The sequence below is a fragment of the Geotrypetes seraphini genome, chromosome 14 (assembly GCF_902459505.1).
Source record: "Geotrypetes seraphini chromosome 14, aGeoSer1.1, whole genome shotgun sequence".
Classification (NCBI taxonomy): Eukaryota; Metazoa; Chordata; class Amphibia; order Gymnophiona; family Dermophiidae; genus Geotrypetes; species Geotrypetes seraphini.
This window is the reverse complement of record NC_047097.1, coordinates 55,453,748-55,742,105: the sequence shown is the minus strand read 5'-3', so window position 1 is coordinate 55,742,105 and position 288,358 is coordinate 55,453,748. Positions and strand designations below refer to the sequence as shown.

Here is a 288,358-nt window from a genome sequence, read left to right as displayed (position 1 = left end):
ATTGCAGGGGAAGTGATAAAGAGGAAATGCTGGAAATGGAGCTGAATGAAGAGAAGAAAAGGGGAGATACAGAGAGTAGGAAAGGGTTGGGGAGATGCTGGACGATGAGGAATGCGGCGAGGAAGAGAAAAAGAAATGAGCATGGGAAAAGAAAGAGGGGAAGAAGCTACACAGAGCTACATAGTTTATTCGCGGATCTGGGATCAGTGTGCAAATTTGGGCAACCTAAGCAGAATCCGGCGAATGCCGTGCAAACAAGCCATCTCCAAATGTACATTCCTGAGCAAGCGTTGGCAGCTTGTGATGGGCCCTCTTGAGTTCGGCTCTCCACTTCGCGCGGCCGTGCACTGTAGTATTTTAAAGAACTGATGTGTGTCATAAAACTATATGGAAAAAGTATCAGCGTAATATCTCTGAGCTGCATGGATGGGAACTGCCCTGCTTTACATTCAGCTCGTTCGCAAGCCAGCATGGAAACCCAGTGAAAAAACACCCCCGGGAAAACTAGTTCATGATAGTAGCCAAGGATTGATATTTACCAGAGTAAGCAAGGCTGTGTATAAATTGTCCAGCTAGCAATAAAAGTCGCTGTGTAAAACTAAGACTTTTCATTTATGTTTTATTAACCCAGTGGCTTCCCATAGGATATATATATATAAAAGATATCTATGTAAATGGGTGAGTAGGAGGCATGAAAGATACGGTGCATACTTCTTTGAGTTGCAGAATCAGTAAAAGAGACAGCAGGCGGCAAATAACATCCACCAGCACAAATCTTTCCAACCCACCACTCTCTTGAGCTACCCATATATAAGATATACTAGTCATTAAGCCCGTTACATTAACGGATGCTAGAATAGATGTGTGTGCCTGTCATTCTTTCTTTCTGTTTTTCTCTTTCCTCGGCTATCCACCACTACCCCTTGCCTGCTCCCCCTGTCCAGAAGCAGCCCTTCTCCCTTCGTTTTACTTCCCCCCTGTCCAGCAATAGGTCTTCTTCCTTCCTTTTACCTCTCCTCCTGTCCAGTAGTACCTCTTCCCTGCTCCCCCTGTCTAGCAGTAGGCCTTCTCCCTTCCTTTTACCTCCCCTCTTTCCAGCAGCACCTCTTCCCTGCTCCCCCTGTCCAGCAGCAGCCCTTCTCCCTTCGTTTTACCTCCCCCCTATCCAGAAGTAGGCCTTCTTCCTTCTTTTACCTCCCCTCTGTCCAGCAGCACCACTTCCTGCTCCCCCTGTCCAGCAGTAGGCCTTCTCTCTTCCTTTTACCTCCCCCCTGTCTAACAACATCTCTTCCCTGCTCCCCCTGTCCAGAAGTAGGCCTTCTCACCCCCCCCCCTCGCTCCCCCCTGTCCAGCATCATTCTGCATAATTCGGGTTAGATGGCCCAATCAGACACTGAACTATGTGTGATGCCACTTGTGGCTATTTAAGTTCTTCCTTGAGAAGCAGAAAAATTGCAGGGTGTCACTCAAAGAATAAAGCAAGAAAAAATAACTTGGGCTTAAAAAAAGGCTAAACGGGGACTTATATTTAGATCCTAGAATCATTATAAGATGGCAACGTGAGCGCATTATCATCGTTGTTGTCTGTCCTCCTCTTCAAAGCTGCCTGGTGAGGATCGCGGCCGGCTGTAGCAAACCTCGCAGGCCGCTCTCCACGTCAGTAGCATGTTCCCTTTGACACGATCCCGTGCGTCAGAGGTAACGTGCTACCAAGGTGCAGAGCGGCCTGCGAGGTTCGGTACAGCTGGCCGCGATCCTCACTAGGCAGCTTTGAAGAGGAGGACAGACAGAAGAGCAGCAGCGTGCTCCCTGGTTGTTTTAGAGAAGTCTGCCATTTTGATGGCTGGAGAGCAGGGAGGCCGGTGATTTACAATCGGCCACTGGCACAGCTAAGCGTGCATGCGCACTCCTGCCTGCCATGGACATACAGATCACGGAACATGCAGGTAGGAGTGCGCATGCACGCTTAGCGTTTTATTATAGTAGATATGTATCCTTAGCTTACATTAATGAATATTATATAGAAATATTTTGAAATATGTATTTTTCTGTCTGGTGGTTTTGTTTAAAATTTTTTTCTTAATACTAAAAATTATTTGAACTAGAAAAACACCTTTCCAACCCATCACTCTCTTGAACTACCCATAAAAAAATTGTCCCCAGCTCCTCTCTAGATCTAAACCAATTCCACAAGGTTGATCATTTCTTGGAAAATACAGTAGAAAGCCTTGGAGAGGAAGACTGTGTTACACATTTCTAAAATTAACATTTTATGTTGTTTCACAAACCATAAGTTATGCTTGGATAGTTTTCTTTTGATCTTCAGTTCAAATACAGTTCAAAGAGAAGGTGGGTAATAGGTTTGCATCAGGACACACTTTTCCCTCAGGCCCATTTTGCCTATGAAAACCGTAAGTACACAATTACGCATTCTGGCACATCAGGACTTTCTAAAACAACATGAAATAACAGCTCTAGAGACTTTTATCCTTTTATCCCATGCAAGGTTGTATTACCCATAATTCCCCTTGAACTGGAACTTGTGGCAGAGAGATTATGGGGTAAATATAGCCAGGCGTCCACTCAAAACTTTATATCACTGCATGCCCTAGTGGTGCTGAAATTGATGTATATTGTGTATGAACTCAGTAAACATGCACGAAGGAAGAATATGTTTTGGTTTATTGCAATGAACGCAACATTCTTTTGTACATTTACCTTGCAAGCACAGTGGCCTTGTTGCCTCTGGTTTTATTCTCGAGTGCATTATTTATTTAAAGAACATATCCTGGTTTGCATTCCAGCTTCTCTCTGGAACAATGGAAGAAGTGCAGGAAATGGAGTAGGTGTGACCTGAGTTTCACAGGCCAGGCAGACCCAGGGTTTAACAGTCTCTGTCCTGCACAGATTTTTCCAGTAGATGCAAGGCCATCTTTCTTTTTTTGGGGAGAGGGGGGTGAAGAGGGGTGAGGGAGCTATATGGACACAGAGGATTCCATCCATGAGGAGAAGGAACTAGAAGTAAACTTACCCAATACGATAATATCTATAAAGGAAAAGTGTGTCTTCTATGAATCCATATAAATTATTCTAACTTCTTTAAAGTAAATGGGGAAGACCGTCCATCCACATAAAGGGTCTATATAAACACCCTGAGACTCTATCTCAGAGGGACTGCATCAAATTCGAGACCACGTGTATTTCAGGAAGCAGCAGAAAGCCCAGTTCGTCACCGCATTTCTGTGTGACCTACCAGTTGTTGTTCAAACAGAAGAGACTATTCATCTATGACAGGGATCTCAAAGTCCCTCCTTGAGGGCCGCAATCCAGTCGGGTTTTCAGGATTTCCCCAATGAATATGCATTGAAAGCAGTGCATGCACATAGATCTCATGCATATTCATTGGGGAAATCCTGAAAACCCGACTGGATTGCGGCCCTCAAGGAGGGACTTTTGAGACTCCTGATCTATGAGGATCTTATGGTTTTAGTTTGCTATGAATATTGTGTTTTGTTTTTATTTGATGTGAACCGTTTAGGTTTTTTAAAATGGTATAGAAAATTTTTTAAATAAATAATCCATAGAGTGACTAACTATCCACTCTGTATCTGGACTAGCTTGCCGCACACTAGCTTGTCTTTGATTTAGCCACCCAATAACCTCATCCTTCTTAGCTTGTCCTTCTATATGTCTCAATTGCACTTATGATTCTTTGTTTTCTACTGACATTAGGAGCGTAATATATACATATTATTTGATAATTCTATTGCATGCCGTCTCGGGTGTGTTCTTTGCATTGTGCAGACAGGCCCCCAGACTATAAGGTGCCTAGATTTGTGCACTAAAATTTGGTCATGCTCCTGAGATGTGCACGAAAGTTAACTGGCTAATGAGCCAATTAGCATCAATAATTGTGTGATACCAACCAAGTATTGACATTAACTGCCACCTCTTAAAATTTTCATGCGCATCTAGCCATGCACTACTCTATAAGATATGACGCTTAAATCTAATAGCATGCAACTCAAAAGGCCTTTGGCCTTAGGAGGGGCATAAGTGTGTCAGGTTTCAAGTTTAACTTTCAAGTTTATTATTACTTGATATACCGTCTATCATTGATATCGAAACAGTTTGCAATAAAATAATAGTATAAAGGATACAACAACAACTCTATTAAAACTATGGGTGGGAAATTATAAACTCAACATAGAAACATGACGGCAGATAAAGGCCAAATGGCCCATCCAGAGCGTCCACTATCTCCTCTTCTCCCTATTGGCTAAGGCTCTTTGCACTTGCATTGTGATGTCATATAACTTTATTGTTATAGAAACATAGAACACGCAAAATGTAATTGGAGTATAAATATATAAGTAAATAATTAATAGTGCTCAGTGATAATTAATAGTGCTCGCTCAATGCGAACTCCAAGAGCATGTGACTCTGCCAGTTCAGGCTTATATACATCAAAGCACTCCTCCCTTCCTACCTCTAAAACAGCTCAAGTTCAAAAAACAAAAGCTTTAAGTTTAGGGTTAGATAGAGTTAGGAATTTTCTTTTTTGAAGAATATAGAAACAGAGAAACATGATGGCAGATAAAGGCCAAACGGTCCATCCAGAGCATCCACTATCTCCTCCTCTCCCTATTGGCTAAGGCTCTTAATATTTGCATCTCCTCTTCCTATAGGCTAAGGCTCTTTACACCTACATTGTGAGGTCATAGAGCTTTATGGTTATAGAAACATAGAAACATGATGGCAGATAAAGGCCAAACGGCCCATCCAGAGCATCCACTATCTCCTCCTCTCCCTATTGGCTAAGGCTCTTAATATTTGCATCTCTTCTTCCTATAGGCTAAGGCTCTTTATACCTGCATTGTGAGGTCATAGAGCTTTATCTAATATAATAAAATGCTAGGCCGCGCATGCGCACTCAAAAACCGTGTTCCCTGATCTGTCACAAAAACACGAGTGCGCATGCGTGGTCCCGGCTGCGGCGGCAGCTTTCAAATAAAAAAAAAAAACTTACACAGCTGTGGCGGCCTTCCTCACCCCCGCCTCTCACTTTGCATGCTACCGGCTCCTCTCTCGAACTGCACCAGACTCTGCTGTTCTTCGGTCTGCCCTGCTCCTTGCCTTACTATATTTTTAAGTTGAAAGACGAGGCACCGGCTCCTCTCAGGATCCACACCTGCGTCGGAAGTCCAATGCAGTCGGGGATCTTGAGAGGAGCCACCGCCACCGTGTCTTTCAAATTAAAAATATACTAAGGCAAGGAGCAGGGCAGAACAATCTTCAAAATGGCGGCAACTCGATCTCCGTTCCTCCGGGGGGGGGGGGGGGGGTATGGGAGGAGAGGGATCGCGGCCACTCAGCGCACCCAGCGAGGAGCCCAGCGACTTTCCACTGCCCGGGACCCGAGTCATTTGCCGCCCCCCCTCTTCCCTTACCGCAGGCCCGACTGGCGATTTAAGCAGCGAGTGCATCAGTCTTCACACGCTGCTTCGGACCCTTCTACTGCCCTGATTTGCTCCAGACGTGCCAGAGTAAATCAGGGCAGTAGAAGGACCCGAACCAGTGTGTGAAGACTGATGCACACACTGCTTAAATCGCCATGTGTAGGCGGGCCCGGGGGAAGAGAAGGGAAGGGAAGGGGGGGGGGGCGGCAAAGGACTCGGGCCTGCGACTGTGGGAAGGGAAAGGGGGTAGAGGAAACGCTAATGCTGCTACACAGGGAACTGGTGTGGGGGGAGGGAAATGGAAGGGGGAGGGAATGCTGCTTTGCACACACAGAGAGAGGGAGGAAGGGAGACAGAAAGACAAGAAGAAAGACACAGGGGCAGGTGCACAGGGAACTGGTGTGGGGGGAGGGAATGCTGCTTCGGACAGACAGACAAAGGGGGCCAGGGACAGAGACAGACAGAAAGAAAGACAGCGGGAGTCGTGTCAGGAGGGGTGCGGGATGCCGCAGAGGGAACTTTTCCAATGGGTGCAATTGGGCGGCTGTCGGGAACCTCTGATCAGGGGCAGAGCATCATAGGGTAAGTGTATCATAGGGATAAGAAGGAGGAGGGGGGAAGAAAAAAGAAGGGACGTCTACTGCTGGACAGGGGGAGAAGGAAAGAGGTGCTGATGGACAGGGGGGGTGAAGAAAAAGGAACGGAGGCCTAATGTTGGACAGGGGGAGAAGGAAGGTGCTGCTGGACAGGGAGGAGGTAAAACAAAGGGAGAAGGGCTGTTGCTGCATAAGGAGAACTGTGAAGGGGTGGTGGTGGACACAGGGGAGGTAAAAGGAAGGGAGAATGGACAGGGGGAGCAGACAAGGGGTGGTGATGGACAGCCAAGGAAAAAGAAAGACAGAAAGAAAGAAAGTGGCTAAGGAGAGAGAGAGAGAGAGAAAGAAATAAAGAGAGAGAGACACACATATATTCTAGCACCCGTTAATGTAACGGGCTATAAGACTAGTAGTTATAGAAACATTGTAACATGAAGGCAGATAAAGGCCAAATGGTCCATCTAGTCTGCCCATCCGCAGTAACCATTATCGCTTTCTCTCTCCGAGAGATCCCACGTGCCTATCCCAGGCCCTTTTGAATTCAGACACAGTCATAACTAACATGAAACCAGAAGGAAGAGGAGGGAAGGATTACATAGTTACATTGAGAAAAAAAAAATTAGAAAAGGAAAAGGGAGGGGAAAACACAATCGGACAGGAATAGATTGTGATAAATAATTTGCCATTCTCGGTTGAAGTATTCGATGCCATGTATCAAAAGCGTCTTTAAACAGGAATGTTTTTAAGTTTAGATTTGAATTTTATCAAGGAAGATTCTAGTCTGAGGTCTAGGGGCACGGAATTCCAGAGGGAAGGCGACACGGCTGAAAAGATTGTTGTACAAAATACTGCCTCAGCATGCCTAACTTGGGCGCCAGCATTTCAGCAGGCGTTAAGTTTGGCGCCAAACGTTAGGCAGGGGAATTGACACTAAGGCCCTCCGATTCTATAACACTACCCAAAAAATAGGTGCCCAGGAACGTGCTGCGTAGAATCGCACCTAAATTGGACTTGGGCTCCAGTTGGTGTCGAAATCATAAGTGCCCCCTATTTATGCCAGGGTTTTCTTGGCCTAAATACTGGCGTCTGTATCAAATTTAGGCCATTACATGGAAAACACATCCAAGATCCACCTGCAATCTGCCCTTAACCATGCCTACTTTCTGGTAGGTGCCTTGAGCTAGGCGTCTACCGATTTAACTTCTATTTATAATGACAGGGGTTGCCATACAGCTCATTTTAAGGAACCGGAAGAATTGGGATCGATTAAGTTACAATTTATAGTGGGAATCGCTGTGTTACATTTTAAAAATGGAACGTTTCATGGCCATACAGCAAGGGAATTCCAGAAAGTTTATGGATGTTTGGAAGCCATTGGCAAAATTTTGTAAGGAAGAATAATTGATTTTATTTTATAGGCTTGTAAACATACACATCCAGGATGGGTTGGGGGGGGGGGAGGGAGTTGCATTGGAACTTGATTCAGGGTATATATGGATAGTTTCTTGTGGGTTTTATTTTATTTGAGTATTGGGAGGGTGGGGGAAAATTTAATTATATAGTAATATCTGAAAATTTATTGTGCTTGTCTTGCGATATTTTATGTATATGAATTACTTGTTGCACAATTGTAGTTTGAAAATTTAATAAAGATATATATAAATTTTTTTTTTAAATTTAAGCCAATTATTGAGCCAATTAAGCTTATCAGTGCTGATTAGGCTAATTAAATAAAGATAGGCATCTTTTATAGAATTGCACTTATCACTAAATTTTCCGGTGCCATATTTTGAGCACCATTTATAGAATACCCCCCAGTGGCCTTAATCACATCTCTTATTTGTTGTGTTCCAATGCATGGCTGTTCAAGTTTCAAGTTTAATAAATTTTGATTTTACGCAATATCCAATATCTCAATGCGTATTACATAATTCTAATATACAATAAAAGCCAGGGATGACAAATACAAATGAGACAAAATTATACAGACTAATCATTATGTTCTATTAATACAAACTGGAACAAATAGGTAAAGGGTAGAAATACAATTTATAAAATAAAATTAAAAAAAATTAAAAAAAAGGAACATTTAAGGTTTGCACACAAGGATAGGGTCAATTAAGAAAGAATATAAAAAAATTTGATTGAAAAAGCTTTAATTATTTTGAAATAATTCAAGAAATGAGATAATGTTAAGAATGATTAATCAGTTTAAATGTAAAAGGCCTTTTGTGTGAAAAAAGTAAGAAGACTAAGATTAATATTAATGACCTTTTAAAAGAAGAGAAAAGTAAGAAGATTAAGATTATCAAAGCACTTATAATTTCCATATTGATGTCCTATTCATTTAATTCTGCGTTTTTTGGAATGTTCTATCTATGTATTGAATGCATCTTTATAAAGAATGCTTTTCAGACCACGTTTGAATTTGTCTAATGATGATTCGTTACGTAAATATATTGGTAAATTGTTCCACTGTTGGGGTGCTTGTACTGAAAATATGGTTGCTCTTCTAGTCCCAATTATTTTCAAAGAAGGAATAGTTAATAAATTTTGTTGAGACGATCTTAGCGTTCAGGTGTTTCATTTGTATTGGACTGAAATCATGAGTGATTGTTTTTAATAGTGCATATTTCTCAAACTATATCGTGTTATTCCTATCTCTAGAATTCAATTTGGCATTTCCAAGTATTATCTCATTGATTGTCTGCATCCTTATGTTCAGTCATTTCACTATTATGATCTATATTAAGTTGTACGTTATACGTTAAGTTGTATCTGCCGTGCACACTTCCTTGGGTGAATGTGTTCGTACAGGAGGCTCTGGTGGTGCCGGTAGAAATGGTAACTAGGGCAGGAGCGAGGCACGACAATCCAGGAAACCACCGTGAAAATTCTGGACACTGTAAAAGTCTGTGACGTTTGGAATTTGTCGAATCTGCTCTAAAGTATGAATGATTCTAGTGGGAGGTATTGAGCATTAGCTAATGGGGCTCTGCGCCTGAAGATATCAGCAGGAGGGATTTTTTTTTTTTCCTTCTAGTACTGGAATGACCATAGATGCAGAAAAAGAGAGGAAAGGACACTCATCAATAAATCAATCAGCCCATTAGAAAGTCAGTCATCTGCTACAGCACAGACCTGCTTATTATTCCCATGTCAAGCTTTGAGGAACAATAGGCAGGGTCCTGCTTCTGAATGATTTAAAGCAATGCTGCTCAATCCTTTCTTACATCGCACCTAACCAGAGAGGTTATCAGGATGATTGCCACAAATATTCATGAAATAAATGTGCATGCATTTGGAAACCCTTTGCAAGCAAATCTCTCTCTTATATATTCATGGTGCAGAGACATTGCCGAGAGCAGAGTCCTAGGGGTGGTTAGCCTTGGGTGCGGCCAATAACAGGGTGCATTATGATATAGCTTGTGGGGGATCCTGAAGCTCTTCACATGAGAACTCCTGACATCTTCTCCATCCCTCCCCTGTAGGCCATCTCGCATCTCTCAAAACCCCCTCCCCTCGGTATCTTTTAAACACTTCAGTTCTTCACCGGCAGTGAGCCGTAACCCATATGCATGGCTCATACTAGTCCCAGAGACCTTCCCTATGACGTGGCCTGGCCTGTGCAGAAACAGGAAGCTTGCATCAGAGGGAAGGCTCTGGTGTGCATGAGTCACCGCTCACTGCCGGTACATGAGGAATGAGGTGGTTTGAAAGAGTGGATCACCTATGAAAGGAAAGGGGTTTAAGAGACTGGATTGCCTTGGGAGGGAAGTTGAGAGACTGGCTAGTCTTTGGTGGGGAAGGGGGGAGGGGAAGGAGAGATACCAGTTGGGGGATGGAGTTCGCCTGCCCACGTGCTCCTGCTGTCAAAAAGGCTTGGTACAATCGTGAAAGCCCAACTGGCTCCAGAAGAAGGTTGAGAAGCCCTGATTTAAAGGACTGTGACTGGACTGAATCTATGTTGCTGTTTGTAAAGAAATGCTTTTGAAGATTGATTCCTTCATGAAAAATTCATCATCGGTTTATAGTGTGGTGAGGATAGAGGAGCAGAGATAAGGATGGGATAGAAACATTAAGCACAGAACTCATGGTAACTCTGAATCCCTGTATCATCTACCCCCTATTGAATTTTCATAGGTCCCCCCTCCTAGGTATGTAACAGTACAGTTACAGTACAGTTACCCATTTGAAGTGGGTTAGGAGGTAATGGACTGGACCGCGGGTGGACAAATGAAAAGGCTACAATAATTAGTATCTAGATGAAGCAATTAAACTTTACTCCTTATCTCTTGGAATTCAGGCCAGATATACACAGAGCAGTTCACACAGTGGCTGAGTTTATTAAATGGAACGCACAGCTGAAAAGTGCCCTAATTCCTTTTAAAGGTATATACGCCTTCCATCTCCCCAAGGGGTTAAATACAAACGCACTTTTGACTCGCTCTTCACTTCTCTTCGCACCAAGACCTGGAACAACCTCCCAACTGACATCAGGATGGAAACATTCTACAACAGATTCCGAAAAAAAATTAAAAACTCTCTTCTTTGAAAGCATGCACACCGTAGACAACTAACTTGAAATGCTTAATGTCACTAAATCCCAAACCCATCTCAAATGTTATACCAGTGCAGTCATAGAAACTCCCCTCTCCTTCCCCATTCCTTGGCCCTCCTTAAACTGCTATAATGTAGTAGATACATTCTGCAATTCCTTCCTTTGTAAGTCGCCTTGACAGTGGCATGGTAAGGGTGAGCAGTGCCCGGAGTGGTGGTGCACCTCCCACGCCCTCTTCCCCGCCTCCTTCCTTTTCTCCATACTTTTTTTTTTTTTACTTCTCCGGCATGAGCAGCATGCCCACATCAGTGTTGGCTTGCCCTTTGACGTCACTTCCTAGGCGTGGGTCCTGGAAGTGATGCTATAGAGAACACCAATGCTGGGTGACCCGCCATTCACACGCCGGACAAAAGCGCGCCAACAATCCCATGAAGGACTTATGTGCGCCGACTTAAAAAACTTTCTGTTAGCGTTGTGAGGGTGTGGGGGAGGGGAAACCCCCCCCACACTAAACTTACAAGTGTTCGAGCTCCCGTTGGGGTAGGGGAACCCTCCCACTACAATAACAACTGCCACATACCCCCCAAACTAAGGAAAATGGCAGTTTTCAGTATTGGGGGGGGGTGTCCCCCCAACCCCCCAATGGAAGCACGAACACTTGTAAGTTTACTGCCTCCCCACACCCCCTCACAGTGCTAACAGGAAGTGTTTTAAGCTGGCGTCCATAAGTCCTTCACTGGATTGTCAGCGTGTGTTTGTTGGCGTGCTTTTGTCCGTCATGTGAATGATGGGTCACCCAGCATCGGTGCTCTCTATGACGTCACTTCCGGGACAGAATTGACGTTGGGGAGAAGGCTTGTGTGCCGCCTGACCCTTCCCTTCCCAGAGTTGCCACGGGGGATAATTAAATGCAGATGGCGAGGGGCAAGCAGTGACGGCGGGTGGGGGATAATTAAATTGGGCAGGCAGTGAGCAGCGGTTGGGGGGAGGGGGGAGCGGTCAGCCTGCATACCCCCAACAGGCGGTCCATGTACCCCCTAAGGTACGCGTACTGCAGGTTGAAAACCCTGCTATACACCATATTCTAGCTGCTGCATTCTGGATAATTTCTTTTTAAAATTTTGTCAACAAACCGACCCATAAAATATTGCAATAATATAAAGTGCTTAACAGTAAGAACTGCACTGTGTTTTCTTCATCCAAAAAAGGCTTCAGCTGACATATTGTTTTTAATTTTAAGAAAGCATTTTTAGTTACCTACTCAATTTGCTATCCTCCGAATCCTTCCAAATCTAAGCTATCCCTCTGGAGAGCGGATGGAGTTTGGCCATGGAATAATCTGATCAACCACTCATCCTGCCCAATATTAGCATTTTCAAACAAGCGGCCTTAGCAGTATTTACCAGCAAACCATTAGTCAATCCTCCTTATCCTCTAAACAAAAATTCAGACTGTCCTCTACCTGATTTCTGTCTCCTAGCAATGATAACACCAATTGTATACGAGCCTACATATACATATCAATATCATATGCCTTTATCAAACTTCCAAATGAATATTAAAGAGCAAGTGAGAGCACAGAGGTATATTCCACTACCAAAAATCTAGGCCCAACCAGTGACTCCGGAATTGCACCTACAAAATTCTCCCCTCTTAAAAGGAGGTAATCTACTCCATTTTAATTTCATGCCATTAATCCCTAAACTGAGGCCCTCTTTTTACAAAGGTGCGCTAAGCGTTTAAGCATGCATTTAGCACACGCTAAATCAATGCATGCGTTAACCGCTAACGCGTCCACAGAATAACATGCACGCGTTAAAGAGTTTAGCCCGTGATTAGCGCGCGCTGATATTTATCGCGTGCTAAAAAGCATAGCGCACCTTAGTAAAAGGGGGGAGGGGGGATGAGTGGAGCATGGGTGGGCCTCACACATTCATACTCTGAAGAATGTATGAGCTACACACATATCGCTAGAACTTAGGCATTAGCCCGGTTTCTCTATACGGCTCGATATCGGTGGCTGCCTAAAAATCAGATGCTGATCGTGGGTCAATCACAAGATGGCACCAGATAGATATAATTGTGCAACCAGGAAAGATAGGCACCAGAACTGTAGGCCAGGGTTTTCCAGGCCTACAGTTCCGGCGCCTATCTTTGTCGTGTATCACACCTACGTAGGCACTTTACACCTCCAACACCGCTTTTGGCGTTAGGTGGCCTAAAATGCCTATGGAGGTGCAATTCTGGTGCTGATTTTTTTTTTTTTTAGGCGCTGCTAGGCGCTTTAACTTTTAATATTTTTTTTGCTATTTTAAATGGCGTTTCTGAATTAACTTAGGCGCCTGTAGGGCATTTCTAGAATTTCTATAAAAAAAATGTAGGAGAGAAGATTCTATTCAATACACATAAAAAAATACCAACTCTATTCTCTTGAAATCTTGAAACACTAAAGTGATTATGTACCATAGACAATCCTACAAGGAGGAAAAAGCCTCCGATCCCCATCTTCAGCCAGAATGAATCTTGCTGAAAGACTAGAAAGGGTAAACACCTCACTGGCTTATCAAAAACCTCCTTGCTCAACATTATGAGAAACTGGCTTCATTTAATGCCCAGCTCTGCTTTAGACACCGTCGCTAATAAATGGTTTGCAAAGGCAACAGCTATTTACCTTTCAAGCTGAACCAAAACTGCCAGTTCACAGCACATTGGCTCGTGCAGAGCTGAGCTGAATGTCCAGAAAGTCTTCCTCCTCCGTTTCGCTATGGGCTGCGTCGGGGGGGGGAGGGGGGGATAGGAAGATGGAACGTGTTCGCTGAAATAAATAAAAAAACATAAGCTCAGTGGCTATCCCAAATTGGTATCACGTTTAGGCACTAGTTAAACTTACTGCAGGTCAGCATGCAACGTCAATGCTCAATTCCAGCGGCAAAGATGGCCGCGACGGCATCGTAGCCTCAGTTTAAAGCTTCAGTGACATCAAAAGCAATGACATTACCGGCTCAGCTGTTCTTCTAATCTGCCAATCAGAGAGCACACTCTGACTTATCTACACCAGTGCTTACCTTTTCTGATGGTTTGCGCCATTTTGAGCACTTTTTTTTTTTTTTTTTTACAAAACCATAGCACGGTTTTTAGCACCAGCCAGAGTGGTAACAGCTCCAACACTTGGTGCTAAAAACCATATTACGGTTTTGTAAAAGGATTGGTAAATGTATTTTTTAGTATATGGAAAGTGTGTGTGGAATTGGGACCTGAGCACACCCCATGGTACGCACTTTTTTTTTTTTTTTTACTGTGGGAAGCATGCAAGTTTCAAGTCTATTAAAATTTGATGAAACGTTAATCATAAATTCTAACGCGTCTAACAATTAAAAAATTTAAATGGGGAACAATTAACATACTTGTTAAAGACAAGACATAACTTACATGAATAATAATAATAACTTTATTTTTGTATATCGCAATACCACAAGCAGTTCAGAGCGGTTTACAGAGGAAGAGATGGTTCATAGACAAGTCGGCGAAAGACAAAGGCGCGCGCTGACAACTGAGCGCAAGACGGAGGCGCGCGCTGAAGAAAAATTACAGTTTTTAGGGGCTCCGACGGGGGGTTTTGTTGGGGAGCACCCCCAGTTTACTTAATAGAGATCGCGCCGGCGTTGTGGGGGGTTTGGGGGGTTGTAACCCTCCACATTTTACTGTAAACTTAACTTTTTCCCTAAAAACAGGGAAAAAGTGAAGTTTTCAGTAAAATGTGGGGAGTTACAACCCCCCACACCCCCCACAACGCGGCGCGATCTCTATTAAGTAAAGTGGCCACGCCCCCCCATCGTAGCCCCCCCGTCGGAGCCGTAAAAACAGTAATTTTGTGCGGCGCGCGCCTCTGCGCTGCGCTCAATTGTCTGCACGCACCTTTGTCCCAGCGCGCTTTTGACCTGACACCGGAAGAGATTGTACACAGACAGCGATGTTACAGAAAATGCTTTCAATTACATTAGAGAGCCAAGAGTGGTTAGGTATAACCGGAAGCAAGTCGGAGGTTCAACAAGTGTTTTGGGGATACAACAAGGCGGAAGGAGTTAGAGAAATTTATGAAAAAGATAGGTTATAATTGATTTCCTGAAGGATTGGTAGGAGGGAGTATTTGCAATGAGGGTGGTTAGACATTTATTCCATTTGCCTGCTTGGAATGACAGTAGGGGGAAATACAATTTTAAAAAGAAAAGAGTACAATTCAGGTTAAAAACAAGAGGGCAATGGGTGAAATCATATCAATATTGAATGCGATTAATACAAAGGGTGGACCCAGCGATCATTTGGCATTCATATGCATCTTTAAACAAGGGTCTTTTGACCTTACCTAACAAACTCTCCCCTTTTACAAAACCGCACAAAAGGGTTTTTAGCTCCAGCCAGCGCCGATCCAACAGTCTGTGGAGTTCCCATGAGCGTTGGAGCAGTGCCGAGCATTCAGAGTGCTGGACAGCGCTAAAAGCCTCTTGTGCGGTTTTGTAGAAGGGCCCCAGAGGGGAAGGTCTCTGGTGCCCGTGTCCTGCCAGTAGATGGTAATCTAGAATTTGACTGCGGAAACAGAAAACAAAGGTGAACCAACTCCCCCCCCAAAATAATGTGAGGATGAACTTCATACATTTCTTGACTAGCTTTTGGAAGCTGGCATTCCCTCACTTAGGTCAAAAAGATGACATTGACAGAAAAACTAAGTAAATCATAAAATGCATCCCAATGAAAGGGAAATGAGAGAGTGATATTTCAGAGTGATCAGAAGGTGACAGGCAGTATAATTTTATAGTGTATTAAGAAACCCTCGCTGAGTCCTTTCTTGTCAGTTCTGAAGTGTTTGATCATTCTAACTTCAAAAGTTTGATGGTTTTGGATTAACATGAATTTCTACTTCAGGGTCCTGATCATAAGATCGCTCGCGTGGTGGTCTGTTCCAGAAAAGTGCTCCCGGAACAGGTTTTTGCCTTCATTTCTCTCTGTGGTGTTTTGATCCTGTATCTGTGTGAGTTGATTCTTGTCTTTAATATCTGCCCCGTCTCACTATCTCTCTTCACATTTTCTGCTTGGAATACTATATATTACGTAACCTTGGGTTGCCTGGTGATCATCAGAGCAAAGATACTAGGCCTAGTGTTTGAAGATCAGAGCTGGGACTAGCAAAAGGTAGGAGGCAGGCTGACACTTTGCACTGCGCCTCTCTCATAAGGGAAAGGAAACTTGTATACTACCTTTCTGTGGCTTTGGCATTTCAAAGTGGTGGGCACGGGAGGATTAAGTGACTAGCCCAGGGTCACAAGGAGCAGCACCGGGATTTGATCTCACAACCTCTTGGTGCAGAGACAGCAGCTATACCAGTGAGCCACACCTTCAATCTTTCCCAGTATGGCAATTCTTATGTTCTTATGTGAACAATCAAGCCATTGTGACATCACTGATGAGGTTGACTCTTAGGTATTGGTGGAATGAGGCATTATGACATCACAATCTGAGCTCTGGAATGTTGCTACTCTTTGGGTTTCTTCCAGGTACTTGTGACCTGGGTTGGCCACTGTTGGAAATAAGATACTGAGCTTGATGAAAGGTAAAGGGAATAAGGACTTGTCTACTGCCTTTTTGTGGCTTTGGCATTGCAAAGTGGTGGGCACGGGAGGATTAAGTGACTTGCCCAGGGTCACAAGGAGCAACACCAGCATTTGATCTCCCAACTTCTGGGTACAGCAGCTCAGCCAGTGGGCCACAGCCCTTCCTCAAACCCTAAAGTAATCTCTTCTAAACCATAAAGGACTTACTCAGACTAACCTCCCTCTTTTACTAACTGATTAGCGCACGCTACTCGAATTAGCGCGTGCTAAACGCTAATGCATCCATAGACTAAAATGCACGCTAATCGGTTAGCGCACCTTAGTAAAACAGGGCCCATGAGTTCAGATAACTGGCACAGCGCTTCAGAGCAACTATTTACACCACTAGTATCAGATAGGCAGGTTATAAGTTAGTTAGATAACACTGGTACCAGTGGCGTAGCTGGGGTAGGAGGCAACCGGGGAAGTGGTAGCCCCCTCCCGGTACCTTCCTCTCTGCCCCCCCAAGCCACATTCACGTCCACCCTTCCTCCCGTACCTCTTTATATCTTCACCGCTGTGAGCAGCTACCCCCAGCCTGCTGCTCGTGCCGTTGTTGGTTTTCCCTCTGATGTCACTTCCTGGCCCCGCGACCAGGAAGTGATTTCAGAGGGGAACCAGGTCAGCGCGAGCAGCAGGCTGGAGAAGTTGCATGCACTGGCAAAGATTTAAAGAGGTATGGGGGGGAGATAAGTGGGCGTGAGCGTGGTATGGGGGAGGCAAAGAGTTACCGGTGCACCCACCAAGACAGCACCCTAGGCGGTCCACCTCCCTTACTACGTCACTGAATGGTACAGTCTTTTATATTGTCCTCTCACCCTCTAAGCCAGTGGTTCCCAACCCTGTCCTGGAGGAACACCAGGCCAATTGGGTTTTCAGGCTAGCCCTAATGAATATGCATGAAGCAAATTTGCATGCCTATCACTTCCATCATATGCAAATCTCTCTCATGCATATTCATTAGGGCTAGCCTGAAAACCCGATTGGCCTTGTGGTCCTCCAGGACAGGGTTGGGAATCACTGCTCTAAGCCTCTATTTTTAGTTACAAATCTTAGAACAGGGGTGTCCAATGTCGGTCCTCGAGGGCCGCAGTCCAGTCGGATTTTCAGGATTTCCCCAATGAATATACATGAGGTCTATTTGCATGTACTGCTTTCATTGTATGCTAATAGATCTCATGCATATTCATTGGGGAAATCCTGAAAACCCGACTGGACTGTGGCCCTCGAGGACCGACATTGGACACCCCTGTCTTAGAACAAAGTTGGGTTTCCTCAGAGGGAAATCTGGTGTTCAAGGCTCTACCTTGGTTGGGCTGTAACAGTACACCCAACTTTTAGGAATGCCTGAAGGCTGCCCATGCTTTCTTTTGAGATTCATGCAGCAGAATTTATACATGACACTTTATAGCAGGGGTAGGGAACTCCGGTCCTCGAGAGCCGTATTCCAGTTGGGTTTTCAGGATTTCCCCAATGAATATGCATTGAAAGCAGTGCATGCAAATAGATCTCATGCATATTCATTGGGGAAATCCTGAAAACCCGACTGGAATACGGCTCTCGAGGACCGGAGTTCCCTACCCCTGCTTTATAGAGTGCTCAGAAAGTTGTGCACACAGATTCTAATTAATACCAATTATTACTTGTTAATTGGCAATTATTGACACTGATAAGTTTGTTAAACAATTAAATTATTCATGTAAATAAACAATGCACAAAGATTTGTGCATGCAGCTTTGGTCACACTATACCAGGATTCTCAAAGTCTCTCCTTGAGGGCCGCAATCCAGTCAGGTTTTCAGGATTTCCCCAATGAATATGCATTGAAAGCAGTGCATGCACATAGATCTCTTGCATATTCATTGGGGAAATCCTGAAAACCCGACTGGATTGCGGCCCTCAAGGAGGGACTTTGAGAAACCTGCACTATACAGAATCAGACCCAGTTATAGAATATGGGCCTAATTGCAGACATTCAGCAAGAGATAACTGGTTATCTCCTGATGGATTTTCTCAGTTAGCCACAGAAACACCATTGAACCGGTCAGCAGCCATTGCTGACCTGTTAAATAGCATTGAATATCAGGGGGTAAGGTTACCAGATTTTACCTCAGTAAAATCTGGACCCCTTTAGACCCGCCCACCCCCAGGCCCGCCCAGTTCTACCCATCCCTGCCCCGTTACGCCCCAGTTCTGCCTTCAGCTCCACCCCACCCCAAGCTCCGCCCCCCGCTGCCTGTTCGTCGGGCAGAAAGTCATTCGCGGATGCGATGGCAATGGCATGGCACGCACGGGTGCACAAGATGTCGATGAGTTGGAGCCGCCTATGTGCGGATGCCCCCCTCACGACGCAATTTCTTTTCAAAGCCTGGACAAAGTGCTGGGTTCTGAAAAGCCATCCGGAGCCCCGGACATCCTGTCGGGGGGCTATGGTCTTGTGCTTTTTTGTAGATTGGCCCTTGCTTCTCAGTGTTGCCATCTGCTAGACAGGTTTAGAAGCATAGAAAAATGATGGCAGATAAAGGCCAAATGGCCCACCTAGTCTGCCCATCCGCAGTAACCATAGAACTTATAGAAATTACAGCAGGTTTCTGACAAAAGGGGCTATTTATAATTTCTTGATAACGTCTTTGGATGAGATAAAGGTTGCTGTCCTTATGGCTGGTACAGTATGCTGAACCCCTGGAACAAGTTCCATCCCCTGATGCTCCTGCCCCCCCACTGGGCTGTATCCGTAGAAGTTTCGTCAGCCGTAAGCCCGAGGTCATAATGCTGTTGTACAGATCCATGGTGAGACCCCATCTGGAATACTGTGTTCAATTCTGGAGGCCGCATTATCAAAAAGATGTGCGTAGAGTTGAGTCTGTTCTGCGAATGGCCACCAGGATGGTCTCGGGACTCAAGGATCTCTCATATGAGGAGCGACTGGGTAAGTTGCAGCTGTACTCACTCAAGGAACGCAGAGAGAGGGGAAGACATGATCGAGATGTTCAAATACGTCACGGGCCGTATCAAGGTGGAAGAGGATCTCTTTTTCCTTAAAGGACCCACGGCGACAAGAGGGCATCTGTTGAAAATCAGGGAGGGGGAGGGGGAAATTTCATGGCGACACCAGAAAATATTTCTTCACCGAAAGGGTGGTTGATCGCTGGAATAATCTTCCACAACAGGTAATTGAGGCCAGCAGCATGCCAGATTTTAAGAAAAGATGGGATTGGCATATGGGATCTCTTCATGGAGGTAGTTAGGGGTTGGGCCATTAGGGTGGGCAGACTAGATGGGCCGTGGCCCTTTTCTGTTGGCATGTGGGATCTCTTCATGGAGGTAGTTAGGGGGTGGGCCATTAGGGTGGGCAGACTAGATGGGCCGTGGCCCTATTCTGCCGTCATGTTCTATGTTTCTATTTGGCATGTGGGATCTCTTCATGGAGGTAGTTAGGGGGTGGGCCATTAGGGTGGGCAGACTAGATGGGCCGTGGCCCTTTTCTGCCGTCATGTTCTATGTTTCTATTTGGCATGTGGGATCTCTTCATGGAGGTAGTTAGGGGGTGGACCATTAGGGTGGGCAGACTAGATGGGCCGTGGCCCTATTCTGCCGTCATGTTCTATGTTTCTATTTGGCATGTGGGATCTCTTCATGGAGGTAGTTAGGGGGTGGGCCATTAGGGTGGGCAGACTAGATGGGCCGTGGCCCTATTCTGCCGTCATGTTCTATGTTTCTATTTGGCATGTGGGATCTCTTCATGGAGGTAGTTAGGGGGTGGGCCATTAGGGTGGGCAGACTAGATGGGCCGTGGCCCTTTTCTGCCATCATTTTCTATGTTTATATGATATATTACTCTGATGTGAAGGATCCCCTGCATCTCTCTCTCATTCCTTCTCTTCTGGAAACTGCTTCAGATGTTATTTCTGTGCTCAACACCATCTTCCATAGAGAGAATAATTTGCATGTCCTGCTTGACAGAATGATAATAAATCACTGTAGCTTAATCCCAGCTATATATTTAGTGGTTTTTATTTTTGTAGATAGCTCTATTGTTACGGCTCATTGTCCAACACTGACTGTACTCGAAATACAAGCCTTTCAGCAAGCTCAAAACCTCACTGCCTGCCTCTCTCTGTTCTTTGTATATGCTGCTGTCCCTCTCAGACCTTTCTCTTGCACCATCTCCTGTTTTCTGTCCTTCCCTCTGTGCTTTTGTCTCTTTCTCTCAGCTTTCTCAAGGTGTTGTTAATTAGTCTGTCACTCAGATTCTTGGCATTGTTTTCAGGCCATCTTTCAGAGTAAAATACAGGTTTCTAGTCTTTCTCTTCCATGCACAGAGGGCAGTTTTCATATTGCCTGCATTCTTGCAAAGCACCTGCTCATTTTGCTTGCATTTTAAACTTGCAATTATGGGCGAACTTTCATTTTGAAAACTGTCCAGGGAAAATGTACCCACAAGAACTTGTACCGTATATACTCAAATATAAACTGACCCAAGTATAAACCAATGTAACCTTTTTTCCCCCAAAGAGGAGGAAAAAAGGTTGACTCAGATATAAACTGGGGTGGGTTTAATATCTGTTCCCCCTCCTTCGCTGCTCTGCCAGGCTCTGTATCCAGCCCCCTCCCTCCCTCCCTCCCCTGCCCTTCCAGTCTCTGCACCCAGCTCCCCTCCCTCCCTGCCAGGTTCTGTACCCTTTCCCCCTCCTTCCCAATATCTTGCAGGGCCTGCCGTGAGATCTGATGAGATTTGGGAGGAGGTAAAATAATGGAGGGGAGGTTTATAGGTTTTATAGGTCGATTGCTGGGGAGAGATGAGGGAAACGGAAGGTACTGGGAAGATTTTAATTTCTAATGTACATTCTGCTGTTTCTATAGTTATTGGTACCAGAGGCTTCTGATTTTTGGAAAATTGCATAAATAACTTATAACATAAAACCAACCCAAAGAAAAGCTATGAACAAAGCACAGGATAATACCTGATGACTGGGTTTAAAAAAATGCCCCAATGCTTTCTGACACTCACCATGTCTGGGGTCCTTAACACAATGTTGCGGCCTCTCAAAATGCAGCCCCATTTCATCACAAGCTCTGAAAAGTGGGAGCCACATCCTAAAAGATTTAGCTCACTTTATTGCAATTGCTGGATTTAGCACCTCTCCAGCAAGGGTAAGCGCTTCAGTCTCACCGGCATGTCACCTAAAGCTTCTTCCTGCCACGTCCTGGAACACCACTGCTCATAACCGCTTGTGACCTTCCCCATCAAGTTTGCGGCAGACAATGCATTCCCTAAGAAAAGGAAAACTCTAAGTCCCAGCATGCACTGGGATAAACCCAAGGCCAGATCAACCCTGTCCCGCAAATCTAGATCCTGTTGGCAGTCTTAACAGATGCTAGTATGGAATTTCCACTCAGCACTCCCCATTTTGATGTTCAGCATGTGTCATCTGGTTATAGAATTAACCTCTAAGTTTGTAGCTGAAGAAATGGAGGATTAGGGGGTAATTTTATAAGGAGCTAACTATATTTAGGCAGCATATCTGCGCATAGATGTCAAATATAGAATGGAGCAATAGCCTCATGATTAGGGCAATGGGCCAAGCTTCTTGTGACGCTGTTCAATCACTTAACCCTCCATTGACCCAGCTAAAAAATTTAAGGTTGCGAGTCCACTAGGGACAGAAGAACAAACCTTCATATAATATTCAGGATGCCCACAAAAACACTCATTGATTTTAAATGGTTACAAAACCAAAATTTATTGGGATATTCTTTCACCCTTGAGGGAGGGTAGGAACGGTGGTTTGGGAGCAGGTATTAGGGAGCAGGGAAGAGGTGCTGCTGTACATGGGGGGAGATAAAATGAAGGGATAAGGGCTGCTGCTGGACAGGGGGAGCAGTGAAGAGGTGCTGCTGGACAGGTATTGATGGACAGGGGGAGAAAGGAAGAAGTGCTGCTGGACATGGGGGAGGTAAAATGAAGGGAAGAAGGGCTGCTACTGGACAGGGGGGAGCAGTGAAGGGGTGCTGCTGGACAGGGGGGAGGTAAAAGGTAGGGAGAAGGGCTGCTGCTGGTCAGGGGGAGCAGCCAAGGGGTGGTGGTGGACAGTCGAGGAAAGAAAGAGACAGAAAGAAAGAAAGAAAGACAGACAGTGGCCAAGGAGAGAGAGAGACATAAAGAACGAAATACAGACAGACAGAAAGCGGCCAAGGAGAGAGAGAGAAAGAAAGAAAGACACATACACATCTATTCTAGCACTTGTTAATGTAACGGGCTTAAAGACTAATATACTTATAAAGGAAAATAAATGCCTACTTTCCTTCATAGAATAAGCTCCTCTTTAAAGAACTGCTTTCCACGAGACTTGCCCAAGATCATAAAGAATGGCACGAGTGGGATTTGAACCACAATTCCTTTGTTCTCAGTCCACTGCTCATTCCATTAAATTACTCCATTAGGCTGGCCCAGAGCAAAGCAAGACTAAGAGAGAAAGCAAGATGATCAAAGAGGATGTGGTAGAAGAGATGCAGTAGAAAAGCAAAAGCTTTGCAGAGGCAGAAGAAAGCAGGCTGATGAAAGAGAGAACAGCAAATTCAATGAAGACGACACTGATGAATAGAGCCGTGCATTGGTAAACATGGAGGCATATTTTCAAAGCACTTAGACTCAACCTGTGGAACTCTGTGAGTCTAAGTGCTTTGAAAATGAGCCCCATGGTGTACCAATGTTGTAATATATTCAAATGCATTATTTGACCTACGCTAGTCAAGTGGCTATTTTTCCCATTAGTTTTGACTGCATTAATTCATATATACTGTACACAATCTCCTCTTCTCCCTGACTCTTTTTCTCAATACATTAGGTATATTTTTGTCTCTAATTCCTTGCATCTATCTTTCTGCCTCTCCCTCTTGCAGTTATCTTTCTCTTTAATTTCTGTCATACCTTTTGCGCTCTCTCTCATTTTTTTCTGTCTCTTGCCTTACACTCTTTCCTACCCAGTGAAAAATTTAGGTTTTTGCCATTCTTAGCTGCTCTAGGTGTCGGTCTTTCCCCATCTTCTCTTTTCTTTATAGAGGACTGTCCAGGTGTCCAGATCTGTTTTTTAAAATTGTGGAGTCTGTCAGGGTTTGGCAGGGCCGGCTTACAAAGAATCCGGTGGCTCTCCACCTCTTACCTCCTTGGCACTGCAATTCTATTTTTGGGGCTACCAGCAGCTCAGCCTGCTGCCATCAGCCTGCCCTGGGAGCTGCCTTTCTGTAGGTCCTGCCTCCATGGGAGCAGGAAGTCGCTGCAGAGAAGTGGCTTCTGGAGTAGGCTGATGGCAGCAGGCTCACGTCACCAAGTTGCCTGCGGCCTGAAGAAAACAGAATTGCAGCGCTATGGAGATAAGAGGGGACGAGCCATCGGATTCTTTGCAAGCCGGCCCTGACAAACTAGCTTCTGGGGGACTGGGCCAGGGGCGGGGCAACGGTGGAGCCAGTGATGGAGAGGGGGCGGGGCCATGTGCCCTCTCTTTTTCAGGTCAAAAATATGGTAACCATAGGTCAGGCAATAGGGCTTTGGTTATAAGCAGCATGGAAGCAGAGCAGCAGTTCTTCTGTATTAAAGGCCTCATTTGGGGGAAGGGGATTGTTGCAGCTCTTTCCGTTTTTGGCTGCGGGAAGTGGTACCAGCAGCTTCTCTCTTTATGTTTCTTAGCATTTACATACCCCTCTTTGTTACAGCATCAGTGCGGTTCACAACAGAATATGGAAAAGGAAAAGAACGCCAATATTTAAAGGACAGATAAAAGACTTCTTGGGCTAGATCAGGAAGGGGAAAGAGTACTAGAATATTTGCTCATCAGCTCCTATGGGCCACGTCAGGAGGGAGGGCAATTCTGTCTTTGACACCCCCTTCCCCCCAAAGCAGTGGAAAGCAGCAACATTTAAGCTCCACCTGCTGTCTACATACCCCAAATTTCAATAGTCTAGGCTCAGGACTAGTGTCAGCGGCGTAGCGAGGGCGAGAGGCGCCTGAGGAGGGGGTTGCCCAAATTTTGGCACAAAACCATATAATCCCAGGTATAACTGTGATATTTAAACAATGTGTCTATCAACAGTGTTTAAATGAAAAATATGCTCAGAGACCCGGAGACCTCTTGAAGGAACAGTAACCCAAAGTTAGACTCGTCACTGTTCCCTCTAAGCTGAGCAGGTGTCCTCCAGCTGCATTGCTACCACTAGGGGGTGGAATATTTTCAGTCGCTAAGAACAGGTATGTTCCCTGTCACTTCTCAACATATCATTCAAAACATTCCAAACTGTGAGAGATTGTACATCAAAGACATCTTCCAAATTCTCCTGGGTCCCGACATGGACCGTGTTTCATCTGCTACCTCAGGGAACCAGACTGCTAAATCTGAAGAACATTCAAATCATAGGTCATAGAAACATAGAAACATAGAAAGATGACGGCAGAAAAGGGCCACTGCCCATCAAGTCTGCCCACTCCATTTACCCACCCTATTAAGTCTGAGTGCTAATGACTTAGTTCCTTAATAAAGAGGCACATTTCAGACATCAAATCATTAATACTAGTATTTACTTTATACCCTTCCCCCTAATTCCTTTTGTGTTTACCTTAAATGTTTCTTATTTTTATTTTATCAATTGTATTTCTTACCCCCTTTACCACTCGTGTCTATTGTATGCCTGTCTATAATTACCCAATACGTCAGTCATGTCGATCTTAAAAGTTTGTATTAAATGTTTTATTTTTTATCTGTAAAGTTATTTTTATTCTGTACAACGCTTTGAAGAAACGAAAAAGCGTTTAATCAAAAATTGAATAAACTATAAACTATAAACTATAAACTTAACTCGACCGTCGCAGGGATCCCACGTGGATGTCCCATTTATTCTTAAAGTCGAGCACACTGGTGGCCCTGATCACCTGCACCGGAAGTTTGTTCCAGTGATCTATCACCCTTTCTGTGAAGAAATACTTCCTGGTGTCACCACTAAATTTCCCTCCTCTGAGTTTGAGCGGGTGCCCCCTTGTGACCGAGGGTCCCTTGGGAAAGAATATATCGTTTTCCACCTCTACACGACCTGTGACGTACTTGAATGTCTCGATCATGTCACCCCTTTCCCTGGTCATATAACATAGTTTAAATGGTCCTTTTACGTAGATATTTCTGGGCCAGAAACCCGGAGCCCTGCTTAGGTTCCGTCTACTGGAGTCTCCATCAAAGCTCACTCCGGCCCATCATAACCATCCCAGCCATCGAAACCTTCCCCAGCCCGTCCTCGACTGAATGTCCATATACGGGACACAGGCCGCGCAAGCCTGCCCAGGACTGGCCTTCATTTCTTCGATGTATACCCATTATTTTCTGATTAAAGATCCTCTGTGTTCATCCCACGCCTGTTTGAACTCTTGTCGCCAATTTCTTCTCTATCACCTCCCTCGGGAGCGCTTTCCATGCATCAACCACCCTCTCTATTATTCTTTCAGGCATTCTGCTTTAGTGCTTTATTCCAATTATAACTCACTTGTCAAACTATTTATTTTTACTACTTTGGTGGGCTGGGAGGGGGGACATAGAGCGGAAATGCATGGGTCAAGCCCACCCAGTCTACCTCTATGCCCACCCAAAAACTGAGGTCCGGATATGCTTCTGGTTGGGATATAATGCTAACTGTGCAAATGAGCTAAGGCAAACCGGTGTACACTAAAGTTAGAAGATGTCACGTTGAATTTTGTGCCGAGATCACGCCCTGATTGATAGTGACTTCCTATGCAGTGTTCTTTCCGAGTAAGTCATTGTAGTTGCAGGAGTAGGTCATATTAAGAGACCAGAAATGCCCTTGGCTTCCTAACCCAAAAGAAGTCTCCATGGCAACCCTTCCTTTCTGAGGCATTTGCAGCTGCCTAAAATAGTTGAAAAATTACTGTTTTATCTTTATATTTAAATGCTGTGTGAGAGCTGAAACTTCCTTTGTACCAAACATGTCCTGCTTGTTCTTACCATTAGACAAAGCCGAGATACCATAATATCTCAATGAATCACGCTGCCACATAGTGGGTGACATCTGAATTTGATTTTGTGCACAGAAAGCAATATTTTTGAAGGAACCAGTTGATAATTTTCCTAATAAATCCTCCTCCCACCTTTAAAACTGTGATAGCGTTTTTTAGCGCAGGCCGGCGTGCTGAATGCTCTGCGCTGCTCCAGACACTTATAGAGTTACTAGGAGCGGCAGGGACAGCACAGAAGATTCAGCATGCCGGCCTGTGCTAAAAACCACTATCGCGGTTTTGTAAAAGGAGGTGGGGAGGGAGGGGACTGTTTGAAAAACCTGCCAGATTGATGTTCAAAGAGGCAATGACAATAGCATCAGGTGCTAACTTTATTAGCACTTTAAAAAAAATAAATCTGCCCCAGCAAAGAGGTCAATTTTGGATGGAGAACATGTCGCCCAGTATCCAAACTCTGACATTCAAAGCTATTTAGCCGACCAGAAATGTTTGACCAGATAACTGCAAATATTCAGCCTGAGACAACCAGTTAGCTCCACTGAATATTCATGATTTGTGACTGAAAGTTAACGAGGGGTCGCTGAAAAGTTCTTAGCCCAGCCAAGAAGAGAATGATGTGGAGCCATGAAACTTACAAGTTATTCCACACTTTTCATTTTAGTGAGGCAAATACATCTAGTAAATGGGCACAAGTATAAGGAAACCAAGCCATTGTGACATCACCAATGAGGCTGGCTCGTGGGCATTGGTGGAAAGAGGCATTATGACATCACAATACATGGGGCTGCTGAAAAGTTCTCAGCCCAACCAAGAAGAGAATGATGTGGAACCAAGAAATTTACAAGTTAATCCACACTTTTCTTGACACTCTTCATTTTAGTGAGGCAAATACATTAGTAAATGGGCACAAGTATAAGGAAACCAAGCCATTGTGACATCACCAATGAGGCTGGCTCGTAGGCATTGGTGGAATGAGGCATTATGACATCACAATACATGGGGCTGCTGTAAAGTTCTCAGCCCAACCAAGAAGAGAATGATGTGGAGCCAAGAAATTTACAAGTTAATCCACACTTTTCTTGACACTTTTCATTTCAGTGAGGCGAATGCATATAGTAAATGGGCACAATTATAGGGAAACCAAGCCATTGTGACATCACCAATGAGGCTGGCTCGTAGGCATTGGTGGAATGAGGCATTATGACATCACAATACATGGGGCTGCTGAAAAGTTCTCAGCCCAACCAAGAAGAGAATGATGTGGAGCCAAGAAATTTACAAGTTAATCCACAGCTCTCTTAACACTTTTCATTTCAATGAGGCGAATGCATATAGTAAATGGGCACAATTATAGGGAAACCAAGCCATTGTGACATCACCAATGAGGCTGGCTCGTAGGCATTGGTGGAATGAGGCATTATGACATCACAATAGGAGGGGCTGCTGAAAAGTTCTCAGCCCAACCAAGAAGAGAATGATGTGGAGCTATGAAACTTACATGTCTAACTTATAAGGCTTAATTAGCACTGACAATTACAATATGCACCATAAAATTGATGCAAATTGCATTTAATTGGATGGTAGGCTTCTACCGTAAAGTAGATATGGTTAGGGGGTGGATCATGGGCATGTTTTTCATGTAGGCGCAAGTTGAACTTAGCACCAGTAGGCGCCTAACTTAGGTGCACTCATTTAGGCCAAGAAAGCCCTGGCATAAATAGGGTGCTCCTAAGGTTAGGATGCCTATCTATGCCTAAGCCCACTTTAAAGCGCCAATAAGCACAATTCTATAAAGTGCCCTTAGCTTTTATGGAATCACGCTTAAGCGCCACACTACTTGGTGCCTAAGTTTTAAGTGCCATTTATAGAATCGGGCCAATACTGTATATTGTACGTACATAAGAACATAAGCAGTGCCTCCGCCGGGTCAGACCATAGGTCCATCCTGCCCAGCAGTCCGCTCCCGCGGCGGCCCAAACAGGTCACGACCTGTCTGAATCACCAGAAGGGGCACCCTTGCCACCTTGGTTTCCCATTGAGTCCTATCTTCCCATCGAAGTCCTAACCCTCCGGTCTTGCACATGCACGACCTGGTTGGGTTTCTATACTTATTACCTGGTTAGCTTTCTATACCTGTGTTACATCCCAGCACCTCTCTCAGTATCCCACGATCCCTTTATCCCTCAGGAATCCGTCCAATCCCTGTTTGAATCCCTGTACCGTACTCTGCCTGTTCACTTCCTCCGGTAGCGCATTCCAGGTGTCCACGACCCTTTGGGTGAAAAAAAACTTCCTTGCATTTGTTTTGAACCTATCTCCCTTCAGTTTCTCCGAATGCCCCCTCGTACCTGTTGTCCTCTTCAGTCTGAAGAATCTGTCCCTATCCACCCTCTCTATGCCCCTCATGATCTTGAAGGTCTCTATCATATCTCCCCTGAGCCTCCTTTTTTCCAGAGAGAAGAGCCCCAGCCTATCCAACCTCTCGGCGTATGGGCAGTGTTCCAGCCCTCTTACCAGTTTCGTTGCTCTCCTTTGGACTCTCTCAAGTACTGCCATGTCCTTCTTGAGGTACGGTGACCAATATTGAACGCAGTATTCCAGATGTGGACGCACCATCGCTCGATACAATGGCATGATGACTTCCCGCGTATTGGTCCAAATTCTATAAATGTGTTCAAAACTGGGTGCTGGAAAAAATCAGCGGTAAGAGGGAAATTCTATGACCAGCACCTAAATTTAGGCATCGGTAGGCGCCTTGCCGATGCTTAAGTAATTGAAAAATTGAGGCAAAAACGGCAGGGTTGAAGCACCTACAGACACCTAAATAAAAGGCGTCTGAAATGGATGTTGAAATCGTGGCTAGGTAGCTGCTTTAGGCTGTGGAATGCCAAAGTAGGCATGGCCAACACTGGAAGTGGCGTTAGGCGGGCTAAAGTGGCTAGTCAGCTGCAAATCACGCCAAGATAGGTGGCTTAAATGTAGGCCCGGGCCTACATTTCAGCCCCTTATCTTTGCCACTAGACCGCAGCAGCCAATCCGCCCCCCCCCCCACCCCCCATATCAGCAGAACGGCAAGGACTCCCCAAAGCTGTGATTCTGTAACTGGCGCCCTAAAATTATCGACAGGTGATCGGCGGTCGCTTAATGTTCGACATCCTTTGCCTCACGATTTCCCCTTTCTGGACAGTGGTTAAAGTGACAGCCTCAGCACCCTGAGTTTGTGGGTTCAAACCCATGCTGCTCCTTGTGACTTTGGGAAGTCACTCAGTCCCCCCATTGCCCCCAGGTACATGAGATAGATTGTCAACCCACCAGGACAGACAGAGGAAAAAATGCTCGTGTACCTGAATACATTCATGTAAACTGTTCTGAGCTCCCCTGGAAGTACAGGAAATTGAATAAAATAAAAATAAATAAACTGGCAATGCATTTAAAACTGCTTTGATATCTGTAGAGGAAAGGAAGTGCAGGCAGTCCCCCCAGGTTAAGAACAAGTTAAATTTTTAAAGCTGTTCTTCAGTCAGATTTGTATTTAACTCAGAACTCGCAGATTTTAATAATATCGCTGCTTACCTCTGCTTCCAGCTGACAAAAGGGCCATAGTGTTCCCGCTAAGGTACAGCATGCACAACCACACACTGCTCTTAATGTGGCCATGCGTCATTTCTGAATCTCCCGCTGGAGACGTGTTAAGAGTCTATGCCACTGGAAATACTGCTCGGTGAAATCAAATGAAATCACGTCCACGTTCTTAAGTATGAGTCGCACTTAAGTCGGGCACCTGCAACTCGAGGACAGCCTGTATGTCGAATAAAGATAACCAACCTCAATAATTGATGGCTAGCACCCAGTTATTGAGCTTGATAAGCAATTAATTTGCATGTGCATGTCAGGTGTGTGCCCCACTTTGGACGTGTAAATCTGGGCACCATATATAGAATCTGGGGATAATATATTTTATAGGTGGGCAGAATCTGGATGAACTGTGGGCAGAACTCGCATGCGCATAATGTATGGAATAATATAAATTACGCCCTGATCTTTGGCATTTCAGCATAAGCATTTGCACCACCTCATGTTCATGCCTCGCATAAGCATATATTTCTACCCTGCTAGACTAATCTTCTATAAAAGAAAGCATGTGTCCATGTTCTTTTTATTGAATAAGCCACTGGGTGCCTAATGATAGGTGTCTTTTTATAGAATTACCCTCTGTGAAGATTATGTAACAGTGCATGAGCCATGGAGCTGGTGTAAATCTTCATTCCTAAATTCTGGAGATATACATGCAACTTAGAGCATTTTATGACCAAATGGCCCATAGAGTTTGCTTATCCGTAGCATCTGCTATCTCCTCCTTTCCCTAAGAGAGCCCATGTGCCTATCCCACGCTTTCTTGAATTCAGGCACTGCCTTTGTCTCCACCATCGATACCACTCCTGACTCTTGAGAAGCTTTGAAAAGGTCATCAAGCAGAGCCGCCTGAACTTCCTTAAGTTCCCTCAGTACTCCTGGATGTATTCCATCCGGCCCCATCACTTTATCCACCTTTAGTTTAACGAGTTCCTCATGAACACAATCCTCTGAAAATCGATCACAGTCTAGTACCCCTCCAGTCCTATTTACTTTTGTTTTCTGCGGTCCCACTCCCAGCACTTCAGCTGTGCACACAGAAGTATTTGTTAAGTAATTCAGCTTTTTCTTTATCAGCTTTTACATATTTCTCCCCTTCACCTTTGAGTCTCACAATGGCACATTTGAACTTCCTCCTATCACTAATATCTCTAATAAATGTATTATCCCCCCCCCCCTTTTTTACTGTGTCTTCTATTTTTTCTTCCATTTGCATCTTTGCTTTCCTGACTACTCGACCAGCCTCTCTTAACTTTTCCAGATATTTTTGCATGTCTTCTTCATGCTGCAATCTTTTGTAGTTTATGAAAGCTAACCTGTTTTTCCTTGCCTTCTCGGCTACTACTTTTGAGAACCAAAATGGCCTTCTTTTCCTCTTGCTTTGACTTATTTTTCTTACAAAATGGTTTGTTGTCCTTACAATAGCTCCTTTCAGTTTTGGCCACTGCTTTCCTACTTCTTCCAGATGTTCCCATCCAGACAATTCCTTGACCTAATCTCCCATCTGGACACTTTTTTTTTTAAAGTTTAGAACCTTAACTTTCGAATGAGCCCTCTCTACACCTGTCTTAATAGTAAACCACACCATGCAGTGATCACTGGATGCCAAATAATCACCCATAATAACATCAGAAACACATAATTAACTTATTTATTCAATACTTGTTGGAATATTCATATCTTCTCTATCTCTACCTCTGTCTTTATATTTTTATCTGTACTTTTCATAAATTGTTTTCTCAGGTACTTTAGTTAGATTGTGAGCCTTCGGGACAGTAAGGGAACTTCCAAGTACCTATCTTTATTTATTTTATTTATTGTATCTTTTTTTGTAAACCGCTTTGAACCTCACGGTATAGCGGTATATAAGAATTAAATTAAATTAAAATAATTGAATCCAGCTCCATGCAGACTCCACCCATGTGTATGTTTACATGCAAATGTATACGAATATAGCAATGTGAGAATTGCCATACTGGATCCTCATCCTTTTGATCTATTCTCATATGGAATACAGAAGTGGACTAATTTCTGTATTTCCCTCCCTTTTGTTATTTTCCTTCCCTTACTGACCTAACCATATAGTGCAACCTTCCCTACTCCATGTTCCCTTCTATTTCTGTATGTGCTGTGATATTTTATATTTGTTCGCATACCCCTCTTTTACTAAACCCCACTATGAACGTCGGGAGCAGTGTGCAGCATTCAGCACGGTTCCCTATGCTAAAAACCTCAAACGCGGTTTAGTAAAAGGGGAAGGGATAGTCATGAATATGTTCCCTCCCCCATAATGTGACTCTGTATACTGCCTATATTTTACTTTGTTTTATATTTCTGGTATATCAAATAAACTGAATTGAACTGAACTTGGACCACTTTTAATAATTCCAGAATAGACACATATACACGAAAATAGCCATTTTTATTTACAAAAGTGATTTAAAGACACAAATATAGAAAGCAAGACGGGCAGAAATGTAACACAGGACTTTTACGCATTTTACCATTTGCTCTTCTTTAATTGTGCAGCTGAAATGAGGTGGGTAACATGGACTGTGGCCTTAATATCAAGTGCAATTAGTGTGAGCAATAACTGTGGCATTAAATGGGACGTGACAGTATGATCTGACAAGCATTTTCAGGGCCATAGGAAACTAGCTGCTCATCCTGGCATCCTGTCCTCGTCACCTTTAAAGCAACAGTACTGATAATCCAGCAGGTACGGTAGTTCAGACAAGCAGATTCTCCTTCTTAGATCTGACTTTTATTCATTTCCTGATGAGATAGTGCTGTGTTAAGTTTGTGATGCGTCAAGTGCATAGTTAAAAGTAGGTGCAGTTAGGGGGCGGATTGAGGGCGTGTTTTTTGAGTTAGACACCTGTTTTTGAGTTAGGAGCTGTTGGGCACTTAACTTGGGTGCAGGCATTTAGGCCAAGAAAACTCTGACATATATAAGGTGCATTTAAATGTTAGAGCGCTTAGCGGAGTATCTGAGTACCAGCATCTTTTTTTTTGCTAGAAAAAAAATGCACTGCGTGTTGACTTCCAAATATTTCCTGGTCAGCATCATTTGCCACTTTTTTAAAAATTTTATATTTCCATGTTTTGCAATAAAGTTTACAAGGAATACATTCCTTGTAGCAAAAGTTAGGTCCACCCCGGGCACGGTCTTCCTAAGGGTATGACACCCCTCCTCCTCTCCTTGCTGCACGCCGCTTGCCTTCCCCCGTACCTTTTTTACTTCCCCGGCATGAGGTTGCTGCCCGCGTTGGCATTAGCGCTCTCTATGATATCACTTCCGGGACCCGCGCCTAGGAAGTGTCTTCTAAGGGCAAGCCAACTCTGACGTGTGCATGCTGCTCACTCTGGAAAAGTTTAAAAGTGTGACACACCAAGCCTCCGTGCTGGTTTTGCACCTAGAGCTGCCAAGATCAGACCAGATCAGCTCTAGTGAGCAACTTGAGTCTGACCTCCCTTGTACATGCTATAAGAACAGTGGTAATCTGGATCAGGTTGGTTATGAAACACAGCATTTGCACCCTGTTAGTACAACAGCTAGGGCAGTTAAAGACAAGGTGTCTGTGCCTGTAAGATTAAGGCAAAGCAGACAGGAGAAGCTTGAGCTGAAGCAGCCTGCAGTGGAACCAAAGCCCATCCCTCTTTACAGGCTGAAGAGGAGTGGCTTTGGTTGGATTAAAAGCAGGTTGGATGAAGCAGGAAGGGGAGTGGAGAGTGACGAGGCAGAGGCTCTCCAGCAGGATGAAGCATGGCCAGGAGCCTTGGAGAACGCAGACAGACTCTGAGATGGTAGATTGGCCCATGCAGGAGATAGAGGAAAGTTGCCCTACTTCCAACTTTCATGCTCCAGAGGATTTTATGGAGATGGAAATCCAGGAAGCCTGCCCTACTTCAGAGGACCAAGCAGAGTTCATGGAACTTAACTGAAACAGTGAGTAGCTGTGAGGCAGCTGGTGTTTGAAAAAAAACAAAGTATGCTTTGATATTTTGAGTTTCTTGATTTTTGAGCTGGATATTATTGCTGGCTAAGATGTGGGTACTTACCTGGTTTTTACAATCTGCTATCTGGATGTTTAATTTGGGCAAAAGGTATTGAGACAGAGTGCATGTTTGTATGCTGAAACTCACTGTGTTTGCCATAGTGGAGAAGCAATCACAGCATCTCGTTTCAGCTGAGCTGCCTATTAATGTGTGCTGCGGTGACTAAAAGCCTCAAGGAAAGCTTACCTTGTGTTTTGTGCCTGAGAGAGAATATTTAAAACTGTCTGCTGCTGGGAATTAATAACATTCTTATATGCACTGTGCTGTGAAAACCTTGTTCCTGCTTAGAAATAATCTGTCACAGAAAAGTAAGTTTTTGCTTCCAGAAAGCCAGCATGTTTTGAAGTCTAAGCCAGAGTGGATGGTCTCAGGCAAGACAAAATGCCAATGTTGGGGGGAGGGGTTCTTTCAAACTACATTTGGTTGTAACTACCTGCAGTCAGGACTGAGGTCTATGCCTTCATGCAAGGAGTTAAAAGTTGATGAACCACTATTGTAGTGCTGGACTAGAACTGGAATTGGAAGCTTATAGTAGTCTCTGTACTGTTTGCCAGAGGCATATGTTTTCTTTTGGACTTTTGTGTGAAAAGCTGAAGGAGTTTTGCTGAGGTCAGAATAAAGACTATTATTGACCTTGAGAAATTCTGCTTGAGTGTGGTATTTGAATGGTTGAAGCCAGCACTTACCCTTTGCTCCTAGGCCTAGGCAATTACCTAAGGCTCAGTAGAAGACCTGAAGATACCCCTGGTAGAAGGGGACAGGTCATAGTTTTTGTCACTGTTCTACTCCGCTCTGAGGAGTGTTTGTGACAAATTGTATGGGGAAAGGGAAGCGAGCGCACGGTGGCGGGGGTTGGGTGGGGTGGGGGGAAGAGGGCCGGGGAGGTACCGCTCACCCTTACTATGCCACAGATTCCATTAGTCAAAATAAAAGCAAGAATTCATCAAAAGCAGCAACATTACAGATACAGGACTCCATCTTCTTAAAGAGAGGCATAGTCAGTAGAAGGAAGAAGGTGTTGATGCCCCTGTACAGGTCATTGGTGAGGCCCCACTTGGAGTATTGTGTTCAGTTTTGGAGACCGTATCTGGCAAAAGACGTAAGAAGACTTGAGGCGGTCCAGAGGAGGGCGACGAAAATGATAGGAGGCTTGCGCCAGAAGACGTATGAGGAGAGACTGGAAGCCCTGAATATGTATACCCTAGAGGAAAGGAGAGACAGGGGAGATATGATTCAGACGTTCAAATACTTAAAGGGTATTAACTTAGAACAAAATCTTTTCCAGAGAAAGGAAAATGGTAAAACCAGAGGACATAATTTGAGGTTGAGGGGTGGTAGATTCAGGGGCAATGTTAGGAAATTCTACTTTACGGAGAGGGTGGTGGATGCCTGGAATGCGCTCCCGAGAGAGGTGGTGGAGAGTAAAACTGTGACTGAGTTCAAAGAAGCGTGGGATGAACACAGAAGATTTAGAATCAGAAAATAATATTAAAGATTGAACTGGGCAGACTTGTACGGTCTGCGTCTGTGTATGGCCGTTTGGAGGAGGATGGGCAGGGGAGGGCTTCAATGGCTGGGAGGGTGTAGATGGGCTGGAGTAAGTCTTAACAGAGATTTCGGCAGTTGGAACCCAAGCACAGTACCGGGTAAAGCTTTGGATTCTCGCCCAGAAATAGCTAAGAAGAAAAAAAATAATAATAATAATTTAAATTGAATCAGATTGGGCAGACTGGATGGACCATTCGGGTCTTTATCTGCCGTCATCTACTATGTTACTATGTTACTATGAACAGAAATCGTAGGGAAGTTTCCAAAGAAAATAATCATATGGGATACAAGAATGCACCACTTTTAATAAAGTCTGTCCTGCTGTGTGGCTTCTGCTCATCTACTCGGAGGATTTTGCCTTTATGGGAGCAGCGCTCGTATGGAAACCTCACACAGACCAGCATCCATTTCTTTCTGCATTTTCATTTTGACCCACCCCTTTTAGGTTTGCCAAAGTGACAAAAAAAATTGCTCACTTAGTCCTGGATGACCAGTTCTTGACAGTCGATCTGTAATTCATGGCTGAGCGATTAGCAGGCGCCCTGCATTGCCTGATGTTCTTTCCGTTATCTTTGCTATTAGCAAAATATAAGACACCTTGTACTAAGGTGTGAGTGGGAAAAGCCAGAGCTTCATTTTTTGCATATTTGCAAAAATATGCAAAAATATGCATTTTGCATATTTGCATGATTGTCATGCTTACAATTTTTTGTCATCGTGTGGTAGGAACAGGTGACAGGCACATTTTCCCGCTTCTGTAATCTGTCTTGCCTAATTGTGTGCTCAGCTGTTGCACAATTAGGCGCGATGGATTGGTTACATGCCGCTTGGCTCCTATATTTGCAGTAGAGAATGACACGGTGACAAAATTCATCACCGTCCCCGCCCCCGCGGATAACCGCGGGAAATAATCCCATGTCATTTTCTAGTGTCTATTTCAACCTCAGTCCTTCTACATCAGCATTCTTCAAAGCAAAGCTTGCGGGTCAGTGGTTGTGGCCATTCATACTCTGATTCTTCCCTCTCTCCTTAAAGAATGACATGAAGATGGTTTCCCACGGTTATCTGCGGGGACGGGAACGGTGATGAATTTTGTCACCGTGTCATTCTCTAATTTGCAGTCATGTGGATAGCTGCACTTAGGCAGTATTCCTCAGTTCTATACTGGCTGATATTCAGGGCTATTTAACCAGCCAGAAATGGCACTGACCGGTTAAATGCTGGTTTGGACAAGTTCCTGGAGGAAAAGTCCATAGTCTGTTATTGAGACAGACATGGGGGAAGCCACTGCTTGCCCTGGATCGGTAGCATGGAATATTGGGCACCTACTCCTTGGGTTTTGGCCAGGTACTAGGGACCTGGATTGGCCACCGTGAGAACGGGCTACTGGGCTTCATGGACCATTGGTCTCGCCAAGTAATGATATTCTTATGTTATTATGTTAAATGTAAACATTCAGCATGAGATAACTGGTTATCTCCGCTGAATATTTGCAGTGGGCAGATAAACGTTAACTGGCTATAACGTGCTATATTTATGTATTTATTGAGGCCTTTTCTTGAAAGTTGCTTACTTTAATAATACTGTTTGAGGCGTTTATTACGATCTCTGAATAGGGTAGTCGTTCTTCACATCTCAAAGGCACATCTTGCGTCAACTAGAGATTGTGCATTTTTTAAATTTAGTTCCACGGTTATGGAATAACTTGCCCATAGACTTGGCAAAAGAAGAATCCTATATAAATTTTAAAAAACATTTAAAAGCATATTTTTTTCAATTGGCTTTCTCAACTTAGCCTAGAGCTTGGGACTGTGATCTGTGTTTATGTAATGATTACTTCTGTAATGGAAAATTTTTAGCTGTATGTATTAATTATGGCTCATTGAGATTTGATTGTTTTATTGTTTTACCATTAGAATTGTTATTATTGAGATGTTGCTTGTTATAATATTTTATTTAAAAAAAACAACAACTAACTTTTGTTCTTAATCTTTCCTTTTCTATTTTTTAAATGGGAGTTCTTTTCTTGATGAAGGTGAAATATATATTGTAAACCTCTTCGATCCTTTTAGGCTGTTATGCGGTATATAAAGTTTTTAATAAACATAAACATGTATCTTGTGAATTGCTTAGGTTTAAGCGGGATTATAAGATTTTAAATAAATCCATAAACTTGCAAATTTCAGTGCTGAGTGGCGGTAGCGTGATTAGCACGCGCTAACCCCCGCGCTACGTGGAAAAACTAATGCCAGCTCTATGGAGGTGTTAACGCACGGCGTTGCAACGCGTTTAGCACGCTAAAACCGCTATCACAGCTTAGTAAAAGGAGCCCTAAGTTTAGGAGCCAAATTGGTCAGTGCCGAGTATTGGGTTAACTGGTTAACTTTTTAGCACCCAAAAATACCCAGATATTCAACGCTGGTCCCTGGAAACAGCCCAGCATTAGATATCCACAGCATTAGAATGACACGGTGACAAAATTCATCACCGTTCCCGTCCCCGCGGAAATAATCCCAAGTCATTTTCTAGTGTCTATTTCAACCTCGGTCCTTCTACACCAGCATTTTTCAAAGCAAAGCTTGCGGGTCAGTGGTTGAGGCCATTGATTCTTATGGGAGCCAAGGATAATGAAGCCATTGTGACATCACTGATGTGATTGGTTCTTAGGCACTGGTGGAATGAGGCATTATGACATCACAATATCTGCTCTGGATACCAGAGACTGTCATTCTTTAGTGTCTATTTCAACCTCAGTCCTTCTACACCAGCATTCTTCAAAGCAAAGTTTGCAGGTCAGTGGTTGTGGCCATTCATACTCTGATTCTTCCCTCTCTCCTTAAAGAATGACATGAAGATGGTTTATCGCGGTTATCCGCGGGGACGGGAACGGTGATGAATTTTGTCACCGTGTCATTCTCTAATCCACAGTCAGCACTGACCGCAGAAGTTATCTGGGCTGCCTCCAAGGGCTGAATATCGGGCCCATAGGCCCCGATTCTATAAATTGCATCTAACTTCAAGGCGCCATTTGGCGTGTTTGTCAATCAATGGCACTTGGTGCCATTTATAGAATTGTACCTAGAGGCATGCTGCCATTTAGGCTAGGGTTTTCTGGGATTAAATGAGTGCGCCTACCAGCGCCTAAGTCAATCCATATCTAAATGTAGGGTTACCGGACGTCCAGGAAAATCTGGACATGTCCTCTTTTTAGAGGATGGTCCGGTGTGAGGCCGTTTGACTGGATTTTGGAAGTCCCTGAGGTCAGGGCTGCATCTGGAAGGCGTCTGCGCATGCACGGATGTTGACATAATAATGTTACATGCATGTAATAACATTACGTGACATCATCGTGCCGACGTCCGCGCCTGGGTTTGTTTGGGGCGGCCTAGGACTAGGTGTCCTTTTTTTTAAAGAGGAAATCTGGTTACCCAACCCAAACTCCATCCCAAATCTGCCCCTAACCATGCCTACTTGCTGTGTAGGTACCAGGGCCACATTTTGGATTTGTTGGTACTTGGAGGGCCTCAGAAAAAAACAGTTAATGTCTTATTAACGAAATGACAATTTTACATGAGGTAAAACTCTTTATAGTTTATAAATCTTTCCTTTTGGCTAAGTCTTAATAATATTGTCATTTAAAGCTAAAGAGACATACAGTCAAGAAATGGTTTTATTTTACTTTTGTGATTATGATAAACATACCGAGGGCCTCAAAATAGTACCTGGTGGGCAGCGAGTTTGAGACCACTGCTATAGGCTAAGGCTCTTTACACCTGCATTGTGATGTCATAGAACTTTATGGTTATAGAAACATAGTAACACGATGGCCATCCACAGCATCCACTATCTCCTCCTCTCCCTATTGGCTAAGGCTCTTAACATTTGCATCTCCTCTTCCTATAGGCCAGTGGTCTTCAACTCAAATCTTTTGCAGGGCCACATTTTGGATTTGTAGGTTCTTGGAGGGCCTCAGAAAAAAATAGTTAATGTCTTATTAAAGAAATGACAATTTTGCATGAGGTAAAACTCTTCATAGTTTATAAATCTTTCCTTTTGGCTAAGTCTTAATAATAATATTGTCATTTATAGATAAAGAGACATATGATCAGGAAAAGGTTTCATTTTACTTTTGTGATTATGATAAAATACCGAGGGCCTCAAAATAGTAGCTGGCGGGCCACGAGTTTAAGACCACTGTTTTAGACTACACTAGAAACTAGGCCAGGATGCACAAAGCTCCGGCAACCTGGTAAAAAATACTGGGTTGGGAGCGATTTTGTTTTCCCGAGCTATGCTCAGCACAAATAACATATTAATCCTATGCATGCTATCAGTGGTGTAATGAGGAACGGAGGCGCCTAGGACAGTGGTGCCTACTCTTCCCCACCGCTTGAGCGCTTCCCACTACATACCTCTTGAAATGTTTGCTGGTGCGAGCAGCATTTTCCACCTCCTGCTTGCTTTGGCCTTGGCTCCCTTCTGACGCCACATCCGGTACCTGCAATCAGGAAGTGATGTCAGAAGAGAGTGAAAGCCAACGTGAGCAAAGGTGGAAGATACCGCTTGAGCCAGAGATATGTGTGTGTGTGGGGGGGGGGGGAGAGGGCACATGGGGGGCAATTTTCTCTCATGCCATGTTTGTCAGGGTTCATCGGGGAAGTCATTCATCGGTGGTGTGGGGGCTTTTTTTCATTTTATTTATGGAACAGATATTTTGCGTGTGCTGGTAGCTATTGGCCGGAGCTCAGGGCTTCCAAAACCCAGACAAACTGCCAGATTTTGGAAAGCCAGTCAAGGAACACGAACAGTCCTCTATAAAGAGGACATATCTGGATTTTCCTGGATGTATGGTAACCCTACTTTCGAGCATTACACGGTGTGCTCAGTTTAATACTAATGATCTCTTCGTAATGAATTTGTGTAGGGTTCTCAGTGGCTGCTACTAGGATCGATAAAAGCTCCCGCGAACCCTTTTGAGAATCAGAGGTTGATCTTCTTTGCACGTAAGATCGGCTTTAACCAGTTTTACGTGCACAGAAAGCTTTTGAGCATCGGGGCTTGATCCAGTAAAATGTCAGCGTTCACTCGCTGGCAAGTTGAGAGTCTGTGAAAAATTTAAATCACTTTCTCTGTTCTGATTTCAAAAAAAAGGTCAGATTTATTTATAAAAGAGGATATTTACACAAGATCAGAGCTACAGGTGAAACTGCAGTGAATGCTTTTCTGTATTTGCTGTGAGACATTTGGTTCAATAAATAAGCATATTGTCTTTAAGTTACTTCACCGGAGAACTAAGCTATGTCAGTGAAATAATACAGACTCTGTCCTAGCTAGGCTAGTATATTATCATTTGATTTTTTAAAATTTTTTTATAAACTGCTTTTCTGTGGTACAGTCGAAGCAGTTTCCATATGGCATTCGGGTACTTTGTCCCTAGTGGGCTCACAATCTGCTTTTTGTACCTGGGCAAATGGAGGGTTGTGTGACTTACTCAGCATCGCAAGGAACTACAGTGGGTATCAGACCCAAATCTCCAGGTTTTCAATCTACTGCACTAAGGGGAGGGGGGGAATTCACCAACGGGCGCTACCGCATTAATGCACACTAACCACGAGACCGCATTAATGCACGCTAACCACGATACCTCATTAATGCACACTAATGCACAATACCGCATTAATGCACGCTAATGCACGATACCGCATTAATGCACACTAACCATGATACCGTATTAATGCACGCTAATGCACGATACCGCATTAATGCACGCTAATGCACGATACCGCATTAATGCACGCTAATACACGATACCGCATTAATGCACGCTAACCACGATACCGCATTAATGCACGCTAATGCACGATACCGCATTAATGCACGCTAACCATGATACCGCATTAATGCACGCTAATACACGATACCGCATTAATGCACGCTAACCACGATACCGCATTAATGCACAATACCGTATTAATGCACGTTAATGCACGATACCGCATTAATGCACGCTAATGCACGATACCGCATTAATGCACGCTAACCATGATACCGCATTAATGCACGCTAATACACGATACCGCATTAATGCACGCTAATGCACGATACCGCATTAATGCACGCTAATCACGATACTGCATTAATGCACGCTAATGCATGATACCGCATTAATGCACATTACCGCATTAAAGCACGGTAACCATGATACCGCATTAATGCACGCTAATGCATGATAACAACTAGTCTACGTTAAACGCTAAAGATGCCCACAGGAATATAATGGTCATCTTTAGCGTTTAGCATGCACTAACATGGTTAGCACTCGCCGATTAATTCTCCCCTAACTGTTAGTGCCGGAAACCCTGCTCCAAGAACTAAAGGCAATTTCTAGACTGCACTTTAAGTGGTAGTTGCTCCCAAGAAGGGAGGGGGCCCTATGTGGTAGCTGGCCCAGGGGCTCACAAACTTGTGACCTGTCCATGACTTAGTTGCTCTGTCGCTACTTTTGTACACATATATCCATGAAGGCAACAATAATCTGCACACTTATATGGTTACGTGGTACGTAAATAACAGTGGCATAGCAAGAGTGAGAGGACCCGAGCCAGTGGCACCCCTCCCCCACTCTCTTTTCCGCCCCCACCCCTTCATACTCCTTCCCTGCCCCTCCCCTTCCCCTGCACCTCTGTAACGTTCCTGGCGTGAGCAGCAGCCCCCAACCTGTGGTCATGCCTGCGTGGGCTTTCCCTCTGACATCACTTCCTAGACACCAATCCAGGAAGTGAGCTCAGGAGAATAAACTGACGCAGGCGTTACAGCAGGTTGAGGGGTTGCTGCCCATGCCAGGAAAATTGCAGAGGTGCGGGGGAAGGGAAGTGGTGCTTGCACGCAGGGGGGGGAAAGGCGCAGAGAGGTGTAAAGTAGGACAGCTGCCGTGCCCCTACCAAGAACTTCCTACGCCACTGCGTAAATTCCTGCCATGGAATACCTTTTTTAGATTACAATGGGAGTCTTGTAGGAAAAACACATTTTATAAGTTCAATAACATTTTCTTTTACATTGAGTTATTTAAACCTTTCACTTTGAGCAAAAAAATCTTCCACTTGAGTTGATACATCCTAATATCCTGATTATATGATCCAGGAAATATACAACCCCTGCTGTTTTGCACTGCGACGCTGAAAAAGGGCATGGCTGTCCACCATTCTTCATAAAATACAAGAACTTTGGACCAAATAGATCCTGTGGCGCCTGGGCGGGCTCTCCCTCTGATGTCACTTCCTAAGTGCAGGTCCAGGAAGTGACAGCAGAAGAAAAGCCAACCCATATGCAACAGCAGGTTGGGGGGGGGGGGGGTTGCTGCTCGCACCAGGAACGTTACAGAAGTGTGGGAGAAGGGAAGTGGCGCACGCGTGCGGCAGTGAAGGGGGGTAGGAGTGAGGGGGGCAGAGAGGAGGACGGGTGCAGTGCCCCTATGAAGACGGTGCCCGGGACAGACCATCCCCCTTTACTACACCACTGCCCCGATTTATACTACTAATAATTTATTCTTATATACCGCCAAACCATTAGTTCAAGGCGGTTTACAGCAAGAAAGAACTGCACAATCAAAATTTCTCAGAAAATACAAAATGGCAATTAACCCCCTCTTTTACTAAGGTGCACTAACCGATTAGCGTGCGCTAATCAAATTAGCGCGCGCTATACACTAACGCGTCCATAGACTAACATGCACGCATTAGCATTTAGCGCGTGCTAATCGGTTAGCGCACCTTAATAAAAGAGGGCCTAAGTCACATATTTATCAAACAGGTAAGTTTTAAGAATTTTCCTAAATAAATAATAAGACTGAGCTTGGGGACTAAGCGTACGCCAACATGAATTCATCGTACCAGCCTGAAACGCAAAAGTTTTTCCTAAGAATCTCTTATAACGACAAGGCTTTTGCCGATGGAAACGTAAACCGGTATGTTTTTCGTGTATTCTTATTTGAATTACAGAACTCAAAGTGGGAGGAGAAGTAGGTTGGAGTCAATCCAAATAAGACTTTAAAACAGATACAGCCAAATTTAAACAAAACTCTAGCCTCAAATGGCAATCGATGAAGCTTTAAATAATAAGGGCTTGCATGATCGTGTTTATGGAACGGTGCAAATTTTAAGGATGCCAATTAACATCAGTCATTGATTGCTAGCACCCAGTAGTGATGGTTCAGAGCTCCTTAGCCAAATAATTTGCATACACACAAATTTGGGCCCCATATACAGAATCCGGGAGACTGTATCTTCCTATAATAATTCTCTAACTTTTGAGTCTCAATGAATTCCAGTAGTCTTAACCATCCCCGACTCTTATCAGCGCTAACCTTTCGGTTTTATTGGTCACACATTTTGCAAATATATGCAATCCTTTCAGCATTTTCTTCTGAATGTTATAGGAGGTGATTGGATTTTATTTCTGCTAGGTTTGTCAATCTTGGTTTAGCCTGAGGTTATCCTAGTGCTGGCTGCCAAATTATTAACTAAAAGTTTCTATTTACAGGTCGCTCGTTACCCCTTCTCCCTTATTTCTTTCCACCTTGCTATCCTCATACCACTTAGTTATTTACTCAAGCAAAAAGAGCCCCCTGATCGAGTGAGAGGCTGATCGAGAGAGCTGCTGAGAGCTGGCCTTCCTGAAGAAAAAGCAAAGCTGCTTGAATTTTCCCTGTTATGGTATTTTATTATTTGACCATTCTATATGTTTTTAATGTAAATCCCTTTTCACAGTGGGACAGGACAAGGGTGCAGATGTAGGAGCTCTGGGGCCATAAAACACTCCATAGGACTTTTAACGTGCTTTTCTTCAGGAGGCAAGATCCTTGGGGGGGGGGGGGGGGGCGAGAGGGCAGCAGGAACACTCTTGAGTGATCCAGTGTAAATACATGTTTGCTCCAGTATATGCTGTGCCAAAAATTATTGTTTTGAAAAAGGTATTCAGTGAAGAATAATTATGTGACAAAAAGCACCTTTTCTGCAAGTTAAATAATTCATAACAAAACTCCAAAGAATCACTTACAGAGTTCATATATTAATGCAGGGGCTTCTTCTGTCTTGGGACCCCCGTTCAGATACTATAATAAATACTGACAGCTAGAGTCTTGTGTTCCCTGATAATTGAGCCACTCCTGAGTAAATTTGCACTCTTCTGCTGACTTTACAAATCTGGCTAGCATCCGTTCCAACCACAGAGATGGACATGGGGTCTGACCATCCCCGCTTGCATCCTGGCATTTTATTTATTTGAATCAATTTATATCCCATCCTCTTCAAGGAGCCCAGAACGGGTTTACATGGTAACATGCACAACAGTTAGCAATAAGACATATTATAATTAACAACAAGGAACAGAAGACTAAGGCAATAGGATACCATGAGATGTGTCTAGTTCAATTGTTCTGGTTGAGGAAGGAGTGAGACAGGGGCAACAGAACAGCATGTGCTGCTGTGCTGGGCAGGAAGTGAGAGAAGGAGATAGAAAGTTGATACATAAGTGAAAAGTAAAAGAAGATGAAGAACCAGGGGGGGGGGGGGGGGAGAGAGAGTGAAATCTAAATGGATAGAAGCAGAAAAGAAAGATGGAAGAAGGCCTAAAATGGAAAGATCAATATGTCAGAGACAGATATAGCGGTGAAATGGAAGATGACAGGAAGAGAGAAGAGAAAAGACCAAATAATATCAACCACTAGAAAAGTAGGCTGTTATTTTCTCGCCTTTAACTCTCCTGCCCACTCTTCCCTTGGGAAAAGTACTACACTGCTTGACATCCACCACCACACCTCATGATGCCATACCATGTCAATTAATATAATGACCTGCCAAGCTCTTTACACCATAGTCACACTGTATGGTCACTTCAAATCTTGAAGGGGGGTATCTCTGAAAGGCCACTTGTATCCATTGACAGAGAATCCTAATGAGAGTGGATAATCAAAATCTAAATTTAAGTGGCCAAAAATACAGGGTGCCCACAAAAACACTCCTTGATTTTAAATGGTTACAAAACCAGAATTTATTGGAATATTCTTTCACCTTTGAGGCTACAGTTTCATCAACTCACAAAGTTTCATATGATATCTGTTGATTACATACACTCGGTGTGCGCCCCAGCTGTTACTCGGCAAACATCGATGCGATAATCGAGCTCAGACCAGACTGTCTGAAGCATATCCGGCATGATCGCGTTTATAGCTTCAGTGATGCATTCCTGCAGATCATCCATAGTTGCGGGTAATGGAGGTACGTATACTCTGTCTTTCATATACCTCCAAAGGAAAACGTCACAAACAGTAATGTCCGGTGATCTCGGGGGCCACTTGAAGAACACCAGGTCATTTTGTTGCGTTGCATTGTCTGAAGGTTGTAACTTCTGCACCAATTGCAGCTTATAAGGGTGGAAGTGCAAGCGATTATGTAAGATCTTGCTAACCGTGCATTATGGGACTTGTATTTACTGTCATCTTATTTATAAACATATTCCAATAAGTTTTGATTTTTTAACCATTTAAAATCAAGGAGTGTTTTTGTGGGCACCCTTTATAGTGTCCACACAACTTACAGATATTTTTTTTTGAAAGATAAATATTTTACATCCCCATCAACAACCTTCAGAAGCATCATAATTGAAATGGCCCTTATTGCTATGATGACATTAATCCAATCCAATCTGGACCAGGATAATAAAGTGCTGCTTATGTCTTTAGACCTCGTCACATCCTTTGACCTGGTAGATCATGGTGGACAATCATGTACAATTGTGGATTTTATTCAAGGAGGCTGACACTAGCTCTGCATATTCAATAGGCCAAATCAAATCAAATTGAAAAAATTTTCCATGAACTGAGCAGCATTACTACATTGTGCACCCAATTGAAGGGAGGGAGAGGTAAGGAAGAAAGCCATCCAATTGGGGTGAAGGGAGAAGGAATGGAGAGGAGAGAATGATGCCAGCCAATGGGGAAGAGAGGGAGGCAAAGGAAGGAGAAGAAATGTCATAGCATGAAGGCAGAAGGAAAGAAGGAAGGGGAGGAGAGGAGAGAGATGCCACGGCATGAGGAGAGGGAAGGGAAAGAGACTGAGATGCCAGACCATCAGAAATGAGAGAGGGAAAGGAAAAAAAAGGAGATTCCAGAGTAGAGAGGGAAAGATGGAAGAAGAAGAGAGATGCCACGGCATGAGAGAAGGGGAGGGAAGAGAAAGGAGGGAAGGAAGGGAAGGGATGGAAAGAAAGGAGATGCCAGAGCATGGAGGGAGAGGGAAAGTGAGAGATGGAAGGAGAAGAGAGATCACAGAGCATAGGGGAATGGAAACAGATACCAAACCATGGGGCGAGTTAGGATGGGAAGGAGGGAAGGAAAGAAGAAGAGAGAGAAATGCCAGAGCATGGGAGACACTTTCTTCTTTCTCCATGCTCACCATCCATCTTCCACCTCTATACTTTCCCTTCAACTGCTATATCCAGCATTTGTTTCTTTACCACCTCTCTCTCCCTTCCTTGTGCTCTGGCTCAAATGTCTCTATTCTCTTCCATACAGGATCTCTCCCTTCCTCCCCTCCATTATCATGTGCAACATTTTTTTCTCTCTCCCTATGTACCATCTCTCCCTGCCCTCCACCCTATGTCCAACATTTCTCCTTCTCTCTTCTCCATGCATGTCTCCCTTCCCTCCATATGCAGAATTTCTCCCTCTCACCCCTTTCTACCTCTTTGTTGTTTCTCACTTCCTCTACCACCCTTTGTCCAACAATTCTTCCTCTCTCCTCCCATGTGCAGCAGCTTTCCATCCCTCCCTCCCATCCACCTGTACAGCACCTCCTGACCGACCCCCCCCCCCCCCCATGAGATCTGACATAACTTCATGCCTCATACAGCAGCAGCAGCGGTAGTGGTGGCCAGCTGTTAAAGGCAGCACTATGAACAGGCTGTTTGTGGCTTTCTCTGCCAGGGCTTCTCTCTTCCACGTTATCATTGACATCACTAGTGATGCAGCAGAGGGAAGGCCCCAGTGGGGCAGGCCACAAGCAGCCTGTTGAGAGCACTGCCTCTCCCAGCCGGCCATCGCCGCTTCTGCTGCTGCTTTAGGAGTAGGCCCAGAGGTATGTCAGTTCTCTCATTGTTGGAAGCCTTAACTTGCTTCTCTGCCATCTCAGGCCTTCTCCTCTGCCGGATCCCTACCTACTTCCTGCTTCCATGAAGACAGGACCTGGCAGAAAAGTGATACCGGCAGAGCAGTGAAGTTCTGGACCATGACGCTGATGCCGACCCTGGGAGCACCCCCTTATGGTCTGCACCTGGGGTGAACTGCCCCTCCGCTTGGTATGCCACTGGGCTCAGCTGACTCGCCTCTGGATTTCTTCACCTGGACGGGCATGTGGATTCCTGCCAGCTAAGGTATTTTTATTTTTTGTAGAAGATGAGAGGAGAGAGGCAACAGGAATGGAAAACAAGGGGAAGCAGAGGAAAAAGGTTGCATGGTGCTTTAACATGTTAACTTTTGCCTCCTCCCCCGCCCCCCCCAAAGAAAAATTTAATTTGTGGCTATGTGACTGAAGTGGATATAAATTTTCTCTCTGATTTCAATTAGGTTTTCTACCAATTCTTCTAATTGTTTCTTTTTATGCTGTCTGTACAAAGCTCATTTAGGAATATCTTTGTTTTCCTCTTTGGACTTTGTCCCAATTTCAATAAGTCTCTCATGAAGCACAGCTTCTTAATGCACGCCACAGGATCTGAGGGCTAAATTCAAGGATGTCATTAAATTCTAGGTAGTCCCTAATCACATTTTCAACTCCTGTACTTTCTGCAAAATTTTTCCAGTAAGGCGTAACTTAACCACCAGATACCTTTTTAATTATGGATAGGTTCTAAGCAGCCTGTTAGTTTCAAATGAAGGAGCAAGATCAGACCATATTATAATGACCTATGTCACAAGAAAAGATATGTTACATCTACCAGGACCGATTAAAGATCCTCAAAGAACATAGACAAACAAACCAAAGTACACAATACACAACTTTAAAAGAAAAGCACCAAGGGGCAAATTCTATAAACGGCGTCTTGATTTTAGGCAGCAGTAGGCATCCTACCATTGTCTAACCAGCCAATTGGGATGCACATTTTTAGAAAAAACCTACCTGAGGCAAGCGGCCTACACTGTCTAGGTCTAGGGATACGCTTAGGAACACCTAAGCTCGCCGAAGGCTGGACGTGGGCATGGTTTCGCCCAGAAGTGGCCTTGGGTGAATTTAAGTGATCCTAGGCATCGCCCTAGAGCCACGACAGATGTTTGAAATGTAGGCCATGAAAATTCTGGCCTACATTTCAAATAGATTAGGCCGCTGAGCTGACCACTGCTGCGGCAGGGAACCTCTAAATCCCGCTGCAAGTTGGCTGGCAGGAGGGATGCCCACTCCCTCCTGCCGCCACCCCCGAATCCCCTGACGCAGCAGCAGGGGGGATGCCCAATTCCTCCTGCCAGAACCTCCAACACAACCTCCCACCCACCCGCGATAGGCAGGAGGTTTGTCTACTCCCTCCTGCCAGCAGGTCCCCCCTGTACCCATGATCCCCCTCAATCTATGACCCTCCCCAAGACTCAACCCCCCCCAACCTGGCACCCCCAGACCTGAACCCTCCACCCTGACTAATAATAATAATAATAATTTTATTTCTTATATACCGCCAAAGCCATAGTAGTTCGAGGCGGTTTACAATAAAGAAGGGCTGGACAATCAGCGAATGGATACAATCAGCAGATACAGATACAATTAATATCTGTAAGCATGGAAAAGGTAAGGGGTCAAATGTAAGGTGAGCGGGAATGAAGGTAAGAAAAAAGAGATCTCAGAGGGCAAGGGTTTGTAGTATGGTGGGTTGGAGATATGCCTACTCCCTCTGGCCGCCAGGCCCACCTCTTCCTGGGATGCAATGGGGCAGGGCCGAAGACTCCGATTGGCCATATATGAAAGACCGTGGCCTGTGGTATCTGGCTAGTTGGAGTCTTAGGCCATGCCCAGTGCATCTCAGGTCACTTAGTGCTTCTTCTGAGACAATATTAGCCATTCCCTACATTAATGAAAGGTGCTGTATCCCAGACAGAAAAGGTGATTTAAGAGCATGGGTGGCTAGCCCAGGTTATTTAATCCCCTATGTAAACCTTCATCTGTATGCCTCCACCCTCCACAGCAAGGAGCGGCTCATAGCTCAGGGCTATTCTATCACCTGCATTGTCCATTATCTTTTTATCTTTTTTCCTTCTCTTCTGGTACCCCCCCTCCCCACAGTATCCAACAGTTCTCTTCCCTCCAACACATGGTGTGCAGTATCTCTCTCATTCCTTCCTTTCCTCCCTCCGTCTCCTTTCTACAAACGTAAGGAAGTTCTTCTTCACCCAGAGAGTAGTAGAAAGCTGGAACGCTCTTCCGGAGGCTGTTATAGGGGAAAACACCCTCCAGGGACTCAAGACAAAGTTAGACAAGTTCCTGCTGAACAAGAACGTGCGCTGTTAGGGCTAGTCTTGGTTAAGGTGCTGGTCTTTGACCAGAGGGCCGCATGATGGACCCGCTGGGCACGATGGACCACTGGTCTGACCCAGCAGCGGCAATTCTTATGTTCTTATGTCCCACAATGTGTTCAGCATCTTATCTCCCTTCCTCTGGGGTAGTGGTGCAGTGATGTGATGGTCAAAATCTGTTGTATATTGTTTTGCATTGTGCTGATTGTTTTGTTTGTTTTAATGTGTGTGTTTTATGTACACCACCTTGGTTAAATGAAAGCTGTATTGCAGCCAGTGTAAGGCCTCTATGGCTACTCCCACCCCACCAGCTATGATGCTTCTTCAATAGATGCTAACTACTGTATCACTTTCCCAGTAGAAGGAAGGTAAGATGCTGAATTCCTCAGGGTGGAGAAGGAAGAAAGAAAGGAGAGGAAAGCTGGAGACCATGGTGGAGAGGGAGAGAGAGATGCTGGACACATTGTGCCAGTGCCACTCCTAAATTGATATACTCTAGATCAGTGGTTCCCAACCCTGTCCTGGAGGACCACCAGGCCATTTGGGTTTTCAGGCTAGTCCTAATGAATATGCATGAGAGAGATTTGCATATAATGGAAGTGACAGGCATGCAAACCTGCTCCATGCATATTAATTAGGGCTAACCTGAAAACCCGATTGGCCTGGGGGTCCTCCAGGACAGGGTTGGGAACCACTGCTCTAGATGGCAACCTAGTCTGCCGCCCTAGTGGATGGATTTACCTTGACTTTTTCACATCTACTCCTATGGTGGGAACGGGGACATTAGGAAGATCAAGATCATTGAAAGGTAAAGGAACAGAAAAGTCTTTTATACCTAGTAAGACAACTTAAACCATTGAAGTAAACATTTTGGAATCAATTGTAGGACTTTATACTGTATGAGTTGTGGGTAGTTTTGCTTCGGAGAGATTCAAATTCAGAGGCACTTTGATCTGACTTGGAATGGCAAAGGATTTTTTGAGCAGGTAGCCAAAGCATCTTACTTTAATATGCAAAGTTAACCAAATCAACACAAATGATATGTTTCAATATATAGTGAGATAACCTAGATATGAGCATTGTAATTCCCAAAGTGTATATGACCTCATTATCAGCACATAATTAGTAAAACAATTCTTTAGCATTTAGACAGTTTTATTATTTTGAAAGGTAATTGAAATGGTTATAATATGCAGGGTTTTGCAAAGCTTGCACAAATTGCTAATTGAGTTGTTTGAAATTTCAGAGCCAAGACATGCTTTTATAAATGGTTCTCCAATGGCATGGACCAGGTGATTTCCTCCAGTCGAGGTAACCAATCACTAGTAGGATAAGCACAGGCGAAAACATTGGTGGTTTCTGTGAATCTTTTTCTCAATTTATGGTTCATTTCATACATTCTTTTAAATAAAACATAAGAATTGCCGTACTGGGTCGAACTGGTGGTCCATCCGTTCAGTGAGAGATTAGAGAAACTGGGCCTCTTCTCCCTTGAAAAGAGGAAACTGAGAGGGGACATGATCGAAACATTCAAGATAAAGACAGGTTGTTCACCCTCTCCAAGGTAGGGAGAACGAGAGGGCACTCTCTAAAGTTAAAAGGGGATAGATTCCGTACAAACGTAAGGAAGTTCTTCTTCACCCAGAGAGTGGTAGAAATCTGGAAAGCTGGAAATCTGGACTGCACCTGAGCGTGGCGGGAACTAGACTTCTAGCAAATAATGTCAAGAGAGGAATAGAACAGGCTTCAAACTATGAGGAAGGGGAAAGCCGACAGTCGACCAAGCGTCGATGATTCGGAAGAAGGTATTCCCGTGAAGATACTAAGGGGAAACAAGGCTGGGAAGAAACAAGGAACAAATTACAGAAGTCAACTAACCCAGAAGAGGAGGTTAGAAAGATTGTAGCCAAAGAGAAGACACTAAAGACCGAAGCACAGGGAAAGGAAATGAAGACAACAAAATACCAGGATCTAAATTGCATATATACTAATACAAGGAGCCTAAGAAACAAAATGGGGGAACTAGAAGCCATGGCCAATGCAGAGGACACAGACATCATTGGAATCTCTGAAACATGATGGAATGAGGAAAACAAATGGGATACAGCACTGTCGGGGTACAAGCTCTATCGCCAGGATAGGTCAGGACAGAAAGGAGGTAGAATAACCCTATACATAAAAGAAAGCATACAATCGACAAGAATGGACACAGCAGAGAGGACCAACAAGCTGAAATTGCTATCGGTTAAAATACCGGGTAGGAAAGACCTGAAATAAAGATGGGCCTATACTATCGTCCAAACGGGCAAACCGGATATATCGATGAAGAAATGGAAACCGAGATGAAGCGAGAATGCAAAAGCGGTAACACAGTTATTATGGGAGACTTCAACTACCCCGGGATAGACTGGAGTTTTGGAAGCTTAAGATGAGCTAGGGAGACAGAATTCCTGGAGGCTACACAAGATTGCTTCATGGAGCAGCTTGTTAGAGAACCAACGAGAGGAAATGCCACTCTGGATCTAATCCTAAATGGGTTAAGGGGACCTGCAAAGGAAGACAAGATCATGAAGGGCATAGAGAGAGTAGAGAGGGACAGATTCTTCAAACTTTCAAAAAATAAAAGAACAAGAGGGCATTCGGAAAAGTTGAAAAGGGACAGATTTAAAACAAATGCTAGGAAGTTCTTCTTTACCCAACGTGTGGTGGACACCTGGAAAGCGCTTCCAGAGAGCGTAATAGGGCAGAGTACGGTACTGGGGTTCAAGAAAGGATTGGACAGTTTCCTGCTGGAAAAGGGGATAGAGGGGTATAGTTAGAGGATTACTGCACAGGTCCTGGACCTGTTGTGCTGCTTCGTGAGCGGACTGCTGGGCACGATGGACCTCAGATCTGACCTAGCGGAGGCATTGCTTATGTTCTTATGTTCTTCCGGAGTGTGTCATAGGGGAAAACACCCTCCAGGGATTCAAGACAAAGTTAGACAAGTTCCAGCTGAGCCAGAACTTACGCAGGTAAGGCTAGTATCAGTTAGGGCACTGGTTTTTGACCTAAGGGCCGCCGCCTGAGCGGACTGCTGGGCACGATGGACCACTGGTCTGGTCTGATCCAGCAGAGGCAATTCTTATGTTCTTACTAGCCTACTTCCAATAGTGTCTAATCCAGGACACAAGCACCAGGCAGAATCCCAAAGAGTAGCAGGTTTCCAATGATCTGATATTTAGCCGTTGGTTGGCAGCACTTTCATTGCCTGACGCCAGCGTTAAGCCCAGATATTCAATGCCTGTCCATTTCTGGCAACTGGTTTTGAATATCTATGGGGGGAGGGGGGTTAACCGTAAAAAGGTTAACTGGCTATACTGATATTCACTACTAAGTGGTTAACATTTTATCAGTCAGAGAAAGAACAGCTATTTATGTGGTCCTGTTTGATTACAATGACTCACACATAGACAGAAGTTAAAAAAAAAATCACTCAATAATCTAATCTAATCTAATCCTTAGGTTTGTATACCGCATCATCTCCACGTTCGTAGAGCTCGACGCGGTTTACAGTAGGATAAATAGGAAGGAACTACAACAGAGGGTTAGAGGTGTGAAGAAAATTTAGAGGACTTGGAATGCCAAGATATAAGAGTTTCCTTGATTCCTAAGTTGGAGGGAGACTTACATTTTTGAGAAAAGCCAGGTTTTCAGATGTTTGCGGAAAACTTGGAGAGAGCTCAAGTTCCGAAGAGGGGAGGTAAGGTTGTTCCAGAGCTCAGTGATTTTGAAGTGGAGGGAGGTCCCTAGCTTTCCTGTGTGGGAAATGCCTTTTAGCGAGGGGAAGGATAGTTTTAATTTGTGGGAGGATCTGGTGGTATTAGGGTTTGAGAAATTCCAAGAAAGAGGGATAAAGGGAGGGAGGATACCATATAGGATTTTGAAAGTTAAACAGGCGCATTTATAATGGACCCTGGCGATTATCGGAAGCCAGTGGAGCTTGGCCAGGAGTGTAATAGTGAAATTAATACTTCTAAAACACGCACTTAGAATTCAAAAATATGACTGTTCAAAGTATGAGAACTTTTTCTATGCTAGTTTGCAGCATAGAATTTTGTTTTCCACTGGAATTTACAATATGCAATGATTGGGTGGTGAGGCCATTTTCTCCTGGGGCTGCCGGCTCCATGTTGTTGCCTTCATGTCTCTGAGCATAGTTTTGAACTCTAAATGTGTGCTCTAGCAGTATTAATTTCACTATTACATCTATTGAGTGATTTTTTTGACTTCTGTATGTTTCCCTTTAATCACTCTTCATAGTAGAGTACCAGTTTTTTGGTTTCCCCCATATATATTTGGACTTAGTTTGATTACAATGACTCTGCAGTTACTCTGTTAGAGTATGATATCTGTCGCAGCTGGGCAGAGTATCTGAGTCTTGTGGGCCTCATGAATGATATAAGGGTATATTGTAAAGATTAATTGAAACTGTTTCCCTTATATTTCTCAATTTAAGGTGTAGGGAGGGGGGAATTTTATTATTACATGTTTTATATGATAATGGAATATATGGGGGGGAGGGATGGGAAAGGGGAAGGGATAAGAATTTATGTACTGTACCAATGATTGTTTGTAAGTGATGTATTTATTGTTAATGTGAATGAATGTATTTAACACTTAATGTAATTTTGAAAATGAATAAAGAATTAAAAAAAAAAATATATTGATGTTCGCCAGGGGCAAGGGCAAACATACTATGAACCCAGCTGGTGATACGGTAGGCTCACTGCCTGGTAGGAGCTGGGAACCCTTGCGAAGTGGAATCAAGGTGGGTACCCATACAGTGGAAATAGTATATGCTCCTAGCTTAGACAATGAGGTGGGAGTAGGGGGGTGAACTGTTATGATTAGACAAGGCCCGGATGTCTCTGGTTGAACTTGACATAGTGGAATCATTAATAAAGCTGCGGCCGTGTGCTAATTGCAAAAGACATGTCTCCATGTGTCCTTATTGCGTGATAATACAAAGAATCTGATGTACAAGTGCAAGGCTCTAGGCTCATAGTATGTGATGGCAGATAAAGGCCTGAATGGTCCATCCAGTCTGCCCATTAGTTATTCTCATGAAAAATACATGATTAAGTTAACTTGTCTCTTCTTTGATATTTCTGGGCCATAGACTGTAAAGTCTAGGTTCCAAATGCTGAAGTTGCTGTCCAAGATCACTCCAGCCTATCCAACCATCCTGTTGTTTGCAAGATATCTACCGTAAAGTCTGGCCAGTAACGTCCTGATGTTCCAAGTTAGTGGAGTGCTCATTGATGCCCTTCCCAGCCCATCCTACACCAAATTACCACATATGGGACACAAATGGTACAAGTCTGTCCAATACCGGCCTTAGTTCTTTAATTTATACCATTTGTTTTCTAATTAGAGATCCTCTGTTTATCCCATGCTTTTTTGAATTCCATTCCTGATTGCCTATGTTATTATAATAATTTCCACTATTTTGCCCGACATTAACGATAGGCTTGCTGGTTTGTAATTTCCCAGATCACTCCTGGAATCATTTAAAAATTGGTATTGAACTGGCCACCTTCCAATCTTCCAACAACAATTTTTTAAATGCACATTGTAATATTTTAATGCAAACTGATCAACTTAACATGCATTAATAAAAAAATTAGCATGCCTTAAATCAATTTAACATAAATTCTGTAAGGTGCACTAACCAACCGAATGCGTACTAATCCCTAACGAGCAGAGTTACCGAATGACATTGCCAATTCCAGGCATGGCTCTAGAGGTAGATGCCATGGGAATTTTATCAAGAGGCTGGTAATCTCTTTACTGAATGATGGGGGATTTCATTTTACCTCAATGAGAGATTGATTAGTCTCATATGCATTTGCTATGCACAATCCAGAAACCTTATTTCCACAAAGTGTATTCGAAACATATGCAGATGATTAAGGCAAAAATCAATGATCAAAATAATTAAATATCCCATATCACGAGGCCCAAATAAAACAAAAGCTTAAAGTTTTAAAATCCAATTTCACCGTCTCTTGGTGCTTGAATTAATGACAATGCTGAACTGACAAGACTGTTAACTTGAATACATACCATGGCGATTAACCAAGTGCAAACTCTATTAAGCAAAACATTTTCAACAAGAGAGGGTGGCAAAAGCAAGGAGGTCAGAGAAATTAAGGAAGCTTTCTGATATACGCACAGATTTTAACTCCATATGTTTCTCTTGTTATGTGCACATGGGAGTAGCAACTTCTGAAGGACTTCAGCCCATTTAGGTGGCAAGGATGGACAGTTGTTTGCAAAGCATCAGTCAGACAGAACACCTCACCTTGAAATATAAGCAGTACAAGAAAAGGCAAGGGAGGTGTCTTTTCAACCAACGATAAAGTCTTTATTTGGCAATCAATGATAAAATCTATATTCAAACCAATAGTCCCAACAAGGATCCCAGTTTCGGCATTTAGAAGACACCTTCTTCAGGGGACACTTTTCTGTTACTGTACTGAAAGCACTTCTGCAGTGAAACCTAACGTGACCATACAACCCATTTTTAGTTAGCCTGTCCCGTTGTCCCAAAGCACAGCTTTGGGATGCTGAAATGTCCCGTTTTTTTTAGCGCAGGGGTGCCCAAAACATCAAAGGCAACGCGAGTCGATCGAGGAGCCGGGATTTCTCCCTGCTTCCCCAACGCCGACGCAGCAACAGATCAGGTGCATGCAGCGACTGCACAAGCCTTCCCCCCCCTCCTCCCCGACGTCAGTTCAGATGTGGGAGAGGAAGTTCCGGGCAAGCCAATTGCTGCCTGGCTGGCATGTAATTTCCTCTCCGACATCAGAATTGGCATTGGGGGGGAAGGGGGGGGGGAAGGCTTCTGCAGTTATTACAAGCACCTGGCCTATTGCTGCGTTGATGGCAATGGCTTGGAGAAATCAGTAGCGGTGGTGGCTTGGGGAGGGCAAGGAGAGAGAAAGAAAGGGGGCAGGGAGAGAGAAAGAAAGACAGAAAGAAAGAGAAAGTAATGAAAGAAAGAAAGGATGCACAGTCAGGAGGAAGTACAACCAGAGACTCACCAGACAACAAAGGTAGGAAAAATGATTTTATTTTCAATTTAGTGAATTTCAATTTGAGAATTTATATCTGCTGTCTATATTTTGCACTATGGCCCCCTTTTACTAAATTGCGATAGCGTTTTTAGCGCAAAGAGCTGCGCTGAATGCTTTGCGCAGCTCCCGATGCTCATAGAGTTCCTATGGGTGTTGGGAGCAGTGCGGGGCATTCAGCACAGCTTCCTGCACTAAAAACTGAAACAGGAAGTTGAAACCAGAAACAGGAAGTAGATGTCCCATTTTGAGGAAAAAAATTAATGGTCACGTTAGTGAAACTGCAATGTTCGTCAGGCAATGAAAATGAAAGTGCCTGACGAACAATGCGGTTTCACTGCACAAGTGCTTTTAATTTCAGCGCATTTGCAGCAAAGTGTCCCCTGAAGAAGGCGTCTTCTAAATGCCGAAACTGGGATCCTTGTTGGGACTATTGGTTTGAACATGGATTTTATCATTGATTGCCAAATAAAGACTTTATCATTGGTTGAAAAGACACCTCCCTTGCCTTTTCTATTTACAATGTATCAGAAATCTCAATGACATATCGCATGCTGTTGTATGTCATTAAAAAAGCAAAAACAAGTGAAAAAATAAAAGGCATTCTCGAGCCGGTATTCAGCTGGCAGCGGTCACTTTCTTTAAAAGGCTTACTGTTGCCAGTTAGGTTGGTCCTCAGTATTTAGTGCTGAGCCATAGCCAAACACCAGCACTGAATGTCCAGGGCTAACTGAAAGGGCCCTGGCCACCAGAGCTTAAGCGGGTCCTGGTGGATATTCAGCTGGGGCCAATAGAAGACAATTAAACAGGCCCTGACTGAAAATCAGCCTGGATCCACATAACTCTTTTTTGTCCCCCAATTAGGGTTGCCAGATTTTACAGTCAGAAAATCAGGACTCCTATATCCGCCCCCAGTCCCACCCTAGTCCCCTCCTGCTGCCTGCACTTGTCGGGCAGTGAGGAAGTCCGTGCATGTGCGACCGCCACACGATGACATCACGTGTGACATCCGGACATGTGCGGACTTCCTTCCTGCCCAACGCGATTTGAGGAGGTTGTTCAAAACCCGGACGGGGAAATCCGGACATCTGGAAACCCTACCCCCAATTTCCCCTCCCATCTCAGTAGGTCATCTGGGCCTACCCAATATCCTTGGTAGTCCAGTGGGGTTGATGGGTGGGGTTACCAGATATCCTCTTTTTAGAGGACTATCTGGGTGCCTGGATGGATTTTCCAAAACCAAAGACTCCACAGTACACTTAGTCCAGTGATTTTCCACATTTTTTGTTCTTTTGGAAAAACTTTGTTGCCTGAGCTGAGAACTTTTCAGCAGCCCCTCATACTTTGTTTGGGACTGATCAGGGCCGATATACAGCAGCATTACCTGGTTAAGTGCCACTGACTATTGACTCTTTGGCGGCCAGGAGTGATTTAAGCAAACAATTTGAATATTAGCCGGAATATTTGCACCTTTCCAGATGTAACTTTTCTCTTCCACTTTGTTATTGATTTCTTTCTCTTGCTTTCATTCAAGCAAATAATGTCTGTATTATTTTAATATTACAGAAATAATAATAATTTTTTAAAAAACCTTTCTTTTGGTCTCAGTTTGAGATGGTTAGATGGATATTATTTTGCTGTTTCTTCAGGAAATTGTAGATCTTGGTTGTAGCGTGTGTATGTGGCCAAAGATGTAACCGTTTCCAATCTAATAAGCATGCTTCCATAAATTATATGCTTAGTGCACAGCAAGAGGTCAGAGAACGGAGGCTGAAAATCTATCTTTAGCAGACAATTTGCATCCCAAATGCAGGGCTGGTTGATTCATTTATTAAAATGTGCTGACCTAGACAATTATTCTTTTCCACAGAGTTCCCAAGCAAATTGCATATTACATAAGTAGGCACGGTATAGTTAGTTGAAAGAAATATCAATCTATCAGCCTTATTGAAATTATCTCTGTTTGAGATTTGACTTATTACTTTGTTTTTTTTTAAACATATTTATTCTTTATTGAATTTTCATATAATTAACAAGATAAATCTTGCTTCAGAAAAACAGAAGGAAGTAACATAAGATCCATCAAAATAGGTAGACAATATATCTTCCTTAGACCACAAACTCAGAGAAAACTCAAATATAGTGAAAAGAAACTCAAACTAAGGTAAAAATGAATTTGTGATTATCAAGATGACAGGAAAAAAACCCCCAACCTTTCAGCAAAAATAGTCAATTGTGCACCTCTAGTTAAGCGTGAAAAACTTGCAGAACATGGGTCATGGAATTCTTTCCAATCCCTCTGTTTCTGTGCAAAGATCACATATGTGTGGAAAAGCTGCGTGAATTGAAATTTTTCCATGAATTTTATTGCACATGATCAGAAAATAATGTTTTTTAAAAAAATTTTTTTAACTCATCCTGGGGTTGCTCAAAGCTGCTGATTACATAAAGCTCCATTTTTCTTAAAATGTGCTATTATTTTGCTTAATGGTGCAAATTTCTTGGTATTAAAGCTATAATGATACATTGATAAAAAGGCATTTTATGCAAAAATTCTACCAGTATTTTATTAACTCTGTTACAAAGCCGTTCTAGTAGCTGCTGCTGTGGTATCTGCCCCAAAGCCCATAGGGATTTAAAGGGCTTTGGGATTTTTGCCCCATAGCCGCCGCTAGCAAGGCTTTGAAAAAGAGGGGGGTATAAGAACCTTCAATATCTGCACTTTACTGTGGAAAATAACTGAAATTTAATATACTTCACTAATAGCTAAACACGTAGACTTTAGTGTAATCATCTACCAATGGTGTTCCAAATACTCAAGCACTCGGGTCCAGACTCTATAAGGGACGCAGTTAGGAAGGTACCACTAGGCATTCTACCGGCGCCTAAGTTAATTGTTTTAATTGGCTATTAATGGCGTGGTAATTGTGCCATTAATAAAAAGCAATTTAAAACCAATTAAAAAGAAAATACAAAGTAGATGCCATGAGGTGCCTACAAAACACAGCAGTAGAGTCGCTTCTACGTAGATGTCGAGCAGCGCCGAATGTCAAAAGAGGTGTAGTTATGGACGGGGTTCACATTCAGCACCGCTAAGCAAAATTCTACGTCAAAGATAGGCACTGGGAACGTAGACCTTAACAAATCTTCGACCTAGTCCACGATTCTGAAAACAGCGCCGTGATCTGTGCGACATGCGACTGGTGCTGTTTTTTTCAGGCCCCTTTTAGAATTCAGGCCTCAATGTCTTCTTGAGATAGTCAGGATGCAGCCTGCGATGCTGTTCAACTCCTTGCAACAAGGCCTCATGCTGCACTGGGTCTGTGGTGGTGCCCGTGGCAAAGTCAGTTATCAGTTGAACACCTCGCTCGGTTGTGTGTTAACCCCCTTCACTGCACTGACAAATTGTTCAGTAGTATGGAAGTTTGGATCTGTCAACTACCAATCCACTGGCTTTGCCAGCCATTTATCGGTAACGACAAGAAATGCGTGCATGAAAACGGGCTTGCCCCAGCAAAACTGTTCGGGCATTGGTTTCAAGTTTCAAGTTTAAGTTTCAAGTTTATTAGTTGGCTTGTTTAATCGCTTAATCGGATTTCTAAGCGATGTACAGTAAAATATACATTCATTAGGAAACAAAAACATTACATACACTGAATAATATAAACAAAAGGTAAGAGGGGATGAAATACATTTTTTATAGTAAAGAAAGAACATACAGGGAAAATACAAAAGGAAGTTGGAAAAACAACAAAAAAAAGGCAAAATAATTCCCTAAAATAACACTATAAAATAAAATTTAATTAATTTGCAAATGCATCTTTAAACAGAAAGGTTTTTAACTCGCTTTTAAATTTCCCAAACACTTTCTCCTCCCGTAAAAACATGGGAAGCGCATTCCAAATCTGGGGTGCTGTACATGAAAAGATAAATTGTCTTCTTGTACTAATAACTTTTAGCGAAGGAATTGATAAAAGGTTCCGTTCACTAGATCGTAAGATTCTTTTAACTGAATAGGGGATAAGTAACCTAAATAAAAATGCTGGAGTCTTATTTTCTAATGTTTTAAAAATAATTGTACATAATTTATGAGTAATTCTATGAATGACTGGAAGCCAATGAGCCTTTTTAAGGAGTGGTGTCACATGATCGAATTTTTTAGATTTTGTTATTAATTTAATTGAAGCATTTTGAATTATTTGTAATCGTTTAATTTCTTGTAAAGCAATTCCTGTAAATAGTGAATTGCAATAATCGATTTTGGTGTAATCGATTTTGGTGTATTCAACAGCTTTGAAGCAATGCCCTGTTTGACACTATCATGTTGTTCTGTTAGGTACCATCGGTGGTTAGATAACTTCTTCAACATGATGTCGGCAACTTTACGATTGACCGATTTGTAGTCGTGCAAAATCATCTGCCGATTTTAAGGGAAAAAACAGATTTTGGTGGTGATTATGTTCATTGGTTTTGAGCGACCCCAGGATGGGTCTAAAAAGTTGTACAAAAAATATTTTGTGATCAAGCATATACAAATGGGGGAAAACTTCAGTTAGCAACGTTTCTCCAGCTTTAGGGTTTTATTTTTTTTTTTGGACAACCCTAGTGTACGTGTTTAGCCATTAGCGAAGTGTATTAAATTTCTATTTTCCACAATAAAGTGCAGATATTGAAGGTTCATTTAATAAAATACTGCCAGATTTCTTGCATAAAAGGGGTTCTTCTATTAAGGTGCGCTAACCGACTTAGCGTGCGTTAAATGCTAAGGCATCCATTATATTCTATGGGCGCCTTAGCATTTAGCGGGCGCTATATCGGTTAGTGCACCTTAATAAAAGGACCCCAAAATGTCTTTTTATCAATGAGCAACCCCCATGATGGGCTTTAAAACATTTAAAAAAAAATTATTTTGATCCAGCACAATCAAATTCATGGGAAAAAACTTCAACTCAACACAGTTTTCCCAACTTTAGGCTTTTCTAGACAACCCACAAGTATGTAAGGGCTCCTTTTACGAAGCGGCGTTAGCGGCTTTAGCGCACGCGCCTTTTGATCGCGCGCTACCCCCCCCCCTGCGCTCGCCAAAAAGCCACCGCCTGCTCAAGAGGAGGCGGTAGCGGCTAGCGCGGCCGGCAGTTTAGCGCGCGCTTTTACGTGCGTTAAGGCTTCGTGAAAGGAGTCCTAAGTGTTTATCTGTGTTGCCTTCATGGATGTGTGTTTCATCTGTGTCCTCTCTAGTGTGCCTCTACCTCGGAGGGAAAAGGGGCATGGCAGTCTGATAAAACATGAAACCGGAAAATGATAGTTAAAAAAAAAAGAATAAACCAACATGATCACAGGTATGGACCATTCTAGAATACTCTTCAATATTTACTATTAAGCTCTATAATCCCATTCTCTCCCTTAGAGAGTGTCGATGCTTGTCCCTTACTTTCTCGAATTCAGATACAGTAATCATCACCAGTTTTGTTAGCAGGCTGTTCCAAGTGTCTACTGACCATTCTGTAAAGAAATATTTCCTTAGATCAGTGTTCTTCAACCACCGGTCCGTGGACCAGTGCCAGTCCACAGAAATTTCCTGCCGGTCCACAGGGCCAGCACGTGCATCAGGCCCAAAACAGTGTTCTTCAACCGCCGGTCCACGGTGCGATCGATGCGGTGTTATCTTCGAGCCAGCCCCCTCTTCCTCACTGATTCAGCGCACAAAGCCACGGGCAGCGGCTCCTACGGGCATCCTGCACCTGAGCCGGAAGCCTTCTCTCTGACGTTGCAACGTCAGAGGGAAGGCTTCCAGATGAAGTACGGGACGTGCAAGGTGCAATTACTACTATTATGGGGGTGGGGTCTGGGGTGGAGATTGGGTAGAGATGGGCGGGGTCTGGCCCACGACTTAGCCCAGTGTTCTTCAACCGCCGGTCCACGGACCGATGCCGGTGCACAGAACAATTCTTGTATTTCTGCCGGTCCATAGGTGTAAAAAGGTTGAAAAACACTGCCTTAGATTACTCCTGAGTCTATCGCTTTCACTTCATCCTCCATCACCTTATTCCAAAGCTTCTTTTCAGTTGAAAGTGGTTCCTTGATTCTTAAATTGTTCTTCAAGAATAGATTTAAGGACTTCCTGGGGTTCAAAATACAGATTTTCCCTGACGTTTCGAGAGAAACGCAGAAGAGGAGACGAGAGTTTCTAATTTTGAAAACAGGGGTAACCCAATTAGGGGGTATTTTCTTTTTACGTTACCCCTGCAAGTGTATTATTAGATACCGTTCTTTAAAAGATGTTTTTGTAGATCCTTCTCAGTCAATTTTCTCTCCCTAAAACGCTTCGAGAATGAAGGTGTAACAGCTCCTGTATAATCGAATAAGCTCTTTGTTTCAGCAGCAGATATACATATCTTCATTATTTTATTATGTCTTAGTAATTACTCTTTTCTTACTTCTTGGATCACTTATGAGGACTTGAGTGTATTAAGAAATGTTTTTTTATTTTTGATGATTTTTTGTTTAAATTGTTATGTCTTAGATTACACTTTCTGTACAAGATGTTAAAGCTTGGAAAATAATTTTGAAAATTCAATTAAAAAAAAGAAAGTAAAAATTGATTTATATAAATGAACAAAAATAAAAATAAAAATGTAAAAAAGAAATATGACAAAGATTGATTCAATTAAATAATTGTATGGAAAGGGAGGAGGGAAGAAGGGTTTATATATATATACCTTTGTTATGATCTTGATAGATTTATCAAGTGATGTTAGTAAATCTATGTATTACTTATATTGTGCACTTGCTGAAAGTTTAAAAATGAATAAAGAATTATAAAAAAAAAGAAAGTAGTTCCTTGTGCATTTATGTCATGGAGGCATTTAAATGTCTCTATCGTGTCTCCCCTTTCCAGCCTCTCTTCCAAAGTAAACATATTGAGATCATTAAGTTTGTCTCTATATGCTTTATGACAAAGATCACTGACCATTTTTAGTGTCTATTGAGATGTTTTTAATGTGCATCGTGCTGACATTGTACATAGCATAATATGCTATAATGTGTTCTGTTATTTGAATGTGTTATTATTGTAATTGTTTATTACCTATGTCCAGATTGTACAATAGTGCTGCCCGATTTAAGGAAAAATATTTAGATTTGATTCGCCCTGTTGAATTGATTTTTCGATTCGATTTCAATGACACAACATTTTAAGTTTAAACATTTTATTTACCCTGTTTACGCTGGGGCAGCCACAATGGCCTCAGGCACCTCAAACCCCTCCCAAGGGACGGGGCCTGAGGAGTTTGAGCCAATCAGGGCCTTCCAGATACCACTTATGTAAAGGGTTCCCATAATCATCATGTAAATCTTACCCTAACACTAGATACCAAGGGAATCTTTTAAGTGTAGTGGGGGAGGGGTCTCTCCACCCCCCCTCAAAAAAGAAGGTTGCTTTGTAACCCTCAAAAGGACAAAATAGTATCCACCGTTGGGGTGCATTTGATGGGTTACCTCCCATTCAGTTCGCACATTTGTCTTGCGTGCAATTGTCGGGGCACATTTTACAGGTCACCATGGTGATACCAGTGGCAAAGTCAGTGTTGTCATACCAGCTTTCTAAAACCCCAGCAGTACACTCGTCTAAATGCCGGTTTATGCCTGTCCAAATTGTGAACACAGCAGTCACATAAGCAGACCTGGTGGGAGGAAGGGCTGTAGCTTACTGGTTGAGCTGTTGCCTCTGCAGCATGACCTCCTCATGTCCTCGTGACCTGAAATCCTCATGACCCCAGGCAAGTCACCCAATCCTCTAGTCCCCACCACCTTGAATGTAAGCTCTGAAATGCCAAAGCCGCAAAAAAAGGCAGTGCACAAGTCCGCTTTTATTTTTTTGGGGGGTGGGGCACAAAAGTTTGCCCTGCCCCCTGTGATGTTAATATGGAACAGATGATGACAGTAAGGTGCTGTTCGCCTATGTGTTTTATTGTTTGTATATTTGCTTTGTGTTGTTAATAGTATCTTTTTTGTTGATTTATTGTTGATTTTTGTATGTAATTTTGGAACCCACTCTGGGTAAGGGTGGGATATAAATAAATAAACCAAACCAAACCTCAAATACCTGAGCTGGTGGGGACACCTAAGCCCTGCTAACTGAAGAGGTCCTCCACCAGTTGCATTTTCCATGGCCACTACTACATCATCTTCCTCCCCCTCCCCCCCCCCCCCCCCCCGACTGCGAATGGTCAGTTTTCTGTTGTGCATAGAAAACAAGCAAACACAAGCGAGAAATCCAAAGAAACTGCAGTGGTATATCGAGTCGAAGAACAAAAGAAGAAACTGCATGGAATGGTGTACAAGATGCCAAGTCTTTAATGAACAAACATAAATATAATCCTAAACGTAACAATAAAACAGTTTGTATCCACAAAGGTTGGTGAACCTGGACCCAACATGGCCCGTGTTTCGAAGAAACACTCCTTCCTCAGGGGTCCAAAAGTGTATTGTATGCAGGGAAACCTTATGGATGACACTTGGAATTAACGATGCAGTGAACAGCTGGGCAAGCTATGTGAGCTCCTATGTGGTGCATGGGAAGGGGGAGGGGGAGTTGATGCAGCATGGCAGCGGCCATGGAAAGTGCTGCTGGAAGCCAAGGGGAGGCCATCTGCGGAAGATCTCTTCAGCTGGTGGGGCCTGGGGCCAGCCCTAGCTGCAGACAGTGCCACAATTTGTGATGCCCTGAACTTGAGTGTTGGGTGGGGGAGGTCCAGGCCCCAAAGGTCCTTCACTGGACTAGAGCTTCTAAAATAACAAGGTTCAGGATTCTTTTCTTCTATCACAATGAGGAAATTATTTAATAAGGAGACATCACAAAGCAATAACAGTTTTATTGTTTGATTATAGCTGCCAGAAGAAAATGTCCTGAAGTGAGTAATCCATTTAATCCATTAGTGATTATAACGGACTGCATAAAAAAGTGATTTTAATTTGTGGCATGAGCAGATATGAAGTGCAAGTCACAGGGTAGAGATGCATGCATAATCTCTTGGGCTAGTTTGCAAAGAGATTTGAATGCTTGAGTCACATTCGGCTCACCAAGACCTGCCATTACTGCTGCTGCTGCCGAGGCCCACAGCTTGCAAACCCGTACTAAAATAATAGGCAGACGTTGCCTTTTTTGAGATGATACATCAAAATTTAATGACCGCCATGAGGTGACTACTGAGAGAGGAAAAGCAGTAGTTAGGATTTCCCAAGAGGGATACTAAACTGAGTTAAAAATGTAGTAGAGTCAATTTTCTAACAGACTTACACATTCACTGGTGGCTCCTATACTTACCGTATATATCTTTGAGTGCTAATAAGCTATCCTGTCCATATGTTCCTTTACTAAAGGAAGAAGACGTGGCATAGTGGTTAGAGCAACAGCCTCAGCTCACTGAGGTTGTGGGTTCAACTCCCACACTGCTCCTTGTGACCCTGGGCAAGTCAGGTACATTAGATAGATTGTGAGTCCAGCAGGACAAATAGGGAAAATGTTTGCGTACCTGGTTGTAAACCACTTGGATGGTCAGTATATAAATATTGTTTTTCAATGTAAACTAACATAAGAACATAAGAATTGCTACTGCTGGGTCAGACCAGTGGTCCATCGTGCCCAGCAGTCCGCTCCCGCGGTGGCCCCTAGGTCAAAGACCATCGCCCTAACCTGCGTATGTTCTAGTTCCGTGGGAACTTGTCTAGCTTTGTCTGGAATCCCTGGAGGGTGTTTTCCCCTATGACAGCCTCCGGAAGAGCGTTCCAGTTTTACACCACTCTCTGGGTGAAGAAGGTCATGAGCATGCGCAGATGCTCAAGACCCAGTCCGGGAAGCAGCAGGATCTTCGGGCACCGGCACCTCCTGTGGGTTGGTGCTGCGTGCCGGTGCCACATTGGGGGTAAGCCTTCAGTTTGGGCGGACGGGGGCAAGCGTTCACGAGGGGGGGGGGCGTTGCCAGTTCGCGGGGGGGGGGTGTTTGCGGGCAGGGGGGTCTCGCAAATTGAGTCAATGCTCGGTTTGCGAATCACGATTTGCAAAAATGTTTTGCTTGTCTTGCAAAACACTCGCAAACCGAGGTTTGACTGTATGTCATAATTTATGCCCTTAACTGTGTTCCACCTATGATCAGCCCAGACTCTATCCTTGTGTACATCCACCTTCAAACTCTGCGCCATCACTTTTAGGTACCATTTATAGAATAGTACATAACTGGAACCCCAGCATTTAAGCACATGTGTGCATAGTCATGCACATATCTGCCAGTTCTGATCATTTACACTTGTTCTTGGCGTCTGAATGTTGGCTCCTTCCTTATAGAATTTCCCCCCTTCATGCTAGTAAATGCCGCATTTTCCACACTATTGTAAAAGAACTACTAAATTAATCTAAGATGGGTTAGGTCCATGTTAGTTTAGGGACAGTGGTGTAATATGGGGGGGAGAAGACCACACCGGGCGCCGTCTTGGTGGGGGCGCTGGCACCTCTCCGCCCCCTTGCGCCCTCCCTTCCCTAACCCCCCAGGTACATCTTTACAATCTTCACCAGCATGATGCTTCTACTCTAGCCTGCTACCTGGCTCCCTCTGAAATCACTTCCGGGTTATGGGGCCAGGAAGTGACATCAAAGGGAACGCTAGTGCGAGTGGCAGGCTGGAGAAGCTGCTCGTGCTGGTGAAGATTTAAAGAGGTACAGGGTGGGAAGGGAGAGCGCAAGTGTGGCATGCGGGTTCAGAAGGAGCGTGGGGGGAGGGGTTGTTGTGTTGGCATGGAAGGAGTGGGGGAAGAGAGGAGGGTGCGGGGGTGGGCGCCACCACCCTCACGCCACTGTTTAGGGAACCCATTATTTGACATGGGCCAGTTCATTATCCCTCGTGCATTGTCCTGCATACATTAAAGACGCTGCATTACTTTGCCACTCATTATCATGCTTTCCTGCACAGTGTCCTTGACGTCTAGAACTGGAGTGGAGACATGCCTAAGGGCCAGTTAGATGTTTAATAAATCACAGCCAGGTGAAGAAATATAAATGTTTAGTTTTTTTTTTTTTTTTTTAAATGAGTGGGTTGGAGTCATGTCCTTGATGCACTCAGGTAATTGCCAACGAGGTGGAGGTCCTCTCTCTGCAACGTCTGCTGGATATCAAGGCTTATGAATAATAGTCCCCTGTGGGCATCATATCCTTATGTGAAACTCTGCAGTCGTAGCTAAATGCTCTTAATCATTTATCAAAATGTTCACCATTGATTAAGATCTCAAAGGACAAACACCGTTTCAATCGATTGGCTGGCAGAAATACTTCCGACATTAGGGACAGAATACCAGTTGCACAAAGTGCAATACCCCCCTCCTCCCCCCAGGGAAGTACATGACTGCCTGAATATTTTGTTAAATAAGCAACAGGAGAAATATAGGGCTCCTTTTACTAAGCTGTGGTAGCGTTTTTTTTAGCGCACGCGGAAGATTAGCGCACGCTAACCCCTGCGCTACGTGGAAAAACTAACGCCAGCTCTATGAGGCGTTAGCGTCTACCGTGCGCTTAGACCTCTAGGACAGCTTAGTAAAAGGAGCCCATAGTGTTGCAGACAGTTCATGCATTTTAGACTTTTAAGAAGTGCTTTTGAAGTTGTTAATGCTTGTGATTTTGAGATGTTCTTTTGAGATGAATACATAATGGGCACCTGGGGAAATGGTTCTGCCAGCGAAATAATCCTTAATCAGGACAGACATTAAAAGCTCTCATGGAGAATCAGGCCCTTAGGTGCCTAAGCTCAAATTTCAATTTTGAATTCAATATTCAGATAGAATTTTAGATGTCTAATACTGATTGAGATCTACCCTGTTTTATTGTTCAAAAAAAAAAAAAAAATCACTTAGGTACACGACTGATTTCATTTGAAAATGCATACACCCATAGAAACATAGAAGATGACGGCAGAAAAGGGCTACAGCCCATCAAGTCTGCCCACTCTGCTTACCCACTCCCTGTCTATGCCCTAATGACCCAATTTCCTTATCTTGACCCTCGTAGGGATCCCACATGGGTATCCCATTTCTTCTTAAAGTCTGGCACGCTGTCTGCCTCGATCACCTGCACTGGAAGCTTGTTCCAATGATCAACCACTCTCTCTGTGAAGAAATACTTTCTGGTGTCTGCAGCAGCCACTCTCTCCTCCTCTCCCTATTGGCTAAGGCTCTTAACATTTGCATCTCCTCTTCCTATAGGCTAAGGCTCTTTACACCTGCATTGTGATGTCATAGAACTTTCTGATTATAGAAACATGATGGCAGATAAAGGCCAAATGACCCATCATAGAAACATAGAAGATGATGGCAGAAAAGGGCTACAGCCCATCAAGTCTGCCCACTCTGCTTACCCACCCCCTGTCTATGCCCTAATGACCCAATTTCCTTATCTTGACCCTCCCATTTATTCTTAAAGTCTGGCACGCTGTCTGCCTCGATCACCTGCACTGGAAGCTTGTTCCAATGATCAACCACTCTCTCTGCGAAGAAATACTTTCTGGTGTCGCCATGAAATTTTCCGCCCCCGAGTTTGAGCGGGTGCCCTCTTGTGGCCGAGGGTCCCTTGAGAAAGAAAATATCACTGTCTGCTAAACTAAACCTTAACGCTTATATACCGCAACTTCTCTATAAGGATAAAGCTCGGCACGGTTTACAAAAATTTTAGAGAAAGGAAAATATAACAAGAATATAGAGAGCAGCGAAATTTACATTTTTGAAAATAGCCAAGTTTTCAGACGTTTTCGAAATAATTGGAAGGAGCCCAGATTATGCAGCTGGACAGGAAAGTTATTCCAAAGCTCAGTGATTTTAAAGTAAAGAGATTTCCCTAATTTTCCAAAATAGATGACGCCTTTTAACGAGGGGAAAGATAATTTAAGCTTTTGGACAGATCTGGTAATATCAGGTCTCGCAGAATTCCAAGACAGAGGAATTAAAGGAGGAAAAGTGCCAGGCAAGATCTTAAATGTTAGGCAGGCACATTTAAAGCAAACCCTAGAGATTACTGGGAGCCAGTGAAGTTAACCTTCATGTCCAGGGGTAGGCAATTCCGCTCCTCAAGAGCCACAAGCAGGTCAGGTTTTCAGGATATCCACAATGAATATGTATGAGATGGATTTGTCTTGAGATGAAAATCTATCTCATGCATCTTTATTGTGGATATCCTGAAAACCGGACCTGCCTGTGGCTCCCAAGGACTGCTCATGTCCAGTACAAGCACAGGAAGAATCTGCCAAGACTGTTAGGTACAGAGTACAATTTCTTCTGGGAATCTCATCCCAGAATGCAGGCATGTCTTAAACGGTGTCAGGTCAAAAGCGCGCCGGGACAAAGGCGCGCCCAGACAATTGAGCGCAGCGCGGAGGCGTGCGCCGCTCTAAATTACTGTTTTTAGGACTCCGATGGGGAGGTGTGGGGGGGAACCCCCCCACTTTACTTAATAGACATCGCGCCGCGTTGTGGGGGCGTTGTGGGGGGTGTGGGGGTTGTAACCCCCCACATTTTACTGAAAACTTCACTTTTTCCCTGTTTTTAGGGAAAAGGTTAAGTTTACAGTAAAATGTGGAGGGTTACAACCCCCCAAACCCCCCATAACACTGGCGCGATGTCTATTAAGTAAACTGGGGGGGTTCCCCAACAAAACCCCCCGTCGGAGCCCCTAAAAACTGTAATTTTGTGCAGCGCGCGCCTTTGTCTTTCGCGCCTGATGTTAAGCAGACCGTAACGGGTCATTTACCCCCTAATTCAAAAATGTTGCATTTACATGTTCATGCTTAATGCACAAAATTGCACACACAAGTTATAGAATAAAGGCAGTTACATGCATAATTTACCCTCACCCCCCCTTTTTTTTTTTTACAAAACCGAGAAAGCGTTTTTTAGCACCGGCCGATGTGATAAATGCTGTGCGCTGTTCCGACGTTCATAGAGTTCCTATGAGCGTCAGAGCAGTGCACAGCATTCAGCGTGCCGGCCAGTGCTAAAAACCGCTTTTGCAGTTTTTTAAAAGGGGGGTTTAATTGTTAAATTGAGTGCTAATTTGCATTAACAACCAATAAGTGGAATTCATTTGTCTTAGTTGGTATTCTTTAACCTTGGTATGTAATTCCTTTACCTATAGATTCTATATAGTCTACCTATAGTTAAGCCCTGCATTGGCACCAATTAATAGACTTAGGGCTCCTTTTACTAAGCTGCCCTAGCGGTTTTAGCGCACTGCAATGCCGCGCATGCTAGACGCTAACGCCTCCATTGAGCTGGCGTTAGTTTTTGTCGCGTAGCATGAGGCAATGTAGCGTGCGCTAAAAACGCTAGCGCACCTTTAGTAAAAGGAGCCCTTAATTGGTGCTGATAATTGACCATTAGCACACTTAATTGGATGTCAGACACCACAAAGTGGGCGTGGTTAGGGCTGGATCGTGGACGTGTTTTGCATGTAGGCAACTGTTTGGACTTAGGCTTTGGGAGGCGATTGACTAAGGCGCAGGTATTTAAGCCAAGAAAATCCTGGCATATAAAGGCTGCACCTAAAGTTAGGATGCCTAAGTCTGCTTAGGCCGCACTTAAGTGTGATTCTATTAAGTGCTCTTAACTTTTATAGACTCAGGCTCTGAGTGTCCAATGAACTTGAATGGAAATGAGGAAATGGGGGCTTAACAGCTTGACTGTTCAGGTCTGAGTGCAATGTTGAAAACCTCACAGGCAGGGCTGTAGCGAGCTGAGTTTGGCAGTGCAGCTGCACAGGGCCCGAGAAGGCAGAAGCTCCACAATTGTGCCCTATCCATTGCCTTCACTGCCTGGTTGCAGCGCAGTGGGTGGGAGAGAACATAAGAATTGCCGCTGCTGGGTCAGACCAGTGGTCCATCGTGCCCAGCAGTCTGCTCCCGCGGTGGCCCTTAGGTCAAAGACCAGCGCCCCAACTGAGACTAGCCTTACCGGCGTACGTTCTGGTTCAGCAAGAACTTGTCTAACTTTGTCTTGAGTCCCTGGAGGGTGTTTTCCCCTATGACAGCCTCCAGAAGAGCGTTCCAGTTTTCTACCACTCTCTGGGTGAAGAAGAACTTCCTTACATTGAATCCCTGGAGGGTGTTTTCCCCTATAACAGCCTCCAGAAGAGCGTTCCAGTTTTCTACCACTCTCTGGGTGAAGAAGAACTTCCTTACATTGAATCCATGGAGGGTGTTTTCCTCTATGACAGCCTCCAGAAGAGCGTTCCAGTTTTCTACCACTCTCTGGGTGAAGAAGAACTTCCTTACATTGAATCCCTGGAGGGTGTTTTCCCCTATGACAGCCTCCAGAAGAGCGTTCCAGTTTTCTACCACTCTCTGGGTGAAGAAGAACTTCCTTACATTGAATCCATGGAGGGTGTTTTCCTCTATGACAGCCTCCAGAAGAGCGTTCCAGTTTTCTACCACTCTCTGGGTGAAGAAGAACTTCCTTACATTGAATCCATGGAGGGTGTTTTCCCCTATAACAGCCTCCAGAAGAGCGTTCCAGTTTTCTACCACTCTCTGGGTGAAGAAGAACTTCCTTACGTTTCTATAGAATCTATCCCCCTTGGAGAGGGTGAACAAACTGTCTTTATCTACTAAGTCTATTCCCTAAGGGGTGTGTCATACAGGATACATTTCCAGCTCAGGACGGTCCTAGTCACAGGAGCTTTACAGTCATGTGAAAAAAGTAGGACACCCATGAAATATTCAGTTCTTTCTTAAGAAATGTTCACATATCGATGTCAAATATATATATTTTTAAATATCTGGAAAAGAAAGTGATTTATTTATTTAAAAAAATTCATCAACCACCTATAGCTAGACGGCATTACAACAATACCATGCACAGAATATTGCAGACATGACTTTTACAAACGTGATGTAATTGCAGGTAAGCAACAAAACGTTTCCTGAATATTTCATGGGGTGTCCTAATTTTTTCACATGACTATTAGCGCAGGGAGCTACGCTGAATGCTCCGAGCTGCTCCTGATACTCATTTGTACTCTTTGAACGTCGGGAACAGCGCAGAACATTTAGCACGCCTCCCTGTGCAAATAACCACAATTGCGGTTTAGTAAAAAGGGGGGTGGGGGTGGGGGGTTAGTTTTGAGTGCCATAAATAGAATCTAGGAGATAGTCTCTCCTGACCAGACATTTTTGTACTCAAAATTACATCCTCAATTAACGTCTGAATAACTTCTACCATATTTTTAACACCAAACACCTTTTTCATAAGTAATCCGATTATACACCTTTCCCATCAGGGCTAGAAGCATGCCTGCAGCTACCTTAGAAATAAACCAACAGAGTCTGTTAATCTCTAAGGCTACAATAATTAGTAGCAGCTGCCCTCAGTTCCCCTATATGAGCACATCATCAAGAATACAATTTGTAAATTCTGAGCGCTGTATGGAGCAAACTTCTGTGTATAGCCTACCACAGATAAAAAAAATGTATGCAAATTCATACATCATGAGCTGCTGTAATAGAAAACCATATATTGTTTTTCTTAATTTTTTTTGAAAAGCAGTGCAAAATGATAAAATTTGCAGACGACACCAAACGATTTAGTGGTGCTCGGACTAAAGAGGACTGCGAAGAATTACAAAGGGACCTGAACAAACTAGGGGAGTGGGCGACGAGATGGCAGATGAAGTTCAGTGTAGATTTATATGTCTTCTTTGCATACCTGGACTGTTCTTTCTCAGAAATTGGATTTATCATGAGACGGGGATAGGGGGGATTGGATATTTGAGTTAAGTATTTTGTACTTGGAGGGGAGGGGATAGGGGGGAATGGGGAGGGTTGATTATTGGTAGAGAGAGTAATAGAATTCATTGAGGGGTGGGAGTTTTTGTTGTTATTGATGGTAAAGATTGTGGGTATGGATAGAGTTGAACCTCAATTTGTTATCTCTGATTTATAGTTCGCAGTGTTCCATTTTGTTTCACTGTTTTATACTCAATAAAAATTTAAATAATAAAAAGAAGTTCAATGTAGAGAAATGTAAAGTATTGCATGTAGGAAGCAGAAACCCGAGGTACAGCTATGCGATGGGAGGGATGTTATTGAGCGCAATGATGTTTTAGTATCAAACGGGCGCGGTGAAGCTACAAAAAACTGTTTTATCTGAGTTAAGCTGCAGTCTAAATTCAGTCATCCATTGCTCCATTAGACCTAATACTTCTGTTGCTTTAGGAATAACTTCAGAAAGAGAAATAGCAAATGGAATAATGATCGTAAAATCATCTGCATAACTAAACAGCTTTATCCCCAGCTGGGACAATTGCGCACCTAATGATGACTTAAAATCCCTTTGAATATCAGGTACAGTAGGTATTTCCCCGTCTTCAGAGAATTTACAATCCAGTTTTGCACCTGGTACAATGGAGGGCTCAAGTGAGTTGTCCAAGATCACAAGGGGCAGAAGTGGGAGTTGAATCCTGGTTTCCCTGGTTCTACAGCCCCCCCCCCCCACGCACTTTCCATTAGGCCATTCCTTTATTCTATTTTGCATTTCAGGATGTACGTGAATAGGATCCCAAAGCTAGCTTTAGCTTATAACATCTGAAGCCTCTCTAAGTCTCACCAATTTTATACAGAAATACAGTTCCCCAAAAAATCATCCTTTGAACCTGTTCTCCTTAATGCTAATTACCTTCAATTAAGCATCTTCACGGATGCTGCTGCTATGTACGCATTTATTATTAAAATTCAATGAAAAATACATCAAGCAGGCTTGTTTTATTTCATTTCAATATGAATTGCAAAAAAAATAAAATAAAATAAACTTTTCCCTAGAGACGGTTCTGATTCCTGTTAATGGTCCTTTCTCTGGGTGAGATAAGAGCTTGAAAGCGGAAATCTTTCTGAATCCAATAGAACTTAGCCCCTCCACATATGCCCAGAGACAGTGGTGTAGTAAGGTGGAACATGGAGGGGGGAGGGGGCGGACCGCCCCAGCTGCCATCTCGGTAGGGGTACCAGCACCATTTCACCCGCCACACCATGCTTGCGCCCTCCCTTCCTTGCCCCCTGTACCTCTTTAAATCTTTGCTGGCATGAGTAACTCCAGTCTGATACTCGAGCTGGTACTAAAGTACAGAAAAATATTCTAATATAAAGATAGAAATAGGCCTAATTAGCACAGAGTATACAGTTAGATTGAGGCTGCTTCTGTTTGTGTACATGAGAGAGAAAGGACAGTTTACCTGCAAGAATGTGTGCCTGTCTTAGGTCTGAAGGATGAGTGTACCGTATTTCCCCATATATAGGCCATGGCCTATACATGAGTTTTACAAACCTGTGTATGGGGGCGCGGCCTAGTTATATGGAGCGGCCTATGTAAAATTTAAAATCATCCCCACACCCCAGTACCTTTTTCAACCATCCTCCCCCCCCCCCCGGTACCTTCTTCAACACCCCCTCGGTGGACGGTGCACAGCTCGAATCTCCAGTGGTGCAAGGCGGCCACAATCTCCTCGGCATCTAGCATGCCCCCACACCGCTTGCTGGGTGGCTGACGTCAGTTCTCGCAAGTTCCGCGAGAAATGACGTCGGCCATTCAGCGGGCGGTGCGGGGCCAGGCCGGATGCCGAGGAGATCGCGTCTGCCCTGCACCGCTGGAGTTTCGAGCCATGCACTGTCCGCTGTCCAGCGAGGGGGTTTTGAAGGAGGTACGGCGGGGAGGGGGGAAATGGTTGAAAAAGCCAGGTAAAGTACTGGAAGATAAGTCGCGGCTAATACAATGGGGCAGCTTATCTTCCGGCTTTTTTAAACGTAGGTTGCCCTTTTCTGCGTCCTATACATGGGGGGGGCGGCCTATGCAGAGGGGCAGCCTATATGCGGGGAAATACAGTACAGGTGTGAATAGGCAGAAAGAGAGAATTCAGCAAGGGAGGAGGAAGCCAAAGGATCCAGAGAGAGAGGTGGTCCAGAAAGGAGGCTTTTATAGGTTGGGATCTTATTCTAAAATAGAATTTATTGTTGCATTTCTCAGTATCTTTCTGTTCATAATTTGGAAACTGTTTAAAACAGTGGTATGCTTAATTGATAAGGAAGGTGTGACACTTACAGGAATGGTAGCTGGAATTAGTCTGTCTGGCTTCTTTGTCCCATTCAAGCAGCCTATCTTCTTGATAAACAATTCAGTCTGGCTGGATGCTTAATGTATGTGAATTCTGTGCAGGTGTATTTTAGGGTCTATCTGCATCAACATTCCAGAGTCAGATTGATATAATGTCCCATAGGCCTCTGCTGACATTGATTAGGCAACAGAAAACGCTGACAGCTCTCTGACAGTACACATCTCAAGACAAATTCTGCCAGGGGTATGTAAATTTATAAGCATAACTGTATTTGCAGAATCGGAGTTGGTCGCTGAGGAATTAACAGTATCAGTTGGGCAGCCCCAGAAGTTTTTCCAGGGATGAGAATGAATGAAGCAAGTGGATGCCTTCTAAAATGACCTTCATAATGTCATAAGAGGTGCTTTTACTAATGTGCAGTAAGTTTTTGCGTTTGCCATGCTTAAAGAGTGCAGGTATAAGAACATAAGAATATTCTTACTGGATCGCACCAATGCTCCATCTAGCCCATTATCCCATCTTCATGGAGGCTAATCCAAGTCACAAGTACCTGGCAGAAAGCCCAAACAGTAGTAGCATTCCATACCACTGATCCAGGGCAAGCAGTGGCTTCCCTCATATCTGTTTCAACAACAGACTATGGACTTTTCCTCCAGGAACTTGTTCAAACCTTTTTAAAAAAAAACCAAAAACAACCAGCTACATTAACTGCTCTTACCACATCCTCTGGCAACACATTCCAGAGCCTAACTATTGTACAAAGTTGGGTCGTGTCCAGCATGTCCCCTGCAGTTACTACACTGAAAAGTTATTTATTATTGATTAAGACTATTCTCAACTAGCATGAAGAGGAAGCACTAAGTTCACTTATGCTAACTGAATAGGTGATAGTGCATTATATGAACCATAGGCTAACTGGAACACGCAAGCTATGCCTTCTTTACACCCCCTAACTCAGCTTGCTGACACATGAATTAGCGCATGATGTCATAGTAGCATGGTGACAGTTATTTCGCTCGTACAGTAATAGTGCATGCAAATATTCATGCATTAATTGCTTAAGACACTTTAGTAAAAGGCCCCTAAGTAAGCCAACCCTGCTAAGTCAAGACAAAATAGCCATAACAAATAAGCCTGCATAAATGCTGACGCCACGTGTTCTGTATTCCTGAAAAAATATATATCATAATCAAACACATGCTCTTTTAGTTTTACATTAGCAACATGTGGAAACTCAAAATTTTATTCGGTAAACAGCAGAGAACATATTCATCGTCAGAAAGATAGACTGGAGATTGCGTTGAACAATCCAGTTTTTTGGTATATGAAAGGAAAGAAGAAAAGCTTGTCATCTCCAGCTTGGTTCACTCTCCAGAGCTGTTTCACAAAAATAAGTTAGTCTGATAAAAAAAAAGGTATCACCTTATTTCTTTCACAGCTACCATAAGAACATAAGAAGGTGCCTCCGCTGGGACAGACCGGAGGTCCATCTTGCCCAGCGGTCCGCTCACGTGGCGGCCCATCAGGCCTATCGCCTGAACAGTGGTCCCAGACTAATTTTGTAACTTACCTCTAATCCTTTAATCCTATCCACATCATTTTTATAAAAATAAGAATATTTAGGCTGGAAAATGGTAATGGGGGACCTCCTTCCATATGTTTTGACCCTTAAGCTTTGATTTAACATAGCACAATACAGTTCTAATTCCGACAGGGCTAGAGCAAGGAGCTTTGTACCCCTCTGAATTAGTTTCCATCAGGGCTGGCCATACTACTAGGCAAAATAGACAGTTGCCTAGGGTGGCAACATTTTGAGGTTGGCCCAGTAGTGTTTTAAATGTCTAGTTGTGTTCTTTTTCATGTAAAATAAATCAGTTAGTGCACATGTGTGATATGTACTCATACTAATACCCAAAATGAATGACCAAAAGTTATGGTTTACATGTGCAAGGGGGAAGGGCATACTGATGCAGTGTCAATTATACGATGGGATTTGAGGATTTGCACAGCTGGTTTTAAAACAGGTTTAGATAAGTTTTGGGGGCTAACGTTCTCATATCTCTATGAACTCCTGTAGGTAGACTAGGAAAATGAATCTCTTTTCTCTGGGAGTGAACAACACTGAATGGATTTAATCTGTGATCTGACCCAGCATGACACATTTTATACTTTTTATGTCTTGGGGTTCTATGTGGAAAGGAGGGTGTGTGAGTGTGTGTGTGGGGTGGGGGGGGGGGGCATCCTGTTTCAAGCAATGACATTCTGACCTTTTCTATCTTTGGCTTGATTCTCTGGCTTAAGATGCCTCTCTTTTCTCATACTCGAATCATGTCTGTATTTCTCTTTCATTTTCTCGCATTTGGTGTCTTCATTCCTTTTTTATTTTCTGTTTTGGATTTCTGTCTTCCTGTTTCATTCTCTCCCTGTCATTCAGCATTGTGTTTTTCATTGCTCTGTTTATTCTTTGTCTTGCCTCTCTTTTTTTTTTTTTTATCCTACTTCTTCAGCGTTCCTCCATCCTGGTGTTTGTTCCTCTCCCCCCTTTCCTCTCTCTTTCTGTATGATTTCTCATCTTCTTTAAGTACTTTCTTTTCCCTGCCTTTCATCTCCTACTCTCTCCCCTGCACACCTTTCCCATTATTCCTCTGCATATTCATCCCTAGCCTTTCGCCCTGCAGTCTCTGCACTTCATCTGCCTCCTGTGATTTTTCCCTCTATTTCACACATTCTCTGCCTCCTACACTCTCCAACTCTTTCTTCATTTCTTCAGAAAGCTTGCTGCTTTCCCCTTCCTCCTAGTTACTGTCTCTTCCCATCTTCTAGCACCCTCCCCTTCATTTTTGCTATCCTCTGCCACCTCCCTCCTCTCTCATTTCTTCAAGGTTATTTTCTTCCTTCCTCTAACGCCCTTTCCTTTTCCTGGTATTCTGCCCCTGCAATTATTCCGTTCGTCCGGCAGATGTCGCTCTCTTTCCTATGTAGCTACTCTTTTCCCTCTTGTCCACCTATCTTTCATGATGCTTTATGCCTTCTCCTGTTATCCCCTACTTGCTTGGTCCCCAGTGCTATCATGTCCCTCCACCCTCCAACTTAATCCCCAATGTCTTCCTCTTCCTTTCTGCTCTAGCCCCCACTCTTCTCCTATCACTGCTGTCATGCAGGCTGGCAAGACCTATGCCAGAGGATGGGGAGAGGGGCTAGAGCAGAAGCAGAAACAGCAACACAAGAATTTAACACAGGAATTTAACTTGTGTTAATCAACAGTATAAATGAATGTATTAAGTCAATTGCCACGTATAAAAAAAAAGTTAAACATTTTTATTAAAATAAATATGTGAAACAAAAGTGAAAAAGTGGCTAAATTGGGCTGCACAAAGAGTACTCCTATATGGCCACTATAAACTTAACCGGCTAGTGCTAAATATTGACCTATGCCAGTTAAAAAAAAGAAAAAAGAATATTCAGTGCTGGTCACTGGAAACAGCCTGGCATTATCTGCATCAGCACCAAACACAGGAGTTAACCTCCATCCCCACATCCTCCTCTTCTCCCACCCCTCCTCCCCCTTCTTCCTCACCCCTGATGGGCCGCCGCGGGAGCGGACCGCTGGGCGAGATGAACCTCTGGTCTGACTCAGCGGAGGCAACTTCTTATGTTCTCTCTTTTAGTCACCTTGAGCCTACCTAGGTATGAGCGACACAGAAATAGAAGATTAGATTAGATTAACCAACCTGCCTCCTGCTGTCTTAATCTTGGCCAGGATGTGCTTAAAAATATGCCCGTCCAAGGGTCTGAATCCACGTATAGGGCTGGTCACAGCTAGCTAGCTCAGCCTTGCCTGAATGCTGTAAAGAGTAGAAATTATTATGGTTCATAAAGTAGGCTGAAAGCCAACACATTTTTCATAAAAGAAAGATTTGGTACGACAGGATTTGAGTGCAAGAAATATGTTCAAAATTTATTCTGGTAGGCAAGACCTGTGTCTTCAACAACCATAGTTTTCTTTTTATTATTAATAATTCTTGTAATCCCTCCAAAGTAGCATATTGCTATGAAACTATTGTTAACCTGTCAATGCTAATGTTCTTTCTATTGTAGCTCACTGACAATGGTCAGCCCCTCTCTTTTGTAAACCGCATAGAACTGAAAAGCTTTTGCGATATATACATAAAATATTATGTTGTTATGATTATTTCTAGCTATGTGTTATATACAGAAGAAGCATTGTACAGCAAAACCTTGGTTTGCGAGCATAATTCATTCCGAAACCTTGCTTGTAATCCCAAAACACTCGTATATCAAAGCAAATTTCTCCATAAGAAGTAATGGAAACTTGGACGAATTGCTCCATAACCCAAAAACTTTAATAAATAATACTGTATGTACTTGTATTACAAGACCTCACTCATTTAGAACGGTCACTACACTCCTGCAGCGACAGAGAGAGAAAAACCATTGGCTCGACTGTGATGATGTGATGTGTGCATTCTATATGTACTGTATTGTATGGCAAGACCTTGCTTGTTTATCAAGTTAAAATTTCATACAATGTTTTGCTTGTCTTGCAAAACACTTGTATACCAAGTTACTTGCAATCCAAGGTTTTACTGTATTTAAATTATACCAGCTACTTGTTTAACAGTAGTGAAGCTTGTGCAGAAATGGCCCATGGAATTATTTCTGAACACTTTGCATGTGCATGTGTTATATGGGTGTTATATGGGTGACAAGGAAGAGAGCCTGAAGTAGAGAGTTGCACGGGGACAGAAATCTCACCCATCCCTGCCCGTCCCCACCAGGATCCTCTCCGTCCCCACCTGTCTCCATCAGGATTTTCTCCGTACCCATCCCTGCAAGGAATTACCTCCATCCCCGCCCGTCTCCATAAAAAGCAGCAATTACTTCTGACAGGAAGCAATTACTTCTGACAGTTCTTTTGTGTTTGCGCTGCTGTTTTCCTTGTGGAATCTCTTTGGTGGAACCCTTTTTTTGTTTTCTGTTCAGGTAATTAATTTATAAACCCCCCTCTTTTACTAAGGCTGACGTGTCCATTATATTATATGGACGAACCCTTCTTCCAAAGCCTTCCATCCCTGTGGGAGTCCCGTTGGCTAGAGGGGGGTCCACGTGGGAGTCCCGTGGGTTAGGGGGGATTCCTGCGAACCCCGTTCCCATGCTGACCTCTAGCCTGGAGTCCTTAAGATTCCTTTCTCCAGGGTCACAATCCTTTAATAAGAGGTTTGGGGAAGAACTGTTAAGGATGTTATATTGCCCTCTTGTGGTGGTGTATCCTAAAGAAAACCTAGTAGATGTGAGAAGCAGTGGTGTAGCGAGGGTAAGAGGCTCCCTGGGTGGCGGTGTCCCTCCCCACCTCCACCCTCACTCCTTCCCTGATCCTGCCTGCCATGCGTGCCCCCCACTCCTTCCTCGATCCTACCTGCCGGGCGCAGACCCCTTCCCCCATACCTCTAGTTGAAGTTGATGCTTGCATCAGTCAACAACGTGCTTTTTGTGACCCCGTCGGCCCTCCCTCTGATATGCATGGCACCAGGAAGTGATGTCAGCGGGAGAGCCGACGGGGTCGCGAATAGCACTTTGTTGACAGCCGCGAACAACAACTTCAACTAGAGGTAAAGAGAAGGTTGCCTGCGTGGAGGGAAGGAATGGGAAGAGGCGTGGCGGCGGAGAGGAGGACCTCCCCCTCGCTACGCCACTGGTCAGAAGAAATTCCTGCAATCCTTAACTATGCCTTTTTAAAGGACGAGGGAAGGGAGGGTGAGACCTCTGAATTAGAATTAGGATTGGAAAGTGAGGCACTGGGAGAAAGAGACTTGGAACTGGGAAAACTGGTCCTTCTGATTAGTTTTAAAACCAGCACGTTGAGCAGTGATTGTTGTTCCTTGTTTGTACATTGTTTCAAGTTGACCTAAATAAAGTAAAAAAAAAAAAAATACCAGCACCTCATTTTTACTAAATTGTAAGACAGTTTGAAAAAAAAAATTAGCAGTTATATATATATTTTTTAAAGTATATATATACATACATATATATATATATGTAATCAGGACTTCTAGGCTGATAATTATCTCCATAGAGAGTAACTATTATTGTTATGAATAGTTTTTATGTGTACATTTTTTTTATTTTGGAATTAAAATCATAAATTATTTAACCAGGAAACCAAGATTAACAAGCATCTTCTATAATTTGGCCTTTCTTTTCAATTTACTTCAGAAAGAAAATGCTACTTAAGCCAAACATGGTGGGTAGATTAGATGGGGGGGGGGGGGGGGGGTTTCTTTGCAACTTATTTTCTATTCATAATTTTGTTATTATTATTTTTTTTTACATGTTTCCAAATTGCATGCATGGGAATGTAGTTCTGTTTTTCTTAAGTCAATCAGAATGACATTATCATACACGCTGTGAGGTAATACCAGGACATGATTAGCTTGTCTATAAAAAAAAACAAAGAAAATGAGCCGGCTAGCCAACCACGTGGCTCCTCAACTTATGCTACAAACCCAGTCTTTCATTTTTGCTTCTTGCATTTGGGAATTTGGTAATCTTCTATCAGTGAGAACCAGAGGAAAAAAAATTGTCTAAACTTTCAATTGACTTTAATGATCGTGTGCAAGCTGTACATTTCAAAAATGTTCTACTAATGAGAAAAAGGATTGCCAAATCCTAGCGGGCTCTGCTAAGGGAGTTTAATTAGGGAGTTCTCATACTCAAAATTTAAGAGAGTAAATTGGTCAGCTCCAAAGTAAGTCCTAGAGCCAATTGAATCATTGGTTTTTAACAGATCTCTTCGCTTCTTAAGGGGGAAATTTTATAGAGGATAATTGGGCTGCGAAAACTCAAGGGAATGGTAGAGTTTAGGGGGTTGTAATAGCCTTAGTCTAGTTACCCAAACAAGAGTCACACGAATGCTAACAAGCTGTCTGAGGAGGTAGGAGAATAAGCTTTTATTTACACAGAATTAGGGGTCTGTTTTCTTCATAGATCTCCCCTCAAAGAAACCCGCTGCTTTCCCAAAATACACTGCTCCTCTCATTTTAGTTTAGTCATTTCAGAGTTCTGGGTGACAGTCTGCATCAAGCCAGGAGCATAGTTCGTGCAACCCCACCTCTGAGAGAGAGAGTTTTAAGACTTATTCCTGTGAATGCAAAAGAAACTTCAGTTCAGCGGGTTCCTACCTCATTTGGGCATAAGTTACAGTTCTCTCCTGGTCCTCCATGGTCTAAGGTGACCATTCGTCCTGTTTTCAACGGGACTGTCCTGTTATCCCGACCCACTACTTCGGGATGCCGAAATGTCCCGTTTGTAGGGACAGCATCCCGAAGCTGTGCGCAGGGACAACGGACCGGCGATCGTTTCCCCTCCCTGCCACGCTAAAGCCTCCCTCCCTCCCTCCAGCGCCAATTCAATCCCCCCACTGGTCCGCCGCAGCTGCTGCTTCTTGACGCCCAGAAACCTTCTTCCCGACGTCAATTCTGACATCGGAGAAGTTCCGGGCCAGCCCTAATGTAATGTTGGGTGTGTATAGCTTTGTATTTTTAGGTAGCAGATATGGTTGTAAGAAAAAGCATGTAAAGTGTTTACATGTGGGAACTGTATATGTGTGATGCCAAACCATGGTCCATGTTGGATCAAAAAAGATCTCAATAAAGACGTGTGGACCTTCAAATAAAGAAACCTATAGGGGTTTCTACCCTTAATGAGACTCAAGTTGACAAAGTGGTGGATATGAATTTAACAGCTTTTTTGGAAAGTTCGTATGAGGTCATAATGGAAAGAAAAACCTTGCTGATAACTCTTGCTTTGGAAAGTGATAGAGAATATGTATTGCGTCTTTATTTCCGACATATAAATATCAGTTTTTGGGCTCTACTGTGCGAATATTTCCTGACATGTCTCAGAGGTCCCAGAGGCGCAGAAAGGAACTCTTGGCATTAAGGCTAAAAGACTTAGCCCTGGGGGCAACTTTGTTGTTGAAATTTCCTGAGAAATGTTTTATTACATATCAGACAAAGAATTACTTGTTTTTTGGAGCCTAAACAGCTGTTAGAATTTGTAGAATCTAGAGAGGGTACAGCATCTGTAACTTAAGATATGTAACTTGTCATAATTCCGGCTCTAGGACCAACTGGGTATTGCAGTTTTCTCGTTTGATCAATTGTATAATTCTTGTTGACATGTTGGGGCATAGTAATTTATTTAAACTGGTTTGGGGCCCGTTGACGCCTTTTATTACTTCATTATGGTTGTCTTTTGTCTTTAATTTTTGTTTATTTCCACACGCATCCAGGAAAGGGTGAGAGGGTGGGGGAGGGGGTCTATTTCTATCTTAATCTTAGCTCTTTGAATATATACATCCAGGGTGGGTTTACATTACTATTTTAAATAGGGAAAGGTTATTGAAAGAATCTGTGTATTTGTGTTTTTATTGATTAGTCATTGGGTGGGTGGGTGGGATAAAATGGTTGCTCATGTATGTCTGTAAGATGAATGTGCTTTTCTTGATTTATTATATGTTTATATACTTGTGTATTGCACTGTTAATATTTTGGAAAAATCAATAAAGAATTTTTTTTAAAAAATTATTTTCTAGAAATTAATTTCCTGTTGTCTGCTCTTAAAGTATTGTGGTCTATATAATTGAATAGAAATTTCTTTTTTCTTTTTTTTTCCTTTGGAAATTACTGATCTGATTCAAATTGTTATATATTATACTTTAATATGAAATGTGATAAATAAAGAAAAATAAATAAATAAATCAAGACGTGTGGTATTTTTACATCTTGTTTTATTTTGTTTTTTTTGTTGTCTCCAATGTTGTTTTCCTTTCATTTGTTGGAAATGACATGAGAAATGTCATTCCATATTGCTCTGAAGATGGGGAGAGATGAATATTTTTATTTGTTTACTTCAATGATGTGATATATCGGCTAATGTACATAACTGCTAAAGGTCAATAAACATGAAGAGTTAAAAGTAGGGCAAGAGAAATCGAATATACTTGGAATCAAGATGGCGTCGAGAATGGACGTCTGAGCGGGTCGCAGTAAGTTTGAGAGATTTTTTCCCTTATTCTACTTACCACTGAAGCGCAACTCTAACCCGGATGGGGAAGAGAAAGGGAGCCGTCTGTCCTAACCCTCCGGCGCCCGGGACCCCGCAGCGTATGATTCAGCCAATGATCCTGAATGCTTTTTCCTGCTCAGCCGAGGAGAACCCCTCTACCTCGGGGATGAGCCAGGATATTTCCGGCAAACTTAGCGCAGGAGCTGCCCGGGTGTTTCTGAGCCCGGAGCAGAGGTCAATTCCTCCCCAACCTGGAAGTGTTTCAGTGCAGGGAGCTGCAGGAGTTCAGCAGCCCGATGTGGGAGGAATGGACTCCAGCAGAGGAGGGATGCCAACATCGGAGCTTTGGCAGGACAGTGTTGGAGATGATGGCCAGCTAATCCCTGACTAATGGAGGAGAGGTGAGAGGAGCTTCTGGAGGCAATAACATCAGCTTTGGGGAGCTGAAAAGACCTGAGAAAATTGATATGGGAGCGCTTTGACGGGCCATATCTATCATAGACGCCAACCTAAAATTGAGTCTTTCAACTATCACAACTGATTATGGGACTATCTAGTCCAATGTTGAGCAACAGGGGGTGCGACTAACTGACCTGACTGAGAAATTGAATAAACAGAAAGAATGTTTGAAGGAAGTGAAGACTGTTCAGTTGGAAATGATTAAGGAAAGATCATTTATTTCTCGCAAGCTGGAAAATTTTGAAAATTCACTCAGGAGCAATAACTTAAGATTTCTGAACTTTCCTAAATGTCCCGTCATCTCTCCAGTGGAGATGGCGAGAAAATATTTCCGAGAAGTCCTAGCCATTCCATTGGAAAATTTACCTCCAATTGTTAGAGCTTATTACTTGGACATTAAGAGACCTCGTGGGGAATCTACTCCTAAAGGAAAATCTAAAGATAATGTTGATTTGTCTTTATTTGGAAAGTTCTTTTGAGGTGGTTACGGATAGAACCACTCTCTTATTGACTTTACCCTTGGAAAGTGATAGAGAATATGTTTTACGCCTATATTTCCATCATTTAAATGAGAAATTTTTGGGCTCAAATATTAGAATTTTTCCGGACCTAGCTTTGAAAACCCAGAGGCGTAGAAAGGAGTCCTTGGCTTTGTGGCTAAGAGCCCTGGCCTTGGGGCTATTCTTTTGCTTAAATTTCCAGCAAAATGGTTTATTTCTTATCAAAATAAAAATTTTATTTTCTTTGAGCCCAAACTGCTATTAGATTTTTTTAGGGCCAAAAGAAGGGTTGGTTTCTTAGTCCGTGGATGAATGACCTGTCTACCGGCTATAGGGAGGGTATCCATTGCCGTTACTCTATATCTGTATAATTTCGTGCAATTAATTGAAATTTATTTTCTCTCTTGATTCCAAATTTGTGGACTGAATAGTTGATTGAATTTTCTTGTATATATGTTAAAAATTTTCTTGCATTTTTTGATGTTGATCTCTTTTCAAGATTATAATGCATGATGTTGAATTGTAAAAGGATATTAAAAAAAAAAAAAAGTAGGGCAAGAAAAATGGCTTCTATGAATCTCGAGTATGAATGTCTCTCCGTGCTGCCTATTTCTCTTCCATCAGCAAATTGAGTGCTATACTGGTTCTCTAGCTCTTGTCCCAATGCCTTGGGGTCCTCTATGGTTTTAGGAATCAGAAACTAGGACTGGACTGAATTCTCACGATCGCCTGTGGTTAGATTGATAAAACTGGTACCCCTTCCCATGACAAAATTGGGACTCAAGCTTTGTGTGAAGCTGTTAGACCTGCGCCCTTATTTTTGGAGAGCTCAGTAAATCTTGATGACATTTTTAGGACCAAGCAGGTCAACAGAGACTGCACATGGTAGTGAAATCATTAAGGGTATCCTCTGGGGATGAAAGGCACTGCGTTAAAAACAAGACCAGTGGCTTGCTTGTGAATGCACCTGCCTTATGAATCCAACCTTCTACCTGTTTTACTGATTTCAAAGACATTTGGGGATTTTTTTTTTTTTTTTTTTTTTAAGTATTTATTGCCCAGTAAAAGCAGAATTTAAAGTCTGGGTTGTATTTTTTCTAGAACAATTATTGTCAGACAGGTTGTATCGCTAGGCAAAGGTGAGTAACTCAATTTTACCACAGGGGAAATCCCTGGATTTATTTATTTAAAAATGTATATACCGCATACATCTATGTGGTTCAGGATTGTTCAGGTAACAAAGGTGGCACATATCCCGGACAGCAACATCCTGAAATATCACATGTATGCTTTTTATTTTATGTCTTTATTTTATGACATTTGCATTTAAAACATAGTCTGAAATCACTCGATTAGGAAAGCATTTAAAAAGAACCAGATATTGAAACAAAACCTGGAACTGCATGAGAAAAGCCACATAAAAATAAAACCTAATCTTTGACTTGATTGATGAATCCCAACAACAAAAATGTTGGTATCTTGTAAAGTAATCATAGGAAATCAATTAAAAATGATAAGAAATGCCCAAGAGTTTGTTCTTGATGATAACTAAGGCAAATGCGCAGCTGTAAAGCAGTTGTGCCAGGCGAATGTAGCAGGGCCCAAATTTCACTTTGTCCTTTTCAAAAAAGTGGAAAGTTCTGGTACCTCTTCAGATCCTTGAGTGTGTTTGCAGTGATGTAATGGAAGATGGGCTTGTATGTCCATCCCTTGGGGGTCATTTGGGATTCCAGGCTTCTAAAGAGGTCTCAGGGAGCCAGCTCTCCTCATGATTGGTTAGGCCTTGTTCAAAAGAGAGAACTTTCCAGGCTGGTTTGGCCTAATCAGGTATAGAAAAGACATGGAAGTCAACCAAGATTCAGCTAGAGCCCTCTAAAAGAATTCAGGCTGCAAATACCAAATTACTGTATTATTTGAGAGGTTGATGGGAACTAGAGGGCACATCTCATGTAACATGTTAATATGTCCAGACTAGAGTGTGAGTGACTGAACCCTGCTGCATCCCAAGCAATCAGTAAGATAATTTTTGAGTTTTTTTTGGTCTTTGGAGATATCTGAAGTAACTTTCTCTGGTACTTTTCTCCACATATACTACTTTTTTTTGTATACAACTTTTGATGTTTTCTAATAGAAGGTTCATGGCATAATAACTGATTTTCAAACCAAGCACCAGAGGAAACTTGAGCTACGAAGTATGCAACAGGGCTTAAGTATTGCCATACTACGTCAGACAGAAGGTCCATCAAATCCAGTGTCCTGCTTCCAACAGTGGTCAATCCAGGTCGCAGGTACCTGGCAAGATCCAAAAAGAGTGAAACCAGATTTGATACAGTTTAACCCAGGAATAAGCAATGGACTTTTCTTGCAGGAGCTTGTCCAAACTTTTTTTTCAAACCCTGCTAAGCTAACTTCCTTTACTACACTCTCTGGCAATAAATTCCAGAATTTATTTACACATTGGGTGAAGAAATATTTTCTCCAATTTGTTTTAAATTTTCTATGTAGTAGGCTTATTGCATTCCCCCTAGTCCTTGTATTTTTGGAAAGAGTGAATAAGTAATTTACCAGTTCTACTCCACTCAGCATTTATAGACCTCTATCATATCTCACATCTCATCTGCCAGTTGAAGATCCCTAGTTGCTTTAGCATTTCCTCATAGGGAAGTTGTCCCATCCCCTTTATCATTTTCTTCACCTTTCTCTGTACCTTTTCTAATTCTTTTTTATTTATCTAAGTTTAAACTAAAAAAAAAACCCAAAACAAAGCACGTATAAAGCAAAGTGTACAATGTAATAAATTTATACCTAAGAAAGGATAATAAATATAATAGCATTGTATAACTACATTCTGCAATATCCAGGGAGATCCAATGTACCTTTTCTAGTTCTTCAATGCCTTTTTTGTGCCTCTTTGTTTCTTTAAAAAAATAATAATAATCTGGAACATTGTGCAATGGAGGATGGGCCTAGGTGTCTTCACTGCTAGAAGGTGTTCCTATCTTATGGTCCTAGGTGTAGGGTTACCTTATAGCTCCTGAAAAAGGAGGATGGATTGAGACATCCGGGTATTACTTCCATTGTTTTCAGTGGAAGTAAAACCCAGATGTCTCAATCCGTCCTCCTTTTTCTGGAGCCATATGGTAACCCAACCTAGATGCTTCTCACTGCTGGACGGTGTTCCCATCTTATGGTTTGATAAGAAGTCTTGTACTTGGGGAGCATGGAACTTTTGCCACCACAGAGTAAAGCTGAAGGAGCTCTGAGTATGAGGCTGCTAAAAAGCACCAGGGTGCTCCCCTTATCATGACTGCCTAGGCCTTATATAAAGAAAACATTTTTCCCAGACGTGTCTAGCCTGACCCACTTGACCAGGTTTTTATATCGAAGGTAAATTTTTTAAAAAATTTAAATTATTGATAAAATGAGAACACTTGGCAGTGGCGTACTGGGGGGGGGGGGGGGGAGGTCCGCCCCAAGGTTGCAAGGGGTTTTCGGTAGGGTTGGGAGGGAGGGAAAGAGAGAGAAATGCCCACTTTGGGCTCAGGCCTGCCCAAAACTGGCTTTCTGGCTATGCCACTGGTTAGAAGTTGAGTGGTTGGTCACTTTGGTGAGCTAAGTTGGTACTTTGGGAGGGAAGAGGTCTTTTGCCTCTCTTTTACCTCCTGGAAGCAAATTGATTGTTCAAGGGAGCGGTGGCCTCAGGCCTTATGAAGGCCAGGGTGAGCCCTTAACTGCCAGTGAGGTCTTTTACATCATGGATTAAGTGTGCCTTGGGTCTTATCCTCCTACTGCCTGGGAAAGAAAGTGGAGAATTGGCATAGGGTTCCAGATGACTGGATTTACCCATCTGGATGGGGCTTCAAAATCTAGTTCTTTGTCCAGGTTTTCAAAACCCGGCACTTCTGTGCCTCCTCGCCCCCTCCCCTCCCCCCCCCCCCCACTGTGCACATGCGCCCCCTTCACTACTGCCAAAATCGGGACCCCCTTACATCCCCCCGATATCAAGTGCCTCCCTGCCTTCTGATCACCCCTCCCCTTCCACAAAATCCTGGTGGTCTAGTGGGCCAGGGGGTGGTTCAGATCAAACCCCCCTCCCCCAGCTTAAGGACCCTCCACCCCCAACATTGCATCCCCCTGTACCTTTTGTTGAAAATCAGTCAGGAGGGATGTCCACTCCCTCCTTCCTTGAAGGGCTGCCTCTTCATAATGGTGGCTCTTCCCCCTCCTGGTGCAACCAGGATGCACTGGAAGGAGCCTTAGGCTCCTGAACCAGTTCGGGACCTTAGGCCCCTTCCAGTGCATCCAGGATACAACGGAAGGAAGAAGGGCTGCCCTTTTGAAGAGGCGGCCCTTCAAGGCAAGAGGAAATGGGCATCCCTCCTACCTGATTTTGGATGAAAGATACTGGGGGGAGGATTCTCAAACGGGGGGTGGAGGGGAGGGAGGTCCTGATCCACCCCCCAGCTCATTAGACCACCAGGATTTTGTGGGAGGTATTGGGGAGATCGGCAGGGGGTGCTTGGTATCTGAGATGTCATAAGGAAGGGACTTCACGCGTGCGGCAAGGGGTCGGAGAGGTGCTGGTGCCCCCAGCAAGATGGCACCCCGGGCAGACCATCCTATTCTTCCCTTTCTCCTTTACTACACCAATGACGGGGAAGGGACGGTGATGAACTTATGTCCCTATGTCACCCTTTAATTGTGAGCCCACTAAGTTCAGAGAAAATACCTATTTATAATATATGTAGACTGTGTTGGTTGTACCACAGACAATACAGTAAACCCTCGTGAATTTGGGGACTCTTTGCGGCTTTTCCCTCATTTAGCAACCACCTTCTTTTTCTGAACTAATGAACAGGATTGAGCGCCTGTTCCCCCGAATCTTCGCTCCCCTATGGATTTGAAGTTTTGAGTGTGACTATCCCCCTTACTTTTTCCTTCTCTTTTTTTTTTCTTTAAAACCCTCCTCCCTGCACCTGTCTATCTGACACTCGTCTCCAGCCTTTCGTGACACAGGCGCCTCGCCGCCTCCCCTACGCTTGCGCACTTTGAAGCCAAACTCTTCGGACAGTGAGGTTTTGAGCCTACGGGGGCTCGTGCGGTTCCAACAGTGTTTCACTAAACTGCACAGGTATGAGAGAAGAGGTGGGGCGTGTGCGCTGCGGAAAGAGGAGTTTTTGGTTTCAGGCCAGAGGCTGGTGCGGGGAGGAGTGAAACGGCTATTGCTGCTGTGACCAGAGGGAGCTTTTGGGTCTGTGTTCTGTCTGGTGCTGGTGACAGGGCGGGGCCGGAAGAGGAGGAGGGGGAGTGCCGATTACAGTACTCATCCGATATTTGCAATTTGTCAACATTCGCAGTCACTCCGAGAACGTAACCCCTGCGAATTTCGGGGGAGTACTGTATATCAAATCCAAGACCCTGTACTTTTAGGGCCTCTTCTATTAAACTGCACTAGCAGTTTTTAGTGCGGGAAGGCGCGCTGAATGGCCCGCGCTGCTCCCGACACTCATAGAGTTCCTATGAGCATCGGGAGCAGCACGGGCCATTCAGCGCGGCTCTCTGCGCTAAAAACTGCTAGCGCAGTTTAATAGATGAGGAGGTTAGTGTCCGTCCCTGTGCTCTTTGCTTCCATTTCAGCTCAGCTTTTCCTGAGCAGGAACCGAAAATTATGCGAAAAAACACATGCTGGTTTTTGTGATACAGATTGCTGAACTGTGGATTCATCTATCTTATACTACATCTGAATTAGAGAATGACACGGTGACAAAATTCATCACCGTTCCCGTCCCCGCGGATAACCGCGGGAAATAATCCCATGTCATTTTCTAGTAGCTATTTCAACCTCGGTCCTTCTACACCAGCATTCTTCAAAGCAAAGCTTGTGGGTCAGTGGTTGTGGCCATTCATACTCTGATTCTTATGGGAGCCAAGGATAATGAAGCCATTGTAACATCACTGATGTGATTGGCTCTTAGGCACTGGTGGAATGAGGCATTATGACATCACAATATCTGCTCTGGATACCAGAGACTGTCATTCTTCAGTGTCTGTTTCAACCTCAGTCCTTCTACACCAGCATTCTTCAAAGCAAAGCTTGTGGGTCAGTGGTTGTGGCTATTCATACTCTGATTCTTCCCTCTCTCCTTAAAGAATGACATGAAGATGGTTTCCCGCGGTTATCCGCGCGGACGGGAACGGTGATGAATTTTGTCACCGTGTCATTCTCTAATCTGAATCCTCCCATTTCATGAGAGGTGTGCTGGGCTAGAATATTTTCCTCGGATTCCCTTACTGTAAGGACAGCTGTTTTATCATTGCACTATAGAACAGATGGCCAATTTCTTTCTTGCTTTTTTTTTTTAATGGGATAATGCTGCATTTATAATGCTAGGGAATGTGAGATGTGCCAGATTGAGAGCACTGGAAAGTGAAATCGGTTATTTATCTTCCACATAGCTTCTCCTGGACAGTGACACATTGAGGTCACCCCACACTGCCAGACCAGTGTCATCAGTGCTGTGTCACCCTCTAAGAAGCGGCTGTGGTAAGTAGCCCTGCTCAGGAAAAAGCATCCCTAAAGGAGATTCAGTGCTGGTGACCATGTTTGATTTCTTGCCAGGGGTACAGCAGAAATGAAGAGGAGCTTGTCTTGTTTCCATTTAAGTACCTGCAGAAATGAGCAACAAAAGAGTCTGCCTAGAAACCTAGCAAAATAGATATATATTTTTTATTTCAGATCACTTGGATGTTAATCTCCCCCCCCCAAAAAAAATAATCTGTGGTGCACTAAGCCCTAATTTGTAGGGTTACCAGATGTCAGGATTTACCCGGACAATCATGTCCTCTTTTAGAGCAGTGTTTTTCAACCTTTTTACACCTATGGACCGGCAGAAATAAAAGAATTGTTCTGTGGACCGGCATCGGTCCGTGGACCGGCGGTTGAAGAACACGGGGCTAAGTCGTGAGCCAGACCCCGCCCATCTCTACCAATCTCCACCCCAGACCCCGCCCCCTTAATAGTACTAATTGCACCTTGCACGTCCCGTGCCTCATCAGACATTGCAACGTCAGAGAGAAGGCGTCCGGTTCAGGCGCAGGATACCCGTAGGAGCCACTGCCTGTGGCTTTCTGCACTGAATCAGTTAGGAAGAGGGATCTAGCTCAAAGATAACGCCGCATCGATCGCACCGTGGACCGGCGGTTGAAGAACACTGTTTTGGGCCTGATGCACGTGCTGGCCCTGTGGACCGGCACTGGTCCACGGACCGGCGGTTGAAGAACACTGTTTTGGAGGACATGTCCGGGCATCCGGATGGCTTTTCAAAACCCAGCACTTTGTCCAGATGAGGAATGTGCATTGATTAGCATGCATTTGCATCATTAACACACCTTAAAAAAAAAAAAATACAGGGGCCCTTTTACTTCGCTGCGCTAAAAGGTAGCGCGCGCGCTACGACTAGCATGTGGGTTTCTTGCACACTGAGGACACTTTTAGCATGGCTGTAAAATGGCCGCCTTTTCCATTTTTAACTATTAATGGCCACATGCTAGTTTCCCCATTAGCCTGTGGCCATTACTGCAGACGCCCTTAATTGTTTACCAGCGGTGAGAGCTCATACGCTAATCAGTGCACGGCAATGTAGCTACACTAACCGATTAGCGCTGGACATGCTTACTCTCCGACCCCCTCCCCCAAACATGTCCCCAGCTAAAAAATATTGTTTCCATTTCAGCGCATGGGAAACGCGTGCAATTGCTAAACCTACTGTGGTTTGCCTGAGCATTACCTGCTGTGGAGGTTTTTAACCTTTAGTAAACCCTCATTAGGGATTACCACAGCTTAGTAAAAGGACCCCATAGTGCATACAAAAATTGATTTAACCCAAGTTAATCTATGAATTAACATGCATACAATTGATTTTTATGTGTTAAAAATTTGTATTAAAACAACGTCTAAAATGAGCAAAAGCAATTCCTTAAAAATTGTGGAAAAATCTGAAAATGCGCCAGAAGTGTTTTGCCTCTGCACATCCCAACTCCAGACATCCTGTGATTGTTTTACTTTCCAATACAGATTGTCACTGCATTGTATGGGGCCCCTTTACCAAACTGCAATAGGGACTGGGTTTAGCATGTCTTTAATGTGAGACTTTCCCGCTCAGTAAGCCTGTTGCTGACGTGGCAGTATTTTAGGCCAGTGATGTACCCGTGGGGAGGGGGGTGACTCGAGCCCACTCTAGAACTGCAGCACCCCATTAAATGGTTGGCGGGGATACCAAAGCCCCGTCGGCCAAATTCCCAAGCCACTCCCCTTCTCCTGGTGCTGATTCTTGAGTGTAGAGGTTGGCGGCATGCATGCCTCCAGCTGCCTCCGGGATTTCTTGCAAACTGAGCATGCCCCATAAGTCCTGGCAGAAGCTGGAGACACATCGCTGACTTCTATGTTCAAGAATCAGAGCTGGGAAGAGGGGAGCAGCTCGGGAACTTACTGGCAGGGTTTGGCATCCCTGCTAGCCAAGGTACTTTTAGCTTGCATACACAGGGAAGGGGGTGGGCTCCCAGTCCACCCCTGGATGGCCCCTGTTTTTGGCAGTTTTCTAGTTTTTGGTTTTCAGGTCACGTGCTATAGTCACATTAATATGGTTATCTGGAAAAACAAAAATATTAATACGGAAACACTTCTGCCTCCTATTTAGGAGACACTAATTGCTCCCATATTAAGGCCTCTTTTTAGAAAGGCGATTATTGCAGTGGGCCACGGTAATCGCTCCGATGACCATAGGGATTCAATGGGCGTCAGAGCGTTTGCCACGTAGCAGCTGCTACCGTGCCTTTGTTAAAAAAAAAAAAGGGGTGTGTGGGTAAGTCTATATTACGAAGTTAGCATGTGCTCAACAGAGTAAACTAGCTAGATAATGCTTCCATGCCAATTCCTTGCCCATGTTATGCTCTCTCCCCAAAATATATATGTAAAAAAAATTAAGATCATGTCATTAATGCGTGCTAAGAGGTAAACTACCACACACAATGCTTTAACATGTTTGGCAATAGTCTTAATGCTTCATTAACTTCAGTGCTTGGTCTAGTAAAGAGGCCCCTTTGAGATTGCAGTCTTATGTCAGCATCACACAGTGCTGTCCAATAAGTTAGCTTGGCAAAGGCCTCTGGGAAGTATTGCAAGCAGCTCTGACCCCCTGGTCTGATTCCTGATGATGAAAGCCTTTTTGTTGGTGTTGAAGAGAGTTTGTTTTTCAAAATGGCGTCAACAGGGAATCCCCTGAGGCAGGTCAGGCTGATTGAAACGCTCTCTGATTATAATGCAGAGCGTCGGGAGAAATTGATCTTGACCAGCGCTGGAGTCTTGATGAGACAGATAAGTGAATGCCACTTGTTGGACTGCTATTTAGTTATTGAAGTGAAGTGTCCGTTCTTGTGGACATACTTTTTGTGGAAATTACGTGCAAGGGGGAAGGATAATAATAATAATAATAACTTTTATTCTAGTATACTGCCATACCCAGGGAGTTCTAGGCGGTTTACATCAATTAACCAAAGATCAGAGATTACAAACGGAATCACATCAATTTATCAAAGTTACAGGCAACGATGTGGTTGTTGTTAAAAGGATAGGGAGAAGAGAGTCGTAAGGGGAAGGGGGAGGGGGAAGAAACAGTGTGAGGGGATAGGTGGTTTCAGTTCATTGAGGTAGGGGGGTATTAGGGGTCCTGTTCGTGGAATAGGTGAGTTTTGAGTAATTTTCTGAAGTCGAGGTAGGTGGGGGCTTCGAGCACAATTTGGGCTAGCCATGGGTTCAGCTTAGCCGCCTGGAAGGCGAAGGTTTTGTCAAGGAATCTTTTGAGATGACATAGTTTTAGGGAGGGGAAGGCGAACAGATGAATTCTGCGGGAGTTCTTATTGGTGTAATTCAGAATGAAGTGGGGGTTGATGTAGTTTGGCGATAGTCCAAATACTGTTTTGTAACCGAAGCAGGCGAACTTGAATAGGACTCTGGATTTGAATGGCAGCCAATGAAGCTTATGGTAGTAAGGGGTGATGTGTCCCATTTGTTCAGGCCGAATATGAGGCGGACGGCGGTGTTCTGGATCATTTTTAGTCTCCTGATGGTTTTCTTCGTAGAGCTCAAGTAAATGATGTTGCAGTAATCCAGTATGCTGAGAATGGAGGATTGTACTAATAGGCGGAATGAGGTGTCGTCAAAGTATTTTTTTATGGTGCGGAGTTTCCAGAGTACCGAGATGCTTTTTCTGACAGTGATTACAAGCTATGAAATTAGATTGGGATTTGAAATAACTGGGCATTATAAGAGATCCAATGGTCTGGTTGTTCAAGACAGTCTGATATCCTTCCCCCCTGAAGATTATTATTATTATTATATGGTTGTGAAATGTTTTTTTCTCCCTCTTTCTGATGGTGTTGGATTTTTGTGCTTGTAGGTGGATTGTTATATTTTGTATTTTTGACCCTACGATTTTGATACCTATTAGTATAGGTTTCCATAGCATTTGCCTAGTGATTTACATGTTAGAGGACCTGGCTCCAATCTTTTGCTGGTTATTCGCATGCTAGACCAGAAGAGCAACACACTTAATGTCAAAAGAGGACTGGGCACCCAGAATTCCAAGGCCTGGGTCTTCAAAGGAAATCATTCCTACTTGAAAAGAGGTGCCTATAAATATTTTCCCAGAGGCCTTTGCAAGATCAACATGGTGCATAGCATTGTGTAATGCTGATAGTCTAGTTCCACTTTTCCTAATATACCCCCTGCTTTACAAAGCCAAGCTAGCATTTTTAGCACCAAGCGTCCAAGCTCTTAGCGTGGCTTTGTAAAGGAGGGGGATAATAAGAATTATTGGGATAAAAGATAGAAAATTATAACTTTAGCTAGCTCACGAACTGGATTCAGGGTGGCTCCCTACTGATTTCATTGTCTTATTCCACATATACGCCTTCTACAACCCCTTTTTCTCTCTTACCCAAAACAGGTGATTCTTAACTGTTATAAAGTGACCAATGCTAATAATATAAGTATTTCATTATATACCATATATACTTGAATATAAACCGAGGTTACTGGGCTCAAAATGGCCCAAAAATGGGGGTCTCAGTTTATATTCGGGTCAGCGGTGACCCGCCCTCCTCCCAAACCTATTGCAGGCCTCTGCCGAGCCTGTTGTGCGACCTGGTGGTCCAGTGGTGACTGGGACAGGATAGATCCCTCCTGCCTCCTGTCCTAGCCGATTATAAGAAATTTTACCTCTCTCTCGCCTCCCCCACATACCTTTAGTATCCCTAGTGGTCCAGCAGTGAACCACAACAGAGATTGGCATGGGAGGGGGCTAGATGCAGAGCCTGGTAGAGCAGCGAGGGAGGGGGGAACAGGGTGCAGAGCCTGACAGGGCAATGCATTTAAATATTACACCCCCACCCCGGTTTATATTCCAGTCAACCTTTATTCCTCCTTTATGGGGGTGAGAAAAGGTTACCTTGGTTTATATTTGAGTATATACGGTAATTCAAGATGGCTACTATTCTATATAGTCTTCCTAAAAAAATTGGCATTGATTAGTGCAGCACTAAGTGCGATTCTATAAAAGTTAGGTGCATTCAGTGGCATAGTAAGGGGGGGGGGCAGTGGTGCCTATCCTCCTCCCCACCCCCTGCTCCTTCCCATTCTTCCCCCTGCCGTGTGCGCTCCTTCACTTCCTCTTCACCATATCTCTATCTCTGCTGGCACGAGCAGCAACTTCAACCTGCTACTCAAGCCTGCATCAGCTCTCCTTCTGACATCACTTCCGGGCCCCGTGCTGCTTGCGCCAGGGAAATTAAGAGAGGTACGGGTAGGAAAGGGGTGCATGATTGGGGGTGGGGGGGTGGAGAAGAGGGTGGGGGAGGGGCACCTCTCACCCTCGCTACGCCACTGAGTGCACTGTGTAGAATCACATTTAGTGCAGCTTAACTTTAGGTGCACCCTATTTATGCCAGAATTTTCTTAGCCTAAAAGTGTGCGCCTAAGTCAAAAACACGCCCACGATCTGCCCCTAACCACGCACATTTTTAGGGAGGCACTTTGGACTAGGCACCCGCTTTTTATAGAATTTCGTTTTTCCAAGTTAGGCACCTAACTTTCAATTAAGTCCAATTAACAGCAATTATGAGGTGTTAAGTGCCAATTATCGGCACCGATTAGGCCTATTGATCAATTAACCCCACTTATTACAAAGTCATGGCTTTTTTTTTTTAAATCACCGGCTGCAGCAGTATTTGCTCCGACGCTCATAGAATTCCAATGCCACAGCCGTCGATAAAAAAAAGTCTAACATGGCTTCATAAATGGGAGCGGGGGTGGGGGGGTTACCTTATGTGCCTAAATTGGCTAGGTACGCCAACCTAGGTGCCTAACTTTAGGTGGCATTTTATAAAATTTGGAGGGAAATATCTAAAAATCCTTCCCTGATGAGTTGACCTCTAGGAAACACCCTCAAGCTGTCTTCTAGATCCGCATATTTCATTTTCTTTCATAACTTTTATTTATGTTGAAATCTTCCATTCAATAAAACAGATAAAATTCCCTGAGCCTCAAAGTGACGATAGGTAGTTAAACATTATCACCATTCTTTTTTTTTAATTATTGATTTGTTTAAATATATGCTTTTTTTTTTTATGCCCAGTGGGCCATTTAAGATATTGTCTCTTTAGAATTTTTTTAAAATTTTATTTTATTGTATTTGGTCCTCAGTTTTTGTCTTTGACTTTCTGTTTGGCAGAGATATAGGGCAGCAATGTCTGGGTGCTTTTATCAGATACTGTTTGTGTACTGGTGTTCCTCATGAGCTTTCGCTTCGGTACGGGGTTAACATAGTTCATCCCACTTGTGGCCAGGACCGGCTTGGAAGTAGGCGCTGGTCGCAGTTTGGAACTAGCCATGGGTAGTTTCAGTGCCGCAATATTGAGTTTCTCATGGGTGCCCTGCGGAGTGTCCTCCCCTGTGCCACTATTGCCTCCATGCTCTTGGTCCTCATCCTCATCATCGTCGCAGCACAAGGCATGGTAGAGCACTTTGTCGCTGAAACGTACCCGCTCCCTGGTACCCGATGTCCTTTGATGCGGTTTGTGATTGGGAATGGAGCTGAGCGTCTCCTCACTCGATGAGTCAGGGGTCTCCACGCAAGGTCCATTGGGGATGACCCCTCCATTCATCAGCCTGTAGTCGGCTTGCCGGCCTTGCTGGTCTGACCCGTCGCCTGAGTCGGATGGAGTAGAGGCCTCCAAGAAAGAGCAGAATTCCCAGCTGTCGGAGAGGATGTCCGGGGTCATGAAATCCAAATGGCCAAGGTCAAATAATCCACCTCCCTTCTCGCTGCTAGATGTACTGCTCACGGTTGCTGTTGTCCAATCATCTGGCTCCAGTTCAAAATCAAAGTCTGAGGTCAGTTTATCGATCTGGCCAACCACCTGTGGAAGAGAAAACGATGAGTAAAAGAAATAATGCTCTCATAAAATCAATCAGTCATTCTTCTCCCTCACCCCACCATTTCCCATATCATTATCTGATCTTATTACCTTTTTCCTACCACCTTCTAATTTTCAACTAGCTTCCAGCTTTTATCAATATCAGTGTTTCTCAACTCGATCCTGGACTACCCCTTGCCAGTCAGGTTTTCAGGTACATAGACGAAACCGCATGAGACAAAGCCGCGCGGACAACGGAGCGTCAACAATCGCGCGCAGGACATCTATGTGCTGGATTTAAACAGTATTTTAAAGTGCTCCAAGGGGGAGGGTTGACTGTTGGCGCTCCCATTGTGGGGGGTGTTGGGGGTAACACCCCATTATAGAGGAAAGAGCCTTTATCCCTGTTTTTTATGGAAAAATTAGTTTCCTCTATAATGGGGGTCCCCCCCAACGGGAGCACCAACAGTTCTAAGTAAAGAGTGTGTGTGGGGGGGGGGTTCTCCACCACTCCAACCCCCCTCGGAGTGCTTTAAAATACCATTTAAATCCAGCGCGCAGAAGTCCAGCGCACAGACGTCCTGCGCACGATTGTCAGCGCTCCATTGCCTGTGCAGCTTTGTCTCGCGCGTTTTTGACCCATCACTTGTTTTCAGGATAGCCACAATGAATATGCATGAAAGAAATCTGCATATAACGGAGGCAGTGTATGCAAATCAAATTTATGCATATTCATTGTGGATATCCTGAGAACCTGACTGGCAAGAACCGAGTTGAGAAACACTGACTATATAATTGAACTTGTGTATACCCTGCTGATAATGTCACAGCTAACATTGGTTTTTAGGTTGTATTGGAAATATTACTTCATTAGCTCTGAAATTAGACTTTGTTTTGCACTGAATAACAATGCACTGATACTATAAAAAGGACCAGTTTATGCCATATGTAGATTAGGTGGTTGTCTTGTCCTGCGGCTTCCTTGGAGGGAGAGGGTCAGAAAAGAGCAGCAATGGTGACAGCAAAATAATAGGTCCTGAAAGCCACACAAACTTGAAGAGTCATCCGTGCTTTTACTCACGCTGTCTTCACATCTTCCATGGTTTTCGCTATTGTACTATCCAAGGTTCAATCTGATTGGCCACTTAAGGTCACACCATCATAGTGGCATATAATAACAATGAAATCACATAGAGGGACATTTTCAATATAATGTCTAAATCTTATTTTGGATGTTTTGGGGAAAAATGTTCCAAAATCCTATAGAGAAAATCCATTTTTTTTTTTTTTGGGGGGGGGGGAAATGTCCAAATGCACAAAAAAAAACAACCAACCAACCATTGGGATGTAGGAGAAGCCAGCATTCTTATCAGACTATCCACACAGGCATCCCAATAGAGCAGGGGGACACCCTAGGGGGCACTGCAGTCGATGGTTTAGCAGAGGGTGAGAGGCACCCCTCCTCCGCCCCCTGCTCCTTCCCCGATCCCCCCTGCTGCGCGACCCCCCTCCCTTCCTCCTGTACCACTACTGGCACGAGGAACAAGTTCAACGTGCTCCTCATGACCCCAGCGGCTCTCCCTCTAACGTCACTTCCTACGTGCTGCCCCCGGAAGCGATGTCGGTGGAAGAGCTGATGCAGTTGTGAGGAACTTGTTGAAGCTGCAGCTCGCGGCGGTTAACAACTAGAAGTACGGGGGAAGGGAAGGGTGGGGCGCGCGGGTGCGTGGTAGGCTGTGGGAAGAGGCAGAGGGGGTGGTGAAGAGGAGGAGTGCCGACACCCCCAACATGGTGCTCAGGGCGGACCGCCCCCCTCGCACTCTCCTTAAATAAACGGTCCAAGGTTCAACTCTCACCATAACTCTCTCAAACTTGCACACGACCTACTGTACCCACTCGTACCTCCTCAATAGCCCTATATGCCTGCAGGTGTTTGGTGGTCTCACACTTTCTACCAGCTTATACACGAGAAATTAATTTATTAGACAAATTTAAATCCAGCCTAAAAACTATGCTTTTCAAAGAGCTTTTGCAGTGCAACTGTCCTTTTAAGGATGCTCTCTTTTAACCAAATACAGTACTCCCCTGAAATTCATGGGGGTTCCATTCTAGGAACCCCCGTGAATTTTGAAAAACCGTGAATGCGATTTTTCGCCTGTCAAAAGGCAGGGAAGGCAGGAGAGGGCAGCTGGAGCGCTGGCGGGTGAAGAAAGTCACTCGCGGTCTGCTCCGACCGCCTCTTCCTGTAGTAAAGTCGGGCTACACCAACCAGGAGCTGCTTTGACATGCAGCTCCTGATTGGTGTAGCCTGACTTTACTACAGGAAGAGGCGGTCGGAGCAGACCGCGGATGAGCGAGTTCACGATTTGCGAACCGCGAATTAGCGGGGGAACACTGTATCAGAATTTTCTTCTGACCAGCCTTTCTGCTCAGGGGAAAAACTTCAGTGTCCACCTAACCTTTTGTTTTTTTTTTCCATTTTTGTTCTTTCCGTTCAAAAATATATTGTAGTTCTTCCCCTTCCTTTTTTGCCAGTCTATTCGTCTGTTTTAAATTTTAGCTGGGTTTTTTAGTGAAAACTTTGATGGTTTAAAATTTGATGTCTTTTTGTTATTTCATCTTAATTGTTTTTACCCCACTCAGATGTATTATGAATGTAAGCTACTTTGAAATTTTGAGAAGGCGGGATAATAACATTTTAATAAACTTGAAACTTGATATGGGCCTGGGTCCCTGTCTCTGCAGTCCACAGCAGTGGAGTTGCGAGGGCGAGAGGCGTCCTTCCCCCGCCCTCACCTCCTGCCCCGTACCTCATTAACATTCCCGACGTGAGCAGCAACCCCGAGGTTTGCCCTGGCCATTTTCTGCAATGTTTCCATTATTGCAGAAAAATGTCCAAATCGTAAGCCTGCTCTAACCCTGCCCAAAACATATCCCTCTGAGATTTAGATGCGCGTCAGACAAACAGCACAGAAACCGTCCAAAAATGTGTTTTCAAAAATGACAATGTGGACGTTTTTGCAAATCAAAGGTCCAAATGCCACTTTATGCTATTTATTGGATGGATTTTTTTTTTTTCTTTTGAAAATGAGCTCCATAGTCATGAAATATCTAATAGGAAAGTAGAAGAAACAAAGATTCTCTGCCTTATGTGTCCCCATGCCCCCAGCAATCTACAACTACTAGTCAACACTGGCCAGATGGGTAAAACTCCACAGTAAAAGATCTCTGAAACAAGTTATGTCTTTAGAGCAATCTTGAATAGTGGGACTGAAGGTCCGGAACAGAGGCAAAGGAAGACCATTCCACAAGTTCGGCCTCATAGTGCTAAACATTGAGTTACGATGTGTCTGTTCGTTCTTTGACCCTAAACAACTCTTAGAATTCTTGTCAGCTGGAGAGAGATGCCCAGTAGAAGAGTTCCGTAACCAGCTGTTGACGGTCTCGGTGTAACTCTACTTAGATGTGACATTTTTTTCTTTATAGTTTATTAATTTCCTGTTTCTCCTTACTATTATTGTAGGCTAAAGTATTTGTAATTATTCCCCCCCCCCCCTTTTATAAAACCGTAGCATGGTTTTTAGTGCCGGCTGGTGCTAAAAACCGCACTACGGTTTTATAAAAGGAGGGGTATATTCTTGAACTAATTTCCTTATGTAAAGGATATTATCTTATTTCCTGAATATTCAAGTTGTGTTTGGATGTAATAAGAACATAAGAAGTTGCCTCCGCTGAGACAGACCAGAGATCCATCCTGCCCAGCGGTCTGCTCCCGTGGCGGCCCATCAGGCCCATTGCCTGAGCAGTGGTCCCTATTTACCTCTTGCTCCTATCCCTATAACCTACCTCTACTCCTATCTGTACCCTTCAATCCCTTTGTCCTCTAGGAACCTATCCAACCCTTCTTTGAAGCCCTGTAACGTGCTCCTGCCTATCACAGCCTCTGGAAGCGCGTTCCATGTATCCACCACCCTCTGGGTGAAGAAGAATATTTAAATTGAATCATAAATAAATTTTTTAAAAAATAATATTATCAATAGTTGCTTTCATTGTAGTTAGGGTACTTTTACTTATTACTCAAAAAGTATTATATTAGGTAATTACTTTCACTTTAGTAAATTTTTTCAGTGTTTTTCTCTGTTCTTTTACTTAAGTATTAGAATATATACAGTATTTATTTTTACTTTTATTTAAGCATTTTGACATAATACCTTATTCTTATCTTCTCAACAATACTGCTTGCTAGAACCCCATTAATCAGCTTCTATTGGCATGGGTGGATGAGTTACAGTTTGGTATTTTAAGCTAAGGAGATTTAGCAACGTCAATCTCTCATCTGTTTTTGCCACCCTCAGGCAGGAGGAGTTCATCATTAGTCTAAGTGAGACAGACTTGTAAAACAGTACCTTAGATTCAATCCAAGTGAGATTATAGCAATTCAGCCTGGAGGAATCTTGCTTCAAGAACTGGAGCACTTCATACTAGTGTGAATGTTCCTCAGTACTGACTTGCCGCCAGTAGGGAAATGATCAAAAATCATGGTTTACGATGTGGTCTACACAGATGTCATGCAATTATATGGCCTACTCGAAGCTAACCCAAGCTTTGCTTCAAGAAAGGCAAACCAACGTTTGTGAGTTTCTTCTAGCTGGATAAACAGAAACAAATCATGTGCAACTCCTTCCCCCCCTTCCCAGGTTTTTAGATTAGAAAACCAAGTACGCCCGTGTCCTCTTAACTCTTCACACCAACTGCATACATTTTGCAGAACCAACTTGCTGGCTGTCCAAAATTTATCCAATTATCTTAGGGCAGTTCTTAGGGAATTCTGGGGGGCATGGATAACAACATGAGTTACCATTCTAGGATAGATGAAAGGTCCATCAAGCCCAGTATCCTGCTTCCAACTGTGGCCAATCCGGTGACGGGACAAAAGCGCGCGAGACAAACGCTCGCCGACAATTCAGTGCAAGACTTCAGCGCGCCGCAGGAAAACCTTCTTTTAAAGGGCTCTGACGGGGGTGTACTTAATAGGGATCGCGCTGCCTCGTGCTGCCGTGTTGGGGGTGGGGGGGTGTTACCCCCCTCATTATACTGGAAACTTAACTTAAAGTTAAGTTTCCAGTATAATATGGGGTTACAACCCCCCAAACCCCCCCCAACACCAGCGCAATCCCTATTAAGTGTGTGTGTGTGTGTGGGGGGGGGTTCCCCACCAACACCCCCGTCGGAGCCCTTTAAAAGAAGGTTTTCCTGTGGCGTGCTGAAGTCTTGCGCTGAATTGTCAGCGCTCGTTTGTCGGCGGGCGCTTAAGACTATGAACCGGCCAATCCAGGTCACAAGCGCCTGACAAGATCTCACAAGAGTAAAACAGATTTTATGCTGCTTATCCTAGAAATAAGCAGTGGACTTTCCCAAATCCATCTTAACAATGGTTTATGGACTTGAAATTATCCAAACCTTTTTATACACTGCTAGTCTAACTGCTTTCAACCAGTGTTCCCTCTAAGGATTGATGAGGTGTGTGCAAAAAAAAATATGCATGAGCGACAAATTACATACTCCACAAATTTATGAGCAGGCGCAGAGGACGCATTTTTAAACAAATGTAGTTTATCCTTGTACTCCTTATGTAATTTTAATCATCTATGGATATGTTTGTATGTTTATTGTTCAAATGGTTTTATTTATTTCCCAAAATTTATTTTTGTTATACACATTGAAAATATTTGATATTGCGTTTAAATCAAAATCTCAATAAACTTGAAACTTGAAACGAGTGCCCATGAGATTGTGGGAGGGTTAAATACTCAAAACTTAGAAGAATAACAATTTACTTAAAGTTTTTGCTTCGCCAGCTTTCTGGTATCTTTACATAATGCAGTGGTGTACCTAGCATATGTAACACCCGGGGCCCATCATTTTTTGGCACCCCCCCCCCCATCTGTACGAAAAACGTGATTTTTAGTAACAAGCCACACGTCACACATGAGTACCTAGGAAAAGGCAGCATCTTACATATTGCAGTGAGCAGTACATCAATACACCCATTGTAAAACTAAACAAGCCAGACCAGCACAGATCAATCCTACACCGTCAATCCTAACAGAAAACCATGTCTTTCGAACACACAGAACACAGAAAACACCTTCGCCTAGTAAGGAATATGTAATCACAAACTAACCCCTCCCTCTTTTACAAAACTGTAGTGTGGATTTTAGCTACGGAGGTAACAGCTCTGATGCTCATAAAATTCTGAGCATCAGAGCTGCTACCACCAAGGCTGGTGCTAAAAACGCTTCACAGTTTTGTAAAAGGGGGGATAAAATAAAAATACATAGACAAAGGTTAAATTGAACCAGCAAGAAGCTGGACTCTGCATACAATGCTTCACAGAAACAGTGACACATGTCTCCTAAAGCAATAAATAAATAGAAATTTTTTTCTACCTTTGTCTTCTGTGGTTTCTCCTTTCCTCATCTTCTTGTAACTCTCTTCCTTCCATCCACTGTCTGCCGTCTCTCTTCCCCTATATGGCATCTTCTCTCCTTCTATGCCCCTTCCAGAAACTGTATGCCTCCCCCTTCCATCTCTCCTTTCACCCCATTGGTCTGGCATCTCTCTCCTCGCCTTCCCTCTCCCACACCTCTCCTCATAGTCTGGTATCTCCCCTTCCCTGATTCTCTGGCATCTCTCTCCTTTCCTTTTCTTCCATCTTTCGCTCCCCCTCCATGCTCTCACATCTCCCCCTTCCTTTTCCCTTAGACTGGCATACCTTCCTCCTACGCTCCAAGCCCTGGCATCTCCTTTAATTCCCTCCCTCATCTTCCTTCTCCCTCCAGCTGGGTACCGCAACACTCTTCCCTGCAGCTCTGCACTTCCCCACAATTGCCATGCTTCGGTTCCTCTTCTTCCTTCCTTCCTCCCCCCCCCCCCCCCCCCCGCGGGACCCTGCGGCACCATCAACTCTTACTCCCTCTAATGTCGGCCCTGCAGCTCCAGACTTCCTCGCACCTTCTCCCCTCCCCCTTTGGATCGCTATTATTTTAAATGTTATAGCCGCGGAGCTATATCCATCAGTGGAGATGTCTAACCTCGGCCTGCCCCGGAACTCTTACTGCAGCAGCCGCCCGTCTAGGCAGGAACAGGAAGTCACTGTTGCAGTAAGAGTTCCGGGGCAGGCCGAGGTTAGACATCTCCACTGATGGATACAGCTCCGCGGCTATAACATTTAAAATAATAGCGATCCAAAGGGGGAGGGGAGAAGGTGCGAGGAAGTCTGGAGCTGCAGGGCCGACATTAGAGGGAGTAAGAGTTGATGGTGCCGCAGGGTCCCGCGGGGGGGGGGGGGGGGGGGAGGAAGGAAGGAAGAAGAGGAACCGAAGCATGGCAATTGTGGGGAAGTGCAATCCCCCCAATGCGTCCCCTTACCTTACCTCCCCTTACCTTTGCGACGCGTGTGTGCGCTGTGAAGAGAAACTTGTGCGTTGCGATGTAATATTTTGTGCGCGAGCACAGGCCAGCGCAGCTTAGCGGGAACAATCACCACATTCCCTGGCAGTGCTGTGTTACTGATTAAACCTAGCTGGATAAACCAGGCCCACCAAAACAGTAAAAATACTCGTAGACGTCCTAAAGTTAATTTTAGCGGTTGCTGCCTTGCTTAATATCAGATAATAGGCTTTATCTGGGACTGTTCTTTAAAATTTGAAAATTAGATTTTAAATGCTTGCAAGATCACATTTGAGCAGTTGAAATTGATTTTTGCCAATTATTTTCTTGTAGACGGTTAACATTAGTCATCTAAGTTCTCATCAGCTCCTACCTCGGTCACTGTAACTTTCTCTTTGCTGATCTCCCAAATAAAACAGGTAAAAAGCTGCAAGTTAGTGATCAGATCTCTCGCCATCATTTGGAAGTTACACTGGCTTCCACTCCAGGAGCTGCATTAACGGCCTCTTTTACAAAGCTGCGCGGCAACAGCCCCGAAGCCCTTTAAATCTCTATGAGCTTCGGGGCCCTTAGTGCAGCGCAGCCACTAGTGCGGCTTTGTAAAAGAGGCCGTAAGATTCTAGCTTTTGTATTTCAGTTATTAAGGAAAGGAAGCCATAGCAATTTATTGAGCAAAGCAGACTGTCCTCGGGTGCACCCTGAGAACAGCTTATTCAGATTTTACCTATCCTGCATTCTTGGGATTAAACAGAAATTGGTGTTTTCATGAGTAAGGTTTGAACTGTGGAACGGCAGTACCTACGAGGGGCCACTGAAAAGTTCTCAGCCCAACCCACAAGTTTGGGGCAGTCTCCATCGAGGGCCGTACACTTAGTTCGACGATTTTCCACTTTTTTTTCATTTCGTCAGAAAAATACAGAATATAAAATGTGGAGACTGCCCCAAATTTGTGGGTTGGGCTGAGAACTTTTCATTGGCCCCTCGTAGGTACTGCCGTTCCACAGTTCAAATCCTACTCATGAAAACACCAATTTATTTTTAATCTCAAGAGTGCAGGGATCGGGGAACCAGGCTGGTATGAGCGACAGGCAGAAGTTGCTCGTGCTGGCGAAAATACTACAGAGGTACGGGCTGGGGGGGGGGGCCAGGAAGTGACGTTAGAGGGAAATCCAACGCTGGCACGAGGACCATGCCGCAGAAGCCATGCGCGCTGGCGAAGATTTGGAGGCATGGGGGGAGGGAGAGCGCAAGTGTGGAGCGTGGGGCTTGGAAGGTGCGGGGCAGTGGAGAGGAGGGCGCGGGGGTGCAGGGAGGGCACCACCGCCCTGAGCACCTCCTACCATTACGTCGCCGCTGTATGCGCATATAGTGCATGCCCTCCTTAAAAAGTCCATGCCATTTGCACGTAATGCATTCTCTCTTTCCAAACACATGCGCAAACGATTGCACACGTGCATGCATGCACTATCGGGAAAGAGCACACCCTCTTTAAGGAAAGCGTGCACTGGGGAACAGATTCAGTAAGCACTGATGAAAAGTAGACAGTGTGGAAAATTCGCCATCAGCTCTACTCTATAAAGGGTGCTCCAGACTGAGCACTCTTTAGAGAACAGCACTTAGCACGTATTCCAGCACCCAGCTTTGGGGGCAAGGACTTACACTAGCTGAAACCTGGCATAAATCCTGGCACACAACTTGAACGCGCAACGCCCACATTTTATAAAGCTGCGCGTAATTTCTTTTGAATGTTGCTGACCCAGGAGGGGCTCAAGGCAATTTGCTGCCTGAGGCAAGAGATGAGCTGGCAACCCCTCCCCCGAGCACCCAAAATAGGGGTGGGGCAAGGGCTGCCCCAACTATTAGGCTTTCCCGTTTTCACTCTTCACCCCCCCCAATCGGCATTCTTCCCGTTCCATCCCATTGGGGGAGGGAGAAGGGTGAAAGCATTAGATGCCGGGAAGGGGAGCGGCAGAGAGAGGCTGCCAGGCAGCAAAGATGCCGCTCCCACAACAGTATGGCACGAGGCCACCGCCTCAGTTGGCCTCATTATAGGGCCACCTCTGCCCTGACCTACCCACGTCCCTCTTACCCATGCCCCGTTTTGGATTGTGAGAGGATTTGCGCGTGGATCTTTACAGAATCGTGTGCAGCCAGATTTATGTGCGAGTCCAAATGATATTTGTGCATGGATCTCAGGATCACCCACAATTCTGGGCACCCAAACCCAGGCGCCATTTATAGAATCTGGGGGCATATGCCCACGCAAATGACCAATCCTAATATTCCAAAGCAGTCGTATAAGCTCATCTATGTTTCTAAGTTGTTGGGTTTTTTTTTGTTGTTTTTTTTTTTGTAAATCTTTATTGACATTTCAAACTTTATATAATGTATACAATTGAAAGAATCAGAAAAACTATATGAAAATGCATTATTATCATCACAATTATTACCTTAAACAATTTTCCGCCCCTTCTTATCCTTGTTATAAACAATAATATGATATTATATTATATATTATACTATCTATATAATATAATTATATTCTTCCAATAAATATTCAAATCCCCCCCCCACCCTCCAACCCTCCCTGGATGTGTAAAGGAATCTAACAGAAACAAAAGAGAATCATAATTTAATTATAACGTAATAAAATTAGTCAATGGACCCCAGTATTATGTTTCTAAGTTTTTTTAAAATTCAATATACCGCCTAAAAATTGTCAAAGCGGTGGACATAAATTATATTTACAAAATTTTAAAATCTAAGGGGAACATACTTAAGGCCTAGGGTTTGCTTGGCTCCTTAACTGGATGTCCAGTTTTGTAAAATGTAGCACCTACATTTTCAAAACCCTAAGGACTCCTTTTACGAAGCTGCGGTTTCTATCTCAGGCTGGCGAGGTAAATGCGCCGATGCTCTTAGAAGTCCTATGAATGCTGTAGCATTTACCTCACCAGCCCATGGTAAAAAAAAACAACAAAAACCCTCTACCGCGGTTTTGTGAAAGCCTGCGTAAGTGAAGTCACTCTTTTTGGGAGTATCTTTTTTTGTATAACAACTGTTCCTGCCGGATGTGCCGCAAGCTGCTACACATTTATTTCCTTGTGTCCTTGTATTTATTTTACCAAAGGCTTTATACTCAGTAAAACATTTGCTGCTGAACTGAGCATGTGCAGGAGTGCCAGTGTCAGTGACTGAAACACACTGCTGACTTATTTGCTTGAAATCCCCCTGAAACGGGCTCATGGAGCTCCGTTTGGGAATCACTACTTTATACTGACACTGATGAAGCAGTAGTGGGACCAAAAAAAAAAAATGCAACCCTAGAGTCCCTGTCTCCATCCCCCCCCCCTGTTAATTATAGTGTAAGTCAGTGGTCTCCAACTCAAACCCTTTGCAGGGCCACATTTTGGGTTTGTAGGTACTTGGAGGTAGAGAATGACACGGTGACAAAATTCATCACCGTTCCCGTCCCCGCGGATAACCGCGGGAATAATCCCATGTCATTTTCTAGTGTCTATTTCAACCTCGATCCTTCTACACCAGCATTCTTCAAAGCAAAGCTTGAGGATCAGTGGTTGTGACCATTTATACTCTGATTCTTCCCTCTCTCCTTAAAGAATGACATGAAGATGGTTTCCCGCGGTTATCCGCGGTAACGGGAACGGTGATGAATTTTGTCACTGTGTCATTCTCTACTTGGAGGGCCTCAGAAAAAAATAGTTAATGGCTTATTAAAGAAATGACAACTTTGCATGAGGTAAAGCTCTTTATAGTTTATAAATCTTTCCTATTGGCTAAGTCTTAATAATAATATTGTCATTTATAGGTAAAGAGACATATGATCAAGAAACTGTTTTATTTTACTTTTGTGATTATGATAAACATTCCGAAGGCCTCAAAATAGTACCTGGTGGGCCACATGTGGCCCCTGGGCCGCAAGTTTGAGATCACTGGTGTAAGTGATGCATCAGACAGTAAGTAGCTTTAGCGGTTACTCCTGGCCAAGTACTACGGTGGGAAGCTGACTCTGCTAGTATATTTGATGGCACCTTCCATGCTGTCTTCTTTACTTTCCCTTCAAGGGATCGCTGCAATGATTCCAGTCTGCTCCAATGCCACGTTCTTTTCTGTTCATTTTATTCTTAAACGCTTTCTCAGTGGGGGGGGGGGAGGGGGTAGATATTCTGACTCTGAATAATTACAAAAACTACCCAACAGTTAAATACAAATCAAAATGTCTGGTAAACCCCCCAATTATTTTGTAATTCCTTTCTTACAATAACACTGCAAACTCTTAATGTGAAAAAAAAATGATCAGGAGCCCTTCTTAGAAACAGACTGTAGAATCGGGCTTGCTCAGCAGCTTTCTTTCACTGACCTAGATTATCTGTGTAATGAGATTTTAATGTGCTTTTCATTGGGTGAAGGTGGGCTTTCATGGAACTGCCTAAATTTACTGCCTCGTGTTTTCCACTCCTCCTTTTTCCTCCCCCCACAGCACTTCGCTTTGCTGAGCTGTTGTAACGGACTGATGAGAAATTAGCCTTTTACGGAATGTGCCAACCCGAACTGCATGCCAGGGCATGCGATGCCAGGAAAGAGAACAATGGGATTAAGTGTGGAAAGACGCCAAGTGAGGAATGTTTCTGGAATTCAGAGCTATGAAGACTCAAACGCCGCTGGGTGGAACTCTGCCCATATATATGGATCCTGCATCTAAGAAAACACTTAATATATGAATAAACAATAATGTAAATGGGTTACTGTAGATGAGAAACTGATATCAATTAAGCATACATGCTTTTTTCCACAAGAATTTTGGTTACAATTGATATAGTTGTCATTTGTAGTACAGAAATGTAGATCAGAGGGAAGAGAGCAACACAAAGAAATGTGGAGCAACAACAGCATAGGAGGCCACCAGTGGAACAACAAAGCAGTGCCATATCACCAGGGAAGCAATTTTACTGAAAGAGCCAACATGGCCCTTGTTTCAGCGAGTTCCTCCATCAGAGGTCAATATGTAAGGTCAGAATACAACTCAGTAATGAAGATCTTCTTTCGAGCACATCTAGGGTCCGGATTTCCCTCTTCCTGCACTAAGTCGGGCCTTATCCAATCAGGGGCTGCTTTGACACGCAGCTCCTGATTGGATAAGGCCCGACTTAGTGCAGGAAGAGGCGGTTGGAGCGTACTGCGAGTGGTTTCCTGCACTCACGGCGCTCCGGCTGCTCTCCTGCTGCCCTCTTCAGGTTCCCCCATGAAAAACCATATTTGCGGTTTTTCGAGATTCGCAGGGGTTCCTGGAACGGAACCCCCACGAATATCGGGTGAGTACTGTAATTAATAATAGTAGTAGTAGTAGTAGTGTGAAGAGTTTCAGTCTTTGGGAAGCAGAGCTGAGATTGTGATGTCACAATGCCTCATTCCAACCAATAAGAGCCAACCTCATCAGTGATGTCACAATGGCTTGATTGTCCTGTACTCCCCTCGGCTCTCCAACCCAGCCATCAGAGTAATCTTTCCCCTTAACTGTATCCATGACATCCTGTTTGTCTGTCTTGCCTGTTTAGATTGTAAGCTCTTTCAAGCAGGGACTGTTTTCTTACTCTTTGTGATTTTGTGCAGCGCTGCATGCGTCTGGTAGCGCTTTAGAAATAATTAATAGCAGTAGGGGGGTGCTGAAACGTTCTCAGCCCAACCAAGAAGACAATAACAAGGTTCAATCAATGATCTGACATAATGTCAAAACATTTTCTGTTCAGCTACAGTGACAAAATAACGCTCAGAATTAAGGAAGTTGGTTGGGCTGAGAAGATTTCAGCACCCCCTCGTATACCTTATTTCATACTTTATTTAACATATAGAATGACCTACCGGTATTTTGTTATTTCTATACACTTTCTACTCAGAGGACATCATGCTATCCCATTGCTTATCATCCTTTTAACAAGTTTCTAAATGCCTTTTATAACCATATCATCCTTGAATATCAAACATTCTATTTCACCTCTCTTATTATTTAGAATTCTTACATTTCTATGGAAGGTCATATTCATCTTAGCATTTCCCAGTGGTTACTTTCGAGGTCCTGTTTAACAGGATCTCTCTGTACCTTGGCTTGTCATAGTTACATTCCATTTGCACATTTTTATCATCTGGAATAGGTCATAAGGTTTTTGTCACATCCTCCCTAAAGGCTCTGCTAGCCTTATTGTGTTTTGCTCTCTCTGCTGGATTCCCTAGTTCTTAAGTTGAAGAAAGAAATAAATCAAATTTGCAACCCTTTCAATCTGTGTGTCGGTATAGGCACATCCTATCTCCCCGCCAAAGGCTCCCCATTTGATAATAACCTTAATGCCCCCCTCCTTTTGTCTTATATTGTCATTATCCACACACTGAGACCCTGCATTTTTCTCTGGGGGTTTTTTTTCTAGTTCTGCAGCTGAAACAGAAGGCCTTGTAGAAGATACCGCTATGGACATTCTGGACTTGTGGAGCAGAGAGTAGGAGTTGCTGAGCAGAGTGGCAGAGAGCAGAGAGCAGAGAATGAGGTCGGGGCAGAGAGCAGGAGTTTTTTACCTAGCAGGGCGGCAGAGAGTGGAGAATCAAGTTGGGGCAGAGAGCACTGAGCAGGGCAGCAGAGCGCGGAGAATCGGGGCAGAGAGCAGGAGTTGCTGAGCAGGGTGGCAGAAAGCAGAGAATCGGGTTGGGGCAGAGAGCGGGAGTTTTTTACCTAGCAGGGCGGCAGACAGTGGAGAATCAAGTCGGGGCAGAGAGCACTGAGCAGGGCAGCAGAGCGCGGAGAATCGGGGCAGAGAGCAGGAGTTGCTGAGCAGGGTGGCAGAGAGCAGAGAATCGGGTCAGGGCAGAGAGCGGGAGTTTTTTACCTAGCAGGGCGGCAGACAGTGGAGAATCAAGTCGGGGCAGAGAGCACTGAGCAGGGCAGCAGAGCGCGGAGAATCGGGGCAGAGAGCAGGAGTTGCTGAGCAGGGTGGCAGAGAGCAGAGAATCGGGTTGGGGCAGAGAGCGGGAGTTTTTTACCTAGCAGGGCGGCAGAGAGTGGAGAATCAAGTTGGGGCAGAGAGCACTGAGCAGGGCAGCAGAGCGCGGAGAATCGGGGCAGAGAGCAGGAGTTGCTGAGCAGGGTGGCAGAGAGCAGAGAATCGGGTCGGGGCAGAGAGCGGGAGTTTTTTACCTAGCAGGGCGGCAGACAGTGGAGAATCAAGTCGGGGCAGAGAGCACTGAGCAGGGCGGCAGAGCGGGGAGAATTGGGGCAGAGAGCAGGACTTTACTGAGCAGGGCGGCATAGAGCAGGAGAGGGCAGTCGGAAAGGACGTAAGCGCTTCTTTGTTGAACGGCCAGCCCAGTCGGTGTTCCAGGTTTTGTTTAGTGAATCACTGCCTGCCTACTTTACATGTCGTTCCCCCTCATTTGCATACACAGATTGGAATCGGATCGGAGGTTGATCGGCCACAGGTCAGTGAGTCGGGTCGGGGTCGCAAAGGGGCCTTCCATTGCCCCAGGTACCACAATTAAGATTGTGAGCAAGTCGGGACATGTAGGGAAAATACTTAAGAGTATTTGATTACTATTCAATTTAGTGTAAACCACTTTGGGTGAATCCCTTCACGAAAAGACAGTTAATAAATCCCTCCACGTCTCTCTTATGAATAATCATTGTGGATCTCCTAAAAACCTGACTGGCAGGGGCGCCTTCAGGACCAGATTTGGCAACAACTGTATTAGACTCATAAGGCCCGGCTACCTCCCGCTGGCCACAGCGATCCCAGATATTCAATGCCGAGACAGTATCTGGCGACTCGCCCTTAACTGACCAAGCTGACTTTTTAGGCTGGTCTCTCCAGCTGCGTGCCTGAGCTGGCCAGCCGATAAAAATCAGTGGTGACATAGAGGGCCACTGGGCTAGCTGGTGAGCCCAATATTCAGCTGGAGATAGCCAGCTCTCTCCTGATAAATATTGGCGGATAGTTGGCAAAACAGAACTTAGCTGGCTGGGAGCCATTCCACTGAGTATTTGCCGTTATATAATACGAGCTCAGCGCCAAGATTTTGGGTGCCTAAATCTTTTCCCCAACATGTGGGGATCTGCCGAAGCTTGAAGAATGATCTGGTAATTGGAAATTAAGATTTCATACTAATAAAATTGCAGGGTCATGCACTTGGGCTACAAAAATCCAGAAAAGTATAGTATAAGAGGTGAAGTACTTCTGTGTGCGGAAGAAGAGAGGGACTTGGGGGCAATTGTGTCTGATGATTTCAGAGTGGAAGGTAGAAAAGGCGATGATCAAAGCCAGGAGGATGCTTTAAGAACATAAGAAGTGCCATATCCGGAACAGACCTTAGGTCCATCAAGTCCGGCGATCCGCACACGCGGAGGCCCGCCAGGTGTACCCTGGCATAGTTTTAGTCCTCACATCACTCTAAGCTTCTCGTAAGGAGATGTGTGTCTAGCTTATCCTTAACCATGTCACTTTATGCCACTCATAAGGAGATGCACATCTAACTCGCCCTTAAATCCTAGAATGGTGGATTCCGCAATTACCTCTTCTGGGAGAGCATTCCAGGTGTCCACCACTCGTTGTGTGAAGCAGAACTTCCGGATATTTGTCCTGAACTTGTCCCCGCTTAGCTTCTGTCCATGTCCTCTTGTCCGTGTCACATTATGTATTTATTTTGTTTTCTGTTCTGTGCTCCTCAAAGAACTCTGAATAGGTTACAGACTAACATACATACCGTAATATACATAAGAACATAAGAATTGCCATTGCTGGGTCAGACCAGTGGTCCATCGTGCCCAGCAGTCCGCTCACACAGCGGCCCTCTGGTCAAAAACCAGCGCCCTAACTGAGACTAGCCCTACCAGTGCACGTTCTTGTTCAGCAGGAACTTGTCTAACTTTGTCTTGAATCCCTGGAGGGTGTTTCCCCCTATGACAGACTCCAGAAGAACGTTCCAGTTTTCTACCACTCTCTGGGTGAAGAAGAACTTCCTTACGTTCCTACGGAATCTATCCCCTTTCAATTTTAGAGAGTGCTCTCTCGTTCTCCCTACCATGGAGAGGGTGATCAACCTGTCCTTATCTACTAAGTCTATTCCCTTCAGTACCTTGAATGTTTCGATCATGTCCCCTCTCAATCTCCTCTGTTCGAGGGAGAAGAAGCCCAATTTCTCTAATCTTTCACTGTACGACAGCTCCTCCAAACCCTTAACTATCTTAGTTGCTTTTCTCTGGACCCTTTTGAGTAGTACCGTGTCCTTCTTCATAGAGTTTATAGGTTGCAATTTGCCATAGTTACAGTGCAAGATTTTTAAATATAAATTTTTGTCCTAACCTGACACAATCTAGGGTGGGTGCCTAAGGAGAGGAATGGCCTGTAGGAAAAGGGAGTTGATAATGCCATTATATAAGTCTCTGGTGAGGCCCCATTTGGAATATTGTGTGCAATTTTGGAGACCTCACCTTCAAAAAGATATAAAGAGGATGGAGTCGGTCCAGAGGGCTGCTACAAAATTGGTTAGTGGTCTTTGTCATAAATCGTATGGGGACAGACTTAGTGACCTTAATATGTATACTCTGGAGGGAGAGAGGGGATATTATAGAGAAATTTAAATATCTCCATGCAGTTAATGTACAGGAAGTGAGTCTTTTCAAATGAATGAAAACTCCGGAAAGAGCAGGCACAGGATGAAGTTATGAGGTGATAGGCTCAGGAATAATGTGAGAAAATGCTTCATTACAGAAAGGGTGGAAGATGCGTGGAATAGTCTTCCGAGAGAGGTGGTGGAAATGAAGACTGTATCTGAATTCAAGATAACATGGGACAGGCATGGGGGACCTCTTAGGAAAAGGAGGAGATAGCGGATGTTGTGGATGGGCCATTTGGCCTTTATCAGCCATCATGTTTTTGTGTTTTTATGTGCACAATCAGCAGACAACTTATGAAGGCTACTAAAATGGAGAGTGTGGTGCAGTGGTTAAAGCTACAGCCTCAGCACCCTGAGGTTGTGGGTTCAAACCCACACTGCTCCTTGTGACCCTGGACAAGTCACTTAATCCCCCCCCCCATTGCCCCAGGTACATTAGATACATTGTGAGCCCACCGGGACAGACATGGAAAAATGCTTCAGGACCTAAATAAAATTCATGTAAACCATTCTGAGTTCTCCTGGGAGAACGGTATAGAAAATTGAATAAATAAATAAATAAAACTCTAGTCTCCTTTTATAATGCGCGGAGTAGCGCATGCTAGCCGCTACCGCCTCCTTTTGAGCGGGCGGTAGATTTTCGGCTAGTGCGCGCTAATCCGATATGTGCACTAAAACCGCTATCGCACCTTTGTAAAAGGAGCCTTATGTGCCAAAACCCTATGTGATAAGATACTATTCTATAACAGCATCTGGGACCATATTATAGAACATAAGTCAGCATTTCCAGGCCAACATTTTGGTGCTTTCATTTATGCTGTGTAACAACAGGTGTAAATGTCAGTGCCCAAATATTGACACTTATATGTGTAACTTTCAATAGTCTATAACAGGGGTAGGAAACTCCGGTCCTCGAGAACCGTATTCCAGTCGGGTTTTCAAGATTTCCCCAATGAATATGCATTGAAAGCCGTGCATGCAAATAGATCTCGTGCATATTCATTGGGGGAAATCCTGAAAACCTGACTGGAATACGGCTCTCAAGGACCGGAGTTCCCTACCCCTGGTCTATAAGTTTATTTGTGTGTGTGTGTGGCCTGACAATGGCCTGCCCACATACATGTCCCCTTGTAGCTACACACGTGCGTGAGCGTCACCCTTTAAAACAGCACGTATCGAGGTGGAAGAAGATATTTTCCTTCTCAAGGGACCGTCAGCCACAAGAGGGCATCCGCTCAAACTCAGGGGCGGGAAATTTCATGGCGACACCAGGAAGTATTTGTTCACCGAAAGAGTGTTTGATTATTAGAACGAGCTTCCGGTACAGGTAATCGAGGCCAACAGTGTGCCAGAGTTTAAGAGTAAATGGGATGCCCATGTGGGGTCCCTAAGAGGGTGGAGTTAAGGATGGGCCGTAAGGAGCGGGATCTCTAGGAGAACAGACTATGGGGGGGGGGGGGGGGGGGTAGGTCAGTAGAGTGGGCCGTCATTTTTCTATGTTTCTATGTTTCACTTCAGTGCAGTTATGCATGCAATTGCATTTGCTCCCATTTTGATGCTTAATTTCCATATGAGCGCTAAATTAGGAGTTACTACCTGAATTCTATATTTTTTTTATAAAAAAGCTAAATATTGTGATGCAGTTTTAGTCATGTACACAGATTGTGTGTGCAATTTAATTGAATAAGGCAATTAGCTTATCAAGGAATTATTGATGCTAATTAAAATGAATTACAGGTTATTCGGGATCCACACCTAGATTTTATACGTGTCATAAAGGTATAAATGTGTAGGTCAAGGGTGGTTTGGGACCATTACTTTCAGTTATGCGCATAATTATCGAATACAGGCATCCAAGCCAAAATTTTGGTGCAGGCATTTGCACCATGCTTTCCACAGCGCAAATGACTGCGTACATTAGGCATGGTTCCCAGGCATAAGTGCTATTCTATAAACCACACCTAACTTTAAGCATGGCTTATAGAATAGTCTTTTTTTTTTCAGTTCTGTTTTTTTGGGCCATCTATATAGAATTTAGCCTTCAATATTTTTCAAACCGAGTATTCTGATTCCCTTCTGATTCATAATCATGACATTGTGCTCTGTATGATTTACTATCCCTCCCCGTGTTGTCACAGCTGATGATGATGATAATTTCGCAGAATGGCTTATTGCATTAGCGTGTGAGTTATTTCGCAAGATTATCATGGGTGGCTTTCACATTCATGTTGACAAATTTTTTTGGTGTTGAGTTTAGTGACTGATTTTATAGCTGTGTCTTCATTGGGCTACACCCAATTAATTAGATCTGAGACACATGGAAAAGGCCACACTATTGATTTATATTTCTAACGTTTCATATAGCTACTGACTTCCATCATAATATGATAACTAATCTGTCAATTCTCTGGATGGATTGCCATCTTGTTTTGTTTTCATTGCAGTTAAAATCTGGTCAGATTAAAACTCAATTGCTCCATCAGAAGACACAATTAGTATTCGACCAGTACTTTTAAGACAGAATAGGATCTGGACATTAGTATTCTATTTAATCTATATAATAAAACCGTAGGCGGCGCATGCGCATTCTTATCGGCGTGCTTCCATGATCCGTATGTCCGTGGCCGCCAAGAATGCAGCATGCCCCGCTCTTACTACGGCCCCACGCGCAGCTGAGTTCGGCACGGCGGTTTCCCCAGATAGGGGAAGCCGAACTGCTCACTCCCGCCTCATGGTCCTGCCGCCGCTCCTATTCACAGCGACCTGCACGTCGAAGACTCCCCCCCCCCCCACCCCGGGGCTGCCTAAAGAAACAAAGTTTCACGGTGCTTGGCCCGTCAAACAATTTCTGCCGTTGCCGAAATTTGCCCCACCGTTCCTTCCCTTCCTCCATCAGGTACAGTTCAGCTCCGCTAAAAGGAGCTGCTTTGAAATTGGAGCCCTGCCGCCACCGTAACACGTTCCCTCTGCCGCGGTCCCATATGTCAGAGAAGGGGCGGGACCAAGGCAGAGGGGAACGTGCTATGGCAGTGGCAGGCCTCCGATTTCGACGCGGCTCCTTTTAACATTGGTGGATTCACTGCACCTGATGGAGGGAGGGAAGGAAAGGTGGTTGTGCGCTGTTGAGCCCCTCTTTGCCCTCAGACCCTCTCCTAACTGCTCCCTCCTGTCTCAGACCACTGGGGGGGGGAGGTCCCTGTCTTCAGCTGCCGGGATGGAGGGAGGGAAGAAGAAAGAAGGGGCCCTGGCAAGCGAGTTATCAAAAGCCAACCATAGCCTGGGACCCCTACATGGTATGAATAATGACCAGACAACAAAAGGTAAGAAAAATAATTTTATTTTCTGTTTTGTGATTACAATATGTCAGATTTGAAATGTGTCTTGAGGGAGGCTGCCGCTGCGGCTTTGGACAGAGGGGTACCATTTTCGTGGGAGCTGGCCTTCGGAGAGGCTTGGGATGCGGGGACAGATGCAGGAAGGGCTGCCGCTGCGAAGGGCTTTGGTGGGGGAGCCAGACAGACCGCGAGTGTGGGGCCGTTGTAAGCGCGGATTGGTCAAGGAGCCGCCGTTGCCGAGGCTTTGAAATTGCTCTCCCACCGTAACTCCCTCCCGTCCCGGCTCTGTCTCTGCCCCTGCCCAGGTTCAAAAGCAGGAGAGGCGGTCATCTAGCACCCGTTAATCTAACGGGCTTAAACACTAGTAATGATATAATACTAATAATGATGCTAATAATAATAATAATACTAATAGTAATGATGCTAATACTGTATTTAGCATAGAAACATAGAAAAAAATGTTGTGTCCACCAGCACACCCAAGTCCTTTTCAAGGTTACCTCCCTCTAGTACTAATCCCCCCATTTGGTAGCTGAACATCGGGTTCTTTTTCCCTATATGCATGACCTTGCATTTCCCTACATTGAAGTTCATCTGCCATTTATTCGCCAACTCCTCCAGTTTGTTCAGGTCCCTTTGTAGGACCTCACATTCTTCCACAGTTCTAACCCTGCTACAGAATGTAGTGTCATCCGAAAATTTTATAACTTTACACTTCGTCCCCGTTTCTAGGTCATTAATAAATACATTGAACAGCAGCAGTCCGAGTACCGACCCCTGCGGAACTCCGCTCGTGACCCTCCTCCAGTCCGAGTAGTGGCCCTTCACTCCAACCCTTTGCTTCCTGCCTGCCAACCAGTGTTTAACCCATCTGTGTACGTCCCCTTCCACCCCGTGGTTCCACAGCTTCTTAAGTAGCCGCTCATGGGGTACCTTGTCAAAGGCTTTTTGGAAGTCGAGATAAATGATGTCTATGGGTTCCCCTTTGTCCATCTGGCTGTTTACCCCCTCAAAGAAGTGCAGTAAGTTTGTTTGGCACGATCTTCCTTTGCAGAAGCCATGTTGGCTCGCTTTCATTAGTCCATTTTTTTCAATGTGCTCACAGATGCTGTCCTTTATCAGTGCTTCTACCATCTTGCCCAGAACCGATGTCAAACTTACCGGCCTGTAGTTTCCCGGGTCATCTCTCAATCCCTTTTTAAAGATAGATGTAACATTTGCTATCTTCCAGTCCTCCGGGATCTCACCAGTTTTCAAGGATAGGTTGCAAACTCGTTGGAGTATTTCCGCTATTTCATTTCTTAGTTCTTTTAGTACCCTTGGGTGGATTCCATCCAGGCCTGGTGATTTGTCGCTTTTCAATCTATATATCTGTTGGAGGACATCCTCATGGCTAGTGCGCCTTAGTAAAAGCTTGTTTATTTAGAAAGTTCCTTTTAAATTGTTGATTTTTTCTGTTTTCAACTGTTGTTTATAAATTCTAGGCTAATTGCCTTTCTGTAAACTCTTGGTACCAGACTCTATATAAAAATTATATATTATTATGATTATTATTATATGAGTCTTCTATATAACTTATTGATATTCTTGGATATTAAATTTTGGTTTTGTGTGGATATTTTGTTGTTTAGCCCAGTTACTCTGGAGGAGGATAATTCATCTTCTAAAATTATAAAGAACTTTACCCAAATTGTTAATTGGTGCACTAAGAATGGACTGTCTTTAATTTACAAGAAGAATGAAGCAATGATAACTTCTTGAATGTAATTGCATTTGACCTGAACCATCCAAATTAAGGCATTTAAAATGTGATACAAAAAGAAGTCTCTTATTTAAGGAATCACAGTAGACTCGAGGCTGACAATAAGACCAGAGGTGTTTAAATATTTTCATATTACTCTCTTTAGATTAATGCAATTTAGGGACTTTTTTTTTTACTGAAGTGCGGTAAGTTTTGCACTTTCTGAGCATTAACAGCAAAAATTAGCATATGGTACGTGCAAACCTTGTGCAGTAAATGAAGGTTATTATTTCTTTAATTTATATTCTTAAATTTTTTTTTTTCCCTTTCCCTAATTTCACTATGCAAATTTTATTGTAACCTAACCTTATTGTTTTTCCCTTTAAGTATATGAAGTTTGTTTTACGCATTGTAAACCGCTTAGATTTTAATCTTGAACTTGAACTAGGAGACATGCCTTGTATCTGCCCTACATTTACTGCCCTGCGTTGCATGCTTGGGTTGAAAACACTTTAGATGGAAGGAACCTTCTCCTTCCAGGCGGCTAAACTGAACCCATGGCTAGCCCAAATTGTGCTCGATGCCCCCACCTACCTTGACTTCAGAAAACAACTCAAAGCACACTTATTCCACAGACTGAACTCTTAATACATTTGACTTCTACCTCTTTCATCATCACCCACTAATGGCCAGGAATTTCCTCCTACTCCTTTTTATTGTACTTTCCTAACCTGTTAATTTCAATGACTTCATTGTTTGTAACTCTGATTAACTGATGTGAACCGCCTAGAACTCCCTGGGTAAGGCGGTATACAAAAATAAAATTATTATTTCTAAGTACCTATTCTTTATTTATTTATCTTATTTTTATTTGTATCCTTTAATGTATATTTCTCTGTAAACCTATATTACTTATAATTTTAATGCACACTATTGTCTATTTTCTGTAAACCGCTTAGAATCCTAACGGAGTTTAGCGGTATATAAGAAATACATTAAATTACATTACATTATTATTATTAGTAGCATTATTATTATTATTATTAGTAGTAGTAGTAGTAGTAGTAGTAGTAGTAGTGGAGGCTGTTCTGAAGTACTGGAGTTCTTCTTTAAGGTAAGTGCAGCTGTGGATACAAATAGGGTTGAATTGATTTGTGGATTGAAAATCTTGAAATTGAAAGTACAGTAATTAACAAGAAAGTTGCAGGACTGATGACGAACTGGATCATTTCTGAGTGAAGGTCCTCATAGATAATAATGAGCAAAAGTTAGGTGTTTGGCTCCCTTATTTGATGTGATTTAGTGGTAGAGTCATTTTATAAACATCTCACCCTAACCAGGTTATCCTGTGTCTCATTTTTCTTTGACACCATGCACTCACACTAAAGATGGCACTATTTAAATCTGTTCCATTTATGGTTGGGAATCATATAACACAACTCTCCTGTACTTTACCCAACCTCTATAATATCCAGCGTTCCCCTCCGTAGAATTACAAATTGTTAAACATACTCTCATATATTTCAAATGTAACAAAATGTGGCCTCAGGTACACGTCCTCCACCCTTAGTAGTGTTCAATATTGGTGGGAATATCGGTGTTTTCATTCCTCATTGGCTCACATTCTTTATTTGCAATTATTTAAGTAAACTTTTTTAAAACTTTTTTATCCACCGTGCTCTTTTTAGAAGTTTCCTTGAGATTATTCTATTTAAAAATGTTCAAATAAGTTATATACTTAGCTTATCATGCTACTGGGTTATATGATCCGACATGTTTCGCAACAATTTGCTTTATCAAGGATCCCCCAGAGCCATTGTGTCCACCGATATTGAACACTAATAAGGGTGGAGGAGGGGTACCTGAGGCCATATTTTGTTACATTTGAAATATATGAGAGTATGTTTAACAATTTGTAATTCTACAGAGGGGAACGCTGGATATTTTGGAGGTTGGGTAAAGTACTGGAGAGTCATTTTTCTTTGAGTCACGCCAAAAATACCACATGTAGAGTGCGCTTGTTTTCATATCCCTCCATAAAATCCTGTCATTATAAGAAGTTCCTTGAGAGAACCTTCTCATTTCAAGCCACTAAATTGAATGTATGGCTTGGAAAAATTATGTTTGAGGTCTCTTCCTATCTTGATTTTAAAAAATTGTTAAAGACTCAACTCTTTGATAGGCTGGTATCTTTTTTTCAATTCAATCATATTTATTGGTATTTTAAAATTATAACAGTCAGTGACCTATTACCAATGATATTACACAACAGAATATACATATATACGGTCAATGACATAGCAATAAGAACAGTAATGAAAAATACAATATAACCAAACAAACGAACTAGTCAGCTGTGTGTAAATGACAGAAGTAGACTCACAATCGTAAGAGTATATAAAGTTCATATGTAAGTATCACTCAAGACTATAGGCTGGTATCTTAATGCATTCTGCTTCATTTTTTCAATCAAGTTCCTTATATTCAACTTGATGGATTTTATCAGTTCTATGTATTACTTCTTTCCCAGCCATGCCAGTATTTTATGTATTATATTGTAAATGCTTTCTGTCTTTAACTGTTTTATCTGTAGTCCATTATTCTAATTTGTATTTTATCTGTATCCCATGTATTAACTCACCTTGTTGTGAACCGCCTAGAACTTTTTCGGTATGGCGGTATATAAGAATAAAATTATTATTATTATTATTATATTCTATCACGAGCCCTCCAAAACTACCCCAAACTTACTGATCCCACCTGTACACTACAACAATAGCCCTTATGCTTGCAGCTGTCGTCCTTATGTAGGTACAGTGGGTTTTGAGAGGGTTTACACCACAGGTGTACTAGGATATAGGCCTGGGTCACCTTGGGGAGGGGGGTGGCCTAAGGGATCTGGCCAATCGGAATCTTAGGCTACTCCCAGTACATCCCAGAAAGCACTGGGAGAGAGGCCTAAGAATCTGGTTGACCCAGGTGCCTAAGGCCCCGGTTACAGAATCGCGTTGCCGCTGAGCTGATCGCCACAAGGGAATCTCCCTGTGACGATCAGCTTAGCAGCTGCAGCCGCAGAAGGGAACCCATCTCCCCCCCCCGTGAAGTTAGCCGGCAGGAGGGATGCACACTCCCTCCTACTACTGGCCTCATCATCCCCCCACAGTGTTCCATTGATAGTATGCTGACATCATATTATATTAATGTTATCTGAATGGTCTTCTATGCGATCTAGTATGGCACTGACATCATATTTCTGTTATATGATAATTTTACAGTGCTCCTAAATTTGTAGATTTCTGATACTGTTTCATGGTAGCCCTATTACTTGCTTTCAGTCTACTGTTTCCAAGTTTTCCTCATTGATTGCATTTAAGCTTTTATTTGGTCATTTTGCTATTGTTATGTTCACAAGATTGCAAGTTTTATATTTTATAAAGCAAAGATTCTCCCGCAGCAAATGCACCGAAGCCCATTCAATCTCTATGGGCTGCATCGCTTTTGCCACACCAACACTTACTACTTCAGCTTTATAAAAGGGGCCCTAAATATTTTAAACTGCTTTAATACTTTACCTCCCTCCCCCATTTTGCAAAACCATAGCATGGTTTTTAGTAACAGCCGCGGCAGTAACAGCTCCGACACTCATAGAATTCCTATGAGCGTCTGAGCTGTTACTGCCATGGCTGGTGCTAAAAACCGCGCTACGGTTTTGTAAAAGGGGTGGGGTGGGTTAGTGTTTAGTGTACAAAGTACTAAAATTAAAACAAAAAAAAATAAAAATGAAAATTTCGAAATGCAGGTCTCTATTCCCTGAGCACTAACCCTCCCCCTCCCCCCCTTTTAAAAAACCACGCAAGAGGTTTTTAATGCCAACTGGCGCGCTGCTCCGATGGTCACTGCAGTGTCGATAGTTAAGCGGAGTAGTGCATTAAACGCACCAGCCAGCACTAAAAACCTCTTGCGCAGTTTTATTAAAAAAAAAGGGGGGTAATTTCCTTATATCCTCCTTATATATTCCTTATAGATATCCTCCTCCTTATTACTTTTCATCAAAGGGCAAATAGATAGATGAGAAGCGAGCACTTTCGCACTGAATTCTCCCTGCTTTATTCCCGTCTGAACGAATGAGCTCTGCTTCTGTCTCTGGCTCTTGTACCTCTGCAGTTGGTGCCCAGGACATTGCTCTGTTACTCATTCCCCGTCGGACGCAGGAAGGAGGCTTTCCCTTATCTTGCAGTGTTTCTAACCTTGACGGATGCAGACTGTACCTCTTAGTGGGAAGACACTTTTCACCTCACACTTTCATGCTTAATCACATTCCTTCTGCCACAGCTCTCCACCTTCAACTATGCTCTCTACAGTACGGCTGACAAGGGCATCTATTTCACCCGCTGAGAACCATGCTGCTTTCTGCCACTTAAATTATATGCTTAATAAGATAGCGAGACTGTGAAGCTTTCTCCTCTTTTGCAGAATGTCCTTCAGAACCCCTCTTTTTCACCTGTATTTCTTTTCTTGAAGCACACACAGGACTCTCCCAGATTTTTCCCCCATATATTGAGGACAATCCTATAACTCAGCATGTCCATTTAGGTGCCCCAAGAACATGCAGAATGAGCCTATTCTATAAAGAAATCTAGGTATCTAGGTTCTGTTACCTTAATTTGTAGGGAAATGACCTGGAACATCACTTATTTTCAAACTCCAGTGCAGCAGGGGCACTCTGCCCTAGTCCCTCCCTACCAAGCAGCCTACAGGGGAGAGTCCATAGACCATTGTTGAGATGGTTTGGGGAAATCCACTGCTTATTCTTAGGATATTATTATTATTCTTAGGATAAGCAGCATAGAATTTGTTTTACTACTTGGGATCAAGCTAGGTTCTTGAGACCTGGATTGGTCACTGTTGGAAACAGGAAGGTACTGGCAACTCTAAGTATAGGACAATTAAGCCATTGTGACATCACTGATGAGGATGGCTCTTAGGCATTGGTGGAATGAGGCATTATGACATCACAATCTCAGCTCTGGAATGTTGCTATTCTTTGGGTTTCTGCCAGGTACATGGGACCTGGCTTGATCACTGTTGGGAACAGAATACTGGGCTTGATGGACCTTCGGTCTGTCCCTATATGGCAGATCTTATTTTCCTATGTTTTCTCCTGTTGCTCCTGACCAACCCAAACCTCTCCTGGTTCCACAGTTCCACTTCCTTTTTATCTACAAATTAAGCCCTGGTTATGGAACACTGATGTAAGTACCCCAGTACTCATACACCTAACATTTAGATGTAATCATATATGTCACGGGGGACATGTAGTGTATTTTCATTTTTTTCATTTTTTATTTTGATTCTTCCACTGGTTGTTTTGTGTAGTTTTTGGACTTCCGGGGGATTTTTTTGGTTTGATTTTTAACCCCGGTCTTCAGTTCACTGCTATTTAGAATTGATATAATTTTTATAAGTGTTCTCGTGAAAGGGCTCTTTCTATTATCCCTCCATATTTTATATTTTCCCCTTCTGGTACCTCTTTGGTAGCGTTTTTGCAGTTGATTTGCACCAGCTTGTTTATTATATTACACTAACGGCATGATGATGTACGGGGCAGGATTTATTTAGATTTCAATCTAAAGTGCTTGTCACTTAATGAATACCTGCCCGGAGCCATTGGTCAACACAAGGGTTCATACAGGCTCGTACTGAATAGTGCCTTCTGTTTTATTGATTTTTTTGAATTTCCTTACATTTATTGTTTGTAGGATTTAGCTGGTGGTGCATTCTCTCATACCACTGTTGGTTCAGATTTATCTGGTGGGGATTGTATTTTTACAGTACCAGAGTTTAGTGCTCATAATCATATATGTCAGCCATAAAGCTGATGCAAGTGCAAACACCTAGAAGTGGGAAGGATGTGTGAAACTTACTATTCTGTAACTTGTGTGTATAAGTAGGAGTTCCATCTATGTCTAATCTAATCTAATCCTTAGGTTTGTATACTGCATCATCTCCACATTCGTAGAGCTCGACGCGGTTTACAGTAGGAGAAATAGGAAGGAACTACAACAGAGGGTTAGAGGTGTGAAGAAAATTTAGAGGACTTGGAATGCCAAGATATAAGAGTTTCCTTGATTCCTAAGTTGGAGGGAGACTTACATTTTTGAGAAAAGCCAGGTTTTCAGATGTTTGCGGAAAACTTGGAGAGAGCTCAAGTTCCGAAGAGGGGAGGTAAGGTTGTTCCAGAGCTCAGTGATTTTGAAGTGGAGGGAGGTCCCTAGCTTTCCTGTGTGGGAAATGCCTTTTAGCGAGGGGAAAGATAGTTTTAATTTGTGGGAGGATCTGGTGGTATTAGGGTTTGAGGAATTCCAAGAAAGAGGGATAAAGGGAGGAGGATACCATATAGGATTTTGAAAGTTAATCAGGTGCATTTATAGTGGACCCTGGTGATTATCGGAAGCCAGTGGAGCTTGGCCAGGAGTGGGGAGACATGCTTGTCCTTGGAGAACATTTGTTACAGGTAAGCAACTTCACTTTCTCTGAGGACAAGCAGGCCATATCATCTCACACTTGACATCACCCAGTTGTGAGATGACTGGCCTGCTGTCCTTGGAGAACACCAGTTGCAGGTAAGTAACTTCACTTTTTTACCACATCCATGAAATATCTGATTTTATATATATATTTTTTTGTAATAATAGCCATGTGATAATGCTGCTGCTAACATTATGTGCTTATAGGCAGGAGCAAGTCAGTATTCCTCCTGATGAAAGTGCTGGTAAATTCAAAATAGTGCTGCAGAGACCCAGGTCTGCATGACAAATCAAAGTTTGACAGCACAGCAGAGTGTCAGCAGTGCCTTTTTAATTTAGCACTGTTGAAGGAAGGAAAGTCCAGCCTTTTGGTTGTATTTCAGGGAGGGGAAGACAAGAAAGACTCCAGTGGTGCATATTAACGGAGCCCATGGATTTGACACTTGTGGTGCAATCAAAGTGATTTACGCATATTACATGCAAGTACTTTTCCATCCCTACGGAGCTCACATTCTACGTTTTGTAGCTGGGATATTGGAGGGTCACAAGGAGTTGACTCAAGTTCTTCAGGTTCTCAGCCCACGGCACTAACCATTAAACTACGCCTTCACTTCCATCTAAGCCAGCTAATATATCCAACATTATACATTAAAATCACCACATTAGGTATTAGAGATGGCGATTTTCCAAAGGCACTTAAACATTCAGCACAGTGCCAAAAGTATGAATCATTTTCATTCCTAAAAATGCTGTTTTAGGCATATTAATGGGCTCTTATAAATCACGTGGTGCCTGAAAGTATGCAATGCGCAAGCAGTCACATCTTTTCCACTGAGGGTGCTCAGAAAGGGCTTATGGCAGAATATGAGTGAAATCACAATTCATGCACTTATTTTTATAAAAATACATGTGCGGGTGATTAACCGTTCCCCTTAACTGTATCCATGACATCCTGTTTGTCTGTCTAGATTGTCAGCTCTTTGGAGCAGGGACTGCCTTCTTTGTGACTCTGTACAGCATTTCATACATCTGGTAATACTATAGAAATAATTCATAGTAGTAGTAGTGTGAAGAGTTTCAGTCTTTGGGAAGCAGAGCTGAGATTGTGATGTCATAATGCCTCATTCCACCAATACCTAAGAGCCAACCTCATCAGTGATGTCACAATAGCTTGATTGTCCTTTACTTGGCTCACATAAGAACATAAGACCTGCCATACTGGGACAGACTGACGTCAGGAAAGGGCGGGACCGCCGGAAGAGGAAGCAGCGTAGACGCAGGGCTAAGAGAAGGGGCAGGACCGCCAGCAGAGGAAGCAGCAGGACGACGGTAGGAAACTTCTACATGATGGGGGGGGGGTGGGGAGGCTGTGGGGGTGCGAGCGGTCCTTGGGGTGGGGGTCGGGGGGGTTCGTGTTCCAGTGCGAGCGGTCTTTCGGGGTGCGGGTGCGAGCGGTCCTGTGGGGGGGGGGTGAATCGGACGTCGGGGGGGGCATCAGGCTTTCAGGGTGGGGACAGGACTTCAAGGGGGAGAGGAGAGTCGGGGCGGGCTAAAGGAGAGTGGGCTGGCCAGAGGAGAGTCGGGGCGGGCTAAAGGAGAGTCGGGCTGGCCAGAGGAGAGTCGGGGCAGGCGAAAGGAGAGTCGGGCAGCGACGGGAGAGTCGGGGCGGCATGCGCGGTATACAGGTGTGCACGGTATATAAAAATTTATTTACATAAATTACAGTTCCCCGCGCGCTATACCCGTGTGCGCGTTTTACACGGGTACGCGTTATATGAGTGAAAATACGGTAGTTAATTGTAATGAATAACTATATTGGATTATTTGTTTATATTGTCTCAACACCCTAGGATTCATGTTTTAATTTGTTCTTTGTATTGTTACTTATGTATTTTATAATATAATATTGTGTGTATTAGCTTGTTATTTTGTTGTAAGGTTTCTTATAAAATTTTCAATAAAATATGTGTGGGAAAAAACCCACTGCCCATAATTCTTTGAAACTCCCCGAGCCGCTCATGCCCATTTGATAACTTTGCCCCCTTTTGAGTTGCATGTAAGAGGATTAGGGCACAAATCTTTATGGAACTGCGCATAGCCAGATCCTCGTGAACATCTAAATGAGAGTCAATTAACACTAATAATTGATTGATACCACTCAATTATTGTATTGTTGCCGGTTCATGAACTTATTTGTGCGCAGACCTCGGGATCATGCACAATTCTGGGGGCCTGAATTTGGATGCCATTTATAGAATCCAGGGGCTGATGCCTTCATGCAAGACTATAAATCATATTCAGCTTACATGCCTTTAATTGTTGCTAATTTTGTGGTATTTTTCAATCATTTTAAATTAAATTTCAAATTTATTTTCTTTTTACTTTATTTTTTTATTGAGAGTTAAGTATAGAAACCAAGCAAAATACACTTGTACAGAAAAAAACAATATTCCATTAGTAAATCATATAAACATAAGAACATAAGAATTGCCGCTGCTGGGTCAGACCAGTAGTCCATCATGCCCAGCAGTCCGCTCACGCGGCGAACCTCTGGTCAAAGACCAGCACCCTAACCGAGACCAGCCCTACCTGACTACATTCTGGTTCAGCAGGAACTTGTCTAACTTTGTCTTGAGTCCCTGAAGGGTGTTTTCCCCTATGACAGACTCCGGAAGAGCGTTCCAGTTTTCTACCACTCTCCAGGTGAAGAAGAACTTCCTTACGTTCATACGGAATCTATCCCCTTTCAACTTTAGAGAGTGCCCTCTCGTTCTCCCTACCTTGGAGAGGGTGAACAACCTGTCCTTATCTACTAAGCCTATCCCCTTCAGTACCTTGAATGTTTCAATCATGTCCCCTCTCAATCTCCTCTGTTCGAGGGAGAAGAGGCCCAGTTTCTCTAATCTTTCACTGTTCTGCAGCTCCTCCAACCCCTTAAACATCTATTTTCGGGGAAGCACGGTATATCTCTCCCTTTTCCTTCCCTTTGTGTGCAGCATGTCTCTTCCAAGGCCTCTCCCTTCCTGTGCTGTATGTTTCTCCCTCTCTCTTCCCTTCATGTGTTGCATGTGTCACCCTCTACCTTTCCTTTCCTGTGCAGAATTTCTCCCTTGGCCTCTCCTTTTACTTTCAATATGTCTCTTTCTCTCCCTCTCCCTTCCCTTCATGTATAGAATGTCTCTCTCTCTCTCTAATTTTCCCTTCCTGTGCAGTATGTCTCCTCTCTTTCCCACCCACCTTCCCTCCCATGGGCCCAATCTCCCTTCCTGCTTCCTCCTCACTCCTCAGGTTGGTTTCAAGTTTACCGGGTTTGCACCCCTGACATACCTTCGAAACCTCCAAAACCGAAGCGGTGGCAGCGGTCTGAACGGGCTGCTCCGCGAGTTCGCGGCCTCCCCCGCTGGGGCCTTACCTCTGCCATGTCACTGATGAAACAAAAACCCTACTCTTCAAAAAATACATAAAACCTATATAACACTACCAATAATGCTCCAAATTCCTCCTGCATTACCAACTACTCCTTAGCAAATTAGAAACTATTCCTTAAGTACTTCTTAATGTCTTTTTCAATATGTACTTCTCAAATCATAACAATTCTTATGTGATCCGCCTTGAACTGAAAGGTAAAGGCGGAATAGAAATTACTAATGTAATGTAATGATGAAGCCCGTTCAGAGCACTGCTACTGATTTTGAGGCTTAGGTGGTTGGTAAGGTTCTGGAGCACAAAGGGATCGGAGGGAGGGATAGGTATAGCACGGTAGGAGGGTCAGTGGGGTTCTGGAGCACAAAGGGATGGGAGGGAGGGATAGGTATAGCATGGTGGAAGGGTCAGTGGGGTTCTGGAGCACAAAGGGATGGGAGGGAGGGATAGGTATAGCACGGTAGGAGGGTCAGTGGAGTTCTGGAGAACAAAGGGATGGGAGGGAGGGATAGGTATAGCATGGTAGGAGGGTCAGTGGGGTTCTGGAGCACAAAGGGATAGGAGGGAGGGATAGGTATAGCACGGTAGGAGGGTCAGTGGGGTTCTGGAGCACAAAGGGATGGGAGGGAGGGATAGGTAAAGCACGGTGGGAGGGTCAGTGGGGTTCTGGTGCACAAAGGGATGGGAGGGAGGGATCTTAACTAGGGCTTATTTTTGGGGTGGTGCTTATATTAGGACCTAGTCTGAAAATCGTGCTAGGGCTTATTTTCAGGGTAGGTCTTATTTTCAGGGAAACACGGTACTTCTGGATGTATTTCCTCAAACTGCTGCAGCTGATTTAAACCTCCAGATGCATGGAGATTCTGTTGATAGCTTGACACAGCACTGCGCTCTATGCCCACCACTGCTTGACCATTGCTCAGCTGAATTTCCGTGCGGAAGTGCTGCTGATATCACCTTGCTGCACCGAGGCATCAGTTCCAGAGCTCTCTCAGCGGTCGGCAGGGTTCCCGGTCAGCTCCCTCAGCTCAGGAGACAGCAAAACGCTGCTGTCCAACGGCAGGGGGGGAGGGTAATAACTCCTCGCCACCAAAACCACCAAGCGGACTCCCGGTTGATGTTTGGGTTGCATAATGCTCCACTGTAGTCTGCACAGTTTGAGGAGTTGAATATGAGGAAACTGCTGAGCTAACAACCTTCCCTCGCTGTTTTTTTAGGCATTGCAGAGCATCATGGAGGAACAGTCTTCACGTCCAATGTCTAAGCCACCGTGTTGTCTCTCCCCTTTTTCCTGTTTGATTTTTTTTTAAACAGATGAAGTTTAATGTGGAAAAGTGCAAAGTAATGCATTTGGGCAGAAAGAATAAGGCGCATGAGTACAGCATGTCAGGTGCAACTCTGAGTAAGAGTGAACGTGAAAAAGACCTGGGGGTACTGATAGATAGGACCCTGAAGCCGTCAGCTCAATGTGCGGCGGCTGCAAAGAAAGCAAATAAAATGTTGGGCATGATAAAGAAGAGAATCACGAATAGATCGGAGTGTGTCATAATGCCGCTTTATAGAGCTATGGTCAGACCACACTTGGAATACTGTGTCCAACATTGGTTTCAAGAAGTATATAAAACTACTCGAGAGGGTGCCGAGGCGAGCAACGAAGCTGGTAAAAGGTATGGAGAACTTGAACTATGAAGAACGGCTTAGAAAACTGGGACTGTTCTCCCTTGAGAAGAGAAGACTGCAAGGGGATCTGATTGAGACTTTTAAAATGATAAAAGGAATCGACAAGATAGAGCAGGACAAAAAGTTATTTGCGATGTCAAATGTGACCAGGACAAGAGGTCATGGACTGAAGCTGAGGGGGGAAAAGCCCAGGACAAATGCCAGGAAGTTCTGCTTCACACAGTGAGTGGTGGACACCTGGAACGCTCTCCCGGTGCGGATTGCTGCAGAACTCACCGTACTAGGATTTAAGGGCAAGTTAGATGCACATCTCCTCGGAAGGCGCATAGAGGGTTACAGGTGACTAAGTTTTTTGCCAGGTTACACCTGGCTGGGCCTTCGCGTGAGTGGATCACTGGACTTTATGGACCCAGGGTCTGATCCGGTGATGGCAGTTCTTATGTTTAGCAGGAAAAACATAGCTATATTTTGCTATTTACAAAGCATTGAAATGCATAGGTTTTAACTTCTTTTTTTTTTTCACATTCACTGCAAAATTGAGTTGCACGTCTCACCTGGTAACCTCTTACAAATGTTTCCTTATTATTCTGCTGCGATGAATGCTCTGAGAATGTTCAGGCCCACTTGATGTATTAGATAGAAAATGGGATATTCACTGAATTGGGCAGTAATGTATATTTTTCACAGTAACCTACCTAGACTAGAGTAGTATACCCTGGTTGCGAGGCCGGGTATACAATCACACCTGCGTTAAGTACTTTAGACAAATACTATGGCTCTGATAAGGGCCTATATTTGAGAAAAATATATTAATAAGTAATAAAAATTTAAAAAACTTTTTTTAAATTAAGCAGATCTCAACAGAGAAGTTTTGGACCGGTGATAGCCCGCATGTAGGCCAGTAAGCCTAGACTTAGTTCGAGTGGCTACTTGCTGCGAGCACTTGAGATCCATTGTCTCTAATAGAGAGCTATTGAGTTAGGTTTGTTCTGGCATTAGCCTATGTTTAGGTAATTTTGGTGTGTTACACATTAATAAGGTAGGGTTTAAATCTTCCTACAGATGTCACAAATCTCTCTTAAAACGTCGCAAAATGACTCTACGAGTCAGCGTAGCGATTCTCAAGGGAAAGGCTTAGCCTCTTATCCGAAAGCTCAATCTCCTCCAAGCTTTTCAAACTTCGCTCCCTTGGAGTCTGAGCTTTCGGGAGGGGGGGGGGGTATATCTTTTGTTTTGGTATTATTCCTGATGGTAATGATGGATGGGGGAGGGAATTTTTATCTTTTGTATAGATACTGATTGATTATAAGTGCTTGGTTGATTATCATTATTTGTATATAAATTGTATTGCACTTTTTGTTGGCATTAAAAAACCAAATAAAGTTTTTTTAAAAAAACAACAAAAACCAAGTATTACAATATTTAAGAATCATTCGTAACCAATTATTGAAAAAAGATAGGTCTTTAGGTCTTTTTTGTAACATTTAAAATGATTGCTGGTTAATATTAGTTGGTAATGCTTTCCACAGTTTTGCTGCTTTGATATGCCCATGTGGAGTTAAAAGTTCTTTTGTATCTAATGTTCCTAATAATTGGATACTGAAAAGTATCATTGCTTCATAGGTTCAAAGATGGGTTATTAGAAAATTTAACGAGATGTGGAATATAATCAGGAGTTTCTCCAAACCATATTTTAAATAGAATACAATAGAATTTATAAAGTATTCTCCCTTCTATAGGTAGCCAGTGTAATTCACGTAAATAAGGTGTAATCTTATCGCTTTTCTTCAATCTTAAGATTAATCTTGTGGTTGTATTCTGTAGCGTTTGTAGTTTTTTTAAATTATAAATTTAGGGCAATCTAAAAAGGTGACATTGAAATAGTCCAGTTGAGACATAACTAAAGATTGTACTAATAGGTGGAATTGATAATTATCTAAGTGCTTTCTATCCTTCTAAGTTTCCAGAAAAGACCAAAAGACTTTTTTATTAACAAGTTGACCTAAGGTGATCAAAATGAAAAAAACCTTAATAGAAGCAAATCACATTGTTATGATTACTAAACTAATGCAGTTGCCATATTACCGTAATTTGCAAAAGTGCAAAGAGGCATGTTACATTGGCATAACAGACCAAATGCTAAAGCCCCGAATCAACCTACATAGATATCATATTAAAAATTGCAATACCAACCAGGATGTCATCTCAGTCGAACAACACTTTGGAAAAACTGACCACTGCATCAGTGATTTTATGGTAAGTATATTAAAGGGACCTTTAAGGAGAGTCCGAGAGTCTCGTCTCGATGGGCGGCTGGATGGAGGGCCCGCGCAGCCTCCCAGGGAGAAGAGCGCTCCGCGTGAGGTGGGGGGGGGGAAAGTGTAGGTGAGCAGGAGGCAGCTTAGCGATAGGCGGGATTGAAATTCCCGCTGCGGGGCTGCCTCCTGATAGGAGAGAGGAGCGCAGGGCGGAGTTTATAAAGCCGGGACCTCGGAGGACCCGGCGTCTTCCTGGGTCCTCCGAGGCGGCTTTTCCTGCCCGCCCTACCGCCCTCTATTTGTCTGGTTTGGTAGGTAGCAGAGTTTAGGTAGGCGGTTATCCCGAGCTACGGTATGGTAGAGCTCATCAGGAGATGAGCCGGGGGGGAGGGGGGGGGGAGGAGCCCGGCAGGGAGCCATGCCCGGGTTCTGGTACTCTGGTTAAAGGGGCATGTTGGGACATGCCACCCCCCAGACTCTTGCTGGCATGGCAGGATCAGGGGCCGAATATTATTGGTATTGGTTTAAGGTGTAGCTCGGGAAACTGTTTTTGTTATGTAAGTGTTAAATTAATGGTTTGTTAATAAACAGAGCTGCGGCTATTTATCCATATACGTGAGTGGTGTGGTTATTGGAGGGGAGTTTAGGTGTGGGTGGGGCGGGGGAGAGAGAGCGGGCCAATACATATCCCGCTGTAAAGACAATCCAAGAACGTAAAACCTTTGAAATCAAAATGATAAAATATTTTGACACCTACCAGACAAGACGTAAGAGAGATCTGGGCTTCCTTTCCCACTACAAAGACCTTTAAAACTGCTCTGACTCCTACCCTCCCTCTTCCTATCTCTGAAATTATTTCATGTTTTCCTTATACTGTATATACTGATATTTGTCAACATTTGCTTATTTCTGATCTGAAGAAGGTTACCTTCGAAAGCTTATCGTAAAATGCATTAAGTTATCCCAATTGAAAAAGGTATTACCTTATTCCCTTTGTTTTTTTTTAGAAATAGCCTGTTAACCCATTGCAGGTGATTCTTTTAGACAAGGAGTGCTGAAAAGTTCTCAGTCCAACCAAGAAGGGAATGACATGGAGCCATGAAACTCTCAAGTTATTCCACGTATTCACCCCTAAGTTCAACACTTGGCACATCGTTCCTGCAGTTTCTCTCTCCTTTTTTCTTTCAATGCCTCCTTTAATCAGCAAGGCAAGTTACTGTACTATTCCACATTAACTGTTTGTCCCCTTGGAAGATACTCATTACAACACCTTCCTTATCCCAAAACACTATGGCAATGACCTTTCCTGCTGACTTTTGGGTCTTGAATTTCCTTGGCCTTGGAGAACCTGAGTGCCACAATTGCATGGACTGTTATTTTGTCTCAGGATCATAGTGCAATATCCTAAAAACCAGGGGAATTGGGTTCAGTTCCTACTGCAGCTCCTTATGACTCCGGGAAAGTCCTTCATTCCTCCATTGCCCCAGTGTTGGATAGTGGTTAAAGCTACAACCTCAGCAACCTGAGGGGGTGGGTTCAAACCCATGCTGCTCCTTGTGACCTTGGGCAAGTCACTTAATTGTCCCAGGTACGTTAAGATAGATTGTGAGCCCACTGGGATAGACAGGGAAAAATGCTTGAGTGCCTGAATAAATTCATGTAAACTGTTCTGAGCACCTCTGGGACAATGGTATAGAAAATGGAATAAATAAGAACATAAGACTAGCCTTATTGGGTCAAACCAAAGGTCCATCAAGCCCAATAGGCCGTTCTCACGGTGGCCAATCCAGGTCACAAGTACCTGGCCAAAACCCAAGGAGTAGCACTATTCCAGCATCTCAAAGAATAGCAAGATCTCTATTAAGTAAAGTGGGGGGGTTCCCCCCCACGCCCCCCCGTCGGAGCCCTAAAAACAGTAATTTTGTGCGGCCCGCACCCCCGCGCTGCGCTCAATTGTCTGGGCGCGCCTTTGTCCCGGTGCGCTTTTGACCTGACACCATGTGGGACCTGACCATGCCCCGCCCTCTTGCAGTTGCACGCTTTAGATTTTAGGCGCTCATTTTATAGAATAGTAGCTAACCAAAACTATGTACATATGTGCAAATTTAAAGCCAGCTAGTGCCAATTATTTGAAGTGGCTGGTTCTTGAACAAATATCTGAAACCTGGGTTGGTGATAAAAGATCTTATCTTCATCTACGCGAGCAGTACTGGATTGTTGAAATGGACACTGTTAGTCCTGCTGGACTGAATGACACTATTGAATGGCGCGCCCTGCTGTAATCCCTAGTGTTTGTGTGTACGTTGTTGATAAAGTTTGTTCAAGATGACACGATCCTCAGCTGCTTTAAATTGCTTCACGTCTCTTTCATTCTGTCAAAACGAATGCTAGGAGGTTCTTCTTTACCCAACGTGTGGTGGACATCTGGAATGCGCTTCCAGAGGACGTAATAGGGCAGAGAACAGTACTGGGGTTTAAGAAAGGATTGGACAAATTCCTGCTGGAAAAGGGGATAGAGCGGTATAGATAGAGGATTACTGCACAGGTCCTGGACCTGTTGGGCCGCCGCGCGAGTGGACTGCTGGGCCCGATGGACCTCAGGTCTGACCCAGCGGAGGCATTGCTTATGTTCTTATGTCTCACCGGCGGCGTTCTACACACCTGCGGCTTGCCTTTTCACGAAAGGTTTTTTCTCTTTTAAGCTCCTGAAGAAGGGTACTTTTCCTGAAACTGGACTTGGCGTTTTTATGCCTTGTTTGGAAACTGAGAAATCACTCTGAGAATTGAGAATGTTGGATACGAACTTCCTTGGCAGCTACCGCAGATAAGTTTTACATTTTTCGCTGGTCTTGAGCCTTAACTTTGAAACGTTGATAGCACTGCATTCTAATTTTGCTGATTAAATATATTTATTTATTGCACTTGCACTTTATTGTTCATATTCACTATTATTTGTGCACATGTGGGGCCCATGATGGTGCACAGCGAGGCTTGGGAGAAAGCCCTGCTCTAAACATGGTAAGCCAGGAGCACTGGTAATCAGCACACCATAGCTTTTACCATTGCACAGAGGCTTCACATTTATCCGCTATAATAATTCCCTTAGCGCGCATGCGCACTTGAATTTTTGTAGCTCCGTGCGTCTTTAGCTCAGTGGCTGGCAGAATGTTAAAGGATGTGGTGCGTGCGCACGTTTGGGGCTAACATCGGGGAGAGAAGGAGGCGGCGGCGACCGAGCTATGGAGCTAGGGGAGGGAAGGACACAACCACTGCCGCTCCCTGGTCGCACGGCCTTCTCCTCTGCCTCCACTCTCCCCTCTGGGTCAGAGCACCGTTGCAGCTTGCAGGAGCCGTGCTCTCTTCCCACCGAGCGGCAAACCAACACTCCTTACCTCGGAATTTGTTCGTTGGTTGGGTCAAGGATGAGCATTTGTTTATTTGCGCTGGAGGCTAGTGGCGTTGCCGCAGGGGAGGGGGGAGGGAGGGAAAGAGACAGAAAGACAGACACAGACAGTGGCCAAGGAGAGAGAGAAAGAGACAGAAAGACACACAGACAGCGGCCAAGGAGAGAGAGAGAGAGAGAAAGAGACAGACAGAAAGACACACAGACAGCGGCCAAGGAGTGAGAGAGAGAAAGAGACAGAAAGACACACAGACAGCAGCCAAGGAGAGAGAGAGAGAGAGACAGAAAGAGACAGAAAGACACAAAGACAGCGGCCAAGGAGCGAAAGAGACAGAAAGACAGACACACAGATAGCAGCCAAAGAGAGAGAGAGAGAGACAGAAAGAAAGACACATAGACAGCGGCCAACGAAAGAGACAGAAAGAGACAGAAAGACACACAGACAGCGGCCAAGGAGAGAGAGAGACACACACACAGAAAGACAGACAGCAGCCAAGGAGAGAGAGAAAGAGGCAGAAAGAAAGACACATAGACAGCGGCCAACGAGAGAGAGAGAAAGAGACAGAAAGACACACAGACAGCGGCCAAGGAGAGAGAGAGACACACACACAGAAAGACAGATAGCAGCCAAAGAGAGAGAGAGAGAGACAGAAAGAAAGACACATAGACAGCGGCCAACGAAAGAGACAGAAAGAGACAGAAAGACACACAGACAGCGGCCAAGGAGAGAGAGAGACACACACACAGAAAGACAGACAGCAGCCAAGGAGAGAGAGAAAGAGGCAGAAAGAAAGACAGACAGCGGCCAACGAGAGAGAGAGAAAGAGACAGAAATACACACAGACAGCAGCCAAGGAGAAAGAGAGAGAGACAGACAGAAAGACACACAGACAGCGGCCAACGAGAGAGAGAGAAAGAGACAGAAAGACACACAGACAGCGGCCAAGGAGAGAGAGAGAGACAGAAAGACACACAGACAGTGGCCAAGGAGAGAGAGAGACAGAAAGAAAGACAGACAGACACATCTATTCTAGCATCCATTAATATAATGGGCTTAAAGACTAGTATATATATTATTGTTTCCACTGTTTGTGGGTTGTGGCAGTTTGTTTGCAGTGCTACTTACCTCTCTTGGTTTATATTTGGGGATTTTTGTGATTCTAATTATGGTCCCTTAGCATCAATTAAGGATTAAGTTGCACACACAACTGCATTCTATAAAATGCGTGCACAATTTCACATACGTGCACAATTTCACAAACCTATTTGCAAACATTATTCCTTGCTATTTATGGAGATCCGAGAGAACAGTGGCTTTAATTATATGGTAGCAATATAAGGGCAAAATCTCAAGCTCTAATTTTATTGCTGTGCTATGAATACCCCCAGGCTCCTTATTAACATTTTCAATTGTTCAGCAGTCCCAGTAGTTCATTTGACTTTCTTGTAATTCTCAGCAGATAAATATGTTTTTCATGATGAATTCATTAGGATTTTTCTTTATACTAGTTACCCATATCATAAAGAACAGGCTAACCCAGTACTGCTTTTATGATGTTCCATGTAAGGTAAGACTGTCAACTGAATCCAGATTCACAGAACAGGGTTGATCCATGAGGAGGAGCCTTAGGTACCTGAGCCATTCAGGGCCTTAGGACCCCCTCAGTGCATCTCAGGATGCACCGAGAAGGAGAAAGCCCGCCATTTTGAAGATGCGGGCCTACCGGCAGAAGGGAGTAGGCATCCCTCCTGCTAGTCTTCATTAGAAAGTACGGAGGGTTGGTGTGTGGAGGGATCCAGGGCAGCTGCAGCCAATGTACGAGGGTGTGGGCATGCCTCCTGCCAAACTTTTCTTTTGGTATTGGGGGCTATGGATGTCTGGGGTGATTGGTGGGACTGGTGGGATTGTCTGGGGCGATTGGGGCGATTGGTGAGATTGGGGCGATTGGTGAGATTGTTCAGTGCCATCTGCTAATTTTCACTGGCACTTAATCGGTTGTCACCACTGAAAATGAATAGTGAGTGCCTAAGTGAAAACCTGACTATTTTGGTGTTTTCTAGGCACTTAATCCGCTTGGGTAACTACATAAATAGGACGGCATAGAACACAATCCTATCTTTATGTGGTAACCCATAGCCGCTTAAGTTTTGAATACCATCTTAACTTACTTAGCTGGCTCTGCATAAACTGGATAGTCAGTGCCAAAGCCCAAACATGTGTAACCTGTGGTTAATATTTTTGTATAGTAAACAAGCCCCCAAAGGAAGCTGGGAGCTTAGAAGGGGTTCAGAAATGCCCACAAACACCTGTTTTCAGTGCTATTTCCCGCACATGCTCAGTGCAGTCAGTAGAGACTGGCACTGACATCTACAAATAATTTGAAGTATTTTAAAGGGTTTAACAAAATTGGGAAGTAAAATTAATTCAGGTTAATGCAATGCTGTGACATGATTGATTTATTTAAAACATTTTAACTCCGCCTTTATCCAAGGCGGCTTACAAGTTTCCATACAGAATAAAATCACAAAATAAAAAGACCAACATTAAGTAGAGGAAAATATAGAGTTGCAATAGTCTATCTGCATGAGTTTCAAGTTTCAAGTTTATTAGTTTTTTATATACCGCCTATCAAGGTTATCTAAGCGGTTCTACAATCAGGTACTCAAGCATTTTCCCTATCTGTCCCAGCGGGTTCACAATCTATCTAACGTATGCATTCAAACTGTTTTTGAGTACCATCGTTCTTCACTTTAATAAACCATTTACCTGCTCAAGCCTAATTCAAGCCTATTATGTATTCACTTTAAAAGCACACTTGAACAAATAAGTAGGTTTTAAGCAACTTCCTGAATTGCAGGAGGTTTCTACAAAAACATAACATTCCTGACAATGCATTCCACAACTGTAGACCAGCTAACCAGTATTTAAAGGTTTTATCCAAAAACGAGAAGGTGGGCTGCGGGGGGGGGGGGGGGGGGGGGGGGGGGGGGGGGGAGGGGGTTAAGGCTTAATTTTGTGTGTTTCTGTAAGTATGAGCTCTCTACTGTAAATCTGAAGGTATGAGCTTTACTATAGAGTCTCAATACATTCATCTGATTGCACAAGTCAGGTGGGGATCTTGTTGCAAGTCACACAGGTGGTTGAGAGTAGAGAACGACATGGGGACAAATTTTTCCCCGTCCCCGCGGGAACTCATTTTCCTGTCTCGTCCCCGCCAGTTCTTTTCCTGTTTCTGCCCCATTCCTGCAAGCTCTATCCTCATCTGCACAAGCCTCGAACACTTCAAAATCATAAGTAGCAACATTCTAGAGCTCAGCTTGTGATGTCATAATGCCTCGCCCCACCAATGCCTAAGCTCCATCTTCATGTACACAACCCTCAAACACTTTAACATCATAAGTAGCAACATTCTAGAGCTCAGATTGTGATGTCATAATGCCTCATTCAACCAATGCCTAAGCTCCGTTCTTATCTGCACAAGCCTCAAACACTTTAAAATCATAAGTGTTCGAGGCTTGTGCAGTTAAGGCAGAGATTAGAGGAACGGGATAGGAACAGCAACAAAAATCGCGGGGACGGGACAGGGAAATTGTGCTCCTGCGGAAATGGGGACAAATTTGTCCCTGTGTCATACTCTAGTGGAGAGTAACTGATGCTATGAAGCAGGAGAAAGGCTCATTGAGGAGCTGCTGAGTGTGGAAGAGATTTAGACAAAGTGCAGATGAACAGCATAGATATCCATCTAGAACATTCCTTTTGAAAAGTTTTTGGTGAGAAAAACGCTCATCTACCCCTTTATATCACTTTTTTGATGTTTTTTCCTTTTTAAAAAAATAAACGTCTTAATCTAATCGTTAATGTGAGATTCGTGCTTTCCAGTTCCAATCCTTAAATTTCCAAAGCCCTTAAGGTATGTTTGATCAATTTGTGTGCTTTCTGAATGTTAATTGATCTTGACTGCAATGCAGTTGAAAGCAATGAGAATTCCTCGAGAACGTCAATCATTGAAGCAAGGTCTTGCAAGAAATTAATGTTAGCCGATCTCTCTTCCAAACCAGAATAAGCAGAATGAGAAAAATGCACATATAAAACCACATGCCGCCCGCCCATCTTGGCCCTAGTACTCAACCGATGTTAATAATTCCAAGCCCAAGTTCTTTAGTTATAGGGCTCCTTTAATCAAGCCGCGATAGCGGTTTAACGTGCGTGATAGCGTGCACTAAGCTGCAAGCAGCGCTAGCCGCTACTGCCTCCTCTTGAGCAGGCGGTAGTTTATGGCCAGCGCAGGGGTTAGAAACATAGAAACATAGAAAGATGACGGCAGATAAGGGCTATATAGCCCATCAAGTCTGCCCACACTATTTACCCACCCTCTTAAGTCTTCTGACCCCTTAAGTATAATTGTAATTATACTGTCACTCTACTGACCCGCTCATTCAAGTCCTAGTGACCCTATCCCTTGGCATGACCCATTTGTTCTTGAAGTCTGGGATGCTGCGTGCCTCGACCACCTGCACTGGAAGCTTGTTCCAATGCTCGATCACTCTCTCCGTGAAGAAGTACTTCCTTGCGTCTCCACGAAACTTCCCTCCCCTGAGTTTGAGCGGATGTCCTCTTGTGGTCGAGGGTCCGGTGATGAAAAGTCACGCGCGTTAACCCCACTAGCGCGACTTGATAAAAGGAGCCCATAGTTTCTAGCTCAGTTTGATTTTTATTAGATTGGTGATAAATGTAATATATTTTGGGCTCCTTTTATAAGAACATAAAAACATAAGAAGTTGCCTCCACTGGGTCAGACCAGAGATCCATCGCACCCAGCGGCCCGCTCCTGCGGCGGCCCATCAGGTCAATGACCTGTGAAGTGGTTTCTGTCTAATCCTATAACCTACCTCTACTTCTATCTGTACCCCTCAATCCCCTTTTCTTTTAGGAACCTATCTAGACCCTCCTTGAACCCCTGTAGCGTGCTCTGGCCTATCACAGCCTCCGGGAGCGCGTTCCATGTGCCCACCACCCTCTGAGTGAAATAGAACCTCCTAGCATTTGTTCTAAACCTGTCCTTTTTCAATTTCTCCGAGTGCCCCCTTGTGCTTGTGGCTCCCCACAGCCTGAAGAATTTGTCCCTGTCTACCTTCTCTATGCCCTTCATGGAGAAGGTAGACAGGGACAAATTCTTCAGGCTGTGGGGAGCCACAAGCACAAGGGGGCACTCGGAGAAATTGAAAAAGGACAGGTTATGAAGCCGCGTTAGCGGTGTAACGCCCGCAATAGCGCGTGCTAAACCACCGGCCGCGCTGGCCGCTACCGCCTCCTCTTGAGCAGGCGGTAGTTTTCCGGCTAGCGCGGGGGTTAGCGCGTGATGAAATGTCGCGTACGGTAAAGCCGCTAACGTGGCTTCGTAAAAGGAGCCCTTTATCTAAACATATGTTAAAATGATTTGTTTGCCCTACTTACGTGATAATTGCAATCGATGGTTTTAAACAGTGCCAAATGATGATTTTAGGAAACTTTGAAACAAGTTCGTAGCTACTCCAGTCTTTCTTCCCAGCATTGCATTAGCACTATCAGAACAAGATGCAATTAAATTTGCTTTTAAATATTCATTATCATTTAATGTGCACCATAATGTGTCGAAAATAGTCCCAGCTGTAGTTGACATCAAATCTTTTAAATCAGGTGCAGGGGCAGATTGAATTGCACATTGAAGATAAATCACTAGGGTGCTTTTCTTTGAAACGGGAAATGCCTCATCAATTATGATACAAATTTTGGCATTCTCTTTTATAATATTCTTAAATATTTTCATGTTAATTTCATTTGCAATGTGTTCTACTATTCTTAAGAACATAAGAATAGCCAATGGTCCATCAAGCCAGTGGCCCGTTCCCATGGTGGCCAATCCATGTCACCAGTACCTGACCAAAATCCAAGGTGTAGCAATATTCCTTGCTACTGATCCAGGGCAAGCAGTGGCTTACCCCGTGTCTTTCTCAATAACAGACGATGGACTTTTCCTCCAGGAACTTAACCAAACGCTATCTGCTGGCAACGCGTTCCAGAGCTTAACTATTCTCTTGTTGCACCGTAACATATATGCAAGGCAATTGCCCTAACTTTTCCAATAACCTCCAGTTGAATAATTATGCTGGGAGAAAAAAAACTCATTGTTGCCTGACCCCTAATTTGCTATACTTATTGTGAAACCCTAAACTAGGGGAAAAGGCCTCAGAAGCCACGGGGTTAGATTTGCACCAGAGCTATGAAGGGGAGTTTAGGTTTCTCACTGTTTCCCCCCCCCCCCCCCCCCCCCCCAATGTTTCTTCACAGGCCAGAAAAACTCCTTGTTATCTTAACTTTACATCGGATTTCAATAATTGTAATCTGCAACTCACAGAACATCAAAAATAATAATGACAGAATAGAACATAAGAACATAAGCGTTGCCTCTGCCGGGTCAGACCAGGGGTCCATCGTGCCCGGCAGTCCGCTCCCGCGGCGGCCCCCCAGGTCCATGACCTGAAAGTGTTCCCTACCTAACCTAAAATATTCATACCCTATTCGCTCAATGTCCTGTAAGGTAAACCTCTATCTGTACCCTGTTATCCCCTTCGCTTCCAGGAAGAGCAAGCAAAGCTTATAATAATAACAACTTTATTCTTGTATACCACCTAACCATAAGTTCCAGGCAGTTCACGATCAAGAAGAACGGAGTGCACGGGGAGGAGCGTAGGGGGAGATAAGAGAGATATTGGGGGGGGGGGGGGGCTTCAGAGTGAATGCACTTGTAAGTCAGTAAGAGTTAGAAATGGATGGTGAGCCAACGAAGAGGAGAGGGGTAATGTGAGTGCGAATAGCAGCTCTCAGGGCTCAAACTTATCAAACAAATATGTTGTCAAGAACTTTCTGAAGACATAATATGAATGCATTTGTAGAACCAAAGGACGGAACCAAGAGTTCATTTTCCCTAACTGGAAAGCAAATGTCTTGTTTAAGAATCTCTTGTAGCGACAAGCCTTTACAGATGGATACATGAACATACAGTCGTTGTGGGTATTTTTAGATGATTTGTATAATTTAAATTGGGAGGATAGGTATCCCGGAGCCAGGCCAAAAAGAGCTTTGAAGCAAATGCTGACAAATTTGAAAAGAATTCGCGCTTCGAATGGCAACCAATGTAACTGCTGATAAAAAGGACTGACGTGGTCATATTTTTTTTAGGCCAAACATTTAGGCGCACTTGTTTTGAAGAGACTCCTTAGACAGCGCTTGCTCCTCCGTGTCGTCTCACTTCGCCGACGATGGCCAATCGTTTCATGATTCGGTAAATCGCTGCTTCCGGGCTCTTAAGTGTTACCGACACGGCCTCTTTTACAAAGCGGCTGCCACGCGGCAACAACCCCGAAGCCCTTTAAATCTCTATGGGCTTCTGGACCGCTAGCGCGGCTTTGTGAAAGAGGCTGTTAGAGTCTATTAAGATAACAAGGGGTTTTTCTGGCCAGTGAAGAAGGATTGGGGGGGGGAGTAAAAAGTTAGTGTATTTTTACTCCGGTTCCTCTATACATTTTTTCAAGGCAATTGCCTACATCAACTCCATTTTCTCTTGTAATTCTATTACCCCTCAATAGCAGAAAAAGGCCTAGTAAACAGTATTGAAAACGTTCACGGTAGCTTGGTGAGAGGTTGTGCTACAGGACTCCACTGAGGCCTATGGCAGAGCCCATGGGTCCCCTCCCCCCAACTCCCCCCCCTCCCAGTATTTCACTGTCTTCGCTGTGAAGGGTGCTCCAGAGGGTGCACCCTTTGCAGAATGCTAGTTTAGCCTGATTCTTCATGGTGCCTAGCTTTCCACGCATCCACCACCCTTTCTGTACAAAAAGTATTTCCTTAGATTACTCCTGAGCTTATCAACTCTTAACTTCATCCTATCAGAGGCAACTTTGCGATTAACTTTGGAGAATGCTCAGGACGTACAGTATAGGAAAATTTGGTGGGCCCAAGGGACACTAAGATTATGTGCAGATTTAAAATCTAAAGACATGCTTATTTGTAAGGGCATTTCAGAGCTGATCGTTTAAATCAGCAGATGTCAGAATATTTTGACTACTAGAAGATGGCATGTCTAAAGGAAGTGGATTTTTAATCTGTATTGATGAACATATGGAGTTTGTTTTATTTTAGATATGTAATAATTTGTTACCTGCTTAGTAGATAAGCGGGAAATAATTTTTTTTTAAATAAATCAATAACTGGCTTCTAGCATGTACATACCACTTGTACGGGTAAAAGTACAAATTACCCAGACTTGCGCACAAGGCCCACACCTACCTTGATTTCTGAAAAATACTCAAAACTCATTTATTCCACGCTTAATATCCCTAATCCCCTCTCTTCCATTTCTCTCACCCCTCCCTCAAATGACCCAACTCTCCCGGTACCCCCCTCTTTTTGATCTCCCCCATCTCACTAACTCCTATGACCTACTCATTCCCCCCCTTGCATGCTTACCTTCATCACCTCATTGCTTGTAATTATGATCAATTGTAACTATGATCAATTGTAATTTCTTGTTAATTTTGTTCCAATATCTTTATTACTTGTAAATATAGTTTATTGTAATTTCTTATTAAGTTTTGTTTAATTGATGTGAACCGCCTAGAACTCCCTGGGTATGGCGGTATACAAAAATAAAGTTATTATTATTATTATTAGTGCTAGCAGGGTGTATAAACACTATTCTAGAAGGCTGCACCTAAGAGCATAGTTTATAGTAGAGAATGACATGGGAACTCAATTTCCCTGTTCCTGTGAATTTTGTCACTGTCCCTGTCATTGCCCCATTCCTGTAAGCTCTGCCTTAACCACACAAGCCTCGAACACTTATGATTTGAAAGTGTTTGAGGCTTGGGCAGATGAGGACGGAGCTTAGGCATTGGTGGAATGAGGCATTATGACATCACAATCTGAGCTCTAGAACGTTGCTACTTAGGATTTTAAAGTGTTTGAGGCTTGTGCAGATGAGGACGGAGCTTAGGCATTGGTGGAATGAGGCATTATGACATCACAATCTGAGCTCTAGAATGTTGCTACTTATGATTTGAAAGTGTTTGAGGCTTGGGCAGATGAGGACGGAGCTTAGGCATTGGTGGAATGAGGCATTATGACATCACAATCTGAGCTCTAGAACGTTGCTACTTAGGATTTTAAAGTGTTTGAGGCTTGGGCAGATGAGGATGGAGCTTAGGCATTGGTGGAATGAGGCATTATGACATCACAATCTGAGCTCTAGAACGTTGCTACTTAGGATTTTAAAGTGTTTGAGGCTTGTGCAGATGAGGACGGAGCTTAGGCATTGGTGGAATGAGGCATTATGACATCACAATCTGAACTCTGGAATGTTGCTACTTATGATGTTAAAGTGTTTGAAGCTTGGGCAGATGAGGATGGAGCTTGCAGGAATTGGGCAGGGACAGGAAAAGAACTCACGGGACGGGACAGGAAAATGAGTTCCCGCGGGGACGGGAAAAATTTTTTCCTGTGTCATTCTGTAGTTTATAGTTTCTTTAATTTACTATCTTGCTTAGCTTTGTTCAAGATCACAGTGGTGTACAAAACAAAATATAATATATGCCAGGAAAGAACTACAAATTTAGCAGGAAAGCTCACACATACAAGACCACTCACATGTAAAACCAATTTCAAATTAAAAGCAAAACAACCACCCGGGGGCAATAATACTAATCTCCAGGGAAAGTGACATCGAAGGCAGCCACAAAGTAATGGGCTTTAAGGAGATATTTGAAATGCTTCAATGATTTCTCCTCTTGCAAATCTTGTGAAAACGCATTCCATAGGAAAGGGCCCAAATTTAAAAAAGATGGAATAGCTAACTAAGGCCCCGATGCTCAAAAGCTTTCCATGGCAGTAAGAATTGTTAAAATACTCTTACTGGCATGGAAAGCTATCCTCCTAATGTACAAAATGGCTGCTGCAGATTGTTGTAGCAGCCACCAAGAGCTCTATGCAAATGCTTCGCAAGGAGATGCCATTGCAGACCGTAATACTCTCACTGGGGTATATGGAGTAAGTAGTCTTGCAAACATAGACCATCACTCATTGTCATGGTAGGTGTTCATAGTCAAGTCTTACTCTACTAGGACATGTTATTCCTATGGGCAAAGTAACAGACAGCATGCAAATGCATAGGAGGGAGGGGCTTATATGGGTGGAGCATTAGAGGAGCTAGGGCTGAGCTGCCACTTACATATGCAACTCACAGAATACCGTAAGTTACACAATTAAGCAACCACTACTATGCTATGTTTATGACTGATATCACTACGAGTGCATAAATGTAAGGTACAGTAGACCCCCGTGAATTTACGGTTTGCGAATCGCAGACTCAGTCTTTCGTGGAATTTTCTGACTGCCTCTACCAGTCAGAAAATACAGGGAATGACTGAGTCCGCGAATCAGCCTTCTGCACAGCCTTCGATTCCAATCAGCCCTCTGCACAGTCGATTCCTCTTCCTTCCCCCCCCCCCCCAGGTCAGCCAATCAGCCTCCTGCATAGCCGATTCCTCCTCCTCTCCCTCCCAGTCAGCCAATTAGCCTTCTGCACAGCCGATTCCTCCTTCTCTCCCCCCCCACCCCCCCGTCAGCCAATTAGCCTTCTGCACAGCCTTCGATTCCAATCAGCCCTCTGCACAGTCGATTCCTCTTCCTTCCCTCCCCCCCAGGTCAGCCAATCAGCCTCCTGCATAGCCGATTCCTCCTCCTCTCCCTCCCAGTCAGCCAATTAGCCTTCTGCACAGCCGATTCCTCCTTCTCTCCCCCCCACCCCCCCGTCAGCCAATTAGCCTTCTGCACAGCCGATTCCTCCTTCTCTCCCCCCCACCCCCCCCATCAGCCAATCAGCCTTCTGCACAGCTGATTCCTCTTCCTCTCCTCCCCGTCAGCCAATCAGCCTTCTGCACAGCTGATTCCTCCTCCTCTCCCCCCTGGTCAGTCAATCGGCCTTCTGCACAGCCAAACATTGCCCCAGGTACACTAGATAGATTGTGAGCCCACCGGGACAGACAAGGAAAAATGCTTGAGTACCTGAATAAATGCATGTAAAACCGTTCTGAGCTCCCCTAGGAGAACGGTATAGAAAATTAAATAAATAAAAAATAAATAAATAAAATTCCTTCTCCTCTCCCCCACGTCAGCCAATCAGCCTTCTGCACAGCCGATTCCCCCCCCCCTAAGCCTTCTGCACAGCCAGACTGCCTGCCAGCCTAAATATTGTTTTTGAGCACCGGTTGCCACCCCTGCAGCCCTCTCCCGCCTCCTATCCACTCGTAAACCGCATTCGCAGTTTTTCAAAATTCACAGAACCCCCGCGAATTTCGGGGGAGTACTGTATACAGATATCACATTACGCTGGTATTCTATAACAGAATAGGCTCTCACTGCGTTCTATTGAGCCACCTGAGGAAAAGGACCAGTGGAGTGCCTCAGGGTTTGGTTCTTTTTAACATTTTTGTAAACAGTATTTCTGAAGGGCTGTCTAGTAAGATTTGCCTCTTTGTGGATGATACCAAAATCTGCAATAGAGTAAGACACCCTTGATGGTGTGAATAACATGAGGAAGGATCTAATGAAGCTTGAGGAATGGTCTGAAACTTGGCAGAAGTAGCATAGTAAGGGAGGGGGGGGGTCTGCTCCAGGTGCCATCTTCATAGGGGTGCGGCACCTGTCTTCCTTTCGACCCCGCTCCTTCCTTGCCCCCCCCCCACTACCGTGCATATGCGCAGTTTCCCTTCCCCCATACCTCTGTAATGTTCTTGGCATGAGCAGCAACCCCCCCCATCCTGCTGTCGTGCCTGAGTTGACTCACGTCTAGGAAGTGATGTCAGAGGGGGAGCCCATGCAGGCATGACAGCAGGTTGGGGGTTGCTGCTCGCACCTGAAATGTTACAGAGGTACGGGGGAAGAGAAGTGGTGCGCGCACGCGGCAGTGGGGGGGGGTAGGGGGTGGGAAAGGAGCATGTAGGGGTGGAGGTGGATAAGAGGGCGGGGTAGGGGTGCCACTGCCCCGGCCACCTCTCACCCTTGCTGCGCCACTGCTTGGCAGCTAGGATTTAATGCTAAGAAATTCAAGGTCATTTGTTCATCCCACCAAAATTCAAATTTCCCATCAAAATTCAAATTTGTGACCAACTGATTTTTCCACCAAAATTCAAATTTGTGACAAACAAACTTTCCTGCCAGGATTCAAATTCATGATCAATGGACTTTCCTGCCTTAATCACCTGATGCCCCAGGCAAATCAGGTTGGAGGATCCACCGTAAATAAAGACAAACTGCAGACCTCATAGCACACTCAGAAGAAAGCCACATCATGATGACTGAATTGTCGGTTCTACCTACAGTGAGACCCGGACAACTGTAGCAATCTTACTTTAAAATTGAATCTTTATTCTCTATGCTGCAGGGCAGCAAAGAACACAGGAAGGGTTTCTGTATCCCAATAACTGCTTCTACCTCTCCTTATAGGCTATTGGCTGGAATGGTTGACCAAAGGGCTACATGATGAAGAGATCTGTTTTGTAGGCTATTGGCTGGCCATGTTTGACTGATAAGCTCCAGGAGCAGGAGGGAGCTGCTTTAACGTTGGAGAAACTTCCTGCCTGCAGCTGCCAATAAGGAAGTGAATAGCAACAGATAGACAACGAAAGAAGATTGAATCACTTAACTTTATTGGCATGACAATTTTACCTATGTTGCAACAATAATATTTTAACAAGGAAAGAATAAGTAAATTGAAAGGGTTTATTGCCTAGGAGAGAGAATTCGGCTGTGAAAGGCTGGAAGAAACAGAAAGGAGATGTAAGGGGGAGAGGAGTAGGGTGATGGGGACATGTACAGGAAGTGGAGTTGTAGGGAGAGGAATAAATAGGACAAGGAGATGAAGAGCAGTGAACAAAATTACTGGCAAGGAGATAATTCTGTAGTGAAGGGCTGAAAGAGGAAGGAAAGATCTGTATGGGAAAAAGAGGCTGAGTAATGGAAACAGGCAGAAAGTGGAGGCCCTTGGGACCTTTAGGGTGGGCTAATGCAGTCTATGGTTGAAAATTATATAAAAATAGTTTATTGAATAGTGGAATATAGCAAGAGTTAGTGATGAGATAGATTGTAGAATTTCCCTTGCCTGGCGACTTGCATAGTGAGTGATTGACCTTTAGGGTGGCCCATGTAATCCGTCTAATTTTTATTTTTTTTTTTTACCGCTGTGTTCAGGCTGCAGGATTTGCATTGAAGAACGCTGCTACATCTCTCTCCCCCCTTCTTGCGGTCTGACTGCTCGTTCTGGCTGGCCCTTCCCCTTCATTAACACCTGCAGACTTACAATGCATCAGTATGTAATACGCGGGGGCAACTTATCCAGGCGCGCGTGGAAGCTCTTTTTCATCAAGCCTGTGGCACCCGAAACAACGGGAAATGTTTCCGTATCTTTCTGCCACCGTTTCAGACCGCATTTCTTGGTACTTGAGGCTCTTCCCTCTGAGAGGGGCGCTGTGTGACGAAAGGCGTACGCCATCCTTTGCCAGACGCTTCCGTTTTATTTCCCCTAAGTGTCTCTGTCTTGCTTGCAACGAATCAGCAACCCATATCTCATAGTAAAGCCATGGGAATTTCTGAGATGGTTCGTTCCAATTAGTTCTTATTCTCCAAGCTGGCCAATATATTTCATTTTCTTACATTACGCCAAATTTAAAGACTTCCTATCTTTCCTGTGGAGGGTCATTGTGCCCCCTCCCCGGATGGGCACAAATCCCTTTTACATAGTTCCTTCTAACGTTCTATATGCTGGAAAGCAAAAACAAGGCATGAAAAGACAATCAGTGCACCGTCCCATTACTGAACACTGGATCCCATGCTGCTACTTTATTTCTTTAATTAAAAAACAGCTGTAAAGTTAATTGCAGCGCATAATAATGCTGGGTTCAGCCAGCCGAAGGCAGGCGATAAGTGTACCCAGCTCTCCTCTGTTGCTATGCACCTCGTGCACGGCTTCTTATGTTATGGTTGCGAGTACAATTGTCGAGTCCTTATGCTAGAAGGTGCTTGCTAAACATGGTGTTTGAACTCATTTTTAGGGATCCAGTAGATGAAAACATCTTCTTGGGGAGCAGTAGAATTTTGTTTTAAAAAATATGCTTCCCCCCACTCTTTTTTCCCTCCCAGACTATGGACTTTTCCTCCAGGAAATTGTCCAATCCTTTTTTTTTTAAACCCAGCTACACTAACCACCATTACCACATCCTCTGGCAACGAGTTGCAGAGCTTTGAGTGAAAAAAAACCCCATTCCCTCCTATTTGTTTTAAAGGTATTTCCGTGTAACTTTTATTGAGTATCCTCTAGGATTATGTAGGCCTCAATCTCATCCCCTTCTCAACTGTCTCTTTTCCAAGCTAGAGACCTCTTTAAGTCTTTCCTCACGAGAGGAGTACTGAGACCGTCTCTTAAATATGCTTTACAGCGCTGTGTATGCATTTCAGCACTATAGAAAAGTTAAATAGTAGTAGTAGTTCCATCCTCTTTATCATTTTGGTCACTTTTCTTTGAACCTTTTCTAATTCCGCTGTGTCTGTTTTGATATACGGTGACCAGAGCATTTACTTATAGGCAAACTACTGTTATTGAACTACCCCTCACATGATTCTGCTCATGCTCTAGTCAAATTCTGCTCCTTTGCATGCATTGCACATTTCTTTCCAACCAATCTAATTATCCCCCACTTTTACTAAGCCACGGTAGAGGTATGTACTGTGGCCCAGAACGCTAAATACTCTAACGCTCATAGGAATTATATGAGCGCCAGAGCTTTCAGCACTCCGGGCCATGGTAGAAATCTCTACCACGGCTTAGTAAAAAAAAAAAAAAAAAAAAGGGGGCGGGGGATTATGTGGGAAACAAAATTTCAGGCATGAAGATCCTTCTTTGTGGAAACCTATTTCAGCAGCATGGAACCACACATTAGAACGGACGTGTCCAAGCCTTAGACAATTTTATGGGTTTCTGTGTAGAATCAGAAGGAGATGATCACCTACACAGTGCAAATTGTGGTTTAGTTTGCAGTAAGCATTCCCTCACAAGTTTCACAAAGGGACCAGTCTTGTAGCAAACTTGCATGCAAAGTGAGATTTGTGTGAAATTTAATTTGAATTTCTTATTAATGAGCCGCAGTGATGCAAAACCATGCATAGCACCTCATTAATGAGATGTTTTGTGAGAAAAAAAAAAAGTCTTCACAGGCCTCTCTTGCTAAATAAATAACGGAACCTCTGGAGGTGTAGTCATTTTTTTCACAATCTTAAGGAATAAAAAAGGCCCAGTTTTGCCTAGTGTCAGCAGATTCTAAAGAGCCTTCATGGTACTTTAGTTAGATTGTGAGCCTTTGGGTCAGATAGGGAAGTTCTAAGTACCTAATTTTATTTTATTGTAACCCATTCTGAGCTTCTGGGTAGGACGGGCTATAAAAATGAACAAATAAATAAATAAATTGGAGGTTCTCAGGATCCACCCATGGGGGTACTGCTCTTGTATTCCTACCATGCCCAAGGTGGGTCATAAACATATTAATAAAAGGTCCTCCCTCTCCAGAAAGTGGAAAGTTCTGGTGGTGACTGGTGACTCCAGCAATAATCCCTCCATAGCTATTGACAGGGCATTAAAACATAAATATGTGTGACTCTTATCAATGAATCTGAGGGTTGGCCCCACTCTGTGGATGCCAATTCACTTTAGGAGTTCAGAGTCAAGAGTGATCCCCAGTTGTTTCTGCCCCAGCAGCTGCTAATGTTAAAATGTGCTGTCTGACCTCTAGTGGTAGTGTCTTGATACTACTACGAGAAGACAGGCTGTCCAATAAGGTCTCTAGTGTAAACCAAGATCCTGGGGGGTATGGTAGAATGGTGGCCTAGGGCAACTCTCAGATTTATGTATGATAGTGGTGGGGTGAGGTACCTTTTTGTTCATTTACACTCATGTGTGAGGGAATGCAGGGGCCTCTGGCCTACCAGGGAGGTCCAGTGATCCTTTGATTCAGGCCATAAAAGCTTTTTAAAATCTTCTATCACTGCTCTACAAGACTGGACCATTAAAAAAGAATTCCGACATGGGAATATGCAAAGTACCCAGCCATGGCACCTTGCGAAACATTTCTTAGAAAATGAATTAATGCAGATGAGCCAAAAACTCATTTGAATCTTATAGTTAAATGTTTCAAAAACAATAACTTCAGAACATTTTCATGTGTTAGTATATGAGGCCTGAAATGAAATATGGAATATGATAACATGTAGGCACAGAAAATGTTAAAATGAGATCTAGAGAAAGACATGGTGGCAGATTTTTCCTCGTCCCCGTGGGAACTCATTTTCCCTTCCTGTCCTGGTGAGTTCTTTTCCTGTCCCTGCCCCATTCCTGCAAGCTCTGTCCTCATCTGCACAAGCCTCAAACACTTTAACATCATAAGTAGCAACATTCTAGAGCTCAGCTCGTGATGTCATAATGCCTCATTCCACCAATGCCTGAGCTCCATCCTCATCTGCACAAGCCTCAAACACTTTAACATCCTAAGTAGCAACATTCTAGAGCTCAGAATGTGATGTCATAATGCCTCATTCCACCGATGCCTGAGCTCCATCCTCATCTGCACAAGCCTCAAACACTTTAACATCATAAGTAGCAACATTCTAGAGCTCCGATTGTGATGTCATAATGCCTCATTCCACCAATGCCTAATCTCCGTCCTCATCTGCACAAGCCTCAAATACTTTAAAATCATAAGTGTTTGAGGCTTGTGTGGTTAAGACAGAGCTTGCAGGAATGGGGCATGGACAGGGGCAAAACCCGTGGGGATGGGGTGTGGAAGTTGAGTTTCTGCAGGGACGGAGACAAATTTGTCCTTGTGTCATTCTCTAATGAGATCCCCAAATAGACTTCTTAGTATCCATATAAGCCCAAATTCTATATATGGTGCCAAAAAAATTGACACTGATCAGCACGGAGCTTAACATGATTCTATAAAAGGCTCCCACTATATATAGGCTCAGGCTTAATAGAACCACGCATAACACTTAGGCGCACCAGGTGGTTTTTTTTTTCAATTGAAAAGCTTTTATTAAGAAAACACTCCAAACAGTACATAGCAATGGCACATGAGATGCAAGAACAAAAAATCAAAGAGCAAAATAGCCCACTCCAAAAGCACACACAGAAATACAATCAGCAATGTAGTCATGTGCAAAGCTTACAAACTGAAAAGAACAATCTATAATACCCATCCCACCTCATCCAAAACCCCCCACCCACCCCCCCGGGACAAAACACCATACCCACATCTGTCAATAAGGTCGAGAATAAATAATTCCAGACATAACCCAAACGTTGAAAAAGTGATATAAAGAAGGGGTCCCCCCAAACCTTGCCCACCCAGGCCAGCCCTAAGATCAGCTCAAGGTCCTCGACCACCTCTACCACACACCCCCACAGAGGCCCGAAATTGGCGCCACACTGCGCACCAGGTGGTTAATGGAAGTCGCTCGGAGGAAGGAAAGGTAACTAGTGGAGTCCCTCAGGGTTCGGTGCTGGGGCCGATCCTGTTCAATATGTTTGTGAGTGACATTGCTGAAGGGTTAGAAGGAGAAGTGTGCCTTTTTGCAGATGATACCAAGATTTGTAACAGAGTAGACACCGAAGAGGGAGTGGAAAATATGAAAAAGGATCTGCAAAAGTTAGAGGAATGGTCTAATGCCTGGCAACTAAAATTCAATGCAAAGAAATGCAGAGTAATGCATTTGGGGATTAATAATAGGAAGGAACCGTATATGCTGGGAGGAGAGAAGCTGATATGCACGGACGGGGAGAGGGACCTTGGGGTGATAGTGTCCGAAGATCTAAAGGCGAAAAAACAGTGTGACAAGGCAGTGGCTGCTGCCAGAAGGATGCTGGGCTGTATAAAGAGAGGCGTAGTCAGTAGAAGGAAGAAGGTGTTGATGCCCCTGTACAGGTCATTGGTGAGGCCCCACTTGGAGTATTGTGTTCAGTTTTGGAGACCGTATCTGGCGAAAGACGTAAGAAGACTTGAGGCGGTCCAGAGGAGGGCGACGAAAATGATAGGAGGCTTGCGCCAGAAGACGTATGAGGAGAGACTGGAAGCCCTGAATATGTATACCCTAGAGGAAAGGAGAGACAGGGGAGATATGATTCAGACGTTCAAATACTTGTAGGGTATTAACGTAGAACAAAATCTTTTCCAGAGAAAGGAAAATGGTAAAACCAGAGGACATAATTTGAGGTTGAGGGTAGATTCAAGAGCAATGTTAGGAAATGCCTGGAATGCACTCCCGAGAGAGATGGTGGAGAGGAAAACGGTGACTGAGTTCAAAGAAGCGTGGGATGAACACATAGGATCTAGAATCAGAAAATAATAGTAAATATTGAAGAACTAAGGCCGGTACTGGGCAGACTTGCACGGTCTGTGTCTGTATATGGCCGTTTGGTGGAGGATGGGCAGGGGAGGGCTTCAATGGCTGGGAGGGTGTAGATGGGCTGGAGTAGGTTTTAACAGAGATTTCGGCAGTAGGAACCCAAGCACAGTACCGGGTAGAGCTTTGGATTCTTGCCCCGAAATAGCTAAGAAGAAAAAAAATTTACAAATTTAAAGTGAATCAGGTTGGGCAGACTGGATGGACCATTCGGGTCTTTATCCGCCGTCATCTACTATGTTACTATATTTAGGCCAAGGAAAACCAGACCAAGAGCCTGTGCTTAAGTAGTGTGCGGATCAGGCGTATACTATAGCAGTACGCCTCACCTTTAGAAATGGCCACAATCCGCCCATGCTCCTCCTCTGTCCATGCCATCTTTTGTAGATTCACACTGGAAATGACGTGCACCGGTTTATAAAATACACCTACCAAGTTGTGTACATAACTTCTAATTAGTGTCAATTAGCATCAGTTTTTAGTGTTAATTGCCAATTTCTGGCACGGATTGGTCTTTTTAAACAAGTTGGGCACGCAAATTGGCTCTGTGTACCAATTTACCCATGCAACCGATGGCATCGTTATCTAGAATTTGGGGGACAGAGGGCAAAGTTGTATAAGGTTCTAAATTGTACCTAGAACCATTGCAAAGACAATATTGCTGCAGTAGAATTAGAAACAATTTCCTTTTTTTTTTTTTACTAGTCCTTCTTTTCCAATTCTATAAGAAGAGGGGAAAACAACAACCTATCTCTCCTCTGCTGCTCTTTGAATGCATTTTATTCATCTAATCCAATTTCTACTCTGCCTCAGGCCTTCAGGTTTTTTTTTTTTTTGTCACCATCTTCAATTTTCCTTCTCTTTGTATGCAGCATCCACTCATTTAGCCCTGCATGGTGCTTGGGAAATGAAATGGTATTGGAAACAACAGGTATAGAGAGGGCTCATTCAAAAGCAAAGGTTCTAAACTTTAAAAACAAAACCCAAACTTTCAGCTAGATTCACTAACCTGCACGATCGTGACCGATCCGTGTCCGATTCGGGCAGGTCCGATGAATTCTGCAAGCAATAATATTCTAATGGGGGCGATCGGAGGAACGCCCCCATCCCCCGACACAGACCACTAGTGTGCGATCCTGACACATGCGCAGACCCATCTGCTTTTCCTGTAGAAGGTCTGCGCATGCGTTCGTGTTTATTTATGCTGGATTTTTTTCTTTAGGGGGGGGGGGGCCCGACTCTACCATCCGTTGTCTTCAAGACTAATCAAAGGCTTTCCTCCTAGACTGGCATTGAATGGCCTGGAAGCCAACACTGTACATTAGGGTAAAGTCAGTATTGCTATCAGCCTGTCTTGAAGATAAAAGCCAATTGATTGCCCTGCAACAGATAATTAGCTGGCATTGTTAAGCCAGGATCATCCTTCTGTCTGATGGCAGCCGCGCTGATGCAAAGAGATTTGTTAAATATTTGTACTAGTTTTGACTTGCCATATTTTCCGGTGACAATATTTGGGAGGGAGGGAAGGGCAAGGCTTATAGCTTTTGCATTTAATACATCTGCTCACTTGTAGTCTTCGATTTCAAGTACCACATCACAAGTACAGCATGTAGAAGGAAACTATGCTTCCCTATTCAGGAGCTGAAGCAGACGGGCCCCTTATATGGCAGGCTGGCCCCCGCCTAGTACATCCCAGGAAGCATTATTCAAAGTAGGGTGCTGCCATTGTACAGATGATGGCGCCAGAGGCAGGATCGAGTGGGCATCCCTCCTGTCTCATTTGAGGGACAGATTTAGAGGGGATCTGGACAAGGTGTAGGGGGGCCCTACTAGATACAGCAGGGACTTAAAAGGCAATTTAGATCGAATGGGAGGCAAAAGAGAGAAGGGTTCCTCTAGACCAGGGGTAGGCAATTCCGGTCCTCATGAGCCACAGGCAGGTCAGGTTTTCAGGATATCCACAATTAATATGTATGAGAAGGATTTGCAGGCACTGCAGATCTCTCTTAGGCATATTTATTGTGGATATCCTGAAAACTTGACCTGCCTGTGGCTCTCGAGGACTGGAATTGCCTACCCCTGCTCTAGACAATAGGGCATTTTTGTTGGGAGGAGACAACAAGGAAAACCCCAGTCCTGGGTAAATCATGATCTGCTTAATCCTAAAGTGACCTTCACTGAAACCCGTTCCTCGTTCAAAACCAGCCACCCGAATGCTAACTTGACCCTCAGATGCACTGCTCCACGTTCAAACTATTTCATTACGTTAAGCTTGATGTGCAATGTCTTCCCTGGATCAACTTTTTAATTTTTTAATTATAATCATACTTTAATGATCATCATTTTAAAACGTTTTCAGTACTTTAAATGCTTAATAAATATATAAATTAGTTCTTAAGAAATAACTTTAATGTTGTGGACTTTTTTCGCCAACAAAGGCTTTTTCAAAGCTGGATCCCTAATAGTAACACGCCATCAATCTCGACCACAACTTTCAATAGATGAAGCTAAGTCTTAAGAACTAATTTATATATTTATTAAGCATTTAAAGTGCTGAAAGCATTTAAAAATGATAATATTTAAAGTATGATTATAATTTAAAAAAATTAAAAAGTTGATCCAGTGAAGACTTTGCACATCAATCTTAACGTAATGAAATGGTTTGAATGTGGACTGGTGCATCTGAGGGTCAAGTTAGCATTCGGGTGGCTGGTTTCTAAACAGGAACGAGTTTCGGTGAAGGTTACTTATGAATTGAATGCTTATCTAGTCTGCTGGAGAAGAGTGCAGTAATATTACCGTATTTTCTCGCATATAACGCGCACGTTATACGTGTTTTTACAAACCGTGCATAACCTTGCGCGTTATATGCATGAGCGCGTTATACAAAATTTTTTTTACATAGTTCCCCCCGACGTCCGATTGGGCACATGGTCGGGTTGGGCCCATGTGCCTCAGGCCCCACCCCCAGGAGGGACCTAAGGCTCCCGGGCCTATTCTGATTGGCCCAGGCGCCTTAGGCCCCACCAGTAGGCGGAGCTTTGGGACGGATGGGCCAATCCGGCCTCATTCCGTCGTTGACTGCCTGCCGAACAGGCGGGTTTGGCTCCCGTCTGTCCGGCCAACTACACAAAGGTACGGGGAAGGGGGGTGGGGGTGTTGTGGGGGTCGGCCAGGGGGGTCGCGGGTCGGCTGGCGGGGCGGTCGGAGGTTCTTGGGGAGTGGTCGTTGGGGGGAGGGGGGTTTGCGTCGAGGGCAGGAGGGCCTGGGATCCCTCCTGCCCGTAATGTAGTGCGGGGTGGGGGTAGGGGGGTCGCCGTAGCCAGGAGGGTTTGGGCTCCCTCCTGGCCCGATATTGTCGGGGAGTTGGGGAGTTGGCTGGACAAGAGGGCTTGGGCTCCCTTTTGCCCCGATCGTGTTGGGGGGGGCAAGAGGGCTTGAGCTCCCTCTTGCCTCGATCGTGTCGGGGAGTCGGGGAGTCGGCGGGGCAAGAGGGCTTGACGTTAGAGAAAGGGCGAACCGCTGGAAGAGGAAGCAGCGCAGGCGCAGGGCTCACGGAAGGGCTGGGACCGCCAAGAGAAAGCAGCAGGACACCGGTAGGAGCTTCTACATGATGGTGGGGGGGTCGGGAGGCTGTGGGGGTGCGAGCGGTCCTTCAGGGTGGGGGTGCGGGTGGGAGTGCGTGCGAGCGGTCCTTCGGGGTGGGGGTGCGAGCGGTCCTGCGGTGGGGTGAATCGGACGTCGGGGGGGCATCAGGCTTTCAGGGTGGGGACAGGACTTCAAGGGGGAGAGGAGAGTCAGGGCGGGCGAAAGGAGAGTCGGGGTGGCCAGAGGAGAGTTGGGGCGGGCGAAAGGAGAGTCGGGGGCGACGGGAGAGTCGGGCAGCATGCGCGGTATACGGGTGTGCGCGGTATATAAAAATTTCTGTACATAAATTTGTGTTTTCCGCACGCTATACCCATGTGCGCGTTTTACACGGTTGCGCATTATCTACGTGAAAATACGGTAATCCTATGGTGAAGCATAGGGAACTGAGAGTCATAAGTCACAGTAAGGGGAGAAGGAAATAGCACTGAAGGAAAGGAATATGAAAGGATTGAAGATCACAGAATTTTCCATACTCTAAAGCAGGGATCTCAAAGTCCCTCCTTGAGGGCCGCAATCCAGTCGGGTTTTCAGGATTTCCCCAATGAATATGCATGAGATCTATGTGCATGCACTGCTTCCAATGCATATTCATTGGGGAAACCCTGAAAACCCGACTGGATTGCGGCCCTCAAGGAGGGACTTTGAGACCCCTGCTCTAAAGGCTGTCACCCGAGAGTATATGTAAAGAGGGTGTTCCAATACAGTTATTTGTTTTCTGGCTAAAAACTCCCTCACAGACAGTGCCATGTGAGCTGGTGCTTTGTCGTGATGCAAGAGCCATGAGTTGGTGAAAAGTTCAGGTTGTTTTTGGTCTAACTTTTTCATGCAGCCTTTTCAGCAAAATGTCCAGGGCACCATTTAGAGCAGTGGTTCCCAAACCTGACCTGGGGGACCCCCCCAGCCAGTCAGGTTTTCAAAATATCCCTAATGAATATGCATGAGAGAGATTTGCATACCTGTCACTTCCATTATATGCAAATCTCTCTCATGCATATTCATTAGGGTTATCTTGAAAACCTGACTGGCTGGGGGTCCCCCAGGACAGGTTTGGGAACCACTGATTTAGACGTTTGAGGTTAGACCTGTTTTAAAAAACAAGTAAGGGCCAAAAAGATGCCAAAAACTGACCAGATGACCACTGGAGGCATGAAGATATGGCCCCTCCACATTCCCCCCCCCCCCCTGGTCAATGACTCCCTCCAACCTCCCAAAGTTGCGAAAGAAACAGTACATACCTCTCTCTATGACAGCTGCAGATATTATTTCCAGTCCTAACAGAGCAGCAAGCAGTTGTCTGGAGTAACCTTGTAGTTGGTCTAGAGAAGGAGACCCAGGCCTATATCTCACCCTAACTAGTACACTTGTGGTGGAAAGTGTGTGCCCACCAAAGCTCTTCTGTACTGATATATAGATGGTACCTCCAGGCATGAGGACTATTGGGGTGGTAGACAGCTGGGTACAATAGGTATTGGGTGGGTATTGGCGGACTTCCCACACAATGTAAGTGGGTAATGGTGAGATGTATACCTGGGACCTTAAATGTGACATTTACTGCAGTGCCCCCTAGGGTGCCCTACTGCTTTACTGGGATGCCTTTGTGACCAGTCTACTAAAAATGCTGGTCCCTCCTACATCTCAATGGCTTAATTTGTGCGTTTTGCATTTGGACATTTTGTTTGTTGAAAATGGTCAAAAAAGATAGACACACTAAGGGTGAACACGTCTAGAAATGTTCATTTAAAAAAAACAAGCAAAAAAACCCCTAGAGAGATGTTATGCAGTTTCTAAAATGGACATTTTCTCTACCTGACTTTTGGATGTGCTGTCGAAAACGTCCAAAGTCGGACTTAGACGTCATATTGAAAATGGCCCGTCACGTGTGCCCAGAAGCCTGGGTTTCTGAAGCACTACTGGGTTCCAGGAACCCCCGCAAATACCACAAATACGTTTTTTTTGCCTGGGAAGGCAGAAGAAGGCAGTTGGAGAGGCAGGAGAGGGCAGCTGGAGCGCCGGCGAGTAAAGGAAATCACTCGTGGTATGCTCCGACCGCCTCTTCCTGTACTAAAGTCAGGCTACACCAATCAGGAGCTGCTTTGGCACCTGCGCATGATGTGACATCATTGCGTCAATCCACGTATGCACAGATGCCCTCCAGACATGACACCGAAGAGACAAGGTTTGCGTGGGGCTGAGGTTGGGGGGGGGGCGAAATGGGCTGGGGCTGTAGTTAGAATGGGGCAAGGCCATGTATTTTCTTTTTTGGGGAGAAAGAGGCAGTCGATAAATATCGTGAATGAGCGAAACCGCGAACCGCGAATTCACGGGGGAACACTGTAGTGAGGTACAGAAAGGTACCAGGAGAGAGGAAGAACTGATGGAGGCAGAGGGGGATTAGGGAGAAACCTCTCCCTCCCTTCTCCGGAGTTGTCTTAGGACATCTGGCACCCATTCTTCAAACCTGTTTAGCACGAGATATGAAGGACTGTGCAGTTTCAGGATGCAGAGATAATAATAATAATAACTTTATTTTTCTATACCGCCGTAATCTTATGACTTCTAGGCGGTTCACAGTAAAGAGAGCTGTACAATCAGTGAATTACAATCTTAAAGATCAATGAGTTACAATCTTAAAAATCAGCGAACTACAATATAGTATTAACATGTTACAGTGAAGGGGCTGGATGGCTAGCGAATTACAGAATACAAATGGAGAGGAGGACACTGAACAGACAGAGAGTACAGGATATAATTGGTGAGGGAGCGTAGTATCAGCATGAAGAGTAATAGTTTTAGAAGGAGGGAGTATTTTGACTAGGAAATAAATCTATTGAACCAGTCTTAATTATTTTCCGAAAGGCGCCGTAAGTCAATCTGGCTCTATCAATGAAGTTACCTAGCCAGGTTTGCTGTCTGTTAGCTTGAAACTTAAATGTTCTTTCCAGAAAGGTTCTGTTTTTGCAATCTGTGATCTTTGGGTAGGCAAAAAGATTGCGATTTCTGGTTGTCCTTGTGGGAGTGTATAGTTCGAAATGAGGTGAGAGGTAATTGGGGGCCATTCCCCACACCAGTTTATAACAAAAACAAGACAATTTGAATAAAATTCATGCCTCAGATGTCAAAACCAGCTCTGGATATGTATTTTCATTATGATATCATATGTCCTGTTACCTTCTCAAAAGGTCTTCGAAGTTGTGCTGGTCTTGTAGTCAGCAACCAGGAACTCTCTTGCACCTCCTTTATACATGTCCTAACTTACAAACCTATTGGGTAGGCGTTTGGGCAAGAATTCTTTCTGTAACTCATATGAATAATATGATACCTCTGTCTTATAAATCCATCATTCCACGTTCCACAAATCCAGATATCCCATTACCATCTTCATTCAAAAAAAATCTTCGATTTCATGAGTGCATTAGCCATCCTCCATATTATTTATAATTGGAAAGATAACTCTTAAGTTTAACTTCCATGAATGGTGGAATCACCTATGTATCATTAGGAAATATGAAGAAATAATAGCCCTCAAACAAAATAATATTGCTAGTTTCACTAGAACCTGGGCTCCTTTGGATAAGTTTTGTAAATGTTAACCTTACATGACCACATTATAGAGGACTTTATGACATGAAATATGCAGCTCAATGTATTGTTTGTTCATTTTTTAAATGTACAGTAAAACCTTGGATTGCAAGTAACTTGGTTTGCAAGTGTTTTGCAAGACAAGCAAAACATTTTATTAAATTTTAACTTGATATACAAGCAATGTTTTGCAATACACGTACATATAATATACACACATCACAACTGAGCTGATGGTTCTTCTCTCTCTGACGCTGGAAAAGGGTAGTGACAGTTCTAAACGAGCGAAGTCTTGCAATACGAGTACATACGGTATACACGCGTCACATCATCACAACTGAGCCAATGGTTCTCTCTCTGACGCTGCAGGAATGCAGTGACTGTTCTAAATGAGCAAGGTCTTGTAATACAACTACGTATAGTATTTTGTATTAAAGTTTTTGGGTCGTGGAACGAATCGTCTGAGTTTACATTATTTCTTAAGGGGAAATTTGCTTGGATATATGAATGTTTTGGATTACAAGCATGGTTTTGGAACGAATTATGCTCGTAAACCAAGATTTTACTGTATTTTATATTTCAAAGGTATTTTGAAGTATGCAGCTTACTGTATTGTTTGTTCATATTTGTATTTAAATAATTTTTCAATAAAATGTTAAAAAAAAAAGTCAGGTTTGAATCTAGAGTATGGAATCACGCTAGAAAAAGCGCTCTTCGCAGTTTGCACTTGGACCAAGTTCTAAAGGGTGGTTCCGAATTCTTTATTGCCAGTCTCTGCCTCTTTTCATTACGAGGGTGTTTGCAGCTGTGGCCATATTAACATTAATAGGTTTGACGCTGTGCTCTGAGGTTATATCACTGCAGGTCCAATTGCAAACTTCCTCGCAGCATATTCTCTGAAAACAGAGCACTACTTAGCTTCATTATGCTTCAATTAGCTTTAAAACAATAGGGGAGCTTATTCTGTATGATAGGAGAGTTAGATGAACTCCGCTCACTGTTCCAACTTCTCAACTGTATTCCATTTTTTAAGATTTAAGTGCTTTTTCCGATTAGGATATACAGAAAGGGTGGGGGGTAATTTTATAACTAGGCACCTTTATTGAGGTAACCTGGAGCCAGATGGTGAGATCCTATTCTATAATGGCATTTGGGTGCCTGGATTCTATTACAGAATAGAAGCATAACCCGGCATTGATACACCTAACATTTGGGAATCTGTAGTTACATTACATTAGTGATTTCTATTCCGCTATTACCTTGCGGTTCAAGGCAGATTACATAAGAATTGCCATGATATTTAGAAGTACATAAGGAATAGTCTTGACATTTTCTGATTTGTTAAGGATTCGATAGTATTGCAGGTGAAGCTTATTTTTTGAAAAGTAGGGTTTTTGTTTCTTTTCTGAAGGTTTTGTAGTCTGTGATCGAAGTCAGCAGATTGGTGAGTTGGCTGTCCAGTTTTGCTGCTCTGATGGCCAGTAGGTTGTCGTACAGTTTTTTTCGTTCGACATTTTTGGTTGACGGGTGTGTGGATTCTCCTTTGTCTGGTTGAGGTGGATTGAATTAGTTGATTGTTCCAGTAGGTTGGGCTGTCTCCGTTTATAGCAGGGGTAGGGAACTCCGTTCCTCGAGGGCCGTAATCCAGTCGGGTTTTCAGGATTTCCCCAATGAATATGCATTGAAAGCAGTGTATGCAAATAGATCTCATGCATATTCATTGGGGAAATCCTGAAAACCCAACTGGATTACGGCCCTCGAGGACCGGAGTTCCCTACCCCTGCTATAAACGGAGACAGCCCAACCTACTGGATGCATGTGACATCATTGCGCCAATCCACGCATGCACAGATGCCCTCCAAACATGACCCCAAAGGGACAAGGTTTGTGTGGGGCTGGGGTTGGGGGGGGCAAAATGGGACAGGGTTGTGGTTAGAAAGGGGTGGGGCTATTGACAGAATGGGGCAAGGCTACGTATCCTCTTTTTTGGAAGAAAAAAAAAGATAACTCTCACTTAATCAGATAGTGCTGCCAAAATAACTGATTAGTGTTCTGGGTGTTCCAGGGTGGAGTGAAGGAACGGGGATGAATTTTTATCCCCATGTCACTCTCTTGTGTCCACTCCCTGCTTTAACACAGGCTTTCAATCGCTTTGAGAAGTTCTTAATAGCCTTGTTGACTGATCCCTGCGAGATGCTGTCCCAGATCATCTGCAGCGCTTCCTTGAGTTTGGTGATTGTGGCTTTGGATGGAGCTTGTGATAGGCCTCCAGCCTTGATCTCCAGACAAAAAAACCCATATCACTGCGACATCATTAACAGAAAACTAATACCACCTTTTTAAAAATAATGGTAGTATGCAAAAACCACTGGATGGTCACGCTAAAAAGTCTGTAACTTCGCCATGTTTAAAGGTAATCTCATTTCACTCAGCACATAAACGTAGATATAAAGCTCTAAAATTTTACATTCATCTACGAATTTCACATTTGTCAACGGATGATTTAGAGCCGGGTTCCCCACGAATGTGTGGTATGCTATGGGAGAGAGGCGGCCCCCTTCTATCCGCGCTCTGGTCCCAAGGTGTGTGACTCTGCTTGCTGGTCAGTCAGGGCCAGCCGGCTAGCCTTGTCCAACCAAGGCTCCTCAGCACTGCTGTATCGTTCCGTTTAGAGGGGATTCTAATTTAGAGGCATTCAGTCATAATCCCCGATTCAGTCATAATCCCCATAATCACCCCATTGGCTCCTCAGCCGAGCGCATACACCAAATGTCTGAACCTGCGGCTCCTCTCGCACTGAGCAGGATTACTATCGCAACGACGCATCATTGGTTGGGCAAAACAACCCTGTCTCTCGACGGTCTAAACCCAGCTCACGTTCCCTGTGAACGATCCAACGCTTGGTGAATTCTGCTTCACAGTGATAGGAAGAGCCGACCTCAAAGGATCAAAAAGCGACGTCGTTATGACCGCTTGGCCACCACAAGCCAGTTATCCCTGTGGTAACTTTTCTGACACCTCCTGCTTAAAACCCAAAACGTCAGAAGGATTGTGAAAAAACAGCAAAAAAACCAAACTCTAGTAGGTTGCTTTTTTATTTATTTATTTTTATTTTTTTTTTACCTCACCTGGTATATGATATCTAAACCACTTTGATTGTAACCACAGAAAGATGATATTTCAAATCCCATTCCCTTTCACTGTATATTAGATGTACCAACTTTGTGCCAAGTCCACCCAATGGAAACTCACTCTCTAGTGTTCTCAGTTGCAGGCCCTGTTTTACAAAATGCCTAGAACAAATGTATCCGTGTTCCAGAAACAACTGAAAGAGTATTACTTCCAACAAGCATTTGCCACAATTTTCAATTAGTGACTTGCCCATCGGTCACAGATTTTGCTTTGTACAATTGTAAATGTAATGTGAGTTCTGTTTTTAAAGTTTGGTTCTGTTTTATGTGGATTAGCTCTAATTTGTTTATAATTATGACGTGAATTATGTTTCAAAATTACAATTGTGCATTATCCCCCATATTGTGTATATGGCGCCTAAGGTTGTATGTACAACTTAGTTAATTAGCCTAATTGGCACTAATTAAGAACTAAGTGCAAGACTTGGAAAGAGCGATTCTATAAAAAAAATATGTGCCAGTTCCAGTGCAAGAATTTGAAAAGGGGGCATGGCCAGGGTTGGCTCTTGCCTAGTGGACCAGGGCAGAGACAGCACGAAGCAAAGTGAACCACTTGGATAACCATTACCAACGTTAGTGCCTAGAGCGAGATAACTTTTGTATTCCAGTCATTACTTTAGAAAAGACAACAAAAAGAGGCTCTGGAGATGTCACAACCAACTTATGGATACGAGACTTTTATTTGAAGTAAATCAATTAAAATAAAACAATAAAAATATTGAACAAAAAAAAAAATATATATATATATATATAAACAAAACAAAGCCCCTTTCTGCCCTCAAAAGCCTTCAATGCATGCAATCAGCTGTGGTGAAGTTACTTTATAGCTCTCATTGATTTGATCCCGTGATCCCCACTTCTACTTTCGGAACACTAACTCCCTGTCTCGGTGCAGATTTATTTTAAAATTAGCATTGAGGACTTGCCCTGGGCGGCTCTCAACCTCGCTATGCCACCGTAGCCAGGGGAGGGTCATGGGCGGAACATGGGCATTCCTATAAGTTATATGTACTGTTACATGCATTGTTTGGCGCCTGATCTGTGCCTAAGTTAGGCGTAGGTGTTTACACCAGGTTATAGGCAATGGTTGTTTTTGCTATAAAGTACAGTAAAACCTTGGATTGCAAGTAATTTGTTTTGCAAGTGTTTTGCAAGACAAGCAAAACATTTGATTAAATTTGAACTCGATATACATGCAAGGTCTTGCAATACAGTATACACACATGACATCATCACAACTGAGCCGACAGTTCTTCTCTCTATGACGCTCCGGGAGTGTAGTGACTGTTCTAATCAAGCAAAGTCATACAGTACATACAGTATACACACATCACGACTGAGCCGATGGTTCTTCTCTCTCTGACGCTGCACGAGTGTCGTAATTGTTCTAAACCAGGGGTGTCCAATGTCGGTCCTCGAGGGCCGCAGTCCAGTCGGATTTTCAGGATTTCCCCAATGAATATGCATGAGGTCTATTTGCATGCACTGCTTTCATTGTATGCTAATAGATCTCATGCATATTCATTGGGGAAATCCTGAAAACCCGACTGGACTGCGGCCCTCGAGGACCGACATTGGACACCCCTGTTCTAAACGAACAAAGTCTTGCAATACGAGTACGTATAGTATTTAATATTAAAGTTTTTGGGTTGTGGAATGAATCGTCTGAGTTTCCAATATTTCCTATGGGGAAATTCGCTTTGATATACGAGTGCTTTGGATTACAAGCATGTTTCTGGAACGAATTATGCTCGCAAACCAAGGTTTGACTGTACTGTATGGATCAGCTCCTCCTTATTTGGTCAATAGATTCTCCTTAGCTTCATAAAAACTCATCCCTTGCTTAACTTTCCTTCTGTCCAAGGCTGTAGAAGTAAAAAAATGGCCTGATCCTACACTAGCGTACCAAGCAGCCTCTCACGATAAAGAATTCCGAGTGTTATTGCTCACAGCCTATTCTTATAAACATTTCAGAACACAGCTGAAGACCTCTTTTTTTCCAAGTATCTGATTAATTAACTCAGTTTGTACTATGCTTATCGTTAATAGGCTTTTGTAAACCGTGTTGAACTTGTGGTTTCGCGGTTAAAAAGTACAATGTAATGCAATGTAGTTGCGGGAATGGGTGATACACATATTCTGTAAACGGCACTTAACTCGAGATGTGGTGTATAGAATAGCGCTAAGCAAGGTTTTTTTTGGCACCATATATAGAGTTAGTTCCATATTGTGTTCCCTATGCGATTGATAGTAAAATTATGTACTTGGCAGTTGTGGCCAGAAAGGGAGAGAGGGGGGCTGTATTGTTCTAGTTATCCCAGGGGCCCACAAACTTGTTATCCGTCCTCTATGGAAAGCCTTCCCCCTTTCTCCTTGGCTAGAAAGATCCTTTGCAAAATTTAAGGCCAGCTAAAAAAAATATTCCTTTTTTAGACGCCTTTGGTCAATCTCTTGTTTGCAGCCTGTTTGGGAGGCCGTAGGTAGTCCAGCCTAAGTCCAGTCATCGCATTGACGTCCGTGCATGACCTTGAGCTCGGGACTTCCAAAACCCGGAAAAATTGCCAGATTTTGGAAATCCCTCCGGGCATCCAGACAGTCCTCTAAAAAGGAGACACGTCCTGGTTTTCTTGGATGTCTGGTAATTTTAGTTTTTGGTACATACTGAAACAAAAAAGTACTTCAAATTTTCAAAAAAAATAAAGCACTCCTCCCCCTAGGCCTGCCACCATTTCATTTCCCCAGGACCCTAGACCCCCCCCCCCCGCCACATCCCCATCTTCTTTGATCCACAGAGGATGTAGCAGCAATTATTTTGCTCCTCCCTGTCTCCCTGACTGAACTAAGGCCAAGAACAATTTAAGACCGTATTCCAAACAGCACAGACTAAAATCGTGCAAAATAAAAAAAACAAAATGAACCCTCCGTCCCAAGGAAATGAAATAATCCCCATTTCACCTTCCCACACTAACTCATACTTTTACATGTTATCATAAAATTATTGTGAGTCACTTGATAACCAAAATATAATGGGGTCAATATTCAAAGCAATTTAACCAGCCAGAAAAGGCTCCTGGCCGGTTAAATAGCTAGCCACTAATTTTCAGTGGCACGTAGCCGATTAGGACTGCTGAAAATACCCAGTTCGCGCCAAATTAAAAATCAGTATTTTGGGGACGTTCTGGGGCAGATTCAGCATTTGTGCCAGGTAAGTGCAAATATGCTGCACTTAACCAGCCAGATTAACCGCATACATAGGACCACATAAAAGTCAGTCCTAATTTTAGCGGTAACTTGTAGTCGGTTAGGTGCTAAATATTGTACTTACCCCCTCTCCCTTTTATAAAACCACGCAAGAGGTTTTTAGCGCTGGCCGGCACACTGAATGCTTTGTGCTGCTCCAAGATGCATGGGAACTCTATGACTGCCGGAGCAGTGCAGAGCAGTTCTGGCGATGAGAACTGAATGCAGCCAATCACAGAGGACCAGGCAGGAAGCGCAAAGGTCACGCTCCTGCGTTGTGCATCGCTCTGCAAGGAGAATGGCAGCCGTCCAGCAGGAGACCGGGCTGGACCACCGCCACTTAAAAAAGGTACTGGGGGCTGCAGGCTGCTTCTTCGGGCTGTGGGTGGCTTCGGGCTGCAGGCTGCTTTTTTGGGCTGCAGCCAGCAGGATGATTCTTCGGGTGGCTTCGGACTGCAGGTTGCTTCTTTGGGCTGCAGGCTGTTTCAGGCTTTGGGCTGCAGGCTGCGGGCTTCCCAGCACCAGACGCACCAGATCACAAGATGCGCCTACGTGTAGAGGAGGAAAAACCAAGAAAAAATAATTCTGAACCAATTTTTTTTTCTTGGTTTTTCCACCTCTACATGTGCGTCAGGTTGTCAAGTGCGTCTTATGGTCCAAAAAATACAGTACCTATAATGAGTCACTTGTGATAACCGCTCAAAAATGTACATTAGAGAATGACACGGTGACAGAATTCATCACCGTTCCCGTCCCCGCGGATAACCGTGGGAAACCATCTTCATGTCATTCTTTAAGGAGAGAGGGAAGAATCAGAGTATGAATGGCCACAACCACTGACCCGCAAGCTTTGCTTTGAAGAATGCTGGTGTAGAAGGACTGAGGTTGAAACAGACACTACAGAATGACAGTCTGGTATCCAGAGCAGATATTGTGATGTCATAATGCCTCCTTCCACCAGTGCCTAAGAGCCAATCACATCAGTGATGTCACAATGGCTTCATTATCCTTGGCTCCCATAAGAATCAGAGTATAATTGGGCACAACCACTGACCCGCAAGCTTTGCTCTGAAGAATGCTGGTGTAGAAGGACCGAGGTTGAAATAGACACTAGAAAATGACATGGGATTATTTCCCGCGGTTATCCGCGGGGACGGGAACGGTGATGAATTTTGTCACCGTGTCTTCTCTAATTGTACATCTCCCCTTAAATACCAAGGATATACAGACACAGGAAAAAAGTGCTCAGCCTTCATGCCTTTATTAACATAACATCTTCCATAAACAGGGACTGATTTAGAGAGATTTGATTATTTTGGAAACCATACCCTGGTGTTGCTGGGTCTCTGTAAACATCTAATCCCATCCTGGTTCTTTCGATCCCCCGTCCTGGGGCATCCCAGTGCTCGTGGACTGCCAGGATGCATTAGCACAGGAGCTGGAAAAGCTGAACTGAATCATGGTAATCGTAGAGCAACACCGAGTTTATGCAGATAAAACCAATACCCTGTATCCTCTTAACAAAACTGCCTGATTAGTTGTTTATTTTGCCAAAAGATAGAAGTATCAGCGGCAGGCAATCAATCTCGTTCAGCTTGTATTAGAAGTGTTTATATGTTAGTGATGAATCAGTCCATGGGGGTTTGTTACTGTTGTTAGTTCTAAGGTTTATTCCCATTCTCAGTAATGCTTGGTGCTGATAACAAGGCCAGCCTTGCGTGTATCATTTTTTTTTTTTGTAAGAGCCGTCCTGCTTTGCACTCCCCTCTGTGCAAAACAAAGGCAAAGAGGGGAGAAACCCAGCTGCAGATATGGTTTCCATGGAGATGACAAGCTTTATTTGTGAGATCAAAGGGTCTTAGTCTGATCACAAGTTTGCAAAATAAAATCCTGCTTAAAAAAAATGTGCATCAGATCTGTGCCTCATCTCTTAAAGATTCATATTATTTGGATTTCATTTTCCGGCTTTGATGGGACTCAAAATGAGTTTGGTGTTAAGCCCAGGTATGGAGGTCCCAAAGCTGACCAGAGCTTCCTGAATTCAAATCATCTGCTAATGACAGAGCCATGGAGAAAAAAAAACCCAAACACACACACTCTGGCAGAACTTGCAGGGTGTAGAATTGTAGAATTACCATAGCATGGGAACAGCAGGTCAGGTGCATTACCATAATTGTGTGTGTGTGATGGGGTGACTACTGGAATATGAAGAGGTGTCACTAGGCAGGTTTAATAATAATAATAATAACTTTATTTTGTATACCGCCATACCCAGAGAGTTCTAGGCGGTTCACAGCAATTAATTAAGATTACAAACTATGAGATCATTGGAATTAATATTTTAGGAATGTAGAGATCATTGAAGTTGTTAGGAATATAAAGAATGTACAAGGAATATACAAGAATGTATAGGAATAGACAGGAATATACAAGGAGTATACAAGAATGTACAATAGGAAGGTAATATTTTATTTTTAGGAATATACCGGTCATTGAAGTTGATAGGTTTGGAGGGTACGATAAGAAAGAAGGAGGTGGTTCAACTGTGTTGATGGGAGATGAAGAGGTGTGAGGGTGTGTTAAGGGTTCTGTCCGTGGAATAAGTGAGTTTTGAATTTTTTTCTGAAGTCAAGGTAGGTGGGGGCGTCGAGTACAATTTGGGCTCGCCATGAGTTTAGTTTAGCTGCCTGGAAGGAGAAGGTTTTGTCAAGGAACTTTTTGAGACGACATAATTTTAGGGAGGGGAAGGCGAACAGATGAATTCTGCGAGAGTTCTTATTGTTGTGATTTAGCTTGAAGTGAGGGTTGAGATAGCTTGGGGATAGGCCGAAAGCAATTTTGTAGCAGAGGCATGCGAACTTGAATAGGACTCTGGATTCAAATGGCAGCCAGTGCAGTTTATGGTAGAAAGGGGTAATGTGTTCCCTTTTGTTTAAGCCAAATATAAGGCGGACGGCGGTGTTCTGGATCACTTTTAGTCTCCTGATGGTTTTCTTCATGGAGCCTAGATAAATGATGTTGCAGTAATCCAGGATGCTTAGAATGGAGGATTGTACTAATAGGCGGAGTGAGTTGTCATCGAAGTATTTTTTTATGGTGTGGAGTTTCCAGAGCACCAAGAAGCTTTTCCTGACGGTAAAATCAGTATGTTTCTCAAGGGATAGGTGTTTGTCCAAGGTGACTCCCAGTATTTTTAGGGTTTGTTCTAGGGGGGAAGTCCGATCCATTCACTTGAATTGAGGTTAAACAGTATAGGGTTAAACAGTATAGATGTGGGCATAAGAAAAATGATTCTGATATCATAGGACAGTGATTTCCAATCTTTTTCAAGGGCTGCAGTGTGAATACAAGAAAGCTTTGAGGGCCACCAAAAGATTTCAAGCTTACGCATACTACTGATTTTGTAAACCGCCTTGACCTGCTTGTTTAAGCTTAGGGTTGCCCGACGTCCGGAATTTCAAGGACACGGCTGGGGGTCCATAGGGCTTTTCAAAACCCGGCACTTTGTCCGAGTTTTGAAAAGCTTCCCCTCTAAATCGTGTCGGGAATGGGCATCCACGCGTGCACAGACGCAACGTGGTGATGTCACGCTCACGAGCGTGATATCATTGTGTCATGTCCGCGCAGGCGCAGATGCCCTCAGGGGGCGGGGTTGGGGGGGCGGAACGGGGCAGAACTGGGCGGGCCTGGGGGCATGGCCATGGTTCCAGATTTAGGACACACAGTGGCTAGGAAGCCTAGGAAGATGTCAGAAAGTTTGTTTCAAAAATTGGCACTTGGATATTGTGGCGAATAAGATGTCCAAGTGCCAGTTTTCGCCATGTTTTAGACTTCTGCATTTTTTTAAACTTAATAAAACAACTACAGACCGTCCAGAACACTGCCCTCAGAATGATCTATTCCCTTGGAAAATTTGACCACATCACCAACGCCTTCCTAGATTCACACTGGCTTCCAATACAAGCCCGCATCCAATTCAAATTACTGCATGTTATTCAAAACATTAAACGGAACGGCACCCATCCACCTAAACAACTGTCTAAACAGGAACCTCTCAACCAGACAGAGGAGAACCCAATCCCCTTTCTCCTACCCCCCTTTTAAAGGAACTAAACACAAAAAGATGTATGACAACTTTCTAGCAACACATGCAGCTAAATTGGACCCCACCATCATCAACCTACTGATAGCTTCAACTGACCTCAAGGCTTTCCGCAAAGAAATCAAGACCCTACTATTCAAGAAATACACCCAAATGTCCTAACCCCTTCCTTTTCCCCTCTCGCCCCCTCTTAGCATCCTTACTTCAAAATTGTTTTAGACCTTACGCCTTTAATTGTATTCCTCTTCCTGGAAAAGTCCAGCTATCTTTTTGATGTACTAGGTCCAACGTCTTTAATTGTATTTCTCTTCCTGGAAATGTCCAGTTATCTTTTTGATGTACTAGGTCCAACGTCTTTAATTGTATTTCTCTTCCTGGAAATGTCCAGTTATCTTTTTGATGTAATCCGTTTAGAACTGCAAGGTACAGGCAGAATATAAGCCATTAATGTAATGTAATGTAATGTAAAATGACAGAACATATACATAAGTGTGTATTAATGAGACATAAGAATAGCCTTACTGGGTCAGACCAATGGTCCATTTAGCCCATTAGCCCGTCCTCACGGTGGCCAATCCAGGTCACTAGTATCTGGAATCCCCCCCCCCAAAAAAAAAAGTAGCAACATTCCATGTTACCGATCCCAGTAGCCTATCCTCATGGTGGCCAATATAGGTCATTAGTACCTGGCAAAAACCCAAATAGTTTTTGTTAAGATGGAAAAGGACTACAGACTTCACCTGGGTCTCCACTCTTTTCCAATACTGTCACCAGCCCAGGTCACGGATCAATAGGTATGGACCCCCAGCAGTCAACATGGATTTAGTCAAGGGAAATCTTGCCTCACCAGTCTACTACATTTCTTTGAAGGGATGAATGAACCTGTGGATAAAGGTGAGCTAGTCGATATTGTGTATTTGGAATTTTAAAAGACATTTGAGAAAGTACCTCATGAAAGACTTTTGAGGAAATTAAAAACTCGTGGGATAGGAGGTAACATACTATTATGGATTAAGAACTGGTTAGAAGATTGAAAACAAAGAGTAGGGTTATTAAATGGTCAATATTCTCAAAGGAGAAGAGTAAATAGTGGGGATCTGTCATCCAATAATATATACAGGACTAAGAGAGAAACAATTATATTCACCACTAATACTTCTCTCATATAAATTACAGTCTCTAAACCAGCTTTGAAGTGTGAAAAATCTTCCTTATACTGTTAAATGCTTCAAATTTGATTCAGTCTCAATTAAAGGAGAAATCTTTTTGTTATACTTTTAAAATGGAACGTTTGATGGCTATACAGCAAGGAAGTTACAGGAAATTTCTGGATGTTTGGGAGCCATTGACTAAATTTTGTAAGGAATGATAACTAACTTTATTTTACTGAGCTTTAAACATACACATCAAGGGTGGGAGGGAGGGAGGGATGGGATTGCATTGGAATTGATTCGGGGATTTTTTTAGGTAGTTTCTTGTGGGTATTTATTTTCTTGATTACTAGGTGGGAGGGTGGGGGGAAATAATTGCTTATTAATATCTAAGTTTATTGTGCTTTTCTTGTAATATTATATGTACATGAATTATTTGTATAACACTTAACCAGCTAGTTCCATTGGATATCAACACTAATCACTAAAGCCGCAGCCAAAAATTTTGTGGGTGTGGTCTGGGGATGGAGTCTGCTCTTATGCAGATAAATGCTGATATTCTGCACTTCATTGGGTAAGTAAGCCAGTGAAACTGGACTGTTTAAAAGAGAGTCCTGTCTTTAGTTTCACTTAGGCTGTTAAGTGCTGAATAAAGCACTAATTCAGATAAAGGGCAGTCAGCTGTACAAACCCCAATATTCAATGCCGGCAGTGGCTAAACAAATGCTGACTGCTGCCGGCTGAATATTTATCCCTAAGTGCCAAGAAAGTGAAAATAGACACTTCAAGCTCAGTATCCTGTTTCCAACAGTGGCCAATTCAGGTCAGAAGTACCTGGCAGGATCCCAAAAGAATAAAATAGATTTTTTTTATGCTGTAACATCAGAGAACTAGAAAGAGGTGAATTTCTTCCTGAACTGTACAAAATACAGTCCGTAGATGTTAAGGCTGGTATTGGAGAGGGGGCACTTTTTCTACACCTCCAGGCCAGACACGACCCCAAACATGCCTGAAGTTGTTTTCTGGCTCCTAAAGGATATATATGTATGTTGTGGTGTGGCCTGGGGATGGAGTCTGCTTTTATGCAGATAAATGCTCCTAAAGAATATATATGTCAGCTCAGAACCATCACCATCTCAGTCTAGTCAGGATGAGTTGCAGCAGGGAGGGAGATGTTGGATCGCATGGGTAGGTAGGGTGAGCAGGTTACCCATTCCAGAAGGGAGATTTTGTTTGGCCGGGCCTAGAATTCTGTCAACCTTATTCTGGTGCATTATGGGACCTGCAACACTGATTCCAATGTATAGAATCATGGACTTCAAATACTACACTACTTTGGGGTGTAATTTTAAAACCAAGACTGACCAAAAAGTCTCCCTTCTGGAATGGGTAACCTGTTCTCCCTAGGTGGAGGGGAGAGGACCAGCAGCATTATCTTTTCTTGCTTTGCTACTTTCAATCTACTCCAGGGGTGTCAAAGTCCTTCCTCGAGGGCCGCAATCCAGTCGGGTTTTCAGGATTTCTCCAATGAATATGCATGAGATCTATTAGCATACAATGAAAGCAGTGCATGCAAATAGATCTCATGCATATTCATTGGGGAAATCCTGAAAACCCGACTTGATTGCAACCCTCGAGGAGGGACTTTGACACCCCTGATCTACACCCATGGGAAAACAGATTTTTTTTTCCCCTGGATCAGCTCCTGCAGTGGGAATGAAGCACCTTCATCTTGTCCCTAGTGCAAAAAAAGAAATAGAAAAAAAAAAGCATTTAAATTTTCCAAGAAAATTAAAATGGATGTAATAGAACAAAACCAGGACTGTATTCGTTTGTTCCTTATGTAATGGAGTAAGGTGGCAGTCCACCCTGATCCAGCAATGCCCCTGCACACATCAGCACTCCAAACCTCGATCCAGCATGAAGTGCGGCACTGAACAGTCCCGCGATGAAAGGGCTGCGCTGAACTGGTGGCTCTTAAAGGACTGCACTGAATGGTCCCATTCCGTACGGTGCATAGTTTGCACATGTTTCTTATTTAATTCTTCAGGTGCGTAATGCTATGTTGAGCTGCATGCTGGGTATTTTCTTACCTTTGCAGTGGTAGGAGGGGGAGCAACAGAAGAAGCTGAAGGAAAACCAAGGAGCAATGTTGTGCAATGTTGTGCAATTATATCCCTATGGTTTTGCAAAATCATATTACATTACATTAGTGTCTTCTATCCCGCCAATACTTTTCAGTTCTAGGCGGTTTACAACAAGAGTTGGCCTGGGCATTTCCAGGGAGAATACATGGTTAACCGATGTAGTAGGCGTCGGGGTCTGTGGAGGGTCGATCAGGTTTAGTTAGATCATCTTGAATAGAAAAGTTTTAAGTTCTTTTTTGAAAGTTTTGTAGTTGGGCGTCATAGTCAGCAAATTGGAGAGGTGGTGGTCTAGTTTCGCTGCTTTGGTGGCTAATAGTCCGTCGTATATTTTTTTTTTCTTTGTATACCTTTGATTGGGGGGTGGGTGAAATGTGCATGAGTTGTCCTTGGTCTGGATATGTTTGTTGCTTCAGATATATTAAAAATCATTTGGGCTCGGGAATTCAAAATTATGGCCCTTTTGTACTAAGGTGCGCTAACCAATTAGCGAGCGCTAATCGGTTTAGCGCATGCTAAATGCTAACGCGTGCATGTTAGTCTATGGACGGGTTAGCGTTTAGCATGCTAATTCGATTAGCGTACACTAATCAGTTAGCATACCTTAGTAAAAGAGGAGGTATATCTCCTGGCCCCCTCCCATCAAAAAGAACCTGTGTTATTATCAGTGATATAAATATAACATTAAAACATATTTTCTGTGGCAAGCTCTCTCTTTACAACTGGCTTGGCTACCAGAAGAGGAAGTACTTATATATATCTATATCTAATATAATAAAACCCTAAGCCGCGCATGCGCACTCCCACCTGCGTGTTCCCGTTTTCTGTGCGCTGTAGGGCACCGCAGGTAGGAGTGCGCATGCGTGCAAATCTCTCTCTTTCTCTCTTCCCCCGAGGCGGATGTTGGCCGCCGCGGCTGTCGGCGGCTGCAGGCTGCGGCGGGCGAGCACGGAGCCACCAGCAGCGGGTGGCGGTCAACCCGAGAAACCCCTGACCTACAGGCCGGGCCGAAGTTTCTGTTTTAACTTAAAAGACACTGCAGCGGCTCCTCTCATGAGCCGATCCTGCGTGGGAGAAGGCGGCGATTGTGAGAGGAGCCGCCGGAAAGTTACACTGGTCGGGGCTCGAGCTGTTCGGTCCGTGCAGGCTCCTCTCGCGGTAAATGGAGGGAGAGGGAATGCTGCGGCTGCTGCACAGGGAAGTAGGGAAGGAGATAGGAAGAAAGACACAGGGACAGGGGCAGGGAGAGAGACAGAAAGACAGACAGACAAAGGGGGCCAGGGAGGGAGAGAGACAGAAAGCGGGAGGAAGAGAGACAGAAAGAGAAAGACAGGGGTAGGGAGAGAAACAGAAAGAAAGACAGACATATATTCTACCACCAGCGGGAGGAAGGGAGACAGAAAGAAAAGAAGAAAGACACAGGGACAGGGAGAGACACAGAAAGACAGACAGACAAAGGGGGCCAGGGAAAGAGACAGACAAAAAGAAAGACAGCGGGACAGAGAGAGAGACAGAAATAAAGACAGACAGACATATATTCTAGCACCCGTTAATGTAACAGGCTAAAATACTAGTATATATATAAAGGCAAAACTCCAACTATCTCCTGCTGATTTCAAGATAATTGACAGCCCATGGCACAAGAAATAACATGTATCAGAGGAATATTGTACTATATATAATCCAAGGTTACTCCTGCAGTGTCCCAGAGCTGTTTTCATTATACATTGCCAGGTGGCCTCGGGGCTTGTCTATGATTTAGAGGTCTCAGGGCTTTCCTTATTTCTGCTCCATTAAAGAGCACGGGGGCCTGTGACAAGAAACTCATTTCACAAATAAAAGCGGAATCGATGGGCTAAAGCTATGGAATGAGATGTCCCTGATGAGGTTATTATAAGGAAAGATAAGTTTGTGCAGCTCGTGTGGAAAGAGAAAAACTCCGCTCTCCCCGAGCAGAGGATCATAAAACCCCAGTGCTGCCGACGCTGCCAAGAAAAATCCGATTACCGCATCTGCTGCCACATACTGTAAAGCCTTCTGTGCAATCAAGTACATATCTGTGATATGCCGCTTGGAGCACTGTCTGCACTTCCTACAGCTCTGAGTATGAGGAGGAGAATCTAATATAATAAAACCCTAGGCCGCGCATGCACACTCCCACCTGCGTGCTCCCGTTTCCATGCGCTGTAGGGCACCGCAGGTAGGAGTGTGCATGCGCGCGAATCTCTCTCTCTTTCTCTCTTCCCCCGAGGCGGATGTCGGCGGCTGCAGGCTGCAGCGGGCGAGCATGGAGCACGGAGCCACCAGCAGCGGGTGGCGGTCAGCCTGAGAAACCCCTGAACTACAGGCCGGCTGAAGTTTGTGTTTTAACTTAAAAGACGCTGCAGCGGCTCCTCTCACGAGCCGCTCCTGCGTGGGAGAAGGCGGCGATCGTGAGAGGAGTCGCCGGAAAGTTACACTGGTCGGGGCTCGGGCTGTTCGGTCCGTGCAGGCTCCTCTCGCGGTAAATGGAGGGAGAGGGAATGCTGCGGCTTCTGCACAGGGAAGTAGGGAAGGAGATAGGAAGAAAGACACAGGGACAGGGGGAGGGAGAGAGACAGAAAGCGGGAGGAAGAGAGACAGAAAGAAAAAGACAGGGGTAGGGAGAGAAACAGAAAGAAAGAGACATATATTCTACCACCAGTGGGAGGAAGGGAGACAGAAAGAAAAGAAGAAAGACACAGGGACAGGGAGAGACACAGAAAGACAGACAGACAAAGGGGGCCAGGGAGGGAGAGAGACAGAAAGCGGGAGGAAGAGAGACAGAAAGAAAAAGACAGGGGTAGGGAGAGAAACAGAAAGAAAGACAGACATATATTCTACCACCAGCGGGAGGAAGGGAGACAGAAAGAAAAGAAGAAAGACACAGGGACAGGGAGGGCCAGGGAGAGAGACAGACAGAAAGAAAGACAGCGGGACAGAGAGAGAGACAGAAATAAAGACAGGCAGACATATATTCTAGTACCCGTTAATGTAACGGCCTAAAATACTAGTACTTTTATAAAGGCACTGGACATCTAGGCAGGAGATGCACAGAGGTGCCCAGGTTCTGCCTAATTCAGATTAATGGGCAATTCCAATTAATAATAATAATAACTTGATTTTTATATACCGTAATACCACACACAGTTCAGAGCAGTTCATAGAGAAAGAGACTGTATACAGACGGCGATATTACATAAAACTTTCCAAAATTACATTAGCATGTTAAGAGTAATCAAATTTATCTGGAAGGGTTTTAAAAATACATCAAGGCAGAAATGGAGTCAGAGAAATTTATCAAAGAGATAGATTTTGATCGACTTCCTAAAAGTTTGATAAGAAGGTGCGTTTGAAATAAAGTTGGTTAAACATTTATTCCATTTGCCCGCTTGTAGATACAACCCTTCAAGGGTGGGAAATCTAATGCGAGGATCTGAAAAGGAGATTGCGTGGCCACGGGAGGGACGTGAGCCGGCCATGGATGTTCCTATAACTTGCAGTCGATCTGTGCAGAATTTAGGTGTGGGCATTAACGTCAGGTTTTAATTGCCCAATGTTAAGCATGGTTTTTAGAATAACGCTAGGCACTGTTTTTTCGGCACCAATTTTTTCAGCACCGTATATAGAAGCTGGCCCCTGGAGTGTAAATCAGTTATGTGCATAACTTCTAATTAGTGCTTGTTAATGCAAATTATCGGTACTTATATCCAATTAAATACCAATTTAGCTCAAGTAGCCAATTCTTGCACATACATAAGAACATAAGAAAAGCCATACTGGGTCAGAACAATAGTCCGTCTAGCCCAGTATCCTGGTTCCACAGTGGCCAATCCAGGTCAGAAGTACCTGGCAGAAACCCAAATAGTAGCAACATTCTAGAACCCGAAAGAGTAGCAGGGTTCCGGAATCCCAAAGAGTGGCAACATTCTAGAACCCGAAAGAGTAGCAGGGTTCCGGAATCCCAAAGAGTGGCAACATTCTAGAACCCGAAAGAGTAGCAGGGTTCCGGAATCCCAAAGAGTGGCAACATTCCATGCTACCAATCACAGGGAAAGCAATGGCTTCCTCCATGTCTGTCTCAATAGCAGACTATGGACTTTTCCTCCAGAAATTTGTCCAAACCTTTTTTTAAACCCAGCTACGTTAACCGCTCTTACCACATCCTCTGGCAATGGGTTCCAGACCTTAATTATTCTCTGAGTGAAAAAAAAAAAAATTTCCTCCTATTGGTTTTCAAAATATTTCTCTGTACACTTCTCCCTCCGTATTCGCTGTGATAGGGGATTAACAGAACCACAAGTACAGAAAAACCGCAAATAAATTTTTCATATGTTGTTTGCTGTTTTCTATTAAAAACCATCCTGAATATGGTGAAACCATGAATAACATGGTGGGAGATCTGGCCTGTTCCTGAAGAGAGGCAAAACACTGAAGAATTGGCGATTTTCTCTGTAAATGCTTGGAATCAGCAATTTCTCTATGCAAGCTGATGTAATTTTGGAAGAGGAGCCAGCAAGCTAAAAACCGTAAATACTGAAACCGCGAATACGGAGGGAGAAGTGTAATTACATCAAGTGTCCCCACATAACTGACTTTAAACTATCCTTCCCCTCGCTAAAAGGTATCCTCTATGCAGGAAGATTAGGGAAATCTCTCTTTTTCAGAATCACAGGGCTTTGGAATAACCTTTCTGCCCCACTACGGAATCTGGGCTCCTTCCAACTATTCCGAAAGCATTTAAAAACTAGGCTATTCACAAAAATGTAAGGCTCTCTTTCCCCCCTATACTCAACCTCCACCCCATTATGTTGTTCCTTCCTTATATAAGCTTACTTTTGTAAACCGTGCCGAACTCTATAATTATGGAGAGGATGCGGTATATAAACTTAAAGTTTAGTTTAATCTATAACTGGCTTGGGGGGTGGGGGGGTGTATCCACAATATGCTATTGAAATTACTCCGTGTGCTATTGGCAATGTATACTCTGATCTATGGTGAACATGCAGAAAAATGGAATCATCATGTCAGAAACGCAAAATACAAGAGCATTCCATATCATCTACTCTTGAATTAAATTTATTCCCCTTGGTACATGCAAGATGGAAATCAGCTGGAGCTGCAGTGAATGACCCTGTAACTGAGGGCAACACCAGGTTCTGCAAGAACATTTCCTGGGATCAAATGAAAACGATTTTTAAGGTAAAGTTAAATTGCAGTCAGAAGAAATTAATTCCAATGGATAGGAAAATATTGACACATTAAGTAAAATGGTCCTACAACTGCTATTACTTTCATGGTAATTAGAAAAGAACTTCAGTAGAATGGTTTTTTTTTAAACAGGAATTACTTTTGTAGAGAATGCACTCTATCTAATGTTTCTGGGGGTAATGGGGGATTAAGTAACTTACCCAGGGTCACAGGGAGCAGCATGGGAGCTGAACCCACAACCTCAGGGTGCTGAAGCTGTAGCTCTAATTACTGCACCACACACTCTGCTGTTATAGGAGGAAACGCATAAAGGGCAGTAGGAAGATTCATGACGGAGGAGGAGGGTGGGACAAAGCACAGAGGAGGTTGCAAATGGGCCAGCAACACTGTCTCAATAGAAATAGCACGGGAAAAACATCCTACAGGCACAAGTTACTTACCCTAAAGGTTGACCCTTCTAGTAAAGGCGTGTGATCTAGATATTAAGACTAGAGACTGAGGTCCCGATTCTGCAAAGTACGCCTATCTATTTGTAGGTGTGGTCAACAAAAACTGACGCCTATGTCACGTCTACCTAGACGTGGGCTTAACCTGGGAGTGGTTAAGGTTAGGCTTGAGATAGGCTCTATTTGGGCGTCCATGTAGGCGAATGAAAAGCTGGCTTCAGTTCGGTGTAATTTCAGCTTCAACTGGACGTGACTTCCTATGGGCGAAACATAGGCGTCCTTTGGGCTTCTGAAATGATATTTTCTAAATAGAGTTAAATATAAAGGATGCCTAACGAATCGGGGCCTGAGTGAACAGAGACGCTGTTTTAGCATTCCTTTCAAAAGGATCGACCGGCTATGTCACACCCTGAGGCAGCAGAGTTGTGAAACGCTGGCCACCGTCGGCGTGCTGATCTTTCTGCAGAGAGAAGTTGTTTTTCTATCTCAATATCACTATTTATTTACAATTGCATCACAACAGAGCTTTTTCCAAGAACGGAGGAGAGTTTTTGGTTTTTTGTTTTGTTTTAATGCCAACGAGGTTATTACCCTTTACACCTTAATCCACGTCTGTGGGGTGGCTTTTTGCTCCTTTGAGTTTTTCTATAAGCCTATGCGGATGCAGAATGTTTGTATGGGAAAACCATTTGTGTTCAGTACACTTCTCCCTCCGTATTCGCTGTGATAGGGGATTAACAGAAAAATCGCAAATAACTTTGCCTTATGTTATTCGCTGTTTTCTATTAAAAACCATCGTGAATATAGTGAAATTGCAAATAACATGGTGGGAGGCCTGGCCTGTTCCTGAAGGAGAGGCAAAACACGGCGAAGAAAGTGCTGGGAATCAGCGATTTTCTCTGTAAACGCTTGGAATCGGCGATTTCTCTATGCAAGCTGATGTAATTTGGGGGGGGGGGAGGAGCCAGCAAGCTAAAAACCGTGAATAATTGAAACCGCAAATGCTGAAACCGCAAATAAGGAGGGAGAAGTGTACTAGCACTTTTCATGTGAAAGAGTTATTATTTGTTGCAGTATAATAAAGACAGCTTAGTAGGGAACAATCTCTGCCCTCAGCCACTCCAGCTCTTTCCCAGTATGCTCTCCCTCTCACAATAGCCTGCTTCCCTCTTCCTAGCCAGGAGCTCTTATATGAAGACATCACTGCAGCAGGGAGCCCAGGGGAAAGCAGCATTCCCTCTCGGACCATAGAGACTCATAGAGTGATAGACTGTTTACTGTCCCAATGGAGGGCCGTTTGCCCGTACTGTGGGGCTGATTTTCTGTGTAAATGGCAAACCTGTAGAAAGAGAAATGTACAGATTGCAAACATATACACTGGTTTGCAGTGCTTGCACTCAGAGACCAAGGGGGAGTAAACAAGACCCTCTGCTAAAATAGCACAACTTGTACTAAAATAATCCACCTATATTGGCCGAATGAATCGCAGAGGACATCAAGCACCACTGTTTCCAGTTCAACATTGGAACAAATGTTAAATGATGAAGGATGGCACCGCAGCGTTCAAGAGACATGTGGTACCCATTCTCCAAATATATACCAGTTTATCAACTGCCTGAAACTTCAGCACGGTGTTCGTAATTTGGAAATCACTGACATCATAGCCAGCAATCCTGTCAATGCAAGAAATTAAGGGCTCCTTTTATCAAGCCGCGTTAGCGGTTAAACGCGCGTAATATCGCGCGCTAAACCGCCGGCTGCGCGAGCCGCTACCGCCTCCTCTTGAGCAGGCGGTGGTTTTTAGCCAGTGCAGGGGTTAAGGCGTGAAGAAAAGTCGCGCGCGTTAACCCCGCTAGCGCGGCTTGATAAAAGGAGCCCTAAAAATATGCCGCGAGTTCAGCAAGAATCAAACATGTTGCGCAAGATTTTGAGAATCGGAATTTGGTTGACTATCTGAAAGGCATTGCATACAATTTTGAATTTTAGGGCTCCTTATACTAAGGTGCGCAAGTGTTTTTAGCGCACGCAGGAAATTACCGCACGCTACGCTTCTAGAACTAATGCCAGCTCAATGCTGATGTTAAGGTCTAGCGCGCGCGGCAGTGTAGCGTGCGCTATTCCGCACATTAAAGCCCTAACGCGGCTTAGTAAAATGAGCCCTATGCTTTCGGGTGTTTTCTTAATTTTTTATTTAACAGTTATGTTTTTACTATATATTTTTGACTTATGATTTTTTAGTGCTGGCTGATTTGAATTTGTTCGTTTTTTTTACTTGATTGTTTTGTGTTTACCATGTTTTGTTTTGTTTTACTTTTTGATGAAAAATAAAATTTGTTTTTTTTTAAACTTTTTGATGAAAAATAAAATTTCGTTGTGGCCTTATTATGAATGGGTCAAAAATTCTAACATTCGCAAACTGAGGATCAAATATATGGTGCAAGATTTTGAGACTCAGAATTTAGTTGACTATCTGAGAGGCATTGCATACAATTTTGAATTTTAGGGCTCCTTTTACTAAGCTGCGTTAGCGGTTTTAGCGCGCGCTAAATTGCCCCGCACGCTAGACGCTAACACCACCATTGAGCTGGTGTTAGTTTTTATGCGTAGCGCGGGGCTTAGCGCACGCTAATCAGCAGCGCGCGCTAAAAACGCTAGCGCACCTTAGAAAAAGGAGCCCTTAGAGGTCCTTTTATCAAGCCGCGCTAGCGGGGTTAGCACCTCAGACATTTCATCACACGCTAACCCCAGCGGCCAGATAAAAAACTAATGCCTGCTCAATGCAGGCGTTAGCGGCTAGCGCAGCAGGCGGTTTAGTGCACGGTATTATGCGCATTACACCCCTACCGCAGCTTGACAAAAGGACCCCTTAATTTTTTTAGCGCTGGCTCATTTTAATTTGGGTACTTTTTTTTACTTGATTGTTTTATGTATTGTATTGTATTGTTTTATGTATTTTTTACTTTTTGATGAAAAATAAAATTCCATTGTGGCCTTAAAAAAAATATAAAAATAAACCATCTTAGGCCCTCTTTTACTAAGATGCGTTAGTCTATGGACACATTAGCGTTCAGCGCGCTAATTCGATTAGCACGCACTAATCGGTTAGCACACCTTAGTAAAAGAGGGGGTTAGTCTTGCTGCTTCTGCTGATAACTACCAAGCTACCCAGTAAAGTAACATCTCTCCTAAGAAAGAACTGTTGAAAAGGGAGGTAGAATTGTGGGGAATATGCCAGAGAGAAGGGTGAGCTGGCAAAATTTTGATCTACCCAGGTTGGTAAACAACCCCCCCCCCTCTCAATATTTAACAAATTCATTGACTGTGTCTAGAAAGAGGTAATTTCTATTGGATGTAGCACCCCCAATAATTTTGAAAAGCTGGTTCCTTTTGTCATTGGGTTTACAAATTAGCTTTCAGTTTCTCTCACAGACCTCAGCTCTTTATGCAAATTAACTTCCAGTTTCCGTCACAGACTGCAATTTTTCTCCTCACACGAGGCCTGAGGGGGTCTTCTTTGCTCAATGTTTTTTTTTAATTCTTTATTCATTTTTTTAATCTTACAACAAGTATACAAATAATAAAACATTTAAAATTAAATAGATCACTTGAATTTCTTTCTAGTATAACATCAAATAAATAAATGTATTCCCTTCCCACCCACCCTTTCCTTTAGCATTCAATCAAAAATATACAAATATAAATATTCTTTACTATTGATTAAACCTATAGTAAAACTTTTATTCACCCTCCTCCCCCCATTTGCAAATATACTTTCAATTGAAAATGGTGTCTACTCATTACAGGAAGTCGTCAATGGCCCCCAGATCTTTTTAAATTTATTATAATACCCTTTTTTATGTCAATGTTTTAAAAAAATACAAAACGGCTGGCTCCTTTCGACCAGGCCTGGGAACACCCAGCCTAACAGCTACCTCACCTTGAATAGGGCAAAATTTGTCATTGCTTTAAAGTTCTATCCTCCGGTTCATAGACAACCCCACGAAAGACAAAGGCGCGCGCCGACAACTGAGCGCAAGACGGAGGTGCACGCCAAAGAAAATTACAGTTTTTAGGGGCTCCGACGGGGGGTTTTGTTGGGGAGCCCCTCCAGTTTACTTAATAGAGATCGCGCCGGCGTTGTGGGGGGTTTGGGGGGTTGTAACCCTCCACATTTTACTGTAAACTTAACTTTTTCCCTAAAAACAGGGAAATAGTGAAGTTTTCAGTAAAATGTGGGGGGTTACAACCCCCCACACCCCTCACAACGCCCCCACAATGCGGCGCGATCTCTATTAAGTAAAGTTGGGGGGTTCCCCCACACACACCCCCGTCGGAGCCGTAAAAACAGTAATTTTCTGCGGCGTGCGCCTCCGCGCTGCGCTCAATTGTCTGCGCGCGCCTTTGTGCCCGGCGCGCTTTTGACCTGACACTCTCCATTCCTGTCTGCTTTTCATTGAAAAGCAAAAAAAACCCAAAAACAACAAAAAAAATGTTTTTCCAAGTTTTCCATTTCAGGAACAATTCCATCAATTACCAGGACTTTATGGAATGTAGTCTTTTCTGGGGTGTTGTTTTTTTTTTTAAAGATAAAACACTTTCTTTTATCTCCTTTTCTTAAAGGGCTCTGCCGTTCTCACTTACTGCAACCCTCCTACATCTTAATTTACCCAGCAGAACATATGAATTTGAATGTACATTTTTAACGAAAGGACAATTATACCACTTCTGCTAACAAGCTCTTTAGTACAAACCTCTTTGGTTATAAATGAGATATGAAGAAATGCGAAGGCATATATTCAATAGCACAGACGCTGAATTATGCATCAGCTTTCCTAAGGTTGTCGCAACGTGTCAGTGAAGTGCTGAGTCAAGCTTTTCCTCTGACACTGAGCTAAAGAGCTGACCACATCTGGCTCATGCAGAACAACACATCATTCTGAATGCCCTCAAATTCAGTCCAAAGAAAAGCAAGCAGTTCTTTCACATCACGAGGGCCAGCCAAAGCTGGAAAAGTTCAAAGAAGAGCAGTCATGATGATAAAGGGGATGGAACTCCTCTCGTATGAGGAAAGACTAAAAAGGTTAGGCCTCTTCAGCTTGAAAAAGAGACGGCTGAGGGGAGATAGGATTGAAGACATGAGTTATGCATCCTTGCCCTAGAACAAGTGCAGAGAGCCAGACTAGAGGTCTTTGTATTTTTCACAAAGTGACTTTTGCAGGTATAAGAGATACTTTGAAGATCTTACCCTCTCTGGGGGGGGGGGGGGGGGGGGGGGGGAACACTCTGTACAAGGCACAGCTGCAGAATCTGCTGTGCTCGGTGTATTATGCGCTGGGCTTAGCAAAGATGATGGGCTGATCAAGCTATTTTTCTTTTCCGTTTTAACCTCTCTGTACATGCCTCTTTGCTATGATAACATCCTCCTACAAAGACAATGCGTCCCTGGATCAGAACCAGGTTAAGTGTCCTCTCCATTTACGTTCTGTACTGTTCGATAGCATTAAACATACTTTTATGGAGTGAGTGATAATGCAGTTCCTTATCAAGTATTAATGCATTCCTTAAGAAGCCATTCGCATTTCTGCTAACTTTGTACCCATTTTATCACATTGTCTGGGGAATGAAACACTTGGCATAATTAATCAATTTCTACCTGCAATAGGTCTAGGACTATGTCTACTAAAGGGCACTAGGAAACAGGCTTAGCATGCTAAGCCCGTTTCCAGTGAACCCACCCCCTAAAGGCCTGGCTCTGGATTTTATTGATTGAGCAGGCAACAGGCAGCTGCTGCTCAACCAATCAAATTCAGATCAGTACCGCCAGGGCCTTCAGAAGGGCTTGGAGAATCCCCAGCCCGGGAGCCCTGCTTTATTTGTTCATTTTTTTTTTTGTTTGATTCAGCTTGACTGGTTGAGCAGGCTGCCCACTCAACAAATCAAACTGCATCAAGCAAAAAGTAATCAATAAAATAAAAAAAAAATAGGGCTGTAGAGCTGGGGATTCACTGAATCCCCCGAAAGCCCTTACTGCATGCCACTGATATGTACTAATATTCACATAAGCACACATTACTTTAAAAAACATGATGCAGGAACACATATCCCCTCTTTTACTTAAGGTGCGCTATGTTTTTTGAGTCTTGAGCCTGGATAGGTATTTTGCTCGGGAATTAATGGTGCAGAAATAAAGAATCAATGTAATGAGATTCTGCTTTTCACCAACTATGCACTGGTTGCACCACACACCCGTTCTTAGTTCAGTGTATTTGCTACGCTGCAAATAGAAAAGTAAAATTTAAATTCTATGCGGTTTACAATAAAAGCAAAAAGGAGGGGGAGGGGCAAACAAAATACTAAAATGATACAAGACTCACGGAAACACTTGGGAAAATCTAATATGAAGAAACTACATAACTTTGAGGGTTAAAGGGAGGGTGGACACAACATGAGGATAAAGGAAGATGTACCAGTAGCTTACGAAGGGGAGGCAGGGGCATCCGTCCTAGGTGCAAGCACTAAAGGGGTGTGCAGTCGACACACTGGAATCTCCTACCCTTCTCTGCCTCTGCCACTACTGCTTTCCTGAACCAACAGCAGCGGCAGAAAACAAATGCATCCATCATGGGACCTTTGGGCACCACCTCGTGATTGCAAGTCCACCCCCTTCTGACGTCACTTCCATGTTCTGGAGCAGAGCCGGCAGCCATAGGAAGGTGCATGAAGGTCCCTTGATGGCTGGATTTAAGCTTACTGCTGCTGCTGGTTTGGGAAAGTGGGGAGGTGAAGGGGCAGGATACTGGATGGAAGTTGGGTGGAGGTAGAGGGAACAGGGTGGAGGAAGAGAAAAGGGAGCAGGATACTGTATGGAAGTTGGGTGGAGGTAGAGGGAATAGGGTTGAGGAAGAGAGAAGCGAGCAGGATACTGTATGGAAGTTGGGTGGAAGTAGATGGAAGTAGGGCGGAGGAAGAGAGAAGGGGACAAATGCTGATGGAAGTGGGGTGGGGTGAGAGAGAGAGAGAGAGAAAAGGGGCAGGATACTGGATAGAATTGAAGTGGAAGCAAAGAGAGAGAAGAAGGCAGATGCTGGTGCAAGTGGGGTAGATGGAGGGAGAGAGAAGGAGCAGATGGAAGGAAGAGAGTGATGATAAAATGAGGAAAGCAGAAACTAGAGATGACAAAGGTAGAAAAAAATGTTCTATTTCTTTTATTTTCGCTTTAGGATAAAGTAGCGTTATTTATTTATTTGTAAAATTTCTTGACCGCCTATAGCTAAACGGTTAACAAATAAAACATTCATTGCGGCTGTGTTGATAAACGTTTATAAGTATGAGGGGGCGCTGAAAAGTTCTCAGCTCAGCCAAGAAGAGAATGGTTCAATCAATGATCGGAAACAATGTCAAAATGTAGAATTTTGTTTCTGCAGATTGGCACTTAACGAAATGAAATATAAGTCTTTCCAGCCACAGTAGCAAAATAACGCTCAGAATTTAGGAAGTTGGTTGGTTGGGTTGAGAACTTTTCAGCACCCTCCTCATATACAAGCCATGATAGCGTTCAGTACTGTAACACTGTAAAAGGAATGCACTTTTGTTTACGTGCATTTTGCTCATTAGCATGCCTTTAAAAATTAGTGCTTGAAAGATTGATTTAACACAGTGGTGTCAAACTCAAACCATTGTGGGGCCACATTTTGGATTTGTAGGTCCTTGGAGGGCCTCAGAAAAAATAGTTAATGTCTTATTAAAGAAATGACAACTTTGCATGAGGTAAAACTCTTTATAGTTTATAAATCTTTCCTTTAACAGTTAAAGGAAAAATTTATAAACTATAGAGTTTTACCTTATGCAAAATTGTCATTAACTATTTTTTCTGCGGCCCTCCAAGTACCCTATTTTTTCTGCAGTCCTCACATTTAAAGTTTAATATCTTTCCTTTCTCAAAACTAACACATTTCAGTCACTATATTGAAAATAAAATCATTTTCCCTACCTTTGTTGGCTGGTGACTTTATTTTTCTGTGCTTTTAACTATGTTTCCAGGGCCTTCTTGTCCTTTGACTGTTTTTCTCTCCATCTTCACTTTCTGCCTTGCATCCATCTTTGGCATTAACTTAATATTCAATTTTTCTGCTTTCTTTTCAAAATCTACGTTTCCATGTCTTACTTTCCCTTCTATCTCTCTCTTCTTCCGTCCCTATTTCCATGGTTTGACATCTCTTTCCTTCCTTTCTCTCCCTCCTTCCTTTTCCCTGGTCTGGCATCTGTCTCCTAACATCCCCCAATTTTTTATTTCTTTCACCCTGCCCCCTTCTTTCTTTCTCTCTCTCTCCATGCCCCCTTTCTTTCTATATGCCTGTTTTTCTCTCTCTCTCCGTGCCCCCTTTCTTTCTTTTTTCTTTCTCCATGCCCGACCTTTCGTTCTGTCTTTCTCTCTCCATGCCCCTTTCTGTCTGTGTCCCGTCTCCTTTCTTTCTTTCTGTATCCCTGTCTCCCCCCCCCCTTTCTTTCTTTATTTCTCCCTGCCCTCCCCCAAGCCACCACCATTGGGGAACAGGCCGCCACCGCCGCAATCGGGTAACAGGCCAGCACCGAGGTCTTAGCTCTCCCTGCTTATCTTCCCCAGCGCGGGGCCGACCAATTCTCGCCACCCGACGTCAATTCTAACACTGCTTTTTTTTTTTTTTTTTTTTTTTTTTGCAAAATATCATTAAATTAGTTAAAAAATAACTAAGCAAGTATTCGAGTCTTAGTGACTCCTTTTGGGATCTTGCTGGGTGCTTGTAATCAAGACTAGCCACTGTCAAAGACAGTATACTCGGCTTGATGAACCTTTGGTCTGACCCAGTATGGCCAATCTTTTAAGATATATATTTCTTTGTGGTTTCTGATGTCACTAGGACTCCCCCAGTGGAATTACACCATTTTTTAAATTCACAACTAGTCATTTGTATTAAATATTTAGTCTTCCTAAATACCTTGATGGAAACAGCTCAAATGCACAAACAATATTGATGAACAAGGCACTTTTCCTTACAATGCTGCCCTCATTTTCACAGCACGCTCTTGAACTCTAAGGCAAAACAAGAAAACCATTAATAATACAGTGGTACTGCCTTAAATTCAGTTGAAAAGCTATTTTTTTGCCATCTTAATTATATTTGCACCATTTATTACTCATTTGTAGCAGCATGTGTAATGAGCTTTTCTACTTCTTTATTACAATACTCTGAGAAATCTGACGGCTCAGACACAATGTAATTAAAATGAGAAGAGGCGTTTACTTCAATGGAATTCTGAATAAAGCATAAAAAAGTTTTTACCGTTGATAGGATCCATGATTTTGATTTGACTGCTCATTTTTTGAAACCCAAGCTCAAGACGAGCTACCCACAGATACAGCATCTTACTAAAGCAGGTAGGGCTCTTCAGCTTGGAGAAGAGACGGCTCAAGGGTGATACGATAGAGGTCTATAAAATAGTGAGTGGAGTGGAAAGGTTAGAAGTGAATCGCTTGCTCACTCTTTCCAAAAAATGCTAGAACTAGAGGACATGCGATGAAGCTACTAAGTAGTAGAGTTTAAACAAATCGGAGAACATATTTCTTCATATAACATACGTATAATTGAACTCTGGAATTCGTTGCTGGAGTATGTGGTAAAATCAGTTAACTTAGCAGGGTTTAAAAAAGGTTTGAATAATTTCCTAAAAGAGAAGTCCATAGGTCATTATTGAGATAGCTTGGGGAAATCCACTGCATATTCCTAGGATAAGCAGCATAAAATCAGTTTCACTACTTGGGATCTAGCTAGGTACTTGGGACCTGGGTTGGAAACTGGATACTGGGCTTGATGGTCTGTCCCAGTATGGCAATTCTTATGTTCTTATGTACTGTCTAAGAGCCTGACTTATTAAGGCTTCTGTTCCCATTCTGTGACTATAGGAATAAAGTTTAGTAAATTAGATCCTACATTTGTATCTGGGGATATAGAGAGTGAAGTGACTTGTCTAAGGGTACTAGAAGCAGAACTGGTAGATTTGAACCCTGGTTTTATAGGTTCAAAACAAATGGTTAGAACATTACACTAAGAATCAAGGAAGCTGGGACTCAAATCCCACCATCATTCTTTGTGATTTGGGGCAAGTCAATTAATCCTCCATGGCCTTAGGTACAAATGTAGGTAGCAATTCTAGTAAATGCCACATCATTTTAGGTGCCTCAAATGGGGGTGTATCTAAGCCATGGTAGAATATTGGTGCAAAGCCACATTGATACTACCTTAAGTTTGGCATGCCTACTTACAATATGTCAATGATTGGCATATGCAGTTCACATAAAGTCAGCTGGCACAGGAGAAGGAAATGACCCCATAGGTGGCAGTTCACTTCAACATCTTGTTGCCACATGAGCTCAGTGGAGCAGGGAAAAGAGCGAGTGAGCAGAACTAGAACTGTAGAATTTTGTCCGTCCTGCGGGAGTGGGAATTTTGTGCAAATTCTACACTGCATGGTTGTGCAAAATTCCCCCAGGAGTACCATGTGATTTTTTTACAATTACCACAGGCCATTTTATGAGCCGTGCATGGTCTCTGCAATATATACCGGCTATAGTACTAGATAGCAAGTCAGACCCAATATAAGAAGACTTGCTTCTTAATTTATTAACAATAAAGGAACATACTATAGATACAGTAGTTGAACTCGAGACTGCACCGATTCTAGGTCTTGGTGAGTCTTTCTGCAGATAGAAAGGCAGTGCTGCTTACAGGGGCAGAGGGAGAAGGAAACAGTGAACCAGCTACTAACCAAGAGGAATGAGAACAATGGATTACTCACAATGAATTATGGGTTGCTAGAGATGACCAATAGGTCAAAAGTTACATCTTGAGCTAGAGGTAAGGGAACTAAGAAAATGGAACGAAAGGAGATGGGTTACATGCATTATTCAGTCTCGAAGAGTAAAGATTGCATGACCCTTGCAAATAGCTGAGCTACTTGGACTGAACGGGTCACAGGCTGTCAGCATAACACAAAACATGCAAACACAAGCGATGCAGCTAGAACAAGCTGTCCTCTGTACCGTTTCCCATTTATATCCTGTTTTCCAAAGGTATACTGGCAAGTTTAGAGTGGAAAAGTACTTGCACAGATAGCAGGTGGACATTTCTGTGTGTATTTTATCTCACACAGTTTACAAAAGGAAAGTTTTCCCTTTTGAAAGCTGATGTAAATAGAGAATGACACGGGGACAAATTTTTCTCCGTCCCCGCGGGGACTCATTTTCCCATCCCGTCTCCGCAAATTATTTTCCTGTCTCTGCCCCATTCCTGCAAGCTCCGTCCTCATTTGCACAAGCCTCAAACACTTTAATATCATAAGTGATCGAGACTTGTGTGGTTAAGGCAGAGCTTATAGGAATGGGGCAGAGACAGAGTCAGTAACAAAACTTGTGGGGACGAGAAGGGGAGATTGAGTTCCTGCGGGGACGGGGACAAATTTGTCCCCGTGTCATTCTCTAGATGTAAAGTCTAGGAGTGAAAATGCTCCCACATTTTACAGATATGTGTCCTTTATTGGACAGAAAACAGAGGATAGGGTTAAATGGCCAATTTCTCGATAGAAGAAGGTGAATAGTGGAGTGCTGCAGGGATGTTTTGTGAGCTATTTAACATATTGTATACATCAGTGTTTTTCAACCTTTTTACACCTATGGACTGGCAGAAATAAAAGAATTATTCTGTGGACCGGCATCGGTCCGTGGACCGGCGGTTGAAGAACACTGGGCTAAGTTGTGGGCCAGACCCCGTCCATCTCTACCCAATCTCCACCCCAAACTCCGCCCCCATAATAGTACTAATTGCACCTTGCACTTCCAGTGCCTCATCTGGAAGCTTTCCTTCTGACATTGCAACGTCAGAGAGAAGGCTTCCAGTTCAGGCACAGGACGCCCATAGGAGACACTGCCCGTGGCTTTGTGCACTGAATCAGTTAGGAAGAGGGAGCTGGCTCGAAGATAACGCCGCATCAATCGCACCATGGACCGGCGGTTGAAAAACACTGTTTTGGGCCTGATGCACGTGCTGGCCCTGTGGACCGGCAGGAAATTTCTGTGGACCGGCACTGGTCCATGGACCAGTGGTTGAAGAACACTGGTATACATCATCTGGAAATTGGAATGGCAATTGAGGTGATTAAATTTGCAGATGACACAAAACTATTCAGAGCTGCTAAAACACCATGTAGACTGTGCAAAATGAAAGGAAAATCTCTGGGATTGGAAAGACTGGGCATCCAAATGGCAAGTGAAATGCACATTGGAAAGAATAATCCAAAGATCCAATATGGTATTGTCCAGATCAGAATGATGTGCACTAGATTTAACCAAAACTCAAAAAAGGAATGTCATCTGACTATGTAAAAAAAAAGTAGGGGTGGGGGATGGGTAGTTCGATGACAGATGAAATTCCTTTTTTGAGTTTTGGTTAAATCTATGTGCGTGGCAGCTTTCTTTGAATATCATCGTTTGTGATTCTTAAGGTATGTTTTTTTATTTTTTTTTATGGTAACTGAGTGTTCTTTGATGTGATATATATTTTTTGAATCATGGTTGGTGTTTTTTTATTTTTATTTTTGTATTTATGTGCCTTTTTATAGCTAGTGATTTTATGGCGATTTTTTCCTACTCTTTTAGAGTCATTGAATCATTGAGTCGTTGAATGTACTATTGTGACATTGGAGGAATAAAGATCTTCACATTACCAGATAAGTTGGAGGACACTTTTTTAGTGCACATCATTCTGATCTGGACAATTCCATTTTGGTTCTTTGTATTTGTGTTTGTGGTTTTGTTTTTTCTCTTTTCAAAGAATAATCCAAACCATATTACTGGATGCTAGGTCCACGTTAGCAGTCAGCACCAAAGAAAAAGCTGGCATTGTAGACAATATGCTGAAATCTTTTGCCCAGTATGCGGCAGTAGACAAAAAAGCAATCAGGATGCTAGGAATAATTAGATTATGGATAGTGAATAAGACTGAGAATATTATAATGATTCTGTTTTTACTCCATGTGCAACCTCACTTTGAGGACTGCATTCAGTTCTGGTCGCTGTATCTCAAAAAAGGTATAGCAGAATTAAAAAAGGTTCAAAGTAGAGTGACAAAGCAACCAAAATGATTAAGGGGATGGAGCTCCTATCATATGAGGAAAGACTAAAGAAGTTAGGGCACTCTCTAAAATTGAAAGGGGATAGATTCCGCATGAACATAAGGAAGTTCTTCTTCACCCAGAGAGTGGTAGAAAACTGGAATGCTCTTTCTGAGTCTGTCATAGGGGAAAACACCCTCCAGGGATTCAAGACAAAGTTAGACAAGTTCCTGCTGAACCAGAACGTACGCAGGTAGGGCTAGTCTCAGTTAGGGCTTTGACCAGAGGGCTTTGACCAGAGGGCTGCCGCGTGAACGCAGTCCTGGGTACAATGGACCACTGGTCTGACCCAGCAGCGGCGATTCTTATGTTCTTAGGGCTCTTCAGCTTGGAGAAGAGACGGTTGAGGGAAGATATGGTTGAAGTCTCTAAAATCATGGGTGGTGTACAATGAGTAAAATTGAATTGATTTTTTACTCTTTCAAAAATTACAAAGACTAGGGGGATGCTCAATGAAGTTACATAGAAATACCTTTAAAACAAATAGGAGGAAATATTTTTTCACTCAAAGAATAGTCAAGCTCTGGAACTCGTTACTAGAGGATGTGGTGACCGCAGTAGCATTCAGTCATGGTGCTGGCCTTTTTATTCTTCTATCCTATTAAAAATTGTATTTCTCCCCCCTTTCCCACTTGTATATATGTGTTTGATGCTGTTTATGTCTTAGTTATGGCTCCCAATAGATTTTAATATTTTATATTCTAGTTGTGTACACTGCTTAGACAACTTTTTAAAACGGTATATCAAATTTTAAATAAAACTTGAAACTTGAAAACTTCAGAGAATGCAGTGAAGGCCCTGACTGCCGGCTGCCAGCTGCATGCTCCTGGCTCCTCCTTACCACTGCATTTTGCTTGCTGCTCACTCCCGGCTCCTCCTCTGTGCCTGCCTAGGCAGTCCTCAATGTCGTGCAGTCAGAGATTCGCTACAGTCACAGAATCCTCTGTGACTGCCAAAGGCTGACCACACAGCACAGCACAGCACAGTGTGAGCTCCTCCTCCTGTCGCATCCTGCCGTACTGGAGTGTGTTGTGTTGTCTGGAATGAATCACGTAGGTGTTTTGTTTTTGCTTTGCCTTAATTTGATTGGTTGGGCTGGCAGAACTTCTGAACATGTTCAACCAATCAAAACAAAACCCACCTATGGGATTCACTCAAGGCACTGAATCCAAGGCTTTACACGGGGACCATGATTTGTTGCAAGAGGGAGGCTTCTGACACAGAGACTAAAGGAAAGCAGGGAGAAGAGTCAGTACTGCAGGGGACTATAGGGGTCCACAACTCTGACTATGGCCCGGTTGATTTGCCGTTATTGAAATAGTAGGTCAAGGTTCCCATGAACAAGACTGAATTACACTCTTCTTAGGAGACAGGAGAGTGAGAACAAGGAACTCCCGACTAGCTTATAAGATGTTGCTGTGAGAACCAGTGTCGCTAAGGTGGATATGAACCTGCCTGATCAGATCCATCCGCATCTAGTGCCATGCTCTCTGAAGGGTGAGGTAGGAGGAGGGAAGAGATTTGGGAGAACTGGGTTTCTCCTATAGAAAGGGATTGTCTACAAGCCAAAGTCAGTTTGTTTGGTTGTGTGGAGGGAGCTGACTGGTAAATCCTTTCTTGTTTTCCTTTTACCGACCACTTCACATGGTGACAGACCTGCTCCAGGTCCTTTGCTCTGCCATTTCCCAGTAGAGGTGAGAGGTGATATGCTGGGGCCACTGAGCCTCTCTTTTGCTTCTGTGGGAGTGTTATATATTGACATTGTGTTAACTGGTTCTGTTTCATGTGTTAATGAAATTTTCATGGATGTCGAGAGCATCAATCTAGTCAGGTTTTCTGATTTCTTCAATGAATATGCATTAGATTATTTGCATGCATAGTCTTCATTGTATACAAATAGATCTCATGCATATTCATTGAGGAAATCCTGAAAACCTGACTTGGTGAGAGCCGAGGTTGGTCACTCCTGGTTTAGATCATCTACTGAATCCCCTGCTACAAATGTCATCACATGCCACTGGGTAACAGAGGTTAGCATGGCTGGGTTTAAAAAAAGTTTGGACAAGTTCCGCTATTGAGACAGATATAGGGGAAGCTATTGCTTGCCCTGGGATCGGTAGCATGGAATGTTGCTACTATTTGGGTACCTGTGACCTGGATTGGCCACTATTGGAAGCAGAGTACTGGGCTAGATGGGCCATTGATTTGACCCAGCATGACTATTCTTATGTTCTTTTTGAAAATTGTTCCATAAACAAGTTATCTGTGATTTTGCATTGTATTTTTGCGAGAATTAGCAATTTCATATTTCCTCTTCTCTTCTAGACTTTACTTCAAGGTTGGAAGTATATAAATATTATGCAATGCTGCGAAATTTTACCCTCTCAGTTCTACAAGATTTATTTTACGAGATTCTATCTTCTCAGTTCTCCAGCAACAAAGTAGGGAAAAGCACCAATGAAAGCAAATTCTGGAGAAACTCAATTGCAAGAACACAGTTTTTGCTCATTTTCACTTTTTAGTCTACTTTCCAAAGGGAGGCAGGAAGAGCCGGTGCAAGGATATTAGCTGCCTTAGGTGAATTTTCAGCCTGGCAATCCTTCAATGAACTTTCAAGTTCCTGGATCCCCACTGAGATTAAAGACCTCCTTCTTTCTACCTATAAATTATAAATTTAGGACTTGATCAAGCAAAGCCCTCCTGAGATATGGACTAGAGTATGCAGATTATACAGAGAGACAGGGGGACAGATGAAATTTGTTGTTTGAAATTGTACTTTATAAATACAATTATTAATATTATTTTTCTTTTAAAGTTATTGAGCTTAAATTGTTGTAGTTTGATGATGTAGGAAAGGAGATAGGATTTTGAATAGCGCCTTTCTACAGTTACATTCAAAGCAGTTTACATATTACACAGGTACTTCTTTTATACCTGGGGCAATGGAGAGTTACGTGGCCTGCCCAAAGCCGCAAGGAGCTGCAGTGGGAATCAAACCCTGTTCCCCAAGTTCTCAGGCCACAGCACTAACCATTAGGCTACTCCTCAGTGTTTTTTGTCCAGACTTAGGCCTGAAAAGTTCAGACTGTAAATGTGTTCTTAAATGAACTTAAGTGAAAACCATCCTTACACCACCCCTTCCAGAATGATCCTGCAAAAACATGTAATTAGACATAATTGGTGCGGCATTGATAGGGCATGTGTGTTCACTGGCAGGTGGTAAATGCATAACCTATGTATAGATTTTAATAAGTTATCCAGATAAAATTGAGCTAAGCAAAAAGATTTTATATGGATAATAAGGAGCAGGATTAGGTGAAGAGTTGAGATGGAACTGGTACATTGAGCAGCAATACATGAGCTTTGGGTGCATCCATTTTGGAGCCATTGTTGGGGCCCAAATCTTTTGGCTACGATAATTTTGGCCAACTTGGAATTTTGGATGCTGGCATCCAAAAGTCCCCACCCCCACCCCTAATGCACTGACCTCCGTACTCATGAGCAGGGCCTGTGCTGTTTGCTGCTGCAGCTGTGGTTATTGCCCCAAGTGGTGCCTGTCCTAGCCTGTTCTAGCCTCCCTCACAGGCACTGCCTGGGGCAGACCACTTTTCCTTCTGCTCAAGGACCCCTAGCTGCAGGAGTGGAAGTAGTACATGGATGGCTCTCCCATTGATACCTTGAAAGATCTGCTGAAAAAAGATCACAGCCATGTGAAACTCCTGGTGTACTAGACATAGGCACAAGTCAAACCCCAAGCCAAGGTCCATGACCTACAACCATAAGCAAATCTGAGATGAGGCTTATAGCAGCCCTGGAGCCCACAGCTTAGTGTCAATCAATATTCCTACCATCCCTAAGAATCTGTCACATCTAAGACAAGTATTCACTTAAGTGCATATTAAAAAGGGTTGAAAAGGTGATGCCGAAAGCTAGAAAGATGCATGGGTGCATAGAACTGGCCATTAGGAAAAAGGAGGTATTGATGCTACTATATACAGTGGTGTATGATCAGGATCTTCAGGGCATTCACCCAATCCCTTGAAGGTCCTAAGGGCACTGCTCTGAATTTTATTGGCTAAACAGCCAGCAGGCAGAAACTGCTGAACATACAAAATTCAGATCAGTAATGTCAGGGCTTGCAGGGGGTTGGGTAAATCCCGAGCCCTAGAGCCCTTGTTATTTTTTGGGGGGGTTGTTTGCTTGCTTTTTGCTTGATGCAATTTTGACTGGTTGAGCAAGCTGCCTGATCAACAAATCAAAACTGCATGAAGCAAAAAGCAAACACCAACAAAGAAAACCAGGGTTATAGAGCTGGGGATTCATTGAATCCCCTGAAAGTCCTGACCATGCGCCACTGCCTGTATAAGACTCTGGTGAGACCACATTTAGAATATTGTGTATAATTCTAGAGACTGTGCCTCCAAAAAGATATAAACAGCATGGAGTCGTTCCAGAGGAAGGCTACTAAAATGGTCAATTCCTGGAAGAAAAGTCCATAGTCTGTTATTGAGACAGACATAGGGGAAGCCACTTCTTGCCCTGGATCAGAAACATGGAATGTTGCTACTCTTTTGGTTTTTTCCAGGTACTAGTGACCTCAACTGGCCACCGTAAAGACAGGCTAGTGGGCTCGAAGGACCATTGTTCTGACCCAGTAAGGCTATTCTTATGTTCTTTATATTTTTTATTTGTCCCTAAGAACTTGTCAATAAGGTGATAGATAAAATGAAAAAAATCTTTAAAAGTGAACTCAGTTGTTTGATTTTTTTTTTTTAAAAGATGTTATGACTTAACTTAAAAATGAAGATTGAGAATTCCTGCAGAAGCAAAGGCAGAACATGTTTTCTTGCTGTATGACTAGAGTTGACCTTCAAATAATTGCAAAAGAATGCAGAAAGAGGCAGCGCGAGGACAAGAAAATCATGACAAAAGCGAGATACGAGGAAAGGTAGACCAAAGCAGTTGCCCATATAACATCTGAATTTTCTCCAACATCATCTGGTGAGTCTGAAAGTGAAGATGGATATCAGCCTATGAAGTCAGTGTCTATTGAGGTTGCCAGTACTGCAACCGTTGGCAAAACAACTAAGACTATCGTGACAGTTCCTGTGGTTTGTATCCAAGCACCTAGCAGCACTTGCCTTTTTTGATGAAAGAATTGCACCAGAAATAATGTTACGAATGGTGCAAAACGTACAGCGTCCACTGTTGTCAGACATTCCACATCTCATGCGTGCGGACGAAACAGAACCTGTGACCTTTGAAAGTCTTGTGACACAGAGAACACAGTCATTTTTTTGATCTCTTGATTGAAGGGGGGATTAACAAAAGAGAAAATATTTCGGAGGGAACATCCCACAGAGTGGACTGATGATCTAGTTTTCAAGGAACGTTGGAATTGGGCATCCAAACTGACTGTTGTTAATGACGCAGCAGAATGAGGGATAAGCCTCATTGGAAAATACGATACTCTGACAAAAGGTGAAGAACAGAAGCAATTTGTTCTTCGGCTAGTGGTCAGCCACTGAAAGACATTTCCTTCTGCATCAAAGATGGTTCTTATGTTGTAGACCGTTGATTATTTGTCAAGTGCACATGAATTACTGTTAAGCTTAGCGGCAGGTTTTTTTTTTTTGTTGGTTTTTTTTAAGTTCAATCAGTTTTATTAGCATGTTGTCATATAAATACAAACACTGACCTCATATTCATAATAAGTCTTTACAGAGTGTAAGTACAGGCGGTCCATGACGGTAGTTTAAAAAAAAAACAGGAAGGTGGGGCGACCCCTAAACTTTATTTGTTTTAAGTAAAATGTTGCGCGGTTTTCATTTTGATATAAAGGAATAAAATTAGCCTTGTGGACAAGCGAAATGTGTTAATTAATTTTTTGGGACCACCCTAATGTACACTTTCAGAAAGTGCACTTTTTGTTTTCCAACCAGGGTGCACTCCATTGAAAGAGTGTGCATCGATCATAGCAAATGAAAAAATAAGGACTTTCTGTATTTTTTTTCTGCTCATTTTATGCTTTTAATGACATACAAAGGCATGGGATATATCATTAACATTTTCCATGTCATTGCAACAACAGTCCATCCCTATAATATTCCACCTTGGGTGATTATCCCAGCAGATAGCATACACTAACGGCTAACAGCTGCACTGTTAGTGCTTCTAAAAGCTATCCTCAACAGCTTACACAGCTTAGTAAACAGGCCCCTGAGACTGATATATAAAACCATTTATATGGGTGGAAGAGGTGATGCCAACTGTACAAGCGCTGTCTTGCCTTTTTTTCTTTTTTTAATGTTGTTTTGAGGGAGGGTGGGATTTGGTGGGTGGAGGGGGGAGGTTTGCTTTGTTTTTACTATTAGTTATTTATTCAATTTATCCAATTCAAACAAGCAATTCACATACTAGGTGTAACTCTGGATCAATGCCTAACCATGCAAGACCAGGTAGAGTCCTTAATCAGAAAGGGATTCTTTACTCTCTGGAAACTCAGATCCATTAAAGCTTATTTCGATACATTGGTTTTCAGAACCCTAGTCCAATCCCTCGTACTGAGTCTACTTGACTACTGTAACATCGCCTATTTAGCAATTTCCCAAAAGAATATGCGACGCCTGCAAATGATGCAAAATGCAACAGTTAGACTGGTCTTTGGACTAAAGAAATTTGACCACGTGACACTAGAGAATGACACGGTGACAAAATTCATCACCATTCCCGTCCCTGCGGATAACCGCGGGAAACCATCTTCATGCCATTCTTTAAGGAAAGAGGGAAGAATCAGAGTATGAATGGCCACAACCACTGACCTGCAAGCTTTGCTTTGAAGAATGCTGAGATTGAGCAGCAACATTCCAGAGCAGATATTGTGATGTCATAATGCCTCATTCCACCAGTGCCTAAGAGCCAATCACATCAGTGATGTCACAATGGCTTCATTATCCTTGGCTCACATAAGAATCAGAGTATGAATGGCCACAACCACTGACCCGCAAGCTTTGCTTTGAAGAATGCTGGTGTAGAAGGACTGAGGTTGAAACAGACACTAGAAAATGACATGAGTTTATTTCCCACAGTTATCCGTGGGGACAGGAACGGTGATGAATTTTGTCACCGTGTCATTCTCTACGTGACACCTTACTACCGGCAGCTGCATTGGCTGCCGATGGAGGCACGCGTAAAGTTCAAATTCGCCTGTTTTTTGCTTTAAAGCATTACACGGACTTGCCCCTAAATATATTACTGACCTTTTCTCCTTCTCAGCCAACAGACACAAGAGAAGCTCTCATTCCAACTTCGTTGCCCCCCCAGTGAGAGGTTGCAAACTGAAAAAACACCATGAACACCCTCTCTCACACCAAGCAGCATCTTGGGGTAAAGACCTAGAACAATTACTTTCGCCCTCTACTTATGAGGAATTTAGGAAACGTCTAAAAACACACCTGTTCCTAAAGCATCTAGACAACTGATCCACTCATCTCTCTCCCCTCAATAGCGATTAACTTGTCCTATTGATCACTTTTTCCTCAACAATGAATTTCCTGTCCTATTAATTCTCTTTCTTCTACCCCTCTTGAAGTCAGTCAAATTGTATCTTTGCTTAATCTTTTGTAAACCGCATAGAACTTCACGGTATTGCAGTATATAAGCTGTTATTATTATTATACTTTTACACAGATTTACAAAAATTGTTAAAAAGAAAATCTACAATCTCAAATCCACTTAATTCAGTGTTTTTGCTTATTTACTTACAATTAAACTTATTTTGTCTGTTTAAGTTACCCATTTTAGTGGCTATATTTATCTGCTAGACCAGAGAAGGGCAACTTTTATACATAGAGAACCACATGAATGTTAGATACTACCCCTAATGGGCTGTAGAATTATGTAACGTCAGAATTGGGACAAGCACAGAGCTTCATATACCTTCTGTGATAAATAAGTCAAAATTTAGGTTAAAATGATGGAAATAAACTGCTAGAGTGGCTGTTCTGAAAATATTTGCATAATACAGTATTTAAAATAAACAAAATTATGGTTAAAGATGTTTTCTGTGTATATGATCTCACATAAAATTCAATAGTGGGCCACATTCGGCCCATGGGCTTCAGGATGTCCACCCCTAGGCTAAACAGATAACTTATCTGTTCAGCTGGTGCCATTATAGCTGATAAATAATCCACTTATCTTTAACTCATGGATTTTCAGCAACATCACTAGTTATCAACTTGGCCTCCTGGTAAGATGTGTTGTTTTCTACTAAATTGTGCTATGTTAGCAGAGTTTCCATTTTATGCAATGAGAGCTAGCTTCTAAAAACTAGGATTAACAGTAAAATAATCATTATTTCTCCAGACACTTTAGCTTAGATCAGTGGTTCCCAAACCTGTCCTGGGGAACCCCCAGCCAGTCAGGTTTTCAAGATATCCCTAATGAATATGCATGAGAGAGATTTGCATAAAATGGAAGTGACAGGTATGCAAATCTCTCTCATGCATATTCATTAGGGATATCTTGAAAACCTGACTGGCTGGGGATCCCCCCAGGACAGGTTTGGGAACCACTGGCTTAGATTGAGAGTCCATCTGGGACAGAGAGGGAAATTTTTCTTAATGTGCCTTAAACTGAGGTTATTTATATCATTTGTAATCCGCTCAGAACTGTGGATATAGCGGAATATTAATATTTTAATAACCCATCGGAATAATATACCAGATCAATTTCTTCTCTTAAATGAATTGCACCCCTGAAAATCCACATTAAAGTTAAAAGCATAAGCTATCCATTTAGTTTTCGGTGGTGGCAATTGGGCTGAAAATTTTCCTCATGTGTTTGAGAGGTTGTTTTTTTTTTTTTTTTTACCTTACCTATATAACTTTTTTCAAGTGTTACTTAGAGACATACAATATAGGAATAGGCAGAATTTTCCTTCAATTCATAGTGGAGGAAAAGGTTTGGAGTATATTGGTAACTAGGGATGCATATGAGAAGATAAGAATCCACACTGAAGTGGTGTTTTTTTGTTATCTGAGAACGATAATACATGGATCAATATTTATCATGGCTAATGTGGGCAAAAGAGACTACTTCCTGCATCAGCTATGTAAAGTAGGTCATCCACTGATATTCAGTAGCACTTTACTGGCAAGTGATGCTAAATATTGCCTCTAATATCAGAAAGTGAAACTAGCCAGTGAAGAGATGTTCTGGAGGCAGAGTCAGGTAAAAGATGTGAGGTATGTAGGCACCAATTATATTCAGTACTTGTGCCATCATAGCCAACTGGGCAAGTAGGACAGCTTAAATCACAGCCCTAGCTTTGTCTAGTTAGCTAGACAGGTGCTGGTACTGAATATCGGCCGGCAATCATGTAGCTTCCATAATGCAGCCAAAATTTTATTCAGTGCTCTCTTCCCTCCAATCTCCCCCCGTCTCCCTTTACGAGAGGTAACCTCCCTCATGGATGACCCCTCCCCCTAGCATAGAGAACCCACCCCTCCCCTTTAAGAAGCACACTCTCCAACTCCTGTAGCCCTACTAGACTTACAGTACTTTTATGTGTCCTGGTTGTCTAATGGTCTTCAGGTCAGGAGTGATTTCCACTTGCTCATATCCAAACTGGCTGCCAAGACCTCTATCAGCAATCTTGTGAGACTGTCACTAGAGGTCAGCCATTTTGAGACAGGAGCTGGCCTGAGCAGAAGTGACTGGAAATTGACCACTAAGGCAGGTAAAGGTAGGTCTTGGGAGGCCTTTAGGTTGTGTGTTGGGGAAGGAAAAAGCAGGAAGAGGGAAATTGGTTATCCTTTTATGCAGGTCCTGGACAATATTCATTAGAAAAACTGACAAATTGATTCTAGAAGAGATCAAATCGACTGTGTCACTAGAAGCCCAAATGATGAAATTTTGACTGTCTTATTTTGGTCATACTGTCAGAAGAGAAAGATCATTGGAGGAGGACATCATGTTTTGGAAGATTGAAGGAACTAAGTGAAGAGGGTGACCTGTAATCAGATAGCTGGACATGTTGAAAACAACCATGGGGATGACTCTGGAGGACCTTTCCGGACAAGCACAAAACTGATTTCTTTTTAGATCTTTAACTCATCAAGTCGCTAAGACTCAAGCATGAGTCGATGGCATCTAGAGAAGATGGTCAATATTCAGCTGGGACCTGCTGTGTTATGCATGTCCTGACTGAATAATGGAACCAACATAAGAGCTGGTGGCAAGCACATGTCCAAAAAGCCCCGGATATTCATTGCAGGTGCTTGGACAAGTTCTGGCATTGAACATCCAGGGCTAATTCAGCCAGTGATGGTCAATACTTAACAATTTGCTGACTGCTGCCAGATGAATTTTGAATGGACAGTTTGGAGTTATTATTTCAAGTACCGCTTATAGTATCATTTTAAACTAAGCAGAGGAAAAGAAGAAACACTGACCCCACAAACAAAATTATTTGAGGTATAGCAGGATTGTAAAGCTGTGTTCCTCATTTACATAATGATGAATATTATGGAATCTCTGCTCCCAACCCTATGAGGTTATGGAGGCTGGAGAGCTGGACTTGCCTGTCTTTACATTTTTCAAGAGAAGTCCTCTCTTCAAACTGAAGGGAAGTAAAAAAACAAAAACAAAAAAGGGCTCTGCTTTGCAGGAACCAATAACTTATTTATTAATTTATTTGCACACACTTGATATATTGCCATTGATGGCTATAGCATAGCACAACAGTTTACAATAAAAATACATAAGTACAATAAAAAAATATTTATAATTTCACCTGAAAGCAAAAGTATTATATACATGATGCAAAACAAAGAAAATGAGATTCTCCTAACTAGGGAGCTGCATTCGAGGTGTCCAGCTAGGGTATCTGTCAGAAGAATGCAGTAAACTCACAAGCCGGGTAGGATTGACAAGCACAGGTTGAAACAAAGGGCAAAAGAATCTAAGATGCAAGGGGATCTGGGCAGCAAAGTCCAGCTTGTCTCTGCAGGACCAGAGAAGCCCCGTGCAAAGGAAAGAAATGCCTGAGGCTCCCGCTGCCTAGAAGAAGGAGGAGAATGAATCTCAGAGACAGGAGCGGAACCCAGATGTGTGACCTAGGTGAATCTGTGTTATGCATCTGAGAATACCCAGTGTTGAATTGAGGGAACCCATCTGCTAGGTGCATCCCTTGCGTCCCAAGTCAAACAGGCACAAACTTATACTGTTTTCCTTCACTTTATTTGGTACGATTGTTCGCGACATTTCATTTTTTTTTTTTTTTTTACTCAGTATAGTGATACCTTGGAATCTGAATGCCCCAGTACTCGAACAACTTGGAATCCGAACAAAAAGATTCAAGCAAATTTTGTCCCGGAATCCGAACACTGCTTTGGAATCCGAACGCCCTGCACGTTGTTCGTGTGTGTTTGTGCCCCGGAATCCAAATGCAGCTTTGGAATCTGAATGCCCTGTATGTTGTTTGTGTGTGTTTGTGCACACATTTCCCCAGCGCTCAGGCCACCCATATGTCGTTCAGTTTATTGTCGATAGCTGTAGTGAAAGCATCTCATGTGATTTTTGACTTTGTGTAGTGCGTAAGGAAAATGCTGTACTGTATTATTATTATTATTTGTTAATATTTTACCTTAAAATCCAGTGTATTTATTGTTAAAATTTGAGTTTGTGGGACCCAGGAACGGATTAATCCAGTTTCTACTATTTTAAATGGGAAAAATTGTCTTGGAACTTGAACGATTTGGAACTGTACGTAAATCACTAATCACCACTAATAAACTTCTCTTGTTTATGACCTTTGAGGCTATCCTTGATCCCAAGTGTGAAGCAGGCTACAGATGTAAACCAGGCAAGCCCTAAATCAACCGTATGAGACAGAAGCTAGTTGTACGACAACCTTTATGGAAAGCAATTTTTGAGTCAGGAGCTAGTTGAGCAGCAATATTTCAGAACAGTTATCAATGGACTAAATTTCAATCTGATGAAATTAAAGTGATCAGAGTAGGATTCCAGAACAATGCTGGCCAAATATGTGCTGTTGAAAATCCATGCTAACATTAGTACGTAGGCTACTGTACTATGAGGACAGGGACAGCATTATCCTTGTGTGCTGTAAGGACCATGGACAGCATTATCTTTGCGTGCTGTAAGGACCATGGACAGCATTATCCTTGCGTGCTGTAAGGACCATGGACAGCATTATCCTTGTTTGCAGTAAGGACCATGGACAGCATTATCTTTGCGTGCTGTAAGGACCATGGACAGCATTATCCTTGTGTGCTGTAAGGACCACGGACAGCATTATCCTTGTGTGCTGTAAGGACCATGGACAGCATCCTGCTCAAGCTCCTAATTCAGCCAATAAAAAAATGAGTATTTTCCCAAGCATTCTATAACAAATGATGCCTCACCAAAATGATGCCTAACTGTGCAGTCTCCTGACCCTTCCTTCGTCACTAACCTGATCCAAAAGCAATACTCTCTTCCATATTCCCCATTCCTCTTCTCCGCTTCTCAAAACTTCTAAAAGATATTTTATGCTGAACAAGCAGGAGGTCAAAGTCTTATTTCCTACTGGCCTGACATTCTATGGTGCTCTGGCTCTGCATACCAAGATAAATAAAATGGGTATGGAAGTGAAATAAAATATATTGAAGAGAACTGGGGGCCCAGGTGTTGACTACGGTATATGGAAGCTTATTCATTTTCAAGCAACAACAACAAAACACTTATATTTCATGAACCACAGAGTAAAGAATGAGGCGGGAGACAAATTTTTCCTCGTTCCCCACAGGAACTCAATTTCCCCATTCCTGTAAGTTCTGCCTTAACTGCACAAGCCTCGAACACTTATGATTTTAAAATGTTTGAGGCTTGTACAGATGAGGACAGAGCTTAGACATTGGTGGAATGAGGCATTATGACATCACAATATGAGCTCTAGAATGTTGCTACCTATGATTTTAAAGTGTTTGAGGCTTGTGCAGATGAGGACAGAGCTTGCAGGAATGGGGCAGGGACAGGAAAAGAACTGGCCGGGATAGGACGGGAAAATGAGTTCCTGCGAGGACAGGGAAAAATTTGTCCCTGTGCCATTCTGTACCACAGAGCTCTAAGTGAACAGCAATGAACATAGACTTCTTAAAGCATCACAGTAAACACATTAAAATAAACATTTCAGCTTCAAACTAGAAGATTGACTAGCTCTTGTAAAAATAACTCCTAGCATTTATATATTTCAAAATTGTAACCTAGATGCCTGCTCAACTAGTTTTCTTATGAAAACTCAAGTCATGGATGCATTTAAGGTAAGAATTCAATATACTGCTGAATCAAAAACTAGCAACAAAAAATACATGAACTCTTATATATGCTTTCTGGGGAGACTTTTTGGAATACTATGACTCCCTTGGCTCGGAGTCGCTTATTGAACTGCTGACTTGATGGGGTTTTTTTTGGGGGGTACCCATGAGTTCTTGTGTATAATCTATTATATTTTTTCTCATTATGGTTAACAGCTTGAACGAGGACTGGGGAGGGGGAGGGAGGGACCCGGGGGAGGGGGGGTTGAGGGGTTGGGTGGGGAGGGGAGGGGTTATCTTGTGTTTGTTGAAAATTGAGCTTCTCTGTATCAGGTTGTGATCTCAGTTTCTCTTTCATGTTGAGCTCAATAAAAATATTTGACAATATATGCTTTCTGGGCAATTCTTAGAGTAGGATTAACTAAAGGGTCTTGCTCTGGGGAAAGGAGATGAGATTCTTAAATTGAAGTAGAATCATGAGTTGCAAAGGGGCAAAAAAATGCATTGTTTTTTAAAGCAAAACACGTAAGAACATAAGAACATAAGTAGTCGCCTCCGCCGGGGCAGACCAGAGGTCCATCCCGCCCAGCGGTCCGCTCACGCGGCGGCCCATCAGGCATATTGCCTGAGCATCGGTCCCTGACTAATTTTATACCTACCTCTACACTTATCTCTAAACCTTCCACTGCTCTTATCTGTACCCCTCAATCCCTTTGTCCTCTAGGAACCTATCCAGGTCTTCCTTGAAACCCTGTACTGTGCTATTTCCTATCACGGCCTCCGGAAGGGTGTTCCATGTGTCCACCACCCTCTGTGTGAAAAAGAATTTCCTTGCGTTTGTTCTAAACCTGTCCCCCTTCAATTTCATCGAGTGTCCCCTTGTTCTTGTGGTTTCTTTCAAATTGAAAAATCTGTCCTTGTCAACCTTTTCGATGCCCCTCAGGATCTTGAAGGTCTCTATCATATCTCCTCTGAGTCTCCGCTTTTCCAGGGAGAACAGCCCCAGCTTCTTCAGTCTGTCAGTGTATGTAAGGTTTTCCATACCCTTAATCAGTTTAGTTGCTCTTCTCTGGACTCCCTCAAGCATTGCCATGTCCTTTTTGAGGTACGGTGACCAGTACTGTACACAGTATTCCAGATGCGGGCGCACCATAGCCCGGTACAGTGGCAGGATGACTTCCTTCGTTCTGGTCGAGATACCCTTCTTAATGATACCTAACATTTGGTTTGCTTTCCTCGAGGCTGTGGTGCACTGTGCCGACGCCTTCAATGTCGTGTCTACCATCACTCCCAGGTCTCTTTCCAGCTTACTGACCCCTAGCATTAATCCCCCCATTTTGTAAGTGAACATCGGGTTCTTTCTCCCTATATGCATGACCTTGCATTTCCCTACGTTGAAGCTCATTTGCCACTTTTTCGCCCATTCTTCCAGTGTCGTAAGATCCCTTTGGAGATCCTCGCAATCTACCGTGGTTTCAACCTTGCTGAATAGTTTGGTGTCATCTGCGAATTTGATGACCTCACATTTTGTTCCCGCCTCCAGGTCGTCAATGAATATGTTAAACAGGAGCGGTCCCAGCACTGACCCTTGAGGAACCCCGCTCGTGACCCCTTGCCAGTCCGAGTAGTGGCCCTTTACACCAACCCTCTGCTTCCTGTCTGCCAGCCAGTTTTTGATCCATCGGTGGACCTCCCCTCGCACCCCGTGATTCCATAGCTTCCTGAGCAACCGCTCATGTGGTACCTTATCGAAGGCTTTCTGGAAGTCTAGGTAAATTATGTCTATGGGTTCACCTTTGTCCACCTGGCTATTTACCCCCTCAAAGAAGTACAACAAGTTTGTGAGGCACGACCTACCCTTGCAGAACCCATGCTTGTCCATATTCACAGTTTTGGAACTCGCAACTTCAGTTATTCAGTTTTCATCTGGGTGACCCACCCCTGCTTCCCGGACCTCTCCACTTACTTACTTTTTAAAACCTGCTGGTCTAACAGTGAAACAGGGCAGCTGCGATCTTCCTATGCTCCTGCCCTGTGCGGAACTGGGAACAACAATGACTGCCGTGAGTTCCCATGGTCTCGCAGGAGCTCACGGCAGCTATTTTTGTTCCCGACTTCCATGGGGCAGGAGCATAGGAAGATTGTTCCTGTCCTGCTCCACCACTAGACCAACAGGCTTTAAAAAGTAAGTACAGTGGAGCGGTCTAAGAGGCGGAAGGGAAGCAGGTATGGGTCAGAGTCGGCCCTAAAGTTATTCATGATTTTTTGGTATTCGCAGGCCAGCTTTGCCCCTAACCCCTGCGTGGAGGGGGATGTGTAGCATCACTTTAAACACAGTGCTTTGTTCAGAAGGAAATAGGCTTATCTACTCAGAAAGAGAAAGTCAAAGGGATAAGATTATGGGGGTCAATATTCAAAGTGATTTACGTGGTCAGGAGAGGCTATTGGCTGCTTAAATTACCTGTGTGGGGCTGTCTGATGCTCAGTGGCAGTTAGGGGGGAATTCATGAAAGGGGGCTACCCCTATAAGACTGGCTTAGATAGGAGGAGAAATTCTGCAGATGCTCAAGTTTGGGTATATCAGTAGCTAGAGCTGTTTTGCATAGAAGACAGATAAGCATGTAAAAAGGTTCAAAATGGGATTTGGGTGGGTTAATTGGTCACCCTTCTGATTGATCTATTTATTATTTACATTTATTGAAATATATAGAGAAAACATTTATTTTACGTTAACAAAGTTACAAATAATTAAACATTGTTTTGAATTTGAGCATTTAAGAAGTGTAGTCTGGACATTAGTGTTGACACATTTGGACAATCTAATATAATAAAGCCCTAAGCGCGCATGCGCACTCCCACCTGTGTGTTCCCATTTTCCATGCGCTGTAGGGCACCGCAGGTAGGAGTGCGCATGGGCGAGAATCCCTCGAGGCGGATGTCGGCCACGGCGGCTGTTGGCGGCTGTCGGCGGCTGCAGGCCGTGGCAGAAGATGGCTGAAGCCTGGCTGGAAGAGGATGAGGAGGAACTGCGAGAGCTCCGCAGAGGCAGGAGGTGAGGAGAGAGAGACAGAGACAGATGGATGAGAAGGACAGAGGGGCTACTAGGGGGAACCAGGAGAGATGGTAGGGGATAGGGAGAGATAGACTTCAGGGAGTGTGGAGGGGGCAGGAGAGAGAGATGGTCTTGGGAAAGGACGGAGGGGGCAGGAAAGGGAAAGATGGCAAAAGAGGTGAAACAGGGTCAGAGAGAGATGGTAAAGGATGTGAAAGGGGGAAAGGGAGAGATGGAAATGGTAGGACCACTGCTGCTTTGGGGCACTGAGGGAGGAAAGGTTGGTACGTCAGGACTGCTGCTGCCGCCTCGGGTAACTAAAGACCCTGTCAGGAGGGCCAAAAGGATACAAAGGAAATGGTGAAAGGTGAGGTGGTGGGATTTGGATCAGTGGGAGGCAGGGTCCAGGCATGATAGAGGCGGAGCATGGGTGGGGTCAGAGTCAGGGTCAGGGTATAGGTGGGGCTATTCTAGCACCCGTTACTGTAATGAATGTAACGGGCTAAAACACTAGTTGTAATTAATTTATGTAGGATGTTTAGAAGCTATATGCAAGCGATTATAGATGCTGCAAAATATAGCAGTAGCAATATATTCTGTGAAGAAATTGGACAGGCTAATTCCCTTGTTACGAAATTGACATTGGCTTCCAATAAAGGCACAGATCATTTGTAAAGTAGGTAATATGATTTTACTGCATGGAAAGACTCTGGATTATGTTTCACTTTGCTAAGTTTATCTTTGGCTTAAAATAGAAAAAACAAAAAAAACAAAAAGAAAACTTTCAGAAGTCAGTTCAGATAATGTTTTTCAGTTCCAAAGGGAATGAGATATAAAAAGTTATTTGATTTCTCTATCCCATATTGAATGGCTAAAGTCTGGAATAGTCTTCCATAGAAGGTTAGATTTATAATAGATTGCATGTCCTTTCGTTAAAAAATGGAAAATAATTTTATTTCAGAAGTTATTAGCCAAAGACTATTAGTGGAGTCCTATTGGTTTTAATGCAATGTGAAGACAATCTACCCTGTATAAGTAACTAAGATTAACAGCAAAATAACCCATGTTTTTTTTTTTTTTTTTAAATTAATTGAGAAATGTTCAATAATACATAAAAGCAACATTGTGAATAGCAATAGGTACCCAAGCAATATTAACAATCAGAAAATCAACCCAAACATAATTAACTCAGGATACCATTACAGAACTGAAGTCATGAGGAGACCCAATAAGAAAATGAGGAAAAATTAAATAAGCTGTAAGCAAAGAAAAGGCTTAACTCTCTTCTTAACAACAAAATGATTGACCCTGATCTCTCCACAAAAGGAACATGACCAAAAACCAAAAGAATTGTGTAGAGTTGATGTCCGAGATGAAATTATAAACTGCTTTGATTGTACCACAGAAAAGTGGTATATAAATCTTATTACCTTAACCCTTTGGGACCAATGTACTTGATCAATAAAGAAGCATGTGGTGCTTGAGCAGGTCAGCTGAGGGGATTCTTGGTGATTCCAGGAATGGTAGAAATGTGCTTGAAAAGAATATGGGAGAAAGCATTTTCAGTTTTGGAGCCTAGCTTCTGGAATGCCTTCCAAGATGACATACAACTTGATTCAGAAATATATATGTGGGATATTGTTGAGATGGACAAGTAAGAAAGAATGTCAGCACTATGTGGATGTAGCTCATGCATATTATGAATGATGCCTTAGATTGCATATCCTCTGGAACGCTCTTCCGTAGGCTGTCATAGGGGAAAACACCCTCCGGGGATTCAAGACAAAGTTAGACAAGTTCCTGCTAGACTAGAACGTACACAGGTAAGGCTAGACTCAGTTAGGGCTCAGGTCTTTGACCTAGGGGCCTCCGCGGGAGCGGACTGCTGGACACAATGAACCACTGGTCTGACCCAACAGTGGCAATTCTTATGTTCTTATGTTTCAAATATTGCTTCATGGGGTCATTTGTCAACACTAATACTTTGGAGTAAAATCCTCTTGGTACAATCAGATACAAATCTTTTATGTATGACTAAAGAAATCAGATAACTATTATATGGTTTTAAGGTTACTAGTGTGGAATTTTAATGAGAGAAATTAAATATCTGAATAACCTTCAGGAGAATACAAATCTATTTCAACTGTGAGCATAGCAGAGCCATCCTGAGAGGAAAAACATGGTCTCTAACAGTTTAACTGTAATAGTAAGGATTCAATACTCAGACGGATGGTCAGGCACATTCCTATAAACACACCAGTTTGTCTTTATCTAGTTCAATTTTATGTACCCTGCCCATTTAAAAATGGCACATAAATTTCGCAAAGATTTTCCCAGTTCAATTTATAAAACCAAAGCAAGTTACAAGATGGGCACCTGCCGAAGCTCAGTAAAGCATGACTTATTTTTCTCACCTCTCTTAGCTCCTTGGCTACTTGCTTCAGCTCCTGCAGAATGCCTTCCAGCTGCCCAATCACCATTTTCATCTGATTCCTGATACGCTCTTTCTCGTTGCTGCTGCCGGGGATGTCAGTTGGCTCCCTGTCCTGTGAGCCCCGCGTGGACATTCTTCACAAGCCTGGGAACCTGGGCAGAGCTGTGCTGGCCATATCGCCCTTCCTCAGACTTGCTGTGCCTCCATGGAGCCCTTCTCACCTGGGGAGAGCTCCTCATCTTAACGTTTCTCTCCCTCCCTCCACGTCGCTGTCCCTCTAATTCCCCAATTTCTCACACGATTATGGCAGCAAAATTCTTCTTCGTTTTGTTTTTTTTTTCTAGAAAAAGAAGGAATGTGCAAAATGTGCAGGAGTAATAAAAATATCTCAAAAATTGGATTAAGAAATGGACATTGGAAGTGCATTGGCAGAATCGTTCTCTTTTTTATTGTTTGAAGTAGGAAGTAAGCAAACCTTTGAATCGCTCAAAGGAAGTGGAGGATGGAAAGAAAATTTCTGTTGGAGTAAAATTGTTATAAATCTTGTTTTTTAACTTAATTTTATAACACTTGATTTTAACTACTGTAATGTATTTCCTAGAAATCTGCCTGGTTGGTCTTACTGTAGATTGCACTGAACCACTTATTCTGGCATTTTGTGGTATATAAGTTAATATATTGTGTTCTATAAATATTTCACATCCTTCAAAAAAAGTACCTTTTCCTTCACATTTGAGAGAAAGGTTAGTTTATGAGAAAAGAAATTCCAGGCCCTGGCAATCCATGCTATGCTTGATGTATGCAAGAGAAAGACAGCATTCTTTTGAATTGAAGAGGAGGTATTCTCAAAAAGGAATTTCTCCATGTATAGTTCCTAGAGACGAACGACTTTGGATTCCACCCCAACAAGAACAGATGTCACTGCCCTCTGCTCTCTAGATATGGGCTGTAGCTTTTGTTGAGCATTTTGTGCCCAAACGATTCAAGGCGGAAGCAACCCCAGTTATTGTTGAAGTGTTAGACATCTGCAAATCAGCTGGTGCCACTTCAGAAGCGAGTCAGTTCCTTGTGAGACAGTTGTGTTTCTCTGCAGGGCGCATTGCTTCTTTTGTGTAGTTTTCCGTCAAAGAGACCAGCCATGTCCTGTCAACACAAAACAAAAATAATTGCAATAGGTTCTGGAAAACTGTGGCTCCATCATTCAGAGATGGCATCAGGAAGCTTAACAGATAAAGCAAGGACTGCAAGGGAACTGAATTAGCTTCCTTATTCCTAAAGACGATCCCTTCAGAGAAAGATTAGGGCGTGCTGGCAGAGCATTCGGGTAACGTGTGCATTGCTGTTGTCTATCTTGTGCCTGTATAGTAAATAGATAGGCATCTTCAAACTCTCTTATCATATGTTGAGCACATTATTGAGCTGTAGGGCTACCAGACAGTGTTGCACATGACAATCAATGTAGTACAGTCCATGCATATTAGAGGTAGGGTTACCATATGGCTCCAGAAAAAGGAGGATAGATTGACATATCCGAGTTCTACTTCCATTGAAAGTAATGGAAGTAAAACCCAGATGTCTGTCCTCTACTTCCATTGCTTTCAATGGAAATAAAACCTGGATGTCTCAATACGTCCTCCTTTTTCTGGAGCCATATGGTAACCCTAATCAGAGGTGCACAAGGTCAGTTCTTGGGGACCACAACAGGATATACGCTAGGGTTACTATATGGCTCCAGGAAAAGGAGGACGGGTTGAGACATCCAGGTTTCACTTCCATTGAAAGCAATGGAAGTAAAGAGGACAGACATCTGGGTTTTACTTCCATTACTTTCAATGGAAATAAAACCCAGATGTCTCCATCTGTCCTCATTGCTTTCAGTGGAAGTAAAACCCGGATGAGTCAATCCGTCCTCCTTTTTCTGGAGCCACACGGAAACCCTAGGTATACCTGATGAACGGACAAGAAGCGAAGTACAACTGCCCGAACCAGCATCCAAGAAGGGAAGAAAATGCATGAGATAGATGTATGTTAATAGTCGAGCCATTATTTATACAGCTATATCAGGCACATTCATTAAGGATATCCCCCCAAAACTGACATGATTGCACCTCTGAGGTATATGAACTCATATTCTGAGGAAAAGTCACCCAGAAGAGCATCTTTACACGGTCCTGGCTTGTTTGTTCTGATGGACATAATTGATTTTGTAAGAACACTGTGCCGAAAGGAATGTCCTTTTTCAAGCCGCCTCGTGTTTCTACCTGTGAAATGTTACGGAGATGTGTGCTAATGGCAAGCTTGTCACAATATTTTGTAATAGGACAGAGCTACTGTGATTCAATACACCAGACGTAATTGTTTTCTATGAGAACAATGACTTCTAGTTAATTTAGTTTGATATGATGTGTCACTGAAAACTGTGCGCACATCATGTTAAATTGTCAGCTGAGCTGCACTGTTGCTGAGGTCCCTGCTATAAGAACAGTCAGCACGTAAAGAGCATTTAGCGTGTCCCATGAATGCTTTTCTATGAAGGATCTACAGTATTGATATTTTTCACTCATTTACTGTGCTAAGATGGCTGCCATCCGTCCTTCCTTAGTTTTATCTAATCTTGTGGTCGCTAGAAAGGCCGCCGAGGCTGTATGTCATGCTAAGTTCAGAAAGACACACGAGCTGCATGACTGACATTTGGAAAAAAACGGCGCTTGGAAAGGCCGAATGCATCAGTTAAGGAGCTCCTGTAGCCCTAGAAAGCTCTTAGGGGTCCTTTTACCAAACTTATGGGAAGCATTAATTCATGCTTACCACAGCTTAAAATGCCTTATCACGAGGCGTGCTTAGGCATCCCGTGGTAATTTGGTGATTGGCACAAGCTTCCTATGCACTAAAAGATAGATTTTATTTATTTAATATTCTATATTGTTCTCCAAAAGGAGCCCAGAATGGTTTATATTAATTTATTCAGGTACTCAAGCATTTTTCCCTGTCTGTCCTGGCAGACTCACAATCTATCTGATTTACCTGGGGCAATGGGGGGGGGGGGGATTAAGTGACTTGCCCAGGGCCACAAGGAGTAGCGGGGGTTTGAACCCACAACCCCAGGGTGCTGAGGCTGTAGCTTTAACCACTGCACCACTCTGGAAATCAAAATGTAGCAAAAGTGAGCCAAGTATAGGACAATCAAAGCCATTGTGACATCACAGATGAAGTTGGCTCTTAGGCATTGGTGGAATGAGGCATTATGATGTCATAATACCAGCTCAGGTTATCAGAGAGAAACTTTTCACGCTACTTATTTATTCAGATTTCTATACTGTTCACCCAGGGGAGCTTAGAATGGTTTACATGAATTTATTCAGGTACTCAAGCATTTTTCCCTGTCTGTCCTGACAGACTCACAATCTATCTAATGTACCTGGGGCAATGGGGTGGGGTGGAGGGGTGGGATTAAGTGACTTGCCCAGGGTCACAAGGAGCAGCGTAGGTTTGAACCCACAACCCCAGGGTGCTGAGGCTGAAGCTTTAATCACTGCGCCACATACTTCCACTAATGCTTGAGGCAGGTCTGAGAGCAGAGAGTAGGCATTTTCTGCGCTAATCAGCTAGTACAGCTATATTGCTGTGCGCTAACCAATAACACATGATAGCATATGGGGAGTGTGTAGCGCGGCGGTTAGAGTTACAGCCTTAGCACCCTGAGGTTGTGGGTTCAAATTCCTTGCTGCTCCTTGTGACCCTGGCCAGGTCACATAATGCCCTCATTGGCCCAGGTACACTAGATTGAGTTTGAGTCCGCCGGGACAGATAGGGAAATATGATAAAGTACCTGAATGTAAACCACTTAGGATATAAGTGGTATTTAAATAAATAAAATATGAGCCCTTAAGAAAAGAAGCTGTGGAGATGGATGTTACTGATGTTGACTTTATTTGAAGCGATCATTCACAACTTAAAACACTGAAGATCATCCACAATTTGAGACATTGAAGAGGACCCAACACTGACCGTGTTTTGACCTAAGTGTCTTCCTTGGGGGTCCCTATGAGTATGAATGTATGTGTGGTAGCATATGAGTCCTTACCGCTTAGAAAATAGATGGTAGGGGCTCACATGTCACTAATGAGAAAATTTGCATGTGGCCATTAATGAGGAAAATAGAAAAGGCAGTCATTTTGCCCGTGTGGTAAAAATAAGAACAGCCATACTGGGTCAAACCAACAGTCCATGTAGCCCAGTTTCCTGTTTCCGCAATGGCCTAGCCAGGTCACAAGTACGAGAGCTGTTCAAAAAGTATCAGACCTTTATTTTTCTTGCATAAACAAATAAAGCTAGGAAGGTGTGCTTTGGTGCACCCTAATGCACATGCTTGTATTTTTTACCGCCTACAGTAGCGGTCAGTCACCGACAGACCACTGATGAGTTAGGAAGTGTAACTGAACGCCGTATGATTTTCAGTTTTGACAAAATGGCAGAAAAAGTTGAACAACGCTACTGTATTAATTTTTGTGTAAAACTTGGCGATTCCCAGGTGGAAACGATCCGCAAGGTTCAACAGGCCTTTGGGGACGAAGCAATGGGCAACACACAGATAAAGGAGTGGTACAACTGCTTCAGAGATGGTTTGCACATCAGTGGAGAGTGAAGCACATTCTGGTAGGCCCTCAGCATCCTGAAATGAGATCGTCATTGACCAAGTGAGGACCCTGGTGATGCAGGATCATCAAATCACCAAGGGGTAGTACCAAGAGGTTCTACGTCACCGTAACGCTGTGAGACGCAAACGGCCAGACCTGTGGGCAGCGAGCAATTGGCAGCTCCATCACAATAATGCACCTGCCCAGTGGTGTACCTAGGGTATGTGGCACCCGGGGCGCATCATTTTTTGACACCCCCCCCCCCCCATGTAAAAAAAATTTTTTTTTTTTTTTGAAGGTCTGCACCCCCCCCCCCCGAAGGCCTGTCCCCCCTTGAAGGATGCCTGCCTGCCTGCCTGTCACCCCCCTCCCCCTTGAAAGCCTGCTTGCCTGCCCGCCCGCCCCACCCTGAAGGCCTGATGCCCCGACCCACCCCGAAGGACCGTTCGCCCCCCTGGCCTCCCCGCACCACCTATGAACAGCCGCAGCAGGATCGCGAAGTCAGCGTCAGCGATCCCTGCGCTGCTTCCTGCGCCACGGTCCCGCCCCTACTCTGACGTCAGAGGAGGGGCGGGATCGCGGCGCAGGAAGCAGCGCAGGGATCGCTGACGCTGACTTCGCGATCCTGCTGCGGCTGTTCATAGGTGGTGCGGGGAGGCCAGGGGGGCGAACGGTCCTTCGGGGGTGGCGGGGGACTGAACGGCAAGGCCGGGAACACCCCCTTAGGGCTGGTACCCGGGGCGGCCCGCCCCCCCCGCCCCCCCCTTGGTACGCCACTGCACCTGCCCATTCTTCACATTTGATACGGAGTTTCCTGGCCAAACACAACACACCTGTGATTCCTCAGGCTCCCTACTCTCCCGACATGGCTCTGTATGACTTCTGGCTTTTCCCCAAGCTGAAAATGCCCCTGAAAGGGACCAGATTTCAGTCAAGAGAAGACATCATGCAGAACGCGATAGACCCGTTGCAAGCAATCTGAAATGAGGTTTTCCAGCGACAGTGGCAGAACCGGTGGAAGAAGTGTGTGGAAGCCCAAGGGGACTACTTTGAAGGAGATTAGTATAAGATTGTTGTATCAGAATATGAGTATTTTTTATGAATAAAGGTCTGATACTTTTTGAACAGCCGTCGTACATGACAGAAACCCAAATACTACCAACATTCCATGCTACCAATCACTCAAGGCAAGTTTACAAGTTCCCTCCCCCCATGTCTGTCTCAATAGAAGACTATGGATTTTCCTTCAGGAACCTGTACAAACTTTTCTTAAACCCTGCAATGCTAACCACTGTAACCACATCCTCTGGCAATGAATTCCAGAACTTAACTATTGTTTGAGTAAAAAACATTTCCTCATATTTATTTTAAAAGTATTCCCATGTATTCTCAAGTGTCCCCTGATTTTTGTACTTTTTGAAAGGGCAAAAAAATTGATTTACTCTTACCTATTCTACACCTCACATGAGTTTGTAGAACCCAATCATATCCCCTCAACTGTCTCATCTTCAAGCTGAAGAGCCCTAACCTCTTTAGTCTTTCCTCATATGAGAGGAGTTCCATCCCTTTTATCATTTTGGTCACTCTTCTTTGAACCTTTTCTAATTCTGCTAAATATATCTTTTTTTGATATATAGTGACTAGAACTGCGCAATACTCAAGGTGAGGATGCACCATTATAATATTCTCAATGATGAGGCATTATAATAGTCTCAATCTTCTTTACCATCCCTTTCCTAATAATTCCTGGCATCCTGTTTGTTTTATTTGTCACAGCAGATTCCAGCATCGTGCATACTATGACACCCAAATCTTTTTCCTGGGTGCTTACTCCTAAGTGGATCTTAGCATAAGGTAATTCTTCCCAATATGTATCACTTTTTGCCCACATTAAATTTCATCTGCCATTTGGAAGCCCAGTCTTAGCATGTGGGAATGACCCATGTAAGGATGCGCTAAGACTACTTTTTACTGCCCTTTCACCAAACTGCGGTGCCAACTGCCATTTGACATAAAATATAGAGATGGATCAGAACTGAGACATCCAGGTCGCGATGTGCTCAGTACCAGTAGCATTTTAGAGAAGGTTCTGCCAACATAGAGCTTTTCTAAAATACAAGGGGCTGCTTGAAAGTTCTCCAACCCAACCAAGAAGAGAATGATGTGGAGTCATGAAACATACAGTTATTCCACACTTTTCTCAATACTTTCATTTCAATGATATGAAATGAACAGTGTCAAGAAAAGTGTGGAATAACTGGTAAGTTTCATGGCTCCACATTCTCTTCTTGGTTGGGCTGAGAACTTTTTGCATCGTGCTGTCATAGTGCCTCAATCCACCAATGCCTAAGAGCCAGCCTCATTAGTGATGTCACAGTGGCTTGGTTTCCCTATACTTGTGCCCATTTACTAGATGCATTTGCCTCATTGAAATGGTAAGTTTCATGGCTCCTCGTCATTCTCTCCTTGGTTGGGCTGAGAACTTGGTTCGGCGGCCCCTCATATCTCCAGGAGTGCACAAATATTTGCTGGTGTATGCAACAGGACCAGCCATTTTATAAACATACACATTGAAACAATGAATGATATTTATCCAGAAGCTTCCACGTAGAGATGTGACATTGGTGCTGCTTCCATGCATAGTTGCCCCAGTTTACAAACCTACCTCTGTATGCATTGGCAGTTAAGGTAAGATTGAAATTTTCACTTGCTTTAATTTTGGAGCTGGATATAAACTACATTGGATTAAGGAGAGTGACTCCCATAATTCCTCACGTGAAGCTAAAATGAGCACATTCACCCCCCCCCCCCAAAAAAAAACAAAACAAAAAAAACTATGCATGACTTTGAGCTAGTGTAAAATCTGGAATGGATATTTTTTCCCATACATGTTTAGTCCCTTCATAAAACTGGGAGTACATGTGTACCTAAGCCCCTTCCAAACCATGCTCCTTGAAAACCATGTATGGTATGAATCTCCATATCTGGCTTTCTGAAATCAGTACTTACATATGATTTCAATATACCCATCTAAATGCTGCGATGTACACACAAAATAACATATTATGGATGTGTCTCACATTCATAAATACCCAATAAGTCTACCTCCTAAGCTTTCTTCATGATGCCACTGCATGACTCAAAGAAACAACCCAATTCTGATTATTATTTTCTGTGCATTTCCATTACACTCATCTATAAAAGTTCTAAGGGGATTAGTTGCCTGACTGTCCATTTGCCCATCTATGAATTGCCACTTCCACCTTTTGCCTTGTTGTCTTTTTCCTTGGCCTAGTTTTTTAACTGTTCTCACATTGACTCCTCCCCATCTGCCGTCCATACCTGTAAGATATACAGTAGTAACACTTTTCCAGTTGTTAACAAAAGTGCTCCTTGTACCATCACAAAGGAGAAGTTAAGAGAAATGAAGAGCTTTAGTTCTCAACCAGGAACCCCTCTCCCCCCTCCCGAACATGAGCAATTAGCTGCATTTACCTTAGCCTTGCTTGTCTGTCTTTCGTTCTCTATTACTGTTTATGGATAGTTGAATAGTAGGAGAGAATGCACACGTTTCAGGAAATTTGCATGCAAAGGACTGTGGTAAGTGGCCATTTCAATAGACATCTGTTTGGCTGCAGGTAGGAAAATGGAACCCAGAGAGAAGATGTTTGAAACTGGCTTATTTCCATGACAGCTCTTTTGCAAAATCACTCATGTTCTGCAGCAAATGGCTTCATGGGACACCTCTCAGACATACTGAGAACTGCCCCCCCTCCCTGTTTTGGAGCTAAAACCTTTAAAAAAAAAAATTATAATAATAATAATTGAGTTTTATTAGCATTTTAACAAACTAATACAATCAACTTTACTGGCTCAAAAGAGTTCCCATCCCAACTCATTCCCTAGACCTGCATCCCAATACATACGTACAGTTCCATTTTCACTGTCATTACTTGTAAGAAATTTTTTGCTTCCCATTCATTATTCTATTTCTATACTGTAGTAATGTGGCTATCATTCATGCAATATTTAGAAAATAACATTTAGGGTCTCTTCTATTACACTGAGCCGCGCTGAATGGCCCGCGCTGCTCCCAACGCTCATAGAGTTCCTATGAGCGCCGGGAGCAGCGCGGGCCATTCAGCACGGCTCTCTGCACTAAAAACTGCTAGCGCAGTTTAATAGAAGAGGGGGTTAGTGGCAGATTTAAGGGACTGTCTCTTCATTTTTAATTTTTTTTTCATAAATCTTTATTCATTTTTAAAACTCACAATAAGTGTTACATAAAATACAATCATTTTATACTTTAACACCAACAAATCAAACTGCATCAAGCAAAAAAACAACAATAAGAAAAAAGCAGGGCTCTTGGGCTGGGGATCGATCATTTCGCCCTTTCATTACGACTTGTGGAGTAAAGTGGTTGATTCTCTGAACCCCCCTGAAGGCTTTGACAGTACTGATCTGAATTTGATTGGCTGAACAGCATCTGCCTGTTGCCTGCTCAACCAATAAAAATCAGAGCAGTGCCCTCAAGACCTTTAGGGGGTGGGGCGAATTCCCTGAAGGCCCTGAATCCTCTGAAAGCCCTCAACGCATGCCACTGAGTCCAGAGGAGGGCGACGAAAATGATAGGAGGCTTGCGCCAGACGACGTATGAGGAGAAACTGGAAGCCCTGAATATGTATACCCTAGAGGAAAGGAGAGACAGGGGAGATATGATTCAGCCATTCAAATACTTGAAGGGTATTAACGTAGAACAAAATCTTTTCCAGAGAAAGGAAAATGGTAAAACCAGAGGACATAATTTGAGGTTGAGGGGTGGTAGATTCAGGGGCAATGTTAGGAAATTCTACTTTACGGAGAGGGTAGTGGATGCCTGGAATGCGCTCCCGAGAGAGGTGGTGGAGAGTAAAACTGTGACTGAGTTCAAAGAAGTATGGGATGAACACAGAAGATTTAGAATCAGAAAAATAATATTAAATATTGAACTAGGCCAGTTACTGGGCAGACTTGCACGGTCTGTGTCTGTGTATGGCCGTTTGGTGGAGGATGGGCAGGGGAGGGCTTCAATGGCTGGGAGGGTGTAGATGGGCTGGAGTAAGTCTTAACAGAGATTTCGGCAGTTGGAACCCAAGCACAGTACCGGATAAAGCTTTGGATTCTTGCCCAGAAATAGCTAAGAAGAAAAAATTAACAAAAAAAAATAAAAAATTTAAATTGAATCAGGTTGGGCAGACTGGATGGACCATTCGGGTCTTTATCTGCCGTCATCTACTATGTTACTATGTTACTATGAGTGCACGCGCCTGGTAGCACTATAGAAATGATAAGTAGAAGTAGATTTAAGACTAAGACCCAAAATGCAGGGGCAGCTTTTGCATCAGCTTGCATGATTTTGAGATCGTGCTGCTCTTATCCAAGGATTTAATTTCTCGCAACTTTTCTGGCCGACAAAAATATTGTCCGAAATGAAATTTGTGTAAAATGTACAGTGGGACCCCTCCATGACTCTTTAATTCAAACCTTCCTGACAAATGTCCAGAGCACATAAACAGTGGACGCTATTTTAATGCTCTTGCTTGCTCTCTTCGTCTGTTTGCCTGTGCGACTCGGCAGCTATATCAGAACCTACCTGCTGACACTCTTGGAAAAGAGGAGAAATTTGGTCAAAGTGGAACAATAACATTGTGAAACGGAGGGAATTTGGGGGAGGGATAATTGGTATAAATAGAAAATGACAGCCTGTATCTCTACCGCCATCTGCTTCTTTTTCTGGCAGCCGGCCCTGAACCACAATCATCCCATTAAAACCTCAGGGACTGGTATGCTTATGACTGACAGTCGCGGCTAAATGAGCCACAATATATGAAGGAAGTGCCAGCACAATCAAAAATATCTACCCGTAGCACTCGGGACAAATAGAGTGCATTTTCTTCAGATCCTTTTGGGAGATAGCATAGTGGCTTGAATGATTTTATCTTGATTGAGTAGACAGGACTTTCCCATCAAAATACAGTGGTGCCTCGCATAACGGACGCCTCGCACAGCGAACGCTGCGCACAACGAACTTCTTGTCTTGATTCGTACAACGGACTTCGTTTCACACAACGAAGTCGCCCGAGCTGCATCGCTTAACTGCCCTCTCTCCGCCTGGCTCCCTGTGCAGTGGCGCTACATATTTTAAACCTCCCCCCGCCGCCACCGCATATTTTTAAACCTCCCCCTGCCGCCACCGCATATTTTTAAACCTCCCCCCGCCGCCTGGGCCTGTGCTGATCTCTGAATGGCTGCAGTCAGCTCTCGCGGGACTCACAAGAACTAACTGCAGTCAGCTCTCGCGGGACTCACAAGAACTAACTGCAGCCATTCGGAGATCGGCATGGGCCCACACAGGCGTGCAGAGGAATTGCTCCTGATCTCTGCGCTTCTGGCCTGTACGCCACTGGCTGGGAAAGATGGGAGGAATTAAAAAAGGTACTGGGGAGTATGTGGGGGGTGATTATAATACACAGCAAGGATCAACAAAACCCCTGTCTCCCCTCCCCTTCACATATATCCCCTCTATATCATGCTAACAGCTCTAACAAGGTAAATTTATCTTTTTTTATGTCATCTTAGCATATTTTATGCTACAGAACGAATTATTTTTTTTTACATGTATTGTTATGGGAAAACGCGTTTCACATAACGAACTTTTCGCATAACAAACTTGCTCCTGGAACGAATTAAGTTCGTTGTGTGAGGCACCACTGTATGGAGTTCTTTTCCATCTTTTAATTCTATTTTCTTATTCTAAACCACCTAGATCTGACAAAACGTGGCGGTATATCACTTTTTTTTTAAAATAAACATATACCTAAACAATAAACGGCCTCTTTTACAAAGCCACGCTAGCAACTGCGCTGCGCTAACGGCCCCGAAGCCCATAGAGATTTAAAGGGCTTCGGGGCTGTTGCCGTGCGGCTTTGTAAAAGAGGCCAAAAATGCCAAACTATTGATACAACCTACAAGTGACCTCACATCTCGCGGTTATTCATTAAAAGAAAGGCCAAATGGACCAAATTAACATGCAGATGTTTGCTTCATTGTTCCAATGAAACCTTGAGCTTCTGTGTGCTCTTCATACATACGGTACATCCCACAAAGGGTGGACTGGCACAGGGGGGGCCCTTGAGCAATAAGGGTTGATATTATATTAAAACAATCTGACCCTTGCTGACCCTGGGAATGTTAGTGAAAATAGACTGAAGGGCCCCTGAAGTCATTCAATCCTCCATTGCCCAGGTAGATTAGATAGTTCGTGAGTCGGCCGGGACAGATAGGATAAAAATGCTTAAGTACCTGAATAAATTCATGTAAACAGTTCTGAGCTCCCCTGGGAGAACGGTATAGAAAATTGGAAAAAAAAAAAAAAAATGTTACTAACAAAAGACCTTTTATTTAGAATGCCACTAAATGACTCCTAAAAGACCAGTAAAGATTAACAAAAAAACCTTTTACACAGTACTAAGGAGTATTTTTTTTTTTTTAATTTTTTTTAGGTATTTATATACTGTCTATCAAAGTTATCTAAGCAATTTACAATCAGGCAAGCAAGCAAGCATTTTACCTATCTGTCCCGGTGGGCTTACAATCTATCTAATGTACCTGGGGCGAGGATTGAATGACTTGCCCAGGAGCAGCGTGGGAGTTGAATCCTACAACCTCAGGGCGCTGAGGTGGTTGCTGTCACTCCTTCCTCCTGGATTTTCAAAAGATGTGATAAGGACAGGTGCTTAAGTCTCCCTATCTCAAGAAAGATACGGTTCAAAGAAGAGCGACCAAGATGGTAAAGGGGACGGAACTCCTCTCGTATGAGGAAAGACTAAAATGGTTAGGGCTCTTCAGCTTGGAAAAGAGACGGCTGAGGGGAGATAGGATTGGAGTCTACAAAATCCTGAGTGGAGTAGAACGGGTACAAGTGGATCGATTTTTCACTCCGCCAAAAATTACAGACTAGGGGACATTCAATGAAGTTACAGGGAAATACTTTTAAAACCAATTAGAGGAAATCTCTAATTGGTTTAAAGCTCTGGAACGCGTTGCCAGAGGATGTGGCAAGAGCGGATAGCGTAGCTGGATTTAAGAAAGGTTTGGACAAGTTCCTGGAGGAAAATTCCATAGTCTGTTATTGAGAAAGACACAGGAAAGCCGCAGTGGCTTCTCCCGTGTCTTTCTCAATAACAGGCTATGGACTTTTTCTCCAGGACTTTTCCTCCAGGACTTTTGCCCTGTATCGGTAGCATGGAATATTGCTACACCTTGGGTTTTGGCCAGGTACTAGTGACCTGGATTGGCCACCGTGAGAAGGGGCTACTGGGCTTGATGGACCATTGGTCTGATCCAATAAGGCTGTTCTTATGTTCTTATACCAAAGGAATTCAGACACAGAATGGTTCCAGCCACCGTTCTTCAAGAGTCACTGCTCTTGTCAATTAAGAGCCATTTTTTCAAAAAGATACTATTTTTAGAACAAATTCAAATCTTTAAAGCCAGGCTTCAAACCCCATGCCCCCTCTCGTCCTCCCTCAGCCTTTCATACTTCTACAGCTACTCTTCAGAAACACAGGACATTCATTCATACATACACTCTGACCCCCCAACCTCATTCATTCAGGTAGGACAGGGGTGTCCAATGTCGGTCCTCGAGGGCCGCAGTCCAGTCGGGTTTTCAGGATTTCCCCAATGAATATGCATGAGATCTATTAGCATACAATGAAAGCAGTGCATGCAAATAGACCTCATGTATATTCATTGGGGAAATCCTGAAAACCCGACTGGACTGCGGCCCTCGAGGACCGACATTGGACACCCCTGAGGTAGGACATAGACACATACACAACAAAGCTGCTTTGCAACTAATATATATTCTATATTTGTAATAAGCCTAATCTTATATTATATGCTTTTTCCAAACCATCCCTGTCTTGTTAATTTACTTCCCACTGCCTCTGAGACCTGAACCCAGGACTCAAAATAGACTAGACCAGGGCTGCCCAAGTCCGGTCCTCGAGATCTACTGGCAGGCCAGGTTTTTTAGATATCCGCAATGAATATGCATGAGAGAGATTTGCCTACATTGCCTTCTTGGTATGCAAATCTCTCTCATTGTGGATATCCAGAAAACCTGGCCTGCCAGTAGATCTTGAGGACCGGACTTGGGTAGCCCTGGACTAGACAATATAAAAACACATAAAGACATATCAAAAGGGATTAAACTAGATAGTGGGTGTCCAATGGTGTGGACATTGGTGCTGCCCTATTGTCCCCAATGGTCAGTTTGCCCTCGCATCACACAAATGTTGTTAGCAACTTATAATATGGCTGCCTCATTTAAAATTCCTGGGGTACCAGCACCATGTGGACAAAACCTTCAAAAAATTCAGCGAATTCCCACCAGACGCAGCCCCTTCTCACAGGCTTCCTATACTTTGCTGGACATTGGCATGGCAACCAGGAACAGAGCTATTGAGTGGCAACAATTTCCCCAAATCTCACTACACAAAACAAAGGTTCCGGTTTACTAAGATGTTGTGGAAAGTCAGATGTGTAACAAATAGACTGCTGTTCACTTCTGTCCAACGACTGACAGTCAATTTTACCAGATATCCAAGAATGTAGAAGGCCCAAAAAGTTAGCAAAGCCCATCCCACCAACTCCCTATGGCTACAAGAAAAGGAGGCCTAGTACAGTAGGTGGATCCAATACTGCTAGCAACTGAAAACTTGAAGAAGGTCCATGGAGCACAAAAGAGCAATGGTGACAATATAGGGGGCCAATGAATGCATTGCTGATGTTTATATTTATAGTGCCCACCTACTGTCCTTACCCTATAGCGTGCACTTCAATGATGACTGGTTGAAGAAAGGATGGAGTGCCATAGGGACAAACAGCAACATCAGCTCTTTAATGGGCTCATTGCTGATCTCTGTTATATTCCATAAAACATTTAGAAAAAGAATGAAGAGAAGGTATGAAACAGAGCCAGTGAGAGGTGGATATTAGGGTCAAAAGGGTACTGGTTATGAGAGGCTAATAAAACATTAAATGGTAGAATGAGGAGGAAGAGAGTATGAAAGGAAGTGATGGGGAATGGAGAGAGAAATTAGACATGGGATGAGACCAAATGCTGGGCTTGGCAAACCTTGGTCTAACTCAGCTCGGCTTTTCTTATATGCTAACCGACAATGGTCATGTGGTTTTCTTGCGGGTACACCATCTGGCCCCATCGCTTTGACTACCTTTAATTTAGCTAACTCCTCATGAACACAACCCTCTGAAAATCGATCAGGGTCTACCACACCTCCAGCCCTATTTGCGTTTGTCTTCTGCAGGCCCACTCCCGGTGCTTCAGCTGTGAACATAGAACATAAATATTTGTTAAGCAATTCGGCCTTTTCTTTATCAGCTTCTATATATTTCTTCCCTTCACCTTTGAGTCTCACAATGCCACTTTTGCACTTCTTCCTATCACTGATATATCTAAAAAATGTCTTGTCTCTCATTTTACCATGCCAGCTATTGTTTGTTCCATTTGCATTTTTGGTTTCCTGACTACTCGACCAGCCTCTCTTAACTTTTCCAGATACTTTTGCCTGTCTTCCTCTTTTGGCAATCTTTTGTGCTTTATGAAAACTAACCTCTTATTCCTTACTTCTCAGCTACTACTTTCGAGAACCAAAGCCGCAGATGGGACTTAACCCACAGATTTTGACTGGGCTGGCAGGCTCAAATAATGATAATTATCAGGTAAGTACGTATAAAGGAACCTTGTTCCAAAGAAAGCATATCTGTTAATTCCAAATAGAATATAGTGTCCAAACCCTACCGCATACTGTTCTTCTCGTAATCTGAGGGGACCTGGAGATATATAAAAGGAGCTCACACATCTGTGTGAGTGTGTGTTTGTGAGCGGAGTAAAAGATCTTAGTGGAGTAGGTATGGTGGCTCCTTCTCCTTCATGCTCCAAATATCTTTTCAGTGCCTAACAAATATTTCTCTTTCTTCTTAGCTAAATATCACCTGAATATATGCCTTGTATACCTGTTGTTTGATTTGTTTTCCACTTGGCACCTTCCAAATTCAAAAAGGATTTGAGTTAATCAAACCCTTACCCCCCCCCCCTGTTTTACTAAGGCGCGCTATGCGTTTTAGTGCCCGCTAAATATACGCACGCGCTAACCGCTAATGCGTCCATAGACTAGCATGCAAGCACTAGCGTTTAGCGTACACTAAAACACTCAGCGCACCTTAGAAAAAGGAGCCCTTAGCGCACAACGTGTAGTGTGCAATTATACTTTGACATGGACAAAGATACCTCCCCCCCCAAAAAAAACACCCTACACCTATGAAAATTAAATAAACACCAATGTTCAGTCACATTTTTTATCTGCACAAGCAGCTTAAAAATTGATGCTGTCAGCAGTAGCACCATTGACCACAGACAGTGATGATCCATGGGATGACAGCAGATCACTTGTAGTTTTAAACAATATGCTCTACTCTTCCCAGAAGATACTTCAGCGGCACCTTATTATGGCTTAACATATGCTGGGCATGAAGTGAAGGGTTTTTGACACACCCTGCATGCTTTGAATCTGGATTGCATGGCTGTAGGTGCTATTTTCACAAGGCCATGCTCAAGAAATGTACCCTGGTATATTGTGGCCTGTCACTTCAACCAAAGGCCTGGCAACCACTACTGGAAACCACTACTGCAGTAGCTTCCTCTTGCAAGCCTTCCTTTCTGTAGCTTGTGGATCTGGAACTGAACTGCCTGCATGAGATGCAAAACATATTTAATATGATGTTCAGTGTACGCATGCAGAGAAGAATTCAGAGTCTCATTTTATCAGTTGCACTTTGAAGCTTCCCATGAGCAGAGCAAACCTGAAGGAGGATTTGGGCCTACGAGCAAGCAACTGAAAGTTATTAGTCTTTCATCCGATGCTGCATGAGGATAACAGGAAACAATTTCTTTCTTCCTAACAGCTGTTATGTGGTATGAGCGAGCTGCACTCTTCGACAGATTTTCTGCATGTTACCAAAATTAAAATGCACGGAAGCATAATATATTGGAACCAAAACAACAGCAACAAATATTATATAGGGTGCCATGGGGAAATGATAGCTGTAAGCTGTAATTAGAGAATGACACGGGGACAAATTTCTCCCCGTCCCCATGGGAACTCATTTTCCCATCCCGTCCTGGAGGGTCCTTTTCCTGTCCCTGCATGCTCTGTCCTCATCTGCCCAAGCCTATTTAACATCATAAGTAGCAACATTCTAGAGCTCAAATTGTGATGTCATAATGCCTTATTCCACCAATGCCTAAGCTCCATCCCCATCTGCACAAGCCTCAGACACTTTAAAATCATAAGTAGCAACATTCTAGAGCTCAGATTGTGATGTCATAATGCCTCATTCCACCAATGCCTAAGCTCTGTCCTCATCTGCACAAGCCTCAAACACTTTAAAATCATAAGTGTTCACGGCTTGTGCAGCTAAGGCAGAGCTTACAGGAATGGTGCAGGGACTGGGACAAAACAGAGTTAGGAGCATCAGGAGCAGCACAGAGCATTCAGCGTGCCTGCCTGCGCTAAAAAATGCTTCTGCGGTTTTATGAAAGGGGGGTGGGGGGCAAGTGATGTGACAGCATGTCATGGTGTAAGTCCCAGCTAGTGCTAAGGAGAAGGATTTACCTTAGGATCAGTTACAGAAAGATGTGAAGGTAGAGGGGCAGTGAGAGAGAGTGAACATACAAGGGGCTGGTGCAAGCGCAGGCAAGTCGGGTAACCAGTAAGGTGGAGCAAAAGAAAAGAGCAGATAGCGTATAGAGTAGCTGGTTTTAAGAAAGGTTTGGACAAGTTCCTGGAGGAAATGTCCATAGTCTGGTATTGAGAAAGACATGGGGGAAGCCTCTGCTTGCCCTGTATCGGTAGCATGGAATATTGCTACACCTTGGGTTTTGGCCAGGTACTAGTGACCTGGATTGTCCACCGTGAGAACGGGCTACTTGGCTAGATGGACCATTGGTCTGACCCAATAAGGCTATTCTTATGTTCTTTCGTGAATCAAGTATAGGACAATTAAGCCATTGTATCACCACTGAGGTTGGCTCTGAGGCATTGTGGAATGAGGCATTATGACATCACAATCTCAGCTCTGGAATGTTGCTCTCTTTGGGGGTTCCGGAATCTTGCTATTCTTTGAGATGCTGGAATGTTGCTACACCTTGGGTTTTGGCCAGGTACTAGGGACCTGGATTGGCCACCGTGAGAACGGGCTACTGGGCTTGATGGACCTTTGGTCTGACCCAGTAAGGCTATTCTTATGTCCCTCTGCCATTGCTGCCCCTCTTCTTCTTCCTTTCTTTGCAATATTTGTTAAATCACCTTTCTCAGGCAACATCAAGACGGTGTACAGCATATAAAGAAATTGGAGCCATATCTACAATATAATCACAGCCATGTGACTCAGTCATCAGCTGTTTGAATTGGGCGGGGCTCCTTAGATGCAGAGTGCTATGTGATTCCCGCAGCTGATCAGCCAACTTGAGGGGCTGCAGCGGGGAGAGAAGATATAGATCAGCTACACTGGCTACCTGTCCTAGTCCCAAAGGTAAGCTCTGTTAGCCTATTGCAGTTATCGGAAATTAATTAAGACCACTTTGTTCGATAAGTTTATTACTTAGTGAGTTTTATTATTGAAATTCTATTTTACAAATACTTGTATTTTTTACTGTATTATTGTATTTCGCCGATTGTCCAGCTCTTTTTAGTGTAAACCACCAAGAACCTTTAGTTATGGTGGTATAAAAGAATAAAGTTATTATTATTATTAAAATATCCTGCATAATGTTTCACATGCTCAACGGAAGCTCTACCATACCACTTACTCTCCTCAGCCTGTCCCTCTTCACCCAGAAATCTTGACAAGCTCCAGCTGATCCTCCCCTCGACAAAAAGCCTTAAGTACAAACGCCTGTTTAACACCACATTCATATATATATATATATAGGTACAAAAGCATGGAACAGTCCCCCAGCAACCATCAGAACTGAACTACCTACCGTTTTGAAAGAAACCAAAGACCTACCTTTTTGACTCCATGTACTCTACCGACAATTAACTATCGACCCAACCCAGTACCCCCTAATCTCATTGATACCTGTACTATGTAACCCACTAGCTCAAGTCTATTAACTACCTCCGCACTTCTCAAATAACCGAACAATTCATATATCTCTAAGGAACTGTATTTTCTGCTATTTTGTTTGCGATGTATCAACATGTATCCCCATAATTTCATACTGTAAGTCGCCTTGAATCTGTTTGGACATGTGTGACTCAGAAATCCCAGATTAGATTAGATCCATCTGCAGGAGGCGTAGCTGGATAAAACGTACCAGCCTGAGGCACAAGCAGAGAGGTGTATGGGCACCAGGGAGGATGTGAGGAGAGAGCATGGTGAAGTTGGAAGTTGGAAGTGGGTCATTTCAGTGCAGACTCACCACCATAAGGGAACAACCTTTAGTTTCTTCCCCTTCTTTCCCCTCCCCAAGGGACTGGCACAGGATTACAGAACCTGTTACCTCTTGATCACCTCTTCAAATCCTGCACAGAGCATTAATCAAAACTCATTGCCATCTGGAAACTGTTAGTTGGCCTATATTAAATGTATTAACGATCTCTGTCTACATCAGGGGTGAAGTACCATTGGGACAATATGGCACTGCCTGAGGCCTACATCAGTAGGGAGCCACTCTTCCCTAGCCTCCATCTAATTTAATCACTTTTGGTAGGTGATTAGAGGTCCACGACCCTTATCACCCCGGAGCCCAGATCACTGTCAGTCCACTCCACCAAAACAACTCCACACAGCTCTAACTTTACAATTTAGCAGCTATTAGCAGAAAGTGTATTTGTGCCATCCCTCCCCCCTCCAGCTTGACTGCTAGCTTCTCTTCCCAACCCAAATGCTAGGACCAAGTCACACTTGCTTAAATTTCTGTCATGTGCCCATCGTCTAGTTCAGGTCCTGCAAGTTGGTACTAATTAATAACTCTGTTGGAAAGACCCAATATTGCACAGGTATAGAGACTGAAACAGAGGTGCAGCCAGGTGATAGGCCACTGGGCAAACTGGGTGGGCACTTGTGGTCTCCACATCTCCTTTTCCCTGCCCCCCCCCCCCCGGGCCAATTCAAAGCATTACAAATGCCTGAGCAGATGGGGATCTCCAAGCCCCACCAACTGTAAGGTCTTCCAGCGGCAAGAACTCCTCCCTCTCTCACTTGCTCCAGCCTGTGGCTTTGTCTGTGCACCGCAGCTGCCCCTGCCCGTCATGCTCAGGCATGCTTAGTTTTTTGCGCATGAACAAAACTGAGCATGTGCAGTAGGGGGAGGCAAGCGCTTGGACAGTGCTGTGGGCTAAAGCAAGTGGGAGAGGAAGGAGTTCTTGCCGCTGGAAGACCATTGCAGCTGGTGGAACTTGAGGATCCCCACTAGCCATAACAGTGGTGCTAGACTGTTTAGGAGGGCCTGGGCCTAAACTGGGTGGGCCCAGGTCCACCTGGGGCCACTCATGGCTACGCCATTGGACTGAACTACCCCCTCACACTTATTGGTGTTCTCCCTACCGGAGCAGAGCTGAGGCACATTGAGAGTGTGTGAGGAAAACTTGAATTGTCCTGTATCTGTTCTTTGATGGAGCAGAGTTTGAGGGAAGTTTGAATTTATTTATTTAAAAGATTTCTTAACCACCTATAAGTAGGTGGTTTTACAAAAACAAAAAACAAAAACAGTCATATAAAAAACATACAACCCATGCTATACAAACAATAAAAACAGCAATTCCTTCATATCAGCTACAATTTACGGCACTCAACAATATAAGATCATTCATAACCCAGGATAGACATTTATTGAAATGCTTCTACAAATAATGTAGTTTTTAGGAGTTTCTTAAACTTCTGAAAAGCTACAAGAGCTCTTAGTGGTCCAATCAACATATTCCACAGCGTTACTCCCATAAAAGAGTACTCTCATAGTACACTGCAGAGAAGCTTGTCAGCGACAATCGTATTGCCCCCTCAGATCGCAATGCTCTGAGTGGACTATAAAGTGCCATAGCCTGTGACAGATAACATGGGATCCCTTGGTAAATGACCTCAAACACCAACACTATTGTCTGAAAAATAATACGTGATCGTACAGGCAGCCTTTGAAGTTTTTTCAACCACGTTGTTACACGGTCGAATTTTCTCAGACCGCAAATCAACGGTGCAGCATAATTTTGAATCAGCTGCAGGGCTTTACATTGTATGGTCGTAATCCCAAGATAAAGGGCATTGCAATAGTCTAATTTAGAAATGGCTATTGCCTGCATCACAATGCGAAAATCAAATATCGGCATCATCGGCTTTAATTAGAATTACCACTGGCCCTCTGTTCTTCGATGGTGCAGTGGGTGAGGGAAATTTGAACTGCCACTACCTGTCCTGTGCCTGTTCTTAGATGGGGCAGTGTGTGAGGGAAGCTTGAACTGCAACTGTCTGTGCCACCATGATGGGACCATGGATGAGGAAAACTGTTCCTGTTCTGTGGGTAAATAGAAGAGGATGAATCAAAAGGGAGAAACACAATGGAACAAAAGAAAAAAATAAGAGGTGATCAAAGTCCAAATTCTCAGTTTAAATATACTCCCCCTTTTCTAAACTATGATAGCGGTTATTAGCGCAGGGAGCCATGCTGAATGCTCCGCGCTGCTCAGAGAGTTCCTATGAGCATCGGGAGCAGCGTGGAGCATTCGGCGCGGCTCCCTGCGCTAATAACCGCTATCGCGGTTTAGTAAAAGGGGGGGGCGGGGAGAATACAACCACAACAATAATATCGGTTGCATTTACTCGTTATGTTTTAACTGAGCGTTTGGACTCTGTTTGGTCATCTTAGCGCTTTTTTTTTTCCTTTGGTAAATAGAAGTGTTTAGTCAGCAGTTTTATCAATCTGAGACTTTTTCTGAGCCTTGCATTCATAAAAAAAAAATGGCTAAATAAACAGGAATTCATAAAAATTATGTATCATATAGCCAGGAGCCCTACTTATAGTAACTTCCACTTTTATGAACCTGAGTAGCAAAATATTCATTAAGTGCAAGCCATCCACCAGAGAGCTAGCTGAGCTTCATGTATTTAATGTTTCTGAAGTGTCTGGCTAAAGTGCCTTGACATCCTGTTTTGGTGAGAGATGCTGTGACTATAAAGCTCTCTTAGCAGAATGAAGAAAATACATCCTTGCTTATTATGACCTTTCCTTTCTGACAATAGCTGTGACTACTGAACCACATTTATAGCAGTGGGAATGAGAAGATGGCGCTTGAAGCCTCCTTGGGAGGTTAGGGCTATCAGACTGGTGATTTTAGGGTTTTTTCTAAATTCGTAAACGAGTGATGGAAAATAACAACCTCAAACAAGCATAGTTTTTTTTTAGTTTCACATGCATTATACTTTTACACACTGATTTTAAAAAATAGATATATTTTGTTTTGGTAATACTGCTTTGCAATGTTAGACCATTTAATGATGAATCATAGGTTTATTTAGAAAGGAAAATGCTGATTCATGGCCTGGGGTATCCTGATACATACAGGGCTTCTTTCTTCTTTTCCAGCACTATTGGGTGACTTGATCTCATGACACCCCTTGTATAACATTACCCTATCACCTCTCCATCATGTTCATCTAAACCAGGGGTGTCAAATGTTGGTCCTCAAGGGCCACAATCCAGTCGGGTTTTCAGGATTTCCCCAATGAATATGCATGAGATCTATTTGCATGCACTGCTTTCATTGTATGCTAATAGATCTTATGCATATTCATTGGGGAAGTCCTGAAAACCCAACTGGATTGCGGCCCTCGTGGACCGACATTTGACACCCCTGATCTAACCCATGGGTTCTCATCCCAGTCCTCGGGACACACCTAGCCAGTGAATATGCATGAAATAGATTTGCATAAAATGGAGATATTACATGCAAATTTATCTCATGCATATTCATTGTGGATATTCTGAAAACCTGACTGGCTAGGTGCATTCCAAGGTCTGCATTGAGCAATTCTGATCTAAACTAATTGCTAGTGTTAGTCTGTCTCTATTATGTCCCCTATTCAATGTCCATTGGCTCTCCGTCTACTTTCATTCCTGCATTCTCTGATTTGCCTTAGCCTACCTGGACTATTTAAAGTGCAGTTGCCCCAGTATTCCAAGGACCAGGATCTCATTATAACACTCCCTATATTCTTGTCCAACCCAATGACTCTTTCCTCTGCATAATGCTGGCCATATTTTCTTCATATCTAAAGCCTTTTTCTTCAGATAATGTGTCATAATTCTCATTTAGACAACTGACCCTTTTTATAATGCTTCAGCCTTGTTACACAGTCTAGGGGCTGCTCCCTCTTTACAACATTCCCATGTAGTTTGAGGGTTGTTTCCTCTCTATAGCACCTCAACTCTCTTCTTGCTGAATGGCTTCTCTTGCCTAAGACTTCAGGTGCTCCCGCTTCATCTAATCACCTTCCCCTCTTTTAACATCCCTTAAACTCTTACGGACTCCAAGGACTAACTTCCATGCACTCACTTGGTCTCATTAATACACCCTTCTCAAAAGCTTCACATAAGATCCAGGAATTTGTTGTAAAGTACGACATTATTGCGACTGGACAATATTTTCACTCATACGCTCTAAGTATTACTGTCCTTTTCTAAAATATATATATACATTCATGCATGCACAAGGATAAAAACGAAGGAGTGCTGAAAATTCACCAGCCCAACCGACGAACTTCCCAAATTCTGAGCGTTATTTTGCCACTGTAGCTGAAAAGAATGTTAGTTGGTTAAGAGCCAATTTGTAGAAATGAAATTCTCTGTTGGTTTTTTTTTTTGACATTGTTTCAGATCATTGAACCACATCCAAGTCATTCTCTTCTTGGCTGGGCTGAGAACTTTTCAGCACCCAGCACATAGGACAAAACAGAGACACAATATATTGAATGAAAGGACATAAAATTCCTGTCAGATATATCCATATTACTGAGAGCCAGGTAGAAAGATATTTTGATGTTTCATAGTAAGCTGCACTCTATAATGTCATGCAAGCAGAATTATTTATTAGAAAACCTTAAAAATGCTTTCTGTTCTCTCGCCCCCCCCCCCCCCATGTATGTAATCCTCCGTTATATTGGTAAGCTTTAAATTTGATTTTTGCCTGCATTAATGATACTCTCTAAAAAAAAAAATAATTGGATGTACTTGGGCTGCAAGACGGATACCAGGGCGAACCCAGAGGGCTTTCCCCGCTGAACACTTCAATTACTGTTATTCATACATAAAAAGACAAGAGAGAGGGAAAAATGACTTACTGGAAAGGGAAGACAGAGGGGAAACTTCCGAAAAGACCCTCTTTGCTTAGAGTTTTCCTAAGTGCTGGGTCCTAGTTCAGAAAAGCTTGCATTACAGGTGTCATGCTGTCACAGGTTATCACTTTCAGCTCATTTTTCCCTCCTTTTTATATCCAGGATTTTCTGACCCCCAACCAGAGCGGCATTGCCAGGCACCTCTTCACAGAAAGAAGCCAACAAAAGACTCATGCCAAAAAAGGAGAAGGAATCGTTAACTCTTTCACAGCCCGGGAAGAAATCCCCCCCAGTGATCTCTCCATCCCTTGTGGTTTCATATTCGTTTGCTCTGCCTTTCCCCCCCCCCCACCCCCTATCCAGATTTATACCACCTTAAATAAAAAAGGGGATTAAAAAAACCGTGGCATTCTTTTTTTGATCCTGCAGACTTGTACATTGGAGCCGATAAAGAACAAAAGAACATTGAAAAAAAATCCAAATGACTTAAGGGTAAAAAACAAAACAAAACAGAAAGTCTTTGCTTTCATCCAGAAAAGATGTTGCTGAGCTGGAGCAGAGGACGCCCAGGTGCAGAGGGACCGAGGGAGCCCGGGAGATGCAACGCTGGGTGCTGCGCTAAGCCTTCGGCGACCATGATTGCTAAATTCAAAGCGCCGCCTCGGAAACGTCAGGGTCTCTGCCGAAGGATTCGGCTCCCTTTGCAGACTTGCTGGAGCCCTTCGAGGCGGCTAATAAATCCGGCGAGTGCCCACTGGGCAGTGAGTTGCCATAGGCACGTCAGGCTGCTCCCAAGCCTGCAGGTGGATCCTAGATTCTCCCTTCCCTCAAGCTGCGGGTTTCTTGTGCAATCTCACTTCAGGAAAGCTGATTCCCTTCCCTGATCTTTTTTTTTCTCTCTCTCTCTCTCTCTTTCAGTTGGTCAGTTCATGTCTCCTTGGCCCACTTCCTGCCCCTGAAGCAGAGAGGAGGGGGGGTTCCCTCGGTTCCTTGCCTCCATTCTGCAGCAGGTTGACTCTCGGACTCTCCAGCCCGGTGCTTTATCCTTGCAGGCTGCCAGCCCCCTCCAAGGCTACTGCTCAGCCAGTGCTGTGTCAGAAAAAAAAATAAAAATTAAATAAATAAATAAAAGGGAAAACAGCAAGAGGAGGGGAAGAAGCAGAGCAGGATGCATTTAAAGAGCAAGCGTGCATGCCCCCCACTCTCCAGTCCTACGGCGCACCCATACATTTTGCCCATGCCTCCATATACACACACCCACCACCCCTACAGATCAGTGCATTTTCTGTCACACCTCCTTCCCATAAAGCTTATTTTTAGCATATGAGCTCCCACCTTCTCCAGTCCTTTTAAAGCAGCAGCATTAGCAAACGTTGCTGGCTTTTTTTTTTTTTTTAATGCTAACTTTGTCTTCTTCCTGATTATAAAGTGGTTATTTGATTATAAAACAGATTATTAGTTTAAATTGTATTTTTTTTTTTTTTTCTATCTTATAGCTGCTGATTCTGAGTTCCTGCTCAGGATAATGGCTTCCTCTGAAAGCGTTAGTCTCTTCCATGAAGCTTCTACAACGTGTAAGTTGATGGCACAGGAGTCAGGAACCCAGCATGAGCTACAAAGCCATGACTAAAAAAAAAAAGAAAATGGACGCCCGGTAAGAAAGTAATGTTCAAAAGCGTATATGCGATTCGGTAAAATTGTCCCTCCAGCTTGGATGTGGCTAAACGTTTTACGAGGCGGTGCTGAAAAGTTCTCAGCTACTACTGCTACTATTAATTATTTCTCTAGCGCTATCAGATGTACGCAGCGCTGCACAGAGTCACAAAGAAGACAGTCCCTGCTCGAAAGAGCTGACAATCTAAACAGACAAGACAGACAAACAGGATGACATGGATACAGTTAAGGGGAATGGTTAATCTGCTGGCTGGGTTGGAGGGCACAGGGGAGTACAGGACAGTGAAGCCATTGTGACATCACTGATGAGGTTGGCTCTTATTGGTGGAATGAGGCATTATGACATCACAAGCTCAGCTCAGATTCCCAAAGACTGAAAAAGGATGTCATGGATACAGTTAAGGGGAAGGGTTAATCAGCGGGTATTTCTAAACGACCTAGGCCTTCATAGTGCCGCTGAATGACCATAGCTAAATGGGGCGTTTCAGGAGGAGTGTCAAGGGCGGGATTTGGGCGGGACATGGGCAGACGTAGACTTAGTCGTACTGCATGTATAACCGAAAGTTATACAGCACAGGATCGATGGAACTTGGACGTTGTGACTTAGACCATTTAAAACATGGTTTAAGTCACAAAAATCCACCTCAAGTGACCAAATAAGCATTGCAAACACATAATACAGACCCCCACACACTACCCCAGTGATCACAACTTGAAAATTGTGCCTCCAGAACATCATCATCTGGCAGCCTGGCATAGGAAAGCCTAGTTGTGCTGCACAGAGGTGTCTTAAGCCGTCTTGGGGGTGGGTTAGGGACCCATGGAGAGGAGGACCCATGCCCATAAGCCCCTGTAATCACTGCATTGATATTGAAACATGTGCACTTCCCTATACACCCTTTTTGACTAGCATATAAGTGACTCCTGCAGCCATAAGGGCTATTGGGGTGGTAGATAAGTGGGTCTAGGGGATTCTAGAGGTGGTTTGGGGGGGCTCACCATGACCTATAAGACCTGGAACCCTTTTTGTGACGTTCACAGCAGTGCCCTGTAAGGTACTATTTAGGTGCCATGTCTGGGTGTTCAGGCCATCACTTTGCAGACCGCTCCCACGTCCAACAGGGCTTGTCCTAGGCATTTTTGACTTGGACGAAAAGTTGGATGAAAATGTGGTATAAAGATGGACGATTTAGTGGCTTGGACAATCAGATTGGCAGAACGTATAGTTAGACGATTTTTGAAACGTAAAAAAATTTGGACTTATTTTTCAAAAATGTGTCCTAAGCTATTTTTTATTTTGAACGACTTGCGACTTGGACGAAAACGGACCTAGACGTTCCTTTCGATTATGCCCCTCCACGTGTATAGCCCTGGAGGGAGACTGCCCCAACTTTGCTGATTGGGCTGAGAAGTTTTCGGTGACCCCTTGTATGTATACCACATCCTTACAGTAGTCAAAATTTTTGTATTAGCCTTTTGAATAGGGCCAATACTGAAGTATTAGTCACCCTAGGTGAACCTTCAACTTTGGGCCAGATTCTGTATAGGATGCCCAGTCTCAGCCACTGGCTAAGCAACTTTTGAGAATTGCATGCAGGCGTCCTAAACCGAATTGTGTCTGTCCTTATGGATAGATGCCTAACCCTGCCAAACCATACCAATTCTCTAAACGGCATCCATGTCACAGGCGTCGGTTAGAGAATTGAGCTACCGATGAGCTGATCATGGCAAGGGAATCTCCCTGCCGCGATCAGCTCAGCAGCTGTGGCAGGAAACCACCCAGTCACGAAGCTGGTCAGCAGGAGGGATGCCCAGTCCCTTCTGCTGGAACCCCCAGATGTCCTCCTCCCCCAAAATGTCCTTGACAGGAGGAGTACCCAATTCCTCCTGCGGCCATCCCCTGAAGATCACTTGGCAGGAGGGATACCCAGTCCCTCCTGCTGGATCATCCCCCCCCAAAAGATCAACGACAGGAGGTATGACAAGTCCCTCCTGCTGGACCCCTTCCTGAAGATCAATGGCATGAAGTCTGATGCTAGTTGTAAATGATATGAACTCACAATATCTTCTGCCATTAATAATATCCATTTACTGGACACATGGTTGATGGGCAGAAAAGGAAATGTGCAATATTGGGCCACATTTTGTCTGAATGAATCTTGTGTGTCTAGACACAAATGAGTTGTAGAGGTCTGATGCCAGTCTCTACCTCTTTTTGCTGTGCCAGCAAAGATTAGCGTTGTGGAACCCACGGGGGCCAGGTGGAGAAGGAAGGGTGCGGCTTGTACTTCCAGTACTGCTTGTTATCCCACCTGCTCTTTCTCCTGCAAGTACGCACGCTCCTCGGTGAAGAATTTCAATCTTTTCTTCACTTCTAGCTAAAAGGATTCCACCAGCGCTAACACCTCTGATGTCAGTTCCTTCCTCACTGTGGAAACTCTTTAACACGTTGCCTCCACAACAGTCACTCTCAAGATGACTATGCCCTGAGCGGCTATTCTTGGTAGCATCCTTGAAGGGCTTCAGGACTTCTATCATCTGAATGATATTCATTTAACCCTGGTGCCCCAGGGGACTTTCCATACTGGCCTCAATATCCAATGACATCTAATGGAGGGCTTCAGTAACCTCTTTAGCATCAAACAGACAGAAGACCACCTAGTGCCAACGCTCTGAATGATCTGATACACAAGCGCCTCTGCTGCTTCCTGCTTCTGACGCAGCTCATGCCCGCTTTTCACACTCTCATGGAAATATACAGCTGTTTTTCAGTACTTATCAATTAGTAGTTTTAGGACAGATTCAAGTGCTCATTGAAAACTTTCTTATTTAATGACGCGTTTGAATTTTAAACATTTTCATTCAGTCCCGTCCAAACAGAACAATGCTTATTCCTTGGCCCTACACTACCTCCTCCAAAAGATTTTGATTTTATTCTGCCCCGGATCCCTTTCCTCTTTCCTGTAAACATTGTAGTTCTACCCTCCTTTTTCCATTATGTTTCTATTTGTGAAACGTCCATTTTTCATTAAATCTGTTTTTAATCTTAATTGTTTGATATTTCCCATTTCTATGTACTTCGCTTAGAAATTGTTTTTATAAGCATTTTATCAAATTTGAAAATAAACTTGAAACTTGACAAGACTGCCGCTTCCTTTGCTTTCCAGACCTAGGGAGTCACTGCCTTTGCCCTGTACTTGATGTCTGTTACAAAATATTTTGGAGCTCTTGCAATGCCTTTTGGATGATTTCTCCCTCTCTTTTTTGCACCTTCTTAAGAAGAGTTTGGACAATTTCCTGGAGGAAAAGTCCATAGTCTGTTATTGAGAAAGACATGAGGGAAGCCACTGCTTGCCCTGGATCGGTAGCATGGAATGTTGCAACTCCTTGGGTTTTGGCCAGGTACTAGTGACCTGGATTGGCCGCCATGAGAACGGGCTACTGGACTAGATGGACCATTTGTCTGACCCAGTATGGCTATAGTCAAGCAAGCCATTGTGACATCACTGATGAGGTTGGCTCTAAGGCACTGTGGAATGAGGCATTATGACATCACAATCTCAGCTCTGGAATGTTGCTCTCATTGGGGTTCCGGAATCTTGCTATTCTTTGAGATGCTGGAATGTTGCTACTCCTTGGGTTTTGGCCAGGTACTAGTGACCTGGATTGGCCACCATGAGAACGGGCTACTGGGCTTGGTCTGACCCAGTAAGGCTATTCTTATGTTCAGCAAAGTAACTTTCTCAGTCATCCACTTTTCTGAATGCATGTCAGAAAATGGTGAGAGCTTGCTGGTATTTTTAATTTCCTGCCGAGTTGCTGACATTATGAGCCATAGGATTTGGGAGAAAAAAAGTCAGGGATAGCCTTGTTTAGATGTAAAGAAAAAAAAAAATAGTTTCAATATTATTGATGACCAAGTGTATTGAATGCACGGATTTATCGTGCCTTTGGCCTCTCAGCTTCCAGGGTTTATGGCCAGCCTGGCCATTTGCAGTTTATTTTTTGTCAGCCACTGATCACACCCAAGTCTTTTCCCACTTCCCACTCTGCGGTCCAGCATATCTCTTCTCTCTTGCCTGTCACCCTACCTCACCACTCATGGCCTGACAACTCTCGGTCTCTGTCTTCCTCCCCCCCCCAACAAGTCCAGAATCTCTTCTTCCTATCTTGCACCCTCGTTCTGGAATTCAATGCCATTTTATCTCCGCAATGAAAATTCCCTAAATAAATTTAAAACGAATCTCTTTAAAGATGCCTATCAATAAGCGGAAAAAAAAAAGTTTTTAAAGGAGCGTCATCCCTGTCTTCCTCTCGTTATTCCCTAGCCCTCTATCCTTCCTTTTTATTTTTATTTACATATTGTAATTAAAACTTTCCTATCCCTCAGTACCTTTCGTTTTTAATAAGTCTTAATTTGTCATAGTTTTACCCTCCTTTTATTTCATTTCAATTAAATCTTAAATTTTATTAGAGTTTTCTAATTTTTAATATTGTAAACCGTCCAGATACATGTGATGGTCGGTATTTCAAGCCAAAAATAAACTTGAAACTCCCCGTTTTACTCCTTCAAATATGCCTATACCATCAATGGTCAGCAGCAGTGGCCGCAGTGATTTACGACATCATGTTATTTTATCACAACGTCCTAACTTTAGGAAATGAGACCCTAAACTAAACTAAACTAAACCTTAAGTTTATATACCGCGTCCTCTCCACGGAAGTGGAGCTCGGCACGGTTTACAAGAACTTAAAAATATAAGAAGAGAAAGGAAAAGGTTTACACGAGCTTATATATAGAATGGAAGAGTAAGGGGGGAAAAGTGTAGTTACTTACCTGTAACGTAGGTTCTCCGTGGACAGAGGATAGTCAGCATGTTAGAGAAGAGCCAAGTTTTCAGTTGCTTGCGGAATAGTTGGAGACAGCCCAGGTTCCGCAACGGGATTGTAAGGTCGTTCCAGAGACCTGTGATTTTGAAGAGAAGAGATTTTCCCAGTTTACCTGCATAGAGAATACCGCGTAGAGACAGGGGAGATATGATTCAGACGTTCAAATACTTGAAGGGTATTAACGTAGAACAAAATATTTTCCAGAGAAAGGAAAATGGTAAACCAGAGGACATAATTTGAGGTTGAAGGGTGGTAGATTCAGGGGCAATGTTAGGAAATTCTACTTTACGGAGAGGGTAGTGGATGCCTGGAATGCGCTCCCGAGAGAGGTGGTGGAGAGTAAAACTGTGACTGAGTTCAAAGAAGCGTGGGATGAACACAGAAGATTTAGAATCAGAAAATAATATTAAAGATTGAACTAGGCCAGTTACTGGGCAGACTTGTACGGTCTGTGTCTGTGCATGGCCGTTTGGAGGAGGATGGGCAGGGGAGGGCTTCAATGGCTGGGAGGGTGTAGATGGGCTGGAGTAAGTCTTAACAGAGATTTCGGCAGTTGGAACCCAAGCACAGTACCGGGAAAAGCTTTGGATTCTCGCCCAGAAATAGCTAAGAAGAAAAAAAAAAAAATTTAAATTGAATCAGATTGGGCAGACTGGATGGACCATTCGGGTCTTTATCTGCCGTCATCTACTATGTTACTATGTTAGAGAGGGAAAGGATAGTTTATATCTTTGGGCGGGTCTGGTGGAGTCCTAAATTAGCATGACTTGTGATAAAATAACTCTTCTTAACAGTAGCACACATTGTTTCCCCCTCCCCCCTCTTACCCCCATCTTACTAAGGTGAGATATGCATTGTAGCACGCGTTTAGCGTACGCTAACCGCTATCGCGTCCATAGACTAGCATGCACGCATTAGTGTTTAGCGCATGGTTAGCGCGTGTTAAAAAGCATAGCACACCTTAGTAAAAAGAGCCCTAAGTCTTTTAGGGAGAAACAGTCAATGCGAGCTAACATAAATACGGGATCTTTTAAAAAAAAAAATTATTTAAGGTATTTATATACTGCCTATCAAGGTTATCGAGGTGGTTTGCAATCAGGTACTCAAGCATTTTTCCCTGTCTGCCCTGGTGGGCTCACAATCTATCTATCGTACCTGGGGCAACAGACTTGCCCAGGGTTACAAGGCACAGCACAGGGTTTGAACCCACATGTTATGCAATGAGACCCTGTCCTAAACAGAACTTGAGGTAAAATAACCCATGTTGGTAATTAACCTCAAAGGTAGGGGAGGGACATTAAGGTGGGCAGACTAGATGGGCCGTGGGCCCTTATCTGCCGTCTATTTCTATGTTTCTATGGCAAAGGTAGGGGAGGGACATTAAGGTGGGCAGACTAGATGGGCCGTGGGCCCTTATCTGCCGTCTATTTCTATGTTTCTATGGCAAAGGTAGGGGAGGGACATTAAGGTGGGCAGACTAGATGGGCCGTGGGCCCTTATCTGCCGTCTATTTCTATGTTTCTATGTTTCTAACTTCCTAAGTTTGTAAGTAGGTTGTGCTGACAATAGGCACCTCCTCAGATGGGTTTTATGCTCTTTCATTCTGAAAATAACAGAGCTCTTCATTTTGCCCCCACATATACCAGAGGGCAGGGACAAACAATCACATAGATTGCATATGATGATTCACAGTTAGTATCACTGTTGGCTAGAATCCTAAAATTAGCAGAAGGAGAAATTCAGAACAAGCCTTATAGACTTGATTTTGCATATCTATCAAAGAAAAGCAACATAGATGCTTATGAGGGGGGGGTGCCTAACCAACCAATTTCCTAAATTCTGTAGCTGAAAAGAGGGTTGTCTTAGGCCCCCTTTTATCAAGCTGCGTTAGGATTTTTTTATCGCCGGCTGCTGCGGTCAAAGAATTCCAACTAGCGTCAGAACTTTAACTGCAGCAGATGGCAATAAAAAAAAAAACCGTAACGCATCTTGATAAAAGGGGGCCTTATTTTGTTACACGCCAATTTGCAGCAACAAATTTCTGTGTTTTGTCATTGTTTCACATTATTGATTGAACCATATCCATGTCATTCTCTCTGGGTTGGGCTGAGAACGTTATGCACCCCGTTGTATGTGCTTTTATAGAGTTAACTTTCTGAAATTCCCAGAACCATCCCCAAGAGCATACAAATGCTTTTATTCCAACTTTTAACATGTAAATATGTGTATGTGTTCTAAGTATATACATGCATATTTTATAAAAACATATGCACACAATAGTAAACCTGATTCCGCTCTGCCCAAACTATATTACTAGGAATACCAGTGCACAGATTATAGGGGAGCTGGTGCACAATTTATTTTGAGAGCAAGTGGATAAAGGGCGCCAAGAGTCGGGCACCCAAAATTTATGTGCTAAGCCAGTGTGTCATAAACTCTTTGAGCTGTGGCTTAGTAATCTGAGGGGACAGTACGATTGTCGTTGACAGGTTTCTCAGAATGCACTATGAGAGCACTAGGTCCTCCGCTATTTCTTTCATGGGAGTAACACTGTGGAATAAGTTGACTGGACCAGTAAGAGCTCTTGTAGATTTACAGAAGTTTTAAGAAACTTCTGAAGACCACATTATTTGTAGAAGCATTTCAATAAATGTCTTTTCTGGGTTATGAATGTTTTTGTATTGATACGCTGTCGGGTGCCGTAAAATATGGCTGATATGAAGGAACTGCTGTTATTGTTTGTATCATATGTGCTGTATGTTTCTTAATTTTTATAGGATTGTTTTTTTTGTAAAACCGCCTAGTTATAGGTGGTTAAGAAAGCTTTTAAATAAATAATTTCGGGGCTGCAGCTGGAGGACACCCGGAAATGTGTGGAAGTTGACCCGATGAAATCACATGAAAGTGTGATGTCATCACGTTGACGTTTGCGCATGCGTGGATGTCCTCCAGCCAACCCTAAGTCTCCAGTTGCCACTGGGGGGGGGGGGAAGGGTGCTGCAGAAGGAGAGGTGAAGGCAAGGGCACCAGTGAGGAGGAGAGGTGCAGGTGCCAGCTGACTGACTACAGGATGTGCCTTTTGCCGCGCCTCTCTTCCTCACCGGCATCTCGGGGGCACACCTGGAGTCTGCCAGAGCACACTAGCGTGCCACGGCACACAGTTTGCAATGCACTATGCTAAGCTATCAAAGGCTTCTTATACGACCTCTCTGTGGTACAACCAAAACGGTTTACATATTCTATGCAGGTACTTTCTCTGTCTCTACTGGGCTCACAGTTTGCTTCTGTACCTAGGGCACTGAAAGGTTAAATGAAAATCATCCCACTACACATCATTTCATGCAGCTACTGTATATACCTAGTTTCTCAAATATCAGAAAACATGGCTGTTCAAACAGTCTCGGCTAGGGGATTAATAGGATTCAGGCTTTGCATAGAATGTTTACTCTGTGTAACGATGATGTCATTTGCAACTTGCTGTTTTAGAAATCTATGTTAGAGTTGTAACCATTTATTCTATGTATAACGTGTTTCCCTGAAAATAAGACAGTGTCATATTAATTTTGAGGTCAAAAAACGCATTAGGTCTTATTTTGGGGGGATCTTTTATTTATTTTTTTTCATGTACAACGATCATTTCCTACACTGCAATTCTTCCTCTTTCCTTTCTCTCCCCCCCCCCCATGTGCAGCATCTTTCCTCCCCTTTCACCCATTCCCTTGTGCAGCATCTTTCTATCCCTCCCTCCCATCCCCCTGTGCAGCAGAACCCCACCAACCCTCCCACCGTGAGACTAACATACAGTATCTCCGAAACCTCCAAAAACAGCAGTGATGGCAGCGCTCTGAATGGGCTGCTTCACGGCCTTCCACACTGGGGCCTTCCCTCTGCTGCATCATTGATGATGTCATCAGTGATGTGACAGTGGGGAGGCCCCGGCGGGGAAAGCTGCGAAGCAGCCCATTCAGAGTGCTGCTGCTACTGCTTTAGGAGGCCTCAGAGCGAAGATATGTCATGGAAAATCACCGGACTAAATTAAGTGTGTGGAGAGTGCCCCAACTTTGTTGGTTTGGCTGAGAACTTATTCATATCCGTCCATGAATACATAACCTTTCACATAAGGATGGAGTCAGTCCAGAAGAAGGCTACTAAAATGGTGCATGGTTTTTATCACAAGGTGTATGGGGACAGACTTAAAGATCTCAACCTGTATACTTTGGAGGAAAGGCGGACAAGGGGAAATATCATAGAGACATAATGTAAATGTGCATGAGTCGAGTCTCTTTCATTTGAAAGGAAGCTCTGGAATGAGAGGGCATAGGATGAAGTTAAGAGGTGATAGGCTCCAGAGTAATCTAAGGAAATACGTTTTTACAGAAAGGGTGGTAGATGCATGGAACAGTCTCCCAGAAGAGACTGTGTCTGAATTCAAGAAGGCGTGGGATAGGCACGTGGATTTCTTAGAGAGAGGAAGAGGTGATGATTACCGTGGATGGGTAGACTGGATGGGCAGTCTGGAAGGCCCATCTGCCATCATGTTTCTATGTTTCTATAATCACTTTCATCACTTTCCTTGGCTCCATTTTGAAAGCATCCATTTGTTGTTGAAATTTATATTCTGTTGAGAATCAGTGCCTTTAAATCTGCATGAGTACATATTTATATTATAGTTATATGAAAAAATATAAAATACGAGTGCATAAAATTGAATATGACTACTATACTGTGGGGTGTTTTCATACACATGGTTTTTGGCAATCTACCAATTTTATAAAAGGCGTCATATTTGCTGATTATTTTATAAAATACTAATATGGTCTGGGATGTTTGTTTCCCACTGTGAACGGGCCGAGCAGTCATCTCCCATCACATGACCAGCACATGCAATGCTTCTGGCGAGGTTTTCTAATAACCCTCTGTGTATTCACCCACATGTACACATTGTAGACACTCTTGGAAAGAATAACGGAACACTTTTATTTATTTATAGGACCTGAGTTAGTTCCTTCACAGACCTTGGAGGAAAATCACTCTCAGTTCAACTCAGCATTCTAGTTCAATAGCATAATTCTTCACGTCTCATGAGGTTCACAGGGATCTCCAAACACTCCTTTGACCCATAAACATATCCACAGTTCTCAGAATAATAAGTTGGGCTTACCTCAACCAACCAAGCACAAAAAAACTCACAATGCCAGCTCTTTAAAACAGTCCTTTCCAGACGTCTCAACTTCCCAGGGCTCTCCCTAACCCATGGCTTCTGAGCCTTCTCTGCTCAGGGAAGTCTTTTCATGAAGGCTCTCGCCCTCCCATGGGGACCTCTCTGAATGAATCCCAGACTTGGCATATGAAGCTCTTCCTGCCTGGGTCCCACCTGATGACATCAGCAGGGTAGCTTGTTCATGCAGTTCAGCATGACTGTTGGATGAGAATTGCGCTCTGAGCTAGAGATCAATGCATCATGGATCCTGTAGTTTATCCACTAATGGGCCAGAGCCCTCTGGTACCCACTGACATAATTAATATCACTCGGGAGGGAGAATCCCTGATTCCCACACACCCACCTAACCCATCCAAACTACTTTAAAGAAGGGAATATTTGAACTTTTGGGACTGGCACTGCTCCTTTAACACCTAAATTTGCAGGACTTCAACTCAATGAGAAAAATCTCAGGGTTTCTTCAGAAGTGAAAAGCTTAGAATGTACTTTAGATTCTGGCCTCCTCATGTCATTGGTACCGACCTAGAAGAGTTTTGCTGCCTGGTGTGATGGTGAGACCATAGATCCTTTTACTTGCCCTACACAAAAACTGTTTAAATACCCTCTACATTTATCACAAGCAGGTCTCAAAACCTTAGCGCAATTGGAGTGCATCATCATTGGATAGAAGGCAAACCCACCCCTGTACAGCCCTTGGTTATTAACTTTATGCAGGGCTAGAAATCGCCTGTAAAGCCCGCTGCAGTGTCAATAAACTTTGGTGATGAAAGCTCCTTTCAAGTTACTAGATACTTGACCTTTCACCTGGAAGATCTTATTTGCATGGATTATGGTTTATTGAATTCAGTGTACCACCTTTTCTGGGCCAGTAACATGGTAGTTTACAATAGCAAAATTACAGAAAAGAAAGCCAACACCCTACAAAAGAGGGAAGAAGAAATAAAGATAATAGAAGAAAATTTAGCAATGTGTAGGGAGATCGAAAAGGAGAGGCATATCATTCCTTCATAGTCAAACAGTAGTTTAGTGATTACAAATGTATCCACAGACATATAAAAGCGGTTCATAGACAAAAGTGCGCGAGGACAAAAATGCTATGACAAATCTGCGCAGGACGTCAGCGTACCGGATTAAAAGGTAATTTTAAAGCGCTCCAAGGGTGTGTGTGTGGGGGAATCCCACAATTTTACTTAGAAGTGTTGGCGCTGCTCTTGAGGGGTATGGAGGGAGGACCCCCCCCCCTTAGAGAGGAAAGTGTAATTTTTCCCAGTGTTTCAGTGAAAAATTACAATTTCCTCTGTAAGAACATAAGAACTGCCGCTGCTGGGTCAGACCAGTGGTCCATCATGCCCAGCAGTCCGCTCAGGCGGCAGCCCTTAGGTCAAAGACCAGTGCGCTAAATGAGTCCAGCCTCACCTGCGTACGTTCCAGTTTAGCAGGAACTTGTCCAACTTTGTCTTGAATCCCTGGAGGGTGTTTTCCCCCTATAACAGACTGTGGAAGAGCGTTCCAGTTTTCTACCACTCTCTGGGTGAAGAAGAACTTCCTTACATTTGTACGGAATCTATCCCCTTTTAACTTTAGAGAGTGCCCTCTCGTTCTCTCTACCTTGGAGACGGTGAAGAACCAGTCTTTATCTACTTTCTCTTGAGTCCCTGGAGGGTGTTTTCCCCTATAACAGACTCCGGAAGAGCGTTCCAGTTTTCTACCACTCTCTGGGTGAAGAAGAACTTCCTTACATTTGTACGGAATCTATCCCCTTTTAACTTTAGAGAGTGCCCTCTCGTTCTCTCTACCTTGGAGACGGTGAAGAACCAGTCTTTATCTACTTTCTCTTGAGTCCCTGGAGGGTGTTTTCCCCTATAACAGACTCCGGAAGAGCGTTCCAGTTTTCTACCACTCTCTGGGTGAAGAAGAACTTCCTTACATTTGTACGGAATCTATCCCCTTTTAACTTTAGAGAGTGCCCTCTCGTTCTCTCTACCTTGGAGAGGGTGAGCAACCTGTCTTTATCTACTAAGTCTATTCCCTTCATTATCTTGAACGTTTCGATCATGTCCCCTCGCAGTCTCCTCTTTTCAAGGGAGAAGAGGCCCAGTTTCTCTAATCTCTCACTGTACGGCAACTCCTCCAGCCCCTTAACCAACACTTCTAAGTCACACCCCCCCCCTTGGAGCACTTTAAAGTTACCTTTTAATCTAGTGCACTGAGGTCCTGCGCGCATTTGTCTTAGCGTTTTTGTCCGCACACGATTGTCCGGCGCGCTTTAGTCCCGTCACCATAAAAGCAGATCTGATCTCTATGGGCCCCTTTAACAAAGCCATGGTGGCGATTCTCCCACTGCACATGCACCAAAGCCCTTAGGAACTGAATGGGCTTCGGTGCATTTGCAACGGAAGAATCGCTGCCGGGGCTTTGTAAAAGGGTCCCTAAGATCCATAGGACCTAAGTTGTGTTTAAATCGATCTCAAATACTATACCAAATGGATCAAATTATTTATTCCTGATTTTCAGTTTCCGATTTTTGTGCCTGTACAAGTGAAAGAATTTTCTACATTCAATACATTATATGCGATGATTGGTCAGTGAGACTTCAAGTGAGACAAATATCTCGTAGTCTCCAGGTCTCTCAGCATATATTAGTCTATAATCAATCACAATTATTGCCAGCATCATTTTTGTGAGTTATTCATTATAGCCTTGAGAGAAGGGGTTCACTCCATGATTTAAATTTTATAAAGCAAAGTTCCAACCTAAATGAGTCTGGAAGGGCATTCCAGGACAATGGTGCTGAGCAATAGAAAGCAGACGTCCAAGTGCTGCCTGTGTAATGAGGAATGTTCAGGAAAAACTAAGGATGGAAGACAGACAGGGATGCCAGAGTGCAATGCTTTTCGAGTTAAGACAAGGATTTTGAAATTAATTACATAAGGAATTGGTAGTAGAGAATGATACGGTGACAAAATGTCCCCGTCCCCGTTCCCGTGGATAACCGCGGGAAACCATCTTCATGTCATTCTTTAAGGAGAGAGGGAAGAATCAGAGTATGAATGGCCGCAACCACTGACCCGCAAGCTTTAGAATGCTGGTGTAGAAGGACTGAGGTTGAGATAGACACTACAGTATGACAGTCTCTGGTATCCAGAGCAGATATTGTGATGTCATAATGCCTCATTCCACCAGTGCCTAAGAGCCAATCACATCAGTGATGTCACAATGGCTTGATTGTCCTATACTTGGCTCCCATAAGAATCAGAGTATGAATGGCCACAACCACTGACCCATAAGCTTTGCTTTGAAGAATGCTGGTGTAGAAGGACTGAGGTTGAAATAGATGCTAGAAAATGACATGAGATTATTTCCCGCGGTTATCCGCGGGGACGGGAACGGTGACAAATTTTGTCACCGTGTCATTCTCTAATTTGGTAGCTTATGATAACTAAGAAATAGAAATGTAAAACATAGTAACATAGTAAATGACGGCAGATGAAGACCCGGAGTGGTCCATCCAGTCTGCCCAACCATACATGCTCTATAAATTAAACATTTACCCCCTCTTTTACAAAGGCGTGCTAAGCGTACCCTAACCGCTAATGCGTCCACACGTTAGCGTTTAGCGCATGTTTAGCATGCACTAAAAAGCTTAGCGCGCCTTTGTAAAAGAGAGGGGTAAGTTTTGTTTTTTTTTCGAGAATTGGGCCTAGCGGCACCTAAGGTCATCTCCGCCCTTAACCACACCTACTTTGTCCTTGGGCGCGATTTCAGCGCCTACCCTGACGGCACCTATATATTTTTTAAAACAAGTTTTTAAATGACACAGTCAATAACTGCACCGATTAAAGACAATTAAAGCAATTAAGTTATTTGCCGGTAGGCATGATCAAGGCACATGCTGGCGGATAACTTATGGTGACATTTATAGAATATGGGCCTTCCTTTCTTTTGAAGAATTGTGTCCTATTAAAGAATTTCCCTTCCTAGGGTTACCAGACGTCCTGGACAGAACTCTCACCTTCCAGGCAGGTAAATGGAACGATTGGCTGGGTAACATTATCATGCATTCCTCATCCTACTTCAGTTTTAGAAAATCAGTAAAAATGAATTTGTTTAATTGATTTGTAACCTAAGAATTTTATAGTTTTTTTCACTTCTTCCATTCTGTAAGCTTGTATTCGATGACTTTGTATTGTGACCATTTCGCTGATTGTCCAGCACCTCTTGTTGTAAACCGCCTCAAACTATCATGGCTTTGGCGGTATATAAGAATAAAATTATTATTATTATTATTATTATATTTCCCCGGACATGTTCTCCGTTTGAGGACATGTCCGGGGGTCCAGATGGCATGGATGCCACATGATGACGACAGGCACACGCGCGCATGGCCTCTTGCCCGACGAGAGCAGGCAGTGGGGGGGGGGGGGGGAGCTAGGGCAGGATTGGGCATTACAGGGCAGGGATATGTGGAACTGGGCAGGTCTGTGGGCAGGTCTAGGGGGCTCTGGATTTTCCAAACAGAAAATCTGGTAACCCTAGCCCTTCCCCCCTGGGTCATTTAGATGTGCAGATGCTACTCAAACTTTCTTAACTGTCCTCTTATGATACATCATTCCCCCATCTATTAGAACACTAGATGGACTATGGAGCTTCAGGAAGGCTCCTCTTCCTCTTTACAAACCCAGCATCTTAAGGACATGCGCCCAGAAACTCAGCTGCTCCACTACCCAACCTGCTGCACACAAATGCCATTCAGAGTTTAAAATAACTGCGCCACCCACTCTCACCCAAATGCTGCATAGTGTTATATTTTGTCGTGTCTATATTGTCAATCATGTCATCTCTGGTAAGAGTGGATAGCGTAGCTGGTTTTAAGAACGTTTTGGGCAAGTTCCTGGAGAAAAAGTCCATAGTCTGCTATTAAGAAAGACATGGGGAAGTCACTGCTTGCCCTGTATCAGTAGCATGGAATATTGCTACACCTTGGGTTTTGGCCAGGTACTAATGACCTGGATTGATCACTGTGAGAACGGGCTACTGGGCTTAATGGACCATTGGTCTGACCCAGTAAGGCTATTCGTATGTTCTTATTCACCTGTAATCCGTTCTGGGCTCCTTTGGGGGGGATGGGCTAAATAAACGAGCAAATAAATAAATATTGTTTAGCCATTTATATTAATACTTCACTACTCCCTATTACCTTAATCTTTTCAAAGAGATGTAGCCTCAAATCCACTGTCCGTTTGTAATTACACTTACAATAGTTGCCTTAAATTATTACACCCTTGAATTTGTCAGTCCATGAATAAGATCAGCACCTGCACATAAATATCAATCTACAGACAGCTGTCAGGCACGCAATTAATCTAATATAATAAAACGCTAGGCCGCGCATGCGCACTCCCATCGCGTGGGTCCGTTTTCCGTGAGCTGTAGCGACCCATAGGAAGTGCGCATGCGCGGCTTAAGGTTCTTTGAAAGACGCAGCGGTGGCTACTCTCACGATCCCCGCCTGCGTCGGACTTTCGACGCAGGTGGGAATCATGAGAGGAGCCACTGCCGCGTTTTTCAACTAAAAAAAAAAATACAGCAAGGCGGATGTCGGCCGCGGCGGCTGTCGGCGGCTGCTGGCCGCGGCAGCTGTAGCCCGCCGCGGCCGAGCACGGAGACGGGCCGAAGTTTTTTTCAACTTCTCAAAGACGCTGCAGCGGCTCCTCTCACGAGCCGCTCCTGCGTCGGAGAAGGCGGCGATCGTGAGAGGAGCCGCCGGGAAGTTACACTGCTGGGGGCTCGGGCTGTAAGTTCCGTGCAGGCTCCTCTCGCGGTAAATAGAGGGAGAGGGAATGCTGCGGCTGCTGGACAGGGAAGTAGGAAAGGAGATAGGAAGAAAGACACAGGGACAGGGAGAGAGACAGAAAGACAGACAGACAAAGGGGGCCAGGGACAGAGACAGACAGAAAGAAAGACAGCAGGACAGAGAGAGAGAGAGAGACGGAAATAAAGACAGACAGAGAGACATATATTCTAGTACCCGTTAATGTAATGGGCTAAAATACTAATACTTTTATAAAGTTCCAAACAATGATTTTAATTTGATTAAGGGTTTAAAGCTCACACCAGGCAATTTAGACTTGGAGGGGAAACAATGAGTTAGAAAAAGAACGTATTTAAAAAGTAGCACCAAGATAGTGGCACAGCTAAGAATATTCAAAACAACGAGTCTACACTTATACAGAGGATCCAAGTTAGACAAAAGCCTATGGGGGTGTTGGGGGTGGGGGAGCAGCAAAGGCAATCATCCCTAATCAAAGTACAAGCAAAAACCAAAACAGCAGACAGTAGAGAGGTCATTTTTCTACTAGGGAACAACTCCTGATGAGAGAACTAAGGTTCAGAAGAGACAACAGGATTTGCCCCTGGGGCCTGTTTGTCATTTAGGAACATTGCCAACTGTGATGGATCATGAAGAATAAAATTAACACCATGATATCTTACACAGCAATTATGAGGAAATTTCAATAAGTAAGAGGCCCCAAGCTGTAACACTGCCGAAATAATTTCCTCTTCTTTTGAGTGCTTTTAGCCACAGCAGGGAAAGCCCTTGTTGTCATCTAAAGGACAAGTGGGGAGGAGAGGGAACTGCAGTCTACCCAGTGCCTTGGAGAGCTTCCCAGAGGAAGAAGAGGAGGAGGAGGAGGTGTGACATGAGGGAACTCCACAGGCAGCTCTGATGTCATCTAATGTTGCCTTAGCCCTTTTAAAATCTTGAGACTGCAATGGAGATGATTGGAGGAGAGAGAAGCTCAGCCTAACCAGAGCCATGGAGGGCTTCCCGGAGGAGGAGTGACATTGTGTAACTTTACAACTAAGGTCATCTAATTCTACCCCAGCTCCTTTTAAATCTTAGGACAGCTGTGGAACATGGTCCACAGATGCGCACCCAAAGGCAAGTGCCCAAAGGGGTATGGCCAAAAGGGCAGGTCTTGCTCCTTTAAAGTCAATGAAGAGCCACTGTGGAGCTGCTGAGGAATTGGAAAAGCCAGAGAAGCTGGAAATAGGACCATTGTATGTTCTGTAAGGCAATGTGTTCTTTGGTATCTGCATGGTGAGATGCGTGCACACATTTCAATTATTGGCAATTAACTGCAAAAATTGATTGTTGAGTCAATTAATTGCAATTAATTGGCTTGTAAACGAATAAATTTTTGCACAAATCGAAGATCCACACCAACATTGTAGCACCAAAATCTCAGTGCCAGATATAGAATCTGGGAGGAAACACATTTATCTGGCACTTAAGCGCCCATACTCATGCCATCTCTATGACAGACATATCTTGCCATAATAGTCAAGTAGATGCCTTTATAGAACAGGGTTTTTTACCAGGAGACATTTGGGGCCCAACTGTATGCACCCTATTATAGAATTACCCTGCTAGTGTCTTGTGGCCTTCATGCCGTTCTTATTGCTGCGCCAAACTATATTCAGCTAGCTGACAAACTTCTTAGAGCCTACAAAACCATGAAATGCAACATGTCACTGAAGATGCACTTTCTACTTTCACACTTGGACTTCTTCCCCGCAAATCTTGGTGCAGTCAGCGACGAACATGGCAAAAAGTTTCACCAGGACATTGCCACTATGGAAAAAAGATATCGGGGCAACTGGAATCCATCAGTGCACCGGACACTGAGTGCAAACGAAAATCAACAGGAAAACACTTTGAGCCACGGCGAACTATCACAGCATATCAGAATTTCTGTGCATGAAAACAAGTTATGGGAAATTAAAGATGCCATCGTGTTTCTCAAAATTCCTACGTGATACAGCCAGTGGGAAAATATATTTGTGTTTATTTTGAAGGGGGTCTATCATAATCTCCAGTTTGTTTTAAGGAAGCAAAATGTTTGGGAAAATGTGTTCAGTCTAATTTAACCCTTTAAATAGTGTGTATGCTGAAACACTAGTACCTAGTGTCATAAATGGAGGGATGACCTACCAGCCTTGATATCTAAAGATGTCTGGTTCAAATTCTGCTACTGCTCCTTGTGATCTTGGGCAAGCCATTTAACCCTCTGTTACCTCAGTACAAAGTTAAATTGTAAGCCTGACAGGGAAATACCTGCATGCAACTCTGATTGAGTTACCGCTGAAAAGGCTATGTGTGAAATCCAAATAAATATTGCTACATGCGAAATTTCAGGCTTCAGTAACAAATAGTGCTGAAAAGATGGCTGCGCCAGGAGAGACTTAAGTTAAATTGCCCGCCACTACTCTTGAGCCCCCTCCTCACTTCCCCCTCCACCCTGACCTACAAGGCTCTCCCCCCCTTTTGTGGCAGGCCTTGCGAGGTGCTCCATAGAAACATAGAACATGACGGCAGAAAAGGGCCACGGCCCATCTAGTCTGCCCACACTAATGGCCCACCCCCTAACTACCTCCATGAAGAGATCCCACATGCCAATCCCATCTTTTCTTAAAATCTGGCACGCTGCTGGCCTCAATTACCTGTTATGGAAGATTATTCCAGTGATCAACCACCCTTTCGGTGAAGAAATATTTTCTGGTGTCGCCATGAAATTTCCCACCCCTGATTTTCCACGGATGCCCTCTTGTTGCCATGGGTCCTTTAAGGAAAAAGAGATCCTCTTCCACCTCGATACGGCCTGTGACGTATTTGAACATCTCGATCATGTCTCCCCTCTCTCTGCGTTCCTTGAGTGAGTACAGCTGCAACTTACCCAGTCGTTCCTCATACAAGAGATCCTTGAGTCCTGAGACCATCCTGATGGCCATTCGCTGAACCAAATCAACTCTCCGCATATCTTTTTGATAATGCGGCCTCCAGAATTCTACACAGTATTCCAGATGGGGGTCTCACCATTGATCTGTACAACGGCATTATGACCTCGGGCTTATGCCTGACGAAACTTCTACGGATACAGCCCATGATTTGTCTAGCCCTGGATGAAGCTTTCTCTGGCCTGCCTCTATCCTACTTAAATATATTCTTGAAGCCTCATTTGCATGTGATATTTCATTTACTTGCATGTGCATGGTAATTTTAACTTACATATGTTACGATTTTTTGAGATCTAATTAGCATGCTAATTTTTGAATGCATAGCCAGCCTCTAAATGACCTCTTTGTGCTTTTGCAGTGTGCTTGTGTACATAGTTTTAACATCTCTCCATCATGCACAATCTGTGGAGTGTGTTTTGCATACTCTAACTTGGCTGAAGCGCATGGTCTCCGAGGCATTAATACCCATTTCTATGACTGTTCCACCACACACGCAGTGTGAGGCCTGTGCAATATACCCAACCCACTGAAAGCCGTTACTGAATTCAAAATCAATAAAATAGAACTTTCCCCTATCATTCATGTCTCATGGAAGGAAAATACACAAAACCTTCACTGTCAAATGAAATTAATGGAGTGCTGAGGGACGGAGAATAAATATTAGGGGCTTTACCATCCTTACTTTTCACAGAAAGTGGCTATTAATCACCCTGCACGGCAAAGTGTCAAAAGCTAAACTCACAGCTTGGTCCTATCCATATTACATGACTATATGATACGTACCTATGGATTTACAGTGCTCTCTGTAAATTTGAAGGTATGATGTTAGCAAAGGGCATTCTTGGCGGATTCAGAGGAAGAAAGGTATAATGAGGGTCCTAATTTCTTACCATTTATCCAGGAGGGATGGCCAACACGGGTAAAGGTTATGTTGGGCCAAGAGCAGAATTGTTGAACCAGGCAGCTTGTAGAGAGGCATTATCTATCTTATGCATGAACTTGACCTATAATGGACCAAAACTTACCCAAAGCCAAGTTAATCGCCTCAGAAGACTGGGACTGTTCACCCTCAAGAGGAAGAGACTGCGAGGGGATATGATTGAGACTTTTAAAATACTGAAAGGATTCGACAAAATAGAGCAAGAAACATCGTTGTTCACACTGTCAAAAGTGACACGGACAAGAGGTCATGGACTAAAGCTGAGGGGCAGCAGGCTCAGGACAAATGTCAGGAAGTTCTGTTTCACACAGCGAGGGGTGGACGCTTGGAATACTCTCCCGGAGGAGGTGGTGACGGAGTCTTCCATTCTGGGTTTCAAACGTAAGTTGGATGCACACCTCCTTGCAAATCACATTGAGGGATAAGGGTGATCAGGGTCTCCATCTGGGAGCACCTGGCTTGGCCTCCGCGTGTGCGGGTCGCCGGAATAGATGGACCTAGGGTCTGATCTGGTGAAGGCGTATCTTATGTTCTTATATCTGAGAATAATGATGTATAAGCAACTATATATTTATTTATTTACTGCATAAAAACTATGCGGTTTACAAAATCACATGCATACATAATTCACAAATGCTAAACATTTTTCAGGAAGACATTAACAAAAGGTATCATTATCAAAATCTTCTTTAAATTCATCCTACAAGATGGAATCACAAGATCCCATAAAATCATTTACAGGACAGGAAGGCATTAACAGAGAATATCATTAGCACAGGAAGGCATTGACAAATAATTGCGTTATCAACATTTTCGTAAAGTTCAATCTCCCATCACAGATTCGCAGAATACCAGGCAGCGCATTCCAGAGCTTGGCGCCAGCCACAGACAGCAGTGTTGCCCCGATCTTAACATGAGAGACTAATATCTTACCCTCCAAACTCAGTTTCATATATATATATATATATTTTTTTTTTTACAGAAGTTTTCTTTTAAAAAGAGAAGGTGTGTTCATTTTAAGAACGTTGGGCTCATAGGGTGCTGTGTCTATATATACAAAGTGAGAGGTTAGCTAGTATTAAACCTGGAAAGTTAAAACATTCTATATAATAACAAATACATATGCATTTTTATTACACATTACATCATATGATAAGCAGCAAAGCACTTCTGGTGAAGACGCTTGTTGCATTTGACATACATTATACTTACCCCCTCTTCTATTGAACTACGCTAGCAGTTTTTGGTGCAGAGAGCTGCGCTGAATGGCCTGCGCTGCTCCCGACGCTCCTAGGAACTCTATGAGCGTCGGGAGCAGCGCGGGCAATTCAGTGAGGCTCACCGTGCTAAAAACTGCTATCGCAGTTTCGTAGTAGAGGGGGGCTAGTGTTGTCTCCATACCCCTCTTCGGATGGACCTTTCTCCAGTTGATGGTTGTAACCATTATAACGAATATCAGGTAGTTCTTGTCTAGGCATCATTCGGTGTTGGTGGAACACAACTTGTAGCAAATTGCAGACAATGTAGTGAAAGAATTAGAGGAGATCCATTGAGTCTCAGATTCAATGTTGACTTTCTAGGCTGCAAAAGACAGAGGTTGAGCAAGTGAGTGAGTAATATCTCTCCTTCCCTTCCTGCATTCTTCTCTCTCCCTGCTCTGGCATCCATCCATACATCACTCCTTTCCTGCTCTGGCATCCATCCCTTCCTCCCACCCTCCCTGCTATGGCATCTACCCTCCCTTACCTGGCTTTCTTCCTTCACTCCATTTATCCCCCTGGTATCCTTCATTCATTCCCTGGCTCCCTCCTCTGGCATCCTTCCTTCCTTCCCTCCTCTGACATCCATTTATCTATTCCTCTCTCTCTCCTTCCCTACTAGGGCATCTATCCTGCTCTGGCATTCCTCCCTCCCTCCCTTCTCTGGCATCCTTCCTTCCTTCCCTGCCTTCTCTAGCATCCATCACCCCCCCCCCCAATGGTACGACCCTGACCCAACCCCCAACCCACCCTCGTGCTCTACCTGAACATCTCTGGTGCTCTAGTGGCCTCTTGGGGGGCCAAGAAAGAACTTAACTCTTTCCAGTTCTTGCTACTATAAATGCCACCACTGCCCGCTGCTCCAAAGAATTACAAGATGGCTGATGAGTCTTCGTGCGGCAGTCTCACGAGACTTATAGGTGCCACTTGCAGCAATAAGGATGACTGGAGTGGTAGACAGGTTGGTATAGTAGGTTTGGGGAGGAGTTTGAGAGGGCTAATCAAACATTATAAGAGGACTATGGTGAGATGTACTTGTGATATCCTTTATGTGATTACATTGACCACAGCCCTATTTATGAGAACACAACATGCTGTTATCGGTGGGTGAGTGATTGTATGTATTATGTATGAGTGTAAATAGTGTATGAGTCGATTGATGGGAGAAAGTCACCAATTGTGAAATGTTTATAAATAATATTTATGATTTGCGAAAATTTATGTACTATTTATAATTGATATTGGATGGTTTATGGTGTTTACGTAGTTAAAATAATTAAAAGAAAAAGTGATTTAATAAACAAAGAATAGCTGATTTAATCGTTGTTGAAAAGTATTGGGAGAGCTTAGATTTTGTAGAAAACCAAAATTAAGGCGCTGAGGAGACTGTCGCATGCAGGAAAGGCCATACATGCTCTGAGCTTTAAGTTCTGAGCTCCGGGAGAGCTTTTCTATCCCGACAAAATGCGATGACATCACTCACTTGTGCGCTTGACTCAATCCTACTTGTTGATGGAAATAAGTGACAATACCTCAAGAGGTTTCATTTTCATTTTTTTTTCTCTTGAAAGTTTGCTCCAGAGCTCATGTTCTTCTACTGCACCTTTCGTTGAAATGGGCCTTGAACCTGTAGAGAAATTCCTATGGGTTAACGCATCACTCTGCGTTCTAAAAATCCAAGAAGCGACTCAACATTCATGAAGGACTTGCAATGCCATTGTAGCAGTTAGAATGGAAATTAAACTATGCCTAAAATAGATTACATTTTACTGAAAGTATGAGGCAAATATTCTAGTGGGTGGAATTCATGCTCAGCTACCCATCCAGGAGTAAAACCAAAATAGGCTTAAATTAGATGTAAAGGTTGTGGTTGCAAAACTGAAGGAACATTTAGGCCGATTGCATTTCGGAGCCTCCGGGTCACCTTTGTGTCCTCGGTGAACACAATGATTAACAGGGCTGTTTCAAATCTAAAGTCAGAGTAACCTTCTTGCTGGTGAGGTTGTGTCCTTCCAAAGGACAAGCTTCTAGCAGTCTGTGATGGAACTGAGGAAACACTGTCCTACTTGCTCATTTGTTTATTTCATTGCCTCTCTTAGGGGTCCTTTTACTAAGGCGCGCTAAATGCTAAAGCGCCCATAGAATATAATGAGCGCCTTTAGCATTTGGTGCACGCTAAATCAGTTAGCGTGCACTAAATCGGTTAGTGCGCCTTAATAAAAGGAACCACTTGTCTACTATTAGTATGCCATTTATTTGATGTTTTTTAAAAATTCTTTTAATTGTCTCGTTATTGGCATAGCTTTTATGTTGTCATGTTTTTGTTTCCCCTATTATATTTCAATTGGTATCTCGCTTAAGAAATTGGATAAGCGACTGAATCAAATTTTAATAAAAACTTGAAACAGGAAGGGGAAAGGACGTGCTTTAGACTTAGCTCATACCTTTTTTTCAGTTGTAGCTCAAGGTGATTTTTTTTTTTTCAGATACAATAGCTTACATCCTAGCAGGGGCGTAGTGAGGGGGGAGGGCGCAGACCTCTAGCGTGAGCAACTACTCTAGCTTGCTGATTGTGCCAGCCTGGCTCCCTCTGAAATCACTTCCGGGTCATAGGGCCAGGAAGTGATGTCAGAGGGAAAGCCAGCGCACGCAGCAGGCTGGAGAAGCTGATCGCGCTGCCAAAGATTTAAATAGGAAGGGAGGGCATGAGTGTGGAGTGGGGATGCCTCCTACCCTTGCTACGTCACTAAAACCTAGTAAATCTACAGTACCTTGAAGCAATGTAGGCTTAAGTGACTTGTCTAAGATCGCAAAGAGCCATGGTAAGATTTGAACTGGTTTTCTCTGGTTCTCAGCTCACTACTCTAACTATTACTCCTACTCCTATTCTCCCAGAAGCCATTTTATGTTTGAGTAGACATCACCCTGTCAAAATATCAAGCAAGGAAAGCATTTTTAATATTCATCAAAAAGTCAGTATTCAGAGTGGTGGTTGCTATGTAAAGATAAGCAAATGACTAATCTGTTTATCTTAAGGCAGGTTGACAGCCACACTATTTATGTAAATTGAATCACTTAGGGGTGCAGTTATCAACGTGGATTATTATTAAGACATGTTATTTTACCAGAAATCCCATTTTGTGCAATGAGACCAGTTACTAATAATTGGGGATAGCAGTGAAATAACTCTTCCTAATGGTAGTCCACATTGATAATTTCCTCCCTAAAAATGAGATTCTAAACTTAAGGAGATGGGTTTTTCATTTAAATTAGGATTGCTGTTTTTGTGTTCTTACTTAAACAGGTGAAGATAAGTGGATAACAACTGAATGTTGAGGGCTATCTAGTTATTTTTAAGTTCTGCCTCGCCTACCAAGTCCATTTTTACATAACTTTCAGATGGATATCAAGTTGTCTGGCCAAAGGTTATACATGCCTTGGTCCCAAATTTTCAGAATAACCGGTTTATGCTGTTAATTTCAGAATACACAAGATTACACTGTGGTATAGAGGGGCATTTTCAATATGACATCTAAATCCGAGTTTAGACGTTTTGCGGAGAAAATAGCCATTTTCAAACCAGAAAAAGTCTTTATTTATTTTTTTGAAAGTAGCTATTTCCTGGAAGTGCACTTGTTCACATTAAACGTCATTTGCTATTTTGATGCCCAGTCTTCCAGTCTCACAAGGTCCTCTTGCAATTTTTCACACTCCTCTTGCGATTTAACAACTTTGAAAAACTTTGTGTCATCAGCTAATTTAATTATCTTACTAGTTATTCCCATCTCCAGATCATTGATAAATATGTTAAAATGCAGCAGACCCCTAGGGAACCACACTATTTACCCTTCTCCATTGAGAATATTGACCATTTAAACCTACTTTCTGTTTTCTATCTTTCAACCAGTTCTTAATCCATAATAGGACATTACCTCCTATCCCAAGACTTTCTAATTTTCTCAGAAGTCTTCCATGGGGTTCTTTGTCAAATGCCTTTTGAAAATCCAAATACACAATATCAACCATTTCACCTTTATCCACATGTTCATTCACTCCTTCAAAGAAATGTAGTAGATTGGTGAGGCAAGATGTCCATGTTGGCTTTCTCTCATTAATCCATGCTTACGTATATGTTCTGTCATTTTGTTCTTTATCATAGTCTCTACAATTTTGCCTGGCACCAACGTCAGTCTCACAGGTTTATAATTTCCCTGACCTCCTTCCAATCCACTCTTTCACTTGCCAAACAAGATTACTACATCTGTCTGCATGACTCTCTTGACTCCAACCCTCACCTCTTCTTTGCCACACTGAACTCCTTACTCAAGGTCCCCCTACCTCCAACCCCTCCATCACTATACCCCCAGACTATGGCTAAGTACGTCTACAACAAGGTTCACAAAATTAATCTTGAGTTCTCAACCGAGCCACCTCCCCCAGATCACTCTACCAACCCCCATTAAGCCCTTCCTTTCCTAAAATTACTAAGGAGGAAACTGTACATTTTCTTTCCTCCTCCAAACTCACCACCTGTTCCTCTGCTCCCATCCCCTCCCATCTACTTACCACTATCTCTTCAATTGTTATCCCCTCTATCTGTCATATCCTCAACCTATCACTCTTAACTACAACTGTGCCCGATGCCTTCAAACATGCTGTTACACCACTCCTCAAAAAAAAACCATTGCTGTTCCCTACCTTCCCTTTCAACTATCGTGCTGTCTCCCTCATCCCCTTCTTATCCAAGCTACTTGAATTTGCTCTTCACCACCATTGTCTTGACTTTCTTTCATCTCAAGCTATCCAGGACCTGCTTCAATTCTTCATTCTACAGAAACTGCCCTTACAAAAGTCTCCAAAGGCCTCTAATCCATCCTAATCCTTCTTGATTTATCCACAGCTTTTGACATGGTAAATCAATACTATCCTTGCTTGGATTTCAGGGCTCTTTTATCTCATAGTTTTCTTCCTAGTTTCCCTTCGCATCTTTAGCATATGCTGTGGTGAGTCCTCCTCCACCACCATTCTGCTCTCAGTCAGTGTATCTCAGGGCTCTGTTCTAGGACCACTTTTTTCCCCATCTACATTTCCCTTGGTGCTCTAATTTCCTCCCATGGCTTTCAGTATCACCTCTATGCCGACTACTCACAGATCTATCTTTCTACATCTGAAATCTCAACAGACATTCAATCCCAAGTTTCAACCTGGATGTCTCATCGCCATTTAAAATTAAATATGGCAACGACTGACCTCCTTATCTTTCCACCTAAACCCGTCTTTCTTCTTCCCCCGTTCTCCGTGTGACCAATGCCCTCATCCTCGGGGTAATCTTTGAATCATCTCTCTCCTCTTCAGAATCCAACAGACCACAAAAACCTGTTGTTTCTTTATCTACAATATCTATTTCTTTATCTAAAACCAAACCCTTCCTTTCTGACCGCCCTGCTAAGACCTTCATCCAAACCCTCATCACCTCTCACCTAAACTATTGCAACCTGCTTCTCACTGGCCTTCCGCTGTACCATCTCTTTCCCCTTCAATCTGTTCCAAACTCTGCTGCACACCTCATATTCCTCTAATGTCTCTATGCCCACATTCCCTTTTTCTCAAGCCACATCATTGGCTCCATATTCATTTCCACACAGAGTTCAAATAACGCTGGTCTTGTTTTCTAGTCGTGTTTTTCTAAATTAGGTTAAAGGTTATACTGTAGATGGGCCACAATATCTAGATCTAAATTTCTATCTTTTATCTTGTTATTAGTGATGAGGCAGAGATTTCCTGACTGTAACTACACATGATATAGGTCCAAAAATTGCAACACAGCACCCTGTACAAGTTGGATAAATTCCTGCAGTTTCCTTTTTTGCACCCTGCTGAGAAAGCTTTGCAAAGCTAGTAATACCCAGACTGTAGTGTGTTTTGACCCGTCATGGTCTAAAAAGGCTAAGATGGAAAATAATTTTTCCTATACCAAATGCTTGTGATAGTCTTTCTTCCAAAGAAGTAAGTAATGGAACAAAAAGAAAATGATTTTCTCTTTGAGCAGAACAATGAGCTGCTTTCCCTTAATACGTATGAAGGGAATTGTGATCATTAAGCTGCTGCAGTGTGAACAATTCTAGATTTATGAACTTGTGTCAGTGGAAGACTGCTTTCCGTGAAAAATGGATTTGAAGACTCTTGAAACACACATCCTGTATCTGGCTAAGGATGCAAAAAGACTTGAAGCTTTCCAGAGGAAGGCAACACAAAAGGTATGAGAAGAGATTGGAAAACCTGAGTATGTGTACTCTAGAGGAGAAGAGGGGCAGGGGAGATATGATATACGGTACTCCCCCAAAATTTGCGGGGGTTCCATTCCAGGTATCCCCGCGAATCTTGTAAAACCGCGAATTCGGTTTTTCGTGGGGGAGACTGGAGAGGGCAGCGGGAGAGGCAGGAGAGAGCAGCCGGAGCACCGGCGAGTGAATGAAATCACTCGGGGTATGCTCCGACCGCCTCTTCCTGCACTAAATTGGGCCTCACCAATCAGGAGCTTCTTTGACACACAGCTCCTGATTGGTAAGGCCCGACTAGTGCAGAAAAAGGCGGTCGGAGCATACAGCGAGTGATTTCCTTCACTCACCGGCGCTCCGGCTGCTCTCTCCTGCCTCTCCAGCTGTCCTCTTCTGGTCGGTGGTCGGAAAATACAGGGAATGACTGGGACCGCGAACTGCCGACCGCAAATGATCGGGGGGAACACTGTAGATGTTTACATACTTGCAAGGAATTAATATAGAAACAAATCTTTTCCAGAGAAGGAGAAATGGTAAAACTAGAGGACATGAAGTGAGGTTGTGGGATGGTAGACTTAGGAGGAATGTTAGGAAATATCTTTTTCATGAAGAGGGTGGTTGATGCCTGGAATGCCCTCCCGAGGGAGGTGGTGGAGATGGAAGTGGTGACGGAGTTTTATAAAGGCGTGGGACAAACACAGAAGATCTCTAATTAGAAAACGAATGGCATAAAAAAATAAAATGTAAATGGTCAAATGATTCCATGTGTTTTTGATGCGTTGAACAGTGACTCTGGCTATGAAGAACTACCGTATTTTCTCGCATATAACGCGCACGTTATATGTGGTTTTTACAAACCGCGCATACCCTTGCGCGTTGTACAAAATTTTTTTTACATAGTTTCCCCCCCCCCGAAGCCCGATTCATCACCTGGAAGGAGCGCTCGCACTCCCACCCCGAAGGACCGCTCGCACCCCCACAGCCTCCCCCTCTCCCCCATAGAGAAGCTGGCTACCTTGTTTCCGGATGCCAGCCCAGCTGCTTCCTCTGCCGGCGGTCCTGCCCCTTCTCAGAGCCCTGTGCTGCGCTGCTTCCTCTTCAGGCGGACCGCCGGAAGAAAAAGCAGCGCAGCAGGGCTCAGAGAAGGGGCGGGACCACCAGCAGAGGAAACAGCTGGGCTCGCTGGCATCCGGAAACAAGGTAGACAGCTTCTCCATGGGGGAAGGGGGGGAGGCTGTGGGGGTGCGAGCGGTCCTTCGGGGTGGGGGTGCGAGCGGTCCTGCGGGGGGGTGAATCGGACATCGGGGGGGCATCAGGCTTTCAGGGTAGGGACAGGACTTCAAGGGGGAAAGGAGAGTCGGGGCGGCGAAAGGAGAGTCGGGCAGCATGCGCGGTATACGGGTGTGCGCGGTATATAAAAATTTCTGTACATAAATTTGTGTTTTTCGCGCGCTATACACGTGTGTGCGTTTTACACGGGTGCGCGTTATCTACGTGAAAATTCGGTAAATATGATCTTGAAGAACTTGTCTGATCATTCTGTGTCTCATATAATGCAATTCAGTTTAGGATGGGCTGGGGAGGGCTTTGATGGCAACTACCCCCCCCTCTCCAAAGTCAGAGAATAGGTAACAGAATAGGTAATGGGAACCCCTTTAGAACTCCACAAGGAGGAGTCCAGAAACTATATAGAGCTCCTGCTGGTTAGAGGAGCTGCCTCTGCACCCTGAGGTTATGAGTTCAATTCCCACTGTAGCTCCTTTATGACTCCGGGCAAGTCACTTAACACTGTTGAAAATATGTAAACCACTTTGATTGTGGAACCAAACAGAAAAAAAAACCCTAGTATATCGAGTCCCATCCCCTTTATTCCTCAAAATGTTTTGAAACTATTCTAGTACGACACCTCCAGTTCCCCATTCAGACAATCTCAGCCTTATAATGAAAAAAACCCAAACATGGACGTCCAAAAAGCATCCTAAATCGGCACTTGGACATCCTAATCACCAGGACGTCCAAGTGCCGATAACCAAAACCATCTTTCTGTACATCTAACGATATGTTCCAGCCTCTGTACGCTCAGAGCACCAGATGGGCATGGTGGAGGCACGTTATGGGCGGGTTTTGGGCAGTCTCAAGGGCGGGTTAGACATGGACGTCTTGCAGCGATAATCAAACATTTTGCAAGACATCCTGGACGGAACTTATATGTTTGGAACGAGACCTGTTTTAGAAGGGTCTAAGTGCCACAAAGGTGCCCAAACAGACCAGATGACTACTGCATGCATCAATGTAAGACACACCTACGCTCCCTTAGTGCTCACTGCCCCCCAACTCCGTCACACCCACAAAGATCAGAATATAAACATACACACCTATCTCCAGAACATCAGCACCTGGAATAGGAAAGCCTAGGAGAGCTGCACACAGGTGTCTTAAGTAGCCTGATGGGTGGGCTAGTGACGCATAAAGAGTAGGAAGTCCCATAAGCCACTCTAACTAGCTTAACTGTTTACTGGCACTGCCACACAACTCTATACTATGCTACGCCTAAGACTTAGAAAAGATCAAAAGCTTTCAGCAGATTGATTAATTGTACAGTGCAATATTAGAAATTATTAGCAATCAAAACACTGAAAATCACCATTTTTTTTATAGGGACATTTTTCATAATTAACCTTGAGCCATAATATACCTTGACACATAATGATGACTTCTCATCACTGCAACACTACTGCTTTCTGGCTCAAAATATACTACCCGGCAGGAGATTCATCAGCATTTTGTGTGAGTGTAAAATATGCTCCAGATTTCTTAATTAAAATATCCCAGGATTTGGCCAGCTTGAGTGTTTAGTGGCACCGCTATACAACATTATATCGAAGGCCTCAGTTTGATTCCTGGATCACAGCGGGCAAGGCCAAAGGGTTCTGTGGATACGCCAGTCACACCTCAAGTCATTGGGCAATGGAAACACCTCGTGGCCAAGCGTATGCCCCCAACGCTGCAATAATTGGGCAAGGGAAATTAGGAGAGAATATAAAATACAGGAATAATCCTCATGTAGTTGCAAATGAAGACTTATGGTACCAAATTCCATTTGTGAGTGAGCTGGAAGCCCACAGGAACACCATGGAACTGATGACCTCCCTTTATTGCCCTCATACTCCCAACCCTACCCCTACACAAATTCCAGTCTTCTTGATACTGGTGAAAATGGCATCATTTTCACATTGAAACCAGATTTAGGTAAATTACCCCTTACTTAATTCTCTTTGGTGGATTAATGGAACCCAGCTGATATATTGCATTTGGATTTTCAGAAAGCGGCAGCCAAGCTGATCTTCGCAAAAAGCAAATTTGATCATGTTTCCCCACTTCTAAACCAAACTTCACTGGCTTCCAGTAATTTCCAGGGTTCATTTTAAATGCGCCTGCCTAGCTTTTAAGATCCTACATGGCATCCTCCCTCCCCTAATACCACTATCTTGTAATTCCTTGAGTCCTGATACCACCAGATCCTCCCAAAAACTTAAACTATCCTTCCCCTCGCTAAAAGGTATCCTCTATGCGGGAAAATTAGGGAAATCTCTCTTCTTCAGAATCACTGAGCTTTGGAATAACCTTACTGCCCCTTTTCAGAACCTGGGCTCCTTCCAACTATTCTGAAAGCATCTGAAAACTAGGCTATTCACAAAAATGTAATGCTCTCTTCCCCCCTACTCAACCCCAACCTCACTAAGTTGTTCCTCTTGTAAACCGTGCCGATCTCTGTAACTATAGAGAGGATGCGGTATATAAACTTAAGGTTTAGATTAGATTAAATTAGAAAGCATTTGACAATAGGAATTAATAAATCATGAGATAAAAGGCAAGGTAGGGAGAACGAGAGGGTACTCTCTAAAGTTGAAAGAGGATAGATTCCGTACAAACGTAAGGAAGTTCTTCTTCACTCAGAGAGTGGTGGAGAGCTGGAACGCACTTCCAGAGTCTGTTGTAAGGGAAAACACCCTTAAGGGATTCAAGACTAAGCTGGACAAGTTCCTGCTAAACTGGAATGTACAAAGGTGAGGCTGGACTAATTTTAGAGCACTGGTCTTTGACCTGGGGGCCGCCACGTGAGCGGACCGCTGGGCACGATGGACCACTGGTCTGACCCAGCAGCGGCAATTCTTATGTTCTTATTGTAGTTTGGAGAGAGTAGGGTTAAATAATCCATTTACCAATAATGGAGTGCCCCAAGGGTCTGTGCAACCTATTCAAAAATATCTGAAGAAAGGAGAATGAGTGAAGTGATCTAATGAATCAAAATTATTCAAAATAATTAAAAACAGCAAATGACTGTGATGCATTTTGCATACGGATCCCATGAGACTGTGAACTTGGCATCCTAAACGGCAGATAAATATACCCCCCTCTTTCACTAACGCACAGCGCGGGTTTTAGCACCAGCAGCGGCGGTAACTGCTCCAACGCTCATAGAATTCCTATGAGCGTCGGAGCAGTTACCGCCGCTGCCGGAGCGAAAACCCACGCTATGCGTTAGTAAAAGAGGGGGGGTTAATGTGGAGTGAGAAAATTAATCTAACAACTGGCTCAAAATGCCGGCTTCTAAGTTAGGAGTCATCACCCAAGAAAAAGATCTTGGAGTCATCGTGGACAATAGGTTGAAATTTTTAGCCTAGTGTTCCACGGCTGCCAAATAGAATGTTAGGGATTATTTGACAAGAAATGGAGAACTAAACTGGGAATATCGTAATGCTTTTGTATAGTCCAGGTCCGGATGTGCCCTTGAGTCAGAGTTGAATCCTGGTGAGCACATGGTGAGGCCAGTCTCTCCAAATAGATTAAGTTTGCACCTGACAGTAGTGAACCCCATTTCTAAGCTAGGGTAATATTAAGCAGTGGATATCAGCGTATTAATTTACATCTCAACTGTGGCGTTTAATTTAATGCTCATATTTATATCTAAAGCTTTTGTATGTATATTCAGTGGCACAGAATCCACAATAGCCCCCAAAAATCTAAGAGTGGTACATATTCACTCTTGGCTGCTGCCACTACTATCGATTTAGTTTAGGCCTGGTTAACTTTAGTCCTAGACTAAACACAAAAAATGTCCATGTAGACAGAGGCTGAATATCATTGCTATGCAGATAGTTTATGTTTCAGCCTGGTTTCTCCTCCAATCCTGCCTTCATTATATAGTTAATGAATATCTATATATCTACAGTATCTATAAATCTATATCTATAGATAGAGATATAGATCTTCTGAAGATCTACAGATAAGGATGCTTTTTGTACATTTATTGGTCACAGGTAAACAGACTTTGGAAATTAACCCCTGTGATTTCAGTCTCTCAACTACACTGCTAGTGCAGTGCTTACTGCAGTGGGTTAGTGCAGTGTGCTGAGAATTGGAGGAGCTGGATTTAATGCCCATCACAGCTCCATGTAACCTTGGGCAAGTCACTTAGGCCCAAATTCTGTAACCAGCGCCTAAAGTTAGGGACCTATTTGGGAGGCACCCAACTCGATAGACGCCTATCTAAATTGAAGAACGAGCTCAATGAAGCTTTTTAATCAGCGCTGATCGAAACCTAGGCGCCTACCAAGAAAACGCGATTCTGTAACAAGGCGCCGTTAAAAATTTAGGCGGCCTTCAAAAAAATTAGGCACTATGCATGTTAGGCGCAGGCGTGTGGCTACGTGTTTTGGCGCCTTCTTACAGAATCGCTGCCCTTAAGCGTGCTTAAGCGTTCGCATGGGCGCCTATCTTTTAGCTGTACCTAGAGCGGGCCCTATTTCTTGGGTGCCTCCAAAATAGGTGCCGCTCAGCGCGAGTCACTAAACAGCCCCCAATTTTACTTGAATCGCGCTGAACTCAAAGAAGTACTGGGATTGACCAATGCGGAGAATTTTCCAATAAATAATTATTATTACATTCCTCCAAAAAAATCTTGAATCTGCCCAGGGGGAGGACCATCTGACCACACCAGAGGTAAATTTGACTGAATTTCTAGAAGATACACAGGATGTGATTAAGACTCGGTCCACCCTGGTAATAACATGCATGAGCGAGTTGGATAAAATGTTGATAATGAGACTTTATTTCAAAAATAGGTTAACGAAATTTTGTGGGGATTTGGTCAGGATTTTTCCGGATGTATCCAGAACCACACAGTTGAGGAGGAAAGAATTTTTGAAATTAAAGGATAGAGTGTTGGCACTGGATGCATCCTTTTACCTGAAATTTCCCTGTAAATGTATGATCGAACTACAAGATATTGAATATTCCTTTTGGGATCCAATACAACTACAATAATTCTTAATTGCAAGAGAAAAGAAATAGAAATGAGATTTGTTTCATCTTACTAAGAATATGAGGAGAATTAATAATAATAGTATCCTAGATTAAGGAATGATTCAAGGTTCATAATTATGAACCAAGAATTACCATTCTTTATATTTCCTGAATTTTATTTTGTTAAAAAAAAAAAAAAAAAAAGCAAGATATACTCCCCATTAATGTGGGCTTGAAAGGAGCTTTGTATGTATGATTTGATTATGTTTTATTTTATGTGATATCCTTTTTTCTTTTGAATTGTTGGATATTGTAAAGTATTCAAAATTATAAATAAAATAAAAAAAAAAAAAAGAATTGCGCTAAACAGTGCCTAAGTAGGTGCCTAACTTTTGGGCGTTTCTTATAGAATTTGCCCTTTAATCCTACATTGCCCTGGGTACAAAAAAAACCCCTCAAGGGTCCTTTTACTAATGGTGTTAAGTCCTTAACATGGCATTAACAAGGGAAATCAGGCTATCAGAAAACACTTTAATGCCTGTTGTTGCACACTAAGCAAGCATTAACTATTTTCTGAAAAATACTTTTATAAAAGGAATATGTCGTGAGCAGAGAGTGGGTGTTCCTGCTTTATCTAGCTAGAGTGTTCTGATCAGCGCTAACTGAATAATGTAAACTTAATGCCAGAGTACCAAGCCTTTCCAAAATAGTAGGTGGTAGGTTCTACCACAATAATTTTTTTTGTAGGTCCTGCATTAAATCTGGGCTTAGCACACAGGACATTCCTGCATTAGAATGCAGTGCACTTTTGATTCTGACCCCCCCTACCATTCCTCCAATTAATATGTAAACCGGTGGTTCCCAATCCTATCCTGGAGGACGGTTCATAGACAAAACCGCGGAAGACAAAGGTGCGCGCCGACAACTGAGCGCAAGACGGAAGCGCGCACCGAAGAAAAAGAGTGTTTTAGGGGCTCTGACTCGGGGGTTTTGTTGGGGAACCCCCCACTTTACTTAATAGATTGCGGCGGCATTGTGGGGGGGCTTGTAACCCCCCTCATTATACTGGAAACAACTGTTTCCCTGTTTTTTAGGGAAAAAGTGAAGTTTTCAATAAAATGTGGGGGGTTAGAACCCCCCAAACCCCCCACAATGCGGCGCGACCTATATAAAGTAAAGTGGGGGGGTTTCCCCCCACACCCCCCATCGGAGCCTTTTAAAAGAGTCATTTTCTTCGGCGCGCGCCTCCGTGCTGCGCTCAGTTGTCTCCACGCGCCTTTGTCCTGGCGCGCTTTTGACCTGACACCCTGGAGGACCTCCAGGCCAGTCGGGTTTTCAGGATAGCTCTAATGAATATGCATGAGAGAGATCTGCATAGAATGGAGGTGCCAGGCATGCAAATCTGCTCCACGCATATTCATTAGGGCTGTCCTGAAAACCCGACTGGCCTGGTGGTCCTCCAGGACAGGGTTGGGAACCACTGATTTAAACTGCTTTGACGGTCCCACAGAAAGGTGGTCTATTAAGAATCACAAGTAAGTGGAGCTGTTCTTTGCCATATCTCTTTGCTCAGGAGCACTGTGTTCCATTTTCCTGTTCTTCTCACTGCAGATCAAGATTGAGATGCACTAAGCTAGGATTAAGGAGTATTGGCAGATGTGTTCAAAGCTTGTGTAACACCATCAGCTTTTTATTAGCAGTAATAAGAATTCAAAGGGACTGATTTATCTAGGGGCTCTCCCTGTTTTGTACCTCTGGGAAGAAAAGCTCATAGATCAGGCCCTCAGCATGAAAAACAAAATGACAAACAAGAAATATCAGAGAGAGACTCAACGATCCCACTCCCCGTTCTTTGCTGAGGGCAAAAAAAAAGGGAAAATAAATCTCGCCATTTTGCCAGCTTCCCAATCTCAGCCCCTGTGACTCCATTTCTTGCGTGTTTGCTAGATATTTATCATGAGAACGACAAGAGTGCCCGCACTAAGCCCATACAGATGACTTGGAGAGAGACAGAGCCACCCTTTCTTTAGCCAGAGGCTAGCGGAGACAGGAAAACTAAGCCGGCGGCATCTTCCTGCTTTCCTTCGAGTCCCAAATGTGGACCTAGGTAATGAGCGCCTTAAAATGAAGTAAGCCTTCAGAACATGAATCAACTAGGAGAAGAGAGCATTGCCGGTCGAATCACAAACCAAGGAGCAGGGTCTCTGCTCTCAAAAGGCACTTTACATTTCAGAATCTAGAAACTGTGAAAAGAATTGAAGCCATTAGTGTGATCCTAGTTAAGAAACGGGAGATTATCGAGATGCCCAGAATTCATATCAAGAAAAGATGGGAGGGATAATTAGAGAACAGGCACAGAAAGAGAATAAAAGGGCAAAATGCTATCATCTAATCGAATCTGATATGAGTCACACTGTGCCTAAGTAGGTCCAAGAGAACAATTTAAAGATGTAGAGTACAAGGATGCTATAGGAGATACATTACAAAACAGTTTGAGAAGTGGTATAATACAAGGAGGTGAACTAGGCCTGTTTAAAGAGAGGTACTGCAAAGTAGAAGGTGGAGGTGATTTATAATCCAATGTTGTGTGGCTGACTGTGTATGTGGTGTCATAGAGGTTGTAAGGGGTTTTGCAGGCTCAAGGGCCAGTTTTCTGGAATGCATATGGTGTCGAAGAGAAAAGTCTTTAATTTCATTCAGAACATGAGATAGTTCAATTCAGATCTGATGGTTGTAGGGAAGTTGTTCCATATCTTTGTGCCAACATACGAGGTGTGTTCAATAATTTATCTACCTGAGTATGAAAGAAGTTGTTGTGACACGTCTCAAAGTTATTCGTGCATAGTTGTGGCTCAGTGCGAGTCTAACATTCCAAGAGACAGGATGTCTGGAGAGTCCTCGTGTGAATCAAGTAAGAGACTCATAGATTTGGAGCACCAGTCAGTGAAAAGATTTCTCACAAAAGAAAGGAAAAAGCCAAAGGAGATCCATGACTGCAGTGTATGGTGAGTCTTCCAAATCATCCTACAAAGTAAAATTTTGGAGCAAGCAGTTTAAGTGAGATAGATAGTCCATTGAAGATGGCTTTCACACTGGACAGCCTGTGGAAGCAACTTCCACAGAAATGTGCAAGAAAGTCGAGGATTTAATTTTATCAGACAGATGAATTAAGGTTTCCTGAATAGCTGAAGAAATGGGCATCTTGGCAGGTACAGTTTTGAAAATGATTCATGAAAAGTTGGGCATGTCCAAGGTTAGTGCAAGATGAGTTCCAAGAATGTTGATGCTATAGAGGGCTACGAGGCTGTCAGGAGAACTTGGAGATGCTCCGTGAAGACCAAGTGGATTTTTTTCATCATATGGTGATTGGAGATGAGACTTGAGTCTATTACAGACATTCCAAGTCCAAAATGGAGTCAATGCAGTAGATGCACAGGTCATCCCCCACCCCCCAAAAGTTTAACACAGGAAAATATGCAGGCAAAGTCATGGCAACTGTCTTCTGGAATGGACTTTTGCTTCTGGAGTTCATGCCACACAAGACAATCATAATTGGGGAGAGTTATGCCAACACAATGATCACTTTGCAGGAGTCAATCAAGGAGAAAAAATGAGGAAAACTTACAGCAGGTATGCTGCTTCTTTATGACAATGCATTGGTGCACATGTCATGACAATTAAAGGCTGCTATCCAAGAATGTGGGTTTCAACATCTGGACCATCAACCCTACTGGCTCCCTCAGATTATTTCCTGTTCCGAGTTTTGAAGAGATCTCTCAGTGGACAGCAGTTTTCAAGAGATGAAGACATTACGTAAGCTGTGATGTTCTGGTTTGAAGGTCAGGCACAAGATTTCTTTTCAAAGGGGTTAAAGTCATTGCAAGAAAAGTGGGTGAAGTGTAAAGAGCTATCAGGGGTTATATTGAAAAATAAAACAACATTTTTTGAAAACTTTTTTTTCCCCCTACTGATGTAGATAAATTATTGAAAGCCGCTCATATGTCAACATAGTATTGAAAGAACATTTGCATCTGAGGCCCTTTATTGAGGGATAGTTCAACAGAAGCTCACTAAGATTTCTGTTCAAGGTGAGCCATACAGGACTGAATAAGTTTATGAGTGGCATGGTGAAATTTCCATGTAGGATGTGGAAGATTATACAGGAGATCTTGAAGTTTTATCGAGTAGCAACGGGTAGCCAATGTAACTATTTGAGATAGGTCCTGGAGGAGTTACCTATTGGTTAGTGCAGTGGCCTGAAAACCAGGGGAACCATGTTCAATTCCCATTGTAGCTCCTTTTGACCCTGGGCAAGTCACTTAATCCTCCATTGTCCCAGATACAAAATAAGTGCCTCTATATATAGTATCTAAACAGCTCTGATTGTAACCATAGAAAGGCAATATATCAAATCCCTGCTGCCATTAGGTGCAGGAATGGGTGGGAGCTGCACCTTGTACTTAACTCAGCAGTCATTACCACACATTTACTCTTAACACAGTGCTGTTAGCTATACCTGCAATGGTGTAGCATAAAAACATGGTGGAAGTTAAAGGCAAAATGACCTTCCCATCTGCAGCATCCACTATCTCCTCCTCTTCCTATTGGCTAAGGCTCTTAACACCTACATTGTGAGGTCATGGAGCTATATAGTTATAGAAACATAGAAACATGATGGCAGATAAAGGCCAATTGACCTTCCCATCTGCAGCATCCACTATCTCCTCCTCTTCCTATTGGCTAAGGCTCTTAACACCTACATTGTGAGGTCATGGAGCTATATAGTTATAGAAACATAGAAACATGATGGCAGATAAAGGCCAATTGACCTTCCCATCTGCAGCATCCACTATCTCCTCCTCTTCCTATTGGCTAAGGCTCTTAACACCTACATTGTGAGGTCATGGAGCTATATAGTTATAGAAACATGATGGCAGATAAAGGCCAATTGACCTTCCCATCTGCAGCATCCACTATTTCTTCCTCTCCCTATAGGCCAGGGGTGTCAAAGTCCCTCCTTGAGGGCTGCAATCCAGTCGGGTCTTCATGATTTCCCCAGTGAATATGCACGAGATCTATTAGCATACAATGAAAGCAGTGCATGCAAATAGAATTCATGCATATTCATTGGGGAAATCCTGAAAATCTGACTGGATTGCGGCCCTTGAGGAGGGACTTTGACACCCATGTTATAGGCTAAGGCTCTTTGCACCTGCATTGTGAGGTCCTAGAGTTTTATGGTTTTAGAAACATAGAAATGCAAATTTTAAATATTATAGGGAACTCCAAAGTCAGCCAGTCTTCTAAATACTGTATTAAACAAAAGGACCTCAGAATCCTAAAGGATAAAACTCCCTGAGCACTTAAGGCTTAGAAAAAGGAGCAATTCAGATTATCACTGGTCCTGTTCCGGGAGAAAAACCAACGGAGAGAAAACCCACAGCGGGGATAAAACTCTCCGACTGAAGGAAAAAACCTGGACAATACATTAAGGCTTAAAATGTTAAGGAGCCCCTGCATTAAGACACAAAATCATCTAGAGGTAAGTTATTAAAAACCCCGGGGTGGCAAAATTTTCAAACAGTGTCTGAAATTTCAATTGCCAGAAAACGCTAAAAATTTCCAACTTAGCTTTACTGCATGTCTTTGGATACTTTTTCTCGTTGGACTGTGGCCAAGAAGTGGCACACTGCATTACACGGGACAGCGATAAGACATGCAGTAAAGCTAAGTTGGAAATTTTTAGCGTTTTCTGGCAGTTGAAATTTCAGACGCTGTTTGAAAATTTTGCCACCCTGGGGTTTTTGATAACTTACCTCCTAATGTTTTTGTGTTTTAATGCAGGGGGTTCCTTAACATGGAGGACAGTGCATTTTTCAGATAAGGGGCCAAGTTTTCCCAGATAGGCTGTGCTGACTGCTTGAGCCATTCGCTATGCTGTATAAGCGAGATATTTGTGCATTTCTTAGGAAGATATTAGATATCACATCACTCTACCAATAGACTCCTGAGGCAGGTCCGGTGGGGCCGAAACACAATCGTGTCAAGTCATGATATATTAATAAAAGATATTGTGCACCAGAGTCTTCCTTCACTGTTTGTGTTCTACTTTCCAAGTTTTGGGAAGTAATCATCTCCTGTTCTCTTGTGTCCTCAGGATCTTAATGCATTCTGCTTTATTTTTTCAGTCAAGTTCCTTATATTCAACTTGTTGTATTTTATCTGTTCTATATATTACTTCTTTCCCTGCCATTCCGGTATTTTCTGCAATACATTGTAAATGCTTTCTGTCTTTATCTGTTTTATCTGTAGTCCATTATTCTAATTTGTATTTTATCTGTATCCCATGTATTAGCTCACCTTGTTCTGAACCGCCTAGAACTTTTTCGGTATGGCGGTATATAAGAATAAAATTATTATTATTCTTTGAGATTCTGTATGGAATGTTGTTACTCTTTGGGATTCTAGAATCTTGTTACTCTCTGGGATTCCGGAATCTTGCTTTTCTTTGAGATTCTGTATGGAATGTTGTTACTCTTTGGGATTCTAGAATCTTGTTACTCTCTGGGATTCTGGAATCTTGATAGGCTGGTATCTTAATGCATTCTGCTTCATTTTTTCAATCAAGTTCCTTATATTCAACTTGATGTATTTTATCTGTTCTATGTATTACTTCTTTCCCTGCCATGCCGGTATTTTCTGCAATACATTGTAAATGCTTTCTGTCTTTATCTGTTTTTAAGTCCATTATTCTAATTTGTATTTTATCTGTATCTCATGTATTAGCTCACCTTGTTGTGAACCGCCTAGAGCTTTTTCAGTATGGCGGTATATAAGAATAAAATTACTATTATTCTTTGAGATTCTGTATGGAATGTTGCTACTCTGGGATTCTAGAATCTTGTTACTCTCTGGGATTCCGGAATGTTGCTACTCTGGGATTCTAAAATCTTGTTACTCTCTGGGATTCCGGAATCTTGCTATTTTTTTAGATTCTGTATGGAATGTTGCTACTCTTTGGGATTCTAGAATCTTGTTACTCTCTGGGATTCTGGAATCTTGCTATTCTTTTAGATTCTGTATGGAATGTTGCTACTCTTTGGGATTCTAGAATCTTGTTACTCTCTGGGATTCCGGAATCTTGATAGGCTGGTATCTTAATGCATTCTGCTTCATTTTTTCAATCAAGTTCCTTATATTCAACTTGATGTATTTTATCTGTTCTATGTATTACTTCTTTCCCTGCCATGCCGGTATTTTCTACATTAGATTGTTAATGCTTTCTGTCTTTATCTGTTCTTAAGTCCATTATTCTAATTTGTATTTTGTCTGTATCCCATGTATTAGCTCACCTTGTTGCAGTATATAAGAATAAAAGTATTATTATTATTATTCATTATACTCGTAAATGAACAATGTTATAGCACTGTGATGAATTTTCTTTTCTTTTAGGTACAGCTACTGTAAAACCATGCAAACGCACAAAGAAATATAAATAAAGTGCAAAAACTGATGTAGAGACCTTGCTGTGTTTTCTTTCTTTCAACAGCACAGGCAGCAACTAGGCAGACATGACAGCCAAAACAGCTGCCGACTGGTCGTTTTGAAGACTAACACAGATATTGTTACCGTAACACACAGAATCCCTTAGTGTTCAAGATGTCTGTGAAACAAAGCAGGCAGCAATGCATACACTTGGCCTCGGGTAACTGGCAACGGCTTTAATAAATGAATTTGACCTTTTATTACACCTTCTAAAGTGAATGTTCCTGTCATGTCATGGGCAACAACTTAATTACAAGATGGGTTTCCCTAGCCACAGCATGGTGCCAAGGGTATTATACAATTATATGTCAGTATGAGCATATAAAATGTTTTTATAAGATTACCTCATGCATGCAAGTAGTACATGCATACTTTTATATGACTTTGGTGTAGATATTTGATGTTAACAAATAAAGCCTTTCATACGCTTGAACCCAGTTATCTAAACTCCTTATTCCGTATGTTCTAAACTCCTTATTCCACATGTCCCATCATGAGTACTTAGGTTCTTACAAGACAATAGATTAGTTCTGCCATCACCCAAAAGAACACATTGGGAATACACCAGACTTACAGCTCTTTTTTATTTGATGCCGAGTTATTGGAACCAACTTCCTAATAATATTCATCTTGAACTGAATTTCAAAGCTTTCAAAACACTATTAAAGACTTACTTTTTCCACTCTGCCTTTGGGTCTGATATTCCTCAAAATGAGCATATTTATTATGAAGATATTAAGATATTTTTTATGGAGTGTGTTTTTTTTTTTTTTTCCTTCTTCTTTTCTTTCTCTTGTATGATTGCATAGTCTTTCCTATATGTCATGGAGTTTAGAGAATGACACGGTGACAAAATTCATCACCGTTCCCGTCCCCACGGATAACCACGGGAAATAATCCCATGTCATTTTCTAGTGCCTATTTCAACCTCAGTCCTTCTACACCAGCATTCTTCAAAGCAAAGCTTGCGGGTCAGTGGTTGTGGCCATTCTACTCTGATTCTTATGTGAGCCAAGGATAATGAAGCCATTGTGACATCACTGATGTGATTGGCTCTTAGGCACTGGTGGAATGAGGCATTATGACATCACAATATCTGCTCTGGATACCAGAGACTGTCATTCTGTAGTGTCTGTTTCAACCTCAGTCCTTCTACACCAGCAATCTTCAAAGCAAAGCTTTCGGGTCAATGGTTGTGCCCAATTATACTCTGATTCTTCCCTCTCTCCTTAAAGAATGACATGAAGATGTTTCCCGCGGTTATCCGCGGGGACAGGAACGGTGATGAATTTTGTCACCGTGTCATTCTCTAATGGAGTTCCTTTCTTACCTCAATTGAATATACAGTATGTTTTAATTGTTAGCCGCAGAGAACTGTTGTAAGCTTCTGTGGGATATCAAATTTTAATAAACAAACACATGTTTGGGGGCAGGATTTTTTGGCAGAACGCAGCTGGAGTCACAGTTTACCTTTGTACTTTAAACAATTTTGATGATGTTTCTCATGTCATTTCAAATTAATGCTCATTCCTACCGCCAGAAAGAACATGAACATTGTGTAACAGACTGTGGAAAGCAAGTGACCTGATAACCTCTGTGCTTTCTGATATTACTTCAGTATTTGCTCAGAGACATGGGAAAGACCAGGGTGAAAAGAAGGCATTGTCAGGTACGTAAGAGGGCGAACAGCAGATCAGACACTGCACAAGGAGCTTGTTTTTTTAAAAAAATATTCATCTAGCTCCTGTATTGCCAGAATCTGAAATTTTTTTCTTTCTGGGAAAAAGGGACAAGCAAAGATCAAGAAAAGCTAAGGTGTCTGAGGGTCGCCGAGGCTAATGGATAGTTTTGGCTGGTGTTTTATTTAATGACCAGGAAGCCAAGCAAGACTCTATGGTGGTCATTTTGAAATCTACACTTTTGATCTCATAGCCAATTAGCTTTTCATTACATCCACATGAGATAGAGTTGCTCCTCTAATGTATATAAATAGACCTTATTCACGTTAATTTGAAATCGCTTGTCTAATTTTTAAAATGCTGCACGATCTAGCTTCTGAATGTGTAATTAATTTGTTAGAAACATCTAATTCGGTGATGTAGAGAAGCTGCGAGAGACGCTGATAAAAAGCTCCTAGCCTGTATTTTCATTATACCTGATATTGATGCCTTCTAAGAGGAAAGGGGTGCTTAGGGTCTCTGCCTCGTCGGCCCTGACGTCCACCCCGATTCAACAGACGATGGATCGTTTCTTCGCGCCTTCTCCGGCGCCCACACAAGCTGGAGTGGAGAGCTCGGCGTTGGGCGGTGACGGGAGGGAGTCACTGGCCCTTTCGGGCACTGAGACATCGCTGTCTCCTTCGGCTCCCATGACGCCTCCGTGTCCGGCAACAGCCGAAACGCTGTGGCGAGAGACACACGCTTCCGGAAGTGAAAGCGTGGGGGTCTCCCGGCGAGGGCACAGCGTTGTCGGCGGAACAGCAGATGGAAACAACAGCAGAGAGAAGGGATCTTTCTCTCTCCCAGACGGAGGTCTCCATGAATAGCATCTGGCAATTGCTGCAGAGGATGGAAGGGAAAATTGAAAAATCAACCGAAGAGGTAACAAAATTAAATTAAAAATTGGAATTATTGACTGGGTCAGTTGAATCTATGAAGTTAGAGTATACAGGCCAAGCCAAGCAAATGCAGGTGGATATACAACAATTGCAACAATTCAAATTGGCTTCAATTAAAGACAGCTCCACCATACATAAGAAACTAGAACAATTTGAAAATTTTAATAGGCGTTTGAACCTCCGCTTTCTAAATTTTCCTCAAACTTCAGGAATGTTACCTATCGATTTGTTGAAAAGATACTTCATTGAGAATTTGGAAATTTCTTCAAACTGTATTCCTCCAATTAACAAAATTTATTACCTACCAAATAAAAAGATGCCTGACGGAAATGGAAAGGCAAATGGAAATGAGATTGGGAAAAGAAGAGAAGGAGAGACAAATGTGATAGATTTTGCAAATGTGACGGCTTTACTGGAACAAACGATAACATCTGAAATGGACAGAGCAACATTACTAGTATCATTTGTCTTTGAACAGGATGTGAATATGATTATGAAATTGTTTTTCAAAAATTGGGGGGACGGAAAATATGGATATATCCTGACGTAGCTAAGACTACACAAGAACGGAGGAAAGAATTTCTTGCAATGCGACAACAGACTATAAATATTGGAGCAACATTTTTATTGGTGTATCCCTGCAAATGCCTGGTTAGGTACTTAGGTGTTAAATATGTTTTTTTCTCTCCTAACCATTTGAAGGAATTTCTAGATGTTAAGCAGATCATTAAGGATTAAGGGATAATAATAGTAATGGGCGCTAGATACATTATGCCTTTCTTCTTTGTAGTATTCCTCTAAATTTCTCTCTAATTTTAGTTTTGGTCACCCCCTGTTTATTGTGGTCTAAGAAGGGGTTTATCACTATGATGATTGTTGTAAAAGTATTATTGTGTTAAAATTTTCTTCCCTGTATTCAATGTAACAAGAATTAATTCTTGTAAAATAAGACTGTATAATTATAAATTAAAAATTAAAAAAAAAAAAAAAAAAGAAACATCTAATTCTACTCAAACTGTTTGTTCCTGTGATTGTGGTTTGTTATATTTTCCAGTGGTTAAGGTCCTTCGTGCTAAGTTCAGCCGGGAGAGTTCTCTTACTTATCAAGCCACTCATCTCTTCGGGGAGGAATCTTCTCTGGATCAATTTAAATCAAACCTAAAAACGTTCTTGGTTAAAGATGCATTCGGTTTATAATCTTTCAGCTTTTAACTGAACAGATGAAATCATGCCCTTCCTATTGTACTTACCAGCTGTGTCTTACAATCCTATCGATTATTGTATTTCACCCCCTTACCTATCATATGATAATATACGTCTGTTTATGAGACTTCTGTGTTTCCTCAACATGTCAATTATTTTAACTTTGTATGCTGCTTAAAAATTTCATAAGCGGGATATCAAATTTTAATAAACTTGAAACTTGAATAGTTTACCTTTTAAATATAAAACGGTCTTCATACTTGGCTTTTCCTAAGCATCTGAAAACGTATCTGTTTTACTCTACTATGACCTGTAAAGCCTGTGAATTTCCAATTGGGTATATTGGATATTTTAATGTACAGTGTTCCCCTGCGAATTCGCAGTTCGAGAATCGTGGACTCGCTCATTCGCCGTCTGCTCCGACCACCTCTTCATGTAGTAAAGTCTGGCTACACCAATTGGGAGCAGCTCCCGATTGGTGTAGCCTAACTTTACTACAGGAAGAGGCGGTCGGAAAAGACCGCGAGTGATTTTCTTCACCCACCAGCGCTCCAGCTGCCCTCTCCTGCCTCTTGGCAGGCGAAAAAACTGCATTTGTGGTCTTTCAAAATTCACGGGGGTTCCTAGAACGGAACCCCCGCAAATTTCGGGGGAGTACTGTACACTCTACTCCATTTCAGACCCTTTCTGGGAATTAAGCAAATAAGAAATGTAAATGATTTGATTCCATTAGATTCGATGAGCCTGAAAACCTGAATAGCTATGGGGTCAGTAAGACAGGCAAAGCAGGCTCATTTTCCAGTGGCTGCGGAACAACACGATTTTGTGTCTGTTTGAGGTATGGCTAGGCTTTACTACTAGTTCCTACAACTACAACATCTCCACTGCCAGAACAAGTATTATTTATTTTAGGTATTCAAAGTCATTTAAGCGATTC

At 43.4% G+C, this 288,358-nt stretch overlaps 1 protein-coding gene across 1 annotated transcript; it reads right to left on the bottom strand.

Moving 5' to 3' along the window:
- Nucleotides 1–98,789: 98,789 nt before the first annotated feature.
- INSYN1 (inhibitory synaptic factor 1) lies at nt 98,790–216,727 on the bottom strand. Its single transcript, XM_033919807.1, has 2 exons — nt 216,575–216,727; nt 98,790–99,827 (listed from the first exon to the last, which is right to left on the bottom strand). The coding sequence occupies exons 1-2, from the start codon at nt 216,725–216,727 to the stop codon at nt 99,108–99,110; spliced, it is 873 nt and encodes a 290-aa protein (XP_033775698.1). The 3' UTR covers nt 98,790–99,107.
- Between the last annotated feature and the right edge of the window lie 71,631 nt (nt 216,728–288,358).

Excerpts from the sequence above, each read along its gene's own strand:
- INSYN1 (XM_033919807.1), bottom strand. The coding sequence starts at position 216,727 with ATGTCCACGCGGGGCTCACAGGACAGGGAGCCAACTGACATCCCCGGC. Across the intron at positions 99,828-216,574 it reads TAGCCAAGGAGCTAAGAGAG|GTGGTTGGCCAGATCGATAA; the intron begins GTGAGAAAAATA and ends TCTCTTCCACAG.